Source organism: Columba livia, chromosome Z (genome assembly GCF_036013475.1).
Source record: "Columba livia isolate bColLiv1 breed racing homer chromosome Z, bColLiv1.pat.W.v2, whole genome shotgun sequence".
NCBI classification, from domain to species: domain Eukaryota; kingdom Metazoa; phylum Chordata; class Aves; order Columbiformes; family Columbidae; genus Columba; species Columba livia.
Window position 1 is genome coordinate 67,228,724 of NC_088642.1, and position 278,380 is coordinate 67,507,103.

A 278,380-nucleotide genomic window follows, 5' to 3' on the forward strand; every position below is an offset into this window, starting at 1 on the left:
CCCCGCTGGCAGGGGGACAGGGGCTGGCACAGGCTCTCCCGCTTACCAGCTGTTCTTCCACCAGCTCCGGACGTGCAGCCTGTGGTATCTCGGACTCCTCCTTCCTCTGCAGCTGGCTGCGGGCAACAGGGCTTGGTTGGACGACTTACAGAGCTCCATGGCCACGCAAGGGGTCCCCTTCCAAACACACACCACCCCAGGCAGGGAAAGGGCTCCCCTGTCACACCGCCTGCTGCACGTTCCCCCCACTCCGGTGCCTGCACCAGCATTGGCAGCCCCATCATGCGGTGCTGCAGAGACACCCCGGAGACACGTGTGGGACCAGGGGCCCAACTCACCAGGCCTCTAAATACTCCATCTCCTCTTGAAGATTGCTTACTTCCCGGAACAGCGCCTGGGAGAAGGAAGGGTTGCGAGTGCCTGAGCCCGCTGCGGCCCTCCGCCAATCCCCCACCCCAGGGCCTGCGGGCACACAGCCCTTTCCCCCCAGCCCTTTCGGCATTACCTCGGTCTCCCGCCGCACAAAGGCCCCGGCCTCGGCATAGCGCTTTTCCATCTGCTAAACAACGGGTGCACCATGCGGGCGGCTGAGCCGGGACCTGGACACCCCTGGGCCTTTCCAGCCCCAGGGCCGTGCCCACTCAGGCCTCCTTCTCCCCCCTACCTGCTGCGCCTCTTCTTGCTTTCTTGCAGCCTCCTGTATAGCCTGGCACTGCTCCTGGGGGAGGGGAGGGGGTGAGGAGCAGCCATCAGGGCAGCAGGACACTGCCACCAGTGCGCTCCCCTGCCATTATGGCCTCCCAGCTCCCTCTGGGCACCTCCTTTGCCCTCACATCCCCTCTCCTTCCCAGCCCTGCAGGCGCTGTGGGCAGACACAGGGACCCCCACGCCCCACTCGGGACGCAGTCCACGTCTGGACATGGTCCTGAGCAACTGGCTCTAGGTGAGCCTGCTTGAGCAGGGCCACGAGGTGAGACAACATGATCTCCAGAGGTCCCTTCCAAGCGCAACCCGTCTGTGACTCGGGGAACTCACCTTACACTGGCCCAGCAGACTCTCCAGGCGCCGGCACTCCCGGCGCCGGTTCTCCAAACTTTCCACCGCGGCAGAGGTCTGGGAAGAGGAGCCGCACAGAGGCCCTGAGCCCGTGACACAGCCCCAGCCACCGCAGCCTGGGGACGTGGGCAGGGGAGGGGACACTGACCTCCGCGCTCAGCTGCGTGATGCTGTCCTTCAGCTGCTCCTGCTTCTTTGCCTGCGTGGGGAAAGGAGGGGTCAGGGGCTCAAGTCTCACGGCCCCAGCCCCCGGGGACAAGAGGACAACTCCACACCTACCAGACGCCGCAGCATCGCCTTTTGCATTTGAGACTCAGCAGAACGCTGAGCCAGGCACTCCCGGAGCATGCGCATGTCTTCCTCCAGCATGTCCATCTCTTCCTCCAGCATGTCCCTCTCCATGCCTGCACTTGTGTGTTGGGACTCTGCGAGGCGTGAACGGCACGGCCGTGGGCACTGTCGGGCACGGACACGCGCAGAGACGCTTCCCAAGCGCAGGCACAGCCGAACTCAGAGCGATGAGGACACGGGCACACACGTGCACACTGAGGGATGCCCAGAGCCTTCCACTGCACTGTGGACACAGGACAGGTCCTTGGCAACTACTCTCCAGACTCCTGCCCCGCAGCACCGAAGTTCTCCTCCGGATGCTTGCCCACCTCCAGGAGCAGCCCCTTTTATCCCCGCCAGGGCACCTACGTCACACACCCACAGTGACATCACAGTGACACGGCCAACACTGCCCATGGAGATGTGGCCATCACCTCCCTGGGGCTGGTGCCAGGAGCTGCTTTGGGGTCCAGCTGCGGCCGCCAAGGGAACAGGGCATCACTCGCGGCACCCACTCACAGGAGTGCTCCTCTAATCGAGCGTGCACGTGATTCGCGCTTCTTAGCATTTAGTACATACACCAATTGCATATTCATTTGTTTCTACTGCTCAGTTAATGCATTAAACAGAAATTATTTCCATAACCCCGCCCTTTGCCGGAAGTCCATCTTTGGTAGTCGAGAGTCTTCATCAGGGGTCTCTAGTGGTCCCCAGGGGTCTTTGCAGCCGCTGGTAATTTCCGCTTGGCTTTCATTGCTAATTTTGCTATTACACCATATATGTCTCTGGGATATGCACCTTGATTCTCTGGCAAAGCAGGAGCACATTCCCCAGCTAAATGACTGTAACCGATCCCTCTTTGACGGTATACATTACGGGTAGATTCTATAGTACAGTTCTCCCCAAAATCAGATCGCCATACGATATATTGAGTAGTGGTGCAGATCTTTTTCAACAAAGAACGCCAATCATGCGGAGTCAGTACTTAGGAGGCGCTTAACGCTTCTAAAAACTTCACAATGCATGAGGAAGTAACCCCATTTTCTTTAACTGAAGTCTGCAATTCCTTTACAACTTCATAAGACAGCTGTTGAAAGCCTGCAGGTTGCTGTTCACAATAGGCCACAGGGCATGCTGTGACCACTTGCCATTCGCCTGCTTTTTAAGCCTCTTCTCGACTTTTATCCCACACGGTTAAACTAGTGTGCGCTTTCAGTAGGGAAGTATCATCTGGGGGGAATAAATCAGGCTCTCGCTCCGGGTCCGTCAGGCCAGGACCAAGGGGGTTGTTGGGCGACTCCCACAAACCATCATTGGTCAAAAGCGTTGGCTGTCGCGTACGAGCGGGGGCTTCGTTGTCAGCCAGCCCTTTCTCCGCTACCGCATCCGTGGTTAGTGCATTTTTGCACGCTATTTCTACAGGATCCCACTCCTTCCCTGGCAAGAGAGGAGCAGAAGGGTCACAGCTAGTTGCCACCCTTGCAGCTACTTCCTTCTGAGCCGCTTTTAAACTAGTAACAATTTTCCCCCAGGTAGATAAATGTTGGCAAGCAGCATTATCTCCGGTCGCTGCCTGTTCATATAGTTCTCGTCCGACTTTATGCCATGCCTCCAAGGGAAACGTACCAGTTGTAGGAAAGTCTGGGACGTGATCAGCAATCCGTTCTACTAGAGTCACTAATCGGACCCCTGATGTGTCCCAATTTTGCCTTTGGAACAATCGCTGAAGGAGACCTAGGCTTTGCCTTTGCTCTAGGGATATCTTCCCTCCCGTGGTTCCCAGTCGCTCACCTTTCCTCGGTGCTGGGTGCGCTGTGATTCCTGTTTCCTGGTTCAGTTGGGCTGCGCTACCGGAATGGCTGCTTTCTTTACAGCCGCGCTGGAAGTCCCTGTTCGGGTGCCATTTGTAGCGCATGAGGCACAGACTCTCAGTAAGGCGCGAGAAGAGGCATTTATTACAAACTCAGGCTTGCCGATTTGCTTAGTTAGTCATTACATAAGCAATGCATTTTGTGTTCCCACCAAAGTTACTGCCATAGACACTGTTTTGTCTGTCACACGCTCTTCTTCTGTCCTTGGTGTTGTCACGTAGCATGCAGTCCCACCGCTTGTTCTCACGCTGCACGACTTGTGCGCTTTCTCACAAGCCTGGACCCAGGTGTTCAGGGGCCAGCGCTGGGTCGGGGTCTCCCCCCCTGCTGTGTCTTGTCACCACAGCAGGGAGAAGCCTAAGGGGACACCTGGAGCAAGGGGATCAACTCACAGTCAGGTCTTCAGCCACCACAGTTTCCAGCTTGGTATAGTGACATATTAAACTGAAAATGGTTTGATGTCATATGCTGGTCCAAGCACAGGAGCCGATCTGCTGGGAGTTGAGCTGTCCATGGAGGACATTTCCTGGAAATGAAAACTATCCAGTTTGTTTCCCACCACACGCTGGTGGCCCAACATGCCAAAAGTCTAATGACCCAAATTGTTGAAACATATACAATAAATACTGTGCTCTGAAAAAGAGATAATATTGCCTTTTCTGTCCTCTATGGAACAATTCTCCATTCAGTGTTTAAAAAGATCAAATACAGCCCCAGTCAGTACTGAGGGAATGACATGATGCCAATTTGACCAGACTTCCCTGTTTAGAAAGTTGTGATCTTATAAAATCTGGCATCTAGGAGAAGGGGAAATTACCTTCATTCTTCCTGGAAGCACACTGCATTGTTGTGCTGTGTTGGCAAAAATACAACTCACAAAGAGTGGATTATAGTATTATAGAACTTTGTTTCAGATACAGGACAAAATCATTGTCTCCCCAAGCAATATTGACACAGATTTACAAACTTTTATTCCTGTTCTTCTGCTACAGGCCTGTGTAGAGTCTTCCCATCTATTTATTGGAACCTATGCTGGCATTATTTCTTAACTTCAAAAATCCTATTGTATCATCTCATTGATGATACATAAGGGTTGTATTTCTTTTGTATTTCTGCTCAGACCCAGCAAGGAAGACAGATTAGCCTAACTCCTAATGTATTTTTAATCATGTTCAGAATTATAACAGAATCAGAGAACACCAGGCTGGAAGAAACCTCAAGTATCATCTGGTCCAACTTTTCTTGGCAAAAGCACGGTCTAGACAAGATGGTCCAACACCCTGTCCAGCTGAGTCTTAAAATTGTCTGATGTTGGGCAATCCAGAACTTCCTTCCAGAGATTATTCCACCTGAGAGATTTTTCCATCTTCTTTGCAGCCACCCTCTAAATACCAGAACATGGTGATGAGGTCTCCCCTAAACTTCCTTTTCTCAAGGCTGAACAAGCCCAGTTCCCTCAGTCTTTCCTCATGGCAGCTTCCCACTCCTTTGATCATCTTTGTGGCCTTTCTATGCACCCTCTCCTGCTCATCCACATCTCTTTTGTATAGCAGGGACCAAAACTGAACACAGTATTCCAGGTGTACCCATAACGGCAGAAGCATCCCTTCCAAAACAAACCAGAACGACCAGATTTGGAGACCAGTTCATCTTCTTGGACTGGGGATTTGAGAGCTGATTGATCACTGACGAACTGTCTGCATTTCAAGTGGGAGTGCTGATGAAATGGGGTAAAGCTGAAGTAACTGAATTTGGTGGTTTGGGAGAGGGACTGCAGCTCCTGTGACCAGCATGAATCCCACCAGCTGCACAGTAGCTCTGTTAAGTGCACCATTAATATGCTGCATATAAACCTACAGAGTATTACATACATTGCACAGTGGTGCTACTGTTCAGCAAAAACTATATCTGCTCCAGTCTTACCAAGATAAAACAAGATCCTGACATTGTGCAAATTTATTGGATTGTGTGTGTATATGCATATGTGTCTACCTATACACAGGGCTGTCAGCACAAGAACCGTTAATCTGTCTCTCTTTAGCATCAAGGCTGGTGAGTCAGATAATAAGGTTTTCTTGTGCTGTACCTGCATAGCTTGTATGCATTCCTCTTCAAAACAGATGGTTCAAATCAGCACCAGACAAGTGATAAGCCAGCCCTGGGTATGGAAGAATAGCAAATTACCAGGTGTCACAGAGGCAGTACAAAATTCAATTTAGGCGGGCGAAAAGCTCAAAATAGTCTTTATTCTAACCAGAACTGCTTAGCAGAAAACCAACTACAAATGGGGTTTATCCGAAATTATTCAGCACTCCAAAAAGTTTATAAAACACAGGTTCAAATACCAGCTCAGAGTTCAATTACTACACAACCAACTCAAACTCAAGGAGATCACATCCCAAAACTCCAGCGTGATGATTCAAAATGCACATCTTCCCGGTCTGTGTTGAAGTGAGGACTTTCAAGGCTACCCAGAATTCTTACCAGGTCGGAAAGGTGTCTCAGTCCCCAGGGGATGTTCCTTAGATGGGCAGTCTGAGGAGAGTCTTCAACTGCAGTCCAATGGCTCCAAGGAAGACCAACTCAATAGGGATCTCCAGTGGTCTCCATTTATACCCTAACTGAATCTGAGCTGTGGTCATTTATGGTAATGGTCCAGAAACTTCTCTCAATCAAGGTATTCCATTGATCAAAGACCATGTCTGTCCATAGCGGTCCACTGGCCTAGAAGTTTCCATTGCTTTTGGAGAAAGAGGAAGGTGGAAGTGCATCTGTCACACCAGGGAAGGAAAGGAACTTTTAAGCTTCTTGTTATGTTAATAAACAGGAAGCACTTAAATGATGCAGAAAACAGCCTTTTGAATTTCAGTTTATAAATGCTGGTTGATGGGATGAGAATCACACTTCTGTTCTTGGCGAACTCACAGTTTTCTTGATGCTACATTCCTGACTAAACATCTGAGATGTAACAGCTGATCTTATTTGTAAAGTTAACCATTGGATTATTATTAAATTATGTTATTGCCTTGTGCCTTTGTTAGAATGATATTTTATCATAAACATGGTAGTTTAAGGAAATGGACACTCAAATCTATCTTTGTCACAACTTGACACAGAAAAATACCCTGCATCTGTGGCTACCCAAGGGGTGATACATTCAAACGCATCCAGGGCCTCTGCCTACTGCCAAGGAGGAATGAGGTTCTGCTATTTATATGAGCCCCAGCGGTTCCTTAACAATAAAAAAGGTAAATGCTTGATGTTTTGAGGAATGTATTAAGCTTAGATTTCTTAGAGAAGTGACTAGTACAGATGAGATTTGCATGCACTGCTAAACTTGTCGAATATCTTATTTTACTATAAGCTACTTCTAAAAAATCTACTTGCTTGCGGAGGTACATTTATATTGTTCCTCTAATGGGAAAAGAAAGTGTGGGCCTCTGACAAAGTCTGCTCACTCTGTTCAAGTTAGTCTCTCTCCATCCTTCTGGGAGAGTCCTAATCCCACATTCATGAAGACAAAATTAGTGCTGAAACACTGCAAAGTATTACCAAAAGTAAGTTTAAGCTAGTGCAGATTAAGCCACTTTAAACTGTTACGCAAGTTTAAAAAATTACTGCTTTTGTGTTTTATGTGTTTATCAGAAATGGCTCATTTGTGAGATATCAAAGCTCTTGGCAGTTTTTCACATTGCAATCAATACTCTTGCAGAGTCTAGAAAAAAAAAAAGTTGGCCTCATTGGTGGTGAAATCTATAATCAAAGGATAAAAATTATCAGGAACCTTTAATATCCAGTGAAGGCAAAAGTGAAGGAATTGACCATTTGATGATCTGTATATGTTAACTCTAGCTGCTTAATCTCATTTCTGGACTCATGCTCCAATAGCTTGTATGTAGTTGTCATTAAAGTCATCATGCTGCTTTTTATGGTACAGAATATATACATTATTCATGGTTTAGCAGGTGTTTTTCACTCATGTTTTGGTGTCATCTTCTCCCCCACTCCAAGTCTTACAGTATCAAGAAAACTTTCTCACTGCAACATCACTGTTCAAGCTTCTGTTTACCACCACAGTGTCTTCAGATGGAGCTATTTCTTGATCTTGCCATGTTAGGAGACAGAATGAGAAACCAAGGTAAGATCAGTGTAACTCTTCAACTTTTTCTTTCTTTTATTTTTTTTTTTAATCAGTAAGCATAATAATACATTTTTGTAACTCAAAATGTCAATACTAGCTATCCTTTTGCCTAACTAAAAAACCCCACATATGATGCATGCATATAGCTGGTACATAAATATGCTTCTAGTCACATAAACAAGATTTAAGCTCTCCTGTTATCTTTGAAACACACTAAGAACATCTTTAAAACTTATTTAACTGAAAGAATTAAGCAACTACCTGTCTTGACAGAAGTGAGGCATATGTGATGCTTTATAAATAAGTAAGTCAGGGTCCTCGTATCACAGTATTTTAAATGCTTTTTCATACTGCATGGATTTCAGGTATCCATGTATGTTGAATTTCACCTTGTTGTTGCCCTGTCTTTCGGTCTCATAAAATCCAGGTACAGTTCTTCTGACAGCTCACTGTCTTACCAGCATTATCAGCAAAGTTTCTAGTTTCACTCTTCACCCCCTTTTTTCACAGGGCTACATTTAAGAATGTACCAGGTAGCCCAGGTCCCAGCACTAATCTCTGCAGAAATGTATTGGTGACTGCTCTCCATTGCACAGGTTAACTATTAACTTGTACTCCCCTTCACCATTTATCAGACTTTACTGCTAAATCAATCTTTTAGGCTTAATGCTTCTTTTAAGGCTTAAGGTTTCTTTTAAAAGCCTTTAGGGGACTTGGTGAGAAGCCTTCTGGAAATCCTGTAGACTAGATTAACTAGATCTTCTTTGTTTACTGATCCCTTTAAAGCAATATCAACAGACTCAAAAAGTTTTAAAAAGCCTTTCCCACATAAAGTAAACAAAACCAAAGTTTGCATTGCACTTAAAATATGTGTGTAATATGAGGCAATGCAGTAGCAGGTGGTTACCATGGATGATATGTAATCCAAAAATCACTGTTCAGGAGGCTGGGTCACCTATGTTGGATTAATTACTTCTAATAAAAGGCTTTATGTATTAGTAAAGCTTCAGCCTTTGGACTAATTAATTTTGCGTGCTATGTAATAATAACTCTACCTAATAAATACAGAGTTAAGGGACAGTAAGGATTTCTTATTCTGTGGAGGCAATCTGTAAATATATTATGGTAATGTGATAAACACTTCAAATATATGTAAACTGTTTTTGGCGTTCCACATAATGCAAATATATACACAAGCACTTAACTAAATGTATGAATTATGTATTTTCCAGTACCTTCCATTCTATGTGCTTTGTGATCTATCCCATATGAGGCTGGTGATTGTTTTTCTCAGCTCAGATCCCTTTTATCCCAGATGTTGGGAAGCTAACACTGGAATTACAGTTTTGAAGGTAAACTTGATATGTACTTTCTTTAAGAACACCTTCTTTCTTAATAAATTAAGGAAAATAATCCTTTCACACATGTTTAGTGTACGTCTGTAATGTGACATTTTCCCTTACAGCCTTGTAATTTTATATCTTGGCTCTTAAAACTTTCCTCAGTTCAAATCTACTTAGAATTACAATGGCAGTAACAACATTTTAATTACCATCTTGTTTTTAACCCTTGTTTAGCTTGTCTTCCATTGCATCAAATTTTAGTTCTCTGACCTAGGCATAGGTCTGTTTGTCCTGTGCATGGTCTGAATAAAATCTTTGGTGTAGCAAACGAAAAGATTTAAGTGAGAATAAAATTGAAAGGAAAGAGTGTGATGTGCTTTGCCCATTGTTTATCATGAAGGAAAACTTTAATCTGGAACTGTGACAGAACATTCTGTATTTACATGTAGTGCTAGTGAGAGGTGTAATAAAGAAGCTACAGCGAGAATTTATTCCTCTTTCATTTGAAGCAGGTGTATGCTTATGTAACTTCAAAAACATTTTCGCAAGTGCTTCTTCAGAAAACAGAATCGCTGATTTTTATTTTGTGGAATTTTTGCCTATCAAACTACTTAGAGTACAACTTTGTTTAGAATTAAGTTTTTTATAAAACTACAGGTACTGAAGTGCCTCTGTATTAGATGTTAGAATGCTGAAAAAAATACTATTTTTTCTAGTTGAGAGACTGTAGTGCTCGACTTATAGACTATACTGTGACTCTGGTGAGCCTTCTGAATCACAAGGATCATTTGTACCAGTAAAAGCCTGAGATACATTTCTGTTATCTTGGTATCTCTGAAATTGAAGAAGAGGCTGTATTATGACGGTCTTTTCTAATAAAGGATCATGATCACAGTTAACTGAAATAAGACTAACATTTCTTAGCCAGGAGAAAGAGTCATCAGGGCATCCAACGATGGATTTCATATTTGTCACTGTACAATTGCCATCTAGTAAGATTAAGGCTATGTTGCCCAAAAACCACCCTGCTCCCCAACAGATGTATTAAACACAATTTTCATTGCTAGTCATGAAGAAAGAAAAGTATCCCAGACTGGCTTGTTCCTTTGCAGTCTCTCTAGTTTAAGCTAAAATGTTTATAACTTTGCAAATTAATTGTAGGCTTCCTTATACCATTAATTGTGTCCACAGCACCTATTTAAATACTGGCAAATTTTTTGTATCTGCATTAATAAGTTGGGTGTGTACCATCTCACGCTTTAGCTAAGAGGAACTTCCACATATTCTGTGGGTTCTCATATAAGTTATGTAATGTCGAGTTCTGGGCACAAATACTTAGAATGGAATGACGTGCAGAGCCATAAAATGCAACACCGATGGTAGCGATGTGTGAAAATAATGCAAATGGCTTGGATTAATGGTGGTGAATAGAGGTAATTACTGCCGGAAAGCTTGAAAGCTGTTGAGCATCAGTGGAGAGATTTGTGCAGTGTGGGGGCAGTCCTTTATAGTGAAGCTTCTGTGCTGAGAGAGATGGAAACTTTTTTTTTCCGTGGTAACATATCATTGGTGTGATAATTTTCACAGTATCACAGTATGTTTGGGATTGGAAGGGACCTCAAAAGATCGTCTAGTCCAATCCCCCTGCTGGAGCAGGAACGCCTAAGTGAGGTCGCACAGGAACATGTCCAGGCGGGTTTTGAATGTCTCCAGAGAAGGAGACTCCACAACCCCCCTGGGCAGCCTGTTCCAGTGTCTGTCACCCTCAGTGAGAAGAAGTTTTTTCTCAAATTTAAGCGGAACCTCTTGTGTTCCAGCTTGATCCCATTGCCCCTTGTCCTATCATTGTTTGTCACTGAGAAGAGCCTGGCTCCATCCTCATGGCACTCACCCTTTATATATTTATGAACATTAATGAGGTCCCCCCTTAGTCTCCTCTTCTCCAAACTAAAGAGACCCAGCTCCCTCAGCCTGTCTTCATAAGGGAGGTGCTCCACGCCCTTGATCATCTTCGTTGCCCTATGCTGGACCCTCTCCAGCAGTTCCCTGTCCTTCCTGAACTGAGGGGCCCAGAACTGGACACAATATTTCAGATGTGGTCTCACCAGGGCAGAGTAGAGGGGAAAGGAGGACCTCTCTCGATCTACTAACCACCCCCCTTCTAATACACCCCAGGATGCCATTGGCCTTCCTGGCCACAAGGGCACAGTGCTGGCTCATGGTCATCCTGTTGTCCACCAGGACCCCCAGGTCCCTTTCCCCTACACTGCTCTCTGATATGTAATTTCCCAACCTATACTGGAACCTGGGGTTGTTCGTGCCCAGATGCAGGACTCTACACTTTCCCTTGTTAAATTTCATCAGGTTATTCCCCGCCCAACTCTCCAGCCTGTACGTTTTTTTACGGGTTAAAGTTTGAAACACTTACTGATAAAGATCCTGGCATCTCAGAATTATTTGTTAGTTACGATGGGGACCATGGTGGTGTGAATGCTAACCACTAACTCACCGGAATACATTAATATGCTACAAAGACCTTTGCTAAGAGGGCATAGTCTGCACAGAATTACTCCTTCCGCTATGTAGGTTGGCTAGAAGGCCAAGACAAGTTTCCTCAGCTACCCCTTAGCTTTGCAGGATCAGACCTGAGCTGAATACTAAATCACAAGCTATGCCCTGCCCATTGTGAGCCATGAGAGTTACCCATATTTATGAAAAAAGGCAACAAGAAATTAAAACTAATATGACTTAGGAAAATACCGGAGGTAGGTAGTGTCACAGGTTTTATATCTAACACATTTTTATTTACTTTACATTCATACAGCATGTTTCTGGAGTCTAAATTTCATAAGTTGTCAGCATTTGAAGGTTTTATTAAAATTTACACCTTAAAAAAACTTGCTATTTGGAATTTTGAACCTTCAGAAAGAAGTAGTTCATATGTACAAAGTTTAATATCCCATATTGGCGATGTGAATAAAACTCCTACTGCATTAATCGTGTTTCGCACTCTGCCACAGATACTTTATGTGAACACAATATACAAATATAAATGCAATATTTTAAAATATAAATTAAAATTTTTAAAATATAATTTCAGTACACGTTGTGCGACAGATTATATTGGATGCCATTTTTGGAAACAATTCCATAGCTTACCAGGGGAAAAATATAATAAGCAGAGATACTCGCGCCCTTTGCATTCTGTAGAAGTTAATGGTGCAGCGTGCTGGTTTTCTCCTTAAGCCGCAGTTGTGCTGTGGGAAGGGATAATCCCGTCTGATAACTGACACAAGGTAAGTGTTTTTCCTTCCTCCGAACGGGCTGCTCAGCACTTCGAAGTTTCGCTGTGCCCGGGGTGCTCCCGGGTCAGTCCCTCTCATGAGTCACACACCGATACTGCGGGCCCCCGGCGCTCCGCTCCGCTCCGCTCCGCTCCGCCCCGCCCCGCCCGGCGCCGCCCCGGCCGCCCCACAGCAGCGCTGCCCCGGGCGGAGAGCCGCCGCTCCCGCCACGCCGTCCGGCCGCGCCCGCCGGGGTTCCGCCGGCCGGAAGCTCCCGCCTCCGCGGGCGAAGGCCGCTCGGCCGCCGCAGGTGAGGCCGCCGGGGCGGGGCGGGGCGGCGCAGGTGGGGAGCGGGGCAGCCGCGGAGCACGTTCCCGGGACGGGCTCCCCGCGCGCTCTCCGGCGGGATCGCCCCTTTTGCTCCGCCGGGCGCCCTTCGGACTCTGCGGCCGCTCCTGCCGTCGGGTGGATGAGAGCCGGCCGAGCGGCGCCGGGCAGCGCCTGAGGCCGGGCCGAGCGCCAGCCATGTCGAGGAGCGCCGGCTCGGAGGGCGGGCAGCCCGGCCGGTCCCTGCCGCCCCGCGGGGCCGGCCCTGGCTCGCCGCTCCCGCGGGACGCGGAGCCCGGCGCCGCCGCCCCCTTGCCGCCGCCCCCGCTCCCGCTGCAGCCGCCTTTCGGGCCCGACGCCTGCCCCGGGCAGGGCAGCCCCGGCCCGAGCGGGCCGGCCGAGCTCAAGCCGGTGCGGCGGTTCATCCCGGACTCCTGGAAGAACTTCTTCAAGGGGAGGCGCAACCACGGCTCCAGCTGGGACAGCACGGCCTCCGACATCAGGTACATCTCGGACGGGGTAGAATGCTCGCCGCCGGCCTCCCCGGCCCCCCTGCAGCCGAAGCCCAGGTCGGTGCCCGGCTCCTACAAGGACCCGTACGGAGGATCGGGCGGGAGCTACAACTCGCGGAAGGAGGCCGAAGCCATGCTGTCCGGGGACCCCTTCAGCTCGCTGGAGCACCGCGCTGCCACCGGGCAGACGTACAGTGAGCGGGTGGAAGCCTACAACCAGCGGTACGCCTACATGAAGTCCTGGGCCGGCCTGCTCAGGCTCCTCGGTGTGGCGGAGCTGCTGCTGGGCGCCGCCGTCTTCGCCTGCGTCACGGCCTACGTGCACAAGGATAACGAGTGGTACAACATGTTCGGCTACTCGCAGCCCTACGGCTACGGGCCCAGCAGCACCTATGGAGGCTACTCCTACAGCGGACCCAAAACGCCTTTTGTCCTGGTGGTGGCGGGAATGGCGTGGATCGTCACGATAGTGCTGCTGGTGCTGGGCATGTCGATGTACTACCGGACGATCCTCCTGGATTCCAACTGGTGGCCTCTGACTGAGTTTGGAATTAATGTGGCCTTGTTCATCCTGTACATGTCGGCTGCCATAGTGTATGTAAACGATACCAACCGAGGCGGGCTCTGCTATTACCAGTTCTTCAAGACGCCGATAAATTCATCTTTTTGCCGTGTGGAGGGAGGTCAGACAGCAGCAATCATCTTCTTGTTTGTCACAATGATCATCTATCTAATTGGTGCTATGGTGTCTCTGAAGCTGTGGAGGCATGAGGAAGCCAGGAAGCACAGGCAGTTGATGGAACAGGAGGTAAGTCGTTAGTTTCATTTGGTATCTGCTGGGTATGGTGTGGCCAGAAGCGAAAGACAGAGTTATATCCGGTGTCTTATAAAGCCATAGCATTGTTTTGGTTGAAAGACGCACTTAAGGTCATCAAGTTCAACCGCAACCCAACTCTGGCACTAAACCATGTCCCTAAGAGCCTCATTTATACATCTTTTAAACCCCTCCAGGGATGGTGACTGCACCACTTCCCAGGGCTGCCTGTCCCACTACTCTGCAGCAGGTCCACAGCCTGTTAGGGACAACTTTCACCAGTCTTAACAATATTTGAGATTGCCAAACGAAAGGCGTTTTTAAGTATGTCTGATCTAAATTCTTGGACTTTTTTTTTTTTTAATTCACTTCGGTGAGGAGCTGGCTCTGTTCTCATTGTAATTCTTAGCTCTCTTCCTGCGCCAGCTGATGAACTACTTCCTGGTGTGTGTTTTCCAAACAAAGGAAGAAATGAACAAGGCACCTGTTCAGTGGGATTAGGTTTAAAGCCACCTAGCATTTATATGAAGACTGCACTTTCAGCACATTAACTGCTACTGTGCTGACCATAAGAACATGAAATACTTATTGTTACTATGCGAGCAAAACTGCAAGCTGCTTCTTTAGGTCTTCCAAGCTTTCTTTACAATAGTTATCAGAAAATAATAGTAACAACAGAGTTGGTGTCTCGGATTTCAGTCAACGTCATCTTTTTCACATTAAGTATTTTGCATTGCTGCTGGCTTTGCCCTTACTGAAAGCATTTAATGCTCACCTGGTCAATGGCTAGTAACTACTCTAACTAGTAGAGACTTATCACTCTCAACTAAAGAATTCAAAGTCGTTTGTGTTAAACCTCCTTCATGTGAAAACACCACCAAAAAAAACTTTAAAAAGTTAATAACACTTAATATAGCACAAAAAATAGTGTATGTGAAGCCTACATAAGCCTAACTTACAGAGGGGTCAACATGTAAGTGATTTTAGTAGGAGAGAGCACATTTAAACCTGCCATTTCCTCGGCTCTGTGACTGCAGTCTGATTTGCAGAATTTTCATGTAACGGTGGTTTCCATTCCACCACCTTGCATAAAACCAAGATTCCGCTTTGGAAAACCACATTGCAGCTCTTTGATACAAGTATTTTAACCAACTTTTAATATGTCCTGCAAGAATTAGGTGATTGCTGGAGTTGTCCAGAAGGTGTTCAATCACTTTTCCCTGTTACTATCCATGGTCTTTTATTGCAGTTACTTAATATTCCTGAAAGGAATGTGTTTGTAGGAGAGGTTAGGCTCTGGAGAGTGCCGTACAAAACAGCTTCTGGTTGAGCAACTGATCGGTGTGCTGTTGTGTTCTCTAGGCAGTGAACTGGGCTGCACCATGTCCGTGAGATAATACAACCTGGAATGTGAAGCAGTAAAGGAGACTGGGAAGCAGATGGGGTATTTCCTGAAAGCCGTTCCTTACAGCTATGCTCTAGCAGATCCTGTTGTTGTTCTGGGGTTGGGTGGTTGTTTTCTTTCCACAGTTCTTAAACAGTCTTCAGATTCATTGATCTGAAAATATTCCTTATGCTAAATTTCTTGCCTGAATTCATGCCTGAATACAAATATAATTCTATGTACAGCATGATTTTGAAAAAGTTTAGATTTTAAGAGTCTGTGCATTTGCATATTATTTTTGCTGAAAATAAAACTTATGGCTCTTTCCATTTTTAATAGATGAAAACACAGTCATCTTTTCCAGAAAAGAAGGTAGGAAATAGGAATTTATTTTTCTGTTTACTGATATTTCCAAATGGTTGCTATTTTTCTTGTGACTGTTTTAATCAAACAATCTATTTATTTACTTATTTGGCTTGGAAGACATTAGCTTTAATTCTTTAATGTAGTCCATACAACAGTCTCCTACTTAGAAGATTTGGAAGAAGCTTGTAAAGTTACTACTAGTTAGGCTAGGTTATAACATTTCCTGTAAATAGCAAATCTGATGACTGCCTCTGTGTGTGCTCATACTGTCTTTCACGAAGTGACAAGTTCTGTAGCATTTATCACAGAGCTGGGCAGACGTGGTTGGAACCACAGGTCATCTGTTGGGTTGTAGGTTTCAGAAACTCTCTTTCCTCCTGGCTCTCTACTGACTTTGGAGGAGAGTCCATGGGAGCACGGAAGCAGTAGGTGCTCCGTGAGTTGGGCTTGTTCCTGTGTCTCTGAGGCTGCTCCAAAGACCTCCTTAACACTGGATGTATCAGCAGTTTTAGTGCTTCTGCTGCACAAAGGTGTGGTTGCATAAACTGCAAGGATTGTATAGGGTCTAAACAGCAGACGTTGGTGATTCTCAGATCATTTATAGTGTTTTTGTTTCAGCTTTAAATGTCTCCTGATCGATACCTTGAATTTCTCTGTTGCTTCAGTACTGGATCAGGATCCTTTTTTGTGTTTTCCTACAAGACTCCATGTGCTTTTATTTCTGGATCAAGGGATAAATTGTGCAATAGGAAACAAGGGGGAAAGGGAGCTCCAGAGAACTGAGTGACTCATGTTCGTTCACAAATTAGATGGATAACCAAGGAAACTTCTTTGAACTATTTTTTAGGACATACAAGGAATTCCAAGCCCAAAGAAGTATTTACCTGTCACTGATACCACTGCTAGGACAGACTGAAACTGGATACTGTATGAGAAACATTACTCTAACTCTTTACTAATTTTCTAATTAGTAAGAAATACCTGTGATTTGCTTCTGCTGTTGCTCAGTGCTTGTATATTTGTATTCAAATGAGCTGGGTATTTTGTGGTTTATGTATATTGTATTTTAAGTAAAACCATTATCACTAAGAACTATTTTATTTTCTTTTAAAACAGTATGAAAGTGATGACAGAGCAAGAGAAGAGGTCACTTACACGCAACTTAAATCAGTGGGAAGAAAACCAGAACTCCTTAACGGTCATATACCTGCAGGCCACATTCCTAAACCCATAGTGATGCCAGACTACCTAGCGTAAGTGACTTGACTTCGATGAACAAACTCAGTGGAGAATACTTGAATGATGGTTTTGACTCATCATTTCTCGTATATATGCTCGTGGTTGCTCTGCCATGCATGTGCTATGGGAACTCGTAATTCTTTATTAATCTAATGTTTAAAATAGAGAGCATGGAGGCTGGCATCAATGGCATAGCACTAGTAATATAAATAAAGAAATCTTAAATTTAAAAAAAAAAACCACAAACCTCAAATGTTAAAGTAGAATGTCATAATCTAGCAAGTACAATAACTTCCAAAAGGAAGAGAAGACCACTGCACAAACAATTAAGAAAATAATAAAATACATGGGAAATCATTTGTCTTTTTGGACCCTGAAATTTGACTACTTTTGTACTTTCTGCGTGCTAAATCTATAACATGCTCCCTTTTAAAGGACAGGCCTTTCCACAGTGAAAAGTATAATATTATAAATTAATTTTTATACTGTTTAACACAGACTAGGGCACAAACTGAGAACACAGGAGCTTCCACTGGAATATTGTTAAAATCTTTTTTACTGTGAGGGTTAGCACAGGTTGCCCAGCAAGATTATGGAGTCTCCATCCTTGGAGATATTCAAAAGCTGCCTGGACATGGTCCTGGACAACCAGCTGTAGGTGGCCCTGTTTGAGCAGGGATGCTGGACCAGATGACCTCTGGATGCCCCCTCCAACCTCAACCATTCTGTCATTGTGTAATTCTGTGGTTTCAGTTCTTTGCATATGTTAAAGGTTTGATTGCAGGGTGACAATAAACCATGGCAGATGGTTTATTAACCCTCTCTCTCCCCTCTTTAGCCCCTCTCCCCCCGTTTCCCACTACAGAGAGGCGATTGGAAATCAAAAGAATGACAGAGAGGAAGAGTTGGAAAAAAATTTAAAATGTTTTACTAATGCTTCTAATAAAATAGAGAAAATAATACAAAATATACAAAACTTGAAAATCCCAGCAACTGGTCCAGCAGATGTCAGGCCGGCACCCAGAAGTCCTGGACAGGACTTCGCAGCCAACTGGAACTGGATTCAGGCTGTCACTAGGCCTTCAGTTTGCAGGGATGACTTGCAAGGTCTTCTCCTAATGCTGGCCATAAGGAAAAAGGGACGAGATCCTCGTGCTCTCCCACTTTTATATGAAGTATCAAGTGAATGGGATGGAATACTCGGTCAGTTTCAGTCACCTGTTTCAGTTCACCCCTGTAGTGGGACATGCATCCTTATCACCGACCTTGCATTCCATTGTTATGTCTATCAAAACGTGTATCTAGCTTTCTGAAAAGTGCAGCTAGTAAGAAGACTTTAGCTGACAGGAAAATTCACTAAAAGAGAAACTTGTTTTTAACAAAACCAGGACAACATACATGCAAATTCAAGCAGGTTATGAGATTAGCAAACAACACAGAAATACACTATCAAGGTGAATGGTTCGTGTGTTTCTTGAAGTCCTATCTCTAAAACTAGTCCTTGGAAACTGTTTTTGCCTTTTTTTAAAGGAAATACCCAGCAATTCAAACAAATGAAATGCGAGACCGATACAAAGCGGTATTCAATGATCAGTTTGCGGAGTATAAAGAACTGTCGGTGGAAGTTCATGCTGTATTGAAAAAGTTTGATGAGCTGGATACATTGATGAGACAGCTTCCTCACCATCCTGAAAGTGTATATGTAAGTACCTGTGAAATGGGGTCATGGAAAACAGGTGTGATATTAGTCAGTTTCTGACTGTCTTTATCTAGGGCACAATGTCCTGTAATACTGGCAGTGACTTGGTGGGAGAGAAAGTTTCTCCAAATAGGTTGTTTCTTGCTTGGTCATGGATCAAGGATAGCAAGTTGCAATTAAGTTGTATACGTGTTTTTCTGGTTGGTTTGGGTTTTTTTCATGCTAGTAGCTTTCAAGTTTGAGCAAGTTACAGTTATTTTAGTTTTACTGTTTCTCAAATACAAGATTCACAACTAAAATTTTACAACCAGAATGGATTGATCAAATGAGAGTTTTGCTTCTGATTAGTATCTTGTAGAATTTACATGAAGATATAAAGCACGCTCAAGGTGGTTAAAAATGTGTGTTCTCTTTCATTAGGAACAGGAAAGGATATCAAAAGTTCTGCAAGAATACAGGAAGAAGAAAAATGTGAGTATTTTCAGCTTTACACTGCTAGTGAATCTAATAAATAGCAAGGAGAGTGTGAATAGCCAACATGTCTGATGCAAGGTTCATCTTCTGAGACAGTCTCATCTCTTAGCATTCTGCATTGAGAAGACTGGTTATTTTTTGGCATCTAGTTCATTTATATTCACCAATCGACACAGCCAACAGATAACAGAAAACATAGTCTTGAAAATAAGTTTTGTATTTTCTTTGTGGCATAGAACTTTGCAAGACTCTCAAAAGTAATTTTCAGTGTAATCCAAGAGGTTTCACTCATTTTTAAATGAGGGCAGTAAATGGAATGTGTATTCCATTGAAAACAACAAATTACAACCCCCTGTTTTAATGGAATTCAAATTTTATGTCCATGTTAGTTAAACTTCATTGTTTTTTTGAGGAGAGTGACTTATTAGACATACCACAACACATTTATAAAATCTAAATTACTTAGTATGATGTCATTTATGTTTGCAGACTTCTGTTTAAGAACAGCTCTGTTTACTAAGTAACTACAGTATATAAAAGCAGAAAATCTTCTTCCAGCCTTTTATGAAGGAAGGGGAAGAGGGAAATAAGAAATTGTGGCCAGGGAAAAAGAGTGTGATTTTGGAGAATATTTACATGCTGTCCTTAATCAAGAACATAATTGATGATAGAGTATTCTTGGAAGAGTCTGAAAGTGTAATATATTAATGTAAAGATGTTTGTATTTTTGGCAGGATCCTGCATTTCTGGAGAAAAAGGAGCGTTGTGAATACCTAAAGAATAAGCTTTCTCACATAAAACAACGAATTCAGGACTATGATAAAGTTATGAATTGGAATGTGGAAACTTAGCTGTGCCTTCACTTTGGGGATACTATTTTCTATTTTGTAAATCAATATGCATATTTTAAACTATTTATTTACTCTCAGAACAGTACACCTATGGGGATTGCTTAAACACTTTCACTTAGATGTTGTACATTAGTGGTAAGTTTTGTATGCAGATCCAATTTTAAACCAATGTAATGAAGTTATCGGATAAATTTAGAAAACCTGGGCTAATGTTCTGCTTTTATTAGACAGTACACAACCTGGCCTCTTAAATATGAATACTTTATTTCAAAGTATTGTGTTTGCAAAATTGCAAAGCCCATCAGAGAAAGCAGCTCCAAATTCCGCATCAAAAGTTTGCACAGAAATGTCATTAACGATTTCAGATTTTGTAGGTGAGAATAGTATCAGAAAGAGCTGGCCTGTTGTTTCTGTCTGGGATTTGGTGCAGTGTTTAATTATATTGAATAGTTTTGGCAAGTTGAAAATTAGTTTCATAAGACTTTTTGTATTGTATTTCCAAATGCTCTGCTGTATGTCAGAAGTTATCTGGAATTTCACCCAACAAGAGATGCAAAATAACTGGGCAGGGGTTGGAGAGGGTTGGTTGTGTTGGGGTTTTGGTTTTGTTTTGTTTTTATTTCCTCTCTTTAGAGGCGATACAAGAAATTTTTACATGGCCCTAATGGAACAGAGGTACAGGATGAGACTCATGTTTAGCGTTCCATTGGTGTTGCTTGAGGACAGTATGCTCTGCGTACCTTTTCTGGGTCAACTTAGTAAGAATCCATGGGTTTAAAGGCAAAATACTTTATTCTTCATCAGCAAGTAACAGGACGGTTTGTCTAGGCAGCAGCTGTTCGTGAACTTGGCATTCAGAGAATAAGTACAGTAAAATTAATTCTCATTCAAAGTATAAATTATTAGTATCCTTTATAAGGCCAGGTAAAATGTTTTTATAGACATGCTTTCCAGAGCATATCTGCATAAATTCAATATACATTTTTATATTTTGTATCGGGGATATGTTTGTATATGCAAATGTTTTCATAAGCCAGTAAATTTTCTCTTTGTATCCTTTTTTCACATCTTTACTTTTTCTACTTACTAAAATTTTTGGAAGCACTGATAGTTTCTTTTTACAGTTTTCTACAACTGCAATTTGTTTGTTCCAAAACATATTGTAATTTCAAAAAAAAAAAAAAAAAACAAAAAAAAACAAAAAAAAAAAAAAAAAAACAAAAAACAGAACAAAACCAAAAAACACCAGTGTAGCCATTTTGTTCTATTTCTTATGCAGGCATTTTGTTAAAAAACGTGCTCTGATTAAGGTTATTTCACATTTTTCTTAGCGATCATTTTTTATTTAAAGGAAAGTTTTCAACATTTACCTTAATTTAAAGACAAGACATCAGGAAAGCTGTTTCCAGTTTAGAACAGTGTTGGTAGTACCACCTCTGTTCTTCGGTACTGGAAATGCACTAATATACCTCGCTCTGGCAGTTCTGTGTCTTCTGATTTTGAGCCCTTACCATTCACACTGCAATCCTAATGGCTACAAACCCACTTTTGTTAACATTCCAGTTTTATCAGCCACTTAATTCCAAGAGTTTTAGTGGATGAAGTAAATAACACAAGACACCATGGGAACACTGAGAGAACTTGAAAACTTGGCAGCATTTGAAAGTCTTCAGTCTCATCTACCTGGAAGGTGTCTCAATATTTTCATCAGCCTGAAATCAGATGATAGTCAGTGCTATCCCTTGTTCTCCCTCTCTTTTCAGGTGACTCTCCCTTTCTGGTTCAGGTTTCTATTCTTTTCAGAGAAGAGGAAACCTCTCTACCTTATGAAGGACCTGGGTGGGACAAGTGTTTTATACCTGCTGTGCTGTATACTTTTTAAACTTTTCTTTGTAAGAGAGGTCCTTGTCCAAATCCCTGCAAGCTAAGCCTCTCACTCTACACACAGGTTTCTCATTTTTTCTCAGTGTGGCAGTTCTGGGCCTTGCATCAGTAGCAGGAAAAGAAGATTAGTCCAAGCTGAAGGATCAGCTGATGTTTATAAAGTGCTAAAAAGAAGCTGACTGATTTTCTTGGGATGATTCACAGTCTGCACCCTTAGTAGGCCTTCCTCCTGCAGGACAGGGTCCAGCTCCAGGCTTTGTTTGACAGTGGTCTGAGTTTCAGTCTCTGAGAAGCTGGCTCCTGGGCCCTCGGACTGCACCTGCACAGCCTCTGCAGAACCATTGTGTTTTTCCTTTCCTGTGATGTTTCCACAGTGGGCTGGGAACAGCAGACACCATGCCTGTGCCTGGAACGAGGAAATAAACCAAGCAGAGACAGCTGTGTGTGGATCGCTCCGCATTTCCCAGCAAGCTGCCGCAGCTGTCGCTGAATGGATTTTACAAAAGTGGAGGAGAGAAGATAACGTATGAACACTCCCTTCTGCCAGCCTTTTGGGTTTCCAATAGGATTGATGCAGCGCATGGCAGTGGGGCATGCTGAGCATGGAGCTCCAGAAGGCATTTACCTTTGTGGCTTAAATCCAGCAGGACAACACATCATGACCATTACAGTAAATTACTTGCTGAGTCCTGGATCCGTTACGGACCTCAGCACTGCTTTTGCTGCATACAGTTGGTGAGCTTGTTTTGCTTTAACCTGTCAATGGGGGACTGAAAAGGTCTCAGAACATGCCGAAGAAAAATCACTAGTCTAAGAAACATTTTTGATCTCTTGGAGAAATTGAAATTAAGAAAATAACAATTAATGGCTGGGAGTTGAAGCCAGTCAAATGCAGGACAGAAATTTGGAAGAAACTCAGTGAGAAACAGTTACAAACAGAACTATTGGGGGAAGTAGTCTGTTGGTAGCCTTAAAAACTAGAAGGTATACTTCAGACAAAACTGAAGTTTTTAGATGATTGTCACCTTGGTCTCTCTAGTCTCAGCTCTGTGCATCTGCGTTGTTGAATGTATGTGTAAACAGGCTGCTGTGCAGTCTTACTCATGACTGGGTTTTTGCAGAAGGTAGTTAACATTTATTTTAATCTTACCAAGTAATATTGCCCTACAGCAGACGGCACACAGCATCCACTTTCAAATACAGCCTGTCCTCTGGCACTGAGTGTGTATAACAAGAACATTTATCCTTCAGTCTTCCTCCTAGAAAATGCCTGCCTGGCTCCACAGACCTACAAAGGGAAGTCCAAGAGACTTATAGTTTCCAGGAATGTAATAGTTTTCAAACTGGTGTTGAATAGATCAATAAAAGGGGTTTTTTTTGGTCTTGACAAACAGCTGGATATTCTTGATCACGATAACTATGGCAACATCTGCATACTCTTTGCTAATCTGTATATTTTTGCAGGGCAGATAAAGCAGCACCTCCCGTGTAACCAAAAGTTTGTATTGTATAGTAGGGTGGAGTAGCTTTCATGACAGTGTATCAACTGAAAGTACTCGTAACAATGAAAAACCTAATTGATTTGAAATTGTAGAAGAAGCTATCCAGTATTCAGTTTATTAATCTCAAGATACTGGTGGGGTTTGAAGCATTTGGACAATCACAATCTACAAAATGACTATAGATCTTGCATTCCTGACCAGCATTAAAATTTGTGGCCTTGACAATAAAAAATATCCCTATTTTGAAAAATGTCTCATTTCTTCTATTAGAACTATCAGCTTGCAGACATTTTTCCATTTTGATGTTTTATAAATTGGACTGTTTCCTTCTTAAGATAGGACAGCATGTGATCTAATGGGAGTAGATCAAACTACAAGTTTGTTTCTGTTCCTAGAAGCAAATCTTGACTACTTAAACGAAAGAACTCCCCTTTTTCAATCCTCAGTGGTTTTCATTGTTTTCCTCCAAAAGATCTTGCATTTTTCCAAGGTATGGTTTAACTGAAAGCTAATTCATTTCTCGTCTATATCCCCCATATTTATAAATTGCTCCTGATAAATGTAACTGGCTGAAGGATACAGAAGTGGGTTTTCCCCACTCCTATTTAAGGAAACATTACTAATGTTTAAATGTTTCTTCCACATTTATTGTCTTACTTGGATGCAGAGTGACACCCCTTAGAAACGGATGCTCGGTAACTTTCCTGTAATTGAAGTGGTCAGACACAGCCTTGGCACACTGCCACTGTATCCAGGAAAGTTATGATTGCTCTGCAGAGAAATCAGCTACAACTGTCTCCAGCTTTATGGAGCTAATCCTCACTGTGATGCTTAAGAAACAGAAGCTCGTGGGGATCTGAGATGGAACAGTGCTGCTCAGAATTATTTTAGGTAGAAGCAAAACATAATCACATAACATCAAAATACCCGAAACTATTTTGTTACCTGTTTTTGTATTTTGATGTTAATCTGAAAGGATCTCAAACTCTTTCTGCACATGAAAGAGCACACTTTTGCGTAATTTTTTTTTTGCTTGCATTGTGGGAAAGCAAACATTTGCAAGCTTTTAAAACTACATGTAATTTTCACTCTAACAAAATAAATAATTTCAGACATTCATACAGTTCTAGAATCTGCACTGTAATCCTGTTTAGATATAAAGACCTCGTGAAATTACCAGAACATATAAAATGGCTATCATATATTCTTTCATCCTGAAAGACTGTTTAATCCTTACTGTTCCTAAAATAGTTGACTCTGTAGACATCATTGGGTTTTTTTCTCTCACCTATAATTGAGTAGTAATTTTCTGCTACTGTGTGTAGTATTCTGTTCTGGAGATATATAAATATTATGTATGGGCATGTGTAAAATAAAGGTAATTTATTTTTTTTTTTTTCCACAGCAGATTTCAGATCTTGATAGTTTTGAATGTTTCACAGTTCTGATCCTGATTTTCTAATGACGAGTTTGTTCTGATAACAAATCTGTCCCTCTGTTCCCTTCTGCTCTTGTACTTGTGTTTTTTCCCGTTGCCTCATGAAGGCAAATCCAGCCTATGGCAACAATTTGTCACCATGTTGTCTTCTCAAGTACTCTGACATTAATCCATACAACTGAAAATGCTTTTCTTCTATTTATACATATCATCCTCGAGGTTTAACAATGTGACCTAGTTGGTGTTTTAAAGTCCAGAATGTAGGGACCATGCTATGCTTGCTTTGGTATCAACTGGTATATTACTGCAGAATTGTTCATCAGTTTCTGGGCATAACTAACTAAGGGTAGTAGAAGAAAGTTACTGTTATATAGTTAAATGTAGTTGTATAATCCTCAATATAGTACTTGTGAAAGGTGATAAGTTAACATCTATAAATGTAACCATGCATTTTCAGTGTGAGATGTATGACTTGTTTTCTGCCTGCATACAAAGATAATCACTATTACAGGTGCTTCAGATTTCTTCTCTGGAGAGAACATAAAAGCCTCTCCCAGACCTGCATACCAGCCAAAACCCCAGTATTTCTACTGGGTGTTAAAACTGTGACTGATTTGCTCCTTGATGCTTTTAGTGTCAGAGGTTTACATGTGCAAACAAAACATCCTGTTGCCCTATTTTGAGAAGCAAATGAAAATTAAAAGCTGTAGCTTCAGGAAGTTTCCATCTCTAGGAAATCCCTACATTGCACCATCTTCTAGTCTAGACTTGCACTATTTTATAGACCAAAAATAAACTTTTTCAAAGTTGAATTGGCATGTAAGATTAGAACGCGCCCAGCACAGTATCTTGAATGGAAACCACTTTGCTCCATTAATCACTATTTCAAAATCTCTCTGCTGTAATCTGCAATGCCAAGAGCTGCTGGGTATGAACTAGCATCCTTTTCATATCTTTCTGTCTGCCTTTAGAAATAAATTGTGTGCTTGCAAAGGAGGCAAATAGTAAATTTAAAGATATCTGAAAAATTGAACATACACAACATTTGGTGAAATACTACATTTCTTTTGGTCAGAGCAGTTAGCATACTCACTCGGTAGAATATGAATCACCCAAACCCACTTTTTAAGTGCCATTGCCAGTTAACTGTTCACAGCTTTGTAGTGGTAGTTTAGTAAAATAAATACCTAAAGAAATCTGTCACAGTGAAACAAGAAACCAGCTTGAAAGAGGTGTTTCTGAGTATGGTGAGGTTATTCTGCATGTTTGCAAAAACTTTTAGTACTCCACTACTCAGTTTGCTCCCGTGAGCACATTAAAATGACAGAAAATACACCTTAAACTTCACAGCAATTAATGAATTCCAGGTTCCATATTCTAGAACGGAGTTAACGCAGTGGTTTTGCTACTTGGATAACAGGCAGTTATTGTCATTAAGTAATTGATGAGCATAATTATGCATTAAAATTCAGTGCTACAGCATATGTAAATAATGGTCTTTTTCCAGGTTCATGGATTCTTCTGTTAATATTGAAATTACTCCAGTTAATTACAGAAATGCCAGGTAGTGCCTCAGTCCTGCTGACTGGTCCCTCAGAGATGAGTGAGGGCCAGGCTGACCTGACAGAAACTTACAGCCGGCTCCACAGCCACACCAGCGATGTATGTGCTGCGTAGTTTTGTTGTGCTACCAATGCTAATAATCGGAGTATTTCGATGGGTTTATGAAGAATATCCCGTATTTGGCTGCAGCGGCAGCAATGTTTTCCTCAGCTCCGAGTGCCGAGGGTCCCCGCCCACAGGCGCCGCCGAGGCCGCTCCGCTTCGCCCCCGGGCCCGTGTGGCGCTGGGCGGGCGCCACCTCGGCGAGTCAAACCCGGCGCTCCCGGCCTGGCCCCGCTCCCTGCTGCGACAGCACGGCAGGCCCGCCCCGGAACCATCGCTCCGCGGCCCGGGCGGCAGCCGGGCGGGGTGTGCGGCGCACCGAGGCGGCGGAGGGCGGGCATTTCCGGGCGGGCGCGGCGGGACGGCCGGGCCTGGCGGCGGCGCGGGCGGAGCGCAGTTCGGGGTCTCTCCGCAGTCCCGGTCAGCGGCGGCGCGGTCCCGCCTCACAGCCCCTTGTCCCCCCCAGCGGCTCCGTGGCGGGGCTGCCCTTCCGGCGGGAGTCGCCGCTCCGCGGCCGGGGAAGCGGCTTTCGCGGTGGTGAGGAGCGCGGCCGCCAGCGCTCTCGCAGCGACAGACGAACCAGAGATGGATGACGAGCCCGAGCGGACCAAGCGCTGGGAGGGAGGCTACGAGAGAACATGGTAGATTTTCCTCTTTTCTTTCCTTTTTCCCTCCTCACCTCATTGGTGAATGGCGAGAAAAACCTCCCTTCTGCTCAATAACAATCTGTTTCGCGTAGGGAGATTCTTAAAGAAGATGAGTCCGGATCGCTGAAGGCGACCATCGAGGACATTCTCTTCAAGGCAAAGAGGAAAAGGTATTATGTGTTGCCCCGACCCTGCCAATAGTTCTGGTTTGATCAGTTCTAAGGACTTAATAGTTCTGGAACTGGGTTCTGTAGGTTGTGCAAGTGCATCAGCACACCTGTGTATATCACTTCAAAAAGGAAGACCCAATCTGAAAACCCTCCGTCTCCGCAACCACAGCACCGCCCCATGAACAAAACTCTTACTGCTTGAAAGGGTGGGGTGTGGACTTTCAAGTTATTGCCGCTTCATTACTCGTTAAACCGTTTGGAAATTTTTCTGTAATTGTAATATGTTGCCATCATGAAATATACTGCTTCGAAATTGTGTCTATCTCTTTGAAATGCCCTGTGTTTTTGTGTTCTTTATCCCTTCAGAGCTCCAGATGCATGCATCTTGCCTACCACTTGTTAATTGTGCTAGAAAATATAGTAAAATGTATTTTTGTATATGTGAAGACTGAGCATACACAGGCCGAGTACCCCAGATGTATGCTAGCTGAAAAGCTGCGGTCTTCACCTGATGCAACATGGTGCAAAACGCTGCATTTGCAATCTGTGCTGCTTCGAGAAAATCATCCGACGTTTTTTTACTATACAAGGCATGCTTGAAGCTGCGTTTTGGTATCATGGCATCCGATTCCTATTTGGAATTGTCAGAAACGTTGCTAGGTAAAATCTAGATTTGTTTTGTATCAGATTGTGTTAAAATATTCAAATTTGGATAAAAATCTAAAGTTCCGTTAAACTGGTATTAAGAAACAGTTTTTGTTTGTTTTCTGAGAGGCATGAGATCTGTTTGTGATTGAATTGTCTTTTTTTCTGTGTACATAGTGTCTCTGGATTGTTATTGCTTCATATTTGCCAGAAGTCTAGTATTGGATTTCTTTGAGATTGTTGTTTTAGGAACCATCAATTCATTTGCATCGTACTTAAATCCTTTTTTGTTTTATTAGACTCTATGAACACCATGGACAAGTTCGACTTGGAATGGTATGTTAGTGTCTTAACCCTTGTCTGTCCTGAGTCCAAAACTATTTGAATAGAGGTGGTGTGCCTAATCTGGCAATGTGCTTGAGACCAAAGCTTGCATTTTCTGCCAACTTCTTTTGTTTTGTTTTTTTTTTTTTAAAACATTCTTTATTCATTGGCAGTGTGAGATGCAAAGCATGAGTATTCAGAAGTGGAGGTTTGGCGTATTTGCTGTATCAGATCGCACCCACTTGCACTGTCGATTTTTCCTCATGTGAAAAATGGCCATAATTTAGATGAGTTGTAAATAACAACCTTACTTTATACAACCCTGAGTTTTTCAGGTGAAGAGATGCAGGTGCAAACTGTGCATATTTTGTAGCTTATCATGAAAGGAAAAGAATAGTGTGCATTTTTTGAGATAGTATTTTTTTTGCATTTTGAAGGAAAAGTGGGAAATGCATTACTTTTCTGTTGGGGTTGATTGCATAGCTCAGTGTACTGAATTTTTCCTGTTTAAGAATTTTTGAGAGAGGAAGCAGTTACTTTTTTAAGTCAATGGAGTAATGAACAGTTCATTTAAATACCTGTTCTGTGACTATCACTTATGGTGATAATGCAGATGCGTCACCTTTATGTGGTTGTTGATGGATCAAGAACTATGGAGGATCAAGATTTAAAACCGAACAGACTTACTTGCACTTTGAAGGTATTTCTGTACTCAAAAGTTTTCTCTTATTAATCCGTGGTTTCTCTGAAAGCCAGTTCCACTTTGTGTTTAAAAGAATGGCAGTCTCCTGTGACTAGCTTACTTGCATAGCCTCATCTCTCATCCCTGCTTTTTTTCCCTTGTCTCTGTTCCCAGTCTGTACCTTTTTGTTTTTTGAATAGTAAAATCTGTGTGATGTTAGTTTGCCTTGCATGAGTACTTCTGTACAGTAAAAACACTTTGTAAGGACATACTGTGGAAAGACACATTATGAAAAGTAAGTGCAAATTAAGCTAAACTGTTGCCAGTAATGAGGGATGGGAATAGATGGTTTCATTACACATCTAGAATTGTTCTTTCTATACAGTTGTGTTTTGATTAATTCTGATTTGAGTGGATGCTAGACAGGAGTTGAATTGCATTGCTGCTTCGGGCTGTGGAGGACTTGAACTGTACATTTTGTACTATATGATCTTCCCTGATAACATTAAGCATTGAAGTGCAGGGTTTTGATGATTTTGTATGGATTAGTGCTTTTTGGTGTATCTTATAACTCCATTTGAACCAACAGTAATGTAGAACATCAATAGATGAAGTGAATAAAATAAGATGTGGCTAGTTTCTAGAGGTTACATTGCAGTGGTAGAGAAGGGCTCATTCCCCCCCCTTTTATTTTCCTTTCCTTTCCTTTTTCCTTTCCTTTTTCCTTTCCTTTTTCCTTTCCTTTTTCCTTTCCTTTTTCCTTTCCTTTTTCCTTTCCTCTTTCCTTTCCTCTTTCCTTTCCTCTTTCCTTTCCTCTTTCCTTTCCTCTTTCCTTTCCTCTTTCCTTTCCTCTTTCCTTTCCTCTTTCCTTTCCTCTTTCCTTTCCTCTTTCCTTTCCTCTTTCCTTTCCTCTTTCCTTTCCTCTTTCCTTTCCTCTTTCCTTTCCTCTTTCCTTTCCTCTTTCCTTTCCTCTTTCCTTTCCTCTTTCCTTTCCTCTTTCCTTTCCTCTTTCCTTTCCTCTTTCCTTTCCTCTTTCCTTTCCTCTTTCCTTTCCTCTTTCCTTTCCTCTTTCCTTTCCTCTTTCCTTTCCTCTTTCCTTTCCTCTTTCCTTTCCTCTTTCCTTTCCTCTTTCCTTTCCTCTTTCCTTTCCTCTTTCCTTTCCTCTTTCCTTTCCTCTTTCCTTTCCTCTTTCCTTTCCTCTTTCCTTTCCTCTTTCCTTTCCTCTTTCCTTTCCTCTTTCCTTTCCTCTTTCCTTTCCTCTTTCCTTTCCTCTTTCCTTTCCTCTTTCCTTTCCTCTTTCCTTTCCTCTTTCCTTTCCTCTTTCCTTTCCTCTTTCCTTTCCTCTTTCCTTTCCTCTTTCCTTTCCTCTTTCCTTTCCTCTTTCCTTTCCTCTTTCCTTTCCTCTTTCCTTTCCTCTTTCCTTTCCTCTTTCCTTTCCTCTTTCCTTTCCTCTTTCCTTTCCTCTTTCCTTTCCTCTTTCCTTTCCTCTTTCCTTTCCTCTTTCCTTTCCTTTCCTTTTTTAAATAATACTGGATGTTTTCCAAATACCACCTAGTTAATGCATGTGGAATAAAACCATTTTAGTTTTTAACAGTCTTTTCTTTTCTTTATAGTTATTGGAATATTTTGTTGACGAGTACTTTGACCAAAATCCTATCAGTCAGGTATGTATAACCATGCAAGAAACAAGTAATTGAAAACTGTTTTAAAAGTTTGTTTTATTTTTAACACTACTAAGTAAACTATTTTCAATTGATGTATTCCTTCCCATCCCTTCCTCCTCTTGTTTCTGCATAATGAAAATAAGAACCCATCTATTCCTTTTTCCTAAATGTAGGAAGACTTGCTTGTGTTACTGTTTTTCTGTCATTTAGAATTTTAGAAGATTTATTTTTGTACCATGTAGCAAAAGTACGTGAGATACAGAAAGGTGTGTTAAGTGATGTATAGTGTTGTACTGCTGTTGTTACAGGAACTTTTGTATAGCTAAGTAATTCCAATCCATAAAGAAGTATTAGGCAAAATGTAGCAAATATGTAAATCAACTTATTTTTAGACTTGTTAATAAAAGTTTTGCCTTTTTTTTTTTTTCCCCTTCTCCAGGTTGGCTTAATTGTAACCAAGAGTAAAAGAGCTGAAAAAATGACAGAACTTTCAGGTAAGGAGGTAGTATATTGTTTGTTTTTTTTAATTGGAGACCTGGTTTATTCTGTTGCATTGATGTAGTCTACTTGGATGACACTGCTGAAAGTGAGATTTAAAAGATAAGTTATTGTAAGTTATCTGAAACCAGTGTCTTTATATTGATCTGTTTTGATCTAGAATTGTCATTGCATGCTTGTTTGTAATCAAGTCTTATCCAGATTGCAACTAAAGTAAGTTTTGTTTCCTCTATAGTTAATTTCTCACCCTGTTTTTTAATTTTGCATTTTATGACAACTGTGTGTTCTGTGAGGTATGACCAGGTGTTAAGAACTAAGGTTTCTTTGGTTCCTGCTTTCCGTCACTAGCAATCTGTGTGGCTTCAGAATGAAGTCTTATTTTTTTCTCTTTATTCACCAGTAAAACTGAAGCAAATTTATTAAGGAATTTGAGGATCAATGAATCCACGAACAGTACTTTGAGGATAATAGAGGAGTCTAAACTCTGTTTCTGCTGAAACACTTTGTGAGATACTTCGCATTGACATTAAGCACTTAATGATATGCAACAGTGATTTTATTATTTTTCACTTTTTAAAGTCTGACAATTAGGTGCCTGTTGAGTAAATATCTTTCTGTTGACGAATTGTTCTATTGTTTTCAACATTCTCATCAGGAGATCAATTTCTGAGTAGAAACATATAGTTATAAGTCACAGTTTGAAAACTGTTGTTGTACAAGTGCACTTCATTTAATATATATTTTAAATAGTTCAATTCTTTTAACTTGTTATTTCAGCTGAATTGGTTTTTTCCCTTCACTTACAGGTAACTCAAAAAAGCACATAACTGCTCTGAAGAAAGCGGCAGATATGACCTGCAGTGGAGAGCCATCTCTATATAATGCCCTCAACTTGGCCATGCAGACTTTAAAGTTAGTATATACATGGAGTTGTTTTTCATTTTCTGTAATCAGCATGATGCTGATTGTGAGTTTTTGGAGGGGCAGAGACACTATTTTTTTACAAATAGCATCTTGCGTCATGCTGACCTGCGTCATTAAAAGGCGGCTTTAGATCCTCTTTCAATACAAACTGTTAAGAAGTTGAAAGTACTAGTAGTGCAGAAGTTCATTTGCTAACACAAGATGCTCCTATTTAGCGGTGTGCTCTTATAAAAAGCAAAAATATTTTAAAACTAAGTAGATAATTTTATATTGTGTATGAATATGGTGATGAAAGACCTTGGAATTATTTTTTACTAGAGAGCTAATGTATGAGAAAGGGCAGAGTTAGGGGTTAATAATGATGAAAGAACAGGAAAAGAAGCAGCACTGAATCACAATACTCTGGTGGGAAGTTTTGTCATACTTTAGAAAGGTAAATTTGTGGGTAGGATAAAAAAAACATTTTTGCTATGTCAGGTGTTGAGATGGAATAAGCATTTGTGGAAGACTGTTTTAGTAAATAGTTATAGATAGAAACAAGGACAGAACAAAGCTAGTAGTTAGTGTTGTCAAAAAAGTCATGTGAATGACTAGTTGGAAGAGAGTTTTCCATTAAGAACTAAAAGGCAGTAGTTATAAGTAATGGATTTACACCCATAAAGTGATTAGAGATTTTTAGTTTAAGAAGTCAGGAAGCCTTACCACAGTGTTGTTAGTTTGAAGGTGAATTTTACCCATGAGAGTACAGATGAGGTACAGGGATACTTAAGCTTTAGAGAAAACAATCAGATAACCACTACACAATCAAATACTGTATTTTAGATACTGGAAAGGTTTGGCTTTTGGAAGGTGAAATTCTGGTGGTCAGAGAAGGATCTTACCATAGTCTTCTATAATTTGTAAGGAACTTCATATAATATAATATTCTGATTTTAGTACCATAAAGTTCTTGGAAACTTTGAGATATATAAGTAGCTTAGTGTACAGAAGCAGATTAACTGTATACTTTCTGTAGGCACATGCCAGGACATACAAGCAGAGAGGTTTTGATAGTCTTCAGCAGTCTGACGACATGTGATCCAGCCAACATCTATGATCTAATTAAGGTATGTACAGAAGATAAATTTGACTACTATATTGAATATCCAAGGTATTAGACTAAAAACAGACAGTTGCAGCATCATTGCCAATTAAATTACATTTAAAACTTTGAACATTTTTATTGTTCAGCCTATGAATTTAGGCATGCTTTCTTTTTCCTTTTGAAGTGTTTAAAAGCGGTTAAGATCAGAGTGTCTGTCATCGGCCTAAGTGCTGAAGTTCGAGTTTGTACAGTCCTTGCCCGAGAAACTGGTGGTATGTATCTGAAGTTCAGTAGTTTTTAAAATAGAACTTAAATAACTAATTTGTCATTTATTCTTTAATGCATTTTTATATTTAAGGATGAATATTCTGTTGTGCTGGCAGAAAATTTAAAGGTTTCCCAAATCTACAAAATACAAAGTGTTTAGTGAACATATCAGCTTGTAGCTGCATCTCTAGAAAGAAGAAATACATACATTTTCAAACCTATTGTTCCACATATAAAGCTATGTGATGTGGAACTTAATTAATGCAACATGTTAATATCAATTTCTGCAGTGGTAACTTTTACAATATCATTACTACAGTGTAATGTTGGAGAAAAAGCTATGGGCCTTCGTATCTAATTAAACATCCTGATGTTATTAATTTTAAAGCTTGTTATTTTCAGTAGCATTAACATGACTGTTATTTAGGAACAGAGTTGGCTGCATTTTTTTTTTTTGTTAATGTAAGTTCTTTTTTGTCATTTGGAGAATATGTATTTTTTTAATCTGTTTATAATCCGAGAGTAAGGCATCTCTTTCTTTGTGACAGGAACATACCACGTTATTTTAGATGAAAGTCACTATAAGGAACTGCTGATGCATCATGTTAGTCCTCCACCTGCCAGTTCAAATTCTGAGTGCTCCCTTATTCGAATGGGTAGGATATGGTTTTGTTTAAGTGTTAGCACAAGATTTGTGAATGTTGTCTTTTTCTTTCTTTGTGTCTTCTGTGTTAAATCTATACAAATAGTTAGAAGCACAATAAAGACATTGCACAATTGCTTTTTTAAAATTTTAACTTTTATTTTGCTAAATAGGTATACATTTTCTTGATGTTGTTCCTGCAGAGTAGTCAGCTATTAAGTTAAGAATTGAAACAAATAAGACAAATTAGTCAACTGCAATTGGGAACAATAAAGTGGAGAGATATTGCTTTTACAGTAATTGTTATAAATGTAATACTTAGAAATGAAGGGTGAAAGACTATTTTGTTTCTTCCTGCAGAAGGGAACTGTTATAAGCTTAATTGCCTGTAAGAGCTATCTGTTGGGCCATGTAGAATATGTTTTTTAGGAGGACAGTTGTGTTCTTTCAACAAATGGATTTGGTACCTTTTCTTCTCCTGATGTATTTCTCAGTAAATTTAAGACTGGAGTTAAACCGGAATAGGAACTCTGAGTGCCATGAATTAGAGCACTGATTTCTCATTTTCATCCACCTGTTTTTGCAAATAAGAATGTATGTATTTTTATGTGTATGTTTATACACTGAAGAAATTTACTTGTTAAAGGTAAAGCCTGAGAAGCAGTTGGACAAATCAACTGCCCACTTGACATGCACTGTAAAAAATATGTGGTAGAAAGAATTATATCTGTTACAACCTGTGAAGTGCTATAGTCCATATGTCATATGCTGCACCTGGAAGGTGAATGTACACTTGGTATCTGCATATAAAAACATTTTCCCCTTCATCAGAAACCATTGTTTAAGTGTTCATTCTTGTAGTGCTCTTTCTGCTTTCCTGCCATTGCACATAATTTTCTTTTTAGCTGTCCTTCCAGCGAGCTTCAGTTAACGTGAAGTCTGTGAAAATGTTTTTTTTTCAGTTGAGGGATTTGTTGATGGTTGTAGGTAGAGACATTTATGAAGAATTTGATACCTAGTTAAGAGGTACTTCTCCTGTAATAACAAATAAACAAAAAGAGACAGGCCTTAATGTTTGTAATAATCTTTGAACTTCTTCATTGAAGTAAGAAAATGAAAGATTACTTGCACGTTTAAAATTGGTAATATGAGATGTTTTTCTCTTCAGGTTTCCCTCAGCATACTATTGCTTCTCTATCCGATCAAGATGCAAAGCCATCCTTTAGCATGGCGTAAGTAGAGTTGATTAGAATTCAACAAGCTGATCACAGTTCAATGATAATTAGTCATAATAAGAAAATATTCTTTACATTGGATATATTGCAAAATAAAATGAAAAAAAGTAAAGTTGTGTGACTTCTTAGTAGAAATTTTATTCCTGTTTGCACATCCAGTATGTGCCCATAGTTACCTCTGGTAAATGTGCTTTTTAAAATTTAAATTTTTTTGAAGGTAGTAAGTGGCTTTCAGTGATGTTGTGCAGTGAGTAGAACACAAGGGTTCTTCAGGGTATTAAAGTAATTACTACTTATTTTACTTGCATTTCTTGACTCAAATATTTTTATTGCTATAAAGATAATTATGAGAATGAAGGGTATTATCCAGAATGAAGTATTCTTTGTCACTAATGTGACTTTAAAGGAAAATTTAAAATAGAGGTCTTGTTTGATTAGCATACCAGTGCTCTTCTCAATGAAAGGAATCATAGTTTCCAAGGACAGTTTGGGACTCTGAGTTTCAGAAGAAAACAGTGTCTGCTGTTTGAAAGAATAAGTACTACTGTGCATCTTGAAGTCAATATAGAATATTTGTGTGTGTGTCCATAGAAATACTAATGCTGTTATCTTTCATAACGTTATTCTCTAAAGATAAATCTGTTTCTGTGGGAAAATTTGTTTACTGATATTTCACCTTTTCAGTTGTTTTCTGACAATTCAATACACACAGAATTGTTGCATGGAAGACACTGATACTTTTTAAACTATTTATTTTGAGGACTATGCAGTATTTGTAGTTACGGAGTATTATGGTGTTATCTCTTCAATTTTAGATTCTCTCTCTCTCCCCTAGGCAATTAGAAAGCAGCAGTGAGCCGGGTCTTACGCTGGGTGGATATTTCTGTCCCCAGTGCAGAGCCAAATACTGTGAACTTCCTGTGGAATGCAAAATCTGTGGTGAGTAGCCAGAAGAGGTGAGCATATGAATTACATGTTAGTGTGAGACACTTAAAGGGTAGAAAAATTCAGCTATACTGAGGAATTAAAAGCCAGCTCTGCTTAAAGAAGCCTGCATTTCTGCGTTCTAGGATATCAGCTTCATACAAGGGACTTCCAGGACTATACCTGTAACAGTAAAGCTGTATCATGTTCCCTAGTATAATGTTATAAACTAAAAGCCCTAAAGCAAAGCGGTGAAGAAGGGTGATTCACATATGAATGGTAGTAATTTCCTCAAGAATCCTGGTTTAACAGGCATATTGCTGTTTCAGATTCCTCAGTGCAAGACCATGAAGTATAGTGCTATGAAGTAAAAGTAAATATAGAGTGCTTTGAAGTAAAAGTACCCTCTCACCTCCGGGAGGATGCGAGGGAAAGGTTTCAAAGTTTAACCCTAGGGTAGTCTAAACAGTGACACATGAGAGGCTCTAGTGTGGTAAATGAAAGCCCCTTGGTCTTGCAAATGTTAATGGACTGTGCAATTTCACTCCCCTTAATGAAGGTGGGAGGGAGGATTAGCATTTTTTATAGTACTAATATTGTGTGAGTGACAGCTGTCCTGTTAGCTTCTACAGGAATATGACTAAAATGTGATAGGTATTATCAAGATGCATGCATTTGGCAAGATAAATAAATAATTCTAGTTTTGTGTCACCTTGTCCAAGTTTCACATCAAGACTTTCACATCAGCATGAGTTTTGTTTTCAGCAAGGTAATAGTGTAACTGGAGAAATCCTGCGTATCAGCAACAGATTCTCCGCAGCTGTCAGCAGAACAGGAGCTCAGAAGGTTACATTGCATGTGAGTGAGCAATGAAGAAGTTTGTGCCAGCCCATACCCCAGCTAACACTTGCCTTTTTTCACAATTTAAACCCAGGCAGCAACTGAGCACCCCACAGCCACTCTCACATTCCCCCCTGGTGGGATGGGTAAGAGAATCAGAAGGGTAAAAGCGAGAAAATTTGTGGGTTGAGATAAGGTGTTTAATCAGTAAAGCAAAAGCCAAGCAGAGGCCAAGCAAAGCGAGGGGTTTATTCGCTACTTCCCATCAGCAGCCATCTCCAGAAAAGCAGAGTTCCATCACATGTAACAACAGTTCCTTCAGAAAATAGATGCCATAACTCCAAATGTCTTCCTCCTTCCTTCTTCCTCCAGATTTGTACATTGAGCATGGTGTCACATGGTATGGAATATCTCTTTGGTCAGTTAGGGCCAGCTGTAACGGCTGTGTCCTCTCCCAACTTCTTGCACACCCCCAGGCTGCTCGCTGGTGGGGTGGTGTGCAGAGCTGAAAAGGCCTTGGCTCTGTGTAAGCACTGCTCAGCAATAGCTAAAGTATCCTTGTGTTGTCAACACTGTTTCCTACGCAAATCCAGAATATAGTCCCATGCTAGCTGTTACGAAGAAATTTAACTCTGTCCCAGACAAAAACAGCAGACCTGTGTTAGTGGAAGCAGGGATGTGGTGTGTCTGCAGCAGCATTACAGCAGGTTGCAGTAGAGCTTTCTAGTTGGGCGCCAGTGTAACTGATGATGTCAAACAGCAAAACCGTTGATGCCAAAGAGGAGTTGTGCATTTAGATTTAATCAGAAGACTCTTCTGCTGTTACATTTTGTTTATGGCATGAGGATGGAAAACTTGCTGACTTTGCAACTGTGCATTGTAAAGGTACTTCTAAAGACTGAGTTACAAACTTGGGCAATTTGCTTTTACTTCAATTCATATTTGGATTTAATTATGGAAAGTGTTATAGGTTTGGATTATGGAAGCTAACAAATAATTTTATGGTTTTTAATTCTTAAAAGCTCTGAACTACTGAGAAATTTAATTTTTTTTTTTTTTCCTTCTTGTTTTGTTTACAGGACAAGCTTTTCAGTAAGTCCTCTCTTGTAATACTTTTGGTATCTCTGTTTGCAGGTCTTACATTAGTGTCTGCACCTCACCTGGCTCGGTCTTACCATCACTTGTTTCCTTTGGATGCCTTCCAGGAAGTTCCTCTGGAAGAATATCAGGGGGAACGGTATGCAAATTATATTTGTGACAATAAGTGTGGACCCTGTAATTATTTTTTTGTTGTCACAGAAATAACTGGCAGCAGCTTCTCTGCTGCTGGAGACACTGTTGAAAGTCTGGGCATTTTTGGGCCCCTCTGGCAATAAGAAATGGTTTTAGCTCCCATTAACAGTTGTCCTGTATGTTCAGTTGAATAGCTGAAATAATTGCCATAAATTGTTACGACGTATGAGATGCTTTTTAGACACTGTTTGACACAATCTTGACACTTCTTTTTCAGTTAAAATACACAATTTTGCTTTTAGGTATTGTCAAGGCTGCCAGGGAGAAATGAAAGATCAAAATGTAAGTATGTTGAATTGCATTGGAATTTGCATTGAGTGATGTCAGAAGTAGATGATCCTTTAGTATGGTCTGCTAAAGACCAGAAGATTGTTTGTGGAATTTTATGTCATGGTTAACTGGAGTTCTCTGTTACAGAGTCATGCCTCTTACAGTGCAAAGTCTATAAAAGAGTGGGAGGAGATTTCCTAGAGAGTTTCGTAAATAAGCTTCCACTCAGCCATTTGGAAGCATCTACAGGGACTCAAGCTCAGCCCCTTGGGCATACTCACTGTTAGAAACTTTAATTCAATTGGGTTTCTGTGATTTTAGCAATACAGTCAATTTACACTGCCTTGAAGGAACAAATGTTGCCCTACTGTAGTACTGTAATGGTGATGAATCTTTCTCATTTGACTTGTTTTTCTGTCTTTTCCACACAGGTTTACATATGTAAAGTGTGCCAGAATGCATTTTGCGTGGAATGCGATGTGTTTGTTCATGATTCTCTGCACTGCTGTCCTGGCTGTATTCATGAGCACCCTGCTCCCGTATCTGTATGATGACATCTCTTTTTAGAAATTGCCATGTCTATGTCATTATTGCATACATCTATTTTTTTTTTTTATTCAGCAATAGCTTTCACTGAGGCACCTCAAATCAAGGACTGAGATGAATACAGAAGGATGAACACTGGCTTGGAGCAAACTTTCATTTTTACCTTATGTATTAATGATTTTGTTACTGTTAATATATTCTTGAATTATCTGTATCTGATTTATTTTCTTTGCCCTTGTCTGAAAAACTCTGGCTTTTTCTGAGCAACGTGTATATTTGTAAATGTGAAAGTTATAAAACTGGTTTGTATAATAATGTGGTGATTCATCTTTTTTCATTATTTGTTCAGAAAAGAAGCTCCGAAAATCTATTTTATATACTAATTGTTATAAGTTCTTGTTTTGGTGGATGGAGGAGTTCTATCAATCAAAATATTTTTTTGTAAGAATCTTACAAAGATGTTTTTGAGCAGTTAGTTGGGGGACACTTCACATATTAATTTGAAGTACTGTGGCTCTTCACCTTGGCCCTCAGTAAGGCAACTCAAATACGGCTCAACTCAAATGTATGAGTCCACATGAGCAGAACAGAAGGCTGAGCAAAGTGTACAGTTTTTTCCCCATTTCTGCGCTATATAGATTCTTACTCTTAATGCTCTGGATTCCTGCAGGGCACAAGGGAGAGGTTTTTAAGGAATTCAGCTTTTTCCTCACAGAGCCCTTTTGCCCTGCAGAAAAGCAAAGTGCCCTCTGCTCTGTGAGGCTGAAGAAACATGAATCAAGCTCAGTTAAGAATGTTGAGTTTAAGTGAAGGGACCAAAGACCTCGGGAGGAATGACGTTCTGAACATGAGCCTGAAACAGTCCAAAACAAACCTAAACAAACCCCACGTTATTAGCCAGGAGGGAGAGAGTGGTTGGATACAGGTTTGAAAAATGGATATTTCTGATAAACTCCGTGCTACATTGAAAGCTCTAGTGGGAAAGTCAACTACATCCATGAGAAGGTAGCTGAAAACACATTTTAGGTTTTAATGGTACAACTCAAAATTAACTGAATTCTATTTCTGCTGTGTTTGTAGTTGTGGGGTTTAAGTTTCTCTTTCTTGTACGAGTGTAAGGTTGCTGAAAGGCAATGAGTTTACAAAGCTTTAAGACCTGAGTTTGTACAAACTATTGTTTGATGGTCACAGCATTGAAGACAGTGATGCTGTTTTGATTCTGAGGCCAGAATGAATTGCCAGAACTCCAGGTCATCGTCTCTTCTTGGCCAAACCCTTAGAGAAACAGATAACAAGGTGGGTGGAGAAGGGGAGGCATGGGTCCTTGTCTGAATGTTGAGGAATGGAAATTGAGACAAATGCAAAACACTCTGCTGTTTTACGGAGTCTGTTCTAAGTGTGATTGCAGTTTGAACTTGTGCGAACCTCAGTAAGAGGCAGTTGTCGTGGTGCCATGTCTAAGGCAGCATGTCACATCTGCTTTTCTGAAGTCATCTTGTGACATTTGTAAGACATCCAGAGTACCTCAGTCGATGATGTATCATCTGACTTCATTTTTAAAATTATGAGATTTGTTGTCAGATTAGGAACAGCAATAATCTGACTTAGCCACTGAATATTAAAAGTAGAAATAGAAAAAGCAACCCCTATCTTAAGTCCCCAGTTTTTACTCTCACCACATGCAATAATACGTGCTACTATTCAGTTTTCACAGGCAGTTTTCATTTCAAGTCCTTTAAATATGTAAATTTGTAATTGTTAACATAGCTCCTGTGCTTTTTCTATTGTTTATGCCTGCAGGCTGGCTGGAATGTAGCAATTCTACTGTGTTGATAGGAAAATGATGCAGCACCTGTGTATCATTTTGTGTGAAGTCAATGCCTGTAAGCCCTTTGTGCTATCACATGATTGCAGTGCCTGTTACTGTAAGGGTGTCTTAAAAATAGCAGAAAAAGGACATATTCATGGGGTTTGATGTGGTCTAGTAGGCCATTCGATGCCAAAGGGATCCCCTAATCATTTGGCTCGTAGATACTCTGAGACTGGTGACAGCATCTTGATATGATCTTTTCTGATAATAATTTTAACTTCACAACCAGCATATCCAAATGGAAAAAGAGTTTTTGTCAAAACACTTTAAACCTGTCCTAGCTTTTTCTCTTGCTAGATACCAAAATCACATACTTGGAAGTTGTGGCCATATACTCTATATACTCATATACATATAGTTGTGGTCTGAGTAACAATTTGGCTTGTACATTTCCACCCTTCTTGTTGGATAGGAAGAGCCGTTCAAAGTAGGTCTGGAAAAATCACTATCAGGGCAACATTTCTTCGATATATAAAGAATTTCAGCTGTGGCCTTTGTATTTAAAGCAGCATGGAGGAAACGCTTCTTTCACCTGTGCTCTTTGACTGGGATTTGCTGGATCTCAAGCCCCCTTTGTTTGTGGGAAGTGACAGCCTACTCAATTCTCGTTCTGTTTTCTTATTTACTGGATCTGCCACAAGATTAGTCAGTCAGGGAGGTTATGAGCAGGCCTGTGAGAAACTCTTGTACTTCCTGAAGACGTTGCATAATACGGTTTAGATGTAAAGTGTTGGGGGAAGAGACAAAAAGACAAGAACATCCTGTGGTGGGATTGAGGACACAACTGTTGGAAGAAGTTTGAGGCTGAAAGGCACAGAGACTGGAGAGCACACTGCCGTGTGCAGTGAAGGGGATTTCGGAAAGGTCAGTGCCCTTGCTTTCTTTATACTTGCCTTGCAGGAATAAAAGTTACCATCTATATTAATGGTTGTAACTTAACTTCCAAGACTGGAAGAGCCGAAAATAAAATATGAGTAAAAGAAATGTCTGGTTTTAGTTTTGCATAACAACCATAACTCCTGAAGAGCTTACGTGGCATTCTGGTCTTTCTCATGCAATATGAGGAACAGCTTTGAGATTGTGATGTAGTTTATGGATGAAAAAAATGCCATAAAGTACTAACTCTGAAGCATTACTGGATTGTGTACGCTCCCGGTAGAAGCAATCAAGTAGATTAATTTTATTTTAAAAGTCATTAAATTTGAATGAAAATAGTTTCTATATTTAGGAAAAATAAATACAGTGACCATGATGCAATTCATTAAAGTAGTTTTTCAAAATATAATAGAACGTGAAGACTTTTACAACTCTTGTAGCACTTTATTCCCTAGGGATTTGAAATCACTCAAATTGTTGAGGACACATTTTCCTATGAGAGGGGAATGTGATTTTTATAGCCAGTGAAAATGAGTAAAAAAAATGGTTGGAGTTTCTGGCTTTAGAATAATTTTCTTAAGGATAAATTTTTTTGGTGAATGTTGTAAATCTAAAATATCTCAGTTAGTTGAGAAAATGAAGCAAAGCTCTTTAGAGGTGGGGGCAGCAAAATTTTACCATATGGAGCTGAACTATAGACTTGCTGCTTTCTGAACCATTACATAGCAAAATATTTCCTACGGTTGTCTTACTACAGTACTAACAACAACAGAAAGTTATTGCTTCTACTTCATAAGCTATATTTGAGATGACTAATGTGAATACCAATCATTTAACGAAACTACTTTATTGGAGAGAAATATTGACAGTGTGAGTTTGGCAATAAATTTCACTGCCAAGTTAATTTCATTTTGTGATGACGAAATCCCAGTTCCCTTTAAGGAAGGATTATGCAATTGCTCGTAGTCACTACTTCTACTGAAAACAGATGAAATTTTAAAATACTGCAATAAAACAATTGCTGACTTTGATTTTTTTTTCTGTTTCTCACTTCTATTTCCCATCTTCCATTCAGCATTGTATGATTTGCCACCTATTTTTTTTCCTAAATTAAAGAGAAATTAAAAATGTATTAGCAACATTCAGTCACAGAAGAACTGAAATGGCAGAATCATGTTGGTTTACTGAGGCCCTGCTAGGTTTTTAAGGTACCAGATGAAGCCCTTAGGCCGTGTCATCTTGCTCAAATCTGTCCCGTTTATGTCTCTTCTTTCCCTCCATTTTGGCTGTAAAACCTTCAGGACACTTGCTGTTGTCATTATAAGTGCAGTGGTCAATTAGAGTACACCGAAGCCTCAGTTTGACTGGTAAGGTTTAATAACACATTTGTTTATAGCAACTCTATAGTTACCTTATCTCTTCTTGTTAAGGTCAAATAAAATGTTTATAATCTGTAGAAATCATCTTATTAAGGTAAGGGAGGTGATGACTGCATGTTATCTAGAAGATGTGGGTAATTTGATTTGGTAATCTTCCTTTTTTTTCAGATGTCTTATAAGGAGGATCCTACAGTGGAGACAAATGACAATGAAATACGTGAGCTGAATCCTTCTGCATTGCTAGCTTGTTTCCCAAATTCAACCTTTGATTTTCAGAAGTTTGCTGAAGACAAGGAGGCAGAATTCCAAGAACTCCGTAAACAGCTACCGAAGGGTTACAACCCTACCATGAGAAATGAACAAAATAGGTTAAAGTCCTTCTTGTCCTATAAATCTCATGCATCATGGTCTTTGACAGAAATGTCAGCCGCTGGGTTTTATCACACATGTGTTCAATCCAGCGTGCAGTGTTTTTGCTGTGGATTAGTTTTATTTGCCACGAAGGTTCGATGTACCCCATATGAACAGCATAAGAAATTTTCTTCCACTTGTGCATTCATCCTGGGCAAAGAGGTGGGTAATATTTCAAAGTACGACATACGCGTTCAGAAGTTGGCGGAGAACCCAGCAGAGCACAGCGACAGGTACAGCGCGGAGGAGGCGAGGCTGCAGTCCTTCGGTGGATGGCCGTTCTACGCCAAAGGAACAAAGCCTGATTCACTTGCCAGAGCTGGGTTTTTCTTTACAGGTAATTGCACGTGATGCTTGGAGGGATTTCTGGTTTTATTTATGAAACTGTGCAAGTGTGCTTACAATACCTGAATGGGTATAACTTTTTTTTTCCCGCGCCACTCAAAATTGTATCATGTATTATATCCCTTATGAAAGCTTCCTTGCCCAGGCTGAAGAAGATAGGCAACCCAACTGTTCCTCATGTGGAAGGTGTTCCACATTTTTGATCATCCTTGCTGGTGTTCCTTGCACAATTTCTGTTCTAATACAGTATTTTTCTGCTTATTTGTCTGTCACAGATGTCAGATTTAGGAATCTGATGTCTCTCCCTCTCCCCCAAAGGTGGGGACTGCTTTTTAAGTATCAGCATTATGTTTCTCCCACTTTGCTGTGATCTGTTGCATGATTGTTTTGATTTTGGTTCTGCCTTCTGCCATATCCACAGATACCCCTTTCTTCCCCCACCCCTGATTCAGACAATGGGAATCTCCGTGAATTATTCTCCAATGAACACTAATGCAAATATTGCAGACAACATCACTTCAAGTCCTCTGCAATTCCATTGTCCCCTTTTGCAGCCTAATGAGCGGTTGGCTTTGTCAGCTCTCCACCCTGGGTTTTTGTTCCTACTGTCTGGAAGAAGGTTTAGATTCCTTTAGCTTGTTACTCTTGGTGGATTTTTGTTGTGGTGGTTTTTGTTTGCTTGTTTTTGTTTTGGTTTGTTTTTTTTTCCGACCTGCCTGATTTTATTTTCACAATTCATCTGCTAGAGCTTTTGAGTCTTCTGTTTTCTTTACTCAAGAGCTTCAGCTTTTTGAATGGTACCTTCTTAATTCTTGTAACCTGATTTATTTTTCTATCAGTCATACTCCTTTCCCGTAACTTTTCGTAAGTTACATGCTAGTCTTGCACTTCGAGTAAAACGTCTTTCAGAAAACACTCAAATTCTTGTAAGAGAGTTTGGAGGGGGGTTGGTTTTTATTTTGTTTTTTGTTCATTGGTTGGTTTTATTTAGTCAGCCATTTCAGCTTCCTTACCTTTACATAGTTCCTGTTTCTGAAGTTTAATACAGCCTTTGTAGGTTCCCTGTTTCTGTGGGGATGTTGCATCTAAGTAAATTGCAATCATGGTGACACAGTGACACTTCCACTATGAGACTCTGAGCTCATCCCAGTGCATTTCTCAATACCAAGTCACATCATCTTGTAGACTTGCTAACCAGCCACCCCGTGAGACTGTGCCTGATAGCCTCCAAAAGAGCAAGTCATCTACACTTTGCCTCTCAAGGTGGTATCTGTGCCAGTTCACTTGGCAGATAACCAGAGTCACTGAGTGCAATTCTATTTCTTACTCACAGTTCCTCTCTCATTTCTTTGAGCTGAGGCGCAGAATGACCTTACAACCCTTGAGGTTATAAAGAAGGTATGTATTTATTTACAACGCCGGACACACGGGGAATCATTTCACCTAATATGTGTGTAAAATTACAGGAGCTGTGAGCATGGTTAAATGCAGTAAGGTGTTACATATTCATGAAAGTTTTAGGAACGCCTATACATATTCATAACCCGTCCCCGAGAAGGTGGTTCTCACTACAATGAGTTCCAGGAGACCATTTCCAGAGTCTCCACCTCTGATTCCATCTGGTTGCAGCTGCGCAGTGGCCGTGAACCCGGGTCCTCTTTCTCTGTACACGGTCACCTTTGGTCCAGTGTGATGAGTTGGTTAGGACTCAGACTGCTGAGTTGGTTAAAACTGGGGTATCTCCTGTCCTGTGCCCAAGTTTCTGTTATCTAGTTCACCCAAGGATGCATCAAGGATGCACCCAAGGATTATTATTTTTGCAAGGTGTCAGTGAAGTCCTGGTTTTCACACAATAAGTTACACAGAGTTAAGCAAGGCTAGGCAATAGTGATGTGGGTTAAAGGGTTAGCTCTGTAAGTGTCTTTAGTGATGTGGGGCAGGGTTAGTTCCTTAAGTGTCAAGTGTTAGTTTTTAAATGTTAATTAGTTAATTGATAATTCCCTGTATCAGAGTGTTACTGTCATGGAGACACTCCAAAGTCAGTTTTAGGCAGACAGCAAGTTCTAAAACAGCCTTTGTTCTAGCCAGAAAAGTGCAGCCAATAAACAGTCTAGAAACAGGGTTTATACAATTAGTTAGCACTCCAACAACGTAAAATACAGGTTTGGATGTCAGTTGAGGAGATTGTTGGGGTATGATAACATAAGAATAATGAGGATCCACAGCGTGCATGCACACACAATAAATTAAACTGGAGGCCTCTAACTTCAGGGTACCCACAAGAAATAATCACTCTCCTGGGTTAGGCGAGGACTCACTCAAGGATATATCCAGGAAATAACCACTCACCCCAATGAGGAGGTGAGGCGCTCCAATCCCGGGAAGTCTCCTTAGATGGCGTCCCAGTCTAACGGGAGGGCTCCAGTTCACAGACCCGCTGCTCCAAGAAGACCACTCCAAGGGGCACTTCAGCGAGGAGCCCGTTTTAAAGTCTGTTCAGATCTGGCTGTGGGCATTACAACACAGTCCAGAAGCTTCACAGCTACTCTGGGCATCTCCTCTGCTAACGACCCTGTCAATTGACTCAGGGTCCCGCTAAGGACCGTTAATTGACCGAGGGTCCCACCCCTCCTGTCCCATCCGCTGGTGGAGGTGAAGTCACCCTGCTCCAGGGTAGGGGAGGATGTGACTGTCAGCACCTTGGTACCACCCTGGGTGTGTATGTGGGGACAGGCACTGTGGGGCACAAGAGGTGCTAAAGAGCCATCAGCTACCCCGTTGAAGGCTCCGGATCTCAGGGGAATGTGCAGCTGCTGCCGTTATGTACTCAGTTTTGTTGTCCTGGTTGGCTGGCTGGTGATACAGATCAAGAACTGAATTACTCCAATAGAGGCCTGAAGTTCCAGTCTGTAGAAAATATTTTCTCTTCGTTGGTTATTTTGGTTTTGTTCTAAGAAATCATTAAGATCTAATATTCCTTTTCCTTTTAGCACGGTTAACGCAGTTTTCCCTGAATATTTTATATACTGGCATTACAACATTTCACTGACCTTTCATTTGTCACATATATGCTGACTATCAATAAGTTAATTTAGGGACAGGAACTCTAGTTCTCCCATCATATTCCATTGGTTCCTAGAATTATTCTTTTACTTTGCTTTCACAAATTAACTAACTAGCTAGAATGCATTTTTTTTAAAGCAAACAAACAAACAAACAAAAAAAGCTTTTCTATTAAGCCTGTACAACTTATCAGATATTTCTGAAGTTTTATATTGATTGAAAGATCTGCCTTATATTTTCAGTCTTCAGTCTGCATCAAGTTCAGGCTCAGGCTAACCCAACTGAAACTGAATGGAAATCCAAGCAGTTATGTAAACATTTTTAGTTTCAGTTGCTAAGGCTTCCCTTAGCTACAAATTTTGGAATGAGATCTGTAATTCTCCATGTGCAGGCAAGAAAGACGTGGTGCAGTGTTTTGCTTGTGGTGGATGTCTGGGAAACTGGGAAGATGGTGATGATCCTTGGAGAGAACATGCTAAATGGTTTCCTGAGTAAGTTGACTGACGGTCCTACAAATATTTCTATATGTACAAAAAGGTTGATTTGTTTTGATATACCTTTTTTCCTCGGTAATTATGCTGGAAAGCAAACAAAAAATCCTCCGCATTTTTGTCTTCAAGGCTGTTATTTTCAAACAATAGATTTCAGCGGATCTTTATTCTGATAACTGAACAGTACAAGTCTGCCACCCCTAACCTTATAATGATATATATTGGTTTACATACTTTATAGAGATCTCCAATGAGCTTTTCAGTGAGCAAGAACAGGTGATGATTCTCTCACATAGTCACTATGCTGCATGAACAAATGCTGACAGCACCAAAAAAGTTTGCCTTGTTTCATTGTCATCCTGTTGTGGAAAACCCCGAGTATGCACCTCTTAATAACTGAAACACTGCCTCCAGAATTCTAATTGTAATTAATGCTTTGGAATAATGTTTGGGTTTTGGTTGGTTTGTTTGTTTGTTTTAATAGGTGTGAATTCCTTCAAAGTAAGAAATCAAGTGAGGAAATTAAAAAGCACATTGAAACCTACCCTGGATTTGTTGGAGTGGTGGTAATCTTATATTTCAATCTTCCTTTATCATGGAATACATGCCAAGGGAGGACTATCTGGGACATGAAGATAGGCAAAGAAGGCCTTGATTCTGATTTCCACCGTCTTTCTCCTAAAACTAAAATAAATACATACATACATACATACATACATACAGCTGTATAACTGCGTATGTAATTAACACTATGCACTCTAGGTAGAATTTGTTTCACGTAAGTTTATTTTGGTGTGTGCTTCCAAGCTTCCTGCCTAAACCTAAGTAGTCCATTGATGAAAAACAACATGCCCCTAATTGGCATTTGTCCTACTCAAAGGCAGATGGATTAATTAACTCCTCATGGCACCTACATGTATTTCTTGATTATTAGGAAGATTGTAGGTGGGTATTGTAAACTAAGAACTTTTGCTTGGTTGAAGTCAGGTTACGTGAACCCTACCCTGCTAGCTCTTCTTGTACGGATTTATCTTTGTTTGGGGGACTTACTTTTATTGGAAAAAAATACAATATATGTAAGGTCTTTCATTATTAAAACCCCCGTGCCTCAAAAATATATAAAAAAAATGGTAGCTAAACCTGTTAGTTGATGTAAGATGAGAGGACTGCAAGTATTGCTTGGAAAACACCACCTCAGATATCTTAAGAACGTTGGTGCCGTCTGTTTTTCTTTAGACCTGCTACTGTCTGAGGAGACTCATTTCTTCTCATTAATAGCAACCTGTTATTAGCCAATTCTGCTCCAGAAAATTCTCAAACTGAAATAATTTTAAATATCGATACTTAGTACCAGCCCTGTTTATATATTATAATAGTTTCTTTCATTTAGATGAAGAGTGAAATAAGAACAGAATGCATAATAGAAATCAGTACTAATTTAAAATTTTCCATTTAGGGGAGGCATTTCACTGCTTCTTTTGTCAAGGAGAATTTACCTACTGCAACAGGTAAAAAATAAAAGATACTGACCATTACCTGCCATTAGAAACTAATGCCTTCATATTTTTATGTACATTACCATTAACAATGAAAGCTGCCCCAGACTGTTGCTTTTCTGTCCTTGTGAAGCACATTATGTATGTGAAAGATTATTGGTTCTGTATTTCTGAAATTTTTAGCACAAGTGAAAATTTGTTCTCTATAGAAGCCAAGTATAAAATGTGCTGCTTAAGCAGATCTGTCTCTCTTGCATTTGTCTGTGTAAGAGAGGTGAAAAATAAATGAAACGCAAAGGCTTTGAAAGAGAAACAGAGATCTTCATCTGTACTATAAATCAATAATATACATTTATAATTGTCTGAAAGATACGGTTCTGTCATAGTAATTTTGCTTTGCTGTAATACTGAGATATTTGCAATCTAGTTCTGCCCATGCTTTGGAGAATCTGGCACAAGTCTAAAGCTTTCCTAACTAATCAAATATCTTTGGTTGAAAAGGTGATGTCGTCTTGAACATCTTTGAGGATGAAGGAGTTCGGCTGGACTCTTTTAAAACTTGGCCAGCAGAAGCCCCTGTGGAAGCCACTGCTCTTGCTAAAGCTGGGTTTTTCTACACAGGTTTGAACCAAGTTTGTTAGCTTATACACACAGGGCAAGTAAAAGATCCACTTACCACCCTCTCCCAATGCAGGTAGGACAGAAGTTCGAGATAGTCCCAGTACCTAATTAAAGGCTTACTTTAGCTTTCATAAAGAAAGTAATGCAACTGCAAAATCAGAATGGCTTTTTCAAAAGCTAGAGCAAGGGCATTGAAATGGAATGACCCTGTCTGAGGTGAAAGCCGGAGCAAAGAGTCGCAAGGAGGATGTTTTTTAGAAAGGAGAGAGCATTTATCTGGGCATTCGTATATTTGTTTTCATGGTGTTACTAAAAGGACAATAATGGCACATCTCTCAATTCTGTGGCATTTTATTTTACTTCATATAATTTTTATTATTTGTGATTTTAAAACCACGTAATTCCAGTAACAGAGGGAGGCCGTCAAAGTAAACTCATGAAACAACTGCATTGTTGCAGTTTTTATGCTGTTGGCATGTTAGTAAGGAAAAAATATGTACATGACCATTTTTGAGGTGTATAATTTCTTGCTTGCAGGACGAGATGATATAGCACAGTGCTTCAACTGTGCAGGCTGCTTAGGCAAATGGGAAGAAGGTGATGATCCTATGGAAGGACATGCAAAATGGTTCCCTGAGTGAGTGGCAGAGTATCTTCAGACAATTTCCTGCTGTGTGATGAAAGTTGCCATACATTTTTGCTGGGTTTTTTTTAAATACTAATTTAGATCTACATAAAAATCTGTATGTTTCTTGAGTGTACAGGACATTTTGCCTCTGTGAAAATGCTTTTTGAAATTAATGTTTAAATGTGGAAATGCAGTAAAAGTTTCCAAACAAAAGGAATGTTTGTGAAATATATCCATCTTTCTGCCAAATGTAAGCAATTGGAGCAACGCATTGCACTAACTTCTGTGCCTTTTGAAAACACCATTCTAGTTCCAACTGCATGGAAATACTTGGGAAGTCACTGGAAGAGCAACCAGAGAGCCCATCTACATCACGGTCTGCGCAGGTTTGCACTTGTCTGCAGTGTTTGCTGTTAGTGAAGCAGTTCCCGTGCTCTGCAGTTCCAGTCACAGGGAGCCTCTGCGCCTGTGTGCGCAGAACGAGCAGCCAAGGCAGCTTATTGCGGTTCTTCATCCCCACAACCTTTCCAAGGTGCCAGAGGCTGCTGAATGGGGATGGGTATGTGCCCCGTGCCCATGTGGCGCAGCCAGCTCACTGCTGCCTCTGCAAAGTGTTTGTGAGCCCTGCGGCCCAGGTCCCTGGAGTGTTCAAACACGTACCCACAAGGAGAGGCCTCCAGCCTGCGGCATTGACCCAACTTGTGGAGAAAGCATCTCTGCAGGGCAAGTACTGCCAGTCAGCTTCTCAGTAGTCAACAGCGATCATCCTTTGCTGGTGAATTCAGGGTGCCAGGCACGGCCACGGGAACCGCAGGGCTGTCACAGAGGGGTGGGGACAAGGGAAGCCAAGTCCCAATTTGCTAGCTGAGAGGTTTTCTGCAGGACGTGTTATTGTGGGAGGTCTCACAGCTCCTCTCTTGGGTTGGTTTGTTCAGGCACCTCGAGAATACGCACAGCTGAGAAGCACAAAGTGATTATTTGCTTGCTAACTTACGCAAAAGGTAGATGGATGTTACAAGCTCTGAGGCTGAGCATTAGGATGCTCGTTGCCCTGCTCAGGCTAAGGAATGGTCCTGGTGGGCCGGGATGTGGCAGAGTCCCCCCTGCCATCAGCCACCCTGTCTCACCTGACCCCCTCCGCCTGTAGCACTACCTTCCCTGCATCTGCGCCGACTGTCTCACAGCTTTCCCTCGGCAGTCTGTGCCAAGGGTGTGCATCAGCGTCACATCAGTATCACATCAGAGCTGGGCCTCGCGTCCTTGGTAGACAGGCAGCAAACCCTGGCGTGGAAGAAGTTTATGGGGGTGAGAAAGAGAGATAAAGACAGAGGGGCATTAGGGCTGAGGTCCAGCTTCTGGGCAGAGTAAGAGAATTTTGCTCCTCTTGAAAAACATAGAGCTAGCACTGCATCTGTTACAAATTGCCTTTGTAGCTGCTGGTGCTTGCTGGTACCTAAGCAACTTCATCTGAACTAAATAATAAATATTTAAGGGAGTATAACTGGATTTATTTTTGTTCTAGCAGACTGCCTGCAAAGGAAATATTGAAGAGAAAGCTAACCTGCCTTCTGTAGGAGCTGGTAAGTACTGCTCAGCCTCACTTATGACAGTGCTGAATTTACATTTTAGTTTGAGAGGATTGCTAATGGTTTACAGGATTGGGCCCTTATTTAGGCAGATAAGAATTTTATTGGAGGATTTATGAATTGTCCATTTATAGGGACAACAAATAGTAGACAGTATGTCAGTTACTGCTTCCTTTTGTAATCTGTCACTATAAACCGATCTTTTAGCAGGTGAAGGTCACTTGTGTGCAGATGAGCCACGTAAGCAAACTGAATTATCTTGTGACAATACAGTATGTTATTTTTCATTCATGTTTTGGGAAATTGCAAACATATATCAGCTGCATACTATGTATTATACATACATGCTTTTAGATACAGAAGAAACTAAGCTGGGATAACCTTTTGTTATCTTTTGCTTCTGATGCTTCCTCTTTCCAAATGCTATGACCATTTCAAGGTAATGGTTTTGTTGACACGTGTGTGTGTGTATTTCTGAAGGGAAAAGTTAATACACAATGAGTTTGCACTCAGTTTTTGCAGAACAGTACTGATGTGCAAGCATAGCACTGAAAATACAAAAGTAAATTTGCTGTAGTGGTACTGCCCAGACACTTTCTTTAGCAGCCTTTTGTTATTCCAAAAATGGCTATTACTGCCACCCAGAAATGGCAAAATTATTTGCGATATGTCTACCAGATCAAGGCATTTTGTAATGTTTTGAGGCACTAAAACCACATTTTGGAGCTCTGAAGGCACAATAGTAGTTTTAAAGCTCATAGCACTGAAATGCTGGAGAGAACAATAAAAGTCATAGTTGACAGTTTATCAATGAAGATGCTTGTTCATTCTTTATATCCACCAACATGTACATCTCCATTTTACTGAAATGGCTGAGGCTGTTTCTGGTAGGACGTCCTAATTCCTCAGGCTGCAGCTAAGTACACTCTGTCTTGTCTGAAATCCTTCAGAAAAGCAGCTCTCTGGTGAAGAGCAGGAAGAACCGGTGGGCATTTCTGGGGTCCGTTGCTTGGTTCTTGAATATGCAAAGAATAAAATGGTACTGTTTCATTCGAGATAACAGATTTCTGTGGGGGTTTTTGGCAATACATATCTGTATAATTACATTGATGTAAATGTACATGTACCCTATTTCAGCTGTTCAGAAATACCAAAGTACAGCCCTCCCACGTTTGTTTTGGGGTGAATTATATGTCTTGTGGATAAACTGTACCATGGGCACAGACAACAGAGCTGGCTCTATCCACAATCAATGCTCTGTACCAGAACTTAGAAACCCTGGCAAAGCAACAGCTCTAGAGGGCATGGTGTAGACACTGTGTGGCTCTGTAGGAAGCTTTCTGTGGGTCCAGAAAGGATATTTAGGTCAGATTTTAACACCACTTTGTCTTCATTATGCCAACTGAATGTGTCTTAATTTCTGATCTCTCCCTCTGGCACCAATGACAGAACCCAAGGCAATGGCAGGAAGATGTGCGAGGAGAGGTTTCGGTTGGACATTAGGAAAAGATTCTTCACCCAGAGGGTGCTGGAGCACTGGAACAGGCTCCCCAGGGAGGTGTCATGGCCCCAAGCCTGATGGTGTTCAAGAAGACATTAGACAACACCTTTAGACACATGGCATGAATTTTGCAGTTGTCATATGCAGGGACAGAAGTTGGACTCAATGATCCTTGCGGGTGCCTTGCGGGTCTCAGGACATTGTATGATTCTCTCTGAGCCTGCTTGCAAGGCTGGCAGTTCAGTTGCTTATTGGTACAATGCTGCATCTAAGCTAATTACTCTTTCCAGACCATGGAAGGCTAGGGATCATTGCACTGAGATACCAGCATGTCTCTGCACAAAGCTAAGTCAGGTCAAGCAAAGCTGTTTTGCTTGTGTTTATCACTTGATTACTTGCTACACAGAAACTAACCCCACATTAAACCAGATGGGTGCAAATCTAACTAAGTAGGACGAAGCGAAACTGGCAACTTGGTTTATCCAGAAGAAGTGGTACCAGTTTTTTCCCATTATCTACAAAATCTCAGGTTCTTATTAGCCCAGATTAATGCATATCTGACTATATTTTACTTTTGTGTATAGAATCAGCTGTTCACTAGGTTTTATTATCTAATGTCATCCTTTTTGCAGATATGACACTTTCTGAAAGCCAGCATCTTCAAGAAGCAAGGAACTTGACCGAACAACTTAAAGAGGCTTACAATGATAAGAGTTTCAGAAAATTGTTTTCCTTTGGGAACTCAAACCATTTGGCCATTGACTTGAAAATACTGTATGGGGACCTATCAGTTGTCTCAAAGGATATTAATGATCAACCAATACAGCAACTCTTTCTTCATGATATCCTTGTGAACCTTAACTCCACCACTGTGCTGGAAGGTGAAACAGGAAGTGGAAAAACAGCTTTGCTCAGGAAAATAGCTCTTCTTTGGGCCTCAGGCTGCTGCCCCATTCTGAGCAGGTTTAAGTTTGTATTTTATCTCTCCCTGACTTATGCAAGATCAGATCAGAGCATGGCTGAGATTATATGCAATCAACCAGTAGGATTTGTGGGACCATTAACAGAAACAACTCTAAGAGATGTAATTCAGCCACTGAAAAACCAGGTCTTATTTCTTTTGGATGACTATAGTGAGATTAATTCAGTGCCTCAAGTTGTAGAAGAACTTATACAAAGGAACCACCTCTACCAGCATTGTTTGGTTGTTGCTGCCCGTACTAACAGGACGAGAGAAATTCGCAAGTATGCAAGCACGACTTTAAGCATTGCAGAGTTCCCTTTGTCCAGCATTCTGTATGTACTCAAGAAATTGTTCTCCTACAATATTGGCCTTGTGGAGCACCTTATCTTTCAGATGGAGATTAAAAAGTCTATGCAGACCATTCTAAAGACACCACTTTTTATGGTGTCTCTCGCTGCTTATTGGGTGCAGCACCCAAAGGGTAACCTAATCAGTGATAAGGCTATTTTTAAAGCCTATCTGCTCTATCACTTACTAAAACACAATGAAGAACGGGAACATATACTGGCTATGTTTTCGTCATGTGGTGAGCTTGCCATAACTGGTCTTTTTAAGTCATCCTTTGACTTCACTGAATATGATCTGTCTGAAGCAGGAGTTGATGGAGATGAAGCTGTTAGGCTGGGTTTACTGAGCAAATTTACTGCCCAAAGGCTTCATCCAATTTATAAATTCTTTCACCCCTTATTCCAGGAGTTTCTTGCAGGGAGAAGACTGAGCGAGCTCCTGGTTTCTGATGAAAAAGAAAAACTGGACCGAGGGCTGCAGTACTTGCAGCAAGTCAACACATTTAGAAAAGTTGCTGGGCGCTATAATTTCTTATTGGATTACACCTGCAGCTTTTCTTCCAAAGCAGTACCCCAAGTTATATCCCATTTATTTAAACTGACTGACTGCAAGGCGTCATTGGAAAGCCAGTCAGAAAATTATGAACATCTTCAGCACCATGCAGACCTTCTAGAGAGAATGCTTTTCGTTGACCATATAAGTTTTCTTGATCCAAAACTGCTTCTTTCAGTTTTCATTCAGCATGTACTGGACTTCGCTATTTCTGTAGTTTATGGGAGTAATACCGTCTCCGTGTGTGCCCCAATCATTTTTCAGTTTCTAAGAGGCAAAGATATTTCATTAACTTCATTTTCACCACTCAAAGAATGTGAGTTGAGATTTTTCCGAGATTACCCGGAATCACTATCTCTGCCTAGTAGTTTTCAGGTTTCAGTACGAGGAATTGACCACAAACAAGAATTTATGATGTCTGAAATAGGTGCTTGCTACTCTTCACTGGGGAGGCCAATACTTGACAGGGATTATGCTCCTGCCTTTCCATGTTTTAATGACGTGGCACAAAAACAGAAAGAAGGAGAAGAAGAAATTCATAGATTCCTTTCACTGAGGCAAAGACATCTACCAGACTCCACCGTGCGTCCCTTCCTACTCACAACAAGGAAGATGCCACTTTTAAAATGCACGTTCAGCCACATTAGTTCCTTTCAGGAAGCTGACCTCAGAAATTTGATGACACTGTTTTCTGTTGCGGATTGTATTGAACTTGAGCTGAATAACAGTCCTGGATTCATAGAAGTTATACGACCTGCTATTGAACAGTACAAGGAACTTTTTAAAAAATGTAGCCTACATCATCTTAACTTGAGCATAATAGAGCAAGAATTACTTCTCTCAATGCCTTTTGTGGAATGTCTTGAGATAAATGAAAAAGAAATACCAGGTACAGCACAGTGGGTTTTGTCAGAATGTCAGAATTATTCTCTAGGGTTTTGTTTTCTTCCTCTCCCCTTGGTGCCTGACAACTGAACAGCTCCATACCCATGAATAATAAAGCTGTCTTCTACCATGCACATTTCAGGGGATAGGCAGCCATTACACATTAACAGATTTCCCTCCTGGCCCTTAATTTCAGTCTATGGCAGTATTTTATCTAAGAGGGGTACGTCAGCACAGCGGCATAACTGCACTTCAGCAGAGGGCCATGCAGTATGGAGGACAAGCTAGCAGGCACCGAGGGATGTGCCTTTTTCTGCTTGGAGCAATCTGAGTGGGTCCGTGCTGAGCTGCAAAATAGAAGAATATTGAGCAGTACAGATGTATTTATGGGATCCCACCAGGTGTGTGCTCAGGCTGCAAGCAGCAGAAGCCTCAGTGAAAGATGGGTTGGCAGGAAGGGCAATGGTACAAGAAGGGCAGGAAGCAGCATTCAAAAGAAGGGAAGCCAAAGATATTAGGATGTGAGGTAGTGCAGTTCAGCTAGAAAAACCCTGGCAAATAAGTCAGAAGAGAGACTAAGCAGATCAACCCAGATTAATTTGTACGTTTGTCTGGATTCATCACAGAACTGCTTTTTTCAAATTTGGACAAATTCATCTGTCTGGAGGAACTGTCAGTGAGTCAATGTAAGAACGGCAATGTATTTGATAGAGTACCTGATGGCTTCAAAAACCTCCGTAACGTGAAGAAATTGTTGATGAGTAGAATGAAGTTTGAAAACGACTCTAGGCTGGGTAAGGTGCACTTTAAAATTGTAGGTACTCTTTCCACTTTCAATTTTTAATACTGAGTAGCAGTTTTAATTTCTTCTTTAACAGGCATGTAGCATCTCTGAGTTGTCTTCCCATTGCTTCTGCTCTACAGCTCCTACACTGAGTTTGCCACCCAAACATGAAAGAGAAGCTGAACCTTTCAGAGCTGTAACTTTACTGACCTCCATAAGTTAGTATGGAGGAACGAGCTTTTTGTTTTCCCAGAGTGAGTATTTTCCATCTCACCACTCTCAGCCTGCTGGGAGGAAGAAGAAAGGGAGGACAATCGGCAGCTGAGTCCGGATCATGTGCATAGTTGCTCTGACAGGTCAATGAGCGGGTTGTGACTTCTGTTTTAGATGCCTTATTCTAGGAAGAAGCTTACTTCTCAGTCCAGGGACCCTAGATAACCAATCTTTCGTATGTTATGATGATTACCCAGCTCTTTTTCAATATAAACATACAGTACAAACCAACAACATTCAATATACTGTACCTTCAATATCTGGCCATTGGACAGGGTTTTACAATGTGCCTAAAACTGGTAACTTCAGGGGGAAGGTGTTATAAGAGTTTCAGCCCTATTAAATGTTGAAAAATTACAGAATTTTTCAGATGTGAAGGAAATTAATCTATAGCAGAACTTTCTTGCATTTCAAGGCCAGAATGATCCTTCATTATTCTAGTTCTAAAATAAAACACAAACCATCTGATTTTAACATTTAAACAGAGGAATCAAGCTGCTGCTCCCATTCATGTTTTTATCTGTCTCAATTGCTTTTGTTGTACTAGAAGATGGTTCCCTCCACAATGCAGCTCACAGGTGGAACTGGGAGAAACTTGTTGATTTTTGACCTTTGCTCGCTGTACAATGAACCTCCAGTGTTGCAACACTTTGTTTTGTAGTTGAATGTATTAAGAACTTCGAAGACCTCTCTGTTTTTCACTTGGACTGTTCAAGTTACTTAAATCCTGAACCCCTTCTGGAAGCAATTTCTTCATGCAAGAAATTAATAGAACTCAAGCTAACTGGCTCATTTTTGGGAGATCGAGACTTGCTTTCCTTAGGTAGGATTTTTTTTTTAATACATAAAACTTAGTTTTTAAAACTTAATAATTGAGAGAAACTGCTAATTTTAAATTCCAAGAATGACAATGTACACTTTTTTTTTCCTTTCCTCCTAGCTGCTGCTCTGCCCAATTTTGTCTCTCTCAGAGTGCTGGATCTTGCAAGCCAACGTTTTGAAGACAAGGAAGCTTGTGAAATCTTTGGTTTGTACATATCTTTCAGCTGATCTCATTTGTTGTATTTGACAGAACTATTCTGCTTCAGGTTCTTTTGGAGGCCTTAAGAAATAACTTGAACAGCTTAAACGCCATCTGAGATACATAGAGTATCTAGAACTAGAATGTTAGATCAGGTCTCACAAAGCAGTTTGTGACGAAGGACACGCGTTCATGTCCTGAGAGGGGCGAGGTGGCTGGCTGTGCTCAACAATGAAATCAGAGGTGTTCAGCACCTCTGAAAGACAAGTCGGTTCTCCCACAAAAGCCATGTCTATAGGGAACAGGGAAAGGTTGAAATGGTTTGCATTTGTGGAAGAGGGAATTACTGTAATTTCTTTTTATTTCCTGGGGGTGTCTTGAGTTTGGCAACATGGAAGATTCCTTTTATCTCTAGAGAACACATGGGACCTCTTACACCCTTTCTGCCCTTCCTGTTGATGACATTCTCAAGCTACTGAGGTACAGAGGGAAATGACCTTTACAACAACAGCAGGAGCCAGCCTGAGGAAAGGAAGCTGATAGTAACCTATTGCCCAGAATATCTTTTTTTCCTCTGCTGGTGTCACACATTGTCATGACAAGATTTAGGAAATATATACTTGTTTAATCTTAAAAGTCATCTTCTTGTCTCTGCAGCATACAATTTGGGTGTTCTTCTTAACCTGGAGGAACTCATCATTCCTGCAGGGAAGGGAATCACATCTGCAGCCAAACTGATTGTTCAGCAGTGTCTACACCTACTGCACCTCAGGTGCTTCTCATTTGCCCTACATATGGATGATGACAGTCTGTTAGAAATAGGTGAGTTTAAAGGAGAGAACTTAAAACATGAAATAACATTCCTGAATAGAGAAGATACTGCTTCAGAATAATCTGTTTGTATACAATTGCAAATTGTCATTTCTAATGTCTATAATTTATTCCTGTTTGTTCTATGCATGGCCAAAAATATTTCTTGCTCATCAACATAAACTCAGACTGCTTATACACTAGACGTTGCTGAAACCTCTTTTGAAATGCCTCCTCAATTTCCATTGTTTTCTGCAAAGCAATGTAAATTACAAGACAAATTATCAGTGGGAAAAAAGACTGACTTACTCAAAATAGAGCTTTGCAACTTTGTTGCTAATTATATTAGCTTATATGCCATAGCTGTTAAAACAGTGTATTACCAAAATATTTATTGAATTTAAGACTAATTTAGTATTGGCTTAAAACTATAGTCTCAGATATAGGCTAGGGAAAATATCTTATTTTGTAAGCAAATGCTGTGTGTCAAAGCATCTTCTTTATTTTTGACATACATTTTAGTATGGCTAGTGACTTGATGACAATAGTCGCATCTTGCAGATAGGCTGACCCTAAGGCAGGACTGAAGCACGTACGTTAACACGATGGGACACAGGCATAGAAGAGATTGTTGAACTCAGTATCTTGGATTTATTCAAAGCTGGTCTGGTGTTTGACCTCAAGTGGTTGCATAAGCTGCTGTATTTGCTTTGTTCTCTAAGAGCGCTATTCAAACATTCATAAACACACTGGTATCTTATTTTACTGGGCACTAATGTGCCCGGTAAAATATTGTCTATTTTATCAGTCTCCCCACTCTGAGGTATTAAAATACCTAAATGTGTGGAGTTCAAAGTTCTGCTTTTCTCAACCTAATAGCAAAACTTTTGTTAAAATGTACAATGCCTCAGCTTCACTGTATTTTCATTCACGTTTCATATGGGTTTGGAGCATCTTTAAATCCTTACTGATGTCTGTTTATTTCTACAGCAAAGGTCGCAAACTGTGGCGGTTTCCAGAAGCTTGAAAACCTCTCATTGTCAGTAAATCACAGTGTCACAGAAACTGGTTGGAGAAACTTCTTCAAAACACTTAATAACATGCCGGCTTTAAAAAAGCTGGACATTAGCCGTTTGTTCACACATCAGATCAAAGCCAGTGCACCAACGGTGACAGCGTTTGTCCAGTGTGTTTCTCGGTTGCCTGGTCTTGTGACAATACAAATGCTAGGCTGGCTCCTTGATGCAGAGGACCTTCAAATGTTTGATATCATGAAGGAGCAGCACCCCCAATCTAGGAGTTTAAAATTATCTTGGCAATGGATCTTGCCCGTTTCACCAATTTTTCAAGACTAGGGAAGTTTGAAAGTGTTAGGGTTTGGGTTTCTCTTCTTTCTTGTATTATGAATTATATACCTGCATTGCAAATAAAGGTATAAAGATTTTTACCAGGATCAGACACGGCAGTCTCTTCTACAGCAGGGTTAGGTTAATGTAAAAGGATCAAGAAACAGAAGATAGGATTAACATAACTCTAAAAACCTGGCTTGCTTTGCAAATATGGTTATAGATTGTACCTAAGTGATACCATCCAAAGAAGAATGTAAAATTTTGCTTAAAGCCTACTTTAAATAAATTATTTCTATTCAGTTGTTTTGCTTGCAATTAAATTAATTACATGAATCATTTATGAAATAAAAATCATAAAACCCTTAACAGTCAGGATGCATAAATATAATATTGAATGTTAGATCTTATTAGTGTTAAAAACTGATAAAGGCCCCTTTTAGTAACATAATGCCAGTTCCTAACTCAGGGCTAGTTGCTTGAGGCAGATGGCAGTCGCACCTTTTTATCAATGAACAGTTGCTGAACAGCTCTTTAGGAGGTGTGTGCATCACTGCAAGCAGACTTGCTTCAGCTAGACAGTTATGAAAAAGCCTTCAAAGTGGCTTAGGGAAGTTAAGATTATGTCTTTCTCTTTTTGCTCAGTTATTTTCAGGAAAACTGCTTTTCTGACACCTGACCGCAGTGGAAAAACAAACTGAATGCAGCAAAGACTAGTTTCCCTGAAAAGAAAACCATGGCATTAAATGAATTATTGTCTAATTTTGTGGCTGCAGCCTCGATTCCACAAGAGTTAGTCTGCTTTTTCTAATTTGCTTTTAGTAATTGTACTCAGAAACCAAGGCCACACAGCAAAACTGTCTGGTGTATTTCAGCCATTCTTCCAGGAGGGAGACTTCTACAAAACCTAAAAACAAATACCACTCCAAAACAAACCACAGCCCTCAATTCAAAGTTTGAAAAGTAGAGCTTTATTAACAAGCATTTGAAATAAAAAATGAGGCTTTCTGAATCCAGCAGTCATACTCAAGATTTTAATCAGACCCCTAAGATATCTCTTAACACAATGGTATATTGTTTTCCAGGCCATTGTCACCAGTGGCCACTCTAACATACGTTACTGCCACAGCTGTCTCCTAGAAAAAAAATACCATAATTGCTAGTTCTGGTGTTGTCATTCAAATAAAAAGTCTGAGGAATACTAGAGGTGTTGAAGTAAGAGATAAAGGAAATCTTATCATGTGGGGTTAAAAGACTTAGATGTAATAAGTGGTAAAAAGATTTAGTACAAATTCAGGGAAATAAAAAATATTTTATTGCTGCAGTAGGCTTTCTAGATACATTTGACTAGAGGTCTTTAAGAAATAGTTCATTTTAATGCACGTATAACTACCAGTCTCAAGTTGTTTATTTGTTATTAGGGACAGATCAATGTTAAGAAACTGTAAAGCTTAATTGTTGCAATAAAATTCTAATCTTCACTGTCAACCATCAGTGCATAAGTGATACACACCTCTCAGTGGAAAAGATTTGTACCTGACTTCAAAAAAGAAGCAAAAATTAGTATACAAGAAGGTTTTGCTTTTAAATGAACAAGAATTATTCAACTGCACAAAAATTACATGTCACAAAAAATCAAAATAACAAATCCCCAAGAGAATATAGTTTTGTTCCATAAGGAACTGAACAATATATTCAAGAATTCTAAACAAAGGATTTAAAATAAAAGCACAAGCACTGAAGTAATGAGAACGGAATTGCTCAGCAGGATCAAACTGAAATGTTGATCTTGTCCTAAAAATGTTTAGCTATACATCCTGCTACCCCACCTGCACAAAGCAGCATTTGCTTCTGAAGATGCATAAACAGATGCAAAAACTGCATTTCACTTAACAACGCTTTCTTTTCAAAATAGCCCAATAAACTAACAAAGTAACTCTTAATTCAGATAAGCTGCACTGTTAATCCCCATGTAGAGAGATGCTGTAGTTAAACCCCTCCATCAAAGCAACAAAACAGTTTATTTCACTACAGCCAAGAAAATACTATTCCACGGCTGCTACGCAAAGGAGGGACTAATACTGGCAGAAGTGGTCTTTGTGGAGCGGATGGAAGTCCCGAAGCTCAGTTTTTTCATACAATTCCAAACTTGTTGAGAGCTTGAAAAATGAACAGTGGTTTCAAAAAAATGTGCCAAGCAACACTGTATCTTCATTTAGCACAAACTTACAATACTTACAATCCTTCAAAACAATGACGGATGTTCAGTTATTTTGCATGCATTTCTCTCTCCAGTGCTGCTTCCATTCGACTTTGTTTTAAACCCTATGGGATATAATTTAGTAAAGTATTGTCTTCACTGACATGGAAATAAAAAGCTTTATTCATAGAACAAAAACATTTTAGAACTTTTTTTTTTTAGTCCTTTACAAATCAATAATAGCTTTTAACTCTTTGGGGAAATCAGAATATGTGGTTTAAATAGGATAAAAGTCAAACTACCTGTCTTCTTTTTAATCAGTGTCTCTGCAGAATAATTTCAAATTTATTTTTCTTGTTCAATTAAGAGTAAAATAAAACAATCCATAATTATAATCTGAAGCAAGGAATCCTGAAACTAGTATTCTGAAGATAAAAAAAATCCCCTCTTTCCAGCTTCCCTGATGCAAAGAGTATAATTTGTCCTGTAATTTTCTTTCTTCATAAATGTACAAAGGAAAATAGAAATCAATACTCCACGTCACAGATTTTTCACAACTATGCTGACAGCTCCTGCTGGACCTTCACCATCACCTCAAACAACTACTGATGAATCATCTCTGCAAAAATGCCAAATCTGATCCTAAATGTGATACTACCACTCATACACAAAGAAAATATATAGAAGACTACTGAACAACAAACGTGTTCAGACTTACTCCACCTGCCCACAAAAACAGAACTGGTTGTTTCAGAATGGCTGTAAAACACTGGCTGTAAAAGTACCTAATGGGACCCCTCCAATGGAACCAGGAATTAAACCAGCATTGACTATATGGATATGACTCCTCACATGACTCCTATTCAAGGATAAGAATACTTAGACAAAACAAAATACTCTTAGATTTAGCTATCATAGACTAGAATGAGATCCAAAAAGCAGTTCCCCCTGCCCAACTTCTTGCTGAAAACAGCAGCAGCAACACAAAAGTAAAATTACAAAGACATTTCAAGAGAAAAGTGTCACGTACCAGGTAATACCCAGTGTGATAACCACTCATGTACCAGGCTATCAACATACTCCCCAGCGCTTCATCGTCCTCTGGAGAGTCTGGCCTCATGGGTGGTGGAGGGGGAATCAACTACGAAATCACAAAGGAAATGTCTGTGTTTCAATAGCCTGTATCCCAGGTTAGACAACAACCAATTTACAAGACTGAAATATAAAACTGAAAAATAGGAACATGTCCTCAATGCCTTCTGTGAAAAGGAGCCAAATGTGATTATACTTTCTGAAAATAGCGGTTTCCAAAGTCTGTGGGAAACACAATTCCTGTAGCTTGGCTACACACAAAAAGTTTATTAGGGGAAAATATTTATCTGCATCAGTGAAGTGCTGTTAATCAAATGAAAGGTGCAGTTTCTTACAATAATTTTCCTCTTGGTATTCTTTCCAACAGCTTTACTGTCACAAAAATGAGTGCAGAACAGACCTTGTGCATTAGATTACTGCAATATTAGTAACTGAATGTGTGAGCAAACACATGGAAAACATAGACACTAATAACACAGCAACGTGTTCTAAAAACACAAGCAGTAAACACATTCAGTCAGAAAACTTTAGATCCCCAATACTCATCTCTGATACCTTCTTCCTCATTCTCCCATCACTTACCGGCGGTCCTGCTGGGAAGGGTGGGGGCCAGCAGGACAAAAATGATGGAGGTGCCCTGAATTTTGATCCAGGCTACAACAAAAAAATTGAATGGTGCAAATAAAAAAAGAAATTTCAGGCATTAGGATTTTTTTTAATAGATTTGAAGCAATTAAAAAAACCTTAAACTAAAGACAACACATCCTAGCAATTTAATGAAATTGGAGTAGCAACACATAATAGCTATTTCTGTGGGGAGTTCCATGACTGGAAAAGTAAAGGTTACATTAACCATGTCACTGATGTAAACAGTGCAGAAACAGGGTTCTAGTTAATACAACCATTTAATAAAGTTTTTTCTAAATAGAAGTCAGTGGTTGCATTCTCACAGTAAGAAACGTATCTAGTATTGCCCACAGGCAATGGATAATTTCTCTGCTATGTGGCTGGGAGCACATGCTGCCTAAATTCCATTACGCTTGTGACTGTCTTTAAAATGAGCTTAGATACAAACCTATTGATACGAAGCAAAAAAGACAAACAAAAATCTTTAAAGCATCTTGCACTAACAGCAATATTTAGAAAACACAATGCTGTGTTAAACTGCACTATTATTTAGACTCCTACACAACAGGAAAACTGAAGAGCATATCAGCACCCCAGCCCTCATAATTCAATAGGGAAGCTACAGCTCAGAGCTTATACGATATTTGGACATCACTTTTGCTGCCTTCAGTGTCCCATGTAGTGAAACATTATCAATTGACTAGAAAAAGTGCAATCTTAAAACATCATCAGTGCCATCATTAACAGCCTTATCACAGTCCAGGAACAACATCCCCCTTTTAAGTTACAAGGCAATTGCAAAGCAAGTGCTGGGTAGGGTGGAGGCTTTCTTCACTACACAGCAGCACTGCAGAAGGGCTACACTGTGGCCACATTATTTTAAAATAACATAACATCAGGTTTTAAAATGCATATCTGCAAATCCACTCTCAAAATGTTATTTGGTTTCTAGACAATGAGGAATATGTTCCTATTGTCTTAAAAATTTATAATAATACCAGGCTTACCAGTGGTATATAAATTATTTCAGATAAGGCTGACCTTACCCTTCCCAGGCCTGGGGCTGCTGGTGGTGTGGGAAAATGGGCGTTTTGAGGGGAGAATCTTGTTTTCGTGTAATTGGTTTTGTTTCGAGGTGACTGGGAAGATTTTTCACTTTCATCTGTTGAATATGGAGTCTCATTTTCATTCTAGAAGATCAAAACATTTTTACAAGATGCACTAAACACAAGTTCCCAGCAAGCAGTTTTTTGTGAAAGAGCTCAGAAAGCACCATCCACATCCTTCCCACTCTCCAGCCCTCCCAGTTCTACTCTGGAAAGAACTTATAGCCTCATAATCCTATCTGCTCACCATTTTAGCTATGTTATCTTTCATTTGTGAATTTCTTATTGTCCCCTCCCTTTCTTCCATGGTGTGTTCAACAAGCAAGGGGACACTTTCACTCCCTCCATCAGCTTGTGTCCGTTCACAATGGAATCAGGTATCGATTCTCACTCTGAACACCACATTGGTATCAGAAACACAAAAAAAGTTGATTCTCCCACTTTCACTTTTAAGAAAAATGAAAAAGCATCCCTCACCTCCCCAGAATTTCCCATCCCATTTACTGTTTCATCACTGGCTGGAGGTAGTAGATCAGACAGGTTCTGCTCCTCCTGATTTCCGTATCCTGTGTAAGTAACAACACACGTGCCTCTTTTCTGGTTGATGGAGGCAATAGTTGCTTGGTACACATTACCATCCTCAGACCAAACAGCACTGCAGCTGTCACCAACTTTCCACTGTGACAGAAACATGAGAGACAAGTAAATACCTACACCAATGATCAAGGAGAAACACACCTTTTTCTAAACCACTGTTTGTGCCAACCAAGAGAAACACAACTCCCACCCAGAAAGGTTTCCCTCTGTATTTAATGAAGTTGCTCAACGTAATCTATAAATAAGGTTTAAAATATTACCACCGCCCATCCCAGAATATTACTCCCAAGTCAATGAAAATGCTGCTTCTGAGCGCCACAGAGAAGTACAACACGCAGCACGAGCATCACCAGCAACTACAGTCGAGGTGACCTGTTTCAAAGGCGCTGTGTTGCTCTTCCTTCTGTTTCTGTTCTTCTTGTTATTTTTTCTCTTCATTCCCAGGCGCTGCTCCGGTTTGTCCGAAGGCTCCGAACACTCTCCGTTCTTTAAAGCATTCTTCGGGAGAAAAAGGACGAAACAATGAAAGGAGGCCCAGCGGCCTCAGCCAGGCCCAGCTCCGTCTGGGCCGCCCCCAGTACCTTGAAGGAGGCCACCGCCTTGTCGTACGCCTTGATCAGCGCCGTGTCGTCCCACACGTCCGAGTCGTCGCTCTGCGGAGGCCACAGACCGCGTTACCGCCGCTCCACAGCCCCGCTCCCGCCTCCCGGCCCGCCCGGCGCCCACCTGCCCGGTGCCCCTTCGGAACAGCACCCCGTCCGCCATGCCGCTCCGCCGCCGCGCGGCCGCCTGCTGCGCACGCGCAGAATCGTCACTTCCGGCGCGCCGCAGCGAGCCGTGGCGGCGGGAGCGGCGGGAGCGGCGGGAGCGGCGGGAGCGGCGGGAGCGGCGGGAGCGGCGGGAGCGGCGGGAGCGGCGGGAGCGGCGGGAGCGCCGCGGCGTTCGGCCCGGGCGCCGCGCTCGGGTTGCGGGACGGGAGCGGCGCCCCGTGGAGATCAGCGCGGCCGCCGCGCCGTGTGGGAGAGGCCGCGAGACGCCTCAGGCCGGAGGCGCTGCCGTCCCGTCGGTGGTTACCTGAGCCGGGGCACCTGCCTCGAAGACCCCGGCAAACGAGAGCGGGAGCCGGGACCGAGCGCAAAAACCCTCTTAATTTCTCACCATCTGCAGGTGTCACATTGGCAAAACCTGCCGCGTTTTCCCTCAGGCTCTCCTTAAGCGGTGCCAGGGGCCACTTCACAGTAAACATGCTTTAGAGCTTGTACAAAGGCTTTGAAGAACTCTCCTCCCAGGGGTTTAAACCAGCTTGCACCTCAGTCGGTACTCAACACGCTCAAGCATGTCTGTGAAGGGAGCGCCGTTCTCTCGTGCAGAGTTTTATTCCTGAGGCTAGTCAAGGTAGGATTTTAAAATCATTTTAGTGATGCAGCACCTCCAAGATCTGCTTAGATCTGAAACTCATTAACCTCAAGCCTCACGCTTCTCCCTGAACTTAGTGTCAGTAGCAAATTCCCAGTCTTGTACATTCATAAAGTCTGCAATTCTCTAGGCATTTTTTCTACACTGCACTTACCACTGCTATTATATTGCTTATAGTTATACATTTTATTTATATTATTATACTTACATACTTATAGGGCATTTCTCTATAATTCTATTATTTGTGTTCTTGCAAACTTCTTAGGAATTACCTTTTTCTCCACGAGGGTGGTGAGGCACTGAACAGGCTGCTCAGAGAAGCTGTGTGCGCCCCATCCCTGGAAGTGTTCAAGTCCAGGCTGGAGGGGCTTTGAGCAACCTGGTCTACTGGAAGGTGTCCTGCCCATGGCCAGGGGCTTGGACTAGATGATCTTTAAGGTCTCTTCCAACCCAAAACATGTGAACTGATTATAAAGCATAAGCATTTCAGATTAGACAGTATTTCATGCAACATTTTATTGTAAAAATAATTTTAAATGAGATTTACAGTTCAGACCTCTGTAAGGTTAAGCATGTTTTACAAGTGTGTTCTATTCTGAATGAAGCTGTGCTTCATGAATCAAGACAAGAAAATCTGGTCTAACTGTAGATTCAGAAATTCATTGTTACTGGAACCATTACATGAAACCAACAAATGCAGCAAAAGCTGGAGTAAAGCTATTGCTTTGTATTTTTATTTATATGCATGCAGAAAAGCATAGTCAGTTTTGAATAGCACTCCAGACAACTAAGTCTATTCTAACTAGAAAATAAACTAATGCTAGTTGAACAAGTCCGTAAGATATTAATGGCCAGACACTTATGAATGATCTTCTAGGCCGTTCTGCTTTGTCGAGGCAGTCTATCTTCTCCATACAGGCAGCTCATTTTGCTCCTGCCTGCAGAGACTTCCTTTCATTAGCTGCTTTTTGTTTTTGCTGCATAATTTCAGAGTCTCTGTGAAGAAAAAGAGTTGGATTTCAAACACTGACTCACTGTTTCTCTAAGCAGAGTCTCCTCCAGCTTATTTTTGCCCTTTAGCAACCCCCCTTTCAAGAATGGAAACAGATTAGTGTAAAACTTCTCGGCCATTAGCACACTGTTTCTATTATCCTGTTGTTTTCAGTACAGTACCACATGAGGTAGACAAGTTACTTATTAGTAGACCTTACATAATTGGTTTAGTTTTAGAAGTAAAGGACACAATGGATCAAACATCTTCAAGAAAGTATGACACTGTCTTTTCCTGTTTGAACCAGATAACAAGCTGCTCAAAAGAAATAAAAGCTTTACAGGTCTTACAAAAAATAGATCTGTTTAACAGCAGGTACACTAAAACCTACATCCACAGTTCATACTCTAGCATGGGAATGGACTGTGAATCACAGTGAAGTACTTAAATGCTGTTTCAGTGAAGACACTGGTCTCTTTCTGACCCATTTTCCCCTCCTATTTTGCCCAATCATTTCACACACTTGTACTAGATCTTACCTCTGTTTTCTCTGAGAGGCAGACAAGCTATCCTCTTTTCTCTTCCCTTTGAGGATCTCCTGAGTCTTCTTCAGGTTCTTCTGGCGGGCAAGTTCACGCTGGTTCCCACCTGTAAGATAAGATACAGTTTATATGCATGTTACCCACTTTTTACACACAGTTTGCCTGTGTAAAAGTCTTTTATAAAGTCGGTACGGTTCAGCTCAATCTGTAGCCTTAGTAGGGCAGAATCTTCCATCACGGTTGCCCCCTCCAGTGCACAGTGGGAGGTGTGAAAGCCTCTTAGTTCTCACATTTACATTTCTACAGGTCATGTCCAAGAGACCACCAAAATCGATTTGAATATCCTGTGGGAAAGCAAGATGTGCAGTTCCAGCCACCTGGATGATAAAGGAAGATCAACACTAACATAACTATCTGGACAGTCAAAGAAGAAATAATACTAACATAATCAGATCACAGCAACTATAAAGTGCCTTGGACAGATTGTACTGAAGTACGTTTTCAATAATTGTCAAGAGTGATAGCCCAGACTCACAAGAATGGTATCTTGTGCCAGATAACCACCCCCAAGTACACGTGATGCATGAATGTTGTTGGGCCTGGTCTGTGAATGAGTGGGAATGTCATTAAAACGGACACGAGTGTGGTGTGTTTGCAATAACAATTATTGAAAGAACATCTTGTTTAACCTCTTAGTCCAGGCCTGTATCTGTAAAACCTACAAATTGTCAATGGCTAATGAAGAGGGCCTCGGCCTGGCTCAGCTCTTTGCTCTGCACTCCTTCCTGAACACAATTTCTGCCTCTGTGTGCATCCTTGTCTGCATCCCAGTGTGTGTCATTCCTCATCGCCACACATCCCTTCCAGGAACGCAATGCAGTTTCCCATAAAAGACTGAAGGCAGACCATCCCATCAGTAGCCCAGGCAAAATGAAAAAGTAACTCATCCAAAGGATGAGCCATCCTGTCTACCTCAAACAGGTTCCACGATCCAATATAGTTTACAAATCAATTTTAGACTGAAAGAACAGCATTAAAATGAGGGCAGCCTGAGAGAGTTTATAAACTTCCTTCAAATCTTCCTATGGCCCCCTAAGAAATCAAAAAGCAAACAGCTGCAAGTATTTGGAATCTAGAAACATCCACCTGCTTTCAGTCAGTCAATACTGACTGCTTTCAGCCTGCCAATATTCAAGAAGAGACTGGACAATGCCCTCACACATACGGTGTGAACCGTGGGGTTGTCATATGCAGGGACAGGAGTTGTACTCAAGGATCCTTGTGGATCCCTTCCAACTCAGGACATTCTGCGATTCTATGATAGTGCTGTCATACAAAATCACTGAGGGATTCCATCACATCCCACAGGCAAGCACCATGAATTTTTAAAGTCTTGCTCATACTTAGTAACAGCAGTTAGAGCCTTTATATGTATTTGTAGAAAGAAGACACTTCTGCAGATGCCACTGAGAAGATGACCAGCACACTTAATACATATAGGAACTCGGGCTTTACTTTTTGCTGGATGAAGTCCCCAAAACTACTTAACACAGGAGTCATACTGTATTATTGGGTGCTCATACCCTTGAAGCTCAGCTATCAAATGCTGAAGGGGCCTTACTCTGGGAACCATGAAGGCAAAGAACACCTAGTACACAAGCAGCTGTATATAGGTTTGATTCATTTTTGCACCAAGGCAGCTGACATGAACAAAGTATGAGGCTATGGTAGCTATGGAGCTTCAGCCCAAGATTGTGTTTACTCGACATATACCACAGAGCCCCTTGCAAAAGAAGCGGGTCTGACAAAACTTAAGTTAATATACAACCAAAACTCCAGTTCCTCATCAAGACACTTTTGTCCAGAGTATAAGAACTTACCACTCCCCCAGAACAGGTGCCTAACGCTGCTGACATGCAAGAGTATTTTCATGCTATTGAAGGAATTAGCAAATAAACATTCAGGAAGGTTCCTTCTGTGCACTGTTACAGGCTTCTGTTCATAGCTTTCTTTCCCATGCATGCTTTTTAGATTTAATTGTAAACCAACATCTGTATTTTTCGATCTTCCTCATTTTATGAGTTTTTCTATGTAGGTGTTCCTTTAACTTGGCAGTTAAGGACACATCTTCAGGGCACAGACAGCTTTCCTTAGGACTATCAACCCCCTGAACTGCTGGCAGGTAAGGCATGCAATATTTTTGAGCAGACAGCATTCCTGAGGGCATGACATCAAAACCAGCACAACACAACTGCTGCTCAGAGCAGATGCAACTTCCCACCTGCATAGGGTCTTCCAGGCAATGGGCACAGTCACCACAATCACAAATTCTTCTGCATTATCTCACAAGCTTTCCTTAGTATCCACATCCTTATGGCAGTTCTAGTCTGTTCAAACCTGCCACAGCAGGTTCACTTGCTTGGTATTTCTTCTTACCCTGCTTCTTTTGGACTCAAAGTGTTCCAGATACACTACGTGTAATCACTTGTGACGTTGAACAAACATGATCACATTTTTCTATGCTCAACACTGAAAGCTCCATCTCCCCCCAACTTCTGTTGTGTCTCTTTTCAGTCTCTCTCCAGTTTTAGGACCATGTCATCTTTCAGTTCCAGAGACATACCTCTCCCATCTTCAGGTGTCTGCAGTTTCAGGTATATGGAAGCAGTTTAGGACCAGGTCAATTTTACACAGCAACCTGTTGATATGATTCACAGCTTCATACTCACCCCACTTCCAAGCTGATAAAGGTACCGGCCACAGCAACAAGCAGACAAGAGCAACCCTGCAGAAGCAGAGGTTCTGCGCATTCTGCATACCAGCAAGTTAAATGTCCAGCATGAGGTGTCGGAAACCCAAATGAACACAGTGTATTATGACTGCTGCTTCCTGAGGGCTGCTCCTACTTTGGAAGACATATTTCATCTGTGACAGGACACCACGTAACACCTTTTGAAAAGGCAAAGAAAATTCCTGCTCCATGCTCCTCACTAGCATTCAGTGAGATCCTGTCCCTAACGTCCACGTAGAAGAAAGGCTACTACTTGTTTAGAAACTGAAGTGAACCAGCTATCTCCGGCAGTACTGGTGTTGATTAGAACTTGATGAATCATGAGCAGATGACACATTCCAAGCTATAAATGGTTCTTGAGTTTTGTGGTACTCAGGAGGCATGAATGTTGTATGAACAACATAGCAGCAATGAAACAGCTCTTCTGTGGTGCTTAAAGAAATGAAGTATATTTTACCATGAAGAAAGAGGCACGAAGTCAAAACACATTGCTATAGTCAGAATTCATATAGCAGTTACCCTCCACCTTTAACTTCATGCACTTTCTTCCCTTCCAAGCAAACACTGTGCAGGGTGTCTGCAGAGTACAGTTATTCCATACACATGGTAAGAATGTAAACTGAATGGCATCACTGAAAAGCTTGGCTGCCACTTCTGCACAGCAAAGTGGAGCAGGTAGAAACACGGAGCAACACAGTACACACACAAGGCAGACAGAGCCAAACAACTATTTGAAAAGAAACTTACTTGTACCATCCCTGTTTCCAAGTAAACATTGCCAAGGACTGTTTGGCCTCTGTACTTCACCTGGATGCCAAATGAGTATCCCTAACTCCAAGGGAGACAGTGCTATTTTCTACATTCTGTAACCTCAAACTAAATCTGCTGTGAAGTGTGGTCCACATCCTGACAGAAGACAATTCAGCTTCCTGTAGTGTGAAATTCAAGCATAAACTACCACATAAACACAGTACATCCTTTCTGCTTGAGCATCTCCATCCTTGCCTGCCTCTGCAAGACATATGCTTTAGTTCAAACTGGAATAAGCAGTAGTCATCTCTGTTGTACAGAAGTCAAGGAGAACAGCAGAAAGGATTGGCTAGTGAGGTCATCTTCCCTGGAGTTCTTTCTGAGCAGCAAAGGATCTAATCATAAGTCAGAACTTAAAGCAGAAGAAAAGTGCCTGCCACCATGTCCTAAAAACAGAATGCAAAAGTAAACAGAGCAATTTTATTCAAGTACAAAGCAATAATGGAAGACAAATAACAAAAAGCCTCTCTTCAATTCCCTTAGTCATCACCATCTTCACAAGTCTATACAGTTCTCAGCTATCCAGAAATTTGGCAGTGCAACAAGTACCATGCATTTATGATCTCAGAGGCACACTAAGTAGTTGTTCATAAGCAATACATCCTTAGTCTATTTTGCTATATGTACATTTGAAAACACGGGGCTATTATTCTACTATGCACATGTTCTGGATACTGTACCTCTTCTCTAACCTTTAGCTACATTTATTTTAACATCATGCTGAACAGACAAAAAAAAATAATTAACACAAGCCACAAACCTGCCTCTTCCTCACATTCAAGGTCTGCTCTGTGCACAAACTGTTTGTGATCCACGCCTTGAGCAGCTGCACTTCCAACTGTACAGTGGCTTCAAAGCTATGCATTTTTAAGTGTGAATGTAAAAGTACCTCCTCAGTTAAACACGGGCAGTTCTTGTGTCACCAGGTATAATACGCAGAAGCCAAAACGGCAACCCCACCAGTCAGGCAAGCTGGAGTACTCTAGATTTGGTTCCCAGTTCTCCGCCATTTTAGAGCAGATACACCAACGCTATATCTGAATAAGGTGATTCGCAAGTCCTATTGCCCTTTCAACGACAGCCTTAAAAACCACCATTTAAGCAACACAGCACTAAGTATTCGGCAGGGATATAAAAGCCCTTTATTAACAGTCTGGACGGTAGCCAGGGCTGCAACTGAGCGTTACTGTTATTCCAGCAGATCACCATCTTTCTTCCGGCTCCCCGCCTGCCAACACAGCTACGCCAGAGAACGGGCTGAGGGTGTTTTTGCCCCCAGCCCAGGCGGCAGGATGTGTGAGGCCTTAGCCCCAGCGCCCACGCACTCGCCGCAGAATTTCGCTACGGGGACGTCAAGTCGACAAGGACCGAGAACCTCGCCCCAGCACCAACCGCTGGGCTGCCCTCGGCGTCGCGCCCAGGCCGCACTTCTCCGCAGGCCTGGAGCCGACCGGCCCGCTGCCGTTCCTGTGCAGCGGCCTGAGGTCCACCGCCCGCTCCGCTCCCCGGCAGGGCCCCTGAGCCGCCCCCCTGAGGCCGGCCGGTACTCACGGGTCATGGCGAAACGCTCAGGCCGCGCAGCGCCTCGCCGCCGCCGCTGCTGCCACCGCCAAACCAACACCCTCCAGCTACCACAGCCGCCTGCCGCCCCGCTCCCCCCGCTGCCCCTTATAAAACCTCCCTGGCGCCTGACGTCATCGCGGCGCGCGGGAGGCGGTACCTCGACCAACGGTCGGGCCCAATCAGCGCACTGCGCGCTGCCCCGGGAGGCTAGGGGGCGTGGCCAGCAGCGGGCGCGGCGGTCGCTGAGGGGCGGGGGCGTCCCTTCCCTTCGGGCCGCCGGCGCCGGGAGGGCCGTCATGGCGGCGCGTCACCGCGGAGCCTGTCACCACAGCCCTGGTGCTCCGGTGGGGAAGCGCCAGGGCGGCTGTGGGGTGGGCGCGGTGTCAGGGCACGGTGAGCTGTGGAATCACCGAATCATTTTGGTTGGCAGAGATCGTTAAGATCGTGGAGTCCAACCATAACCCGAATCTGGCACTAAACCGTGTCCCTAAGAACCTCATCTACACGTCTTTTAAACACTTGCAGGGATGGTGACTTCACCACTTCTCTGGGCAGCCTGTTCCAATGCCCGATAAAATAAATAACTTACGCTTTTTCTATAGATAAACAATGTTTAATCCAATTCCTTAATTGCATTCTTTAATTGCATTCTCGTGTTCATTAGAGCATAAGCAAAACAGCGCTGGGTGCGTGGGGGATCCACTCCGCCCAACACGCACACCTTTAAACAGTAAGAAGTGTGCTTAAATACAGTGAGGTATTACATATTCATAATGAGCCCAGGAACGGCTATACATATTCATAACCTTTCCCCGCTTCTGATTAAAATGAGTCTCAGATAACCATTTCCATAGACCCTCCCCTGTTGCGCCTGCGCAGTGCCACTTGCTGAATTTGAGGAGGGGTCTTTGGGGTCTTTGGATGAAGGCTCCTTCAGCTTCGTCACAGTGAACTTTTTACCTGTGGCTCATTATGTTGAATTGGCTGGAACCCAAGATGCCAAGTCAATTGAAACCAGACTGGCGCCCCCTTTTGCCGTAAAACTTCGTTATCTTGTCTCCTCAAGTTTACAGCTAGGTGCAGTAAAGCTTCTTATCTTGGCATTCGACGGGGTTCTGTTCTTCTTAACATAAAGCTCTAAACTAAGCATTTATTATGTGACTAAGCCTTAAAGTGTTAGTTCGTTAGTAGGCACCCATTATAAGTTTTAGTTAACCCTTAAAATGTTAGTTCCCTCTGTCAATATAACTTCATGTACAAGTTTCATGGAGCTTAACCAGCTTTTCCTTTTTCCAGGTTCAGAGCCCATGCCTCATTTGGTTATATCTGTAAACATTAAACATCTTAGCACGAATCACAACTGCATTTTTCACACCAACAACCCTTTCTGTGAATAAATGTTTCCCAATATCCCATCTGAACCTCCCCTGGTGCAACTTGAGGCCATTTCCTCTTGTGCTACCACTTGCTGCTTGGGAGAAGAGACCAACACCCTCCATGCTACAACCTCCTTTCAGGTAGCTGTAGACAGTTAGAAGGTCTCCCCTCAGCTGCCTTTTTTGTCATGAAGTTCCCGTGACATGACGAGAGGTGGAAGAGCTGTGGTCACCAGGGCTGGTGCAGTGGGTGCAGGAGCAAGGAGCAGCAGCTGCAGAATGAGCTGGCGGAGCTCTGATCAGGAGCAGAAGATTTTGAAGGCGGCTGTTATTTGTACAATTGAACAGAAAACAGTTTTCAAAACACCCTTGTATAAGAGTACGTGGCTCTTGACCAACAACCAAATGGAAAAATAAATCACTACAGATCATTGTCAGTTACAATTCTCAAGGAACATTAAAAAACCAAACAAAACTACCAACAAATACTTCAGGCACTACTTGCCTTCCCTAGCTTTGTGCACTGAGGGCAGAAGCGTACAGGCACAACCCCCAGTACCAACACAGGCTGGGGGATGAAGGGATTGAGAGCAGCCCTGCCAAGAAGGACTCGGGGGTACTGGTGGATGAAAAGCTGGACATAAGCCAGCAATGTGTGCTTGCAGCCCAGAAGGCCAGTCATATCCTGGGCTGCATCAAAAGCAGAGTGGCCAGCAGGTTGAGGGAGGTGATTCTGCCCCTCTGCTCTGCTCGGGTGAGACCCCACCTGGAGTCCTGTGTCCAGCTCTGAAGCCCTCAGTACAGGAAAGACATGGACCTGTTGGAGAGGGGCCAGAGGAGCCACAAAAATGATCAGAGGGCTGGAACAGCTCTGCTGTGAGGACAGGCTGAGAGAGCTGGGGCTGTTCAGCCTGGAGAAGGCTCCAGGGAGACGTTACTGCAGCCTTTCAGTACTTAAAAGGGACAGATAAGAAGGATGGGGACAGACTTTTTAGCAGGGCCTGTTACGGTAGGACAAGGGGTGATGTTTTTAAAACCAAGGAGAGGAGATTCAGGCTGGACATGAGGAAGAAATGTTTTTACAATGCGGGTGGTGAAACACTGGCCCAGGTTTCCCAGAGAGGTGGTAGATGCCCCATCCCTGGAGACATTCCAGGCCAGGCTGGACGGGGCTCTGAACAACCTGATCTAGTTGCAGATGTCCCTGCTCATTGCAGGAGAGCTGGACTAGGTGACCTTTGGAGATCCCTTCCAATCCAAACTGTTCAATGATTCTACGATTCTACTGTTGCTGTCCCAAGATGCTTTAACGCTGCCCCAACGCTCCCACGGGAGACACTTTCCCAACCACACGAGTCTCCTTTTAAAAAATCATCACCGTGGGCGAAACTAGCACCTGGAAAGCTGTTCAGGAGTTATCGGAATTAAGGGAAAAATAAAAAATAAAAGGCTTGGGCCGGGGGGGAGGGGCTACTGAGGGCGGCTCCGGAGACGCGTTCGTTCCCCTTGGTTTCCCCGCACAGGCTCCGCCCCCACCGCTCCCACTTCCCCGCCGGTGGGCGGAGCCCCTCTCGCCCCTCCTCTTCCTGCGGCCGCGCGCCGATGACGTTGAGCGGCGCGCCGGCGGGTGACATGCTGTGAGGTGCTGAGCTTGCGGCGTTACCGGACCGCGCGCTGCTGACGCCGAGCGCGCGGGGGAGCCGCCGGCGCCATGTTCCGCCGGGCCCGCCTCAACGTGCGGCCCAATGTGCGGCCCGCGGGCAGGGCCACCGGCGGCGCTGCCGAACCGGAGCCGCAGGGCTCGGGCTCCCCCGCCTCTGCCAGAGCGGAGGATGCGGCGGGAGCGGCGGCCGCGAGCTCGCCGGCCGCGCGGCGAGCCGAGAGGTGAGTTCCGCCGGGGCTGTGGGGAGGAGGGTGGGCCGTGCTGCACGGCGTCCCCGGGGGGATCTTGCCTGGGTCGCTGCCACCGCCCAGCCGTGGGTCCCCGGGAGTGGGACGGGCCTGGGGAGGAGGAGGGGACCCGCCACCGCCGCCCTTTTGGAGTCCCTGGGGTGTGGTGGTGCCAGGCGCTGCAGTAGCGCCTGTTGTCACAGCCGTCCCCTGGTTGTCTCTGCTGTGGTTCGGAGTCTCGTCTCGACGACCTTCTGAAATAGAGGTGCTGCTCTGCCTTCCAGTGGGGACATGGTGGCGGTTGTGTGTGTGGCAAATGGACAATGACTTCTGGGTGTCTGGCGCACTTGTAGCCTCAGCAAAATCCGCATTTCTTTACTGCGGTTGCACTGCAGGTACTTGAAATAATATATAAGTTAGGACTGCAAAGGAGGGGCCTGTTGTCGTCCAACATTCAGTCTTGGCAGCGCAGCAGCAAGGATCTCCACTTTGCTATGTACAGCAAGAATTCTTTTCTCTCCATAACTAAATTATTTTGATTTGGATTCTTGCAGTGCTTCCTGTTATGTATTCATACATTAGTGAGGGAGAACTTTCTGGCTTTTTCTCTTTTTGATTTAATTTTTTAAATGTTTTTAATTGCAATGGAAGTGCATGGTCATGTTGGTCCTAGGATCAGACCTTCAGAGCTTCGCTGTTGTGTGTTAGCCTTGACAGACCCTTAAGCTCCACACAGCTGTGTGTAGTGGTTACTTGGAAAGACAAACACCACCGCGCCAAATGGTCTTCCTTTCCCCAGCTCTTTGTTGCTGATCATGACATCATGATGTCATCATGACATCAGGTACTATAGAACATCCCTTTGGTCACCTGGGTCAGCTGTCCCAGCTGTGTCCTCACCCAACTTCTCATGCATGCTCAGCCTGCTTGCTGGTGGAGCAGCATGAGGAAAGGCCTTGGTGCTGTGTAAGCACTGCTAAGCAACAGCTGAAATACGTGATTTTTGGTCAAAAATCTGAAAATAGCACTGTGTGAGTTACTGTGAAGAAAATTAATCCCATCTGCACCAAAAGCGGTACTAACCGGTTCTTTAGGATGTTTCTCCAGTTTAATAATTGGTCTTTAGAACAACTTTCTCACTTCTTTCAGCAATTTGCTTTTGCATCTTGCATTAGTAACTCTAGTCTTTTAGTTGAAACTTGTTCTTTATGGCATAATGCAAGATCTTCTTACAATTCTCTGTTTCCTGTGACTAGAAATTCAGGCATCAGACTAGTTGGCACAGCACATCTTTAGTAAATCCATTCTTTTATTCAACTTGTATCTTATATCTTTTATACTCGAACTTGTTTTGTAGTGTGCTGTAAGGATGCTTTTTCTTTCAGATTTTATTTATAAAATTTGTTTGTTACAGAGATCAGGTTGCTGCATCTTTTGTTATCCAATCCTTTTTTCTTAAATTAAGATATTATTGCTATTTTTCTATTATGTGATCCTGCTGCTGACTCAGCAGATTTGTTAAAGATTTTTGTGTTTGTGTGCTTCAATGTAATCTAACTCTAAGTTTCAAAACTGGGCACCAGTGCTGTTCTGAAAGGGACAATATTCTAAGGGATCTGTCCACCTGGTGTGAAATTAGACCGTTGCCATATAAGTAACAGGCTCAGAAAATATTTTCTTCAAAAAATGCAGAAACTATCCACAAAACCACATCCAGCTGTTTTAAAGAAAACACAAAACACTTGTAAGAAGTCTAAGACTGTGATGGAAGTCGTTCACACTGAATGTGGTGTACGAACCTCATCAGTTTGCCAACACACTGAATTGCGTGGGATGTGCCTAGGAAAGAGCTTTGGAGAAGTGCAGGTTTGCAAATCATGCACTTACAAGGAGAGACAGGTGGGCTGCTGGAGTGCATGTAGCTGCTGGGAGACTCAGGTGAAGCTTTAGTCCTGGAAGGAAGCAGTAATATTGAGAGCTGCTCCCTTCTTGCCCCTGTTCTGTCACCCTAAATTCCACTGAATAGCTGCTGCTTAAAGTTGTTGATGCTTTTGAAGGCCTGTAGCAACCAAGTAGGAGAGAGCACAGGCCTAGGGATTTATTGCAGTGTAGGCAGTGTTAGCTTCTTGGAGAGCTGTCTCTCTAGGTTTTTAAAGACTGTCTGCCTGGATGTCTCTGAAGATTCAGGAAGAGTGGATTTGAGGGAAGTCACACAATTTGATTTCCTAAGGGCAGTAATTGGTGACATACAGCACAATGTGTCTGTTGTGCTGTCTGCAAGAAAAGTAAAGGCAAATGTGAAAATGTCTTGCATGTTTATCCTTCCAGCCTCAGTCATTCCTTCATAGCTGCTCAAACCTGTATCTGTAGTGTCAGTTATGTTCCTTTGTTTTGTTTTCTAAATACTAAGTGGGTTTTGTGGATTGTTAGGGAAGTGAAAGTTTCCTGAACATAAGATCATAGTTGTTTTTTTTTTAACAATTTTGCTTAATTATGTTTAACTATTCAGAAGTCTGGTATGACACTCTGATTAAAAAAATCCACAAAACACAGGTGGTATGGAGAAGATGAATGAAGATTTAGTTTCCACTGTCTCTTGCTATACAAAAAAGAGGATGTTGAATGAATCTCATTCAGAACACACAGGCAGGCACCATGTAGTAAAACTGCTGAACACCTTGCTGAGTGATGTTCTGTGTATAAAGAGAAGAAAAAAAAAGTAGTATATGGACTTACAGTGTGGGACGAACTGATTCAGTAAAGTCTACTGAGGCTGTTAAATGGAAAAGCATCATCTGCATTTGCCTGACTCACAGATAGTAGCTGGAGTGGATTTGGAAAGGTTTTACTGTATGTTTGTGCTTTTCTTCTGTTAGTTCAAAAGTACTGTCTTTGAAGATGGGCAAGTGAGACATGGGTGTGGTTGAAACAAGGCATAGTTCCAATGTAAAATTAAAAACACTCTTTATGACTCAGTTGTAATTCTGCTGCAGTTTTAGTGTGAGCAACAGCCAAGGAGCCAAATGCTGGAAGAGTCTGCAGATTTAGGAAGATATAATAGCTGGCAATTTTGTTTGCACTTTGAAAATGATTTCTGCGTAAGGGATGGAAAAAAATACTTAAAAAGAAAGCTCTCCAGGAAAGCTAAAAGTTCTTGCTTCTGAAAGACTACTCCTGACATATTAAGTGTGAGCAGTAGAGTAACAGCAGCCAGTTTTGCTGGCGAGGCGTTTTTGTCATTCACAGTTTACATATCATCTAGTTGCAGACATAGTAGAAATGTTCAGACTTATTGTAATAAAAAATATCAAACTGCTTGTTGTATGTAGTTGTATTAAAATGTTTTGAATATTTCACCTATGTTACGTGGGTTATTTTTTATAATGCTTTATTGTATTAAGGTGATTATATTCTCAGCTGAAAGTAGAGAGCCTTCTAAAAAAGGGTGGAGTAAGGAAGGAACACCATGGTTTAGGATTATTGAATAGCTAGCTTGTAATAGTAACATGAATGAATAGTAATTAATATTAGAAAATAATACACAAGTTCTTATAGGTGCTTAGTTTATGGGGAAGTACCAGCTACAGGTTGGTTCTAGTGTGGCTTCTTGTATGTAACTGTATTTCTCTGTAGCACTATGTTTATACTGATTGGTGTGTATACATGTCTTGAAAGTAAGTTGCAAATCTGTCACTGCAAAGTACTTCAGAATACTCTTAAATTTTTCAGTGATGACAAGGCTAATAGCTCAAATGATGCTGGAGAAGCTAGTAAACCTGCAGAGATGCCTACGCAGAGAAGAAAACGGATCTCTACCATGCCCAATCTTGTCAAACCCAGAGCTGGACCTTCAGCTGCACAGTGTTCTGCGTCAAAACCACAGAGGCGAGCATCACAACCTCCTGATGGCAGTGTTTCACTTCAGAAGGATTCTTCTCCATCAGAAAAGAGTAATGTTGAAAGCTCTTTAAAGTCTCCCATGCTGCCCGAAAAGAAAACCCCTGTGCCACAAGTGCCACAGTTTTCCCCACTGAAAAAATCAGTGAACAAAGAGCAAACTGCAGGTATAGCTACTTCAAAAAATGATGATACCTTGCAGAAGAATGTACCTTCTCCACTGAAGGAGAGACCAACACAGGAAAGATCAGTAACGCAAGAGGAAAAGCTGCCTATGAAACCTGTTCCTGTGAAAGAGAAACGAATATGTTCTGACCGTGAGAGGATCCTCAAAGCTCGGAAGTTAAGAGAAATGCTTAAAGAAGAGCTGAGGAAAGAGCGTATGGTAGGTGTCTGTGTTGAGCAGTGCTGATTGGTGAAGGGCAAAGATGTGATTCACCCAAAATACATTATCTCTTTGCGGTGGTGTTTTCTGGTGATCATCAGCTGCTTACTGCTAGTAGTTTGTGGCATTTCTTAGCTCTGTATGGGTTTAGCCTGTCCATAATCAGTAGCAGCGCTATCTTCCCTCATAATACAGACTTCACAATAAATGGTATGTATTTTCATTTTATTAGACCCACAAACCTTTTTGACATGAGGCCTACTTATGTCAACATTCCAATTTTAAAATTTTCACATTTGCTAATACAGTGGGGAAGTGTGATATAAGAAACTTGCGATTTCTCATATCCTTTCAACTTGATTGTTGGCCAAGTTCTGTGATTTATTAATAACTTTTCACTTTCACTTGTGCCAAGTATTGAATTTTTCCAAGAAGGTGAGTTGCTTAAGGGTCTATGGCATTTCTGGCAAAGGGACACTTTTAAGATAAACTTATTTCAGTTGTTGTGGGCAGGGGTGGGAAACAACAAAACTGCTCAAAGAAGGTACTTCATAATCCAATAAAAATATTCATTTGTGAAGTATAAAGTACTTTCAGAGTGAATTTAAGGAATTTTCTTATTTTTACATGGAAACAGTTGAAACACAGGCCTCCAGTAATTGAAGGACGCTCTCCACCAGATCGTTCTAAAATGACTATGAGAGACTTGATATACTATCTGCCAGAAAACAATCCTATGAAGTAAGTGTGACTCTTTTTCTCTCTCCTTAGAAAAAGAAAAATAATCTAATCTACCTATCTAATAATTATGAAAAGGAGATTCTTAAATCTGGAGTGTTAGCACAGATGCAGTATTGTTTCAGTAGTAAAAAAAAAAAAACCACCTACTAGACATTTTGACATCTACTCAATCTTCATACAGAAATTAGAATTGATATTAGTGTACTTTTTGAAATAAAAAAGCATGAGCCTGTCCCCAGTATTGGTTTATCTCTGTACTAATGCAGAATAATAGAAAATCTTTTTGTTTTGCTAGCTCCTGTTAAATTTTTAGTTATGATTACCTACCAAATCTAGAGCACTACAAGAATCTAAGCATTTATCCTTCCTGGGTGCTGAAGTGGACAACACACTGCAAGACCCAGGAGGTCTCACCATTGCAGCTGAATGGGTGTAGCTGCTACTGTTCCCTTGCCAGTAACAACGCTGAGTGAACATCCCGGAGGTGCGGTATGCAGGGTGCAGAACACTACTGCAGCTGGCTGCACAGACTACCACAGAGAGCAGGGCCTTTGCCTGCAACTACCAAAACCAGTCACATAAACATATGCACAAATATCCAAGTCCTATTCTTCTCAGTAGCAAATGAGTTTTCTTTTACTGTCTGTTCTCACATGCTTGTTAATGTTTGTGTGCTTGTGTGTTTTATGTATCGCATTCTTTCTTATTTTTTCTTGTATGCGTAAGTAGGTAATAAACCAGATGCTCTTACATTCCATGTACCCTTACAGTGGATTACTACTTGAAATATCTCTTTTTTTGTCCTTGTTTATAAAAAAAAAAAACTTAAGCAGTGGTGGTTGTTCAGTTAGACCTAAGTCTAGGTATAGCATAAAGAATTGAAAAAAAAGCTTTTGTTTCTTTGTCCAGTATCCACTATAAGCAAGTTTTGTGGAATGAAGCAGAAACATATCTGTACAAATATTCATCTCTAGGTTTTTCTAAAATTCTAGGTCTTCATTGGCAGAAGAAAAGAGACCAGAAAAAAGTTCTGCACTGGGTCAAATGAAAGAGTAAGTCTTGGTGATAGGAGTCGTTATAGTCAGAGTTTTCTAATGTTGGCAAGAAACATGTTTGTGTAGTAATACTAACTGTATTTTTTTTTAAACTGTTTCAGTGTCACAGCCTTTATTTATAATGAATTCTGATGTGGGAGGGGAAGGTGGTTAAAGAGCATTTTGCTTTCAATATATTTTTGGATTTGTCAATTTTGCAATAGAATGAAAAGCAGATGCCAGAGTTTATTATCTTGACTCACTTGCTGGTAGATTACATTTTGCTGGGTGGTTCATTAAACTGTTGAATGTCTGGCATACAAAGCTGCAATTCAAAACATGATCAAAAGTAATATTTTTGCTTGGTCTCTTAAAATTGTAGACAGGAGGAGAAAAGTACTCCTGACCATGAAGAGGAAGATGAGGAGGAAGAAGCAGAAAATGCGGAGGAGGGTCAGGATGGCCCACTTCTAGTTCCTCGTGTGAAAGTAGCAGAAGACGGTTCAATTATTCTGGATGAGGAAAGGTAACAGGTTCTGTTCCTGACTCATATACTGACTCACTACATTGCTGATTAGTTTGTGAATAGAGAACAGTTACTTTGGACAGGGGTAAATGTGAGTGGTTTTGTGTGTTGATAGTTGAGCTATCCTAACTTAGGAAGTAGTGCAAATATGTGACAAAAAAAGAGCAGCAGTTGTCTGCATCTCAGGAGTGGTTACCTTTCTCTATGAGAAATTGTCTTGGAGAAGGAGATAGAGAGGAAGATGTTGTGTATTATTACAGTGAATGAATACTGAATATTTGTCAAACTTTCAAATATCTTCTAGTTAGTCAACTACTTTGTTTCTCACAGTTGCATGTGTCTGCTTACTGTTATTCAGTTGTCAGTATAATTTGCTCCAGCTTTGCATCTTGCATGTTGCTGCTTTATTCAGCTGTCAGTGTTTTCAGTAACCTTCCTTAGAATATGGCTTTTTAAAAGTATCTGTCAAATTATTGAGTTTCCCAAATGTATTATTAGCACGAGATTTAGAGCAGTTGTGTAAGCCTAGACCAGTCCTGGTAAAAGAATTTGAAAGTATTCTAGAAGGATATGGAGAGGCTTTTGTGGTTTTGCAAAATAATTTTCTTGAATGTTACAAAGACTTCTTAAAAGATATTTAATTATATCTTTCTGTACTACATGTTATAAAAAAGGAAAAGCAAATTTACTTGCACAGGCTGAACAGGATAATAATTTCTTGCTGCATTCTCCCACTAAAATACATGTTAACCTAATTTGTAAACCTTATTACCCAGTACAAACTGACTTGTGGCAGGAAAAATGTGAATAGCTGGTTTATACATCTACTGTGTGCCTTGTTATAAATATTTTCAGATAAGTCTCTTTGTGTGTTTGCTCTTCCAGTTTAACTGTAGAAGTTCTAAGAACAAAAGGTCCATGTGTTGTAGAAGAAAATGATCCCATCTTTGAGCGTGGCTCTACAACTACGTATTCCAGCTTCAGGAAAAGTTTTTACACAAAACCATGGTCAAACAAAGGTGAGTATATTTTTGGTTTCATGTTTCAAGTCTGCAGAAATATCTTCGTTTTCTGTCTGTGCTTTGTACTTAATTTTTGTTTCTAGTGGAGTAAATGGGTCTGTGTATGTGTGATGTAGTCTCAGCCCTCCAAACTTTTACAACAAACAAGAGCTGTGATGTTTACTGTGAAAACTGGCATGTTTTAAAAAATCTAGTGCCTTATCATATGCAGGCTACCTGTGAATTTTTTCTGTCATGGACTATCAGATGCTGTGGAAGTGCTTGTCTGCCTTAACAAAAGAATAATTTTGGATTCTGGTGTCCAGATATTTGAGATCTATATGGAACAGTTAGCACTTCTTTATTCGGTTCTTCCAGCATGGGCAGAAATGAATTATATAAGCCATCTTTATGTGGGCTGATTTCAGTGCACATAGACAGTTATTTTTTATGAGTGGGTGGGTTGTTATTTTTTTTATTATGCCTCCTATGAATTTATTACTATCTCTGGGCTGACAACACTGTGCAAGACTTTCTACAGCTGGAAATGTTTTTTTACAACTGGAGATGGAAAAATTAACTTCAGAATTCACTGTGTTTATTCTAGAGTGCACTCTTTTCCTGTTAATAAATAGTAATGGAGGTGGTATTTTTATACATGCTTTTGTCTGGTTTCTGTTGGTGGTTTATTTATAGCAAAAGTGAACATCAACAACTTGTAGTTGGTTAGCTTTGATTTACTAGCTTTACAAAATGTATTTCATATTCTGCAGTTTTATAATAGATTAGACAGTTCTTTTTGTTAATAAATATGTAATTCAGCGAATGTTATTAGCAATACTTAGGTAAAATAACACACCACTGCAGATCAGCTGAATTTGCAGCCACAGTGGGTAACCTATAAGTTATCTATCTCTCATTGCATTAAGCTTGAGGAAAGGTGTTTTTACTTATGTAATTAACTGTCCTTCTTGCTATCTAAAGTGGGTGTATACTTTTGTTTTCCCTCCAGAAACAGACATGTTCTTTTTAGCTATCAGTATGGTAGGAACAGACTTCTCTTTGATTGGACGACTGTTTCCTCATAGAGCCAGAGCAGAAATTAAGGTAAAATTTAAAAAACTTAATAAAGCAATTAAACATCTATTTTCATTTTTCTGTTTCTCATTTGCTATTCCTGTGGTTCTTCTGTTAGTATTGATAATTTTCATGCTAATTGGCTCTGTAGCAATGCTTTTTTAATACCTGTTTCCAAGGGGTAGTAAGTATCTGAAACATTAGTATGCTGGGTTGAATTCCATTCAAAATATCTAGTAAATCTAGCATACCTAGACAGAGTTTTTCTTGATTTTATTTTGATTGAAGAATGCTGATGAGCACAAGTTGATGTTAGGTGGGGGTCTTCTGTGTAGCTTCTTTAATTATATCCAGCTAGGAAAATATTTGGTATTTCAAATGCTGGTTAGATTGCAAGTAAGGACAAGCATTTTGAAAATAATAAAATTATGACTGGTGTTATGTATTAGTGACAGATTTTATATTTAAAAGTTAACTACCAACTTGTATTACATGAATATGCTTGCTACTTCTAACAACTTTAGTTGGTAGAAAGTTTTGTTGCATTGTAGAAGGCTTATCTTGATCTACCATTTTGTACAACATATTGTTGCATTTCTTGCTTACTGAAAAGGACAAATATACCTTTGGTTTTAGAACAAGTTCAAACGTGAGGAAAAAGCTAATGGATGGAGGATAGACAAAGCATTCAGTAAGTAAAGTAAATCTATGCCATGCTACAATCAGTTGTTAAATGCTGTTAATCATTTTTTGTAGTAACTTTTATGCTTTGCCTTGCTTGAATTAATTATAAGAAAGTTTTTGCTCATGGGTGAGTTAAGAAGCTGGTGAGTTTTAGGTTTTTATAACAAGCATGATTCACAGTAAAGATCATTAGGTGTAATTTCTGGCTTTCCTATATGCCTGATAAATGAAATTAACATAAACTTTTCTATATATATTCAGTAGAACATTATTCTGATTTGTGGGAAATTCTAGCACAGTTACTTTTCATAAACTGCATTGAGAATCCATAAGGACTTTGTGTGTTATTTGAATGAGCTACGTGAGTCCTAGAGCAGCATGCTAATGCATTATTTGATACTATGGTACAATTTCTTTATTTTTTGTTTCTTAAATTTTCAAAACTACTAAGTACTGTAGCCTTTTTACTACTTTTTTGTTTTTGTTTTTTTTAAATCAAGCTACTGCAACCTGTATATACATCAATTCTAGTCCCTACAGAAAATATTTCCAAAAACAATTTTCTGTTTACAATTACATAGTCTTTGCTTTTTAATATCATAACATGTACCACTCATTATTTTACGAAACAAAAACTTGGAAAAATTATGAACTTTGAAATGTTTTCTATTTCTTTGTTTTAATCTGGTAGAAGAAAAGCGTCCCTTTGATTTTGAATTCTTTGCCCAGCTGCTTGAGAAGGTATTAGCAGATGAGGAAAAGAGGAAGCAAAAGGCTGTCAAAAGCCAGAAGCCAAAGGGAAAAAAGCCGTCAAGGCCTCAGAGGAAACCAAAAGGTACTTGAAAAGAACGCTTGAGATAACATTACAGAGCAGTGGTCAGTAATGTGTTGCTAATAGAGGAAAAATCACGTGGGGAATCTTTCTTTCCTGTTCTAGACAGGGCAAGAGGATTCTGGCTTTATAGCACAACTCTTTCAGATATAGTTTACTGATGTGTGGGATGGTGATCATTGCTAGCAGCTGGTTTCCTGAGGTGTTTTCTCTAGGCAAGAATGTGAGACCACACTGAGATTGGTGCTTTTCCATTATCTAAAGCACTGGTATTTGAAATGGGATATTCTCATTTAACAGTTGATAGATATTTTTGTGAGTTCTTAATGAATTCACTTTTAAGATACTTTGGCCAAAACCATGTTTTTGTTTTTGGCAAGCTCTTTTAAATATTTTTCTTTTTAAATTTTATTTTAAACTCTTTCCTTTTAAGGTTTCCGTTTCTCCTTTGATTGTTTGTCTCCTGAAGCCTGAAGGGTGTGATCCTTTTCAAGGAGTTTTGTAAAAGTTGGTTTAGTTTTCTGGTCTGTTCTAAATGAAGGATAAAGATTTTTTTAGTTACTCTTCATCACCATATAGTGTCTTATTCCCTCAATACCTGTGAAAGGACCTTTCATAGATGTGCTTAAATTAAAAACAGTTATGCTGACAGCATTTCATAAATTCACTGCCAATTCTGTGGGGTTGTTCACTTGTTTGTTCCACAAGAGCCCATTTTCTTGTGACTGATATTGTGGAACAAACAAGTGAAAAACCTTTTTAAAGAGGATGCTAGACAGGAAGCAACATTGCAGTTTAATTTTTAAAATTGACATAGTTGCTGCTTTTCTATAGCTTTTATTTCAGATTTGGTTAGGTGAAATGTTCTATCTAATGGGACTTACAGCTACATATAGGAATTCTGTTCTTAGACTTCAGTAGTAGATTAAAGGTACTTTATATGTCAAGCAATGAGAGTATGCTTCTCTTGCATTTTTTGTTTTTTAATTACAGAGGAACAAGTTAATATAAGAATAATTAAAAAAGACACAGAAAGGTTGTTGGTGATTGATGTTCTGCATAAATATAAGATGAAGATAAAATGTTCTGACAAGGGGAGGAGAATTTTAGGAACTCTTTAAATGCAGGAAAGAACTTACAAATTTTTACCTAAATAGTAATTACACTTTCCTGTGTAAATAACAATGCCTGTTTTTCCTGAATTCAGAAGTGACTGTGTAACGTGTGAAAAAGTATAGGAACAAGAATGCTTGTGAAGCTAGCTTTGCATGCGTTGTTGACTTTACCGTGGTGGAGTCTTATCCCATGTACAGAATGTGTTTTGCGTTTAGTGTTAAAGTTAATCTATGCTGAAGCTTTTCTGTGAAGTCATGGTCCTGCTCATATGACTGGCAGTATACTGGCAGTGATGTATGAATTCACAAGATGTTGCTAGTGGAAATATCTTTGCAATTTGTGGCTCCTAATAATCCATCAGTCTATAAACCAGGAACCATATTGTCTCAGTAGCAAAAGCTGCCAGCCCAGAAGCTGCTAATGATCAAGATCTTCAGGAAGCCAGAATTTCTGATGCAGAAACGGAAGCAGATGCTGTGACGGCTGAGAAAGAAAATGAGGAATCTTTGGATGTTGCTGAACAGGCAGAAGAACAGGTTGCATTAGAGCCAGTATTAGCAAAAAAGAAGAGAAAGAAAAAGAGAAAAGATGAACAGGAAGCTGAGAATCTTCCAGAAGAAGTGGCTGTTCCTTCAAAAATCACTGAAGAAGGGAAATCCTCTAAGAAAAGTAAGAGGCAAAAATGCTCCCATTCAAATGTTCAAATACAAATTTTATATAGAGACATTGAAAACTTAAAAATGAGAACTCAGGTTTTGTTTTATATCACTGATCTGCCTGTTAGGGAACAATGCTTTTCAAAATCAGCTTTCATACTAAATCTAAACACATTATATTTCAGCTGGGAACAGTGCTCTTGTATCTTAATACTTAGGCATTTTCCACTGGCATTTTTTGTCTTAAATTAACTCTTGCTTCACTGTAGCTAGGATGTGAGCAGTGGAATTCTAAGATGTTGCCTAGAATGTCCAAATTGATCTGATTCTTATTCATTAGCAGAAAAAAAAGTGGTATGTGGTGCAAAAAATGATGATCGTACTCCCTGTAGAGAAGAATCGGATAGTGTTATTGAAGGAAAAGATGAGACTGCTGTTACAGAGGAAGTGAGATCGGAGTCCTGTTTACCAGTGGATGACACAAGGGAGAGACAAAGTGATGTCAACTTATGCAGGTAATGTTTACAATGGAAAGTTTAGGCAAAACAAAAATAGTTTAAAGTTTTAGTATTGGTTTTATTTATTCATGCTTGCCATCACTTTAACTGGCACAGAATGGGCAGGTTTTTTGTTTCTGAGGACTGCACTGTTTTAGGGAGCTGTTTTGAATGTTAAGGAAGTTTTAATTTCCTGGTACAGAAACTCAAGCATGGATTCCAGGAGTTTTTCCTAAATAAATAATTTATTTGCAAGATACAGCATAGGGCAGCTCAGACTGGGTGCCTCCAGTAGAGGGACACCAAGCCAAGGAGACCTTGGGCAATGATACCCCTATGAGCTAAGCTTCCCATCCTTCATGTGTCAGTTCAGGCCAATTGTGAAATTAGAGTCTGAAGTCTCCCGGTTCTTTGTTGGATCCCTTTATTTTTGTCAGATGGGATGTTTCTTATCTCTGCAGCTAGTTGTTTGCCTTTTACTGATCAGACTAGACCTTCAGTTGTTATTTTGCACCTGCAGCTAGGGAGAAAAGTAAGTCCTTGACAAAAACCAAAGCGTTCTTCTGTTTGTTGTCTTCTTGTATAGGTATTCTGTTCCTTATCTCCAGGGATGCAGTTCTTGCTGATGATCTAAAGCTTCCCTTGCATGCTTGAACTGACTTGACTGTGAGGCCTTTTTTGCTTAACGAGGCAGAGAGTTCAAAACTTCACAACTTGCAGTCTAAGCAAATTCTATATAAGTGCTTCTAAACAAGTTCTCTAAGAAGCAGTGTACCAAAGAATTCAGTAAGCTAAGGCAGTCTGTTCTGTAACATTAATTCACACTGTCAATATATTCTCTTGCCCTGATGGGCTGTCCTTGCAAAATGAATTTACGTTAATACTAAAATGCCATCCAAAACTGCTTTCACTTCTGGTTTTGCATGTTTATGAAGACTGTGGCTTATCCTAACTCCTAATATTTCTCTCAAAGCACTGCTTGGGAATGTTGCTAAGTAGTGTTGCTATACACTTGGAATTTATATCTGTTTTTAATAAGGTAGTTCTTGTGCAAAAGGAGAGTTGCTTGAACTGTATTTGTGCAGAAGCTGGGTGGGGGTCAAGCTTTTGGTTTCAATTTTGGACATTCTTTTACTAGAAAGAAAGTGTTTGTTTTATTAAATTTCTTATATAAGAAAGTGGTAAACCTAAGAAGTCATTATGAAGCTGTTAGTGCTACTTCAGAATTTCACATGTTAATTGTTATATTTACCTGTATTCTAATCGCTTGTTATTTCATAGAGATTCCCAGAAACTTTTATGTGCTTTAATACCTAATTAGAAGCATATGACAGAACATCATGTGTCTTCAAACTCAGCGTAGATCGTTACAGTAGACCGGTGGGGAAAAGAATGCTTCTGCATACAGTGTTTATTTTAGTAAAGTGTGTTTTAAAAACTATCTAGTCTAGAATATTCAGATGGGATTTTAATGTTGTCTTGTAATAGCATTTCAGAGATACAAAATTGTTTCAAACCTCATATCCTGCAGATATTGCTAAAATTTGTTAGATTCTCTGAAACACATTTAATGTCAAAATTGCATAATTTTTCTGTGCAACTTGATGTATCTCTAAACAAACACTTTTTAAATTAAAATACACTATTTTTGTGTGCTTTTACTGATTTCAGCTTTGAAGATAACATTGATGTTATACTAGAAATGGAATCTGCTAAACTGAGAACTCTAGATATTAGAGATGATACATCACAGGAAAGCCAGATTTCAGAGTTGCCAGTTTCAAAGATTAGAAGCGAAGACAGGCAATCTGGAGAAACTAGAGAAACAAAGGTATTTTTATTTAAATAACTCTTACATCTGAAGATCTTTCTCTTGACTGTTAAAAGTGTTTTTGTAAGTCAAAGCCATTTTTGTTTCTTTTTTTTTCTTCTGTTGTTTTTACTGGTAAGTGGAAAAAAGGCAACAAGCCTGCTATCAATTTGGCTGGCTTTAATAGGTTGTCTGTTACACTAAATTTATTCAAACAGTATACTGTGCATACTGTCTTATAGACAATTTAAACAGCTGAACAATTTATTCAAAACTGAAGCTGTACAATACCAACCGTAAAACCTTGAAGCAGGATTTTGCTGGCCTACACTTACTAGTGCTATGTTGGAAACTGATTTGAGCAGGATCAGCACTGGGTTGTTTGTGGTGCCTCAGAGTGGGAACTGGTATAAACCCTTGTAAACTGGTACTAGCTGCCATGAGATGTTTCAGAAAATATATGAGAAACTGGACCAAAATTCATTGATCTTTATTCAGGAAAGTTATAATCACGTCCAGCAGTTCAGAAGCTTCCTGAGATTGCATCTGGCTACTTTTGAAGACCTTGATGCATCTCTTATTCATGAGTTTATCTAGCTGCTTTTTTGCATCTATTTGTACCTTTGTCGTGAATTGTGTACTACACAAGGAGTTCATTTCTGTAATTATTCACTTAATTTAAAAAGTGTATTCTTTGGATTGTTTTAAGCCTAATGCCTGGCAGTTTAATATACACTGTACTTCCATTGTTAAGTTCCTGTTCATCTTTTCTTCTTTATAATAGCACTTTTCTCTTTCCAGCAATATTGTTTTCAATCTGAAGACTCCTAATCTTACATTTCTTTTCATATAGAAAAAGTTCCGTTGTTTCTATCATCGTTCCATCCCTGCATCATTGTCATTTTTGAAATTTAATATCATATTGTTTAGAGACTTGTGCTGAGAGGGAATTAATTACTTTCTCTTGTGCTTTCTAAGATGAAGAATGATCTTACGGCTAAAGTTTGTGGTGAGAGATTAGGAAATTCTAAGTGTTTAGTGTTTCCCTAATGTGATGGGAAATTATTTGTCCTTTGGTCTTTATTTTAGATTCTGTTACCTGAAGTATTGTCTTCATTTTAATGGAAAATCAGCTACTTAAGATCTTTGCAGGTACTAAATGCCTGTAGCTGAAAATGTTGTAAGCATGCAGTCTCCTGATATTAGTTGAAATAATATTTATAAAAATCAATGAACTGAACAGAGCAGTGTGCTATATGCACTAGCCAATTGTAGTGGTGTCAGTAGTCTGAATGCCTAACTCTGGCTGATTAATTATGGCTGTTTGACATTAGAAAAAAGCATAATAATCTTTGAAACTGATAATTTTTAAAAGCTTTTTATGTAAATTCTGATTCTCTTGGCCTGCTGTGGTTATTGTACTTTGAAAGTATGTGAACATAATCACTGATCTAAAACTAGAAATAGTCAACCAACCAGTGATTTGAAACATTGTTCTATTAGTCTTATAAAGGAGGTAAATCAAGTAGAGAAATAATGTTCTTATGCAGTAGGTTTTTACCTTAATTCACTAAACGGATTGCATAGAATCTTTGAAGTAACTATGATTAGTTTGCTAGGTTGTTAAATTTATTTTTCATTTTCAGAGTGATGGTCAGAGCTCACTAGGAAAATTATTTAAATGCTAGACCTGGAAAGAAATGGTAGCTGATACTGCTTAAAGAATCTGTTACCAGCTTCATCCAATTAAAAGGCAAATAAATGGGCTGACAGGAACCTCATGAAGTTGGACAAAGGAAAGTGCGAAGTCCTGCACCTGGGGAGGAACAGCTCCAGGCATCAGTGTATGCTGGGGACTACCCAACTGGAAAGCAGTTGGGCAGAGAAGGAACTTGCAGATCCTGGTGGACACCAAGTTGAGCATGAGCCAGCAATGTGCCCTGGCTGCAAAAAAGGCTAATGGTATTCTGGGCTGCATTAGGAGAAGCATTGCCAGTAGACTGAGGGAGATGATCCTTCTGCGCTATTCAGCACTGGTAAGGTCACATCTGGAGTACCGTGACCGGTTCTGGGCTCCTCAGTATGGGAGACACAGACACACTAGAGATAGGACAGATATTTCATGGGCTGTGATGAAAGGCTGAAAGAGTTGTGACTGTTTGGGCTGGAGAAGAGAAGGCTCAGGGGTGTCTCTTCAATATCTATATAAGTAACTGATGGTAATGTGTAATGGTAGACAGAGCAAGGCTCTTTTCAGTGGTGTCCGGTAACAGGACCAGAAGCAGTGGGCAGAAACTGAAACACAGGAGGTTACCTTTGAATATCAGGCAACACTTGTTCACTGTGATGGTGACACTGGCACAGGTTGCCCAGAGAGACTATGGAGTCTCCATCCTTTGAGATATTCAAAAGCTACCTGGACATGATATTGGGCAACCAGCTCTAGGTGACCCTGCTTGAGCAAGGGTGTTGGACCAGATGGCCTCCAGAGGTTTCTTCCAACCCTAGCCATTTTTTGAATCTTATTCTTGTTTCTGCTTTTCTTTACCACAAAGAGTTGTTCTTCATTTGACATGTATTCTACAATATTTTTTTCCTTACTCAGAACAAAGACGTGCATGACTTACATAGACCAGATGAAAAGCAGAGTGCATCAGAAACTGATTCTCAGTCTGAAATAATGTAAGTAGAATTATTTTACCTTGCAGGGGTACTTGAGCTAAACCTGCATTTCATTATTTGGATATAATTCTGATTGACCATAGTAGGTTGGCCTAGGTAGTAGATCATGGTAATTTTTTTCCATAACCAGTGAAGACTTTTGGTAGAAATTTTGATCACTGAGGAGCAATGTTTTGACTAAGATTTAAAATATTACATGGGAATGAGGACAAAGACTTAACTGAGCTTAGGAAAAAACCTAGCCTTTCTACAGTGAGCAAGAATGAGAGATTTCTCTGTAGAAATTCTGCCATTTTGTGTGTGAACCTTGGTTGTGGAAGTTGATTTTTTTTTTTTTTTTTTCTTAATAAAAGGACCTCACTGTATTCTTTGGAATTCACAGTTGTCCATCAGTGCTTATTAGCTCTACACATCATGTGTATGATATATTCATACTTCCTAATTGGAAACTGCTGCTCTTTGGAATTCAATGCAAGAGTCTAAGTTGAGATACTTCTCCAGAAGATACTCCAAAGTGTCTCTGTCTTACCTGTGCTCCTTTATGAAGTTAATCTTTGTGACTATTTCTTACAATTACTGCTGTAGCTGAGCAGTGGTGTTTAAACAAGTTTGTGCCTAAAGTTTCCATTTTTGTGGATCAGTGACTTCCTATTCCATGATACCATTTTTAAAGGTGATATGGGGATGAGCTACTAGTTATTCATGCTTCTGTCTTTTGCTTATTGAAAGGCAGCTTCCTCTCACAGTAAAGAATGTCAAAGCTTTATTTGTCTTGTTCTAAGGAAGAATATAAGAAAAGGTAGTAGCTCCCAATTTGAAGGTTACTGATAAGCAGTAGGGTTCTATCAGTGTGTGAATCCCAGGACATGCTACTGCAATGGTTAAGGACACAGAGATTGATGTATGTACCCCATTCTTCAATAAAGTGTGGATGTTGGTAGTAGGATAAGATGTCTGAAGACAGCAGTTCATAGTCCTGTGAGTGAGAGAGCTTTGAAAGGTAGGGAAGGGACAGGAGAGGCAGATGCAAAATTTTGTATATAAAGCAAATCTGCTCTACTTTGAAGCAGTTTTCCCTTGTTTCTATTGAAATTAGTAAACCTATTCACGCTGATGTCCATTGTGAATCCCCAGAAGAAGTATTTCTATTTATTTAATGGCAAGAAATGCTTCCATCAAGTATTTTTAGTAGATTCCGCTGAATCCAGCCAAGTTAAGGCTTATTTGAGACTCCTTGCATTAGGTAGTAGCATATCTTCTAACATCAGAAAGATGTAGTATAATTTTTTTCAGTTTACTGTTGTTGCGATTTAACCTGAAATAGCAATCTAGACTGTGATAGCTGCTTCCTCACTTCCCACTGGTGCCCCTGGCCCCCAAATAGGGGAGAAAATCAAAAGGGAAGGGAGAAACTTGTGGATAGGGATAAACACAGCTTATTAAAACAATAAAATAACCCTAGTATACTACTACTAAGAATAATATAAATAAAATGGAAATAGAATATAAATTAAAAGATACTCAATGCAATTTCTCATAAACTCCATCCTCACTGAGCACCCAGTCCCAGAAGGAGAGAGAAAACACCCTTCCCTGGGGGAACAGGGGCAAAAAACCGGAAAAGGCAGAAAGGCCCAGAGGCCAACTGTAAAATGGCAGGATGGCAAAAGGCTGAACTAAGAGAACTCCCAAGCAGAATTCAGCCAAAACAGAGCAGAGGAGGAACTGGTCTCCATTTCTGTCTTCTCAGCTGGAAAATCCAACTTTCCTTAAATAGTAAGCATGATGCTAGTAGCATGGAATATTCTCACTGCTCAGTCTGCCCTGTCCATGTCCCCCTTCCTCGCTGCCTCACACCTGGAGCCAGAGAGCTCAGAAAAGACCTTGGCTTGAGACATCAACTAAGATAACAATGAGCTCTTACATTTTCTTCTCTCCAACTTAAAGACATTGTGAAGTAACTTCAAGAGAAACTTTAACTCTGTCCCAGGGTGTTATCTTGTGGTTCTCAAACTAAATCCAAACAACGACTGTGCTAGCTACAAAGAAGAAAAGTGTCTAACTGAATGAAGGAAATAAACTCACTTTCATTCAAACTAGCACCTTCCACCCCTTAGTCCATACCATTTTTGACATGCTTACCAATACACTGTAATTACTACTACTGCTTCAACATACGTATGTACAAATATACACACAGGTATCATTTGTTATTCCTTTAATCCATGGGCCATTGTTTTGAAATGTTAGTTAAATTCATGACTTTGAGCTTCATTTATCGTACGTCTCCCTGGGCAGGAAAGGTGGTGTGCCTTGTACAGTTCCTGCCTAAGGTTTGTGGGTTAAAGATTTCAACTCAGAAGAAGTTGTGAGGTACCACTTGTTGGAACCAGCTCTGGTTTCATCACCACTGCACTGATCTGAAAAACAGTTATTGAACGCTGTTAGTATGGCATATATTATTATGTAGCAATTAACATAATGCAGTACAATACTGAGTATTCTCGTCGAGAATCAAATCTCCCTGAGGTACACATTGAACTTCTCCATCCTTCAGTATTACCCCCCACCAAGTGCTTCCAGGTTCATAGGCAGAAACAATCCCATGGATGGGTTTGCCTTTGTCTGAGGCATGAGTAACCCAGACTGTCTTCACTAACATAATTTTCGTGTGCAGGTAGTCATGTGAGGTAGTCTATGACAAGGATGCACAGAGCATCTGAGACAATTACAGTGAGGTGTTTTTTGCCAGTCTTTCCCAGTTAGGCTCATTTCAGGCTCTGCTACAGTCAGCTCCTGGGATCCCTCAGTCACTCCAGAAGTACTGATTGGTTTTGTTCCTTTGTAGTTTGACAGGACCAGTGTCTACCAAAGCTATAGAGCTCCTGGGGGTCTGCTATACTAGCCCATCAAATCTGCACAGTCCAGTAAGCTTGGTTTTTTTTCCTTCTCCTGTTGGAGTCAGGGCCCTTCTGATGTGCATTGATGAATTAAACTGGAGCAGCATTTTTTTCTAGGAGTTTTTCTTTTCAACTCACATACCCATTCCTGAAGTACTGAATTAGGTTTTTCCATCACACCTCCTCATATCTTCTCCATGGTCACACAGGAAAAACCACCGAGTGCCCCATTTTGTGCATGTTTTATGTGCTCTTTCCTGAGATTGGAAACACCTGCTCCTAATAGCTGAAATTTGGTTTTGTACAGGTGGTGAGTGGAACCTGTCTTCTCTGAGTGCTTTGATTTCCCGTAACAGCTTTTCAAACATTTTCAAAACTGGTTGTCAGATTTTTCAGACAGTTTCTCCACAGCTGAGACGCAGGCCTGTAGAAAGGTATTAAGATTGTCCTCCAAGTCCTGAAGTTGGTCAGCCACATCATTCATCCCCTGTATACCTGTATTTGTCCAGCTCACTCCCACTAACAACCTAGCATGCTGGTGGTGTGCTTTGTATGAACTTCTGCCACAAGGGTCATGTACAAATGTTTCTACCTGGATCTGTTCCCTCCTGACTGTTTAGTCCAAATTGAAGTATCTACTGCATGGTTAGTTCTCTTAGGAACTGGGTACCTGTCTCCATAGTGGTCCACTTTCCTGTATGACACACAGCATCTTCCAGGAAGGGCTACCTCACCTTTGTGGCTGCCAGGAGTTGGCTCCAGAGGCTGGAGGAGTCTTTCTCTGTTGCAATTGCACTGTCAATGGCTGCATCCCTTAACAGAGATCTTAGCTGCCTTGCTTCCTTACCCTCTAGTTCCAGACCACTGACTCTGTTATCCCAGCATTGGAGCAGCCAGGTTACAGTGTTCTCATCTTCATTATGACCAGAATCTTTTTGCATATCTCACAGGTCACTTTGAGAAAAGGACGGAGTGGTTATCTCTTGCTCTCCTCCTTGTGATGATGATAATATCCCCTTGTACACTGTGCGAGTAGTCCTTGTTGTGACTCTCTTTATGGGAGCAAGTGATGCTGATACAGGCTCATCATCTGCCTGATTTATTTCTAGAGTCTGGGTAGTCACAATGCATGTAACAGGCTTTTGAGTCACTGAAGTGATGGTCACCAGAATTGGCATTGGTGCAGTGCCTGTTGTTGAGGTTGAAGCAGCAGAAATAGTTGGTGTGTGGGGCAGAGTAATTGTGGTGCCCATTGCTGGGGCAGGTGTAGTGGCAGTGCCTGTGGCTGCGGCTGGAGTAGCTATGGTGCCTGGTGCAGGAGTAGCTGCCTTGCCCATCACTGGGGCTGGAGTAGCAGCAGCAGCTGCCTTGCCTGGTGTGGGGGCTGGAGCAACTGCCTCGACCGCATTACCCATGCGTTCTGTGGTGCTCTTGGAGTGCATCTTGGACCACGTAAGACTTAGAGTTTCTCTTTGGTAATAATATAGACCACCTCTTTTTATATCTGAAGGAAAACTGAAAAGCCAGCAGTCAGTGGACGCTTGCAAAGACCTAAGCCCAATTTAGTGAGATCATCCAGAAGGAGAGAAGGAGCAACCCAAGAGAAAACAGAGGCCGAAACTTCCACTCCAAACCTTGTGAATGCAGATGAAAAGGTCAGAAGAGGAAAGTCACTTAATATGCTGTGCTCATGATCATATATCTGTTTTGATTAATGTTGATACTGGGGACCAGCGATAGTTTCATAAGTAGTATTCTGAGCACTGCTTCTGAGGTATCTACACACGTCCAAGATTAATATTTCTTGCCTCAATTCCAGCACTCTGAGGAATACAGTAGAAGAAACAGAAATGAAGCCACAGAAGTAGAGAACATGGATTTGGATACTAAATCTGAGTAAGTATTGAGATCATGTTTCTGGTCTTCTGGAATTAACTGACTATAATTGTTAATTTATTCTATATAGTACTGTTAAAACTCCACAATTACTATTGTATTTTTATAATACAAATCTTAAATTTTACTTTGGCGTTTTCTTGGATGATATCAAGTGGAACTGTAGTAGAAGGTATGTGCGTCTTTTCTGGGAAACTGAGGAAAGCATTATTTTATGAAGTACCAACTATGCTTGGAATTTGGGGGGGGGGGGGGGGGGGGAGGGGAAATAATAACTATGGCTTTGCCTTCCTCCCTCCCTCAGTTGCCAGCTAATGGCTCTGCTTCTGACACTTGCAGAAGCAGCTATGGTATGCAGTCAAGTTAGGTACCTCACCTGTGTGATAACTTCATCTATTTTTAATACGCAGATAAATTGAGTTTCCATGCTCTATAGGACTAAATAAAGTTTGTTTCTTATGTGAAGAAACTTGCATAAGTTTGTACAAATCCTTCCAAAGACAACCCAATTCCAGTAAAGAAAGCTGTGCAAGTAACTGAATATTATGTGGGCTTGAATACTATGGAGTAAATGTAACTGTTGTGGATCCTTTGTGCAGAGAACCTGAAAAAACTGTAATTGCAAAGGCAATAGTTAGAGGATGTCGACAGAGATTTAAGCCTAATGTTACAAGAGCGTCTGGAAGGAAAGAAGAGCCTGAAAAAGATGCAGGAAATGATAAAATGCCCCATCCAGAGCCTAAGGGAGAAACCGAAAAGGTATTTAATAGAGTAAGGTAACTAGCGATAATGCGTTAGCTAAAGAGGTGCTGGATGCAATAGCAATGTTATCTTCCTTTTTTCCTTTTATTTTTTATCCCTGAACAGCCTAGGAATCAGCCACTTATTTAACCTGCAGTGACAGTGTGATATTGTTTAGAGGCTTCAGCTTAGCTGGGAGCTTGTCACTCAGATAGTAGATGCTAGTAGTCCCTAATGTCCTAGAGCAAATACAGCTTTACTTGTCTGACCTAGATGTTACCACACTTTTCTGACTGCAGGGTGTTTCAAAAAGATGGACCAAATTTCAAAGCAGTATGTTTCAAATTACTGAGGCGAGGGGCTGTTTGTGTGCTGGGAGAGGCATCTTGCAGTAGTCACTTGAAACTACGACCTGCCCTTTCTAGTGGTAGGAGTTTCATTCATGGGTAGTTTGTGGTTGCAGGGGTATAGTGATGTCAAATTGGCTCCATCTTTTTGAAACACTCTGTATGTGAAATGTACCCTCTAATTGTCTGTGTCTGTCGAAGCAATCCATTTTGTATCCTGTTATGGACAGTTACCTGGTCCGTTAGGTAATGCTATACTTTATAAATGTGAGAGAGTGAATGTCTTAATGTTCTAATTTCTATCCAGAGTACTGACCAAAGTAATAGGTCTGATGCTACCGGTGGAGAAGCTGCAGAAAAAGATGATAATATCCTGGAGACAGTGTCTCAGTAAGTATGTAAAAAATGAGAAGGCGTGTGCCTCCAACAACTTGACATCCACCTCACTTCTGGTATTATTACATAATCGGTAATTATAGAAGTTTCTAAAGAAACTTCTGCAGTGAGACAGAAATTGAGGGAAGAAAATAATATTTTTTTAATGCATGAAACAAATAGGTTAAACATTTTTTGTTTTAAAGCAGTGCTTTTAAATGAGATGTCAGTTATGATAAAGGCAAAAAACCTGAAAAGTTAGTCCCTTAAAAACTAAAACAAGCCTTCTCCACTAGCTTTAATGCTGAAGTGCATCAGTTTCAGTGGTTAGGTATTTAAACAATAGGAACAAGTATTTGTTCTTAAATTGCAGTTAAGTGTTAGTTGTCTGGTGTCAGGAGAAGAAATTCCAATACATAGCCAATTTAATTCACATGTTAACTAAGAAGTGTTTTTTGCGTTTCTCTTCAGCAGAGAAATGGCAGCTGTAATGTGAAAGGAGGAATATGTTTTACAGGAGACATTGTAAAAATCAAACAAAACACAAACCCAAAAACAAACCAAAACACAATCAAAAAAGCCAACCCTCCCCCCCGCAAAAAAATGCAACAAACAAAAGCAACAATGACACCCCACCCTCCCCCCTCCCCGTCCAGCTTCTGTTTTTAAAGCAGGATAGCTGTAGAGGATGGAGAGAGGTAAATATTTTTCTGCCATATTACCAAACCCAGTTTAAGCAGTTATTTCTGTCATTAACATGCTATGTAACTTAATGCTTAGGGTAAAAAGGCATAGAAGCATCTGACAGTTGTAATGATGTGCATCTGATATTTTTCCATTAGTAAGATTATGAAGTTATTTATGCATTTTCTGAATGTTTGTTTTTTAACTCTTCATTAAATTAGGTCCATCTGCCTCTAGACCAGATAGGAATACCAGAAGAGCCATTATGGGTCAGAAAGAGGTCTGTCTAGTATGGTATTCTGTCTCCAGTGGAAAAAGAAAAATAACAGGGCAAATATAAGTTTAAATTTGTCAGGTACTTTTTCAGTCTCTAGCAGATACACTTTATCATTTCATGAAGTCAGTAATGCATAGCTGCATTTTAGAGAAGTGTATGTTAATAACTGTTACAACAACAGCAAAAAAAAAAAAAAAAACCAAGAAAATAGAAGAATCACTTCTCCAAGACTCCTCCAACTTTCAGATGTGGTAGTTACTTACAGATCTTGTTTATTTTTCCAGGTCTAATGAAGCAGCTGGTTTACAAGAAGACAGCAAACATAGTGTGCTGAAACCAACACCTCTAAAGAGAGGCAGAGTGCAGAGACCAAAACCAAACCTAGGAAGAACTATTGCAAGGCAAAAAGACCTGAGAGATGAAAAAGATCCCGAGGAGCAGAAAACTGAAAGCAGAGGAGAAGAAAAAAGTGTGCTACATCATAGGGATGAAAACAATGATCTGTGTCTCAAAAATGTAAGTTTTTTTTAGCAGTTGCTTAGGCACGCTTTTGCTGAGGCCTAAGTAGAAGCCATTAGTAGGAAAGATGTAGGTACATACCACATAATTTGTAAGCATAGCCTCTGTATGCTTTGTTTATTCTTTCAGAATAAACTGAATTGTCAGGGAGTTTCCTCCTTCCAGGGAGTTTTCCTTGCACTTGAGTTCTGTTTTCCATGGATAGATGGGTTATAGCTCGCTTCATTGTGTTATTTTTGACACTAGAGAAAAAAAGAGAAGTGCAGAGAAAAAAGGCCTCTTAGAAAAGAGAACACTTCAGATAGTGTATTCAAAAATAACATTTTTACTTTTGAAGTATATACTGATACTAGTAGAACCCAGGAAACAAGAGAGAGCTTTTTGAGTGTTCTTGTAAGATATACTAAAAGAAACTTTATTCTTCTGAGAGATCAAGCAAATATTTTATCTTAATAGACTGAAACTTTTATTCCTTTTAGGATGTGATGGTTCATGAAGACACTCAGCCATGCAATGTGATGCTAGAAGGGCATGTTACTTCAGATTCTGAGATGAGTTCAGTACATACAAGGCGCTGTTCCCAGGAAAAGCCCTCAGAAGCAGAAAGCCATGAAAGTGAAAAGGGCCTGTCAGATACCTTGAAACAGGTTTCAGATTTCAATAAAGGGTAAGGTTATATCTAAACAGAGAGAAAGGATGGTTCAAAACCATCAGTGTCTCTAGACATTCTACACTTTTACATTCAACTGCAGCACTGCAACCAAGTTTTATATCTATAATGAGAAGTTTAATCAAGACAACATTAGACTTAAACAAACAAAAACCCAAGAGCTCAAAAGCAATAAACTTAAATGCTGTTGGATGTTAATTTGACCTTTAGACTGTGAGCCTGGTTTTCAAACAAATACATTTTTCTGATGCTCAGTTTCTGTAGTTCTCTTTCCCATGTTGGTCCTAGCAGTGCATCCCCATGTGCTTATGTAAATCCTGGAGAATGGGACTTGGTTTCCTATTAAAATGTCCTTTAAAATCCCAACTGTGCTGTAAACCTACTGGGTAGTTTTAAACACGATTAGGCAAAGGCGTTTGTAAAATGTTGGCATTCCTTTCAAAGTGTGACTGGAAGTTGCAGTCATTCTGAAATGGCATCATTTTTAAACTTACCTTTACTCACCTATTTATAAGATTCACAGGGTTTTGGTGGTGTTCAGTGTGTTTTTATTGAATCTTTTCTAGCAATGTCAGTAACTTTGTTATTGCTCTAAGAAAGCTAAGGATTTTTATACTTGGCTACCGTATTTAAGAGAGCTACATGCAAGTATGTCTTGCATGGCTTGGAAAACCGGTGTTGTCCTGTGCCTTCAGTTGTTCTTTTGTTCGCTTGTTTTGTTTTTTCCAGGGAATCTGGTCCTCAGAACGAAGAGGAGAAAAGTGTTGTATCATCAGGTCGTCTACTGAGGAGTCGATTCCAGAAACCAAAGCCAAATTTAAGAACGGCAACCAGTAGAAAGGAAGTGCCAGATGTAAATAATAAAGGTCTATCACAGAAAGATACCAAAAAGGAAGAAAGTTTGACACAGTGTGACAGTGAATGTTGCGTCCTTCCTGATACAGATGTAAGGCTTTCTTTTTTTAAGTTATATTTGAGCTTTTGGGTTTGTGGAATGAAATACTGATGATTTAAAAAATGCAAGTTAATATTTTTTGAAACAATTTTTTCAAAAGCTAAGATTTTCCACATGAAAACTCCTGTACTTTCCACTTCTTTGTATGTGAGGAGAAAAAGATTACATTAGTTTTGTATCACTTCTTATGAGTCTACACGTCTTTCTGACCAGAGAAGGCCTTGTAGAATGGACAGTGAAGAAAAAAAGTATTAATGGAAGATGGCAAAAAAAGAAATCTGGATTTCAAGCTATTTTGTTTAAAAGAAAAAAAAAAAAAATCTTGTCCTGGACAAACTGGGAAATTACTAGTGATCAGTTACAAAGGGTTTTTTTCAGGAAACACTTCAGAGAGTGATTAGTACCAAACTCTGTGAACATCATCATGGCTCCTTTTGGTTTAGTATCGTGACTTTTTCTGGTTCTTGTTTTTACATTTTTCAGAAAACAGGAAAACATGAAGTCCTGCAACCATCAGAAGCTGTAGGAAAGGAGCAGTCATTTGACTCTCAGGAGGTTTTTGAAAGGCCAGGTTGTAAGTCCTCAAATATACTTTCAAGATCAGAGGATGGTGAACTTTGTCTGCCTGAAATTAACCAAGGTGACACCTCAACTACTAATGTAAGGTAAGGGCTTAGCTGCTTTTGTTTCTTGACTGTATCAATGAAAGTATTTTAAAAGGAAATCCTGATGCCAACGTATTGCTAACTGGTGACGAAAACCTAATAAAAGTAATGAACAAATCTTAGTTCTCATAGTTTTGACACCATTTATACTAAAATTACAGTTACTTCTGTCCTAAGCATTAAATTAATGAGCATTCTTTTTACAACTGTTTGATCGTCTGAAACAGGAGATTCATTTCATATAAGCAGAGGAATACTAGTTTGCTTATCAGAGAAACCATGTGAAAATTGATTTGGTTTTATAGTAATAAGCAGACAGTAAGTTAATGCCTCAAGTGATTTAATTCTGTTGTGGAAGTAGTTAGGAGACTAGCACTTTAAAATTTTTGCTGAAGCAGTATTTTGTGTTAGTAACTTAAACTCAGCAGAACACTACATTTGCGTGGTTTCTTCTAAAAACTCAATTGGTGTTCATATGTAAATATGATGAGCCTGCGTTTGTTATTGACATGCTTTTGTATTATGTTTTGGATTTATTTTTTTTTCTGTCTGACTTAACATTGATAGCAAAAATACCATTGAAGAAGAAAGTAAACAAACACCTCTTAAACCTGTCCAGTTACTGCGGAGCAGATTCCAGAGGTACAAGCCAGACTTGGGAGGAGCTGTTGGAAAGAAGGAATTACAAATGTCAGAAAATGAGAGAGGGAAAAAGCCTGAAGCAGAGCAGTTGGCATTGCAGAAAGATGCGTCTGCCAATACTGTCATGGTAAGTCTGATAAGAATAAGTGCTCTGCCTTCAAAAGTATGGTTCCAAGTTGCTAGTTCTATTTTGCAAAGTTAAATTAGAACATTTAGGTTGAATTTCCTGAAACTTAGACACTATACTAGATGAAAAAAATCCCCAAAACCCTGGTATGTTGAGGTATTGCTGGTATGATATCATTGAAGTCTACAACCTGTACTGTTAATGTGTCCTGGAAAAAGAGGTTCTGATTTTGATTGGTTTGCATGGTATAAAAAAAATATTATTTACATTTAAGGTAAACTCTAGGACAAAAATATGGTTTACATTGCAAGACACAAAGCTTAGCTTTTTTTACTTGTTTTATCTTTTCTGTTTGGGTGAATCAAGTCTGTGTTGAAGAATCTAGTGTAGAGTATCAGGAGAAGGCAGAGGATAGCTATTTTTCTGTATAAAAGGGGTCTTATTAAGTTGGTAAGATTTGACTTCACTACAGTGCCTGAAACTCCTTTACAATAAAATTCAGTCATTCACCTACCCTGTGTATCCTCACAGACATTTTACTAGGCACTGTAAAAGGTATCGAAATCCTCGAAAGCCATTATAGTATGTTGAACTCTCTATAACCATTTTGTGAGTTGCTCATCATGACTCGTGTCATGGCTGTAGGCATGAGTTGTCTCTGTGTAGACTTGCCTTAGATCTTAAACATAGCTAAGCTTTGTAAGAGTGACTCATTTTTGTGGGTGGTTATAGCTGGTTTTGTTATTGCACCTGCATAGAGCTAGCTTGGAGTACCCATGTGCTGCATTCTGAGGAAGGAACATGTGTGTACTGCATCTATGGTCTCCCCCTCTGTGACACAATGTCAGCTCTGCTCCACCTGAGATAGTTGCTTGCAGTTGAGCTTTGGCTGTTCTAGACCTGTGGCCTGTGGACTATGCATGTATATCTGCTCTGTATTGTGCACATCTGTAGAACCACACTGGGTCTGATGCTTGTCTGTACTAATGAAGCTGTCACAGACCTGGAGACCTGAGGGATGTGTTTGAGCAAATGATTTATGGAACCATTGTGGCAAATACAGAAGTAAAACTGATCAGCTTTTCTGAATCTGAGGTTGTTATTGTGGCCTGGATGTGTCTCTGCTGTGCTCCACAGTGTCCAGTTTTCAAAGGTTTTTCCATTTGCCAAAGTATTTTGTTTCCATAATGCTTTATGTAATAGAGAGTTGATTGTATGCTAAATAGAAAGTGTTATCCATGGTGCTTGGGTGCATGCAGTATTTAAAGGCCTAACTCTAGGTAGCCCAGGACTGAAAATCCTTCTGTTCCTGCTTGCCTATAAATTGAATTATGTGCCCAGGAAGATTACTCTTAATAAATATAATATGATTCTTTTCTTGACTTAGATTGGGCAAATAGCACAGAGATCTGTAATTTGTGTTGTTTTATAAAATACACTTCTGTTTTAAAAACTTGCTTGATTCTCCTTTTCTTTGTGCTTTTTTATTGCAAATTAAAGGGTGAAAATGAAGCTGTGTTGTGTCAAGCAGATGTGCAGAGCAATGAGGAACAGGAACAGCAAGAGGCACCTCAGGTGCCCTGTATTTCTGAAAACATATTGTGTGAACAAAGCAGGTGAGGTTAGAGTTTAGCAAAACTGCATTTGAAAAGCTTTCATCTGGTACATAATGAGGCACCTTTGCAAGTATCAATTCTTTTGTTCCTTTTATCTTTCTTTCCCAAATGTTTGGTTTTCAAAGCCTATAGGCAGCTTCTTCCCATGTTTTCAGAGCATGTTTTTAGTTGATCTGAACTACTTGTCATTGTTTATCTGGTACATACTTGATGTGTGTTAGTTCATAGCTCTTTTTGACCAAGCATTTGTTTTGTTTGTATTTGCATATAGAGTGATTATACCTGTAACAGATACAAATTTTGCAAAGTGTTGGAGGTCTGTCTCCTGTTGATCCCAATGTGCTGTTCTATTTTACTGCTCTTGTTAAAATAAGATCTTAAACGTGTATTAGACTGCAGATACTTTGTCGGTATGATTATCAACACAATTTTCGTGATGATTAAAATGCCTTGAAAAAGAAATCTTGTTACTTCTTCTCACATATTAACCATAAAAGTCCAAAATAAGAAATACATAGTGACATCGTTTGTTTGTTTGTTTACTTTTAAATTAATTAGTGCTGAAAAATCCACTTCCCAAGAAGCCAACCTGGGTGCTCTGAAATCGGGAGAATTCATAAAGAATGGGTCTCGGAGAACTAGACCAAACCTAAAGAGAGCATATAGTGAAAAAGAATCTCCAGTGGCACAAAAACTTGCTTGTCCAGTTGAGGAAGAAGCAAATAAAGGAGAGAATCTTCCTGTGGCAGAAGAACCTGAGGAGCATCTTTCCTCAAAAGTGAGAATTCTATTCAGATATTTCTGACTGTACTTTCTGATGTATGATTCTGCACCAGCTGTTTTTAAGACATAATGAGCTGTTTAAAACACATAAATTAATTTTGAACTTTGAAGAATTATATTCTTGTTTAATATTTGCACCATAATATGATGTCTTTTAAAATTATGTTAATGAAACATTGATAATACCTAGACTTCTGTTAACAAATCTAAAGAGTTCACATAAACATTGTAATTTCAGTCATGTTCGTGGTACCTGCAGGCCATATTTTTGTTCCTGGGTCTCTTCTGAACTCCTTGGTGGTTGCTCATAAAAGACTATACTGGTTAGAGTATCTGTTTTTATTAGATAAATACTTTCTCTAAAGGAACAGTGATGGGTACCATAAACTACTTGAAAGTTTTTAAGCAAAGTTTTGTCTCAGATTAACATATTGATCATAACTTGCAATGCTTTATTTTACAAGTGATGTATTTTATGCTAATACTGTTGGTTTTTTTCTTCTCAAATCTAAGGATGACATGGAAGTATTGTTGGTTGTGGGAAATTTGGCCAAGAATGGCAATCTAGACACAAATACAGAAAGTAAAAAGTCAGAAACACACTGTTTCTCTAAAAAATCACCTAACTGCCACAGCAAGGGAGAACAAGAAGAAGGTCTATCTACAGGTGCTACAGGAAGCATTCAGGATACCACAGTAAGGTAAAGTTCCCTGTTGACAAAGTAAAAATCCTCTTTAAAACTTTATATGTTTGTCTAGTTGCTTTCATACAGTACTTGCTTTTTGAAGTGTAGATTCTGAGGTGTGCTAGTTGTTATATGCTACATGCTGTGAAGGTCACTAGATGGCATCCTTAGGTAAGGCAAGACTTTTTAACAGCCTTTTTCTCAAGGCTGTTTTCCTTTCTAGAAGGTATTTTGCAGGTGAGAGTAGAAGTGACTAGTCAGAGTTTAGCTGTCTGAATTTCTCAGTAAAACATTCTTAGGGTACAGTACACAATGAATGTGGGCCCTGGAAAGGAAGACTGAACAGTGGCATTTGCACTCACTTATAATTGAGAAGTGGCAGGTAGAGCAACATAAAATGAGCTTGCTGCTGTAAATGTATTCTACATCTCTTCACTTTCTCCTTCCAGTAGGAGAAGTTCATGCAGTGTCCCCGTTCTTTGGAGGGTGATTTTTACATATGTGCAATATGAGGCAGATAGCACCATTTTCATGTACTGATTCTGGGTTATGTTATAAGCTACCTTTTGCTCAATATTAACTGATACAAAGCAGCTTCAAATCGATTTACTTTTGCTGTTTTCTAAAATCAGGTTCTGATTCCCATCTGTCTCTGAGCCTTTGGTTAAAATCTCTTCCATAACTTACGTTGAAATCATATCCCAGAGTCTGTGTGCTAACAAGACAAGAGCCTTGCCTTACAGTCGTCTTGGCTTCTGTGATGACAGAATTTCACTGAATCACATGGCTGAGGTTGGAAGAGTCCTCTGGAGGTCATGTGGTCCAACACCCTTGCTCAAGCTGGGCTACCAAGAGCTGGTTGCCTGGCATTGTGTCCAGGCAGCTTTTGAATATCTCCAAGGATGGAGACTCCACAGTCTCTCTGGGCAACCTGTGCCACTGCTCAGTTACCCCCAGAGTGAAAAAGTGTTCCTTTCATGTTCAGACAGAAGCTTCTGCATTTCAGTTTGTGCTTATGGCCTCTGGTCCTGTTACTGGACACCACTGTAAAGAGCCTGGCTCTGTCTTTACACCTTCCCTTCAGATATTTATATACATTTATGAGATTTCCCCCTCACTCCCACCAAGCTTTCTCTTTCTCCAGCCTGAACAGTACTTGCTCTTTCAGGCTTTCAGCACAGGACAGATGCTTCTGTCCCTTCATCTTTGATAGCCCTTTGCTGGACCCTATCCAGTATGTCCATGTCTACCTTGTGACCAGTCTTGGGTACTCCAGTATGGTACTTCAGGTGTGGCCTCACCAGTGCTGAATTAGGGTAGAAGGATCACCTGTCTCAACCTGCTGGCAATGTTTCTCCTAATGCAGCCCAGGACTCCATTAGCTTTCTTTGCAGCCAGGGCACATTGCTGGTTCATGTGCACCTTCAGGTCCACTAGGTTTCTTTTCTACAAAGCTGCTCTCCAGCTGGGTTGCCCCAGCATACTCTGGTGCCTGCATTTGTTCCTCCCCAGGTGCAGGACTTTACACTTTACCTTGTTGACCTTCATGAGGTTCTTGTCAGCCCATTTCTCCAGCTTGTCCTGGTCCCTCTGGTAGGCAGCATGACCATTTGGGGTGGCAGCCACTCCTCCCCATTCTGCATCATCTGTAAACTTACTGAGGGTACACCCTGTCTCATTGTCCCAGTCATTAATTAAGGTGTTGAACAGGATTGGAGACAGTTTTAACCTACAGGGTACAATCCTAGTTACTGGCCTACAGCTAGATCAACCTCTGAAGAACTTAGTTCTTGGGACCTGTAGTGGTGTAGCTGAAACTTTCTGCTCTACCTGACATCTTAATGCTCTTTTCCTTCCAAAAAATTTTCCACAAGCAATCAGAAAGGTCCACCACTGCAGAAAAGCCAATTATTTCATTTTCACATTATTTTTTTGTTTCTAACTAAAATGCAGAACGCTTAAGTTCATTTCTAGCTGGAAGTACCAAATATTTGATAGTAAACTGTACTTGTAGAGTGTATTTTGTAGTTCCCGAGGAGTAAAAGATGCAAAATATTTTTGTAGGTCCCATGATAAATTAAGTTCTGGAGAAGAAAGTAAACAGAGTGATGCAAAACTTTTGCATCAAGCAAAGGAACCATTCTGGAACCCAAGGCAAAACCTAATGAGAGTTACTAGAAAAAGAGGTTATCCAGAAGAATGTGAAAACAGAGAAGAGGACAGTTCTGAGAACAGAAATGCAGAAGCATGTTTGATGTTAGAGAAAACAGGTGCATCAATGGTAAGTGCTAATCATGTGTTTTGAACCAATTTATACCTTAATTCTGGTGCTTAAATTCTCAGAAGCACAGATGGCACAGAACTCCGTACAGGATTGTGAAAGGCTAATGTAATTCTTTTTTTTTTTTTTTTTGATTCACTATTGGAAATGATGTTAAATTAATGGACTTAAAATCTAAAAACTGGAAATGTTTAATGTACACTGTCTTAAGTTTTACAGTTTATATGGTCAGAAGTCTACATTATCATAAATACATGCTGACACTGTTACCATTTAACGTCTGTTATTCATTAAACAACAGAAATGAAAGCAGTTATGTAATACCAGATACAACCTAAAGTCCGTATAAGTATACTTGTAAGTTGAAACGCATGTGAACAAAGTTCAGACCTTCTTCTGCTTAAGTTCACTCAACAGGCCTAACTTAGTCCAGACTAGTTCCTCCTCTGTCTAAAGTTGCAATACCTGAATCAAGTTTATCTGGTATTCCTCTTTTTCTAGATGAATCCCTAGTATCTTTCAGTTAACGTATTATTTTAGCCAAGCATCCATAGTTGACAGAACTGTGCTTCTTGATATTTATGTTCTGAGATATGTTTTTGTGTCTGTGTGTTTTGAATAATGTCTTAATGCAGTTCTGTAAACTATGGTAGTTTTTTCTTCCTAATTTGTTCTCAGGGCAAAAGAAAAATAATTTTTCTTCCCTCAAATTGTCATTTAAATTAATAGGTAATTTCAGAAAATTATTTATTTTTCCAACTTCTGAAGAACTGGTGCTCTTAATAAGTTGAGCATGGCCTTGGTCTACTGACTAGCAGTACGACTGGGAACCGAGGCATCACAGATCATTACATTTAGTGACACTACTACTGTAGAGCCCAAAATTAATGAAAATAGGAAAAAGTGCACTAAGATGTCAGAGAGAACAACTGGACATGTTTTCAAGAACCTCAAACTTAGTTTTTTAAATCTGTCACTGAAACCAGTTAAAATGTTTGACACGTAATATGGTAGTAATTGTCTTCTCTGTTCAGCAAAACCCCAGTAACATAGTGGAAGCTGCATCCTTCTTTGAGGCTACAGGAAAACACAATTTTACCGATTCTGTTGAAGAAACATCTTGTAAAAGAATAAGGCAGGGGAGTAGACTTCAGTCTCCAGAGATATCATCAGAGAGTGAGAGTCCAGTAGAACAAGAAGATGATTCTCATCTTTCTGCTTCTCAGGAAAAAAATTCAGACATTCTCACAAGGTAAAACAACTAATTTTGGTTTGTAAGCTCAACTGATTGGTTTTGGCTTTCGTTTTAAAACCATGATTACTAGACATAGTTCTGCAGTGTGTTATGTGAGCACATGCAGGATGTCAATTCTTGTGTCTTCAACCTGAACTCTACCAGATGCATGCAGATATCACTATGTCTCTTACTCTGCCTGCACTGTCATAAAATGAACACAGGCAGCACTTCAACCCAACCCGGAGTCCACCCTCAGTTTCAACAGGAATTCCTGATTTTGAAGGGGAGGACTTTGAAGTACGCATACTATTATACCTAAACAGAAACTCCGTGCTGGAAGTGTCCTCTGCTGCTATTTGTTTGCCCTTCCGCCCAGTTTACCAAGGAGCATGTCTTTGGGAGGAAGTTTGGAATTACTTTTAGTACTGGAAATGCTCTTGCCCATCATTTTGGGGGAAACAGTAAGCAGCTGATTACTGAAGAAATTGTTGTCTGAGAAGTGGAGGAGATAATTAGGAGATAATTAGTTATCATCAAACAGTTCTAGTTTCTAGACACTAGTCTGATCAACTGAAGTATTATCATTTGGGGCTCCTAGTACAGCTTTAACAAAAGAGAACCGGCAATGTTCCTATGACATAAAAGGCACATGATTTCTGTGTCACTCAAAATGAAAATTAATTAATCCTTTTCTAATCAAAGAATTCTGTGGTTTGTAAATTTAATTGTGCAGCTTTCAAAAACTCTGGAACTGCTTAATACACATTTACAGTTAGTACTTTGTGCATTTATTTATTTTATTTAATGAAGTAATTAGGATTTCTGATTAAATGTTATATGGATGCGTTTTTGTCACTATACATTAGGAAGTAAATAGATTGTATTGTTGTTTGCAATGATCCTTTTTTATTCATGTAATTTGTTTTGATTTGTAGTACCCCCTTTTTTGGAATGTACATTGTTTTTTAAACATGCTTTTGTCCTGTACTTTAGGAAGCAGTCCAGAAGGTCATCAAAACGAATAGTGCTGTCAAAACATGTCTCAGAGCTAACAACTGCTGCGTCTTCTGCCTCTGAATGTGAGACCGATTGCAGTGAGAAGGGGAACCAAAGGCATGAAGTTAAACTGAGTGTTACTAGAGGCAGAAGTTTGAAAACTACACATAGAAGGAAACCCAGGAAGGAGCACAGAAGTTCAAAGACAACTTTGGTGACCCTCCGGACTCCTCTGGAAGAGGAGGAGGAAGACGAGGAGGCAGATGATTTTGAGCCTGAAGATGAAGAATGCTTTGCACCAGAGGAAATAAACAAAGCTCCAGTGTTCGTTCCTATAGGTCTTCAATCTCCAAAACCTGTTCCTGTTGAGATAGAGGAAACCATGGAAGAGGTATCACGTAGTTGCATTCTTCATATGTACTTTTGTTTTGATTGTTTAAACAACTTTTATTCTATTTCTTCAACTACTTGGGTTTTATCCCAGTTTAGTTTAGTTTGTTAAGGATGGTTTTAAGAGCTTCAGGAGTGTTACTTGGCACTTGTACTTGGTTTTGAACAAAATAGTATGTCATTCTAAGGTCCAGTTATGTTGACAAACTGTGCATAGTTCTGCAGGGTGCTCACTAGTTTGTTTATTGGCATTGAATGTAGGCATAGACTGCCATGTTCACTACATGTTTTGAGGCTGGAGATGAGTCAAATAGAGCATTTCAGTTTTACATTTGAATGTTATATTAGAAGGAAATTCTTTACAGAGAGAGTGGTCAGGCATTGGAATGGCCTGCCCAGGGAGGTGGTGGACTCACCATCCCTGGAGGTTTTTAAACTGAGATTGGACATGGCACTTAGTGCCATGATCTAGTAAATGGACTAGAGTTGGACCAAGGGTTGGACTCGATGATCTCTGAGCTCTTTTCCAACCCAGCTGATTCTGTGATTCTGTTATGAAGTAAGGAAATGATGGAGATATTTCTCTATGTGGTGTCCCCATCACCAGTAAACTTTCAACTGTGTGTTGGGCTGACCCTGACCAGCAGCCAGGAATACACACAGCTACTTGCTCACTCCCCTCTCCTGTGTGACAAGGTGAAAATACAGAGAAGGTAAGAAGACTTATGGATTGATTTAAGGACAGTTCAAAAGGTGAAGCAAAAGCTGCATTTGAAAGCAAAACAAAATAAGGAATTTATTCAATACATTTACACAGGCTGAGGTCTTGCTTTCCAGGAAGAGGCCTGCAAGTGGAGAGTTACTCTGGAAGACAAATGCTATAGCCACAAATGACCTTCTTTTCTTCCTCCTTTCCCCAAGCTTTTATTGCTGAGCACACCACATGGTTTGGAATATCCCTTTGTTCATTTTGAGTCAGCTGTCCCAGCTGTGTGTTCTCCCTACCTCTTGCATACCCCCAGCTTACTTGCTGAGCCAGAGAGTACAAAACCAGAAGCTTTGACATTGTGCAAGCACTGTTCAGCAAGAGCAAAAACACTGATGCGTTACCAACACTATTGTAGTTATAAATCTGAAACAGAGCACCGTGTGGGTTGCTATGAAGAAAATTAACTTCCAGACACGCCCACTACAATCATCACTCTTTATTTCATACCAGTTGTGCACTATCCGGTACATCCTTATTAACCACAACTCATCTTGCTGTCCTGTGGTATATACATGGATATTTTTCCCTTGGTCTGTGAGTCACCCCCTTAAAATGTCTATCAGATGTTCTTTTAGTTATTTAGTCCATGTCTTGGGCTACACGTATTATGTGGTTGCATAGGAGAAGGTGGCATGTTGTGTTGAGTTTTTGGGTGCCAAAGCCAGCTCAGGTCAGTCACTGCTGCACTCGCCTGGTTTCTTGTGAGGCTTCTCTTCCCTTGATTCATGTTGTTCTTACTGTAGTACTTACTGTAGCGTATAACTTAAATAATGGGTTAAAAAAAAGTTTTAACTTTTATCCGTTGAAACCTCCAGCCTTTGTCCCTTTGGTTCAGGCTGTAGAGTTTGTTGCAATGGACTCCACTGCTTACCTGTGCTCCAGCCTGAGTCCTCTGTGGGTTGCATGGATGTTCCTGCTCTGTCTGTCATGGGCAGATCCATGGGCCTCAGCCCTTGCTGCTGCCAGTGAGAAGACCATCTACATCTTTGTCAATTTTTTTCAAAAAGTGTATGTTTTGACTCTTCAAAGGACCATTTGTGGAGTTGGAAACTAAGCCTAGAGTGCAGGCCTATGTTTTTAGGATAAAACTTAAGACTGTAGGACTGTAGGAAGACTTGGTATTATATCCGCATAGACCAGTCACTACAAAGGGAATGGCATACTTTTTTTGTCATCACGAAAGTGTTGGGGTTTGGTAACAGTGGACTCTGTTCAAGGCCTTGGAAGGGGTTGTGCTCAAAGGTTTAGATGTTTTTCTGTTTTTTTCCTTTCCACATGACGACTTTGCTTTTTTTTTTTTAAATCCTTTCTAACTTGTCTTATCTCTGTGATGTGCCTTCAAATGCAAGGCAGCTAGAAAGGGGCACACATGAGGCAGACCTCAACTGACTTCCAGACTGATCAATGAGAATATTCCATGCCATTACTGTCATTCTTCATATTTAAGGAGAGACACCCATTCTGGTTCTTCTCTGTTTTGGCTGAGTTCCATTCCAGGGTTCCTTTAGTCCCTCCTTTTGCCATTCTGCTGTTTTGCAGTTGACCTCTGGGCCTTTCTGCCTTTTTTCTCCTTTCTCCCCGGGTCAGCTGTTCAGGACCAGGGTCCTCTCTCTTCCTGGGACTGGGTGCTCAGTACAGATGGAATTAATGAAGAATTGCATTGAGTATCTTAATAGTCTTAATAGTCTTAATATTTAATAGTCTATTTTCTGCTATATATCTATATATATAGTAGTAGAGGTATGTTAGTATTATTTTGTTATTTTATTAAACTATGTTTATCTCAATCCACATGTTTTTCCCTTTTCCATTCTCTTCCCTATCTGGCGGTTGGGATGGGGTGTGAACGAGCGGGTAAAGTTGTTATGATTGCTAGCTCAGGTTAAACCGTGACAAGAAATTCCCTTGTTTAACACACAGGAGCCATGGGGACTAGTAAAGGATGTGATTAGATACCTGGGGACTCATCTGTTGTAGAACTTAAACAGCTCAGTGGAAAGTATCTGTGAAAATGCAAGCCATTGAGAGCCACCAGATTGTGGAGTGATTTTCTTAAGAAATTCACTAGAAATATTGTAACCTTTCTGCCAAATTTCAAGTTGATGTTTCTGAAAATGTCAGATGTCTGAAGTTCTCAGTGAAAAGATAGTCTTAAAGAAGAAAAAACAAGTTATGGGTAAAATGGTAGGTGGGTGTCTTGAATGGATGGGGTATATTCCCTAGTTTTACTTTGGAAAAAGGCTGACCTGTTTTTCTTTTGTAAGGACTTAAAAAGCAGGAAAAAAAAGTGTGAAAACTAACAAAATACATTTGAGGTAAATAGCCACTGTGAAAGATCTTAGCCACTTAACTTAGTTTGATGGAGTAATAAGTAACTAGAAACAAAGCCTTAGGTTATCTGATGCTTCCAGTCAGTTACAAGCAGCACTACCAGTTCTGCCTCCAATTCATACAACTGCTACCTTCTTAAATCTGAAGATATATGGCATAACACTTGATTTTTGGGAAAGATCCCATTAAATGTTCAAGATCTCATATGTATATATGGTTTATAAAAAATTGCATTTGGCAGATTTTCTTTTGAGGCTTATGAACTAAAAGTTTTTTCCAATTATTTTTACAGCTTGAAATATCTGTGAATACACCAGATGTGCAGGTGGCTACTGATGTTCAAAGTCTCTCTCAGGCTTCTGTCCAGCCGGCGGTATGGAGGGAGGAAATAGTAAGCACCTCAGCAGCTGTAAGAATGTATTTTTTGTTTGTTTGTTTATTTCATAGCATGTATAAAGCTACCTGGACAGTGTCTGGTGGCCATGTCTTCTTATAACAGTATAGCTTAATAGACTCTTACCCATCCCACACAGAAATGAGGGATGCAGCTATGAGAAAACAATGTAAGTAGATGTTGTCAGTGTTTAAAATAACCTTTCAAAGCTATAGTAAGCTTTAGGCAGAGAATTTACCTGTAAACATTAAAATTATGGACTCATTTTATATAGGACTTTGATATTGTTTTACTTTTTATTTCAGGAGACAACTGTACATGAAAATCCAGAGGTAGACAAAGGTAGATATGAAACAATCTTGTTGACAACTTTCCCTATCCTTAAATTGCTACCTAAATGTAGGTATTCTTGCTGGAAGTTTGAAGGTTTGTGTATTTTATTGAAAAGCCTGCCCATGAGAGACTGGATGCTTTTGTGTCTTGGAGATTTCAGCCATTTGTCTTACTGTTTTCTAACAAGCAGGGTGACAAAGCACAGCAAGGTTCTGTTTCCCAGCATCAGAATGTGCTGTTTGTGTGTCCCACCTGTCACTTTCCCAAGCTGTAGTTAGTTGTACCATGAGAAGAGGAAATTTTGTAGATGTTACTTGTGGATTGTTTGATGTGTGACTGAGTAATACAAGGAGTGGGCAGATTTATAGCTTTGTCATCTCTGTGGTCTCTGACTTCAATAGGGTAAACTATTAAAATAGTATCTGTTACACTGTGATCACAGTCCTACAGAAGCCAGTATTCTTTCTATGTGAGATATGTTACAAGCTCTTGTGGATCAAATAATTTTTAGAATAGCTTTCACTTTTAAATTTAAATACATTTTCCTAGGAAGCATTGGAAATTGAGTGTGATACTGTCTTAGTTGAAGAATGGCAAGTCTGTTTGTTTTTTTGATTTATTTCAGTACAATGGCTTTGGACGATAGAAATGTTTTGTTTGATATAATCACTTAGTGATAGGCAAAGGGATTGGGAGTCTAAACTGGAGCATGGGTTAACATTAGGTTATGGATTTCTGCAATTAAACTGTTACCTCCTTCTTTTCCATTTGTGGTGGGTTGACCTTGGCTGGCTGCAAGATGCCCACCCAGCCGCTCTGCCACTCCTCTGCCTCAGCAGGATGAGGGGTGAAAATAAAATGGAAAAGCTCATGGGTTGAGATAAAGACAAGGAGATCACTTGCCAACTAATCCAATCTGTTGCCAAATAAAATAGAGTAGGATGGTAAGAAACAGAGACAAAACCTGAAATACCTTCTCCTCCCTGCCTTCTTAGGCTCAACATCACACGTTCATTTCCCACACTCCTCTGCCACCTCCTGTCAAGTGGTGCAGGGGGATGGGAATTGCAGTCAGTTCCTAATGCTTCATCTCTGCTACTTCTATGTGCTCACGTTCTTTCCTTGCTCCAGCGTGGGGCCCTTCCCATGGGATACAGTCCTTCACAAACTGCTCCACTGTGTGGTCCTTCCTATGGGGTATAGTCCTTCAGGATAAGTCTGCTCCACCATCTGTCCTCTGCAGGGTGCAGTTTCTTCAGAGAATATCTACCTGCTCCATCAAGGTCTCCCCAGGTTGCAGGGGAGTCTCTGCTCCCAAGCATGGAGCACCTTCTGCCTCTCCTTCCTTACTGACCTTGGTGTTTGCAGAGTTGTTTATGACGCTTTTTCACTCACTCTTCACTGCTGTGCAACATTTTGCCTTTTCTTAAATATGTTTCCCAAAGGTGCCGCTATCTTGGCTGAGAGGATCAGCTGTGTCTTGTGGTGGGTCAGCTGGAAATGGCTGTGTCCGGGGCAGCCCCCCTGCTGCCAGAACCTTGTCACCTGCACCCAGTATACCATTAAAGGGAATAATGTTCCTATCAGTGTTTTTAACAATAGTTTGAATTTAGTGAATGAGAGTTGCTGTCTGTCTACAAGCCTCTTTATCCATGGATGGCAAAAATTCTTAAAATACATACCTCACTATATTGATTGGTAGTTTCAAATGCTTTTGAATATGGATAAGTGGGGTTCTGGTTAATATGCTTGTGTTTTTTAACACGTGTGAACAACTTTACAGGAATTAATGATGGAAGCACTGAAGCTGCCATGACTTTACTTGCAATGGGTGATCCAATGTTCCAGTTAAAAACAAACACTGAAGGTATGATCTGATTTGTGGGACAAAGCCTTGCTTGTACTTTCTGGGCCACCCCAAGGAGGGATGGAGCAGTGGCTGCAAAGCTCTTCCACGTGCTGCTGTCAAGAGTCTTTTATGCTTTTAGACCTGCTAATTTGTAATGCATGGTGAGACTAGGCAATGCAGGTTGGCTGGGAAAAAGTAAGGCACCTTACTGGATACTGCCATTTGCATCACTATGCTAGAAAGATGTTTGAGGCCTGTGAGAATTAATCTGGTCACATAAATCGGACAAAAGAAAGGAATCAGGCCTAAATGACCATGACTATCCGTGGTCTTTTCATACCTTTAACCTAAAACATAGCTTTTTCAACCTAACTAGCTACAACCTGAAATTCTCTGGTTTTAGTCTAGTTTTTGATGGACTTTTATGTAGAATTTTTTATCTGCTTTCATTGGTTGAATGTTAGTTTCTGCATTTTTACTATCAAAAGTGTGATCTTGTGACTGCATTTACCTGGAATTTAAATTTGTGTCTTTGGAGAATGCAGACTTTTAAAATGAGGTTTGAAGTTGACATCTGTAAAATAGCTCTATGTATGTGCCAAACATGAGTCTTAAATTATGCTTGTCTATTCTGTATATTGTTCTAACCAGAATGGACACAAACATTACCCCCTCAAGATAAGATGGATAAGGCCAGTAACCTTGTAACCCACGCCTGCTCCAGACAAAATAGAGCACCTAGTCAGTATTTACTTTCTGCAGACACTTCTACCGAGGAATCAATCCCTTCTGAAGATGGAAGCAACATTAATGTAGAAGATCAAAGCACTGGCACAAGAACAGGTGTTGGAGAATATTCTGAGAAAAATGCTACAGATACCAGGTTAAATTACTACTTAATTTTCTTTAGGGAGAGAGATCCTCTGGCACTGCTTACTTTTGCTATGTTCTTTCTGGCGTTTTTGTGGAATTGCAAGTAGTCTTGCTTTAGTGAAGGTTTCTCATTTTATGTAGTTTAGTATGTAATCTGGAAACTCCTCTCGTCTCTTTCTTATGACTTCTATGAGGTGTTGGTATATAATTTTGAATCATGGAATGTCCTGAGTTGGAAGGGACCCACAAGGGTCATCGGGTCCAACCCCTGTCCCTGCATATGACAGCCCCACAGTTCACACCATGTGTCTGAGGGTGTTGTCCAGTCTCTTCTTGAACACTGTCAGGCGTGGGGCCGTGACACCTCCCTGGGGAGCCTGTTCCAGTGCTCCAGCACCCTCTGGGTGAAGAACCTTTTCCTAATGTCCAACCTAAACCTCCCCTGGCACATCGTCCTGCCATTTTCTCAGCTTCTGTCATGGGTCACTAAAGAAAAGAGTAATTTTGGGGATATAGAACTTGTTCTTCATTCCTGAAATTAAGTTTACCCTGGTGGGCAAGAAAAGAATATTTGAACTTAGTTAGTGTGGATCACTGTTAATAACCAAGCTTATTTTCCCAAAGTACTTTACAGCTAATCGGAGTCAGGCAAATTGCTTAAGCATCACTGTTGCTGTGGGATGTAGATCAAAGACTTAGAGCAAAGGAATGTCGAGGAATCAGTTCATCTTCTGTATTTTATTTTTTTTTAATGCTTGATGTTTTTTATTTTCTTCAAGCACTTGTGAATGTTGAAACAGCTTGATTAAACTCATTTTCAGAAAAAATCTGCTGGTCATCATGTTGTATTATTTGAAAACCTATTTAACTTGTTGATTGCATAAACTGTCAGATTATACTCCTGAAAAATTATAATCAAAGATATTTTACTTTCAGTCAAGTGGTTCTTTTATTATGTTATTAACCAGAACTTAATACCATGTGATCAATGTTAGATTTCTGATCTTCTCATGTTTTAAAAATATTTCAATTATTCATTTTTTGCTGTACGTAGGGAACATCCTAGTTTGCAGTATGCCTGCCAGTTCTGATTCTGAGATGATATTTTTTGTTCTGTCAAATAGTCTTCTGTCTCTTCTGCCAGCTGCAGCCTGTATTACAGCTCTTCCTCATCTCATCTACTCCATATCTCTTATCTCTCCTCTGCACAGTGATCTTTGCTGGAAATACTAATTTAACGTCAAAACTGTCAAAAATTAAGGACTATATTGACGGCGTTTTTTGTTTTAACTTGCAGTGATAGCTCTTTGCCTACGGCAAATAGTACGAGACTGACAAGCAGCAGGCTTCCGAGGCCTGAGCCTGACTTGGGAGTATTGAGATCCAATGAAAACATAATTCAGAAGTCACTTAATACAAACATATTTGTGGAACAGCCAGAGCAAGTTCAAAGTGGTAAGCCTGTTTCTTATCCTAGGGTTCTGAAAATGGTTTATTCTGATGTGTTCACATCTCTTTATGAAATGAAACTAAGCTGAAAGTAGCCTTCACTTTCTATTAGTATTCACAAATGATGCATCACCGCTGTGACAGAGGGTATGCATTTATGATACAGTTTTTTACATAAGTGTACCTTTCAGTATAAAATTAAATGAAATCTGGATAGCAGATTTTTTGTGCAGGTCTTAAATTACCTGAAAAGTCCTTAAATTACTGGACTGACACAGAAATACAGTACAATACAATGTATTTTCTTCTATTGTTACTGTCTTTCCCTTCTGTTAAAAACAGAAGGGGAAATATACAGAATTGTTTTGGTATTCTTAACACAGTTAGAAAAAAGGTGGTCTCCAAACTCCATATCACTGGCAAAATGCACAACATACCAAAGGCAAGATGAGATATGTGTATATGTCTCATTTATATAAAAAGTAAGTATACAGCAGAATTGTTAATAATTTTGTAGTGTGTTTATATATACACATATGCCATATATATTTTAATATATGAAAGTTTATATGTAAAAGTAGCATGCATATGTATATACACATACACACACACACACACAATAAAAATACTTTTTATGCCTATATATCTTAGAGTCAACAACCCTGAGAGGTACTGCAGAAATGCAGAAGGTGGAACTAGACCTGGTCAGACCAGCTGCAGGTGATTCTTCAGCTTTTTGTGATGTCACGACTACAAGTACAGAACTTATCAAAGAAGTAGACAAAACTGAGAGGTAGGAAGAATCATCAGTTAATACTATGTTTAGTCTTAAAATACACAGCTGAAGTGCATATGTAGTATGCATCTGTGATGGAGACAGTGGGCTTACAGAACTTTGTGTGTTTATGCACATGAGTATACAGTTTAGAATTTTATTTTTAAGGTTTGTCTCTTGCATTTTGTCCTGCAGCTTTTGGAGGTAAGCATTAACTTATATTTGCTGTTTCAGAACTTAGTAATCACCGTGGTGCTTAAATGTCTCATGAAACTGTTTCTGGCAGGAATGTTAAGGACTTGACCAATTTAGAAATGGTAATAAGTTTGTAAGGCTACCTGCTTGGTCGTGCTTTTAGTAGTAAAGTGTCAATTGGTGGTGTTAGGGAGCTTTTTCCTGAAATACTTGTTTATACTTGTTCAAAGATTGTGCATTTTGTTTAGTAGAATAATATTTTTAAAGAGGTACCCTGTTTCTCTGTAGCTACATGAGCTTCATATTAAATAAATAATTGTACAGAATTTACCTCATGCACAGGGTGTCTTCAATTGGTTTCAAATTAACTATGTATATACCTTACAGAACAGAAAACGATACTAGAGATGCTTGTGAAAATTCAGGAGATTTAAGACAGAGTTCTGTGGATGGACTTGCTGAACAAAATCCTTGTCCTCCTGAGCACAATATATGCACCATCAACCTTACTCAGGTAAAGAACTTAATTTAATTGCAGTCTAGAAGTGCCCAGTTCCTGAAATTCTGTGAAGGAAGAGGGTTTCGGTGCAAATGTCCTTACCCATTTTAAAGACCTGATACTTCAGCCAGTGAATGAAACTTTTGTTTTTGCAAAGGCATAACCGAACTTAATACTTCACACAAACTTAATCTTTGCAAACCTCAGTTTATAGCATTTCAGCAATAAGTGACATATATATTAGCAAAATTTTGAGCACTTTTTTGAAGAGTTTTGATGGAAGACGTTGCCTAGGACTAATGTATTTATTCAGTCTGACCCCTTACTGTTGTATTTGTTTACAATAAGTTAGAATGTTACAGCATTTTCATTGTCACCTTCATTGCTTTGTTTAAAACAAACTTCATACTTTGCTATTATCTTTTCTGTTTATTTCAAAACTTAAATAAGAGTTTTACATATGTATGATCATGGAGAAACAGTATGTTTTTCACACCCGGTTCTTTGCAGTGCTTTGTGTATCCCTGTTCTAGTCTAAATTAGAAGTATCTTCATGATATTTCTTCATGAGAGAAAGGTTCATTCTCAGTTCCCTCAGGTTTTCTGGTATTGCCTGAGATCAACATACCTGCAGTTAATGGGGGAACAGCTGATGGGTAGTAGCTTGTTTCTCCAGTTAGAACAAGGCACAAGAATGATTCGGCTTTTACAGGACTGGCAGAAAGTGTGAGAAAAGGCAACATGCCATGGAGTTTATCCAAGGTAGATGCCATAAAAGGAAAGGGATAGATGAGTTGCAGAGCTTTGTGTTTTTCTTTGGCACTCAGTGGTTTTGTAATGGTTGGGGGAATTTGTGTTCTTAATGCCACTGAACAATTTATTGTGTGAGTCATCTCTGACAAGAGTTGTGCTGTAGGAAGTATAAATTTATTTTGACATGCCATCGATACAGACAACAAGCTGCATATAAATTTTATATTACCCAAGTGTTTCTGTCCATGTCAGGCTAATATCCTTCAACCTAGAACAGCTAGAAGTAAAAGCTGACAAAATGCAATTATGGTGATATCGTTAGATTTTTTTGTCTCTTCAGCATTTGACATGCTTTGTTTCTTTCCTGTTTTCTAGAGTTATTTCTCAGATTTATTAACTTGTTTTATTTCAAATGTGTTATTTCTAGAAGGAAGCTTTTGCTCAGGATTCTCAACAATGTGTAAGCAGCACAGAAGAGACTTCAGGTATAATGTGCTAATGTTCTAAGTTAGCAGAAGCCAGCACTTGTGTATCTTGCAGTTAAGCAAAGATGAATTAAAAAAATTAAAATGTTTTCATTGACATAATTAATCAGTCTATTTCAGTAACAAAAATAATGACCCACAGCACAGTACCATTCCCCTCCCTAGCTTCTTATTACATTTCATTAACACAAATTAGACTTGGGAACTTTATGAATGGTACCTGGTTAAGTTTAAATATCAGTGGAAGGAAAACTTGCGCTCTCCTCCCTGCTGTGAGCTTCTGGTGCTTCTCTCATGCTAGGTTTAGCACTTGATAGAGAACTTTATGAGCCTCTGAGTCATCTGTCAAAAGTTGAATATGGCAAAGGAAGAGAACATGTAGTTTTCCATTGGCTTAGTGAGCTACAGTGGCTGATAAAGTTGTCAAGTGAATGCCAGTCTTGGAGCTGTGAGAGTGGGAGGGCTGGACTGTGCAAGTTTGAAGCAGGGGAGAAAGAAGAAGAGGGGAAGAGAAAAAAAGAAGACAACCAGACTTTCTTTAGCTGTAGTGAGTCAGCAGATTAACTCCTAACTGATTAGATGTCATGAAAGGTATAAAGATGATGGCTGCTTTTCCCTGAAACAAATTGCAACAGAGCTGTTTTGGGACCAATATTTGTCCAAGGTACAGGAAAATCAGTGTGTCAGAAGTCCAGAATACTTAGTTTACACAGAAACAGCCATCCAAAGTTGTAACTCCTGAGCATGTGCAAAAGAAAGGGCCAATACTTCTACTTAGACATCTGTTGTTACACTCTGTTATTGCAATAATCTTGGGACAGAGCATCTTAAATCACCTTTAATTAGATAAAGAACAAAAGTGAGTTGGGGTTGGAATAACAGCAGCTTTACATCATCAAGAATGAGAGCTGCCTTAAGTAACAGAATAGCACTGTTTTTTTCCATCTTTTGAAAACTTCACAAATGTTCTCAAATTCATTCTAATGAATGGCAGTTGGCAGTTATCTGTTAATGCCTGTTTGTTGACTAAATTATTTATATTTTTCATTTATTAAATTCAAGACTATATTTCTCAGGTCCTCTTCTGCAAGTCTGCAGAGTGTAAAAATCCTTGTGTTTACCATCAAAACAGCTGACACCTGCCATTTAAAGAAAGAACTCTTGATACCTGACAGTTGCAATTAAAGACAAAGGGCCACTTGACCACAATTACACAAGTTTAATTAAACTGCAAATGGTTTTTAATAGTAGAACACCCATTTAAAAGGCTCCATTGCTACTAGGCATTTTTAATATTCTTCATTCTGAATGGTAATCAGGACTCCACTGCAATGGATAGGCTCCAGGGGATGACAATGCGTATCCCATCTAAAAAGAAAGGAAGCATATTGTCTCAAGAATATCCTAATGCCTTTTTCCATGCAGACATGAATGCCTAAAATTTAATTACGTGGGGGAGGGCATGAAGAGAACAGTGTAATTTCAAATGTGAATAACAGATTTTTGTTATTTCTATATTTCCCTGAAAAAAAATTATAGTAGTGAACAATGATCACAGATGTCCAGAGGAGGAACAGACATTCATTTTAACTTTGGTGGAAATCCCAGCTGACTCAAAAGAGTTTGATATATCTGCTTTGCTGGAACAAACCTCAGAACCATTACTACCAGCCCCAATACTTATCAGCCCAATAAATGCAAGCGAAGCAAGCATGACTGAAGTGGAGAGGTAAATGCTTTATTTTTGAGCGACGTGAAACACTTCTTGTGAACCTTGTTTATTCCCTGAATGTGCATGACAGATTAGAACTTCTCAAAAGAGAAATCCAAGAGGAAGTAATTCTGGCAGACTGGTCAGAGAATTAAGAAAGTGAAAAGAGCTCTAACCAGATTTGAGAAAGGTCTCATCAGTGGTTTTAAGTTAGTGTTTTAGTTAGCTGGGATTTTGGCAAAAGCCTTAATTCTGTTTTATCCTTTAGAGCAGGGCCATCAAATTATTTTTCACTGGGGGCTGCATCAGCTTTACGGTTGCCTTCAAATGTCCGAGTGTAATTTTAGGACTGTATATACGCTTACATTTATACAGTCCTAAAATTACATTCAGCCCTTTGAAGGCAACTGTGAGGCTGCTGTAGCCCTCAGTGAAAATGAGTCTAACATCCCTGCTTTAGAGCAAGTCTTCTTTTTTAGTAGCAGTCTTTTGTCCAGCTTGAGTCTATTCTGCCTTGGATACCTAGAATGAGAAGTACTTAAAATGTAAAACCTAAGTATTTTTGCATTTTTACAGTAGTTTAGCAGTTCCATAAATTAGCTATGACCTGCATTTCCAAATTTTTTTAGTGTAGAGAGAACACAATAAACAGTGGACATAAATTCAGATATCGTTCTCTTGAGTTTGTGTCATGTTCAAAAGGCAGAAGATCTGAAAAAGCAAACAAATTAATCACTTAAGAGAATAATAGCTATTTTGCAGTACTGCAATACAAAGGGGATTGAGATTCTTTACAAGTACTCAATGCAATGTAACAAAATCGTTATTTCAACATTACAGTTGAACTAAATCTTTTGGTCAGTTTGTGAGGAAAAAACCCAACATCAAAGGGAAAACACCTTCTGAAAAATAGGATGTGTTGCAACATTGTAAAAAACAAAAAAAACACAAACAAACAAACAAAAAAAACCACCCACACTATTGCTATATTTATATAAGTCTGTCAGGGTTAAGATTGCGGGGTGACAATAAAACCCTGGCAGATGTATTGTTAACCTCCTCTTCCCCCCACTTCACCCTTTTTCGCCCCTCCCTCTCCCCACTTCCCACTCAGGACAGGTGATCGGGAGGAAAAGAAGGACAGAGAGTAGAGAGTTGGAAAAATTAAACATGTTTTACTAATGCTACTAATAAGAATAGAGAAAATAATACAAAATATACAAAACCAATCTTGAAAGCCTCAGCAACTGCAGAGCCGGCACCCAAAGTCCTGGATTGGATTCTGCAGCCAACCGGAGCTGGATTCAGTCTCTCACTAGGCCTCAGTTCGCAGGGACGACTAGCAAGGTCCTCTCCTAATGTCGGCCATAAGCAGAAGGGACGAGATCCTCGTGATCTCCCACTTTTATGTGAAGTATTCACGTGAATGGAATGTTATACACAGTTGGTCAGTTTCTTGGTCACCGGTTTCTCGTTGCCCCTCTTGCGAGATGTCCATCCATGCTTATAAGTTTTCATTCCATTGCTATGTTTCCCAAAACATGTGTCTGGTTCTCCAGGAAAATGCAGTTAATATGAAGGCTTTAGCTGACAGGCAAAATTCACTGAAAGAGAAACTTGTTTTTAACAAAACCAGGACAAAGTCCTCAGATCATAACTAGAGGGGTGATGCAATTCCACATCATATTTGATGACTTTGTTCTGTGACATCAGATGTTAATGCCATTCCCTTAGTTATTGAAAGACCTTTAAGTGAATTTTGGCTACACAATGTAAGAATTATAGCTCCTGTGGAACAACTGATGATTGCTGACAATCAGAACTGCTGACAGGCAGAGTTAGGGTACATCTTAGGTCTCACTGTTTCATTACTGCTTTACCTTATTTCCCTAGATGCCTTGTTGTCTTTTGAGATCATGCTGGGGATGGGGTGGAAGGGTGTGGAGGTGTGAGGATGAAGATTCAACTGTGCATATAAGTAATACTGTACTTTAGGATTTTCTAGGGCAGTTAATCAGTTGTCATATTTTTACATTTTATGAAAGTATCAAGTGGAGTTCAAATAGAACAGCTTCTAAAGTAACTAGATTAAATTATGACTAGAAGACCTCAATTCTCTAACTCAAGAGAGCACAGCAAAATATTTTTTGGTAGTAAATAGCATATTTGAAGTTAATATCGACATTAAGCAAGAAAGAGTATCACTATAGATCTATGTGTCATTTCCATACATAAATGTTATACAAAATAAAGTTTAGCTTCTTGTACAGTCACAATAATGACTTTATATATAAACAGCATTGGATCTTTGACAACTGCAGCTGATGAATTTGCTGCACCTTTAAACAGCGGTGTGGAAGCCAAACAATTAGAGAGTCCATCAGTAGAGCCTGTTCCAAATTTGCAGACAACTCAAAAGAGGTCAGCTATTGAGCTTGAAGAGAATGATTTTCCTCCTGCCAAGAAAACTCTGTCTACTGTTGTAGTGGAAAGTAACTTGGAAACCACATGTCAGGTAAGATTGTAATTTGGTAAGTGATTCTTTAGGCATAGTGTTGAGGCATTTTAATTATGTTTATTGTTTAACAGTGTCATTTGCTTAAAAATGTACTCTCCGTACAACTTAAAATGAAACTCGACACCCATAGATTGCTTTTTATTTTGAACTCTGCAAGAGCTTTTGGGCTGCTGAGTTAGTATTAATTTTCTGGAGAATCTGTAAGCTCTCTGATTTTTTTTTTTTTTTTTTTTTTAATTAGGATTCTTAGTAGGCAAACTGGTAATATTTATTATTTGGTTAACTCACCACAGCCTTTCTGGCAATGACATTGCAGGAAGGGAAAGTCTGGATGTGTACTGGATGATTAGCAGATGGTTTAGGTTCACTGTACAATGTTATGATTCTTCATGGTGTCTGTTACATGAGGTTATTAGATATGTTCCTACCATTTTTTAACATAGGGAATATTAGTTTAAAAGAACCAGCTTCAAGTAAAAACGGGCCAGCCTGTTTCCAGCTTCCCTCTGTGCTTTATGACCAAGCTTGTCAAAGTGACTACCACTTATTTTTGTGAGTAGGCTAAGATTGTGTAGTATATCTGGGTGATAATTCCCTACATGATTCAGAGAGCTTTTCTAGGAAGGACTGCATAACAATCCTCTTCCTTCTTTGACCTCTCATCTTGACATCCTTGTCTTGAGTCACTTGTCATAAGGAACACCTTGAAAAGCCTGCTGAGGAGATGAGTTAAGTGATGAATGATACTGCACTGAAGATGTTGTCTTCTGTATCACTTCTGTTCTTAGAAATGTACACACATTATGTGACTTTATCAGCTTTCATTGTCTCTTCTATATTGAGAGAAATAATTTATTTTTTTCTTTTTTTAAACACAGGGTGATTCAGTTAAATCCACAAATGCTCCAAAGATAGCTTCTGGTAGGTAAACGTAAACTTGTAAAACAAAGTATAATGAATGTAAATGCTTAATACATGACAGTTTAATACTGATTGTCATTGTGCTAAGTAATCCTGTCTGAGGCTATCTAACATAAAAATAGAAACAAATTTTCCTGGTAATATCCTAATACCCCCATACCATGTTTTCTGCTGTAAACTAGATGTGTTGGATTACATAACTGGCTGTTAATTTAATAATGGTTCTGAAAATATTGTTGTAGCTAGTCTGTTTTTGAAATTTGGGCAGGTTTTTGGACTAAACTTTATACCTTCTCTTAAGAAAATATTTCCACCTCTTGGAGAGTGCTAATAGCCAAATGTATTAACGGGCATTTTAACCATACTATGCCAAAATAATATATTTTATTGTATTTGTCTTAAAACATATGTAATTGTTCAAAAGCTTAATCTACCTCAGAAGAATCAAAGAGAACTACTTTTTGGTCCTGAAAAAGTACTTTTAAGAAAAACTGTAGAAGCTTAAACAGCTAGATGACTAAGTTCTGTGGTGTGTTGTAAATTATGGACGAGGAGGGTACTTTAAAACAACACTTCTACCTGCTTTTCCTTGTATTAACTGTAAGATCTTACAATCTAAAAGTAGACCATGGAGTGTTGATTTCAAAAAGTAAAATGAGAAAAAAAAAATTGAACAAAAATTCAGCCTTCCTCTTGTAGTGGTGGTACAAGCCATCACTGGGCAATGCCCTTAGACACGTGCTGTTAATTTTGGGATTGTCCTGTGTAAGGACAAGGAGACGGACTCGGATGATCCTTGTGGGTCCCTTCCAAGTCAGGACACTGTGAATCTATAACATCACATGCAGCTTTTGGGCTGTTGTGTTTTCACTGAAGTAAAGTAACTGAAGTCCTTAAATGACTCTCAACTCCTTTTGCAGGCAGTCTCTTTCAAAAAACAGAGGCTTCAGCAAAGGAAGAAGTACTTCCCTCTGTGTTGGTTTCTGAGTCTATGTCACCACTGGCTGAGAAAAGACAGCTTGAGACTTCAGAGGCTTTAGGGAAAACACCACCGGAGAATTCAGCGTGCAGACAGGAGGAGGACGTGATGTCTAGTTTAACATCTAACAGACAAGCAGAAATGAGTGGAGAAGGAAAGCAAGGGGATGTGCATGAATCTGGACACTTGGAACCTACTGGAAGCCTAGCATCATCTTCAAAAGCTCCATTACTCAGGTATTTATGCAATAATGTTTGGTCAGCCTTTTCTGTAAAGAAGACATTGTTTCCATATCGAAGTTTGTATATCTGTTTTCCACTTAGTCTTACAAGAAGGGCAGTACCATTGTTTGTGACCTACATGGCTTAGAGTACAGTGTCTGTCCTCTTCAGCAATTAGAAAGGATCAAACTGTCTGCTTTGTAATTTGAATTATTTTATTCATTAATTGAGCAGATTGACCAAGGGACACTACTGATGTATGGTGTGTCTGTTTAGACGCTGACAGATGCCTCTTGTGAGGCAGATATCTGTTGGCTATGATACGGATTTAAGATAATTGTTGTTTTCTTAGCTCAGTCTAATGTTGTGATCACCCATCCACTTGTTTTGAGTTTTGTCCTTCTGCCAATAAGATTTGTCACTGGTATAGTACTCAGCACACTGGATTTTTAGGACTAACTTAAGATGTGTCATTTCCCCAAAGGAGTTTCAATCTTGACAATTTAGAGGATATTCCTCTTATCTATTGATCTGACGGTGGGTTTTTTTCATATACCTTTCTGTAATGTTTAAGTGTTTGAGTTCCTGTTCTTTATTGCTCTTGCGCTCACTGATTTTGATTGTGATGCTCCACTGGTCTATTTTGATCCTGTAATTTACTCTCTCATTTTGCTTGTGTGAGTACCAAAATTGTTTATTTTTACCTGTTCTTACTGTTGGAGATTGTCAAGAGTACTAGAATATTCAGTAATACAAAAGTCTTTATCAGAATTACTTTTTGGGGTTTTATTCTTAGAATTTTCTTAGATCTCAGAAACATCTGTTTGTTTACCATGTAATGAATTGGACTCCTGCAATATTATTTAAAGCTTTCTTTCATAGAGCAATCTCATGACATCCTTGCTGTATTTGTTTTGAACAGGGGTGGACGAAAACCATTGGGATTTTTATCTTTAATTTGCAAAAAAAGTAGTTCTGAATCTGCAGAAGATACCAAAGGAAATAGAGGAAAGATCCAAAAACCTCGGATTGTGACTCCAAATCGAAGTCTAAAAAAACCCACTCCATCCACTAAGGTTGATAGGGAATCTTGTTCTCTTCCCTCAACAAGCACATCATCATCTGTGGAGTATGAGAACGTAGCTGCTGATGCCGCAGTTATGGTATGTATTTACATATGAATGCCCTTGCATTTTTGAGACGTGAAGAACAGTGATTTAATTGTTTCAGGAGGGCGTAGGTGGACATGTAGTGTTAATGCCTGAGAGATGTATCTGCTCCAATTAATAAATCCTGACTTGTGCATGTCTAGGAAACTTAAAAGGGGAACTAAGCTGTGTTTTCTCTGCATGTGTATCTATTTGTTTCCCATTTTCAGTAAACTGAATTTTTTATCTAAACTTCCTATCTAAATTGGAAGCCCAAGTGCATATGTATACACACACATACACATATACACATATACACGTACACTCACAGATAAAACAGATTAAGACTGTTAAGAGCAGCCTTTTCTTTTTCTATTAGGTTCCAAGTAACAAGCCATCTGAGAAGCCACCCCTTTGTGCTAAAGATCAAGAAAGAGAAGAAGAGCCAACTAGAATCTCTGAGTATTTTTTCAGTGACATATTTATGGAAGTGGATGATTCAGAATAACTAATTGTTTTATAAAAAAAAAAGGATCTGAGGCTGTAATACAACAAGAAGAGAGTATTTTTTTAAAGTTCTAATTTGTTCTGGTGTTCATTATGCCACACTTATGTCAGCTAAGCTGCTGTTAATAAATTTCATAGAAATGAAATGGATTCCTTCTGAAGTAGCCTGGATACTTTCAAAATGCTGACGTAATCTAAACTGTGACACTGATGTCATTGGACCACACCAGTGGCTGCTGGCTTACAGTTCCACTTGTTTGGACACTGATGTTGGATGTATGACTATCTTCCAGAAAAGTGCGATGAAAAAATGCTTAATCTTTTGACAAGTATCCCAGTGAGTTGTAATGCTAAAGCCTGTGGTACTGGCTGTAAAAGTTCTTTACTTCTTTTTGTGAAGTATGTTATGTTAGTGTGTTAGAAGGAGAAATGGACTTCTCATGTATAGTGTAATCTCTGTGGATCAGGATGCAAATACTGGAAGTTGTGTAGTAAATACATAGATATGTTCAGCACTGCAGGTATTTTTATTAGTATCTCCAAATTATGTATTTTTGTACGAATTTCTAATTACATAAATTAAAGATCCTAACCTGGGTTTAGTTCCTTAAAAATATATTGAAAAAACTGGAGAAACAGAGTTTACTAAAAGATGCTACACAATGTTAATCTTTGCAACTGTCCTATTGGAGTGGGAAGAAGAGGCTAATGAGTCCTCATCTAAGTGCTAATGTCCTTCTAAATTTGAAAACAAGGGGATATATACCATTTCTTTTCCTTGGTTTTACATGTAGGTGTTTGTATATCTTGTTTTACCTTGTGCAAAGTAGCACAAAGAGATGGATTTAAACCACGCCTATACCGTATGGTTGCTTTGAAGCTTGGCTACTTTGAAGCAGTTGGATTTGAATGGTTTTCATCATGTTGCATGTCTAGTTGCACTCGCAATGAAATGTAACTTTAGATTTTAGTCTAATTTTTTACTTGTCTTATCAAGAAGGTTGTCTTGATGAGGTAATATGGTTCATGGGGTCTCAAAGTCAGATGGTCACTAAAAGATTCAATATTCAATATTCAATATTCTGAAACTCCTTCTTACACAGAAATGAGTGTGTAGATTTAAATAGTCTAATTTTTTTCCTCCTGTTACTTAATGCCATCCAGCATGAACCTTTTCAAAGCAAATAATTTATTATGAAAGTAAAACTGATGTTTAAATTGTATTGTTATGCTCTCAAGAAACCTGTCTTCACCTTTGGACTGGATAATAATTTACTGGAAAATATTTTCATGTAAGTATCTAGTTAATTTTGAAATACTTTACGAAGTTTGAGACTGTTTGCCTTTTCTAGAAGTTATTGGCAAGGCTTCTGAAGGAGCCTTTAAAATTTCGTCAATAAGGAAAAATACACAGAAAAGCTACTGTTACTGCAGATTGTGATGTTAGCAGGTCTCTGTCAATCGAGTGTCACTAGGAGCAGTATCTTCTTGAGGGGATGGAAAAGGGACTAGCAGTCCCAGTGTAAAGTAACTTCCTTGAAAGCATAGTCAGCCCCTTCCCTCCATGGCCCCCTCCCAAGAAACACCCCCAGTTTCTGTTCAGTGTCTTGTGCTTTGCCTAATCCCATTTAACTTGAAATGTTCATCTAAATATTGTCTTACTGTAAACATTATGGAATAGATTAATCTATACATAAAGCTCCATGTATTGTATATCTTGTAGATACTATTTTATGTATGCAAGTGCTTAGTTCCTGATACATGTGGCATGTTTAAATAATTTGCACTGATAGAGCCTAAAAATATATTTGTGGGGAGTGGCTATAAAGTAGTATCCCGAAGTACTGTCTGAGGTGATAACCATTCTACATTTAGTTGGATACATTTTAACTTGCATTCATATTACAAGGGAAAAAAAAATACCACAACTTCATTACTAAGATTTAAGGTGCCTTATCTACCTTGTTAACTGGGGCTACATGTTTTTTCCCTGCAGTAAATCACATGCACTTTGTTAGAGGCTTTTTTTTAAAGAACATTAATTTGAATAGAGGTAAGATAACTTTGTGTTCTGTGTACGAAAGCTTTGTAATGGTGAAGGATGTAAGAAAAGATCAAGGAAATCTCAATGCCTATTAGTTTAGCATCTTCACAAAGATTTAGCAGAAGGCTGCTTTGCTTAGTCAGACACCCTGTATCATTGTATGTAAGCTTTCCATTTCAAATAAACTAGTCATATTCTGTACGTAAATTGTGAATAAATTATTTTATATTACCTGTGTTTCCATTTCTTAAACTATCAGTTGCATTTTTTAAATGCTCATAGGTATTGATTTTTAAAAGTGGTCTAAATGAAGGGCTGGAGTTGGATGCGCAGAGGTGTGCGGGTCTGGTGGCCACGGACTGAGGGCACTGTAACAGGCGTTGTTTGTTACTTGTGTGGTTTTGGGTTTGTTTTAGAATAGCGATTAAGTTACTTGGTATGCGGCTTCCCAGTGTTATCTTTCTGTAAATATTATAGCCTTGTTTGGAAACAAGATAAAACTCGAATACTGGAAAAGAGCAGAGCTTTCAAACGAGGAAGCAACTCTCACGCGAAGAGTTTAGGATAAAAGAAAAAAAAATCTGCCGCTGTTACTGTAGCACCTCAGCAGTTCTGCGGTTGATGGCAAAGGCCCCCGTGTCTAAGAACGGCAATGGCTTTCTGGGCTGCACATGTAATCTGAACGGCGAAGTGTGCTGACCAGTGACCTGGCCGGGAGCTCTGTACCGTCCTCCTGCACCCACAGGGCCCGCGGTCGGGCGGTGCTCACGCCGCTCTGTAACCAGAAGGACCTTTCATTGTCCTAGTGCAGCTCTCAAAGCAGCCGCCCCACGAGCAGCAGGACGGGGCTGGCGGGGCCGGGGCGCCGGGCGGACACCGCGGGGCGCGCAGCCCGGCCCGGCCCGGGGCCCCGCTCTGCCCATTGGCTGCGGCGGGGGGAGTGGCGGCGGCGGGCCGGGGCTCGGCTGGGCTGGGCCGCCATGCTGCTGGGCCCGCGCCGGCTGCTCCGGCCATGGCGCCTGCTGTGCCGCGCGGCCGCCGCCCCGCCCGCCCGCGCCTATCACGGCGAGGCGGTGGCGGCCGTGGGGTCCCGGCCCGACGCGGGCTCCGCGCTCTACCAGGTAGGCCGGACTGGCCCGGCTCCATCCCCTCGATGGGCCGCAGGCCGCGGAGGACAGACTGCGGCGTCCGGGGCCGCCTCCCCGCCCGGCGGGACTGGGGACAGCAGTGCCGACCCCCGGGGAGCCGCGGCAGCCAAGGGCTCGTTATCCCGTAGCCCGGCCGCGGCGGGGCCTTGCCTACCCCTGCCCGGCGGGGCAGTGCTGACAGTCCCCGCCCGTCCCGGCCCGCGGCTCGGCCGCCTCCAAACCTCCACTGTGACAGACCTGCCGGTTGTTGAGGGGAGGCCCCACCCGTGACGTGCGGCCTGCGGGGGCTCGGGGCGCGCTCCCGGGACCGTCCGCGGGAGAGCGAAAACAGCCCTCGGGGCCTGGGCTGCGTGGAAGGACAGCAGCCCGGGGTGGGGTCCCCCTGCGTGCAGGCCCGGGCCGACAGCGTTGCCCCCTGCTTCCTTCTGAAAGGCCAAGTTGTGTTTGTTCCCTTCAGGCTGAGCGTAGAGGGACATGGGTTTGTACCGTCGTCTGCCTCATTAGGGCTTTTTAACGTGTTTTTAATCAGAGTGCCAGCCATTACTGCATTTTTGGCATTGAGGAGCTGATCGATAACCTACTAATGAAGTGGAGACAGGGAGGTTGTAGATTGATGATTTTTAAGTTGGAAATTTTCTTGTGTTTGCAAATTGCTTCCTGAGTTCAAGACACGCAGAGCAGTTTTACAGAGTCATGGGCATGTGTCCAGAAACCAGGACAATGGTGGGAAGAGTCATCCTTGGAGGAGCAGGAGAGGAGATAGGTGGAATTCGGTTGTCTTAATGAAATAAGCAGTAGTTGTATGTGGTGTAAATTGTTTTATTTTTAATGGGGCATTGTTAACATCGTATTCAAGATAAAAATCGTGTTTACCGCTAGGCTGATAAAGACATGGGGTTTTGGGTGTGGATCAAAGCTGGTAGGAGGGCGTGCATTTGGTTTCAAATCTGTTACAAGTAAAATATCAAACAGCAGGTGAAGCAACAACATGTATTTGCAAAAATAGTACTTTTGGTTCTGTGTTTGATTTTACAAAAACTAAATTTTGGGACAGAAGTTAGGTGGTTGAAACTTCGTGAAATTTCACTGTCTCTGTGTGTATATATACATGCACACACATACAAAGCTTGTGTATATATATATATATATGTGTGTGCATATTCATATTTTGCATACCAAGAAAAATAGATGTGTTTACTCAGCTAGGCTGTTAGCTGGATTTGCATGTGTGTGTGTACCTTTCAGTCTCAAAAGCAAGGCTTGGTAAAATAGCTAATTGTATTAGCACTCAGTGGGAATAATTTATAGAGCACTGCAAACGCACGTAGTGCTTCACAGACACGAAGAGCTGAGGTTCCTGCTGTGAGGCACTTAAACATCTGAAGTAAAAGTAATACAGGCAATAACAGTGCAAACACTTGAAGGCATAAGGGTAGGTGATGAAGGTCTTGCCTTCTGTAGCTGATGTTTGCATTTCTGGCCGTGAATTCGGCTAGACAGCCTGGCCTTTGTAATGTAAACTGTCTTTGAAACCAGACAGGTTAAAATGTAATTTAAAAATAAGTGAATCTAAATTCTGGGAAATAAATTCTGTGTGAAGATTCCAAGGATTAGCTCTTACAGCCGCGTTGCTAGTGTAGCAGTAGTTCAGTTAGCTGGTGCGATAACTGTAGGATTACTGTAGGTAAAGCTGTAGGGTTTGCCTCTTAATTTGCTTTAAAGTTCGTGGAAGCCATCACATTAACTGCAGAATTTTATAGAACCTACAGGCGCAAGGGCCAGTTTCCAGAAAGAACTTGGAGTCACTTCACTGGCCTTTTTTTCATTAATTAATGAAGAACCCACACATTTATGGTAGAACTACTACATTTGGTTCTGAGAGGAACCTCTTCTCTATTTATTCAAAAACTACCGTAAAATTCAAGGCATCTTTGCTTTTCCTTTGTGAAGTATAACGATGTTGCATTCTGGTTCAAGGCATGAAAAATAAGGATAGAAATAAAGTGAGTTTAAGCAACTCAGATATTTGAGTACAATATTTTTATAGATTATCTAAAAAGTACTTCACAGTTTTTCATGTAGAGCAGCTAAAGTAGCTGCAGTGAGTTGTTAATTCAGATTCTAATAAACAAACATGATTATGATTGCTATGCCTCTTTTAATATCTTCTGCCATTTTTATCTGCCTTTTTTCTGATGTTAAAGGTGAGGTTTAAAGCTCAGTGCTGTGTGCAAAAGGTGAGTGTATTTAGAGAAAACAGGCTGACTGAACAGGGAGAAACATGGAAAATACTCTATGTGTAATGCTGCGAAATGAACCAGCTGTACAAACTGCACACACACATACAATAAATCTGGCATTGCAACAACTGCAGAATTTTTAAAAGTATGAAGTTACAATGGCTGCTTTACAAATTTTTCACAGGGGAAAAATGTTAACTTGTAATCAGAGCCCTGGAAAGGACTTGAAGCAGATTTTGTTTTTTCAGTCCTACATGTGGTTGTGTGGCTGCAGGTACTGTCCACAGTCTCTCCTAGGAGCGACGGAATCACAGTATCACAGTATGTTTGGGATTGGAAGGGACCTCAAAAGATCATCTAGTCCAATCCCCCTGCCGGAGCAGGAACACCTAGGTGAGGTCGCACAGGAACATGTCCAGGCGGGTTTTGAATGTCTCCAGAGAAGGAGACTCCACAACCCCCCTGGGCAGCCTGTTCCAGTGTCTGTCACCCTCACTGAGAATCAAATTAACAAGATGTGAGCTGATTTGGTTTTGCTTTCTGAGATGCTGTGACAGTGGTAAAACTGCCGGTAGGTCATTGCAGTGTGATTTCACAGGTTAGGAGGAAGGAAGACATCCCGAGAGGTAGGTGTTGGAGCTGTACTGTGGGTGGAGCAGGGAGAGGAGGATTAAAGTACCAAAAGAAATAGGCTGGAAAGGGAATAATGTGTTGGACATACTGGTACAACCTCACAAGGAGGGGAGGAGATGCAGAAGTCTAGTGACCTCCTGTGTCCTCAGGAGTGAGGGGCTGCAGGGTGGCACCGCACATCAGAGAGATTTTGTTAACTGAGGCTGGTTTCTTGGGATGTGTTAGGTTTTGGCCAGTGATGGGGTGTTACAAAATACAAGCAGGCGCAGGCTGTGAGCCTCGTTGCAGCAGGGGCTTTGTTAGGACGTGAGGAATCCTTCCCAGGAGCCACAGAGGCACAGGGTTGGACTTGGTGCTTCAGTATGTCACCTTGCTCTTGCTGGGCAACCTCTAAATGCTGGCCCTACGTGTTAACTGTCTATATGAGCTGATAAAATTGCTGAGTCCTGTTCTCACCTGATACGTTTTTACCTTTCACTAGAGTATTTTTAATCTATTTGTAGCAATTACAAAGGGGAGAGAAATGCGTTCTCTTGGAAGGCTTACTACTCATTCAAAACAGTTTGAATGCGAGGTGCCTGTGTATGGTTTTATTTTCTTCCTGCTTTGCGTATTGGTGCCTTTCAGTGACTAAGACAGGGCCGAACAAACATGACTGACACCCCTTGCTTCTAGGGCATACCGTAGTTCCAGGTGTTCAAATCCAAATATAGTCACCAGTTGTTTTTCTGTCAAAATAGACTCTAACATCTTCTGAATGAAAATTAGACAAGGCAGTATGATTTTCTTATGCAGCAGTTATGCTGTTTTATTACAGTTACACTTTTCAAAGTGGTAACATAGTTCTTACTGTGTATGGAAAAACAAACAAAAACCAAACAAATAATTAAGCTTGACTAATACCTTTTCATTCCTAAGAAATTGTAAAAACAAAACAAAACAAAAACCTGCTGTGACGAGCACACAGAGTTTTGGATAATTCTGACAGAAATGGTGAGCTCAATACTTGGTCACTCATATTCAAAACTAAGAGTCTTTGCTTTTCTAAGAGGGATATGGGCAAGAAGATCAGACTTCTTGGGTTTGTTTTAAAGCTTTGTTTTACCTTTACATTCTACCTAAACAACAATAATGTAAAAAGTATTTACCAAAGTCAGTTTGTTGTAGGTCATTCATCTTTTGGTGCAAGACACACAGCAGCACTTAATTTGAATTTACATTATGTTTTTTACAAAATTAGATTTAAAAAACAAACAAACCTGTAACAAAAAATTAACAAAACCTGAAAAATAGCACTTCAGCTCTGTCATGACTAATTCTGGTTTTGTTTACTAAATTTGGAACTAGTCTCTTACAATCCCAGCACAGAGTTTTGTGAAACATGTTCTTTAAATGCTTTGGGATGCCTGAGGAAAGCAAATACATAGGTAGAGTTGTTATTACTTTAAAGACAATACAGACCCAATATTTAATAAGGTTAAATGAAATTTGGAAGATAAAAAAAAATCTTATACTTTCTGTGTTTGTTTATTAAAAATAACACTGTCACTCTTGGTTAAACTTGAAATGCTGGTTTGTACCCCACTTAGGAAAACTATGAACGAATGAAAGCACTGGTAACCAGACTCCAAGAGCAAGCAGAAAAAATCAGATTAGGTGAGTATGATAGTCCCGATTTCAGAACACTTGTTTAACTTGGTGCAATAAATAGTTTTGTTCTTTGAATTATTTTCCCCTGTAGCTGTACGTTCATTAATCATTTTGTTTAGGTACAACATATTTTCTGGATTGTAGTAGTCATATTTAAATTTTAGCTCCTCTGTTTAAATCTAGATTTGCCATCTGTCAGCTGAAAATCTTAAAAGGTTTGCATCCAAGCTAACTTGGTTCAAAATCTAGTTTTTTTGTAAGTAACTCAGGCTAGCTGAGGAGAATGTCCATACCATTAACATTTCTTTGTCTACCACAGTATCTAGTGTGTGAACATATTTATTTGTTTGCCAGTTGAATATCAAGAGTAATATCCTAATACAGGCAAATCCATCAATCACTGAAAGCAGACACAAATGAAAACAAGGCTGATTTAGTCAAATAGAAGATTAATTTCATTGCCAGAGAGGCAAAAAGTAAGCTTGTAGATAGTAAAAACTGGATATTTAGAGTCAATTAATTTTTAACCAGTTAAGATATTAGTAATCAATTGAATGTATACTTCTAATGGCAATATTTTAAAAAATAGATAAGATTATTACTAAAAGGCTTTTACTCTGATACACTTTCCACTTTACCTGCTTTCTTGCTTCATATCCTGCTTCCGCCTTTTATAACAAATTGGTTTGGCAGATATGCTTCTGTTCAAGTTGCATGTTAGTCTCTTCACTTGCAAAGACCCTATTTGTAGTGCTGGCAAACAAAAGCGGGTCTGTAATAGTTTAAAAGATTGAAATCTGTATTTCATCTTTTTGACTTGTAAGACTACCTGAATTAATTACAGCTGACTATAATTAATGGGGCCAATAAAATGAAAATGGTTTATAAATGCTTAACTGTTCAATTTTAATTCTCCCCTTCTTATGGTCCATCATGATACCTTGTTTGTCTGTTCCTATACTGTTTCTTATATAATGCAGTTTCTTTTACAACTTTGGAATGGAGCACAGTTAATATTTTGTGCTTAGTGTTTTTGCTTGCTTGCTGTGAAACAAAACTCCAGGATTTCCGGAGGAGATGCTGAAACCCATGGGCTACCTCTGTCCTTTATGGATGTAGTGACTTTTCAGCAGTTCCCGGTGTGGCACATGAACTAAAGATGATGGCCATCTTCACTGCTGCACATTTTCCTGTTCTTGCCTATTACATGGTAACAGGACAAGAACATGGTAATCATCTTTCCTCCCTCTCAGGGAGCTCTACCAGGATGTTAATACACTGTTGTGAGTTACATCGATTGAGATTGTTTTGCCTGTCATTTAGATATGTGAGAATCAGGTACTTACATTGAATATTTTTGAAAGGTAAATGCAACGTCTTTTTCTTATTTGTAAGAGCTGTCTCTCAGAGGGTGAGCTCTTGCTTGGGTAATGAAAGCTCTTCAGCTCTTGTCTTTGTAATGAAAGTTTCATTCTTTATTTGTTACTTCAGTGAGTTGGGCTTTTGTGAACCCATATCCTGTTCTCCTGAGTAATCCTCAGCTGTGCAACAGGAAGATGGTCACTGCCCCAAAGAATTTACAGTCTATGATGAATTGCAACAGGTGAATTTCTGATAACAAGCACAAGAGGCAACTGAGATACTTTTAGTCTCCGTGACTGGCAGCAATCATAGGACATCAGCAGTCAGAGTGAAGTTTTTATAGACATTACTGTAAAGACGGGATTTCAAATTAAATGCCTCCAAGTTGGTTTCATTGTCAGGGATGCTGCTTCTCACAGTGTACAGAATGGAGGCTAGCGTAGGGTAGAGCAAACGTCTCAATCTTGGATGAGAAATGTCCAATAGAACGGCGATGGGGCCTGGAGGGCAAGCATTTAGATTAGTGTGTGAAGAGGGGGAGCACACAGAGATAACAAAAATCACAGGGTTGCAAAGTGACTTTTGCAGCATCACTTGGTGTGAATGAGAAAGGGAAGATGGAGGTCAGGAAAGATGCTGTGGTCATAATGTGGGATGTTGAGAACTTGGATGAGAGTATGAGCTCTGTGGGTGGATATAAGAGGTATCTTAAGAAACTTGAACAGAAAGCATTTACAAGGTTTTGACTTTGGCTGGATATACAGACCTGATGAACAGGCTGGATCAGAAATAAATAGTGGGCTTTCTGTCATGCCTAACAGATAGGAAATGATGTGCATAGTGATCAAGGAAGGAGGTGAGGGAAAAGGCTTGAAACGTAGGCTTAAAAGCTCTGTTTCACTGATGCTTGTCTGACAAGAAATCTTGAAGTCTCGGGAGAAATGTTAGCAAAATCACACCTTTATTTTGGACAGGGGAGACAATTTCAGAGTGATGAGGTGGATCAGTGATCTGTCTACGCAGAGACAATGTTTGTATAAGCTGTTGTTATAAAAAGGCTGAGGTGTGTCAACAAATCTTAATTATTGAGTGACACAAAGCTCTAGAGAGCAAAATATGTGATTTAGAATGACCTCAAGTAAAGGGTTGAAATGAAGCAAAGATAAACTTGATATTAAATGTTGTGTGTCTGAACTCTGCTTACAGTGTGGAGTGGTCTAAGGAAATGAATCTAAATTGCATTGGATCTTTCAGAATTGAATTCAGCACAGCTATTTTGAGCCAGTTTTGGAGAACAGTATTTTTTCTAGATCCTTATGCTTTGCTTTTGTCTGTGTGTTTGTGGTTTTCGCCCTCCTGTTCATTTCCAAGCAGTGAGGAAAGTTTCAGATAATTATGTTTATTAAAATCTTTACCTCAAGACTAACTATAAAAAATGAGGGGGGGAAATGAACAAAATTCAGAAAAGCAATAATTTTTATCAATACCTTAAATCTGTTTGAAGTGGAAACCATTGTTTATTAAATTATTAAAGTCGATGCTTCAAGAACTGTGAACTCATTTAAGTTTTAATATAAGTGAAGATTTATCTATTTGTGTCCTTAGTAAATCTGACAATTTACTACTGTGTCACAGGAGGTGGAGAAAAAGCTCGTAAGCTTCACACATCAAGAGGAAAGCTGTTACCCAGAGAGAGAATTGATAGGCTTATTGATCCTGGGTAGGTACTTTATTTTTTTAAAAACGCTTCAGGTTCTCTTTTGCAGTTAAGTACTGCAACAGGCTTGCTTTCTCTTTAGTTTCCATAAAAACTGATATGTAACACAGCTGAAATTTTACAGAAGTATTCTTCGAAATACTCATCCCTTTAAAAAAAAAACAAAACAAAACCCAAACCTTTTTAAGTGAGATTCAATGGTTAATGTGGCCATTTCCTTTTAAAATTGTGTTATATTTCTCGTTATTCAGCTCTCCGTTCTTGGAGTTCTCCCAGTTTGCAGGTTACCGGTTGTATGGTAATGAAGAGGTACCGGCAGGAGGCATTATCACAGGCATTGGACGAGTATCTGGGTGAGATATTCCAGTGGTCTGCATTATTGATTATATGAAAAGGAAGAAGGTATAATTTTGTTCAGTTTCCCGTATCAAACTATTGGCACTTTTAGTGTTTCATTTCTGATGCCCAAAAAATGAACAAAGTTGGTATCTTAATTTGTTCAGTCTTAGTTATAAGGAAGTGGTTTTACATTTTTTTTTCATTAGCATATACCTTATTAAAACAACACACATAGAGTTTCTTGTGTCCAATGAAGGAAGGACATTAGTGCATCAGTAACACAGTTCTCAGAAAATACGGCAGTATTCTAGGCTAAGGGTTACTTCTGCTCACTAAAAAAACCCCCAAGACTGCTGTTGAGTATTTTTTAGGGACTGGGGAACAGGATGTCATAGTGCTGAGACTGCTGTTACAACGTGCATTTGAGGGAATGCAGGGGAGGAGGGCTCCTTTTGAGCATCAGGGCTTTGAGAATCCTTGGCATGTTGTAGTTCTTATCCAACAAACATGCTTACTCATTAGAAATGCTTTTCTCTCTCATAAACTTGCTTTGTTTTTAGGGTGGAATGCATGATTGTTGCTAATGATGCAACTGTCAAAGGTGGTACCTATTATCCTATCACTGTTAAGAAACATTTACGTGCTCAAGAAATTGCAATGCAGAATCATCTCCCTTGCCTATATTTGGGTAAGTCCCATTGCAGAAATAGCAAATGTTCTGTTTAGGAAAGTTCAGGATCTCTTAGGTAGGACACTGCTTCTTTAGATAAATGTTCTTGAAACTGATGTGTCCCTACATTAGTCTAAGCAGGTATCTATTTTGGACACACATATTCAAATGTATTTTCATCAATACTGTCTTACCTCTACGGATTGGTGACAAGTCTTAACTGGAGGGTACCCGTAGCTTCTCAGCACTATCTTTTGCCATCCTGTAGGGCTGGATTCATAAGATACAAATATAACTGGGCCACAGTATCCATCCTTTCATGTTCCTTTCCCTTCTGTCATGCTTGAGCAGTCCATCCTATAATGTCATTCACTCTTAATTCAAATTACAGTTAAAAACCAGAAAGTTACTTTGCAGGTGGAGCATGTAGTTGTTTGAGATAACATACCAAAGAGATAAAAGTCTCAGTGCCAAAAACGTCAAGAATAGTTTGGACCAACAGATCTTTACAATTTGAGATGAATTTTACTGAAGCAGAAGTTGCATTGTGTATTATTTTGCATTTTTAGTTTAGTCTGTTAAATCAGTATGTAGCCAAACCTTCATATAAGCTTTACTTAGGTATACTTTTATTACTAAGATCAGAGTGCCAGATGCCTTTATTATGTTACAGGTAGTATTTTTTAGCCTGGTTTTGTACAAGTACAAGAGCTTTCTGCCGGTGTATGTCTTTTAGCCTCAATCTAATAACTTCTGAACCCATTAGCCAGTTTGACAGAGGGTATATATTCCTGTGGATTTTGCGTCAGAGCAGAAAGACCCTGTTACTGTCTCCATTTAAAAAAATAGGGTGGTTTAGCCCTGGTCTGTTCTGCCTGGCTTAGTAGCTTACATAGTAGCTGAGAGGCATTAATTGGTTTGCCAGTTGGGATGCTTATACTAGTTAAACAGTCAACATAAATGTGGCTCCTGGCCAGTGTAAGTGTTGGTAGTTCCTTGCCTTGCTGGCAGGCCAAGCATGCAAAGAATATTGAGAGAAAGATTAGGGGAAATGTGAACTTTAAAGTATTGATGGGGTGGATGCAGGAACAGGGTGGGTGGGGACTTTGTGGGATTGCTGTATGGCAGTGGAAAGAGCCTTGGAGGCAAGGGGAGGGCTAAATTTTGACTTACTCATAAAAAAGAGAATAAACTTAGTTTTGCTGTTTGCAAAACAGGAGTCTGATTTTTTAAGTCTGAATTATCAGCAACTTCTTTCTCTTCAGACAACTAATTTATAGTGAGCAATTATGTGTAATTCTACTGTTTTAACATCTTATGGAACTGTGGGACATAGGTATGCCTTCGAAACAGAAGTTTGGAGATTTTATTTTGTTTGAGATGTATAGTCCCCATATATATATTGCCTGTCACTCTAACCTGGCAAGTTATTTTACCTTTGCAGTTTCTTTACGTGGGCTTTTTCCAGTTCATTACAGTTGTGCGATCAAGAGGAAGTGGTTTGTAGTCAGTCAGCGCTTTGCTGGCCATGTAATTTTCATGCCATTTGCACTATCTTTTCCCTCAGTGCTAGCTGCGTAGGGGTTTATTCTTATGTGGAGACCTGGTGCCATTCATCACTGAGTCCATCACTGGTTTGGGCATTTTCTTTTGTGTTCAGGGATGGCCTGTTCCACAACACTGGTGTGTTGACCAGGTTGGAGTTTGTTTGCTGGAGTTGATTCTGGTTTGGGAAAGCGGTTCTGCAAGGGTGGGGGAAAGAATCAAACCCTGCTTCACTGTAAACAGCTGCACATAAGGCTTCATTGGCTGCAGTCGCGCAACAGGAAATGTGCATGTGTACTGTTTCTTGTGGATAAAAAAGTAATTAGCAGGCTCCAGAGTTCTCAGAGATGCTTGGCCTCCCTGTGCATTTCCTTCTAGTCTTCTATCCTTCTTGGAGTCTTACGACGTGATGTATTTTCATTATTTGGGAGTGGAGAAGTAGCTGTAGTTGGAGACATGTAGGCTCAAGGGTACATCCTAAGGCAAGGACACATACTAAATGAAGGTTCCTGAAGATAGTTTAAGGTCTTCAGTATGTCTGTATAATCAAGGTATGAAAGTACACATATTATACCTCTTGAACTTGGTGGTTAGTCTCACACTTTTCTGTAACTTTTAACAGAATTGCAATAAAATAATTGAGTGAAACTTGTACATTGAAAGTGTTCTTATTTTAAATGATTTGTGGTAAGTTGAGCTTAGAAGTTTCTACATGGAGATATGATTGCATCTCTGAGCACATCTGAATTTATTTTCCATTAGAGTGATTGGGATGGGTGTGATTTGGGAGGGAGGTGTTACTATTTTTCTTTTTTTTTTTTTTTTTTTCCCAAGAGGAATGTCCTAATATGCCTAGATTAATGGAATTAGTCATGGTAACTGCTATGTATTCTAAATAACATGCAGATACTTTACCAACAACTTAACTATATTAACACTGTTCAAAGACATGCTAATATATTTTCATTCACTCTAGTTGATTCAGGAGGAGCAAATTTACCTCGGCAAGCAGAAGTATTTCCAGATCGAGATCATTTTGGCCGTATTTTCTATAACCAAGCAGTCATGTCCTCACAAGGAATTCCACAGGTAATTTGCTTTTACCTAAGAATGAAATGTACTAATTAGGTTTTATGGTTGCTGCCTTTATCTGGTTTCAAGGCTCCTGCCCATGCTTTGTTTTTGGCCACACTGTGTTGTGCTGACCTGATGGCCCAGTCTGGGGATTGGAGACACTGTAAACACAATAACTGTCCACAAAACGTCATTATAGTTTTGAAGAAGCTGTCTTCTTTCTTGGCCTTACTGTTAATTACATGACCTACCTGCTCCTGTTTTGGAATGGGAGGAAAAGTGACTTGACAACGTGGTGTGTAGGGCCATGTGAAGAAGCACTAGGAAATCTCTTGGAAGAGTTGGTTATTCTGCATGAACACTATAAAGGTGAGGGCCCCTTTGATGATGGCTAGTAAATGAGACATACTTTCTACTAACAGGAATATGCATATATTTATAGATCTGTTTTATACACTGATGTGCTATATGACAAAACTATCCTAACAATGAGGTTCTTTTCTAATGTATTAATGATGCATAGAATTACTGTTAGTCACAGTTCCTGGATTTAGAAGAGGTTTTGTGTCATGGGTGTTACAGGAGTGCGTTGGGGTCAGTGTGTTGACGCAGGTGTTGTGCTAGGGGAGGTGCACTTCTGGATCTGTTGCTCATGAAGAATGTCAAATTGAGGATGAGATTGTTGATGGCAGCCTTGTCTGCTGTGAAAGTCCGATGGAGATGAGGAAGGCAGGTGTCAGGATGAAGACCCTGGACTTCAGGAGAGTAGTCTTGGGCTTGTTAAGGGAATTGTTAGCAGGTGCTTGTGAGGGGCTGCCAGGGAGTGTGGAGGAGTCCATGTTCTTTGAACAGAACCTTTTCCAAATAAAGGAACGCTCCAGGAAAGCCTATGACCAGATCATTCCCATAGAGTTGCTGTCTAGTCAGTGATCTCCCAGCCTCTTCATATAGTTGTGTAGCCCTCTCATATATCTGCCTCTCACTGCCCTTTGCAGGCCAGAGAATTCAAGCCTACTTAGCTGTTCTTTCTACAAAGTGTTCCATACCTTTATGGTCCTAGTTTATATTTTGTAAATCTTTTCCCAGGTCTCATTATGTTGAGATGAAGGAGCCAGACTGCACTACTCAAATGTCCATGAATGATGCAGATACATATATAACAGCATAATGTATATGTTATTCTCTTTTCTATTGCTTTTCCAGTAGTTCCTAACATCTTTGATTTTTCTAACTTCTGAGCAGAGAGCTAGTGTTTTTACTGAATTACCTTATTTTCAAGAGCCTGCTCATAGGTGCAGTTGTCAGTTCACTGCCTATCATTTCATATTGGCTGGAAGAAAGAAGATGAAGGAAATTTTCAGGATATTTCACCTGAGAAGAAAAATTGTTTTAGAACATTAGGCTTAGAAATAGATGTTGTAAACTCAAGCAGAGTAAATGTTTAGCTAACTTGCTATTTCATCTGAGTACTGTCATGGAAGTATTTCACCACCATATTGTTTTGACATACTTGACTGTTGAACTCATCATTAATGTATACAGGACTTTATTTTCTTCACGCTTAACAACATCTGTCATTGAGAGGCATTGTTGGGTTAGAACCATTTTTATTTATTCTTTGTGAAAAGGTGTGCTTGTTTGAATCTCCCAGTTCAAAAGGAGGAAATAGAAGCTAATAGTTCCTTTCTGTGTGAAGCAGAGGCACTGGTCAAGGATATGGTATTCCTTCTGACTCCTCCTAACATGGCAGTCATTGGCTTTGCTTGATTTCTGAGGAAACTACATTTGTTACCTTGAAAGCTTTTGGGGACACTTTGGAAGCAAGACAGAATTCAGATCTTCAGCCATCTTTTCCTCTACCAAAGAATCCTGAAATCCGTTGCATCCAAGGAAATGCAAGGCATAAGATTCCTACACCACACTAAATCTCCTTAGAAAGTCTGACATAATTTAATTTCTGCAGATCTTTTGTTTCCAACAGTAACAGTGGAGTAATTGCAGTGATTAGATAGGTCTTCAGGGGAAAAGTACTATTAGTTAGAAGAAAAATATTTAAGAAAAAAAACAGTTTACCAGCTGGCCATCCTGCAGAGTCACTCATAGTTCTAGGTTGTACTTATATGTGTGGATAAAATTGGTCCCAGCATTTTTGTGGACCAGCTGTCAAAGGAGATGGTCAGAGGGCTGTTTTACTGAATTTTATTTTGGGGGAAAGTTTTGGTAAACCTTCTTTTTGCTAGAGACTCCAATCATTATCTGGTATGGGAACACTGGGCTTTATATGATATGTCAAAGATTAATATGTAAGCCCAGTTAGCAAGACTAAAATTACTGATGTTTCTAGAAATGCCAGGGCCTGAAGTCATGCTGGTGTTTTCCTGAGTATCTTGAAACAACTTTAACATATTTGTAAAGTTCCTTATAAAGCTGAACTTGTTTTTATTTTGATTACCATGCAGTGTTGTATTAAGAGTAGCATTGTACTAATATACGGTAAAAAACTTAAGTGTAATAAAGATTTCCCTTTCAATAAAACACGTTTCTGTTTGGTATGACACTAATGAAAGTTTAATTTTCTTGGTATTAAACAGGTGAAAGTTTAACTTAAAATATTTATGGAAGACTGGGAAAAATGTTTTACTGAAGTCCTTCATCCTACAGGATGTAATGTGGATGTTTTTTGTTTGGGAGGTGTTTCTATGTTTTGTTTCCTTTCAAAAAGGCACTATTAACAATTGTAAATCTGCTATTGATTCTGTGCTAGCAGACTGTGGTAGCTAGAATCATCTTCCCTGTCTGAGCGAATGTTTCGTTAGGAAATGGTGTTAGGAGATTATGCTCCCTCTGTTTTCCATTCTGGTTAATTCTTCTGACATTGAAGTCTGGATGCTGTTTGTTTTCTAGCTGCTGTTCTTTGCTGTGGCCTGCCTGAAGGTCTGCTTCATCAGTTCACCAGCCCTTCTCCATTTTGCCCCTGAAGTGCTTGTTGGTTTTTTTTTTTTTTTCCTTTTTTTTTCTTCCAGTTTCCTATGGTGCTTTTAATTTCCACCTCCACTTTTACCTGTGACTAATTTATTATACTCCTACTGCAGCCTTAAATTGCATTGATGTCTGTATGGCTATGAATCAGAAAGCTGTGATTAGCTTCTCATTAGCTGCTTCCTAAGCTCTCTCACACTCATATGCTGCATGGATACAATGGGGAGCTGATCAGTGGGCATGAAGTACTGTGTGTGCATTCAGAAATGTTCATTTTTATTGCGCTCTTAAGTAATTTCCTATGCAGTAGTCCAAAGACGAAGCCAGGAAGTAGTAGATCAGTTCAGAATTTGAGGTTGTGCTATTTGACAGATAGGTTTTGTTTTTTTCAATATGTACATGTTGCAATTTATGCATTAGAAAAAGTAACACCTGAGTTAAAGTTTAAATGCAGGCATAATTTTCAGCATGAGCATGGTAAAATTAAGACTAAGAAAAAAACACACATCCCAGGGGAAAAAAAAAAACAAATTACCTTTTTCCCCAAGTTTCTCCCATTTCTAGAGGCTTACTTTATTTGTATTTACCGGGAGGTATTTATTAAATGCACAACAGAAATGCTGCAGATTAATCTTGTGACTTTTAGCATACTGAAAACTGTTTGCTGAAAAAGCTGTTTGATTTAATGCTAGCAGGTCGACATAGTTCATTTACTGCTGCTTTAGATCCAGGTAATGTCATTTGGAAGTTTTATTTCTGTGTGCTGTTTTCTTTTAAGCGCAAACATTAAATTATCATTTAAAACGTAACACTACTTCATGTCACTTTAGAAATATTTCCAAACAAAGCTAACACAAGATAACGTTATTTTTCGTTTTAAATTTTTTATATAGTTGTGAAAGTGTTTCTTATTGTCTTTTCCATATGAGTATTCAATTTCTTCTGCTTTACAAGGGTTTTTGAACAAGTCTGTGGAGGAGCTCCCCCGAAGGAGAAGTTAAATGAGAAGCTTCACTTTCATTGTCACATACTGCTACAGTATTCATCATATCTGGGATCAAGTCGGTTTTGTAAAAGTGTCATCAAAGTATTACTGGTAGAAAATGTTCATTGGGTAGATGGTAATCTCAAAATTAGGCAAAAGGATAAAGCAGAGATTATTCATGCTAAAGTCTATAATGAAATAATCAACGTGCCTTGAAGCGGCAGCATTAATTAGTTGATCAGTTGAAGAACTGAAGTTACACACTGGTAGATGTGAGGAATTTTCTTCAGAGGATGTTAACATTGGTGAAATTATGTCACTAAGCAACAACTGAATCTCTGACTTAAGCGTAAATACCAGGAACAGCCTCTAGGTTTCAACCTTTTACCATTCATCAGTAAAAACAGATTTCATGGTAGAACATGCACCTCTTCAAGCATTTGACATATGTAGCACATGGTACTTCATATATAAATTTTCCTGCAGGGTGGCCTGGCGATCATAGTTAAGAGACTGTTGAAGACTAGAGAGATGCCCTATTATTTTGAAAAAAAGCTAAAACATAAATAAAATGTTCACTCTGTTAGGCAAAATAGTTTTGCAGTGCTCTCCCGAACCTGTATTAAAATCAGTACAATATATAATAGTGGTATGTGCATTTGCTTTTTTAAGGGATGAACAGTTAATTAACTTGTGTTTTTTGTTTTTCCAATAGATAGCAGTAGTAATGGGATCCTGTACAGCAGGAGGAGCATATGTGCCTGCAATGGCTGATGAAAGTATTATTGTTGGCAAACAGGGAACAATATTCTTGGGAGGTCCACCACTGGTAAGGCTACAGAAATTTCTAGTAACATAGCCTCTCCAAGAAATTGTGCTGCTGACAATTCTACAGCTTAAACTGTTGAGATGTTTCTTGGTGAAATACTTGCAGATACTCAGTAGATTAGTTTGCAATTTTAAGCATATCTGAATTTTTATATCCTAAATTAAATCTTTTCTGTCTGTTAGAGGTGTATGTGTAAACCGGACTTTCTTAAGGTGTTTTTATTACTGCTTTCAGATTGCTGTGCACATTTTAAATGACAAAAATGCTTTCTGTATTCTATTATGTAGTCTCAAGGTTTTATATGAAATTAAAAAAAAAAAAAGACGAGCATGTATCTTATATCTCAGAGTCAAGATCAGAGAACTTCAGAAGCAGGACTGATCTGTATTTTAATGTCAGTTTACAGACAAAGGAGATGCACTTCTGATGGAGTTCGTCATCATTCTCTTACTTTCTTAGCAAGGAAGTTGTTTCTAGGGAAACTGATGTGAAGAACTTCTGTGAATTAAAACTTGCTTTATTGTGGAACTCAGTGGAATTTGTGACTGTGCAAAATATTGCAGTGTCTGACAGCTTCAAAATTAAAGTTTCTTGGCTCCAACAGGAAAGGGAGTACTGGAGAGGGCTTTATTTAAAAAAAAAAAGAAAAAAAAATCTATACCAGTTTATGTCCTAGCGTAGGCTCAGTTTTATACCAATACAAATAATAATCTTTGCTGACACATATTATTTATTTTACTTCACACAAGCTTTATGAGAAAAAAGGAATTTCCAGTAGTACACGTTACGTTAGCGTTAGAGCTAACAGATAAGGCAGTACCAGCACAACCTGTTGTGGTCTCAGTGAAATCTGACTGGATAATCTTACTTTTCTGAAGTAGTCAAATATTTGTCTCATTGAACAAACTGGTCTGAGGCAATATGTTGGCTCTGTTTTGCTTATAGTCTTTGGAGAACTTTTAGGCGTGCCTCCTGTGACAAAGACAAGTACAAATCAAGTGTTTCTCTCAAGGCTTTCCAACTTGACCAGGCCTAAATGGAGAAATCACCCTGTAACAACATTGTTGATGAAGATGCTGCTCCACGCTGTTCCTGTAGTAACGGAGGAGGAGATGTCTGCTGAAAGTAGGAAAATGTAGCAGGTCCCATAAGCTATGGAAAGACAACCACTGGCAGATTTTTTTGTTGACCAGTTACTAAGGCGTGATTGTATTAATTTCCTTAAAAGCATGAAAAACTTATCCTGTGTTGTCATTTAGTGTTTACTTGTATTGCACTGCTCTCATTTCCACAGTTTGGTTTTGCATTTTATTCTTTTCCTTGACAGTGTTGGGACTTTTCCCCCCATTGTGTCGTCTTGATGCTAAAAGTGAATGTAGCATTTTATATCCTTATGTTTTCTTCCAAAGGTCCATCTATAGATGGATTTTAAATTCTTGTGCAGCTTAGGAAAAAAAAAAACAAGTCCCATCATTTATGCGGACATACTTTCTTGTGGCTGGTGAATGCCAATTACTGTTCCAGAACATCTTAAATTCATAATGTAACTGGCGTGTTGAAAGCTGCAGTGGGTGACACACACCTATAAGTACAAGGATACTTTGTTTTCTGCCATAATAAGATAACTTGTTTAGCTTGAAGTATTTTATTATTTCAGTGGAGGTTTTCCAAGTTGACAAGAAGAACAAAGTAATCAGCAAAAGCAGATGAAATAATCAATAGCAACTATGTCATTTAATGCTGATTTATTTATTGCTCATTAGAATTTAAAATTCTACAAGTTCTTTGTCTCTGGGAATTTCTTTGGCAGTAAATGTTTTTCCTAGGTCTCTGTTTCTTTTTATCTTGTATTAGTCTTTTCAGCTTGTTGTTTATAGGTAAACAAAGACAAATCCTCTCTCAAAATTAAGCCATTTTCTGTAAATTTGTCACTATAATTTAGATATTAGGAGTTTCTTGGTGAAAAGTGACATAAATATGAATGAAGATATTAGTTTGAGAATAGTATCAGTTGAGTCATTAACACTGGGTGATTCATTAATCTTTTTATCGAGGTAAGGAAATTAGTATATTGAAAGAAACTTTTACGTCAGACTGTTACTAGCTTGGTCATTGTGTTACAAATAACTGCCCTGCTTGCAGGAACACCTGAACTGTCTAAGTACAAACTCTTTCTAGGTCCAGCACAGTTCATTAGCTCAGAGCCTGTGGCATGTAAAGTGGAGGTACTACCTCTGGGTCTTGCTCAGGTTCAGACTAACTTATTGCAGAAGCTCAGCTAGTAAATCTGAAAGACCTGAGCAAACCCAGCTCTTCTGACATGGCATTTCCATTGGCAAGAGTGCTGGAGAGTGCTGTGTACCTTGAGTGATTGTGCTTGGAGCTGTGTTAGAGCTGGGAAGGTTCATCAGACTCTGGGAAACCCCTTAGGTGCACTGAGTAATGTATCCTGGAGGGCTTACTCAAAGCCAGTTTCTTCCAAGCTCCAGCATTAAGCACGTACAAAATAAGGCAGCGAACACCCAGTACTCCCAGGAAGCTGGCTAGAAAGCTGAAGAAAAGGGAAGCAGACTCTCTTGTTCTAAGACAACAGTAATCGTTTAACATTGCAAGGGAATTTAAGTCATACATGTGTATAACTGAGATGTAGCACATGAGACTTTTGCCAGGATAGGCAGCTGACAAAGGATGGCCTTTGTCAGGTCTCAAAGGAAGACTTGGCTGGGCAAGTCGGAGACTGCAAGAATGTTGTGAGGTTAGAAAGGATCTCTCACCACTTCCAGACAACGATTTCACAGCTATTCTCCGATTTAGTTTGTTCCTTAGCAACCCGCAGATGTAATGATCTGTATCTTTGTGCGTATACTTCAAACTTTAATATCACTACTTGTCAGTTTTTCTGTTTGGTAAAGCTTTTCATATTCTCACTGAAAACATTTTGCTTGCCTTTCTGTAAGCATCAAAATTACTTCAGACTCCCATAGAAAGTTCCATTCTGTGTTGTAGCAGATATTGTAGCCATTGTTGCGTATGCTCTGTTCCCCAAAATGTCTTTCATATATGAAAAAAATTGGATTGGATTTTATCACTCACCAGCCTAAAACAAAACATCACGAGGAAGTGAAAGCGAATCGCTGATGTTTGTTATAATTAGTCTTGGGATGCATATGCTAAAAAAAAATGAGTTTCAGGTACAGTCCAAAGTCTAAAGTGCAAGTTTCTTTGGCCTTCATTTTAGAAAGGTGAGGAGTAATGACTTTGTGAACAGATGGATTTCAATAGCAAGAGGAAAAGTGTCACAGCAGCGGTAACATCTAGGGTTAGGCTTAGAAGAGTTTGTGTAGAGAAAGCAAAGTCAAAGCATGCTAAGTTTCAACTGAGGTTTGTTTGAAACAGTGAAGGAAAGTATCACGTTTGAAATTGCTTGTTGGCTGCTAAAAATTTTTGCTAAAATGCATATTCATAAACCTAAAGGGTATGTAGGTATACTCACACTAATAGTGGACACAGCAATAAATACAAGAGTAAATGAAGACTCTCAATAAAAACTGTGTGTAAAGATACGAAGTCAGAGAAATTAAGTAATTTTGACAAGATTCTGTGTTGTCACAATTTAAATACCCTGAGGGAGAGTAACTAAGGATATATTATTAGTGAAGAAGCATTTTTCAAATATCTGTTTTATTGCTATAACTAAGCCCGTATAAATATTACTGCAAGACAAGCTCTAAAGCTCGTTTTCATTTTCTTTTGGTAGGTTAAAGCTGCAACAGGTGAAGAGGTATCAGCAGAGGACCTTGGAGGGGCAGATCTTCACTGCAGGTTTAGAGAAATATTTTTCCAGAGTTAATTTCTTCCATCCTTTAGACTTCAGTAGGGTGTATTTTATTCTATCTTAAAAATTTATCTTATATTTAGACCTTTTTTAAAACTATGTTTAGATTTTGAAAATTAAGGTTTTTTGTGTCCTTATCTGGTGATGATGAATCATTTTATTGTGAGAGTAGCATAGTTACCTTATATTACTCTAGTTTGCATCTTGTTTCCTTCATTTACTACTTTGAAATACGTAGCTAATGTACTGCAGCATCACATATAATATGGAGGGGTTCTCTGTACTGTTTAATACTGAGTGTTAATAGAAAAATACACATGGAGAAAGATAACATTTTGTAGATTTGTATCTTTCTTAATGTCAATCAGAACTTACTGCAAACGAGATCAAAGTAGCTGGGTTTTTTTTAAGAGAATACTTGTTATGAAAACAAAGAATTCTATGCACTTTCTAGTTCTAAAATGAAAAGAATAGTAAACAAAATTAGGTATTACTGTAAAATAAATGCTTAATTTTTACTTCAATTAATGTGAATAAAGAATTATTTTTAAGGGCAGTTTATAATGTTTTTCTAAACATGTGGGTTTTTTATAATTTCAAATGAATTTTAGTTTCCATTTGAACAATGTTTGGCATCTTTTATATTGTCATTTAGATTTTTGACTTCCTAGAGTTGCTATTTTATGTCATGTCTGAAAACCTGAACATACCGTTTCAAAGAAAAGTTCAGGTGTGGGTTTTATTTCAAAAGTAATTTCATAACAAAACATGGAGAACTGTATTGTAGCATTGATATTTTAAAGATAAATATAAAACTTTTAAAGTCAAAAGTTTTTAAACTTTCAAATTTTTGTTGTCAGATTTTTTTTAGTCTTATTATTGCTATTGTTATTTATATACAGAAAATCTGGTGTAACAGATCATTATGCTTTGGATGACGATCATGCACTTCATCTAGCAAGGAAAGCTGTAAGACGTTTAAATCTCCAAAAGAAAGTAGATGTAAGTGTATATAACCTGAAAAAAAATGCATTGTTTGAATTAGGAGTGCTTTTCTTCACCTGATTTATAGGACACGTTTTTTGTCTCTGACTTTAGGCACTTTGAAAATGTAAGTTATGGATTTTTTCCTTAAAGATTTCTCTAAAGTTTTGGTTCTGCAATTGCATTCATACTGCATTGTTCCTTATAAAATTACAGGGATTACATGCAAGAGTGTAGCAACTACAACAATGCTTCAGAATCACAGAATTGTGCTTTAAGATAAAAACGTTGTAAGACGAGGTTAATTTTAATTTTAAGCCCATGTGATCATTCCCATGGACTTAAAATTAGACAGCTACTAATTGAATACACATTTTCTATGCTTAGTAATGAAAGGTATAAAACTGAGAAGACAGACCAAAGTCACGTCATTGTGTTGTATTGATTTAAAAATTCCTTGTAGGAAACAGGATGAATAGCATATGGGGGAGGAATTGCTTTAGCTTTTTTTTTGGCAGGAGACATGGGAGGGTGAATTGAAGATTAAAGCTCAGCAACTGCAGGAAGGCAAGATGTTGCATTCAGTTGCATGGCAAAAATCTTCATTGTCTTCTCAGAGTACTACCTGCCTAAGAGGGCATGGGGAAAGTAAACAAATGGGGGGAGAACATGCTTAATTTTTGATAACATGGAAGAAGTGGAGCCTGTATGGAAGTAAATGCAGAAGTAGAAACAAAGGTAACAGTAAGTGGGAAAGTGTTATCAACCCTCAGTTTAAGAAACTTGATATTTATGCAAAATGAGGACAAGCCAGTATAGGCATTTTGATGTGGTTGGTGAAAAGAAGACTGTGCTTAAGGCAGTAGACAAATTAATTGTTGTTCAGTTTTCTGACTCAAAATGTGGACTATTAATTCCTTTGTTGTGCAAATTATTTTGTTAAATTGCTACAGGTGACTACAGAACCATCAGAAGAGCCTTTATTTCCTGCTGATGAAATATATGGAATAGTTGGTGACCAGCTCAAAAGAAACTTTGATGTCAAAGAGGTATGAATCTAAATGCAAGATCTGCACGCCCATGCGATTTCCTTTCGGGAAATCACTCTTTATGTAGTCATCGTTTGTCTACAGAAATCTGATTTGGGGTATACAGCAAATATTTAAGTTTCATAAAATCTTGTACTTCATTATTTTATATTTTTGTCCAGTGGATCCACTGCAATGGCAGTGACATGTTGAAAATATAATGCTTTTTGGTTATACTTTTAAGAAGGATGAGCAAGGATGAGAGTTTTGCAGCATTCTGAAAAAGCTGCCGGGAGATAGACTTGCCGAGTGATAGGACAATTTTCTGTTAATCCTGTGAAAGCAAATATCAAATACTTAAAGATTTGTGGAGTATAAGCACCCCAAACAATTCAGTGCTCTCCCAGACACATATGGAGACTGTTGTACTCTACTGCAGGTCTAGTGCAATTGTTTGCCTCTGTACCTTCATCCAAGACCCCATCCTTTGTCATATTTTGCGTATATCCCATATTCAGAGCCCTTTTCACTACCAACCAAGTATTTATTTTAGGAAGAGTCTTAGTATGTGTCTCTCTTAAACTACTTTGTCAGAATTTAGTAGGATTTGTTTTGCATTAAGGACAAAAAGATGAACACTTTTATCAAGTATCACGCTACTGTCTTGAAAGTTGTAATAGGTTGGATTTATGTTCTTTTAAAGTTGCAGTAAATATCTTCTGGCAAATGTCATGCTAGCTATGGGTCTATCTTTTTATAAAATGGCTCCTTTGCCTATCAGAGAAACCTCAGATTGCATCTTTGTTATCATTGTATATCACAAACTTTAGCAAAGCTGAAAATAAACTTACCTCTAAGAAAGTGACTCATGGCTGTATGTGTTTTTCTCTTTATAAATATGAGTCTATTAATTAATGTTTAATATAACCAGAGGTAGAAGTTTTTCTTTGAAATCTAATGAATCAGGGAAACTTTGTTCCCATATAATTTAAACCGTTTGACTAGAATATTCTTAGAAATTCATGTTTTATAAACATGTAGATAAATCACACTTTAAAAAGTAAATGGGCTTTGCCTACCATACAGCCTATTAATATGGTGGGATGCTTGATTTTCACTAAATGTAAAGCATTTATTTTTAAGCTATATGTTAGCAGGTTAGCACAGTCTTTCTAAAAAAAATTAAAGCGATGAAATGTTAGGATTTTCATTTTGTTTTTCTGGTTTTTTTTTGAAGGTCATTGCTAGAATTGTAGATGGAAGTAAATTTGATGAATTCAAAGCCTTGTATGGGGATACTTTAATTACAGGTATTTGAAAATACGGTTCTGTATATATTCCCACTGTTTTTTATAGTTGGATTCCATCTGTTTGGCTCACCCACTGATATTTTAGTAACATTTCTCTTCAAAAGCATAGCAGTATCTGTTACCAAGAGAAAGTGATACCTTTATATGCTATAAGATAAACATATGTGAAAATTTACAAATTTATCTTTCTCCTTCAGGATTTGCAAGAATATTTGGTTATCCAGTAGGAATTATTGGAAACAATGGAGTTCTTTTCTCAGAGTCAGCAAAAAAGGTAAATAGATTATTAGCTTCTTTGCTATTGAGAACAAAACTTCAGGTGAGCAACTTGATCTTGAAATGAGAAACTTTTTCAAATAGTGAAAAAGGACTGGCTTTACATTTTTCATGTAAATATGAAATAGCTTATTAAGCTGTAAAAATAATTGGCCATATTTTAGAAACAGTGTTCTGTACATTTTTCAGATATGAAGTAGTAAGGTCAATAGGAAGATACAGTTAGCCAACAGCATTTAAACTTGAGTGACTACAACACAGTTGAAATAGTATATGCTGAAACTTACAGCTATTACAAGAAAAGTCCATGCTGTTTGCATGAAATACTCTATTAGTCATAATTCCTAACCTCTCAACTGTTAAGTACTACAATAAATCACATCGTTATTTTTGTAATAACTGGATAATTTCAAACCTGGATTCCAGTACTCAGTTCATTGGTTTCCCAGAGATTTAATTTTCATAGTTTGCCACGGCAGTTCCTGCCTTAGATTAGGGAGTGAAAACATGTGCAGCGTCATAATTTCTGTGAACTTAAATATGTTTTGTGAATTAAAGAGCATCTTTGATGGAATCTTGTGATTGCATTAGAAGTTAATAGTGCTTTACAGATCGAGCTTGGGGGATTGCTGGTGATGAAGAGTTTCCGGGTATGGCAGAGTTGTTACTTACCTTGTTCTGTGTTTTTTTGTTTGGTCCTTTATTTTTTTAAAGAAACTGCTGTCAGTTGAAATTTTGTAATAGCAGTTATGTATGATAGTTTTGTTCTAGCAGGCTCCTCAAACTAATTATGAGGAAATCGGTATTGAAAATCTATAGGAAAAAGCAAGCCTTGATGGGAGACTTGGAGAAAGGAAGTAATTTTACTTGATTTATAGCTGTAATAAAATAATACACAAAATAGAGTTTCACATACTGAAGGAATACTTTCAGCTTGGAGCACTGCAGTAAGTGATATTGTTTCAGGCTAGCATTTGTTTTAGCACAGTTATTTCCAAGTTGAAATTAACTCCTTCCGTATTTCTAATACTTCTGGTATTTTAGTGCTGCAAGTTTTTTCCTACCAATCAAAAAAAAATGTAAGGAATATTAATCTGATGACTTCCGCTGTCAGATCAGTGCTGTAAAAGGAGATCATCAAGTTTTGCTTGTTTCACTACTGGAGAGACCTTTGTCCATGGTGTTGTTTCTGTAAGCATCATAATCTGACAGTATTCCTTCGTTTTCTTTTGCATTTTTGTAACGAATTGTGAAACATCTTTTTCGCATGATCATCAGTATGCTTTTTGAGTGCTTCTCTGAAAAAGCTAACTGAAGATTGGTTTATGATTTTTCTCTTTTTCCTTGTTGTAAATATTGCTGGGTTTGTATTGCAAAGAGGATGGAGAATTTTTTCAGTTGCTCAGCTACATACCTTTTTTTTTTAATACAGTGTGTAAATTAACTGAGGAGGTTTTTAGATTTAGATTGTTTCTAGTTGAAATAAAAGCTTGGAATCTACTGTTTGGATCTTTGCCATTAAAATTGTCTTTTTCTAGAATATGGGGATCTGCCCTGAGGAAAAGGGTGTTACAGCAATCGACAGGGCCATGAGCAAATAATATATGTGGGCCTTTCCCAGTTTCAGAGAATAATTTTATTTTGTACAGGAGATGGGGAGATTTTTTTTTGTTTTTCTGATTAGGCCGTCTTAATTTCTGTGGCACAGTCTTGCAAAACTCGATGTCAGATGCTGCACTGTGAAGCTATCTGTGGTTCAGCTACATGTTGGCTCAGTCAAAACAGTTGAGCTTTTTGATATCAGCAGTAAGGCTTTTAATAATTTCTGCTTTACCCTTGGACTCACACATCTTCGGCATTTTTTTCTGCTAGAATGGGTCTGTGTTTTGCAGTTGACTTTGGATGAAGCAGTAGCACCGCACTTCAGGGTGCAAATACTCCCATGGACTTGAGTGGAAGGAGAGTTGTCACAGACTCCAGAGTGCTGGTGGTGGTAGCTTCACTGATCTAACTTTTCATGGCTTACTCTTTTTTTTTCCTTTCATCTCCACAGGGTACACATTTTATCCAGTTGTGTTGCCAGAGAAATATTCCCATTGTGTTTTTGCAGAATATTACAGGTAAATAAGCTTAATATTTTGAAGTTTCGTTTTGTTGTAGACTTTGCTGTTAACAGTCAACTTTTAGACATCATCTTGTGTGCTTTGTTTTGCCCACATCTCCAGACTGTTCTGAAATCAACCTGTCAGCAGCTGGTGAAGGCCTTGCCTTGTGATTTGTTCTTCCATTTTCTTCTGCATGTGCTATAGGCACATAATATGACATATATCACAGTATAATAATACAAAGTTAGTCAGCCTTTTTTTGTTGTAATTCTTTAGGTTTCATGGTTGGTAGAGAATACGAAGCTGAAGGGATAGCAAAAGATGGCGCTAAGATGGTAACTGCTGTAGCTTGTGCCAGCGTACCTAAAATAACAGTGATTATTGGTGGTTCTTATGGAGCTGGAAACTATGGGATGTGTGGAAGAGCATATAGGTAAGTGTTACTTCAAATTATCACAGGAGATAAGACTAAGTTAAGAGAACATAAACTTAAAGTACCACTCTGAAAAACTAAACTCTTGCAGAAGTTGTGCTGTTTGGAAAACAAAATTAATATGGTCATAAGAAAATAACCTGACAAACCTGTAGGGGTTGATAAGCTCGTGATTAAACTTGAATTAGGTGATGGCGGAGATCTTCTAACATGTAAATGTACTGACATGCTTTTCTCCCATTTTTGCTCTCAGAGCAGAAATTGTGCAGTCCTAACCCATCATTAGGCAGTATGGGCTGGTCCTTTATTCTCATTCATATGAAGAGTACTGGCTTGTGTAAAAAATCCTTATTCACTTTGAGCCTGTTTTAATGAGTAATGTTTTCAGAACCCTTAAGGATGTATTTTTTGACCCTTTGGATATGACTCACGTAAATGTTTTTCTCATTTTCAAGGTCCCTTATACAACTGAAGTTGTTGGTGATATTCTTAAAGAGAAAAGTTCCTGGGTGGGGCTGAGGGAGTGGGGAGTGAAGAGACTCAAGACAGAGAGAAATATTTTTGAAGGTGCTTGAATGTAGGAAATGAGCAGAATTTTCACATTTTCAAATACAATGCTGCAAGCATTTCAATATGTTAATTTGCATTCTTTAAAAACCAATACATTGTAAGATTGTCATGCATAAAAATGAATTTTTAGCTGAGTAAGAATTAGTTCTTTACTAGGAAATAAGGCAATGTCTTAATATTTAATATATATTTCTTCAGTCCAAGATTTCTTTATGTGTGGCCAAATGCTCGCATATCCGTGATGGGAGGGGAACAAGCTGCAACTGTTCTAGCTACAATAGCTAAGGACCAAAAGGCAAGGGAAGGACAACAGGTATATCTGTCTTCTTTCATTTGCAGTAAAGTCATTATCATTTACTTTTTCCCTGGAGTTGCACACTTTATGAGCTAAGAAAGGTTGTTACAAAGGGAGAGACACCAATGAACTGTGGTTCTCCACATGCCACCTGGTGCATTGACAAACATGAAGCAGTTGTGAAATGTTATTGTTTACATCTTATAAATGTGAAGATCATTCATGACATTTATTACCTTTTCTTAAAGAGACGAGTATTTCTCATATCATCATCTTTTTGTGTTTTGTGCACCAGATCATTAGTTCTGCCCAGGACGAGCAGCCAGGGATGCTCACTGGTTTGGGAGTTTGAGGAGAAATATGCAAAACTAAAAAGTCTTTCCAATTATTTTTGAAGTAGGCAGTTTTATAGAAGGCTGATCTTCAAATTATCCAGTGACTGAGAATTATGAAACTTAAAACAGCAGAAGTCTGTAGAGGCTTGGAGAAGGTTTTGGCTTATTTAAATATTTTAATTGAAAATTAGTGGTACTTTGTTTAATAATCTTCTCTAGTTTCTGTATACACTCTGCTGTGTTTTTTAAATTATGTGGTTTAGAGTTCTACTGATGGCCCTGGTCCCATAAGAAGTGGTTTTATTGTGATGTCTTCAAATTGCTTGTGTTTATTATGAGTAGTTATTCAGAATAATGGAGTTGCATGCACATGTTATCTCAACAGTTCTTTTTTCTACACTTTACTTGAGCTTTCTGTGGATAGAATATATTCACCCTCATCTCTCTCTGTCTTAATTTCCCAGATTGCTAAGATGGACAGAATGATACTCAGAAAGAAGTTTGAGAAAAATAATTGTAGTTAATGTCAGTAAAATGTGTTAGAAAGTTGAAAATTTTCTGAATTATGGTGGTGACCTCTCTGGATCATAGAGAAACCCAGTGTTAGAATAGCACAGACTTGTTTTATTAAAAAATCTTGCGCAAAAGCAAGTCAGAATGGGGTTTATTTAGTACAGTAGCTTCAGTAGTTTTTCAGATACTAATCCTCAATTGTTCTTATATTCAGTTCAGTACATTTTTACTCTCCTTTTCCCACCTACCCATTTTGAAAAGTGATATTTCATTGTCAAATACACTGAATTGATAATTGTGTGTAAAAAGGAGGGAAAACTTTGGGGAGGTCATTTAGACAGTTTCTTCTAGTTCGATGCTGCATATAAAGCACTGCTGTCGTTGTGGAAGAAAATGTTAGCCATTATCTATTCTGTATTTGTTTATTTGCCTCTTTTTTAGTTATCAGAGGCAGATGAAGCAGCTTTGAAGGAGCCAATCATTAGGAGGTTTGAGGAGGAAGGAAATCCCTATTATTCCAGTGCAAGGTAACGTATAAATGACTTTTCCAAAACTTAATTGTAATCACAGGACATAACATCTAAATGTCAGTATTGAAGAACAGCAGAACAGAGCAGTCTGGAAGAAAGATAGCGTTTGATGTGCAGGACTACAACACAATGAGCTTCAGATGAATGTTTTGTCTCTCTTGTCTCTGAGATTTGGTGGTAGGTACTGTTTCAGAAGAAGGCATGCACTTGCAGGAATTACTCTGCTAGTTCCATAAGTAATGATACAGTAGCATGGAGTTTATATTCTGTGTATTTTATTCTGGGTAAGTTTTATGGTATTCTCTCCGGTGTAGTATCTGGTCACCTTTCCAAAGCCATCGATCAGTGTACCAGGTGGCTGCATGTGCATTAGGAATAATTCATTTTAGTGGGGTTCTGCAAATGGAAGAGGCCAGTGGTAAAGGAGAAGTTTCATAGAACGGAATCTTAGAATAGAACAATAGAATAATTTTGGTTGGAAGAGACCCTTAAGATCATCAAGTCCAACCGTAACCTAACCTAACTCTAGCACTAAACTGTGTCCCTAAGAACCTCATCAAATACCTTTGAAACACCTCCCAGGATAGTGACTCCACCACTTCCCTGGGCAGCCTGTTCCAATGCCTGACAACCCTTTCCATGAAGATTTTTTTCCTGATATCCAATCTAAGCCTCCCCTGGCACAACTTTCAGAGGGACCTGAAGCCATTTGCAAATCTCAGATCATGATCTTGGTATGTGACCATATTGGATGACAGCAGTTTAGGAAGGACATTTATCTGATGGGTGCAGCCTATTAATGTTTGTTGATAAGTCTTTTGCGGCAGTTAGGGCTCAGGTTTATGGAATATTAGTAAATGCCTAGGAGCTAGTTAGGCTAGTGAAGCAAGGTGGCATCCTGGAGTGTCACCTCTGGAAACTACCTTGGAGGCTTTCGTGGCCTCCGATTGTTACTCTGCATCAGTTTCACTGTGTCTGTACTGATTTTCCTGCACATCTTTCTGCTTGCAGTGCCCAAAAGCTAATTCTTCACAGGCTCTCTCCTTCTGATGATAGTAGAGGATAGCATAGAGGTGTGCCTCTATAGCTTCTCATTTTGCAGGAAGAATATTAGTCTCATACAACTGTGGAGTCTGCTGTATGTTTGGGTTTGTGTAGCTGAATTAAAATTAATTATGGTTTTCTTACCTGCAAGCTGGGAAGTCTGGAAGCAAACTGAGTGCAGAGTGGTTGGGATATGATGAAATTTGATGTGGGCATCATGGGCAGAAACTATGTGAACAGGTGGGTGCAGGATACTCTGTGAGAGTTACAGAGGTGCCAGTAAGAGAAGGAGCTTGGGGGCCTTTTTGTCTGACCTGATTTCTGGTTAATCTCATGTATGACAATTCTGTTACAGCAGTAACAGCAGCAGCATAGCATCAGTGAGCTCCTTTGTGAATTGTTTATCATGATTTGAAGGAAGATATAAAATGGTAGCTTTTACTCTGTTTTGTGTTGGGGTAGTGGACGTGTGCAGATGTGAGCTGGCTGAGGTTGGGTCCAATGTGATGCTGCACTCAAGCTAATAAGCACAGCTGAGACGTGAAGCCAGATGTCAGAGCTGAAATCCTGCTGAGGTTCATCTGGATAAAAGCAATGAAAGAAAAATGCCCCTTTTCACACAGGAGTGCTTGTGAGAACAGCGTGTGACTGGATCAGGTCAAGACAGTCCAGGCCGGTTTCTCTCTCTCTTCAATCCATGCAGGTGCAGTCTGCATTGTCTAGGAGCATTTAATTGCTCTCTGCTGTCCTGTAGAGATAATTGGGTATATCGATAGATATTAATATGTTTTCTGCCCTGATTTCATGCATTCCTGCAAACATCATCACGTGTGTGCCTTGTTCCTTTATTTATTGCTAATTCCTAAGCAAGATCTCAGACTGATAGCTCGAAAGTTTTAATTACCCTGGAGTAGGCTGCCCAAGCAGAAACAAAGAGATGAACCAGGGTTACAGTCTTTGCAGCAAGCAGTGTGTTTGAGGAAGGGATGTAGTGGCCTTGCACCTTGGAGCCAGCCCATTTGTCAGCCAACATCAGCAGCTACTTATTGGCAAGCATTTGCTGTAGGTCAGGGAGAAGAAGTTGTTGCTGTCTCTGCTCCCAGGCATGGATTAAAAAAAAAAACAAACACCACACAAACAAACAAAAGCCCACAATTGACCATCGACCAAGGGTCGGGATGCTGTATTGAAACTGAATCTGGACAGCTCTTATCTAGTCAGATGGCTGACTAGATCCTGTCACCGAAAAGACCAACAAGAAAATTCCAACAAACAGCTTTGCATTACAGAGAGGCAAGAATGATGGATGGACAGAAAGACTGCTGTTTGTATTGCTGCGGCCAGTTCAGAGGCTTTCTCTCACTGTCTGCTTGGTAAGACAAGGGGACCCGTCTGCCTCAACCTTGATGTTCACTGAGATTCATGTGACCCTTCCAGTTGGCTTCGTTAGGCTTTGAATCAAACTTTTAGCTGTAATAATGAAAGAGAAGGAAAATGCCCCAATGATCTTAAAAGAGAAGCAAATATCCCTGTTTACTCTGCTTATATAACGAATTATAATTTATAAGCAAAATTATGTGTACAGGATGTCAGTACTGTTCCCCACAGTTGTATTTTCTAATCAAACTTTAATCAATTATTTGACTAGAACCTTTCATAGTGAGCAGTCTTAATTAACGACAGTCATTAGGCAGCACCCTTTTTAATGAGTTATATTAATCTGCTTACAGGTTTCTAAAAGGAATTCAGCGGTTTGCATCTTAACAAATTATATGAGCATTTTGCTTTTGGGAACTTCATTTCTTTTACTCACAGTGTCTGTGTCACAAATATTTTATGAGTGTGGATGTGACTCATGTTCTAGCAATGGAGTTTTAATAGATAGTTTAATTATTAATGTTACATCCCAGTAGAGAATGCAGTTTTCTTTAAACAAAGAGAAGCAGAAGCCAGGGGTGACCATGTGAAAGAAGCTTGACTTCCATGCAACATAAAACTTTTGTAGTTGTCGATATAAATTAACTGTGTGGTTACAAAAAAACAAATCTGCCATTAAAATGTGCTTCATTTTTGGAAGAGTTTATTCCAGTGGTAGTCACCGTGCAGTTGCAGCTTGGAAGGGACCATATTACATTGGTGATTCTTTTTGATTCAGTTCATCCTTGCTCTCCCCAGGTCCTTTACAGATTTATTAAACTTCTAAGAAGTATGAATTCTTCCATTCAGTTTCAATGTGTTTTGTAAATAAAAAGGTTAATTGCAAGTGTTCATTAAAAAAACTTTATCTGCAGAGCAAAAAATCCTGTAACAGTCAAAAAACCCCAAAATTTGTGTAAAAATAGATATTACTATGTCTGAGATTGTTCTACAGTTGTGCTTTTCACAGTCCTAAGAAAACAAAGAGATTGTGGTTGATCTCACCTCACAAAAATACCTGCTTTTTGCTATTAATGTTTCTCCATCCCTTTGGCAAATTAATCTGACTGTATTCATCAGAACTAAATCAGGATCTTAAATACAAGAAGGAAAGAAAAGCATATGCCTTGAACTCCAGAATTCAAAATACTTCATGATGTTGCAAATATAGAAAATATTGTTTCTTGGCCATTCTGTCATGCTAGATTGTATGAAAAAGTATAAGCACTATCTTGAGGAAAAACAAAATAATTCAGACAACTCTTAAGTCACCCTCAGTAAAACTTTGGTTATTTGCAACAAAAAAGCTTCCAGTTGGTTTTGCTGTATGATAAGAAGCACTTAACTCTGAGTCTCTTTTCAATGGAGTATTGTTAAAATATGCCAACATATTTTAATGAGTTATTACTTAGAATTGAAAGCTACAGTTAGAGAGGAGTTGTTCACAGGAACCAGACTGCAGAATATGATGTGGACAATTCATGTGTGTCTTCCGCACCAGGATTTGCTGTTAGTACCACTCCTGTGGAGACACAAGCATGGCTGCTAGAATGTTCCAACACACGGCTCCCTGGCCCACTAGAAAGAAGATGCTGAGAATCCTCAAATGAGCAGAATACGTAGAGCTACAATTTCCTTATATTTGTAATTTGGGTTTATAGTTTGTTTTGTTGTTTTGTTTGTGGGTTTTTTTGTTTGGGTTTGGTGTGTGTGTGTGTGTGTTTGTTTGGGTGGGTTGGTTGGTTGTGTTTGGTTTGGGGTTTTTTTCCCTTGAAATAAGTTGTTCTTCCCAGACTTCTTTCTCTGCTGCAGCCAGGTCAGCAAGTGCCACAGCTACTGTGGTGTAAAATTCCTTTAGTCAAGCTTTTGTTTTCAGTCCCCCCAAAAAACAGTGTAACTTTGCCAAATTAACAGCGAAGTCTTACCTTCTCTAAACCCGTTTCTCCTTCAGCTGCACTCTTGTGCATAGTTTAGGCTAACAGTCTCCTCTGCTTGGGGAACTGCACCATGAAAAGACACATTTATAGTGGAACTTTCTTTCTGAGGTGGGTCTCTTCTTTCTCCTCTGTCTGCTGGTTGGAGAACAGGCTTCTAAGCTGAGTCTGAACCCTCGTGCCTCATCTTGTTACAGGTCTACTTTATTGCAGTTCCACTTTGTGTGTCCTAGGATTGATACATGTATTTGTTGTAAAATATAAAGCGTATGTTGTCAGTCTCTTAATATTCATAAAATCAGATTAAAATATTGCTTTCACAGCAAACAGTGAAATAAGACAAAGATGGAAAACAGAAGTGTCTGCTGCTGCCTTGAGCTTATCAGCATGTGTTTGCGTACAGTTTGCAGCCCTCTTTCTTTTGAGGGTGAGGTTGGCACGTTTAGCATGTAGAGAAGAGCACAAAATACATTGTTTCCTGTCTAATAAGGTGGTTTGTTTTTTTTTTTAATTAATCTTGAAACATTAGGAGGTTTGCAGCTGGAAGTTTGCGGCTGGAAGCTTCAGTTAGAAAGGAATGGCTACACTTCCTCTTGGTAGAGTCAGTCTTAGCTCCCTGTTTATCACCCTTTCTTGTATTTTTAAATTTTCTACAGACAAATAATTAAACATTATCCAACACTGAAGTAAGTTCAAAAAATAATGCAAAACAAGTCTTTCTAGGGAAAAGATGGGGTGGAGGAGGAGCATCACTCTCTTAACCGAAGATACTGTGCATTTGTTTTGCAGACCCTGATTAAAATTGATGCTTATTTAAGTGAGACTTCAGTTGCAATGAGTGGTGTGGTATCTTGTTTAAATATCCTGGTGAGGAGATAGTAGTTGCACAATATTTACTGGTTTGTGGCCTGCTGGGGGTTTTGACAGATTTTATTTGGGGTAGATGGAGCTGTCATTGAGAACTGATGCCACTTTAATTTTTGGATGAGTATCAAAGATGTTATTCACAAGTGTGTGTGAGTTTGGGAATTTGATGTTGGCTCATTCATAATTTAATTACCTTTAGCCCTGGTTTAAGGAGGATGTTATATTACAGTTATTTAGAAATTTACTTCAGAAAAAATAAATACAACAAATAATGGAAATACTTGTAGTTTACTTGGCTCTTTTAAGGATGAAAGAAGAAACACTTGTATTATTCTCATCTCACAGCTGAACTAACCTAAATAAAATAATGATGTGACATAGTCCTTTAAATACCAGCATTCTTAACAGAAAAAGATAGGTAATTGACAAAAAGTCATTTTCCATGTTAACATTAAATAACAAAGATGGTCTCTTTGAGGTGATGATTTCATACTAAAAAGTATAAAGAATATGACTTAAAATATGTAGACCTGATGTTGTTCATTTATCTAAAACTTATACTTTGTTCTAGAAGACGAATTCCGCAGAGTAACACACACAAGTCTATTGCATTGATGATTAAGGTGAATTAACTCCATGGCTTCAAGTATAATTTAGCTCTATATTCCACTCTTGTTACTATAACTATTTCCAGTTTCATGTGTTTGAAAATCTACCTGCTGTATGTGTTAGTTTCCATTCGTTATTACTGTCTCGTTTATTTTTTTTTCTAGATTATGGGATGATGGAATTATTGATCCAGCTGACACAAGACTGGTTTTGGGCCTCAGTCTCAGTGCAGCATTAAATGCACCTACGAAGAAGACAGAATTCGGGGTTTTCAGGATGTAAACTTAAACGTACACTCATCAGAATTACCTCTGTATATTTTAATTGGGACTGGAGGTCAAACTAACTGCAGAGTTGAGGTGATTAAAAATAAAGATTTCTACAATGTTATTTTTAGTGGAAATGTCCTAATTATTTATTTTCACTGAGTAATCATCACACAGTGTTTTGGTATTTTGATACTGATTTGCTTGTATAACACTGCATTGCCTGAATAAACTGCAACTTCTAGTGCTGTGTTTAATGTTTTATAAGAAACTATTGATACTACCCTTACATAAATAAATCTGAAAAATAAGCTACATATTTGGTTCTGATCAGCACCTTTTAGTTCTTCTTTGTGTTTCTCACATAAATGCAAAATATTCTAGCAATTAAAAAAAATCCACATTTGCTAGCAAATAATTTTTGAGAAAAAGATGTTCTGTAAGGGCAGGCAGAGTTCAACACAGCATGAAATTATAGATTTCACATGGTTGTTGGAACTTTGGCCTTTCTCTGGCTTTCATCCAAAAAACATTGCTATTCTGTGTGGTTCCCTGAAGCCGGAACAACAGGAGAACCTGACGGATGCACAGCGTTCTCTGGAAGAGCCTATGTGGATATCCGTGGGAGCTGCAGGTTGCTGATAGCATGTCTCAAGATGAGGATTGGCTCCAAAGCTGTTTCAACATCTTGCTGTGTCACCCCGGCCATTTTAGTTTCACAGAGATGGAGTGTTCTGCCCGCGTGGGTCAATGCTTCACCCCAGAGCACGTGCCTGAATCCCACTGACCGGGGCTGTTGAGGTGCTGGTGTGCTTTAATTAATCTTCTTTATTTATCATAGTTTGCAGTGTGATGCTTTTCAGTAATTCAGTGTCTGTAATTTCGTTTGTTGTCTTTAGAAATATTGCACCTTGTAGAAACTAAACATTTGGCATGTTGTGCATCGAATGAGGCCGATACTGTGCTAGCTGGGACTAAGAAGGTGGTTTTATCAAGTTTTGCCTTACAGTTGTCCAGATAACCATTGGAAGAGACTACCAAATGGCAGAAGTATTCCTCATTGAGAATCAAATCCAAGAAGAGCTAATGTACTCAGATGAAGGTCCCCTCCTGCGCTGGCCGGTGGGGAGGAGAAAGGTTGCTAATAGGAGTAATTATCCTGGGTGAGACGCTAGCTGTAGTCTTCCTAGACTAGACTGATTCTTGTTCTTGTCTCACTGCAGTGAGAATTTAGAAAAGTGTTACACGTGGCCCCAGGATTTCTTTATCCTGAAAGTACAGTGACAGTATTTATGGTTGCTGGACTTCTGAAATGCCTTTAAAAATACCCTGCTTTTAAATACGTTGTCCAAAATCAGGACATATGTATATGTAAAATATAGCCAGGGAGAACAAAGTTTTCAGATGCTGAAATGATTGATATTAACGACTTCAATAAAATGAATTGTTCTGTATTTTCTTCTAGGATGGCTGAGTAGCCGTTTCAGGCACCAGTTGTATTTCCGCTCTAAATTATGGGGGATGTTTTCCCCATTCTGTTACTCCCAAAGCCATAAGGAAAACTGCCTTTTTCTGCTAAGAAAATTGGTCACTTGAGAATAATATTTCTGTTTTGAATATATTCTTTCCATGAGACTGGTAATGAAATCATTCTGAGTTGGAGACAGTAACGCATAATTCTGGGATATAGATAATGGAAGTAGATACGTTTGGGAGGATTTGTGCTTCTGAGAATGATAACTCCCTATCACTTGCTACATCTGAAAGGGCAGTTATTTACAGTTATCAAAATTTCTTCCTCTAAATATGTGTGCAAGCCAAATCAAAACATGTCTCTGAATAAATAAGAATGTTCTGCCTTAGTAATATTTATCTTTGGAAACTTGCTAAACAAATGAAATTCATCAGCATGGTCTTAGCATCCCATCAGCATGTTCTGGTTAGGGGAGCAGAGCAGGACCCTCGCTGTAAAAATGATTTGAGGAATCAGTAGCAGTTATCACTCCCCCACTGCATCGCAGATTGTTCTGGAAAAGGTTTCTTAGGTTGACATGCTGTGCTTTCTATGTAGGTGCTGTCTGTAGGCAATGCGTATTGTGCGTGACGGCACTCTGGTGGCAGAGATGGGCTCTTGCTGCCCAGAGGTTTGCTGAAACACCTCATACTCTGAGGACCCACCAGGAGTGAGGAGTTGGACCCTATGCTCTTATCACATTCGGTGACGTTAGCAGGTATATTTACACTGGAGCGCTACTCCATTGCATGGTCCTTCTCACTTCCCATTGCTATTACTCTAACAGTTGGATGTTTAATGAAAGGAATATTAAATAAACATAAATAAAAGGTAGCTGCCACTCAAGGGCACAAGATTCCTGACAGCAGAAGCAATGTTAGAGTTGTGGGTGACTATTTCAAGACGTCCTACCCACCTCTGGAATGTGTCACCTATTCGCTGTAGTATTGGAGCAGCTCACAACCATTAATCTCTTTACATATTGGGAAGGCTGATACTTAGGATGACACTGATTTTTAAGATGGAAGTTAAGGAACAAGGGAAATACGGGTTTGCCATATCAACTGCACAAGCTATGGTGGTCCAGGACCTTGAACTCGCTGCTCTCGGCTTCCAGGGGACCTTTCTGCTCCTGCCTGGTCTTGTGGAGGCTGATTTCCCAGCTGTACACCTCCCTCCTGCTTCAGAGCAGTGGCAAGGCAAGGTTACCGAGTTCCAGCTCTCTGTGGCAGATGGACGTGGCTTGGTTAAGAGGGGTCAGCATTTGAGTACAAGGAGTTTTAAAGGGTCAATACTGTGGCCTTGAGGGTGTTTTCGAATGCTTTCGTAGGAGGAAGTGGGAAGCTGTGAATGAGGTGGCCTAAGCTGCTTGTCATGTCCCTGGGGACTGCTGCAGGAACCAAGGGTGCCTCTCAAATTACCTGAGACAGTGAATTCAGGATGGATCATAAAAAACCTACCTGTTGCCATTGCCCCTTTTATTGTCATGGCACCTAGGAACATGCTGAAAACCACTGAAAGCTGTCATCAACCAAAATCGGTGGCAGTTTGTGCTGCAAATGTCAAGGCAGAGCCTCTGGTACACAGTCCTTGTGAGGCTTGCATGGCTGTTTCTAAGGCTGAAATGAGATGTGGCTAATGCACAGCCTCTGCAACGGCTCTGCCTGCAGAAATGGAGAGGCTATACATGTAATTTCTGATAAGCCATTGGGTGCCCATTCCCACCCCTCTTTTACCCATTTTGGGGTTACTTTAATGGGGAGTTTGTAGCCTCAAAGTTTGCATTGGCATTTGTGTATGTGCTCTTCTTGTGAGAATGTATCTTTTATTTAGATGGCATTTTTCCAATCTGTTACTCATCAGGATGAATTGGTATCTCCTGCTGAAACAGATGTTATCTTTCAAGTATCCCTCTAGACTCTATTATTGCTTTGAATGTGGCAGAACCCTAATTTATCTTCGATTTTCCTCACTGTTCCAGATTTCAGCCAAAGAAACGTCTTGATTCAGAAAACCAATGATGGTGTATTATATTTGCCTTTTTTTTTTTTTTTTTAACTGAGGTTTATAAATTAAGGCAATTCAATAAAGCACTTACAAAAGCCCACTGCTTTTCAGCAAAGCCTTAAAGCATCACTTAAAGCCAGATGTCCACTTTCATGGCCCTGATTCAGCAGAGCACTTGAACAAATGCTTCATGCTAATCTCTGTGGTCTAGTAGTCATAAAATCCATCCAACTCTGTGTCTACGTCAAGCCAAAACTAGAATGCATAAATGCCTCAGAACCACTCAATGGATACTCCATTACTTTGACACTGGCATCAACAGAGATCTCCATTATTTTCACACTTCTAGAAGTACATTAAATTAATTGATCATGATGGAACAGCGTGCTTACGAAAAGCAAAAAACCTGTCCTTTTGATAAACAGATGTTAATGCACATTGGCTGTGTCCTGTTTGTACCTTATCCGCACTAACCGTTATATGGAGAAAGTAAGTTAACTTTGAGAAGCTTGAATTAATGCATAGCTATGACAGAGCTGTCCATTCCCAAGGTTTGATGGCATTTCTTGTAGATTGTGTGGAGCTGAACTCTAGTGCCACAGACTCCCCTAAGTTCATACCTGGTTGTCTTATGACTGGCTGCTGGTGCAGTTGTCAAAAAGTGCTTGCCTTTCTGTAGCTGTAACAGTGATTTTGCATTTTCATACCGCTACCCTGTTCTGCTCCTTGGCATGGTAGCTTCTGACGCTCTTATTTACTATTCAGCTGTCCTGCATCCTACGACCTTTATTCTACCCCCTGGTGCTGGAGACAAAGTCTACAAGAGCGGCTGGACAGAGCAAGGGACAGTGATGTTTGCAGAGACAGTGTGATACGGACAGCAATGGGCACAGAAACATACGGTTCTGTGGGTGTCTGTGGCCAGCCAGATATAACGACTTCTGGAAACAAAAGTTCGTAATTGCCTCCACATTCAGTTATCATTTTACGGGGGAAACTAACAAATTCGGCTTTTCACATGGAAGTGCAAGTTGGAAAGAAGACAGTGTTTTTTTGAGCATCTCTCTGGTGTTTTCAGTAGTGCATGAGTAATCCTCATACTATAAAATATGGCTTGAACTTTTGATCAGGCTTCACAGACGCTGCTTTTGAAGCTGAATAGCCCATTTATCTGCCTTTCCATGTGAAGTGCTGCATTCTTCTTAGCCTGTGTTACTTCTCCACCAGCCCGTCATTTCCCGTACTTCACGTAGCTGCATTTTTGCTCTCGCCTGGGATATGGGATTCATTATGAGTTGTTCACCACCAGACTATTGGACATCTCAACCTTCCCTGTGGCAAAAGGAGATGGGAGGATTTGTGCAAACATACAGAGGATCTCTACTCCAAACAGTAATTACAAATGAGACCTTTGCTGGGTGTGATAATCAATAGGAGCATATGGGAGAAGGTAACAGCAAGAGGTGAACAGGCAGCTCTGGAGGCAAGCAACGTGATAGTCAGAGAGATCAGAGTATTTTTACTGCCCCGGGTGTAGTGGTGCTGTTGAAAATTACTTGTTAAGCCACGCTCCTCTTTGTCCCTTCAAACACTGCCTTCCAGTTTGGAAAAATAGGTTCCTGGGCCTGATTTTCTTTAAACAGCTTTTTTTTTGGCTTTCCAAATTCATCTTTCTCCCTTCCCCTAGGGAGATGCAGCCCAGCTCCCGCTGCCGCTGGCTGAAGGACTGGAACACAGCGTCCCCAAAAACACAAAGATCTGAGGGTGGAGCCTCCTCACAGGCCAACCCTGTTTGCTGCTTCCTTGCCCCCACACCCATTATGCCCGAGGGCTGAATGTTCCATGTCAGCAAAGTTGCTGTTCAGCTCCCCCGTTTTGCCCCAGCCTTGGCCTGCAGGCAATGAGCCTGGAGAGGGCTGAGCGCTGCCCCCCGTGTTGCGTGCTCTCCTTGGGGTGCCACTGCTTTTCTCAGTGGGGAAGCAGCTCCTGTCTTCCTCCTGCCCTCACCACAGCCATGAGGCCTGGGCAGGTTTGGCACTGCCAGGGAGCTTTTCAGCCGCAGCGTTAATGAACATGAGGCCACCAAGCTTGCAGAGCCAAGCATCAGCAGGAAGGTCTGAACACACACGAGTGTGCTGATACTAGGTCTCCTTTTTGCAACTGTATTTTTTCCCTCCCCAAGAGGAGGTGGCTTCACTTCACACACAGGATGGATGACACTCATTAAACACCGCTCAGTAATTTGCCCTCAAGCACCTTTTCACAGTTCTGCTCCAAGCGCCAGCAACTACTTTTTGCTTTGGCCTTTTGACGCTGATTCTTACCTTTCTCTCCATGGCCCTGAGCCTTCCTGTCTTGTTGGCAGTCCCACCTGTCCCCTTCCCACCAGCTGGTTGCTCACCATCTTTATATTCCCCCCTTACCTGACTCCTTCAGGTTAACCCTTCCACCCTAGCTCTTCCTCCCACCACATTGTGTTTTTCTTTAGCCAAAGGGCTACTAGCTCTCCCTCCTCTCAGATCCCTGCCTTGATTTCCAAGCCTGGTGTCCCTGACAACCCAACCTCCACTCGCTTCTATGAGTGTCCACTGGCTCCCCTCTCCCTCCTCCTTCCCGACCCCCACGGGTGACAGAATGGCCTCCCACTTGCTCTCGGACAACATGGGGTGAAACAGCCCTTCCCCTTGGACAGGACTCGGGGTTTGTGGTCAGGCGGGCGGGCAGGCCGGGCCGCTTTCCCCTCCTTCAGTCTCAGAGGTGGCTCTGCTTCCTGTGCCGAGCCGGGCTGGACAGAGGCTGAGACGCGCCGGGGGAAAGCTTGGGGAGCAAAGCCGGGCAGCCAGGAGGAGAGAGGCGCCGAGCCGTGCCGAGGTGCGATAAGCCGAACTGAGCCGTGCCGAGGTGTGATAAACCGAACCGAGCCGCGCCGAGCGGACCCGATCGTGCGGTGCCGATCCGTGCGGTGCCGAGGCGCGGCGCGGCGGCGGGTGGCGCTGACGCACGGCGGGGCGGGCGCGGCGCTATAAAGCGGCGCGGCGGCGGTGGGGCGGCAGCACCATGGAGAGCTGCCGGGCGCTGGCGCTCTGCGCCGTGGCGGCCGCGCTGCTGCTGGGCGCCCGCGGGCAGGGGCCGACCCCGCCGCGCCGCGCCCGGGACCTGGGGCTGCCCGGCGGCGGCGGCGGCGCCTCCCGGGAGAAGGAGCTGGTGGGGCGGGGGGCCGGGGCCGGGGTCGGGGGCGCTGCCCGGGAGGGCGCGGCCTGACGCGGGATGTTGGGGTCTCTCGGCAGATTGAGGCGCTGCAGGAGGTGCTGGAGAAGCTGAAGAGCAAGCGGGTCCCGCACTACGAGAAGAAGTTCGGGCAGGTGCCCATGGTGAGTGCCTCGGCGGGGCGGGACGCGACGGGACGGGACGGGGCGGCCGCCGCCGGGGTCCCCCTCACCGCCTGCCGCTGCCCGCAGTGCGATGCCGGGGAGCAGTGCGCCGTGAGGAAGGGGGCCCGTATCGGGAAGCTCTGCGACTGCCCCCGGGGGACTTCGTGCAATTCCTTCCTCCTCAAGTGCCTGTAAGCGAGACCGCCCCGGGACACGCCGCCGGGAGCGCAGGCACCGATGTCTCCCCGCCCCGACGTGCCGGCTCGGGGCTGCGGTGGCGACTTCTCGCGCCTCGTCCGGCCGATAAACGCAGCGAGAAGACCCCCGCATCGCCCGTGTAACGCCGTCCGTGACATCCGACATCCGTGGAGCTGTTTTGTTTCTCTCCCTTCCGCCTCTCCCCCTCCCTCCCCTCCTTCTCTGTTTGATTTTGTCCGTCCAGGAAAAACCCAGCCCGTGCCTTGCCAAGTAGAGGTGCCGATTGCAGCGTTGTACCGGTGCGGAACCGAGCCGTGCCCGGGAGCGGGGCTGGCCCCGTGCCGTGCCCCAGGGTGCCCGGCTCCTTCCCGACGCGGGAACCATCCGTGCGCTGCCGGCCGGAGGCGCCGGCGCAAGGGGATCCTCTGGGTGGTTGTGAGGGTGGGGGGTCGCGGCAGATGTGTTCCAAGCACCCTGACCCCCTTCTTCTTGCCCCGCAGCTGAGAGGGCCCAACTCGGCACAGCCCAGAGGGAGCGGTGCGCAGCCGGCGGCGGCTTTCAGTCGCACCACTGGCTTCAGGCCGAGTCCAACTGTGCTCACCCCACGCTGGAAAAGTCCTGCATGAGATACGGGGGGGCGTTCAGGGGTCTGGCACTAGCCTGGCTAGGGGGGAGCTGGGGGAAATTGGTTGCTTTACCAGAGCCACCACGGAGAGAAAGCTGTCTGGATCCGTTGCAAACTACCAGGGGATATCCTAGTCACCTACACCAAATTGCTCACGTTTCTACAATGAACTGATGTACATAAGTATGTCCATCCTCCACAGGGACACTGTGTGTTTCAGCAAACTCATAACATGTTTTAATCCTTTGTTTGTCTCTGTTAATAAAGTCACTGTTCTGATGACAGTGTTTCAGAAGACGTTTTAATTTCACACAAAGGAATCCCTTGCACTCAGAGGGAGAGGCTGAGGGTTACTCCAAAATTACTGCAACCACCTGCGTTACTGTGTGCTTTAGCCAGGCTGGCGGCCAGGTCAGGACAGGGCTGGAAACTGAGGTTCATTTCTTCTGGCACTGGCTTGGACAACGGCTGCTCCCTGCCCCACGGGCACCCAGCGGGGCCATGACAGGTATAGACACTTTGGACCTCAGGTTTTCCCTTGGGAGTGGGCAGGGCTCATCCCACCTGCAGGAACCAGGCTGCAGGATGCAATACAGGGCAGCAACCACCATGGGCTGGATCATCTCTACTCCTTTATGTTTTATTCTCATAAAAGAGGGACCACTGAAATAATCTGTGGGTGTCTGAGCCAGAATGAGTGCTGATTTCTACCAGCAGGGAGATGAGGGGCTGCATGGGCCAAGGTAGATGTGGGGAAAAGTATTCCTCCAAACAGGCTTCACATTTGGTGCTGAAGAGAGCACAAATTCATGTGAGAAACCCAGAGACTTGTAAAAACACCGATTTCTGTAAGGCACTTGCTTGATTCCTGAACAGTAAGAGAATGTGAGCATGCCTGGATGTAACAGGTACAGAAATACTGACTGCAAGCAGAGACATGACACCATTTGTTTTATTATTTATATTTATTATTATTATTATATTTATATTATTTATATTTTTATTTATTACTATTATTATTGCTGTTATTATTTTTTATTATTTAATTTTCTATCCAGGACAGGGATGAGCGCTTCTTAGCCCAGAGAAAAAGAAAATAAACCACAGCTGGAAACTTTCAGAGAGTGTGAAGCCTGGCAGAGCAGATGGGGCCACAGGGCGGGGGGTACTGTGCACAGGCACGCTAGCACCAGTCTGAGGGGGTGTATGTTTGGGGCAGGGGCAGGAAGGGAGTGTTAAAGTAGGGCAGGAGCCACAATGCAGAAGGTGGCAACACTGTTCAGGGAGAACTTCACAAAGAGTAAGGGATATGAAGTCAGCAGGGATGGTGCAGTGGGATTTTCCAGGCAGAGGTGGTATTTTTTGTGCCTGTGGGTGGGTGCTGGCCTGCGGGGGAGAGGTGTGACAATACATTCGCAGGGCTGGAGGTGCGTGTTAGGTTTTGTAAATTGGTAACTCTGCTTCTGGATGTCTTTATGGTATTTCCCAGAGACAATGTAGATGGATTTACTCTTGATTTCTTGATGAATAACGAATTTTTGTAGCATCTGGCTTTCATTTCCCCCTCTCCCTACAATAAAAAGAACATGTTTAGGTGCCAGGTGCTTTTAGGAATGGAGCACACAGGCTTCCTCTTTGGTGATTCCCTCAGCCCCAGGGATCACAGCCGTCTCAATTAAGTGGGTCCAATATAGATCACCTCAACTTGTAATATTTTTACTGAACGTTTATTTACACAAGATTGGACTGAAACATGAAATACTGGACTGAAATACATCCAGAATGATTCAGCTTGTGTGTGGATTTTACAGTTCTTGTTTTGCCTTATCATAATACTCAAAATTATAAACATGGTTTAAATAAAGTTCAAAATTACAAATCTAAGACCTAACTTTAGGAAATTGGGATTTATGGTTCACTTGCATGATGCTGTCATTTTAAGAATACTCTCTGCAAGAGCATGTGCACCAGCCCCACGGCTCTTATAATTTTGATTATGCTTGTGACCACTTACATTACATTACAGTTATTTCTACCATAAAGATTGAAAAAAGCAGATGAGGAGGGAAAACATTGCTATAACAGCCAGGATAGAGTTGGCAGTTATATATTTTTTCACTCCTAAAATCAGTAATATGACACTGTTCCTCATTTAAAAGATCTCTTGATTTCACCTTTCCTTTTGAGGGGTTTGGACACACTGTGTCATGGTGTTTTGGAGGCAGACAAATGCCTGTACCTCTGGGCTGGGGTCTCCAGTGTCATTTGAACAGGACGTCATAATTTCCTCAAGGGCAACCATAGGACTCAAGGGCCATTCCTGCCCCCTAGGGCTTCTCCCCACCTTGCCCATCACTCAGTACCCCATTTCAGCCTTGACTGGGGTCCTCAGCCCACGGCCCAGTGATGCCATAGGGTGCTGGTCTCCAGTTCCCCACAGTCCTGTCCTGGTCAGCCACGGGCCTCGTGGGCTGATGTGCCAGCCTGGCCTCGGAGCATCCCCATCTCTGGGGAGATGCCTGGTGCCCCGTGACCTGCCTGTTCCCTCTCTGGAGTTGGGATGGGTGTGACTGTGAGGCTCGGCCCTGACTCCCTGGGACAGCCCCTAATGGTCCCAGGCCCCAGCAGCCCCAGCAGGATGGACCAACAGGTGCTGTGGGAGATGGACAGCTGGGGGACAGCTGTCAGTGGTGTAGCCCAGGGGCAACATTAGTGTCAGTAGCATTTAACATCATTAATGACCAGGACAATGGCTCAAAGCCAACCATGCAGTTCAAAACAGGGAAATGCCCTGGGGAGGAACAGCCCAACGCACCAGGGTGGGCTTTCTTGGCCCAAGTGGAAGGGTAGTGTCCTACCACAAAGCTGGGGAACATGTAGCTCAACAGGAACTTAACATGGTCTTGTAGCAGTCTCAGCTCCACATCTCCTTTGCAAAGGGTCTGGGTTCTGCAAGTATCACTTTTTTACCCACCAAAAAGAAAGAGAGATGTGGCAGAGCAGCTCCTACCCAGTTCTCTGTGGGCACTGATACAGAGTACATGCTCACTGATGAGATCAACATCAAGGACATATTCCTCAACAGAGTGCTGGATGAAACATGAAGCCAGTTTTGCAGACAGCAGAAAGGAGGACAGCCTCCCTGAGCAGCTTGAGGACAGACCAGTGCCTATTGCCATGGTTCTGACTTGTTGTGGAAAGACCATTCAGGAATAAGCCCCTCTTGGAATACATTGTGCCTTTGCTGATGCTAGAAGTCTGGAGAAAGAAGTCTGGATTGGGGCACCTATGAGAACAGAAAGCAAGGCTGTCTTTGCTGACAGCAGTGAAGGGGCCAGGGAACACAATAACACTTCCAAGGTGGGCTCTAAACAGCACTTAGCTGCGCGCCCAAAACAAGCGCTACAGCTTTTGGGGGTTCATATTGTGTTTAGACAGCAGAGACAGCTGTAAGAAAGTTTGGAGTCAATCCTGTGGTTCAGAAATAATGTATATATTGAGTATGAAGTAAAAAAAAACAGGTGTCAGCCCATTAGGTCTCAACCAATGGTATCTGCTTGCCTGCTAGTAACTCCATTTTAAGATTGTAATTTTGTGTTTGATTGGATCCTCCACCTGGAAAGAGATGTGAAGAGAGACTGACTGGCAGGTCCCTTCTTTCTATGAGGGAAATCGACCAGCAGCTTTTGCTGGCCCAAACGCCCAGGAGATCACTGCTGTGGGCCTGGGTTCTGAGGCTTCTGGCAACTCCCAGTTACCTTGGTCTGACTAGATGCATTACATCCCTGCTCAACTGCTGTACACACCAGCACTGAAACACAGAGAGACATCCTGAAAAAGCAAAGAAAAAGTATAAATTCAAGGTTGTGTTATCTGTTACTGATCTCTAAATCCACCTGAAGGAACTAAAAATGAAATATAGTGCTAGAAATCAAGGAATCCATGCAGAAAACCCATCTCTGTCACTAGTCTAACCCCAACCAAATGAGCTAGTTGAATGGCAACCAGCAAGACAAAGTGGTCCAGCTGGATTGTGCTGTTTGTCCTTCTCCCAGCTTTCTGTGGGCTTTTCCCACGTTGTACCTGCTAGTACAGAGTGTTATGCACTTTCTTCACATGTGAACCTCTTCCCAGAAACCACCTAATCCGAAACTCAGAGATGATCAGCTTACATTGCTCATCTGCAGCCAAGTCTTCTGCAGGAGGTTTCCACACAATTCACAGACGTGGTGTCCATGGGGGGCAGGGCAGGGCCAGAGCAGGTGCTGCTCTTCATTAACAAGCATCAGGAAAATGTACAACTTTGGGTGGCAGCATCTTGGGCAAATACTGAGACAGCAATTGAGATTCGCATCAGGAGAAGTCTCAAGAGTTTGGAGATACTGTTGCATGGACACGGTACATTTCACACTCCCTGGAAAAAATCTGCTGACATTTTCTGCTGGGGTGAGTTTGGCTGTTGCTTGCGTTTGGGGTTTTTTGCGGGCCTTTTTTTTTTTTCTTTCCCTTTCCCTCGGTGCCTCATTCTTTTGAGTTGTAGAGAAAACAGTTAATGTACCAGTCAACAGTGCTACAGCGTGTCCGTGGTTGTTTCCAGACTGTCTGCCTGCTTGTACCTTGTATGGAAGTACATGACATTACATCTAGTCAGTTGCTATTCCTTGTAAGGCTGGAGTTTATCATTAGTGGAGGCTTTATGCCTTAGTGCTGCTGGTGGATCCACCGCAGGCTGGAGCTGAGCAAAACAGAATCTGCAGATGAACAAGAGGTGGCAGTGTTGTAATGGAATAAAATTCTCAACAAGGAGCTGTCTCTCATCCAGGTGAGCTTCACTGTGATGAACAGGAGGCTGGATTATTTGATTTTGGGGACTGGATTATCTTTTTTTCAATAAAGTCAGTTGGAGCACACAGCTACACTTTGCCTGCCGAGAGGATCTGTGGCCCCTTACAACTCCCAGCAAGTCACCTTTAAATCTAGATCGCTGCAGGGTGCAAAGAATTCCCTTGCTGGGAAGGAAGGCTGCACAAAAAGGGGCTCAGGACCCGAGCAGACTCACCTGGGGGCTTCTGTCCCCCCCAGTCCCTCATCGCACCTGTGTGAGACCGTTTCAGCGCAGGTGTGGGCCTCTAGTCCCCAGCCCTGTCTCCTGGGGGCAGCTCAAACCTGTGCTGCAGGCACCTCGTCTCCTGCACGGACCCCTTGTCTGGATGTTGTAGCTTTCTCTCTAGCCCCATCTCCTCTGACCACTCTCCCTAGAAGACTCCGGGCCCGGTTCATCCCTTGCCGTCCCCGGAGCTGGGACGGACGCTGTGAGCAACGCCCCCTGTGTGGGTGCAGCTCACGTTCCAGCCGCTCGCAAGGCAGCGCGGCGCCTCCCGCCACTCCGCGCTGGCTGCGGCAAGCCCAACGGTGACTCAACGTGCACGGAGGGGCGGGACTTCCGGTGCAGGTGTACCGCTGCGGCCTGGCAGCCAATCACGACAGCAGACGTACTGGGAGGAGGCGGGACATGTGTCTGGCGGCAGTAAGTGCGCTCCGCCCTGGCTCCGGCAGCGGCGGCCCCTGGCGCCTCGGGCGCTGAGGGGTTCGGTGTGAAGTGGAGGCAGGCGCTTGCTTTTCTGTAAGCTGTAGTTCTCCTTTCCGATACTGATTTCAGTGTTGAGAAATAACTCCCTACTGCAGACACAGGACATAGCTTGAGAGAGCTGGAGAACGTGTACATGAGCCGTTACCCAGCGTCTAAGTGTTGAGCCTCTCCCTGTCGGGCCCTGGCAGGGCCGTGATGGGAATACGCCCTGGATGAGGCCGTGGGCCCTGGTGGGCACTGGGCAGCAGGGAACAACACCCTTGTGCTCAGGCAGCAGTGAGGGCCAGCGGCAGCCGGGGCGGTGCGAACAGGGCTCAGTTCAGAGAGCAGGAGGAAGGATTATCGCCTCTGCTCAGTGTGAGTCCCCTCCCGAGGGGACTGTGCCCATTTTGGGCCTCCATACACAAAAGTCATCTGCACACTGGAGGGATTTCAGGGGAGGCCATCAAGACAGTGGAGGCTGGAGATGGGCATCCCCAGTCACTAGGTAGGAATTGCACTCTTAAAAGTTCATTTTATTGATTATCCAGTTTTTATACTTTATGTTAGTCTGATTGACATATGTACACATATTGCTATTATAGTTTTGCTATGTTGTTACATGGTTTCCCTTCTAACCCCTGCCTACCTTGTTAGGAGAAATCCCTGCAAAAGCAATAGACAGGACTTTCTTAGAGATGGGCAAACCAAAATGTGCCTCTGAGATCAAAGGAAAGAATGAACAGGAGCTGAGACATCCTTGTCTTCCCTCACCCCTATCTGCTTTGCATTCCCACCTGCAGCAGCAACTGGTGTTTCCAGGAGCCAAGTGTCCTCTGCAGCAGGGGAGTGACACCCACAGCCTTTTTTGCCAGGTGCCAACACACCTTTGCTGCTGCGGAGGTGGGTGGAAGCTCTGCACTCCTTGCTGAAAAACATGTATCCAGGGCACAGCACTTGCCGTATCAGCATCCACCTTGCACAGTCTCCTCAGCATTTGCTTGTAACTGCCCGGTTACCCCTGTCCCTGTCAGAGAGGGACATCACGCTTTGTGCAGCTACTAGGGGGCTGAGAGCATGGCCTGTCCCTCTGGACATTTAGGCCATGTGCACATCAAACCTTGTGGTCTGCCAGGGTGTGAACCACAGCACAGCACCACCTCTGTGCCAGGGGGAGTTTGTAAATACCCATCTGTGGGGGTGTGTGTCAGGGACTGCCTGAGTTAAGTGCCAATGGCTGAAAGGCCAGCACAGTCTCCCACCCACCTGAGCTGGGCAGAAGTAGAAGTTGGGCTTCCTCTTAAGCAGCATCTTGGCTTTAGCCAACAAAAATGGTGTTCACACAGCCACACCAGTGCCGTGGACCAGCCTGATCTCAGACACCAACTCCATGTTTGGTCTGAATGCTCTAAAAGCAGAGGGGCTCTAGATGTCTACCACTGTACTTCAGAGCATAATAAGGCCTCCTGTATGTATATACAGGGACTATTTCCCTCAGGGTGAGGGGTTTGCTTAGGAAGAGGACCCGTTTATTCTCTTGCCAATTTCTGTGAACCTTGGCCTGAGTCTGGGCAGAGCCAGCTGTTGACAGGCAACCCTCTGCTTCCTGGCAAAGAGCCCTTCTTCTTCTTGTTAAAAAGCACCTCTTGCCCTCAAAATGTGTTTTATTTCCTTTGGTTCCTTAGACTACCTTTCTAAACATACTACATTATGAATGTATCCTTTGATTACTCATCATAGGTTAACATATACCAGTTGTGTTTTTATTTCTGTACTGCTTTTTAACATATGAAAGCAAAATTTATTATGCTAAATAACAGAGGACTGGGCACAAAGTAGGTACTTTGGAAGCCATTTCCTAATTACAGATTAACTTGAAGGAGTGAAGCTGTATAGCCAAGCATATTTTTTCCATGCCAGTAAAAAAAAAAAATTTCCACTGCCTTCAAACAAGAGACTATGGTAGTTAGATATGACACACAAAATTTCCTTTTAACTATATAAATCAGGGCTAAGAATTTCTGTGGAAAAAATCCTAGATGTTTGTCGAGGGTTTAGATTGCGGGGTGACAATAAAACCCTGGCAGATGTGTTGTTAACCCCCTCTCCCCACCACTTCCCCCTTTTTGCCCCTCCCTCTCCCCCCTTCCCACTCAGGACAGGTGATCGGGAGGGAAAGAAGGACAGAGAGTAGAGAGTTGGAAAAATTAAACATGTTTTACTAATGCTACTAATAAGAATAGAGAAAATAATACAAAATATACAAAACCAATCTTGAAAGCCTCAGCAACTGCAGAGCCGGCACCCAAAGTCCTGGATTGAACTCTGCAGCCAACCGGAGCTGGATTCAGTCTCTCACTAGGCCTCAGTTCGCAGGGACGACTAGCAAGGTCCTCTCCTAATGTCGGCCATAAGCAGAAGGGAAAAGGGAAAAAGGGACGAGATCCTCGTGATCTCCCACTTTTATATGAAGTATTCACGTGAATAGAATGTTATACACAGTTGGTCAGTTTCTTGGTCACTTGTTTTCTCGTCGCCCCTCTCGCGAGATGTCCATCCGTGCTTATCAATCAGCTTGCATTCCATTGCTAGGTTCACCAAAACACGTGTCTGGTTCTCCAGGAAAATGCAGCTAATATGAAGGCTTTAGCTGACAGGCAAAATTCACTGAAAGAGAAACTTGTTTTTAACAAAACCAGGACAATGTTGAAAATTTGTTAGAAATACACTTAGTTCCTCTAAATTTACACTGGCTTAGATACTGTAAAGGTTCTTTCATGGGATTTTTGTGGCCATGGCTTGGTTTAATGGCAAAAAAATGGTACTTTAGCATCTTTGATGAATATTTTTTTCTTGAACTGTCATCACCTCTCTTGGTATCCAAATTAAGAAAGTAAGCTACACTTCTAGAATATCTGAAGAAGACAAATGAACATGTGGACCTGATAAAATGCATCCTGGAGTCCTGAGGGCATTGGCTGATGTAGTTTCCAAAGTCTCTCCTTGATGTTTGAGATGTGGCAGTCATGTGAAATCCCTGGTAACTCGAAAAAGGGAAACAGCATACCCATTTTTAGAAAGGGTAGGAAGGAAGACCCCAGGAACTACTGACTGGTCAGCCTCGCCTCTGTGCTTGGGAAGATCATGGAACAGATCCTCCTAGAAGCTGTGCTAAGGCACATGGGGAACAGGGAGGTGAATTTGAGACAGCCAGCATGGCTTCACAGAGAGCAAGTCCTGCCTGACCAACCTAGTGGCCTTCTGTGATGAAGTAACTACATCAGTGGACGAGGGAAGAGCTACTGATGTGGACTATTGTAAAGCCTTTAACACAGTCCTCCACAACATCCTTCTCTCTAAATAGGAGAGATATGAGTTTGATGGTTGGACTGTTTGGTGGATGAAGAGCTGGCTGGATGGTCACATCCAGAAGTTAGCGGTCAATGGCTCAATGTCCAGATGGAGTTCAGTGACAAGTGGCATCCTTCAAGGGTCCATACTGGGACCAGTACTGTTTAACATCTTCATCAATGACACAGGATCAAGCACACCCTCAGCAATTTTGTGGATGACACCAAGCCAAGTGGTGCAGCTGACATGCCTGAGGGATGGGATGCCATCCAGAGGGATACAGACAAGCTCGATAAGTGGGCCTATGGGAACCTTATGAGGTTCAACCAGGCCAAGTGCAAGGTCCTGCACCTGGGTTGGGTCAATCCCAGTACCAACACAGGCTGGGGGATGAAGGGATTGAGAACAGCCCTGCCGAGAAGGACTTGGGGGTACTGGTGGATGAAAAGCTGGACATGAGCCGGCAATGTGCACTTGCAGCCCAGAAGGCCAATCGTATTCTGGGCTGCATCAAAAGCAGTGTTGCCAACAGGCTGAGGGAGGTGATTCTGCCCCTCTGCTCTGCTCTGGTGAGACCCCACCTGGAGTCCTGTGTCCAGCTCTGGAGTCCTCAGTACAGGAAAGACATGGACCTGTTGGAGAGGGGCCAGAGGAGGCCACCAAGATGACCAGAGGCTGGAACAGCTGTGCTGTGAGGACAGGCTGAGAGAGTTGGGGCTGTTCACCCTGGAGAAGAAGGTTCTAGGGGGATTTTATTGCAGCCTTTCAGTACTTAAGAGGGGCCAATAAGAAAGATGGGGACGGACCTTTTAGCAGGACCTCTTACAACAGGACAAGGGGTAATGGTTTTACACTAAAAGAGGGGAGATTTAGGCTAGATATAAGGAAGAAAGTTTTTTACAGTGCGGGTGGTGGAACACTGGCCCAGGTTGCCCAGAGAGATGGCAGATGCCCCATCCCTGGGAACATTCCAGGCCAGGCTGAACGGGGCTCTGAACAACCTGATCTAGTTGAAGATGTCCCTGCTCATTGCAAAGGTCATCTAGATGACCTTTGAAGGTCCTTTCCAGCCCAAATGATTGATTCTGTGAAAATACATTATACCATACCGTTCTTCACCACAGTCTTACACTAGAGGTCACGCTAGATGTGCTGATATTCCCCCTTCTGGAGCTGGAATTCTGGCATGATTCTGTGCGCAGGTCTGGTCTAAGTACATTTCCTCTGACCGAATTTCCAGAGTATTTAGTAAACAGCACATGACTTTCAGATACACTTTTCTGTGCCATATCATCTAGAAATTGATCTACTTTGTCCAAAAAAGATTTGTAGACCAATTACACATTTGTTCAGGTTTGTTGTTTTGTTGTGGTTGTTTTAACCTTCAGAATAGTCAGTGAGTTTAGGAATATTTGCAACAGCTTTTTAGAACTGTCCTTTACAAGTTTGCCACTTTATTTTTTCATCACCTTTTGATAACATTTATAAGGAATTAAAGAAACTGCCTCACAGAGTTAATTGAGAAATTCAATAACTAAGCATTAAAAGGTCTGTTTCAGTATCTTCCGTGCCAAAATAAAGCCTTTTTAATCTACAGAATTGTTTATAGTTGAATTCTGTTTGTGAATTTTGGCAATGACATTGGCAGTTGTTGTCTGCTTGCATTTAGCCATAAAATCTGTAACACTTCAGACCAGTGTGCACATCCTTGCCAAACAGAGATCACTGAGATGAGACTAATGATGACAATGGGGTGATGTATGAAACCAAATGCAACTAAAATTAATAATATAATTAAAGGCATAAAGGCAAATGAGACATTATAACTTTTTGTGTGCCATATCCATTGAGGATGCTGTACTGGCTGTAGTTTTATTATAAACTCATGTCTCATTTGTATTAATGAAATTAAGTCATCTGTACAAACTCCGGCAGGGGGAGGTATTTTTCTGCATTTGAGCAAATATTTTTAACCGTATTACTAAACTCACACGAAGAAAAGACCAGTACAGGCTAGGTGTTATGTTATTCAAGCTACTTTTTATAGCCAAAGATGGTGATTCTAACTCTTTTTAAACTGCTGAACCAAAGATGGATTAGCTCATTTATTTGTAGCAGTATTGTTGCTTCTTATATTCTTCAGAATACATTTAACATGTATTCAACTCACCTACTGCAAACTCTTACGCATCTTTTTATATCTGCACCTTGTGAATCTACATTTGATTCAAATTTACCTGTTTTTACTAATATCCTTATGTGGAAGTTATTCAAGACTCAGTTAGGAAAGGTAACAAATCTTTACAGATAAGCATTAATACAAATCTGGTAAATATGGTTATATGCATGTGCAAAATACTTGGTCTGACTTGTTCATTGAGAAACACATAGAATTAAACATACAATGGTGATCATAATGGAGGATTTTTGGAGGATCATTGCTGTGCAATAAGAATGGTATATGCTACATAATTCTGTAGGAGGATTTTGAAAAGCTGCAAAAATACACAGTTCTCTATCAACCTCTACAGCTGTTGAGTAGTAGCTTCTATAGAGAACTGTTTACAATATGCAATTCTGATTTTCTGTATGAGGTAATCAGAACAGAAAAAACATCATAAATTTAGGGACAGTTTAGGGGCTGTCAGTCCTCTTCCCTTTTGAAATAAGAGAACTGATCCACTGGTAGTTGCATCCGTTGTGCTTCTATTCAGATACTAGTGCTGTACCCTAACCAAACTGTGTATTTGTTCTGCTTTACATCTACTTCTGTCATTTCACTGCTGTTGCACCTTTTCTTGTGCAATTTACAAAGTGTTGGAGATCTGCAGAGCTCCTTGAGGATGTTCTGACTTCTGTTGAAGACAAGGTGAAAACTCCTTTTTGAGAAACTTACATGCTTCCTGGAAAGGTTGTGGTAGCTTCAAAGAAACACTAGGGCAAAAGTTGTTCAGATCGAAGGTTTCTGATGGTATTGTTAAAATTAACTTGTGAGGTATATATGGCTGTGGTAATTACTGCTTTCTGGTCTCGGCAATAGCCAGCTATTGGAGGAACATATGTGAGCCTTCAGGTTCAGATCTGGGGCAGGGGAAAGTGCACTGAATGGTGGATGAGTTTCCGGAGTTATCCAGAGTTACCAGCGCAGGGTTTGGCCTCTGTGCACCATGGACAAAATCAGGTGCTGGTTACTCTGTGGAGACTTTTGATTTTGAAATAACTTTGTCCCAGTTTTGGAATCGAAAAGCTAGTGGGAAATATGCTGCCCTAAAAAGCTATATGCTGGGAACTGAAGAGACATGATCAAAGTAAGCAGTAGGCATGAAATCACAGTCACTCAAATAAGCTTTCTTAACAGTAGTGAAGTTACAGACATTATGTCTTTACTGTTTACATCCTTCTTCATACTTTCCCTGTCCAAAGCAAAAGACAGTAGTATCAAAAAAAGGGTGCAATCTTGTAGCATCATTAGAGCAGGTCTGAACATTTGGATAAAGTGGCTGCAGATCTCTCCCAGATGAGGCTTTTGCAAAGTCACCCCTACTCAGAAGTAACACTGCACTGGAGACTTTTCATTCCACCCAAATTCTGGACGAACTTTTCTATGCCCTTTTGACCTGCTTTATGATCTCATTATGAGAATATGTTCATTCAAGCACTGTTAAATATACAGATGAATTCTTGCATCCTGTTCTATAAACTCAGCAGAAGATGGAAGCAGTGAAGTGTGCATAGTGTTTGTTGGGATTTCATTGGAGAATAGTTTAGCAACTGGCAATGATCACAACAATTTTCTGCATTATGGACATTATGCCTGAAAATGAGATATCTGTATAAGTGAGTAGGCAGGAGCACAGATTAGCAACTATCCAGCTGATGGTTACTTCAGTAAACCCAGTACTTTGCCTGAAGAGGTACTGCCTTAATTAAAATTAGTCCAGATGTACACTTTGAGGAGAACAACAGGCATTTAGACATAGACACAAACTATTTATTCTGTTCTTAACAATAATTTCTTCTGAATCATATGAATTTATTTGCCAGCTTTCTGCCTGTAAAACAGGGTTGTAAGAATGCTGACTTTATTCACAGAAATCGTAGCTACTCCTTTTTGTGCTGTGTAAGGGAATGAAAGAGGTATTTGTGCTTTTTTGTGTGTATTATGATTCAAGACTGATTTTGGACATAAAGTTAACTAAAGGATTACTTGGTGCTGTGTTAATTTTAGAATACATTAAGTAGATGCTTACCAAGATATTTCAGAGTTACTACTGTGTACACACACACGTACCTACCTATGAATCAATCAATAAACCTTTCTTTATACATGTGTGCACACAGGACAGCAGCAGACATAAGCAAGTTTCATCAGGTGATGGAAAAGGGAGAGAGAGCTTTGAAATAGGTTTCCTTCTGCACATGCCAACTTTCCTCCAGTTCCTTCTTGTTCCTGGGCAAACAGAACTACTTTCTTCAGTACCATTATTAACCTTGTCTTGTCTTTCCCAAGTAAGCCTACTTTTTCATCCTTGAATGGCAAGAAGTGGACAGTTTTGTTCCATTTCCTACCCAGTTATTTCCATTTTCCTTTTACCTACTCTCCCGTTAGGCATGTACTTCAGCACTGGAAAACTTTCCAGCTCTGAAAGAACACAAATGCAGCAATGAATATAAAAAGTGAGCTCCCACAACTTGAAAAGGTAACTAATCTTAATAGTCAGTTAACAGTGTAGGAACCATCTCTTAGAAATACTGCAGTTTATCCCTGAATGATTAAAGATCAGACATGCTCTACAGAGCTGGCAGAAGCCATGAATGAAACTGCTTCTAAGTACATCCAAAATACTTAATGCTAGAGAATATTTGTCAATGGAGCTATTGAAAACTGAGTATTTTTCAAGTACTAGCATGTGTATGCTCTTGGAAATAATCTAAGAAATGACTTGGTTATGAAAGAGAGTATTTTAAAAAACTATTACAAACAGCCAACCTAGATTCAAATTGATATATCTAACTGAGGTATAACATCACCTTGTCATCTTCTGTACTTTCAACTGCACTCATTTTGGCAGACCAACAAAATCTTTGTCATTCACTGAAAAAAATTACAAGGGAAGAAGCAAACAGTAGCTGACTAAAAGCTTTCACTGCAGTGCTTTGTTTGAGGAGCATTTCTTGGTTTGACTTCTGCAGGAGGTCTGTGTGCTATGGGAGGAGCGTTATAATCTCCCCCTGGCCTTTGTCTTACAGACCAATTTTGACAGCTATTCTTTAGACAAGGCAACATACTGAAACAAGCAGTTTGCTTCTATTTGTGCCATGATTACAGAAGTATGAAAGAACCGAAACCTTTTTTCTGTGCCTTTTCTTGCCTCACTGCATGTCTCAATTGCGGTAGCAGGGGAGAATAAAATCAATGCTACTTGCAACATGTAGTCCTGTTAAATCTGATAAAATCCAGCCCAGAGGACAAGGGCATCACTGGAGATACAAAGTTTCTTTGCATCCTTTTCCTCTTATTTCTGAAGATACTTTACTATTTTACAATTACCTTTTCCTTCCCACCTGCTCCTTACCCCCACCCCCCGCTATTTTCCTGTTTTGGACAATCACCTTTGTGCTGCATTTACACTATATTTCCATGATCACTGGAGCTAAGCTTGCCAATTGCTCTTGAATCTTGATGAGTAATGAAGGTCCGCCACTGGTCTTCTATGTGAAGTGCTTATGTGTTGAGTTCCCCAGCTCCTTCTTGGATGAATTCTCTCCTCTGGCAACACAGAGAAGCCTCCAAGTTCCCTCTACTGCTGTGTCAAAAGGGGAGAGAGTGTGTAAGTGCTAGTAGCAAGGCATATCTGTTAGGATGGTAAGTGAAGCACAATACCTGACCATTTATAAGGATCGTAGATCATGAAAGAGAAATTCTAAATCAGACCTCCTTAACAGCAAACATAATTCCATGACTGTATCTTCCTCCTAAACAAGGATGGAACAGTAGTTTTGCTGACAACAGCACGGTCAGAATCTCACCCCAGGCCCTTGCTTTCCTCTTCCTTATAATTCTGCCCAGTCTTGTATTTGGCAAGAAGCACGTGTATCATTTTCTTTGTTCTTGTTCAGCTCTTTTCTGCACCGTTTATCATTCTGAACACATCAGATGACCTTTAACATACATTTTAAATCTATACATGCACACAACAAGTAAACCAGTTCTCCTTTACCTGATCTGCACTTCTAGAGAGTATGTTTCTTATGATAGCACAGATATCATAATAAGATTTTGCCATAATTAATCTCTCTTCACAGAATATGCTTATTTCTATGTAGTTTGTTAAGGATAAGCTCAGCATTGTTTATGCTCTTTAGGCTCTACAGGTGTATTACTAAAACATTGCACTGTGTAAAGTTGGAACTGAAACAAAAAGTGTCAGTGCAGCTGAAACACAATTTTTCAGAAATCCCAAGTCAAAAATTTTCAGCATGTTAAAAAAATTTGAACTTCTTGGCCCAGTCCAGCAAACCTTAAAAAAATGTGAATGCTTCATAAGATGCTAGTTTTGGTTTGCAGTGTGTTCTTACTTGAATGAAATCCAGTTTAAAGCAGCATGCAAAAGGAAACACCTAACACACTAAAATAAATACCTAAACAGCTGCATCTTCTGATAAACTTAGGGAATGTATAATATTATATAATGTCAGATTATCAAGAAAAACATCCTATAACATGCTGTGTTTTGTAATGAGTACTGCTACTTACTGTCAAGTTAACTGGTTATGGCTTTAGTCCATTCAGTCAATACCCACAGCAAAACTTGTACATGATCTGCTGATGAAATGCCTTATTTTTCAGAATGAAGGGTACAGGAAAACTATAGTCTGCATGTCAGTACAGATCCAAGTACATCTTGCCTGGGTTGTTTAACCTGGAATCATCTTTTTTAACATCTTGAAGTTACAAGGTAGGAGTAACATGTTTGTGGGTCAAAGAGTATTTGATTCATGGAGTGGTTTGTTTTCTTAAATGTGACTCCAAATTTGAAAAGAAAAAACTCATCTGTCTGTCTTTGACCTATTACTCGACACTTAAGGATTCTCAAATGGAATTACATTAATTTTTTGCTTTTAAATTTGGAGTTACAATTTTCTGGGATTTGGGGTTTGGCTGCATTTTTTTGAGACCTATTATAATTTTGTTGGTTCATGAGATGACACACAACAGACTTAAGGCTCTGAAGCAGTTTTGGAATAGAAGAAGGCTGCCTCCCCACAATTGCAAGACTATTCTGAAGGTCATCAGTTTATCATAATGCAGACTATATAACTCAATGACATAATAATAAACAGAGCTCAAAATGAAAGGTCTGCCATGAAACATCTATGAAATATTAGTATGCAAATGTAAAACAACTTCTCGTTCTTAACAAACACAAAGGGAAAAAAAAACCCAACAACTACTTTCTTAAATAGTGCTATGACTTTTAAATATTTTTATCTGCACCTAAAATGATACAAAAAATACCGAAACCATTGCAGTGTCACATGTTTAGTGAACAGAAGTTGAAAAAACCACAAATAACTTTTGAAAATTTTGCAATTTTAGAGGAAAGGAGGGAAAGAAAAAATATTGTGAGTATATGTTACATTTAAGAATTGTGGCCAAAACTACCTTAGGACATGTTAACTATCCTTTAGACAGAAACTTTTATTTTGCAAGAGGTAGGACCTGTTATTTAGATGGTTATTAAAAAACTTGGTGCTTGTATTGCATTCTACATTCACTGCTTATTAGGAACAAAACCAAAAAGGTATTGCCTAGAAACTCATCAGCAAGGAAGTATATTCCCTGCAAATCTGCAGTTGCCAGACATAGAGATAGTAATTCCCTGGTCTAAGACAGGAGATGACAGCACTGTGCTGGGTTTGTATGCTGCTCCTGTAAGCCATAGCTGTTGTGGAAAGCACAGAAAATGTGTTTTCTAAACAGAGAAGCATTTGGTTTTGATGAATGCTGGAAAAATGAATGTATGTTTAAAATTTCAAAAGCTTAAGCTTTTAAACATTAAAAAAATACCAAAAATATAATAATTTTTTATTTTGATGACCAAATACCAAGCCTAAATTCTGTTGAATCTATTGAAGACAGCAGGAGTTAAATTCTATTAAGTTCAAAGTGTACACTGTCTGTTTAATAACCTACTTCACATACAGGATAATGCAATCTTCAAATCGGTGTGTTTTACCTGAACTTGACGACAGAATTTCTGTAAAAAGTAAGAAAACATGCAGACAGCAGGTCTGTGATATTGGATAAGCAAGTAAAACTTGCATTAGTAAGTACAAAGTATAACCCACTCTGTTATTTTCAGAGTTAAGATGATCCTGAGGCAATGCAAGAGAAATGTGGAACCAGTTCTGTTGTTAGCATTCAGATACCACACTGGTGGTATGATTTGCTTAGGACTGGAGCATTGTGTACACATGCTTTAATACTTGTTCCCTTGAAAGTGAAGACCAATGGTACTCTAGCACATTTCACTAAGCTCCAGCCAAAACAGATATTTAAAAGCTAGTAATACAGAGGTCCGAGTTATCTTTCAAGTGTTGAGAAGAGAGAGTTGTTGCTTTCAGATACAAGCATTTGATCATCTGTGCTTGTGAGGTTCTAGAGACAATACTGCCTCTACAGCAGTTACTTGAAGACTTGATTGCATCTAAAATGAAGACCAGATCATTATTGTTTTCATATATCAAACACCTTTCTCCAGTTGTCTTTAATTTATTCTAACAGATTAGATTGTCTTGATAGCCTTCCTGCATTTTTTTCCTTTCAGAAAATCAAGTAGGATTTATCTTATTATCAGAACAGTACCACTAATAAAAGGCCCAGTAACATCAAGCAAGGCACTCAATGGGATGCCACTTGCTGTTAGAGAGCAAGAAGTCATCTTACCACAAGAAAGTTGACAGCTGCCCTGTGGACCCATGGCAGGCTTGGGGCAGGAGGGGAGCTGAATTTTTAGTTGTGTTTGCATCCTGTGCCAAGAACGAAAGTAAATGTAACATGGTTTGGCCTTCAGGCCTTGTTATTTATATACCAGATTAACTTCAGCATGGATCAGTAGAGAATTCTGAATGTTTGCAAGAAAGATGGAATTTTATACAACTGTATTTAGTTCACTGCCTTATGTGATCATGAGTGCATTAGAATACTAAAATGAGAAGTTGATAGATTACCTGCGTGACTGGAGATACATGGCTTAAGTGTAAAGATGAAATAAAATTGAATAGTAGATAGCTGAAAGTGATAGAAACATTGAACTTGTAATCCTTTTGTTATGGTGGGTGAAGATACTAACCCAAAGTTAGGTTTGACAATGAAACAATAGTAAAATATTTATCTCTTTTTTTTCCATACACAGGTCAAACTCAATACTTGAGTGAGAGGAAGAGTTCTGAGTATAAAGGGACTACTACAAACGTACAGAACCTGGAATAAAGTTCTGCTTCATTATGTGTTGAGGCTTTGGTTTGGGGTTGGTTGGCTTGCTTGGTTGGTTTTGTGTTGTTGTGTTTTGTTTGTTTGCTTTTATTTTGTTTGGGTTTTGTTGTTTGTTGTTGTTGTTCATTTGTTTATGGGGTTTTTAGGGTTTTTTTTTCACAGTAGCACTACTACTCCTAATCAAGACTCTAGATTTAGATTCTCTAAGCAAAACTCTAATTTTGTGAAGCAACTGCTTTTGTAGAATATAAATACATGTAGCAATTTCATCATTCATGTAATTTACATTTTTCTTCAGGTACCCTGTACAGCAATCACAAGACGTTCTTAAAGATCAAGTTTTACTGTTTTTTTTTATTCTTATTTAAGTACTGGAAATAGATCAGTGAAATGCAGCTACAGCATTTCTTTAGTGGATGCTCATTCATTTTTTGACTACCATTGTATTCTCATTGCTCAAAACTCCTTACTAGATCACTCTTAACATAAAGTACAAACATTAAAAGTACACGAATTATACAATCAGAATTAGGGAAAAAATTATGTAAACACAATTACTGCTATACAGGCTGCTAACTGACAACTCATAATCTCTCTGCAAACAGGTACAGGTCAGGCAGCGAAACATTCAATTCTTTTCCTGTTCCCTCAAAGTCTCCCCAGGCCTCCCCAACTGGTTTCTTACTGCACCTCTACACTAACTTTTTCAGAGCAAGTTAAGCTGTTTTTTGTTTGAGCGACAGAAGTATCTTTCAAGTTCTGTCTTCCTTCGGCGGTTATACAACTAAAAAATGTGCGCCACATTGACTCAAAAGCAGGGCCAGAGAAATGGCATTTCAAGTTATCTATAAAGATTAAAGCTGTTCCAAATGCCCATTACAATGTAGAATTTCCCTCTGCCGCAAACAGAGAGGAAAGATGACAATATGTTGGCATAGCAGGTTTTTAGGTCTACAGCTATGCCAACATCTTGCCTCCCCTCCAGCTCTGCACAAAGGAACTTCTTGGAAATGGAAATGTATATGATTTGTTTGATCTGAAATAGAAAACCAAACTTGGGCAGAAACTTCACACTGTTATGTAAAACATCTGAATATCAATCTCACAGTACAGTGTACAGTAATCCAATGTAAGATGGTTTTTACCTCTCAGGCTATGAGATCTAAAAAAAAAAAAAAGCCCTGACAAAGGTCCCAGTTTTTAATTCTGTGCCTGTAACAGTTGCAGAGGATAGACAGTGCTTGCTTAACTATTTTTCTTAAAGCAATAATGTATCCAGGATTTTCCTTACCAACATCAATAAAATCCAAGAGGGAGGATGGTCAATCTAGAGCTGTATCCTATATACCGTAGTAGAAGTGTATTCTCAAGTGACTTTAATACTCATTTACTGGATTTCATCAATCTTTATCTGACAGTCACCTAAATTAAAAAAAAAAAATGCCAACGGAAGAGATTTAGAACAAAAACATTTGCTGTTATAAAAACATAAGAGTAGCTTCATTCATACTTAGAAATCACGCTGCCACCTTCTTGTAACCTATTTCCGTTTGCACAAATCAGAGGGATATTTTTGGGCAGCAGTTTGCCAAGGAAATAGATTTTCAAGAAGAAAGTGGTAGTCGCTACAAAAGCGGAGACAGTCTCATGCAATTTACTTTGACCACAATGCCACACTTCTGCTGTTTGGTGGTTGGTTTGTGGATTTTTAATTTATTTTAAACAAGCAAGGGATGGCGGTGACGGAGAAGATATTTGAATATATTTCTGTTACCATGTACCTGATGCTGTACAGTAGTCAAAATGCCATGACTGAAATGTAAGAGTCTAACATGTTTAAAGACATTTGATAACTGCATCTGGAATATGTTGACTAGGTCAGTCACTTACAACACCAAACATATGCATTACTGAACAGATGATGTTGTCAGTTGTCGGAATTGTCAACAGTGCCGTTAATTTTCATTTCCAAAGTCAGTATTCAAACCCGACATCTTAATGTTATATCAACATTGGGGCCTTTTCTTTATTTTATTTTATTTTATTTTAATTTTTCCTCATATTACTAGTGGATTTTGGGGGATGAGAAGATAAGCAAAGGAGAAGTTATTTATTTACATTGGCTACAGTATCTTTAAAAAAGACAACAGAATTAATGGTTACCAGACACCCTAGTAGAATAATATTTTGTAAATAATATTTGAAGAAGCTGTGTTCTGGTAAACCATACCAAAGTTGTGGTTGTTGCACAGCATAGCCTCCTTCAGGTGTTACTATGCTATCAATGATCAAGTCATTTAACTGTCCCAAAAGGGAACGGAAGACAGGAAAGGCATCTTTTCTATATTGCATAAATAGAATAGAAACCATTATAGAACTAAGCACTTTGTCACATTTCAAAATACCACAAGAGAACACCTTTTATTGTCCTTGTTAACACTTGTGTCTTTAATTATCATTACAATTAGCATGCAAGCTGTTGTTTTACACAATTGGAAGTCTGTTTATCCACCAGTTCTCTTGTAAGAAAACAGTGCAGAGCTGAAGACGTGAATGACACTACATTTTAAACAGGCCCCTCAGAATGATTTTAAAATCCAGTTTAAGGAAAAGCTCTTAAATCTACCATTTGGAAATATTACCAGGTAATTCCACTAGAATTTTCCATTCAGGTTACTATATCTCAGGATGGGAAAAAACTTTAGTTCTTCAAAATGGGAAGCAATTTGTAAGTTCAAAATGTTTATTTCATAAAGATTGAGGATATACAGAAAAACTTGTTTACTTGCCTATTTTGTGTTTGCTATGCCCTCCTGTCTTTAGAATTTAGGTTATAAATATATTTGAAGCAGATATGTTCATATACAACAATTACCTTATAGATCTCTTATAAATGAGCATGGTTGTTTAAACTTTTGCAATACCTCTACATTTGCTTAAGTTAATGTTTATTCCAAGACTTCTTTGAATTGAAAACTGCCTGTATTGGGGATCTGATTCCACAGAATGTTTGCATGTAAGTGTACTCGCATCACTAGAGGGTTTTTGTACTCTGACATGACACACAATAAACAAGAATTAAACTAAACAGCAGTGTCAGCAGACAAGATCAGGGTGTGTTAACATCGATGTTCTCTGACCTGCCAATCTGATGTCTCATACAATCACTTTTGTCCTAACAAAGCCTGTTGTTTTGGAGGGCAGTGTATGAACTGCAGCTTAAGCTGGACTTAGGCCAAGGGAGACATTATTTCAAAGCTGCATATCCTAGCTGTGCCACTAACCCAAAGAGTCTGGATTTGGCATAGTGTGATAACCCAAAATCTAATCAGTTCAAACGACTTGCAAGACCATGCTTTTCAGTAATAATGGGATGGAAATTAACGTCCCGTTTGTGAATCTGAAAAATCCATTGCTTAAACTGAAAGCAGAGCTCTGTAAAGCTTGCAGAACTACCGTAAGTAGCTTGCAGGACAGGGCAATTCTGACAATCTGCTGATAAAGTACCATTGCTGCCACAGTTCATTTTAGTCAAAGTTTATTGTGAACGAATAAAGGAATCTGTAAATAATCCAACATAATTAATGGTTTTTTGTAGATTGTATAGATTCCTCCACAGAGCCTACTTGCTGACAAGACAAACAGATTAGCTACTTGGCAATACATCAAATGCCATCAAATGCACAAAGCAAACCCGCTGTTGAAAGAACTATTTTCTGATTAAGTAGAAACTTTAATTGTAACTGATAAAAACAGAGGTGGGATGGGCGAATGCAGACAGTCCATTTCTCCTAACGATTTGCTAACTTAATTTGTACTATCTGTTAAAGTTCAGCAGCAGTATACAACTTCTCTTCAGTATGGACAGAGAGGAAAGCAAACAGGCTGCAGGCTGACTTAATTTGATGCATTGAAGCCTGTCCCACTCTCAGACTCACAGCTTTCAAACATGCTTAAACGGGAGGAGGGAAAAGAGACAGCAAAAGTGGTTGAATCAGATGAAGAATCAGCACCTTGCAGAAACAAAGCCATAGATATAAGAAGATCTTGAAATAAAGGCAAAACTTTCCATGAACATTGCAAGCTAAGCTTTTGGGAAGTGAGAAAGGAAAGGAGAAGTAACGATTGTTGATACTGATTCACTGGGAACCTTGCAGCAGAGAATGCAAAGATGCCTTCCAACCCCCAACATCACCTGCTTATTGTGTATAGACCTGCTCTGAGCAGGTTTAGACAACCAATATTTAAAGTGCTGGCAGCTGCCTGGAGCTGCTTCTATGATAGGGCTCCCACTGTCAGAACCAGTATCTGCATTGGTGTTAGCAGCACGTGTGAGGGAAGCATCACGAGCGAGAAGGCACCCTTAGGGGAACAGGTTAATCCCTGTAATTATGCAGGCCTGGTAATGTAAAGGTCTGCAAACAAATTCTGAAGTTATAAAACTGGGAGTTTGGGACATTCCCTGAAGGATCTTTGTTTTAAAAACAAGTATTTTGGCAGCCTCTGACATGCATTATCCATTTCAGCATATTTTCTCACTAATTATAGGGAGACTGCCTAATTTCCTCGGAATAATAGCCTGAAATTTCTAAAGATAAGAGTCTCTCATAAATTGACTTAATTGCATTTTAATTAATTTCTATTTATTGCACTGGCTAAAGTATTTTTTTCCCCATTAAATGAAGAATAAGCACATTTTTGAAGGAAATAAATACTTTACTTCAAGGAGACAAACCCAACATATGCACACACAATACTACTGAGGAGGCACACTCTTAATCCTATGGGACTGAACAATGAGGAGATGCTCCAAACTGTAAAGAGACCAAGGCCAAAGACTTGGCAGCTCTCTTGTGGATTTGTTTCCCAAAGAATGTTTGGTAGGTTGCTGAAAATCTGAAAACATTCTGTACCAGGAAGAAGATGGAAGGAATGAGCAGGCAACCACTTTCTATCAGACTCTGCAATTGCAGTTCGCATGAAAAGTTTTCTGCAGCAGCTGGAAACAGAAAAACATACAGTTGATCAAAATACTAATTGTGGAAAAACTCAGGTGTTCTCAACCCTAAAAAAATATATAAATAGATTCATACCTGTTCCTCCCTCACACCACATTACTTGGCCATAGAGAATTGTATAAATTATTAATCCAGAAATATTTATTCACTTATTGCAGTATAAACCATTATTACTTCTAATTGGATTTGACTGAATAGAACAACTGCAGGATTCTTCCATACTAAGTCTCAACACCTATGAGATTAATCCAGAGACTGATCCACATCATCTTCCTGCATGATCTCAAAGGATTCACCAGTTTACGAAGTCTGATGTAAAGATTCCATTAATTTCTGTGGGGTCTGAATTGAGCCTATTGGGTCTTTGTGTGCCTTTTTTGTTGTTTTGGGTTTGGTTTTTTAGGTATGTCTTGCTTTTGCATCTATGAAATTTAAAAATAACATATGTATATATTTTACTGTGCAAATTTTTGTGTGTCTTCACATCTCCATGTTCGAATTGGCTAAGGCATGATGATTCTGACCTTTCCCCATAAATTAATATACCCATCCCTCTGATAATTATTTAGCTGAAGCTAAAGAAAATTTAGAATTACTTTTAAAAACTTTAGTCTGAGCTCCTTTCATTTTTGCAATGGACATTATTTCAAGGGCTGAACTAGTCTCTCTAACATTGTAATTTCTGTCCTTAAAAATATCCAACTTTTTGTGAGTGGTTGTGGGAATACCAGAGATACATAGTATAGATGGTGTCTTTTGAGAAATGTTATCTTTCTCTGGATACTGAAAAATGTGTTGTTTCAAAATGAGAGATTATCTGGAAGATGCCAGACTGAAGCACCCCATGGAGGCCTGGTTTATCAGATTTTGCTGAATTCTAAGCCTCTGGGAGAATCAGCAATCTTAAAGGTGGCCCCAGAACCAAGGAACTGAGGTATGTGAGTTGGGTGGGTTTGAGCATTTAGCTACACAGCACTGAACTTGGACCCCTGACCTCATCTGATAATGAATGACTCTCATTTAGGTGTCTATTTCTAACTATTCACCTTCAAAAAGTACTGACCTGTGAGTATGTTTAAAGAAAGTGTAACTTCCATTTAACTTCTTTCACTTATGTTCATATTCATGTAGATATGAATAAAATACTCATTTTAGCAATATTTTAATTAAGCCATAGACTTTGCCTGTTCCAGTGGTAAAGTCTGCAACATGAAAAACTTAGAACCATATTGCTTATGAATTAGGCAGAAAGAAAAACAACTTCAGTTGAATTAGCTAGAACTGGAATGCGCCACATATAAATAGCCAAGATATCCCATGCTACAGAAAGTCCAATACTTGCATACTCCTTGCTTATAAAAGAAATACCTGTGATTTTGATGTCAGCCTTTGCATTAAAAAATATTTGGACTGAAGCTATGCGTTGTAAACTTCACTGCAGGTGGTGGATGCAGCTCCTCAAATAACTTTTCAACTTGTATCTAAAATGCATTCATTGTGTCAACTTTTAAAAGTTAAAAATAGTACCACACTTTCAGATATTTATTTTTGTTTACCTAGAAAGTCATCATACCTGTTATCCAAAATTGAACTACAAATTTATAGGAGATACCACTAAAGTAAATCACACGATTAAGCAAGAAAGTAAACATAAAAATATTCTTCTAAAAAATTCAATCAGCAATTTTTTAAGATCAAACACAGTGATAACCGCCACCAGTAAATCTGGTAAAGATGTTTATCACAATTATGTAAAATTTCTTGCCTGTCTTTAAGATTAAAAAACGGATACAGCAGGAAGAAGTTTGGAATACAGGGTCCTTAGATTTCTCAACCCTGTATCTGAATTCTGAATCAGTGTTATGTGAACATCTCCTTACTGGATGTAAAAACTCTAAACACCCCAATTATTTAGCAGCTGAGAATTCAGCTTTCTGGGCAAATGAACATTTGCCACTGACTGTTTGGAAGCAAGGACAGATTAATGCTTATATTTGGAAGGCAGAACATGAATGAAAGCACAATCAGGTAACAGTATTCCACTTCTCTGTGTGAATTCTGTCCTTCCAGCACACTCTCTGAGGCGTTAGAATGTCATGGGAAAGAACAGATTCACGGGGGAAAAAAAAAAAAAAAGAAGTAGCAGCTCAGATTCTCAGAGTATTTTTCTTTCTCCAGTAAGAACTGATTAAGTCAGTTAGCTAATGTGTAGCCAAATGCAATAAAATGTATCTTAAATAAATAGCTAGAACTCAGGTCAGTGATGACGGGAAATTCTACAACCTTTAAATAGGAACAGTGCATTTTAGAACCTCATTTAAATTTAGCTTTGTCCCCGAAAGACTCATTTTAATAAAGAAAAGAATGGGTGTGATTTTCTTTCAGGGGTATCTTGTGTACTGCTAGTACAGGCTTCCACAGTGACGGGGATCTAATGGATAGGTTCTCTACAAATTGCTGACAAGATAATCATCTTTCCTTTCAGCTGGGAACAAAGTTTGGTATAAATGAGAGATAACACTCAAGTGGAGCAACAAGGGCAAATGCTGTTTTGTGAAAATGTAAGCCAACTACATACTTGTATATTCCCTATTGGCAAAGAAATAGCCTTGGCTATTTCCTTTATTTGTTCAAAAAGACTAAGATGAAGCAGTTCTCAAGGCACAATGGAAAAATTAATATGTGCTGTAGCAATAAGAAAGTGTTACCACATTGTCCTGTTCATGCAAGTAACTTTGTTACTACTGCTGTCCTAAAAAGAAAATCCTCACTTCATATGTGATGGTGTAGGATGCAAATGCTGAATGGCCACAGGATATGGTGAGATACTTGACAGTGGCTTTGATGTATAAAATTATATATAACTGCACCATGATGTATCACTACTGAACTAAGGGCCCAACTGGGTCTGGACAGCAAATTAAATGTGTACCACACCACTCTCTCACCAATATGTTGTGATAACTAACAAAAGACATATAAAGCAAAGAACACAGTAATTTGTTAAGAATGTCTAAGCCTTTTATTATTTCTACCTTGTGGGTTTCACTTGGAACGTACTATAAGGCATTTATAAAAGACTTGCACGCATACGGTGGCATTAGTTATTTACCTTCTGCTCCTCCCCAGTTAACAAATGAATGACTAAGCCTGGAAATACAAATTAGGTACATCAATATGAGGTATAAATTGCTCTGCAGCTCACAGTCTCTCTATTGTCCAAATTATTCAGCCTGTTTTTTCCATTCAGTGTACAAACCAGAAACTGATTCCTGAACATAGGAAAGCACTGAAGTTGTCAGAAAAGCTACTGCAGTGTAGTCCTCAGGCTGGTACACAATATACATCAAGTTACCTTTGCATTGTGATAGTTTCATATTAGCTATAGCATTTGTGAAACATGTTAGTACTACCCACCAGATAAATGATTGTTGCCACCTCTTCTAGTTCATAGGCTGGGACTTCCAGAACTGCACACTGTTACAAATGAATGCAAAGATGGCACAGACATCTGTCTGTCCTATAAGGAGTCTGAGATTTGAAAACACATGAATATTCATTAATGATTTTGCAACCAACATTATTTTTAATTAATCTGGTTAGGAAATCAATTATTGTGTTTTTTGCCATTTAGTTTTACTGCTTCTGACCCTATCTATCTGAAATTCTCTGTTGCACTTTAAAGAAAGGTGTTAATTACTATTCCTGGGTAACTTGTTACAGGGGGAGGTGTCTTGCAAATGTGTTGTTGCAATTTAAAATGTTCTTAAAATAGCTGCCTGTGGGCAGCCTGTTCCTAAGTAGGTCTAAGAAACACCAAGTAAAGCTCCCTACTGTGTCAAGAATACCTTTATTGAAAATAAATTTGCAAATTAACTGGGGTTGATCTGGATTTCTGATTTCTAAGTGTGGTTTAATCCTACTCCAGGCCAATCTATGGAAGTTTTGTTTTTCAATTTAGGGCTCAAACCTTTTCAATTCACTGCATAGAAAGCTGTCCAATGTATACTGCAGCCCTGCCTTTCTATCCACTCATCCCACGACCTACATTTCAGATGCTGCCAGTAAAGACAGGACTGTTTATTGGAAACTTAGGTGAATCAGTGATGGTATTCTGGAGACACATAAATTGTTGTGGGAATTGTGCATTTTCTTGTATTTTCTGGTGTGTTCCTGTTCTTGTTTTGGTTTGGGTTTTGGTTTTGTTTGTGGGGTGTTTGTTTGTCTGTTTTAACGTAGAGGTTTTAAAGGCAGTGGATATAGCTTAATATCTTGGCAATTCTGAAGCAGAATCATAGTGAAAGGAAAGGTTTAACATGATTAGCAAAAAAAAAAAAAAAAGTTTGGTTCTTGCAGAACAAGTTAAAGAACCAATCCCTCTCCCCAACTGTTTAAACCCAGCAGCCCCTAAAGAATATGTTTCTGAGGAACACAGGTAGTGTGTGTTGTGGATATATGCCCTGAATCCTGTCTACCATGCAACAGCAACCACTGCAGAAGAATTTCCAGAGGGAACAATCAGTCATTTCTACTGGATGGTCCCTTGGGACGTCCTTGCTGGAGAAGACCCGCTGAACTCACCTCCAAGAGGCAAGCGACGTCAAGACCAACACAGTCATGTAATAAACTTTACTTTTTCAGAAACATGACTAGATTTTTATGCTCAATAACTGTTTTCCAGAGCATTTCTGAGCATGACTATTTTTGCCAGAATAATGGAATAATGTTTTAGCAGTTAATTAACTGCTTTATTTGTCACACCCAGTAACAGAAGAAAGCCTACATAGCTCTGCCAGGGAATGTTAGCCACTAAGTGGGTTTTTGAAAGTAACCCCATGGAACTCAATTGCTTATGTGGAGCTATCTTTTATTTTTAAGTCTACTTGAGTAAATCTAAAGAAACACATTGACTTAGTCATTGTTTGGTTCTTCTGAAATTAGGGGAGTTACCATTATTGGAATATTTAAATTCTGAGATAGAAAAATGAAACCCACAAAAGAGTAATTTTAGGCATATATTTCATGTTTTTAAAAAACCCACAATGGATAGAAAATTTCTCAATAATTTTATCCTGTATTGAAGTGGATTATATAAGTGTACACAGTCACAGGAAGAAATAGCTTCTTTTTTCTCTCTCTCTGAATTCTACTAATTAATTAAACCAGGATTTGGTGGTCCTAGGATCTCCATTAACAGATTTCTAAACACCCTTTTTGTGCTGTAGTCATGAGTTCAAGAAAAGAGACATCTTACTAGTAATCATTGATACTGTGTCTACTTAAAATAGTATAAATATTGATGTTAAACTCTGGTCTTATGGGTTTGTTTTTCTCTTTTTTACTAATTTTAAGTGCCAATGTAAGTTTGTTAGATTGTGCAAAGAAGCTTTAAAATGCATTCGAGACTAATAGTTCACTGCTCATTTACTCAGTTTTAAAAATCTGGCCATACTTTTTTTACCCTCTGTAATTTTCACCTCCTGGTTATCTTGAAAATTTGTTAATACTATTTCTAAGAACAATTGCTTCTTGTATTTTACTACATGGCTACTGCATTTTTCTACATTGGCTCAATTCCTCTGAATGTCAGGAGGACTCCTTTTGATAACCAAGTCTGTGGAAATGACTGATGCATAGTACCTTACCAGACCAGATCTCAACAGTTAATCGTTTTCTTCCAATATGAACTTAGTTTTTTAATTCACTGACTTTCAGAAAGAAATTTGCCTTTGTATTAAGAATAGTTTCTAGCTATATGCTCACATAATGTCTTTTGAGAAGTTTTCTACTTTCTACAGTCCATTCAAAAGGTTGTGTTCTGGGAAATCAGTAAGTGTGGTACATGAAAGGACAGACTTTGCTCTGCTTGTTGCAAAAGCTGCAAGGTGTGTGTGAATTAACTGTAAGAATGAGAGGAAGGAAAAAATATATCTTGCTGTACAGATATTGAAAGCCTTCTTGGCAACAGGAATTCCTTCTCGAGCCTACATTTCCTATGCAAAGCAGGGATTCTTTCAAACTACTTGCAAATGCCTACTAGTTGTTAGCACTTTGTTTTCTGAATAGCCAGGATGAAATACACAGAGACAGAATAACAGGTGTGAGGAGAAAGAAGCTCTCTGCTTTGCTGCAGACCCAGGTAAGATACCCAGAGCTAACCGTATCTGACCATATTTGCGCTAGTACCTACCCAAGATTTGCAGGCCTTGTGAAATTTTATTAGCTTGTTATGAGACACTCAGAAATAACACACAATGTTTGTAGTAAATCTACATTTAGGAAGGAATTTTGAAGATGGTCTTTGGTGCACAATGGATAAAATTAAATAAAACCAGAACCTGATTAAATAAATCAGGCCAGTGATATTAAAAAAAAAAAAAAAGATAATAATTATTTCATCAAATTAAGGTGGGACTCCAATAGGTAAAAAAAGCCAATTTGTAGCAATTTCAAGCTTATCAACACATATACAGGCTTATAATGCATGTGCGCGGATCCAGGGCAGGAATAAAACGAGTCTGCCTGTGCAACAAATGCTGGTATTTATTAACAAGAGTCCTTGCCTTTGCTAGTCACAATTTTATTTTATTTTATTTTAGTCACAGCAGAGAGATATTATTTTTTCCAAAACAAAATAGCATCTGGCTTTTAAAACTTGTCTCAATGTATCTACTACACTGAAAATAGGCAGCAGAAGATAAAATGCCAATAAGAAAGATTTACTCCTTCATCTGCCCTGTTCTCTAACTTTTCATAGCTCCTTCCCATAAAGACATTCCTCCTACCTCTAACCTTTCCTCTGATGGGAAGTTCTCACAGCATCTGTTCATTTGCCAATCATGCAGCATCAATAACAAGTAAGGGAAGACCAAGGCACAGAAGAGACAGCCAGAGCTATTCCGAGCTGCACCCAACATTAAATTCACCTATATTGTATAGGCAAATTCTGTTGTCTTCTTCCCTCAACCCCCTCAAGGAGCAACCAAACCCACCGTATTGTTCTCCACTGGACTGTATTTTTATTGTGGGGTTTGAGTTGTCATGAACAAAACTTTGCTTAGATTCCTTAATTCTGTCCATCCTGTAACTCTCCCATCCTCCAGACACATTATGTTTTACATCATGGGAGGGGATGCAGCACCTTGTTGTTCTGGCAGGAACTTTACCGTCCTCCCTATTGATATCTAAGGAAAAGTAGCGCTGCTTAACTAGTAGTTTCCTGAGCAGACACAGTGAAAGCGACATGGATTGCTGAGATAAATGGAAATAACACAAGAAATGGAACACCTAACTAAGATAACAATTAGGATTTACACTTTTTTTTTTTTTACTGATAAATAAAATTTATTTCATTTCTTCCAGCTGTGTGCTTTCTCCTTCCATTCACAGCTCCTTTGTGCAATGCTCTTGCACTAAGAAATAAAACAAACAAACAAAACCAAAACACCCCTAACTGCACATACTAGAACAAACATCATTCCTGTGTGTAAGATTTCAGAGTTGTTAAAAGCCTCCAAAAAGATAGCAGCTTGCTTCATTTCTTAGAATAATTTTCATCAAACACAAAGAAAGGGAAACTTGAAGACAAGGGACGGCTCGAATTGAGCCAGAACCGGGTTCCTTCCCGTATCTCAGGACAACAAAGCCTCGCTTTTTGCTGTGTGGCCGAGCATCCCAATACACCAACACACACCACCATAAAGCAAAAATCCTGATTCTATTCCTAGGCTAGAAACTCTCCTGTAACTCCAGAGTGCGCTGCAAATATGTAAAGCAGCCTGTTTGATTTCTCCAAAATCTGAAGTCAATCGTCATGCTAATACACTTCCTTTTAACTTTTAGGTTGTAGCCAATGTTTACAGCTACAAGGATACTTAAAGATTTCTCTTTTTCTACACACTGTTAAGCTATTGCCTACAAGGAGTGGACTACTGCCTTGAAGACAACACTTACATTGTTTTGCTCAATAGCAAAATTCCACTTGACTTCAAAGATGTAAAGCTCATTCCCTATGAAGCAAAGTTTTGTTGAATCAAGGATTCAACCAGAAACTGGACAATTATAATTGCCTATCTACCTTTTCTTTATTACTCCCCAGACCAGATGCGGGAAGCAGTAGAAAATAATCCATGGCTACATATAAGCATGGTATTTGCTTTAGAGTCAGGATGTCCAATATCAAGGAATTAAAGATTATGCCTGTTCAGAATAGACTTCGGCTAGTTAGGCTGTATAGAAGTATTATTTATTTTTTCTCCTGTTTGTACATAATCCTACTGTACATAAGCTTAGATGCTCCTCAGTGTCAGAAGTTACAGAAATCTTTTGTTTTTAAAAATGTATTGAGAAGGTATTTTATTAATCACTAGCACAAGTTCTATCTTGAAATAATCTGTAAATAAATCCTCTCTTAAAACTATGCAACCCTGAGCACACGTGCAGGGCAAACGATCCTGTCTTGGTGCTACTGTTTGATTTTAAGAAGTCTTCTGAAAAACTAAGTTAATGGACTTCAACCGATGTAACACCAAAAGGAAGGTGGACGATGAGATTACACTGCAATACCCTTCAGGGGCTCCCCTTGGTACAGAAAATGAAAATCAAAGATTTCAGCAAACCACAGGGTGCAGGTCCATAGTCTCTGCCACTGTTTTGCTGAATTAGAGATGTCATCTGACACAGACAACAGTGGCAATCTGTGAGAAATGTCTCAAACACACTTACACAGAATAATTACTGCCTTGGAGGAAAAAAAAAAAAGGGCACGTTGAAAATTTTTACTAAAGAAGTTAACTGACTGAAAGAAGTGTCTATACAGAGAAACAACAGCAGGGAAGAGCAAAATTTTGTATTGTTTACAAATTTTTGCTTAGTAAGAGCATAGCCTCCAGAAATATGTTGTATTGTGGCCTGACCTCCCAGCGTAAGAGTGAAAGGATTTGGTTAAACACGACAAGAGGAGCCCTCGTGTGAGTAATAACTTCCATGTCTGACAGTATCTGTAGGAAGAGATACTTCAGAGATCGGCACAGGGCTAAACATAAGTATGAGATGAACCAGTATGTCTTATGAGTAGCGAGCCGTAAAATATGATAGTTGGCCTATGAAGGCATTTACCTTAAACCAGACCTGAGAACCACGGCACAGTGTGCCTACAGCTTTACTCCTTTTCCCATTCCTTGTGTAAGATAAATTAATACTTTAATCCTTACTGTTCCCCCTTGAAGCACATCCCAGCTAACCCGATACCCGTTTCACGTTAGCGCAATTACTCTTTAGCAGGAACGCGACTTTTAGTACTTTGACTCTCGGTCGGTGAAAGGAACCACCCCCCCGGGGGACCCCTGTGTAACCTCATCTGGGTGTTCCTGCTCCGGCGGGGGGGTTGGACTAGGTGATCTTCCGAGGTCCCTTCCAACCCCATACATTCTGTGGTTCTGTGACCCGAGAGCCGTTGCCGCCGGCGGGCCCGGGGACACCTTCTCTACTCACCTCCGCCCCGCCGGAGCAGCCGGTGATCGCCCCGGCGACCTTCCCGCCGGCTCCCCACGCCAGGACAGCGAGACCTCGACTCGCGTCGCCTCCGGCCGCGGGTGCTGACAATGGGCGCTCGGGTCTCGGCCGTCACCGGCCCGCCGGGGCCGCTCTTCCTCCGGGGACACCGCGCTCCATGCCCTCCACACCAAGCCGGCCCCCGGCAGGGCCGCCCGACGGCGGGTCTCCCCACACGGCTCACCTGTGGCCGCAGGAAGCGAGGTTGCTCCCGCCCGCCACGGCCCCGACCCCCTCAGGGAAGCCCAAGCCCCACGGTCGCGCCGCGCGGGCAGCACCGCCTGCCCCGGCCCCGCCGCGCGGCCCCGTCCGTACCTGCCGCGGCGGCCGGGAGAGCCGGGGGCGCCGCCGTCCCCGCCGCCGCACACCTGCCGCCGCCGCCGCTGCTGCTGCTGCTGCTGCTGCCGCCGCCGCGCGGGAGCAGCCGCCACCGGCCCCGCGCGCTGCCCGCGACCGCGGAGGGACACGCCTCGCGCTGTGGGACGGAAAGGGGCGGGAGGGGGCGGGGGCGCGGCGGACGGCCCGGGTGGCGCTGGGTCGGGGGTCGGCCCGGGTGGTGAGGGGCTGCCGGGTCCGTCTGGGCTGCCCTCGCTCTCTTCAGCGTCTCCTCCGCGTCCTGCCGCCCCCGTTCGCTCCCGCCGGTCGGTTTGGTGGCTTTTTCGTCGTAAGCCGCACTGCGTCCCCAGGTGTTATCTCTCGTGCGCCGTGTCACGTCTCCTGTGGAGCTAAAACGGGGTCCACCGAGGAGGCTCGTCCTGAAAACACCTTCTCCGAGAACCGACACCCAGCCCCGCACCGGCACCGTGTTTCCTCCCGCAGGTCCGGCCGCAGACCTCTCCCCCGCTTCCCAACCCGCCGGCGGGTCCCCCGGGCACTCAGGACCGCGGGCGAGCGCAAACGCCACCACAACAGGCGTTCGGGCTTCAGGGGTTGCGCTGTGGACAGGTGTTGCACCCTGTGCGACAGCACCTGACAGCCGGTGGAGCAGATGTGCTGCAATGGGCTGACAAACTGTTCATACAGGTGGTGTACACATGCACAAGAACACTCGTACTCTCAACTATAGATACAATTTTAAATAACACAGATCTCAAGCACAATCTTTTCAATGTTGAATGTTAATCAGCGTTTGCCACTTTCAGTTTCTCTTAGGGCAACTAGCAAGATATCAACAGCACTGCTCCTTTCTACAGTTCTTGCGCTAGTAAAGGTGGCCACGTAGTTTGTTTGTTTTAAACTGAAATGTCTTAAGTTCTGTACGTGCTAAAAACCATTTCTCCTCAGACCTGCCAGTACGGTTGGGAAATGCGGACATATTTTGCTACTTGCTGCTTGTCATGGCTGAAAAGAAGCAGCAAAATGCAAGATTAAAAATAATAATAATTTTTTTTAAAGTTAGGTACAATTGATTAAGTAATCCATTGGGCTGCTTGAGAATAAAGCTAGTGAATGCCTGTGGAATGAAGCAGAGAGACCGGTGGGTTTTGTACCCTGTTACCCAGGAAAAGGGAACCCTTATGATTTCCCTCTGTTGGTGTTTTACTCACAGTCTGAGTTGGAAAGCTTGGGTTTGAAGCTGCCATACAGAAAAGCTGAAAAAAATCCAAGTGTGACCTTCAAAGTAAGACTTCTACTTGAGGTAGTCAATTCTGAGCTTTCATTTCAAGAAGTACATAGGCATAGATTAAAGAGAAGCATGCTGCTAATTAAAAATCATGCTAATTTCTAAATTTAACTGCATTTACTTCCAATACATGCTACTATAAAGCAGTGATTAGGCAAATATAGTTTTCCTTATTCCAATTCTGTTTTGTACTCTTATCAAATCTTTGTATATAGCACAGTTAATTGCATAGTGCCATGCTCTTTTGTACAGTGTTCTCACAGCAATTTGAAACATTCTTTTGAAATTAAAAGAAGGCAATTGTTAACCCACAAAACTGACAGAGCAGCTAATGAGATAAAATCTTCAGATGCCTTGGTAAGAGGACTTTCAGTTATGCCACATGTGGACTGCTTTTCCTTAATGCCTTCTGTAAGACATAGTTCAGTGGTCTTCCAGAGGAGATTTCACTGACTCAGGATAGCCACTAGTTCCATGCTTTTTCCTTTGCAAAACAACTGGCCACAGATTTTTTTTTTCCAGCCATAAAGTTGTGCCAGTCTTAATCACGTATATGCTACAAAAGCAGGCCCTCATCACATCACTCCATCACCAAGCAAGGCTTAGACAGACTGCCCAGCACATGTAAAATCCCTTTTAACCTGTGCCAGTGCATTACAACCCAGTTCAGTCTGGTTTGAAACTACTGCTGACATTTCTGACTGTGGGAGCTGTTGCTCAGGTGTTTTCTGTGGTGTGGTCAATATCCTCGTGTATTGAGCAGGCTGCTTCTGCTTTCAATCATGATTAACGCAGCATAACTTTGTGAGAAACTCAGCAATTGCTTGCCTTAAAAGTAACATTAGAGGAGTTTTCTATTGCCGTGGTTTAACCCGAGCTAGCAGTACAACCATGATAGCTGCTCACTCACCCCTTCCCACCCCCCAAATAGGGGAGAGAATCAAAAAGAAAGGGAAAAACCTGGACAGAAATAAATATAGTTTAAAAAAATAACAAAATACTAATACACTACTAGTAAATAAATATATGTATATATAATAGAAATTGAATATAAAATAAAAGATACTCAAGGCAATTCCTCACAAACTCTGTCCACGCCGAGCAGCCAGTACCAGGAAGCAGCACCTGGTTCCAACAGCCGATCTTGGAGAGAGAAAAGATGAAAAAGGCAGAAAGACCCAGAGGCTTCTGCAAAACGGCAAAAGGCCGAACTAAATGTCAGCAGTCAAACTCCGTCTTCTCCAGCAAAGAGAGCGAAGAGAGAATGCAAGTGAGACCAGAAGATCCTGACTCTCTTTAAATCTGGAGCATGATGCTAATGGGATGGAATACTCTCATTGATCAGTCTGGATGTCAGTCAAGCTCTGCCCATCCATCCCTTCATTCCTCACTGCCTCACACCTGTGGGCAGAACTCTCAGAGTGTCTTTGATTCTCAGACCAGAGCAATTAAAAACATTAACTCTGTGCTGGGGTGTTATCTCTTGTTCTGAAACTAAGTCCAAATAGTGACCGTGCTAGCTGTGAAAAATAAAGCTTTCTAACTGCACGAAGAAATTTAACTCATTTTCAGTCAAACCAGCACATCCATAAATATCCTGGTCATGGGGGTAGGGCTGCAGCCGTGGTGTCCTTTGGCAATGATTTTTTTTTGTTTGTTTGTTTGAGGTTTGGTTTGGTTTGGTTTGGTTTTATTTTTTTAATAATTGAGAGTAGGAACAACTGAAGAGAACAGCTGAAGAAACCACCAAACCAGACTGACCTCTTGCCAGCTCTCTGCTAACTACCAAGCACTGTTCGGCAGTGCTTACTCATGCCAAACAGTCTTCTAATCTTAAGGGAAGTTAGTTTCTGCAAAGACGGTTCAGTATACTCAGCTTATTGCAGAATAAGCAGAGAAAAGCAACGACAACAATGCAAGGCAAAACTTGAAAGCTTTCAGGCTACTTAACTGTAGATGAAATGAGAAAGCACAAAAGGAATATACTGAAACGATAACAATTTTTATGCTGAAAACCTACATTTGCTTTCAATAAGTGTCAATAAATTGAGTGCCATGTATGTCCACCTAATGTTCAAACTCATATTTGTCCAAACCACTTTCTTTTTAGAAGCACCTACAAATCCACTGACAGAAGCTTTTATCTTGAGATACATTGTGTGGCTTGAAATACTGCACATAATTCCTTCTGCCTCTTTCTGCTGTGTGTAAAAGCTCTGAAACTCAAATTTCAGTCTCCAGGTTTGGTAAGTGTGTATCAATGCAACCTTTTTTGCACCCACACAACTGTTTTTACTCAAGGACATGACCACTGAATCGAACATTTATTTGAAATGTCACCCATGTTCTGCAGGTTGGAAACGGGCTCAGTGAGCTGACTGAAGTTGTGTAACAAGTTGTGCAGCTGAGCAAGGAGCTCCAGAAAGAAGATTCTGTGCTTCGTTGTCAGAAACAAAACAGAGCAGCCCAGGAGAGGGGGACAGCTCAGCTCAGGTAGCTGCATGCCCTGTATGCTGACCTGCTTCAGACACAGAAAAGTTCCCTGGTGGAATTTGGAAACCTCTGGGGAGTGAGGACAGCAGAGGGGATGGTATCTTGAATTACAGCTCTCTTCCCTGGTTGGCTGGATTCTCTGAAATAAGCCATCTCCCGTGCATTGAGATCTGCGATGGTCCAGGGGCAGCCACTCACAAGGTCAGACATAACTAGCTTGTCGTCCCAGACTAAAGTGGGAGTTTCACACCGTTCTGGCCCCTCCCATCAACATTGCAATGTGAGAACAGACGTAAGGGTCTCATTCAGAATTCATAACTTTTAGTTATCATCCCATGCTCAAGGCAAGCATAGAGGAGGTGGGAAAAAATCTCCAGTTTATTTTCTGTCAGTTTGTAGTTATTTTACCAACAGATTATGCAAAGTGAACTTTTAGTCTGACTTCATTTTATGCAGACCTTTGAAAGAAAGAAGGCAGCCCAAAATGGTACAGAAAGCTTATATAATAAAATGTTTAACAGCTCCATGATGCTACCACCTCTCCCAGTTCTACCCTCTCTAGTTGGGGCTGACTTCCCCTTTAAATTTGATAGGAAATTCAGTATGTGATTAAACGATATTTTTCATTATAATTATCTGTTTGTCTAGAACATCTGATTAGTTTGATCAAAGAATCAAAAATTCCTATTTGTTTAGAGCTTTAATTCAGTTTTCTTAAGATCATTTTTCTTCTTCTTTTGACCTGAAAATTCTACCATTTTTCTAGCCAACTGTGCTCCTATATTGAGGGATTCTTAAAGCATTCATGTCTGAAAACTGAAAATTATGGAGAGCTTTTCTTTAGAATGAAAAGACAGTTTATTTAATCTTGTACGACCTCTTCCAACCTAACCCCAAGATTTGCAGGAGGAAGGGAAAGCTGATTTAGGATTTTTGAAAGCTTTGATTTAGCAAAAAAGTGTATGTTTAGAATTCTTGGATTATGGAGATTATGGAAATTAACTTCTTTCTTAGATCTCACCTTTTTTTTTTTTTTTTTTCTCTGCTCATTGGGAAAAGGAGTACATGATAAAAAGCATGATATAGACATGTCATTTATAAGATGCAGAGGTGCTCAAATCTATACCAGAAATTCTGAGTTCTGTAGAAATGCTAGTCCGATTTGAGGCAACAGTAGGTCTTTTTAAGTGACAGGAAAGAGCATGAAGCATCCTGTCTGCCAGCTCACCTGCCCTATTTCTTTGCCCCAACCCACCTCCCTTCTTCACTACCTGCAGACAGATCACCAAGGCTTCAGACTTGCTAAAAGAAATGAGTTCAAGAAAAGTGAGTAACTTTTAAACTCCCGATCTTCATTAGAAAATCTAGAAGATGCATGTGGAGGTGCAGAGAGCATGAATGTTACTCAAGCCCATATGATCTGTTTTGGTAAAATATTTGTTTGGCTGTGACTCTCTGATACTCTTTTGTCCTTCCGTTCTGTGCAAAAGAGACATTCTTTGCTAAATTAACTCATTCATCTATAAGATAAAGACACATACCAGCCACCTCTCAATGACCAATGTTCCAGTTGGTTAATTAACACAGTAACAGTATTAAAACAATGAAAACTTGAATGAACATGCTGTCAGACTGTGGAGTGGCAGTTGATTTCTTAAAGGTTGCTTTTCAGTAAAAGTGACAAGCCTCTTACCAGAGAAACAGCTAACAGAACTATTTTCCACAGCGTCTCTTTAATATGCAAGCAATTTGTTACATTGCACATACCATTTCACAAAGGTTTAGGGTGGAGCAGCGCTTCCACTGTTCTCTCCAAGCTCAAAATAAATTCTGCTTATCTCTTTAAAATGCAAAATGCAGCTGAACTGGCTCACTTAGAACTTACTAAACACAGAGCAGTTGCTGCTGCTTTCCCCCCTCTTTCAATGAATACAAGGCAGTTCTCTTGTGAACAGCTAAGCACCATTAGCAGTCAGACTACTAAATTTTGCATGGCAGAAGAAATGCAGTGAAGTTTTTCCTTTCTTTTTTAGTGGATACCTGAAACAGACAAAACTTCTAGCACTTTAAAATATAACAAGACCTAGAAAGCCATGTAGATAAAAAAACAGAAGTTGCTAAAGTTAAAGCATTTCCTTCATGTAGGGAATAAATTCCTCAAAAAAGCTCTCCAAACTTAACCAGCAACCTGTGTATTCTGGAATTTAGGGTCTTTGCACAAGCACCAATGAGTTCTTGCTGGAAATCGAGGACAGATTCCAGCCCAGGCTTTGGATCGTAAGGACTTGTCTGGTCCCTCAAGTGGTTCAGTAAGCTTTCCTGAACAGGTATCAGTGCTTTCCCCAGTGCTAGGAGACCACAGATGGAACAGCTGCCAGCTCTACTCCGTAGACATGGCTAAAGAGGGACATGCACTTTCTTAGTGGGTAGCAATTCTCTCTCTAGCAGATGCTGCTGGCTGACCCAAAGGAAGAAAGAAGCACCTGGTTTAGCATGTTCAGCCTCTGTGAGGTCAAAAAAATAACCATTTTCTGTTGGGCTTTGTGAGAGAAATGGTAGTATAAGCCATCTGGGGAGTAGGATGCATGGCCAGCAGTCAGGCTGGCTGTTTCTCTGCTGTTTTCACCCCTGCTTCTGTGTTCAGAGGAACACTGGAGACCCTATGTAATTTCAGGTGAAGATGTAATCCTACAGATATCACTCTGGTAAGATGCATATTTTATTAATGCCCTTCATTAGGTGCTTTGCCTCTTCTAAGGGTTGCAGTGTTTAGCATTCATTGGTTTTATCCTGCTTTACCTTAAAAGTTGAAGAATTTCAATGAGGTCAAAATAAGCTGTGCTATTATTCATATTAATAGTGGCAGGTGGTTTTCCTTCACAACTGACAGATTGTTCTTCATTAAGAGTTCAAAACCCTCATAAAAATATATTTCATTGTACACTTGCAGAAACATTAAGAGGGACTGCAATGTGCCAAATGTAATAACAGTGTGTATGAGGCTGACCACTAAAAGAGGAAATTCTCCAACAAAGCAAGACTAGAATATCTATTAGCTTCCCCACAGACTTCAGTGAGGAACTTGTGGGTTACAATTTCCACAGGTCTACTTCATTAGAAGAGCCCCAGCTCTGTGCTGATTTATTTTACAGTTTGATAAATTCTTGGTATGTTGCATGTAGAATAGATATGTGAGTTAAAACACAGTACGTTATAAAATAAAGATACATGTTTATGTGCATGTATATGTTTGTAAGTATCTGTTCGTATGGGCTTGGCATGAATAGTTACCGAAGTGAAGTACTGGACTGATGACCAAATTATTCCACCTATGTAAGTTTTCATTTTCCAGGTCTTTGTAAAATTCCAATATAAGTTTTCTGCAGTTTTGGAAAATTAAGTTGCTATAAGTTCCAGTACCTTGAGTGTGAAAGTTGGAATCAGAGGCAAGTTTCTCTTTCACTTGTATTGCTGACTGGTCTTAGTACTTTGCACTCACAAAGTCCCTGATAAGTGTCATTAAGCAGATAGGTATTATGGCCTCATTTTAACAATGAGGAAACTTAGGGTCAGAGAACACACTTAATTAGGGTGAGGACATACAGTGTCATTAAAAGGTCTTTTATATTTTCTGGTTTAAAACAGAGATCCGGGCCTTGTGCTCTTAAGGGACAGAAGTTTTGGGGTGGAGTGAGTCGTGTTTGATCCTTATGTGAATAGTGAGATTTCACAGCTGCTGTGAACTTGTATCTGCACTCGATGACCACTGAAGGCAAGAAAAAGGATAAGAATGATGACTAAATAAGACTGGTTTTTTAAATTGTATGGAAGTGAAACTGAGGTTTAGGAAAGATGTCCTTTACTTGAGCAACATTGTCATGTGGGTCACACAGATAGAGGCAGTTTTAGGAGGCCTCTACTGGTGTGAGGCAAACCATAATACAGGAGACATCTGTGGAATTTCTCTGATTTGAGAAAAAAAAGACAATGGTAGATTTTGAGCCAGATCGCTTGGTTTAATTGCATGGGCTCCATCAGCCTGTCGGTATCACTAATTCGGGAAGTCTTGTTCATGTTTAATCAAGAAAAGAGTTCCTAGAAGGATACCATGCAAGATTCTTGTGTTCCTTTGACCAAATAAGTTATAGGACAAAATTACCATCTCTGCTTATGTTTGACTTTGTCTGCTTTTAAAGGTCTGAGCATGGTATTCATGCTTTATCAGTCCCCCTTTTCCCTCCATACTTATGCAGTGAATGCCTGGCAGGCTAAAAGGTGTTCAAATTTATTTATGTCTTGTGGCTGCTCCTCCTTGGAGGTTTTATGCAGATGTTGTTATAGGAAGCAGCAATGTCAGAAATCAGTGAATGGAGACAGGCAGTGGCAGCTTGTCTTGTATGGGATCCACATGTTGTAGAAAGAAAGGAGCAGAATGATGGCATGACCAGTGGATCTGGGAGATGGTTGCCCATGGATGCAGCAGTTCTTCCTTCTGGGGATCCCCAGGGTTTGCACAGCTGGCAGTGTTTGTCCCTTCCCTCTCAACTCTGTCCTCTAAGCATCAACAGGAGGGGACATCCATGAGAAGTAACACACAGTGTTGCATTTTGCTCTGTATTTTGTTGGTTTCACAGAGGCAGGTGAGATACTTTGCAGCATCGGAATCGAGATTTTGTTGCCCTTCTGCGATGTTTGAATAACTGTTGTGTGCTTATAGAATTCTCCTTTTTAATTCTGAGGTGAAAAGGATGTGTGATTTAAATTAAAAGCATGAAAGCTAATGAAGTGTAAGTTAATCTTCCTTCTCTAGCTATCTCTGGTAGATCAGAGCGGTAATTATTTGTTCGCTAAACTTCCATCATAAGTGTCTTGTATATTTCTACCTAATTGTTTTTATGCTTAGATCTGTTTCCTTGGAACCCTTGCTTTAAGACACTGAATTAACTCTCAACTTTTGGTGAGATTTCCTATGTCTAGTCAGGTATTAGCCATTCCTAGCAAAGCAGAGGTGTTCCACTGTGACATGGAAAGGTCATGCAAACCACAAGCATTTAATGAAAATGCATTTATAAATTGCTATTTACTGTCTATAACTGAAGTAAATTTGTATAGAGACAAACGTTTGAAGACCAGCTGCTATTATATATATATAAAAAAATCTTCATTTTGTATGTAGTTGAAATGTGATAAATTTGTTATCTAGCTTATAAGGTTATTGTACATTTGCACATTCAATTTATAAGGCTGTTTTTGAAAAGTCAGTTTAAATTGTATTTGTTTAATCTAGGTATTGGATCTGATAAAACAGGTTAAGATAGATAAAGTTTCTAATTAGAGGCACCTGAGAAATAATTAAAACACACTTTTTAGAGAACAACACTTTATTAGAGACAGATCAGTTAAAAATAATTAGAAAGAATATTCAATACATAGTGCCTCTAGGTGGTGGGGAGAGCAGTAGAAGAGGAGTATTTTGCTGTACTCTGTTGTTATCATGTGAAGCTAGTACAAAAGCACCATTTGAATTTAATTGAATATGAACTAGGCTTTCTGGAAGCAATTAATGACCATTTGCTAGTCAATTCATCATTTCAGTTAATGTTGAGCTCTCCTTTTCCCCCAAGATTGCTTTATTGCTGTTGGTAGGAATGGTTCATTTCCAAATAGCTGAGGCATTTTCTCTCGGCCCTACATGAAGAAAACACAGCACCTCTGTGCCGTCCCAGGCCTATTGTCAGTAATGAGCTGTTCAGTCCCTGGACATCAGTTCTTGGGCAGACTCTATCAGACAGAAATGAAAGAGACAAAACTGTCTGTATGTTTGTACGAGATTCCTAGGTTTCTTGTGTAGCTTTTAAAAATGAAAGTAATATTTTTTTATTTTGAAACAACTTATTATCTTGCATATTTGAGTGTTGATAAAGAAACAAAAAAAGAATAAAAAACTTATTCGGTTGAGAAAATGATAGTCACTTTAGACTATTGACAGGCTTGTCTGTAAGAAAGAATAAAAGAAAAATAGCTTAGGAGCCCGGCACTGTGACATCTAAAGCAGGTCTTTTTTGTCAGTGTCAGAATTTGGTGCCTATGAATGAGCAAGATAATTCTCAATAGCATCTCTGTGTATCTGTAAACTATATAAGGCCATAAGTAAAGTATATATAAAATATGTATGACATATATATATATATATATATATATAATTTTTGTTTGATTTTGCAGCATTGCGAAGGATCATGGAGGCAAAGCTCTTGCTACAAGAAATAAAATGCTCACACTTTAAATCCTTTTCTTTGGGCAGGTTGTGTTGTGTCAGATCACTTTACCTCATCCGCACTGTTTTAGAATTATCTTTCTTACCAATGTGTTAGTGTTGTTTGAAAGGTCAGATTGTCTCATCTCGTTGAGAGTACTCTTGGCCTGTTGTATTATTATTGTAGCCAACCAGTATTAGAATACAAGACAAGGCAGTTAGGATTGCATGCTTGAGCTAGAATTTCCCTTTCTTTTCTGTACTCCCTTTAAAGTTTTCATCGTATAGCTGTGGCTTTATGAGTGATTTGTTCCTGCCTTATCTCATATATTTTTAATAAGAGTAATGAACTAATTTAGAGACAAATAAAAACTTGGGGGTGCAGCTGACTGAAATTTCAGGTCTCATAGTCTGGGTTTTAATTGGATGATTGGCATTGGGGGGTTCAAATTTTATTATTAGTGCTGGGAAGTTCCTCGGATTTGCTCATTGTTCCTGGCTGCAGATGACCTGATCTCAGGTCTTTGGCCAGACCATCATAACTGATGTCTCCAAGCATCTCCACCAATTTAAAGTACTCTGTGTTTGCACAGAAAGGAGAGAACGCCATGGCTGGGAACAGTTTCAGGTCTGTGCAGGCAAACCTGAGGCTTGTTGCAGAGGCTGGGAAAGCTCACTTAACAGTTTGGTGTTCAGACATGGCAGCATGAGCTACCAGAATCCATCCTGCAACCACATATACCCCTCAGTAACCTCACAGACTTAAGCTGTAGTGATGTTGGATCAGCTTCGCTAGTTGCTTGTGTTTACTCATAGACTTCCTCATAGCATATTTATTAAAATTTGGCAGTGTAACAGGAAAAACTTAGGGTGAAAACCTGCCGCTGCTCAGCGAGTCAGAGAACTGGTGTCCAAACTAGGAGGTACATTCTGAAAGCCCTGCAAGGGCACGGAGTCAGGAGGCTTATTTAATCTTGTTTTCACTCTGTAATCTTTCGTAACTTCAGTAGAAGCATGATATCAAAAGTATGATACTTAAAAAAGCAAGAAATCAGAAAGCAAGTTCAGATTTTTTCATTTATTTTAATGAAAAAGAAAACAGATTATTTCCCTCTTCTTTATTTTCCTTCTATATATGCTTGTGGTTCTTGTCCTAAAATCTTTGTTTGGAATCTGAGGCAGCAGATCTTTACAAGTCCTGATACATTTATTTCTATGCATTTACTCTGTCTCTTCAGAGAGTTAGGATTTTGCCAAACACTGTGGAGTGTACAGTGACAGGGTTATACATTTAAATTCTAATATGGGACTTTAAATGCGAGACTTCAATGCAAAAAGGTGCAGAATATTAGCCCACAGTTTCTTCATAACTTTACACTGTAAGGACAGAGCTGTCTGGTACAGAAGGTTTTTGAGTTACAGGATGGCATGATATTATACAGTTATGACTATAATAATTGGTAATGATAGAGGTAGACATGAAAGGATATAAATCATATAAGCTATGGAGTTGTTTTGTTTTGCTTTAATTTGATGCCTTAGTAATATCCTGTGTCTGGATGGTCAAGAACAGAACTAGTGCTATAGTATCTATTTGTGCTATTCTAGGGTTCATTTTATGGATCCTGTATTTAAAAATTGTGTTGTCTAAGCACACATTTAATTTAATTGGACTACACACATACATGTAGCTAGCCATATGCATAAAGAAAACTTTAGAATAAGGTAATAAGAATGATCAGAATAAGATTTTTTAAATTTTACTGGGTGAGCTTTCACCATTATATGTGAAGGAATGTTTTTTTTATTTCAATGATATAACTTTGTTAGGAAAGGAGGCTCCATTTATAAGGCAATATGGGTGCCGTATCTATTTAGATTATTCTGTAAAGTCCTAAAGGAAGCAGATGTTTAGAAAACTGTTAATAGCAGTTTTGAGGATATTGCCTCAATAAACCGTCTCTCTGTTTTTAAAAGTCTAAAAGAAAAAGGCAGGGCCTGAACACTGTGTGCATGTGCTGCAGCCAGCATTCTTAAGAGAGCTGCCTGGCTTATAATAAATATGGTTGTCGTATGCTTCGGGGTGAAATTCTGTTTGCTTCAGGTGGAGCCTGTCAACTAGTTCAGTGGCAGTGGTGTTTTCAGATGGGCTGGTGGGTGTGTTTGCACTGTGGTCACTGCAGCTCCTGAAGACACACCTGAGTTCAGTTTCCCAGCCGAGTGCTGCTCCAAAGCGACTGTCGCAGAGCAGAGTGCAGTGTAGGCTGATGCAGGAATGTTTACACGATGTCGGAGAGCAGCTGTTTCATGCTACTGCTGCCATTGGTATGCAAATGTTTTAAGGGATGTGGATGCACAAACCCTGTCCAACACAACTCAGTTTGCATTGGAGAATGTGGAAATGCTGATACAGTGCATTAAAATCAGTGGCAAAGTTCCTCCACATGGCACTGACCATTTCAGAACCTGTCAAGCATGGAGCTACCTCTGTAGATCACAGCACTTTTCACAATTATTCTGAGAGATGGGATAAATTTGCCAGACTTTACAATGGTAAATGGAGCAATATGGCTTCTAAGCCCTGATTTCATGTCTAATCTCAAGGACTAATTATACTATTGAGCTGACTGGTTACCTCGCTTCCAGTGACAAGCTGTTGTATAATTTTATGTAGGATAGCCACAGACTACCTGAGCACCCCTGAAAATGCTGCCTTCATAACGTTTTGAAAGTGGTTACTTTTCTGTAGTGGTAATATCTGTCAAGTAGAATTTCAATCATAACAAAACCAACAAGATTTAAATTTTACAGTGAAAATTATCAAAATTTCTACCACTTTCTCATAGCCTTCAACATGAATTTAAAAGAGTATTTTGCAATCTCTTCTAATTGGCATCCACAGATCTCATGATATACACACCCACTGTGGGAGCAAGTAATTTTATTTTTCATTGTCCATGTGGCTTCCACAGGTGAGTGCCAAAATAAACATTCATAGAACTTGTATCACTGAACGGAAAGATTACATCTGTAGGATTGTAACCACTCCCAAGTTTGCCACATATGCATCTCTTATTCTTTGAATGGTTTTAGTTTTGGTTTTAGAGCATTGTAGAGGTATAAGGAGAGCAGAACTGCTTGTCGTAGCAGGATTGCCCCTGCATCTCCAGTACTTAGGTGAAGTGTATCCACTTCCTTAATCAATAGACCTTATGAAATCTGAGATCTATTTCAACTGATTGAGGTATCACTTTGTTCTGAAACACTCTTTTTGGACATGTGTTTGCCTGTATTCTGTGTAGTCATTCTATAGCTTTGGATTCTCAGCTGCAGTATGGAAGAAATAAAAAAACATTGTTTTATTGACTGTGGAGTCCATTAATAAAGGTACATGGTGGATGAATGTCTGATGCATAAACATCAGCCAGCTTGCTTTCAGGACCTGTTTCAAATTGTGGCCCAGGTCTGACACAAAAGTGGGTGGCATTCTAAGATTACAACAAAGAAACTAATTCAATAGCAGTCAGTCAAGATGTATCTCAAATATGAATATATTGTAGACACTTAGACACATTTTGTAAGCTAGAAAATATTTTGGTTTACCTTCATTGCATAGTAGCTATGAGAACTGAGTAGCTGGACTTCACAGATCATTTTAAATGGTTGTTGGAATATGTTATATAAAAATGCAAGATAATTGCAGTGAACCTACCCTTTTCCCTTATGAATTGTTTTCATTTGTAAATCTTGGAAGACAGGAGCATCTGGTGGCTTGATCTTTCCACAATGTGTTATAACTTTAAGAATCAAAGGATGCTTAGTTAAGATGCTCATGATTTGTTTCAGTTGAAGTAAATCTGTGTGAACCTTCTAGAAAACACTGGAGCCTGACTGCATCCTATATATTTATTGCCACTGACATGCTCTAGTTTAAACACAGATGAAAGGAGCCCATACAAGTCTCAGATTTCTGTTAGATAAGTATAACTAAAGTAGCAAGGTTTTTATTTGGAGAAGTATTGTGGCTTTATTTACCATTCTTGCTTTAGTGGGTGTTCAGAAACAATTAGAGGTACACTGATCCACCATGAGCACTGTTTAACTGTAGCATAGTTTTTCCGACAAATTAAATTTTTTTTGTATTAATTAATAGAGAAAAGCTTGTGTGAAACAGCACTTTAATTTGTTTAACAAGAAAGCCTGTTCACTGAAGAAGAGATTATTTCAAATGAAAGGAACTAGAAGTATTATCTGAACACGTGAAAGACAATATAAATATAAAAACATGCACTTAATGTTATCCTAGTAATTTCTCATGGTTTCTGCGACATGTTCTCCATTTCCAAATAACTTATTTTTTCTGCCTTGCCTCATTCTCTTGGCTTTTTAACCAACCACTAACTCTGATACTAACCGTAAATAATCTTTTCTTCTTCATCCATGAGCCCTATGATCTTGTTCTGGTTGGAAAGACTAGATACCTAGGTATTCCTCCTTCCACCTGGCTTCTCCTTCTTATTTTAAAGCCCCATTAAAAATTTCTAACTGCACATGATTGAGCCACAGTTTTGTCTTCAAAGTGTCCCAGTGTCTTCTGTTATTAGAGATCAAAATGAAAAGTAGACACAGTTTTGTATTATCAATAGCTCTTAAAGTGTAATGAGTTGCAGGTTAGAAGAAATAGATTAGAAGAATGAGTTCATTTGCAATGGATTATAATGTATTAGCAACTTGCTATGATAAGCAGTTGCTGGATGCATTTGTGAGCAAGATTGGGGCTTCAATAAGTTGCTGTTGTCTGCTATTGAATTTTGATTATTTATTTCTTAATGTATTTCTAGGCTTGAAGGTTTCTATAAAGAGCAGAACATAACAAGAAAATTATATTTGTCTAGTTTTGGAGATTTACAGGCCTGAGCAGTGCTACTCTCCTTAAGAGTGATTCTGGAAGACCACAGTGAGTGTTCCTGCGGTTCCTCTCAGTCCAGCTTTTTCACACTGTGCCTGTTGTCTGCTTACAAACTTCTGTGAGCAGATGGACAAAGATCAGAAACTATTTTCTTCAAAACTAGGGAGAAAAACACTTAGAGCTTTTCCCCTTACGCAATCCTAAAGGCCTATAAAGAAGTTTGAACAAAATTTGGACTGCAAAACCAAGAAGCAGGAGGAAGGAGTGAAGCAGGATAGTCTGGAGCTGAGGAGGACTCTTGCATTTAGCAGCAGATCCATTTGGTGTGAGAAAGGCAGCTGGTTTCTTCAGTCCTTTGCTTGGAAACAGCAAATTAGAGTAAATGGGGTTAGGGGTCTTGTTTCAGCCTTCTATGGAATAGTTTTTTCCTACTACCTGCCCACAAGGGCACCCATCTATTTCTTGTTGTAAATGCACCGTAACAGTGGGCTGAGCTAAACCTTACTAAGACCCACCACAGAGTAAATTCAGCACATGCAGAGTGATCCCTACTTTATTTTGTAATAGGTTCCCCACATTGGCAAGCTTTACTCGCACTTCCAAACAGCAGACACCGCCAAGCCCCCTGCGGTGACTTCAGCTGGGGACAGCGAGCATGGTTTGTGCTCCTAACAGTGTGGCTCCGCTCGCACACTCCTCTGTACGGAGGAATGGAGCTGTCTCACAATTTTTTGTTCTTTGTAGTTAGCTCTTTCTGGCAGTAAAAAAATTACTGTCATTTTCTTCTGGTGATATTGAATCATCAGACACAATTAGAGGTAATAAAGTTTTCTGTGCTTCCAGGGGTATAGGTTTTCCTGTGGAATATTTTAAATACATATTTACAACTCGTTTAAGTATCAGTTGTCCCCAGTTTTAGTTTGATTTTCATCTTCTATAATACACTGCAATTAGTAGGAAGACCAGAGTCTCTCTTCAAACTTATTTAAGTCCTCATTCCTGTATTATATAAAGTGAGTGATACATATATTTATCTTCCCAATTTTCTATTACATATAGATTACAGCACATGTTTTTTTTTGTTACGGAAAACATGATGTAGTTCTTGCCTTACCCTAACTTGCTGCCATTTTACCTTTATAACCCAGATTTTGTTGGTTTTTAGGGAAACAGATATTGTTTCAAGTTGTTTAAATGTTGTTGGAGGACATAATCACTCTTTCATTTACAGTAGCTATGAGAAAAGGCTTGTTTAAACACGATTATTTTAACATATCAAGCTATGCTTAGAATTTTCTAGAAAAAAATTATCTGCACATCTGTTGGTGTGTTTGCCCTTTGTAATAATAAACATTGTATATCTGATAACTTGTTATTGGGGGCCTTTTCTGTTTGGAGTTTTCTGTTTCCTTCCTGTTTTCTCTAGAGGCAAGTTAATCTGAGATTTCATGTTTTGTTAATATCATATCCCATAGGAAATATTCTTAAGGATGTTGTCAGTAGTGTCTGAAGGATTTCTGCGTTGGAGAAGCAGATCAAATCCTGCTTACCATTTCCCTTTAACTACTTATTCATGTAGTCTCTAGAGCTACCAATGCACCACATATAATATTTTCATAAAGACTACAGAATTAGGATCTATATATTTTAAGTGTTGTAGATACCACTTCTAAGTGATTAGAATTACTTCAATAAAATGGATTATCTCGTTCCCATGCATGCAACAGTAATGTGTTTTCTTACTAACAGAAATGATAACATAAAGAATAAGTTGTGGGGGTTTTTGGGTTTTGTGGTGTTTTTTTTTTGTTTTGGTTTAGTTTGGTTTTTGTTTTTTAATTTAATGCCTAGATTTGCTTATTTCTCAGCTTGGGTGGCTTGTTAGGAAGCGTTTGATTCAACTGTGTGTACATTTTATCCAACCAAAGGCTTTGTCTTGGGGCACTTCAATACAGCAGCCTTTCTTTGCAGTTCCTTTGCTGTCAAGTTTAATAAAATCCAACAGATTTCAAAATTAGGGCCAGGCCCACAATTTAACAAGATTGGTCTGTTATTTCCAAATATTTTTGTTGTAATCTGGCATTCATGGATCTTGTGGAAATGCGTAAAGTTTAACTACCAGCAGAAATGAAAATATACTCAGCAGAACTGCTGTCATCATCACCATCTCTTGGTTGTTAACAACACACTCTGTAAAACTGGGAAATGCTCTCATCAATCCATGAAATTATGTCCCATGCTGAAAGACAATTGCTGCTTTTTGGCTGGATGTTGAACACCTTTGATCCTTAACAATTTTTGCAGGACAAAAGAATGCTTAGGGCCAACAGGAGATGCTTAATGTTTTACAAGGTCAGACTCAATGAAATTCAAACAAGAGAAATACCTTACATAAACCCAGATGTACATGTGGTATTTCTCAAATATATTTTGGTCTCTCTTTGTTTAACAAACCCAAGGATGACAAACAAGTCAACTTTCTGCCAGTATGAATTGAGATCAGTTGTTCCTGCATTATTTGTTTCCTTTGCTTGTGGCTAGAGTTTATCCTGCATGTCAATTAATGTTTCGAGTTATACACAGTCAGTGACATATAATTTGTGTGTCTTGTAGAAATGATACAAGCAATGCACCAGAAATGGAGATTAATAGGTCAATAGTAAGGCTACTTGTGTTATTTCATTTAGCTTTTACTCTCTATTATAATTCTCAGTAGTAAATTCCTTTATGCAGCACCTAACAAAATGGTTCAGTAGTGACTTTCAGATTACACTAGACAGAGAGATTTTCAAAGATGTCTTGACACACTGTTGCACTGGAAATAATGAAGTAATTTAGTGTGTTTTTCGATTAAGGGTAGTGTGTCTAAATCACCTGTATTGCCCTGAAAATCACATTAAATTTGTTGAATTTTTTGTCATCAAGTTTTTTATTTAGTCATTTGTTTGAGTTAGATGTGGGTTTTGTTCTGTTTACAACAAAATTCCTTTGCATCTCTCTGAGCACAGAAAAGGACCTTAAGGTAACAGCAAATCAATATTGTGAAAACTTCATTTAAATACTAAGCATGATGAGTAAAGCAGAATTGGATTTATAGAGGTCTTTGTGATCATATCTGGGAGAAGTTGTGTACAAAGACCTTTTCCGAAGTCTCTTGGGTTTATTTTGTGCTTTGGTGTAAAAAAAAAAAAAAAAGGTTGGTCAAATCTGTCATTTTTAATTGTTGTATTAATTTTGAAATTTAATTTTGAAATTCAACTTGTTAGACTTCTACGCAGTGCTGCGCAGTACTTGGGGAATACAAATGAAGAAATTCTCTGCTTAGAAAAGCTGGGAAAGCATAGTCATAGATAAATGAACTCGTGAGATCTCTGAGAAATCTTTGTAGTCAAGTGGAGGATTTAAACCTTCAGAGGAAACAACATAGGGAATAAAGGACTGTCAGTGCTTTTACAGTCCTTTTGAAGAGAAATATTTACTCCAAGACATTAACTGATTATTAATCTGTACTCAGGTAGTTTTTCACCATTTTGAGCATGGAGATATAAGTGGCCAATTTTTTTTTCCTTTTCAATTTTTTTTTTTAAAGTCTGTATCAGACATTTGGACCATCCACCCTTTTGAAGAGAGGTTTCCTCTGAGAAATGCTCACTTTTTATTTGAGGAAAAGTGGTTTTTCTCAAAATCAGTCTCCTAAATGGATCTTGTCCACTTGCAATAAAAGCTTGGAAAGTCACTGGCTGAGTTTGCAAGTATTTTTGTGCCATCAGAAGTACACTTTTTTGTACAGAAGGGGCATTCTCATGGATTGATTTTATAAACTTCTGACTGAGAGAGAAAGTCGTATGATTTAAGATACTACATTGCTGACATTTGTCATTCCTCTGCTCTCCCAAAACACAGTGTTGTTTTGTTCTAAATGGCTAACAGAACAAAAGTAATACTTTATGTTATAAATGTATTTCAGAAAGTGACTTGAATGCCAAATATTTAAGAAACATTACTTTCCATGCCAGCAACTGGATGAAAAGCATTTGGACAGCTGTGGAGCTGCTGATACTGGTCAGTGAGTGACACGCTTCTGTTACACCAGCGAAAACACTGGTGACCTCGTCCTCATGCTAAATGGGTGCTGAGCTGTCCTTCTCTTCTGGTTGCTCTGAATAATTCGTCTGATCACAGACTACACCTGAGTTTGCTCGGTGGAGTAGAGTCAAAATCAATGAATTAACTGCAGATTGTAGTGCCCGTTGTGCAAATGTGATACTAACTTGAATGTTTTTGAACTTTTTTGCTCTTTGTACTGTTAAATGAGGCTCTGCTTTCTTTCTTCTTTTTCTTAGCGGCAAGCTCTGGATTAAGCTACCTATTGCCTGCAAGTATTCTAACATTTTCTTGCTTTAGCGGTGGACGAAGCAGGGTTCCTGGTGAAGTCTGCTCTCTGCATTTACCAGTACACTTCCTTAATCCCATCTGGCTTTAACTCTACTGCTGTAAGGCAGATGTCAACACCTCCTTTTCTTGCTTTTCTTTCTTCTGTATTTTATTTATTTCCCTTTCATAAGTCACTCCGTGTTAGATAAGCAATGATCTTTATGGTATGGATGCTTGTTTTACCCTGCAGCAGGAGAAAACCACTTTAGAAGTGGTGTCCTCAAGGTAGATTTTTCTTACTATTAATGTTTTAAGATTCTGCCTTTGGAGGGAATTTGGAAAGTACCACGTTCTTGGTGGGGTTGTAGGAGATAAGGGGTTTTCTCCCAGCTTCAGCTGCAGAATGATTGACACACATGCTGGAATAGTAATTACCACAGTGAGTCACCCTAGGGTTGAGCACCTGGACTGCTGAAAAGAAAAAGTCCTAAAAAATCTTCTGCTGATAGACGCAGGCTAGATTGCCGTATTTATTTATTTTAAAAATCTGAATGCTCTAGTTAACATATATTGCTCAGTTCCAGTTTTAAGCCTGCTTTGAACAGCTACTTGTTTTGGCTTTCCATTGCAGATATCTGCTGTGATTTCTGCATCTTTTGTAGAACTGATTATAATCGATTCAGTAGGCTGTCACCTACCACCCATTCTGTATTAAGGTCCAAGCAAGGCATCTGCAGCATGTTTCTAAAGACATGAAGATTAATGAGATGCCCCTGTTACAAATAATTTACGATTTGTTGCATTGACTTGCTGATACTATGTGCATGACTGTCATAAGAAAAGTCACCTTAAGACTGGAGGTAACTATAGGCCATGTAGAGTCACTAAATATTTATTTTATTATATCTCTGCTGGTTTCCTGATTATTGCTATCTGGAGCATAACAACAGTGACCCAACCTATCTGCTGTTTCACTACTAAAGCCTGACAGAAGAGATCAGGTGGTGCATTTGTGCATCCCTTACAAAAACCAAACAAAAGTTTGCATTGTACTCCTCAATCTGTTGTGCGGACACTGTATGAGCAATTGTATGAACTCAGACTTAATAAAGGGAGGTGATTTTGTCCTGAAATTCAAAGCTGAAGCAGAGGTTTATGGTAGTACCACTCCACTCACTGTAATTATGTTATTTAGATCTAAAATGTTGAATATTTTTCAAGTTGCTTGGAGTATATTGAGAAATACCATTCTCTAAACTGATAAATCAGGGCATATCCTAGCTCAAGTAAAAGCACTGCTTGAGCAGAGAAAGAAATTTTACTGTTTTACTTACTGAAGTTTTAAAACAGCCTTGCAACTTTTAAAAAAATGTTTGCATTCCTTTGCATTATTACTTTTCTGGTTATTACTTTTGTGGAGAAAAAATGCAGTCTTTTATATATTTAGAGTGTTTGGAGCTTTTCTAAAGACTGGTGTGAAGTTGAGCTTTTTGGAACATGTGTCACACTGCAACATTGATTTTCTTTATGTGTACTGAAGAGTGTGTTCCAAAGTTAAAGATAATTGCATTTATAAAAATGCAACACACAAACAGCTGCACAGTTTCTGTTTTCATATTCTTTTTTCTTCAGAAGATGAAACAACTGCTTGACTGAAAACTTTTATACTGCATGTGTTGCTCAATATAGAAAAAAGGTGGATTTTTTTCAGGTGAATTTTTCATTCTGCAGGTATAGCAGGTAGTTTTTCCTGGACTCTTGGTTTTGGCTTATTTCGAAATTTCATTTTAAAACAAGGTGTCATTTCCCCCTTTTAATAAGCAGGCTTTGGCCACGGAAGGCCTTCTGCGAGTGTTAACTTCACACATGTGAGTACTCCAGCTGACGTGGAACAGTGTTCAGGGTTAATGTAAAGCATGCAGGTCTTTTTAGAAAAAGGATTCAAAGGATCCATAGCAGGCTTAAACATACAAATTGGTGTTATTTCAGAAATAAATGCCAGAGTAATTTCCAAAGACAGCAGCAAAATTGTAAAAGTCCCTGCTGCTGCACATGGAAAGTCACCATCAGCGACATAAAGGCAAACAGAGCCAGAGATGAATGAGCATGAAGCACACGTCACAACACACACAGGCATTTATTTGCCCAAGTGAGTAATTCCTATTGTTAAATCCTGTAGGATTTATCCTAGGTGGCCAACAGCGACAAACAGTGCCTTAAAGCACCCATCTTAATTTGTAGCCAGAATCACATTATATTCAAACCACAGAATATCCCTAAAGAAAGTTTCCCAAATCTGAGGAGCCTTGTATTAGGAGTGAGATTTCAAATTAACTGTGTAATTGGACCACATCACAGAAGCTAATATCCCATCTAGAAAGGAAATATTGCTGGTGTTTGTTTTAAACTAAAGGGAGTGGGTGAAATGATGGTGAAAAAGTATATTTAATAATTCTGAATGTGTTTACAAAGCTGATGTTTTCCAGATGGCATCCTGGCCTCCGGATGTAAACCTGGTTTAAGAGATAAAGGAGAGAGAGCTCATATCCTGTAACTGACATGGATGGGAAAGGGGAGGAAGTTGCTATAATCTTTTAGGACCAAGAGTATTTTCTTTCTGCTCAAGTGATATAAATTTTCATGTTAACTTGCTGTTATTTTTTTGAATCTCTGCTGTTTAGTTGACCTATTCAAAGCTTGGAAGAACTGATTGGCCAGTAACCTAGGATGTAAGATGAGATCAAAGTGAGAGTGAACTGGCCTATAGTACTGTGTTTTAGAAACAAACAAACAAAAATGAACAAAACCAAAAACAATTTTTTAAAAAAACACCACAAAAGGCTTGGAAGGGTGGATAAATGAGTGGATAATTAGAAATTATTTCAAAGTTTATGTGTTTTCCCGTGTCACAGAAGGTTTGAAAGTGAGTCCATGTTGTATGTTAAATTCTGCCCAGGTAAAACCAGTTTGTCCTAACACGGCTGTAGTTTCTGGGTGTTTATTAGCACTGCCCAGAATCTTTCTATCACCAGATATTCTCACATAAAAACAACAGTAATGTCAACATGCAAATACATGTTATATCAGTATCAATATTTTAGAATTGCACAGAATGCCCGTCAGTGTTTCAGTTGAAAAAAATAATAAAAAACCCCCCACATTTAACATAACATAACATAACATAACATAACATAACATAACATAACATAACATAACATAACATAACATAACATAACATAACATAGCATAGCATAGCATAGCATAGCATAGCATAGCATAGCATAGCATAGCATAGCATAACATAACATAACATAACATAACATAACATAACATAACATACCCCTGAAATGTTGCCCTTACCTTCTACTGCCTGGCATATGAGTGTCTTTCCAGGTGATGGCATTATTAATGCTGGTAGCTCCTAAAACATGTAATACACATATTCCTCAGCTTTGTTTCTCTTTTGTGCTCGCGTTTTGGCTGACCAGATGAACATGAACCATAGATATATCTGTTCAGATAGGTTTCAAATTGAGCAGAATGGGTCCTGCCATCCACAGGCAGAACTTTTGAGCCATGGTCTTTGGAGACACGTAATTCTTAGTCAACAAATTGTCCTCTCACTGGTGATTAATTTACTATGATGCTTCTCACTAATCCTTTTTGTGATTCTTCTAATTAATTGATGAGGGAGATTAATCTGAGTGTTTATGGACAAAGGGAAAACCCAACCTTAAGGAAATATATTTCCATTCTTTCTGTTACCCTTTTCTTTTTTCCTTTCTTTAATGTAATTACTACGTAGGAAAAAAATATTGCAAATATCATCTAAAATGACTCATATCCTGGGTTTGCCAGGCACACCTTGCTGCTGTATTTTTTTACACCTACATATAAATACGATCTAAAGAATGACAGATTCTGAACCAACTGTCTAAGGAGGCAGAGATGTTTTCATGTCAATTTGTCATTAGGTCCAGTTGAAACACAATCAGACAAAAACAAGCCCGACGGAATTGGAAGTACTCACAAGCCTTTCTCCCTGTTCCAAGGTCTTTGGATGTAGTCCTATTATCATTTTAGACTTGATCCAAATATTATTGGGCACACAATGGCATTTCTGTGAGATTGCTTCTAAGCACAGGGAGCACGTCAGCTTTATGCATGTTTGGTGATACTTGACCCCACAGAAAGCTAGAATTGTGCACATTGACTGTATTTGATCTTGACTGTAGCCTTTCATACAAAATTAAAGCTTAAATTTTTTTTTACTTTATATGAGATCAGCACTTTGCCACATGTGGCTACAGTGCTTTTTGTGTGGTAGGAGAAATCCTAAAGGCAAAACCACAGGCTTAAATGAAACTGTTGCATATGTTTTTTTTCAAAGACTGAATCTTCAGCTTACAAGACACACAGTTTATGACAGTTCTTATAGGCAGTCCACCTCTACAGTCTTTGAACAATTTACAGATTTACTATGATGGTTACAAAGGCTCTTTTGCATCCTGTGAAGGCTTTATGTAATTTCCTGTATTTATAACTGCTTTATAAACATTCTCATTTTGCAAACGATAAATGGAATATTTTTGGAAATAAAGTAGCAAAAGTTGTTGTTTTTAAAAGAAACATCCTAACTAGGCAAGAAGAAGCAGCTATTGTTTAATATTTAGTTTCTATTAAGAAGTACCTTTTTATGTGTTGCAGTATCTCAGAGAAGTAGATTTACTCTCCTTAAAGTTAATGTTAGGGAATAGACAGCTGAAAAACATTTTTGCCTTCAGAAAAGCCTTTTCTACTCTTCAGCTCTTTGAAGAACTCTGAGATCTGCTGGTGTGCCTCATATAATTGCATGCTACTTTGCATATTCCAAATGCAGAGTCATACAAGTAAGTTGTCCTCAGGAGCTGGTATATCTTCCCAAAACCAACACAACAGGAACAAATTCTCTTAAGGTAAAATTTGCTACAATTTTGGCCTTTGCATGGGGAGAACAGTATAGGTAGTGGCTTCAGTAGTATGATATTCAAATTATTTGTGCCACCAAGAACCCCTGCAGTGAGAGGCAGGTTTTCTGTCTAAAAACCACTGATGATTGAGTATTGCTCTTAACCCAATATTTCCAAGCACAGTAGATAGTGTGGTGGTGTATGTGCAGGCAACCATCACCATACCGGGAGTGAATGAAAGAAGAGAGTTGAATGACATGGATGGGATGAGGTTGTTTAACCTCGATCTAGAAGGCAAGAGAAGGGAAAGAGGGAAATATTATGCCAGAACTGAACAAGATGTCATTCTGAGCCCTTCAAATTTGAACTTTTTTTTTCAGTAGATGCTCAAAACCTTGTATTTCAAGCTGTCCTGACAGTCTCTCTATAGCCTTTCCTGTATAAGAGGAGGTCGAGTTGTTCATCTCGATGAACCAATTTTATTGATGAATATAAGTGTATCATTAAGCATAGCTGTATACAAAAATATAAAGCTATCTTCATATGTAAGGGACACAATGAGACTTCTAACTGTAAATATTTCTGCTACTTTGCTACTTATACCTTTATTATTTATGCATTTACAAAGAAATCTCTACATCTACATTTGCAAGCTGAAGTAAAAGGATGGATTAATCCTCGATGTTGTCAGATGGAAAACATGTAGTCACCTGAGATGCAAATATCTTAAACCATAGCAACTTGTGATGAAATTCCAACATTTTAACTACCTCAGAGTAAATAAGAAAACAGTCAAGCAAAACCTGAGATACCTGGTATTTTTCTGGAAAAATCAAAGTTCTAAATGGTATATGCAATGACAGAGAAACAGAAAAATTAGAGAAACAGAGAAATTAGATTTTGCTTCCTCAGTCACAGTTGTTATGCATATGGCATGTTGGTGTCCTCAGAGCCAACCAAAACTATGACTATATAATGGAAGTCATCCAATTTACCTGCCCTTTTTACTGCGAGATAATTTGCTCTGTTTCTGACAATCTCGAAACTTTTTTTATTTCATGATTATGGGGTTCAAACTGGGTCTGCAAAGAGAGGCAACTGACTGAGACATGTACTGAATTTCCTAGGAAAGCTGTGTTGGAATTAGTCTGAATCAGAATAACTCCATATCAAGGTGTATGAAAGGAGCAAAAATACTGCCAAAGGAAGTGTTGCAAAGCCAGGAAGGCAGAGATTCACTTTGTATACTGAACATTTATCTTCTCCCCTCAAGGTAATTAATTGAAATTAGTTTCCCACCCCTTTACACATAATTTAGTCAGCGGTTCCTGGGCAAAGTGTTATCTCCTGTGATTTGGGGTTGTGAAATATACTAGTTAACATGCATTAATACAGGTGGTTCCTCTGATGTTGTCACTGCCCTTAAGTGTTTGCCTCAAACCCCTGTTTAAATTTAAGCCTATTGCTTTTTAAGGGTGTTAATCATCCCTTAGTCAGATGTCCCGCTGTGGGGGCAGGTGAGCTGTGTTCAGGAGGTATCGCCCTGAGCGAAGGAGGTTTTGCCTCACAAGTGTGTGCCCATTGTGCCAGTGATAGATCTGAGGGGAGCCATTAAAGACAAGACTTAAAACTGAGCCCTTCTTGGAATAAGTCTCTTTGGGTTAATGTGGGATTGGAATTAGAGGATTAGTTATTCAGCAAGTGATGATGTTTCTCAGCAAGCAGAGTGGAAATAGAGTTGTGTTACCTATACGAGGATTGACACGCAATTGGGGTCTGTCTCTTCCCATGGAAGAACTGCTTTCCTTTTGGGTTTGTTGACTTTGTGAAACTCTTCTTTTCTACTCTCAGACAGTGCGTTACATGGATATGACTTAGAGATGAGCTTTAATTCATGGACTGCTGTGTGAAGAATACTTGCCTATAGTCAGTGAGGGTAACTGACTCCTTGTAAGAAACTCCTTGTGAGGTATCTTAATTGCCCTCTGGAAGAGGCCATCTGTGCCCATTCACTTTTTATTAGTGGGTCAATTGCATTTCTAACTTTCGAAGAACCGTTAGTACTTTTCAGTTAGTTTCCATATTGTATTGAGGTATTTTTGCTTTCTTTCATTCTGCAAATATTTTTTCCTCATTTTTAAAGAGTCCATATTTATTATTACAGGTACTATAGCATTGAATTTACATTTGGTTTATGTTCCCTTTGGCTTCATCAATAAAAGAACATTTAGGACACCATTCTTTCCACAGTGATGTTCCAGTCGTAGCAAAATCATGGTCCTGAAAGGTTATTTTCAATAGGCCATGTGAGATGCAGAAAGTCAGGACCAGCAGAGACATAATACATACTGAGCAAGAGGACTTTTTGACACTAAATACAGTGACCCTCAGACATCACCACTGCTGCTCATGGTGTAAGAAGAACTGGATCTGACAAGTTCAGCTGTAGATCATGATCTTTCAAAGCATAAAGATTTTTGAGAGATCCCTACCAAAAATGTACAGTGACCACAGAAAAATTAGGCAGTTTTGTGAACAACAGAAATCAAGAATCCTGTTTTCATGTGAGTTTATATCTCAAGACTGAAACTTTTAAGGATTAAGCTCTAGCCCTGAAAGGCACAAATATATATATTTTTTTTTTCTCCTGTCCTTGGCCGCCTATTATGAAAACCGTGGGAACACACTATTTCTGAAGCCTCTGTTTTTCTGCCCCATTTGGTTTAATTTGACGCACTGATTCAAATGTAGTTTGTCAGGGAAGTCAGACCTGTTCCACCCTTTGGCCCTCTTCCAATATTCAACTTCCTCGTGGTTTTCTCAGTTCTCTAGTTTTACCACAGACTGAGTTGCAAACTGCTGCAATGCTTTTAATCCCTCTTCACATCCATCCTTCCTGTTTGGAAAATTATGGGAATGGTTGTCCTTCATCATGAAGTATCACAAGATCATCATCCATGTTCATGAACCCTATTTGAGATCTTTGGAAATGAAAATCAGAGGAAATGTTTGTACATTTTTGTCCAGCAACATTTCTTAAAGACTGCATTAGCACTGCCTATTAGGGTGAGATGCCACAGCCTGCTTTCTTGGTGATAAATCTGGTCTAAAGCTTTTCATCAGATTACCACCCTTAGTAACTTGTGGGGAGTGTGTTCTATGCCAGCTAATGAAATTAACTGGTTTGCAAATGGCCTTCTAAAACACAGAACATCAGCATTGGCAACTCAGTCTCTAATGTGTTCTTGACGATTGACTTGCCCAGCATCACATTCCTTTGTGACAAATTGTGTTTTCTAAGCCAAAAGATAGCTCCATTGCAATTGTTTGTTTATTTTATTCTTGCTCTAGTTCAAAGCTGCCTGTGTATTCATTTTTTAGTTCCTTTAATTTCTGGGACAATTACAGTGTCCTGACCTTCACTGGAAAATTACTTTCATTATTTGTATGTTGTTTGAGGATTTCTTATTCTCCATACATAGGTACTTAATATATAAAACAACAAGTTGCATCTGTAGATGCTTTACCGGCTGCTGTCTAGACTGTCAACAGTAGTAGAAAATCTTACAAGTCTTACAGTTGTACAGTAATAGCACAAAATCTTACAAATATGGGCTGTCATAAACTCATCCTCTTTGCTTCCTTCTCTGTGGTCTTTCATCAGTGCTAGACAAAATGAAACATGGAAATTACATAAATTATAGTATTTGAAGCACCTCATAATAACTTAAGGACATCAGTAAAGTAATGGGATATGTGAAGGTATGCAAGCTGGTCATCATTATACCAAATAAACAGTTGTGAGAAACAAATTATTTCTAGTTACTTTCATGATTCTTCTTTTCTTTCATGATTCTCCTTTCCCTTAAATATTTTCAGTGCAAATGGCATGAAAGCAGAAAATTAAAAATAAAAGGGAAAAAAAGAAAAATGTTAAAAAAGAGAGAGGCAAACAGAACATCAGTGTCATAAGGAGAAAACAGACAAATTTGTCAATGAATGACATGTCTCCTCTATCATAAGTGCAATAGAGTCTCTGGTAAATGATACCTGTGTGATATCTCCTGCAAGAGACCCATAACAGAGAGTGCCACAGCAAGATAGCACCTCGAGAAGAGGAGGCTGAGGAGAGAACTTATTGCTGGCTACAACTACCTGAAAGGAGGTTGTAGCATGGAGGGTGTTGGTGTCTTATCTCAAGTAGCAAGCGACAGGACAAGACGAAATGGCCACAAGTTGTGCCAGGGGAGGTTTACATTGGATATTAGGAAAAAATTCTTCACGGAAAGGGTTGCCAGGCGTTGGAACAGGCTGCCCAGGGAAGTGGTGGAGGTGTTTAAAAGATGTTTAGATGAGGTTCTTAGAGAAATGGTTTAGTGCTAGAGTTAGGTTAGGTTATGGCTGGACTCAATGATCCTGAGGGTCTCTTCCAACTGAAATGATTCTATGATTCTATTCTAGAAATGAAAGCAAGAACTCTCCTTGATGGAAAACCACAGGTCTGTTTCTTTTTAAAAATATCCCAACCATCCTAGGGTACACGGGTTTTCTGTCGGTGCTGTTGTCCTTGGGCTTGTTTTTTGAGGAGGGAGTTGAGAGGCTGTCATAGGGTATAGTGAGAGCACAATAGTTCCTTTCTGTCCTTCGCATGGCGACTTGTTTAATCACATAGCTTTTTTATGAAGGGTTTACAATGTTCAGAATTTCTTCCTCATATTGTGGTGACAAGCCTTAAGTGGTTTCAAAACTGTATTCAGGGAGGCCAGGTAGAGAATGGGACATCATGCTATGGAGCAGGTGTCTTCTGCGTGACTTGGGATGGTGAAGATTTATAAAGCACCTTTCCAAGCTGCTTGCGAAAGTTGTGCAGGCCATGCTTGGGAATCCCTGCTCTCTGTCACCCTGAAGAAAGCAATTGCATTGCAATAGTTTTGATTCGAGGGCATATGTGTCACAATCATTAATCAGATAAAATATTAGTGTGAATAGAGACTTCAAGATCAAGCACTAAATGTATCATAAATGTGTCTTCTGACAACCGGAAAAAAGTATTCAAGTTTTAACATTGGATGGGTGTTGTCATTTTTGACGGCAGCAGAGCTCTGGAATTCGTATTTATTGTAAAAAAATGCAATGACTGTACTGTTTTAACAGTTGGCATAAGGAAAACCTCATTGAGAACACATGAGTCATAAAAAGAACTACGTTTACACACAGTAATTAATTTATCTTTGTCTTGGTGTATGATCTGTTAGATTCTGGCACTGGGCCATTATGATAAAAGAGATCAAGATACTGCTAAAAAATCTGGCTTTTTTTTTATTCTTCTCTACAAATCAGAAATTCTACATCTATGTAAAATGCGAAGTTGGAGATTTTATAACAGGTTGTGTTAGTTACAAAACTCTAATGAAGAAAATAACAAGTGGTCAATGCAGTATATATACAGGATTGTACATATGTGCTGGTATGTATGTGGTTTTGTAAATCCTAACATATAAGCAAGTTCTGCAGTCTGTGGTTATCTTGAGTCACCCTCCTGGCAGCAATTTCATTGTCTTCTCTGAAATGTCTGTATGTGCAAGGAGTTTAAAAATCTTGCAGAACTACATCATTAAATTGAAGTTTTCAAGATCAAGGCTGTAAGGAATTAAAATTAGACTTCATTTTACTTATAGGTCGTTTGTTTTGTCCTTCTGGCTTATTTAATTTTATGTAGTGTATAAATCACCCAACAAAGCTCAAACCTTTGGAAGTTACAATGCTGAAGTTTCATAGAGCAGTTGCTTTTTCTGATTGGTTGTCTTCATTTGCAGTTGCAGTTGTGCTTCTAAACATAAACTTTATGTATTAATCAATATCTTTGGCACTGTTTTTGTAACCAAAATTTCTCATCTGACTATATTTAGCAGAACTGGTGTGCTCTGTTGGCAAGAGAGATAGAAAAGCAATGTCTGTGAAATAGCTGTGTAAGTTTTCATTTATGACTGTAATACTAATATATGTTTTCTTACAGTGAAATTAAAATAGTTTAGAATTCCTGTTCATTGCTGGCAAGTGGAAACTAAATACATATTAACATTAAAATGATGACAACTTATGTGATTGATATACCATTGCTGTCAAAGACTACCTCCAAAAGAAAACAAATAACATAAACTTATATTTAAATTTTAAACATTTGTCTTAATTTTATACATTATGCTTAGTGCCAAAAGCAATATGTGTGTGTGCTATAAAACACATTTTTACCCACATGGTGTACCTTTATGTTTTCCTTATACTTCTTTGTTGAGATTAAAAGAAATAACATGCTCCACTCAGTATTTTTTTCAAAAGCAAAACCACATCACAGTACTTTGGTTTGTACTTGTGACCTATTTCAACATGCAGGGAAAAGCCAGGTGAGGAAGACCTGCTAGCATTCACAGGACGAGAAGCGCGTCCATGCTGGATCACTGGTTGACGTGTGACCCAAGCTGGCAGGAACTGTTGAAGCATCTGGTAGCTAACACTGTTCTAGATTAACTCAGATCAGCTCTTCTTGGGTGGTCGTAGCCAAATGAAGATCCACATTACGCACTAGCAGGGGTTGCTGTAGCAATCTGAGGCTTCAGGGCTTTCTGCAGGTGTTTCTTTCGAGCCGGTCCTGCTGGCAGCAGCCTTGGCAGTGCAGCAGCAGCACCTCTCTGAGGACTGACCGCCTCAAAAATGAGCAGAGTTGACAGGATAGGGCATAAATCCAGTGCTTGGTTGGGAGAAAGCAGAAAGGTAGTAGTATCCTGTTCCTCCCTCAAGGCACACTGCTTAGGGGTTTAAAAAGAGTCCCTACTGACTTTTAAAAGAGAGGTTGATTTGGTTTCTATCTGTAACTGTCACTTTTTTTTCTTGACAAAGGGTCCCTGCAGAGGAGGATTGTATTACAAAGAAACAAATGGCATGGCAATTTTCTTTATGGGTGTAAGCTTTTTGGTGTATGACTGAAATTCATCCAGCAAAGCCCTTAAGCATGTCCATAACTCTGCATATTGCTGCTGTGGACAATTGGCCTGCTATTGTCCTGAGAGCTGTGCTTTTCTGGATCCAGGCCTAATTTTAGATCATTTTCAGTTCTTTCAGCTCTCAGACAGCTAATGTTGATAATGCCATGTATTTTTAGAGTGGGCAGTACTCTTTCCTAGATGGTAGTCTACATTTTGTCTTCTTACACATGTTCTCTTTTCTACTCAAAGTAGAAATAAAATGTTATTTCTTAGCATTAGTATAGAAATATCTTCCTTATCCCTGAATACACAAGTATGCTGTAGCAGAGACCTGAGTAATTTATCTTTCTTTTTAATTAATATTAGTTTATGGGCATTTTTATTCAGGGGTTTGGGTTTCTTCCCACTCCTTGTTGAACTTATTTTTTTTTTAACAATTAAAAATAATAGAACTGCTTCTAGCTGATTCTTTACTTTCTGCTTCTCTCAGCTTGGATATTTAGCTACCTAGAAACTCAGTTTAAATTTTTATCTACTATTTCTAGATTATTGACTTCATTGTTTTTTATGCATTTTAAGCAATATTTGAATTGTAAATGCTCTCGGAGAATATTTGCTTTTAAATCAGATTCTGCTTTAAACCATTAGCAGATTTTTACTTGTCTTAGGCCTTGTGAAATTTGTATATATCAGCTGTCAGTTTTATACAAAATCTTAAGCAATTGTTCAAGGATCACAGAAACAGAGGATTTTGATTTATTCTTCTGCCTTGAAGAAAAAAAAGAAAAAAATGTAAGAAAAAATAGTTCTGAATAGATTAGATGGGAGAAATTTCTACTGGAATGTCTGTGAGATATGTCTAAAAATGATAAGTTGGTAGAATTTGTGAACATAATTCATGGGAGGCACAAATATACTATTATGGTGAAAGCCAGTATGAGTTTTTGTATTTGTGCTCTAAATTTTGAGCACGAGTAAGAAATTATGACCTCATCGAAGTCAAGGACAAAGCTGTTGCTGGCTTCACTGGACTCAGGATTCACCAACACAGGGGACCGTTGTCTAGGAATTACTCTCTGGAGTGAAAAATTACTAGGTTGTCAAAGAGAACCCACAGATTGATACATCCCCTTCACTTTAAGCATATGATGAATCTCACTGAAACTTGTGTTCTAAAACAAGCTAAATAGTATCTCCTTTATGTTTAAACTTAGGTCCACACATAAAGCTTTAGTCTGTGTGTTGTGCAGTACGCTTTGCAAAAAATACAAGTAAGAATGGGTTTGCTTTTAATTATATTGTTTAGTGCTACTTTTCCACGCCTAACAGCATTCATAACTTGATGACAATAAAGCCATCATGTGACTGTTTCCTTCGCATAAAAACAGATACCTGGCCCCCAGTGCCAAGTCAGATATTCCTTTCTTGAGAGCAGTTTCTATTCATCATGTGTTACGCTAAGACTTAAAAAAAAAAATAAAAACTAGTCAGTGCAGCACTTGAAGTGAGCTGCTTGTGCTATGCAGACTATTATCTCTTACTGAAGATTTGCTGATCTGGTTTGCACAACATTTGTGTTCTTTACTGAAATACAGTGAAAAATACTTTTCTTCCATACAAGCAGCCTGCTAGTAGAACGGGCAGTGTCTTACTGTGATGTTATTTCTCCTTGGTGACTCAAAGACCTATGTGGTAAAAGACTGTTGTGCAAAATGCAAAAGGAGAGAGGGAGCTGGACCTTGAGGTAACAATATTCATATGGATTACAGAATTCAGCATTTTCTTTGAAGTTTGCCCTTGTGCAGAGCAGGCCTACTTAATATGTTACCCCACTTGCTTAAGGAGTATGTGGAAGTGCAAATATTGCATAAATGAAATTCTAGACCCTGCTCAGGCTTGTATTTTACTCAGTTAGTATTCCAGCACTGGAGTTTATATTTGCTTTTCTTGAATATTTGTGCCAAGAAAACACGACATCTCAAAAGTGAATGTACAATTAAAAGATTTCTTGAATTCAAATGAGCTGAACTGGTCACTTTCACCGAGCCCTTTCTCAGTTCTTCTATTTCTTTAGTAGAATTGTTTCTCTTTTGTACAAAGCAATTTTTTTGTGACCAGACAAAATTTTTTTCAATGTTATTTTTCTGCATGTTCTTGCCAAATAAATGTACTAGTAGCCTTCTTCATCATACTAGAGATCCTTTCTCCCAAATGTTACCCAATCTGCTCAAGGAAAGTTATAGATCTATGCATTTGACTTCAATTATGTAGTCCTCTTCAGGTATTTTATTTTAGTCATAACATGATTAATACATTTCTATGAGGTAAATGAGAGTATGAAGGAGCTTCAAGGACTAGTAATGTGCAATTTTTTTTTCTGTGGTTGTTCTTCAAGAAGTGAAGGGTAGATTTTTGCTTTTTGCAGGGTTGCATTTAACAGAAAGTAGTTACCTCTAAATGTGTTGTATTCTTATGACAATCCGGACTGTTGCACAACTGTACTATTTTCTGTACTTTGGAATGTATAATTTCAAAGGACTTGATTTCTGAGGTGGCCCTAACTCCTCCAAATCATCAGTAATTAATTTTAGAAACCTCAGGAATCAACTGGTGGTGGTGACAGTTCAAAGCAAGGACATGATGGTTGTCCAGTGCTCTTCATGGGGAAGCCTCATGGGTGTGTTGAACTTTCCATGGAAAACCCCAGGTCTCCTTTGCTTAGGAGCTTGCAGGAGTGGGTTCTTGATTATACTAAATAAGATGAATCACAAAAGTGATGGTTTATGGTGTTTTTCACTCTGAAGCCTACATTTCATGTAGCATTTCCACATGATATAAAGTTTTCAGATATTGATGGAAAACAACAAGATCATTTAAACTGACGAAGAACTCAACATCGAGTGAACTCTTTGATGCTATTATTCATCAAATGAGTCATCTAATAGTCCTTGAATACATAAACTGAAAACAGCAATATACATCATTTTAAAGGATGAAGAATATTCAAACACAATATTCAACAAAATTCAGCTCTGAGTTAGGTTCCTTAACGTGAGATGAGGTTATCTTAGATTGTCATTCTAAAGTGTGAGAAGGGAATTTGTCTAGTGTTTCTGGTTCACATTCATCTGCCTTAGTATTCACAGGCATAGTAAGAGAAGCAGTAGGTGATACCTAGCAAGCACTCTCACAGGCTCAGGCTATAAGCAGCAATTCTGAGAGCACAGGAGAAGCAGGGGCTCTGATTACTTTCTCTGTCCTACTGTTGCAGTGCAACTTCACCAGCTAACGCGGCAGAGCTGTGCCACAGTCGTCACACACCACGATAATTTCAGAAGACTGATACATGTTCAGACAAGGAGTTTGCTTTGCAGTTTGTTGTATTTCGACATACAGCCCATTGCAATGTGTTCTTTAATAGAGACCAGCATTTTTCTGCTCTTTAGCCAAACTCTAGATGGATGCAAACAGCCAACGGCTTTTCCTTTGCATTGCAAGATCATAATGTCTTCTCTGGTTAATTTTTTTCTGTTTGCTGGAAACTAGGAGAGGACAGTGCTTATACTACTTATGGAGAGTATAAGGTTATAAAGTGTCAGGGCTTTGTCTTTGTGTAGTGACTTGTGATGGCGTTTTTCTCTTCCTTTCTTTTAAAACAGTAGTAATCAGGATATATTGAATTCCAGTAGGATTTTTCCATGTTTCCTGAGTATCTTTAAGGTCTTTTTCAACCAAAACAATACTATGATTATGTGTTTTACATGTTGATTTGCTGGAAACTAATTTTTTTCAAGTTGTCTTTGGAGTCCTAACTGAAACTTTGAAGTAGGTGTTCTCTAAGACACTACCTACAGTCAGCAGTGAGGGATACAGACGTCCAGAGAATGACTTAGACTTGCAGATTACAAAATCTGAATTTTCAATAGTTTCAGCAATGACTTTACATCCCTGCTCTGACATCCACAGATATCCTAAATCTTTCTTCTTCTCCATGTCAGATGAAGTCTTCTATCCAGATTGCCTCCCTGCACCAGAGTCCTTGATCTTTCCCTCCCTTTCCCCCAGGAGAAAACCTGCCTTGTCTCTGACTCACTGCCATGTTTAGCCCCCTCATGTCGCTGAGTGTTTGTCGCACATATCCAAGGCTGTTTCCTCACTCCCCCCTTGATTTGTGACTGTGCCCACTCTATTCCTTTTATTCAACCCTTGTCTCAGATATCTGCCTATACCTCTTTGAAGATTACCCATCATTTAAAGCCATAAATAACATAAATGATAAAATATGCAGGAGTAGGAGGCAAAGCACATACTCCTATGTGCTCTTTCATACTGACTATGTATCTCAGTTTTCAGGTTTCTCCTGCAAGTCCAAGCAAGCAACTCAGTAAGCTCAAAGTATTTAATGTAGTGTATGGTGTTCTTTGCCTTGGTTTGCATTATTTGACAACCAGTTTTCAGATTCGTTTATATGAATCTTTCAGTAGTGCCAAGTTCTCTTCAAAACTCACTACACTTCATTGAAGTATTTTCAGGTATGTGTCTGTGCATGTATGAATACATACATAAAAAAATTATATATACACGTGCACACATATTTATCCTTCCTATACGTTAGGATTTTTGGTATTTCCTTGTCTAAGCTAACTGGTACATATATTTGCAGCACTAACAAGAGTAAACTGAGCAGCTGAAAAAAGCATGCAGTTTCAGAGTGATTACTGATATATGTCAAACAGTTTATGTGGTGGATAACATTTTGGAATGAGAAAATCTCAACTGATCATGATATCTGGTGAGAAATGGGCAAAAGTGACTGATTGCAGTCATCGTCATTAGGTTGCAGTGTTGTACTACCAGCAAAAACTGCAAACTGAAATACAGCTTTCATTACAGAACTTCTCCTTCTTTATATTTTTTTCCCAGATAATCTTTCTCAGCTATTTTTTGAATAAAACCTTCAATACTAGGAGCAACCTCCTTTAGCTCCTTTGTTTCCCTTTCAAAAGGCATGGTTCAGTACTTGCTGTCAGTGGAGCATGAGGCTTTGGGAACTTCTGCACTCTGTTTAGTGCTGTACCTGTCGGTGGGCTGGGATAGAACAATGTAAAGTTTATCTCTATCCAAAATCTGGGTTTAGGGGAGCATTCTGTCTTACCAGCAATCTTTCTAAGATGTCCTATGGAAGTTAGTTTTTTTGTGATACTTTCACAGTACTGGATGCTACTGTGCAGCTTCTGACACATCTTTCAGTGCTTTCAATAGGATGCTAATATGGGTTGGCATCCTCAAGGTGGTCAGGCAGAACTGCTTTTCTTATTTCCTCTCCTCTGCAAGCTCCTCTCCTTTTATTGCTGACTGATGCTGTTGAGAACTTTTTACAAGACCCATCCTAGCCTTTGCATAGCATCACTTTATTTTAAGAAAGATTCTGTTGAATCAACCTCTTCTTTTTCTGTCTCCTCCAGTCTTTCACATCCCTTCCCTGAGTGCTTTGCTTGCGTAACTCTGCATGAGTTAAGTGGATTCAGTTGAAACTCAGCTCCTTTAGTGTATCTCCTTGCAATCTAAGGAAGAGACTTGTTTTAAAAGAATCAATGTATTAATTTTGCATTCATGAACAGTGAACTTTTCTTACCTGCAGGCATCAAATGCAGCCTGTTTTCTTCCTGTGGTTGATCTCTGGTTTATAATATTTATGTGCCATGTTTTGGTGCTACCTGATAATAGTTGCCAGTGTAAATTAAAATGGCCATGGGCTAGTGAATTTAATCCCTACTGCCTATGGCCCCAAGGGACCACCCCAGAAGGGAAAGACTAGTTGGACCCTGTGGATGTCCCAAACCACATTCCCTTTCACTAGCCCTGCCCCTTTCACAAAAGCCCAGGAGGGAATGTTTAAAGTTTGACTCCTGGGGATTTCCTTATGCCAAAGGCATAATTTGATGGGCAGCTAAGGTAGGTTTTGAACTATTTAATACCACTGGAACTGGTACAAAGCAGATGGAACAGACCCAAGATCAGCCCACAGACTTTAATTGCTTGATGACTCAGATAATGTTTCTTAAAGTCAGGGTTTTTCTCCTTCTGCCCCCTCAATCCCCCATCTATCCTCTGGAAAAAAATGTGCTTCAGATTTTTGTTTATTTACCAAGCCCTAATTGCCTGCATTGGGCCATTTCAAGCTCCACTTAACCTCATTTAGATTCTTATTTCATTTCTATTTTTTTTTTTCTTTTGTTTTCTTTTTTCCCTGGGCCCGTGTCTAATGGCATATTGTCTGTGGGGTGGAGTGGACATGTAATTAAAACAAACTATTTGGTCCTGGTTTCTCTTTTATAAGATCTTCAACCTGATAGTGTCACTTGCAATGCTAAAAAAGTTATGTGTGTATCTTTGTCCTTTAATAGACAAACCTACCTCTCTGTAAAATTTTCTAACTTAATTCTTCTCAAAAATTAAACATATAGATTTACTTTACTAATAAACACTGAAAACCAATAATGGCTTCTAGCATTCAAGATGTTTTGTTAGCACTGGAACTTTTCGTACAGGTTTTGACCACTTACACATAAAAGATTTTTAAATTTAAAGGAATTAAATTTAAAGAAATTCAGTTTAGTATTAATTACTATATAGATTTTTTTCCAGGTTAAATAAAATATTTTTAGTTACAACATTTTAGGTGAAATGTTTTGGAAATCTAGGTGAAAACTGTGCCAACAGACCGTCCTCAAACTTGCCGTTTTCCTGGCAAATATTTATTTTCATTGAACTGTCATTTTCTGATGAAAAAAGCAGCATCTAGAAAAATTCCCAGCTTGGTCCCTCTCGGACCAACCTGCCTCACAAATATGTGCAAAGTGTATGTTTTTTCAAAGCCATTCTTTAATCACCTGGAACTCCAGATTCTCCTTCCTGCAGTCAATAGCCATCTGCCTATTGCATCCATATCATGACAGCTCTTCCCTGGAGATATCATGATATTATCCCATTCCATAACACCTTATAAGTCTGCTGCTTACCATACCTGGACCATTTCTATGGGCCTTCCCCTTTCCTGCAAAGCTGCTGAATTTCCTGCCCACTCTTCAACAGGATTCTGGCTTCCCACCGGACTGCTTTTCCTCACACAGCTGGTCTAGCTAACAAAATCAAGAGATGTTATATGTTTTCTATGTTCTATGGAAAGAACGGAATAAAATCTCACCTACTTTCCCATATCCACATGCTGCTACCCATGACCTTCTTGTCTCTTACACACCCTTCTGCAGGGCCCTCAACTCTCCCCTGCGGTGACACCATTACCAAGATCATTTGAGGATTTACTCATTTGGTGTTGCATGCCAGCAAGTTTCATGGAGGTGAATCATGAGAAAACCTTGCAGTTACTGGGTCTGTGACTTGTTGGCAATGAGTATGTGGCCTGGGACAGAAGAAGAAGGCTTGAAGCACATCCAGCTTTTACATTTAGATTTCAGACTGGTAGTCATGCTGGTCCTTCCATCTTGGACAAACTCATTTATCTATTCCTAGTAGTTACAGTTGAGAGTGGGTTGTTTTTTCTTTTTATGCAATTTCTCTCTTCTAAGGCTGCCAGAGGACACAGGCAATTGCACTGGAGCAGCTGATGGACATGTTGCCAATGAATAACTGCCCCATCGGTTACATATCAGTGGTGGAAAGTGAGCCATGACAAGAACATTTCTGTCTCTAGCTAGCATTTAGTTATCAGTAGAGTTGTCCTGGGATGTGGTAGGAAAAGAAGAACAGTCTCATTTTACAGTGAAGAAGTTATGTGGCAGCCTGAAAGTATTAAAGAGAAAGCCTAGAATATCAGAAGTAATCTTTAAGAAAGGCCAGCAACCACTGAATGTAGTTTGCTAATGGATGTTGATAAAGATACATATGGGATGTCAGGGGCCTCTTTCTGGCTTGCTAGGCTTTTTACAAACATAGTTGTCTGACTGTCCTCGCTGAGAACAAGGAGTATCCAGAATATTTGCTAGAAGAGAAATTCAGCTGCCAAAGATGAGGTTTTGCCATTCTGGTACTCGCAGGTGGTTGAGAGAGGCCTGGGGACAAGCAAGTTTTTGAGATCTTCCCCTCCACATAGCAGTTTTGAAGGCAATTTGTGGACAGCCTGTTTAAGAGAACCTGATGGCCTCCAGACAACACAAGACCACCTGTCACATACCAGACACTCAAGAAAAGCAGTTATTGGCTGGATTTGGGACTGCTCTGAAAGGTTTGCTGTCTGTAGTAGGTGGCTGATCTGGCCCTGAAAGTGGACTTGGTGCAGTCTTGACTACATGTATCCGTCAGGTCCAAATCAAGATTTGTGCTACTCCTTCACAGCTAGGGGCCTACACATGGCCAATTTTGGTACTTGTGACTCAGAAAACATAGGCTGGAGGGTCTTTGTGACATAAGGGATCCCTGAGACTGTGACCCTATGAAACACCTTGTGTCAACTCTGTGTCTTCCAGTACATGGGAACACCTCCAGAATGATGGATATGTGCCATGATGTTCTTTGGGGTGTGCCGTGAGTCTTTTGGAGTGGAATCCATCCTACTTGTGGTTTTGTGTGTGTGTGTGTGTGTATATATGTGTGTGTGTATATATATATATATATATATGTATAATGTAGTTCTTTTTAAACAGCAGGTGACCAGAGAGGCAATATTTCCAGTGCTCCAGGATGTAAGGAGATAATTCTCCTTCCAGTTAAATCGGAAATCTCCAAAAGTCATTACATATAGTAAACACACTTCTAAAAATTCCACCATGTGCAAAATTTCCTCCTTGCTTTCTTCCCAGAATGGCTGCTAATCAGATGAGGGAAATAAAAATTAATATAAAGAGTATTCAGACTTGGCTACCTACCATCATTTAATAATGACTGGCCCTTATGGGAAAAAAAAAAAAGGCAAAGGTAATATGAGGAAACAGACTGTGCAATTTTTAGGGAAATTAAAAGAGGAGGCCCAATGGAACAGATGTCTGGTTTTCTCTGCCACCGGAATGACAGCATTTTTGTCTCCTCATCAATGGAATCTTTTTAAGGGAGAAAAAGAAATAATCATGGTTCTAAGGACTGAAGAGAACATAAGAGACAAAATTCATGAATTAGATTAAATGATGATCCACATGCAGACTTCCTGCCACCAGTGATATTTGAATCTGTATAAGGAAACAGATATGACAGTATGTAAATTAGAAGATACTAAGTACAAAAGTGGTAACTTAGCTCTAAAAATCCTGTCAGAAGGATGTACATTACTCCCTCTTGTAGAAATATGTGGAAGCCCCAGTTGGCTCTCCCAGGGTCTATGCAGACATTGCAGAAAGGAATCCCAGCCCATACAAGATATTAACAGTCAAAAAGGGAGGGAGGAGAAAATGTGCAAAGAGTTATTGATAAAGCACAAATAAAATCAGCTCTTCTGCCAGGGGAATCTGTAAGAGGTCCCCATCACTGTGCACTGGATTTGGCTTCAAGATCGGTTCCAGGAGCACCTCTGAGCACAGGTGTATGGCAGTAGGGTTTTTTCAAAGCAAAGGGGAACCCAGGGCCTTTCAAACCCCACCTATATATGATCAGTTTGATGAGGAATAAAAACACAATCTAGCTGTAATTGAAATAGGGTGTGGTTAGAGCAAGCCTCCTCACTGATGACAGTCAGAAGAGCACGGACCTGGTAGTGACGCATGAGGGGTACCTGAGGAATGGGTGGGCTGCTCAGGGTACACAGTAGAGGCCAAGGGTGACTCATTTCAAGTTAAGGGGCTTAAATAGAGAAATACTGAGGGACTTAAATACAGAAAGACTTTCCCCAATAACCAGCACTTCTGCTCTGTACATTTGAATGGAAAGATCTATGTCTGGCAGTCCTATTTAATTTTAACCATTTGTAGCAGAGAAGCCTTCTTGCCCACTCCCATCCCTTAAGGATTGCCCCCTCCAGCTGACAGCTCTACCTGAGGACTCTGTGTGCCAGGTGAATAAGTTGTACTCCGAGTTCATTTGTGTGAATATGTTGTACTCTAAGCTCATTTGCATCCAATTGAGTCTGGGTCTCTGCATGTTCAGACTGGAGTCCTGCAGTTAGAGATGTTGATTGGAAGGGTTTACTTTATATCTTAACAGATAAAAAATTTCAGAGACACCAATGGACCTTAGCTGTAGATTGAAGTACTATGGTACAGAGAACAGGCTTCTACTTGACCTAAGAAAGATCTAAATAAGAGCTGAAAGAAAATCGCTTTTTCTTGAATGAAAGTGGACTGGATTACACCTTAAAGGTGGGACCACATTCAGGAGGTGGCACTGCCCATAAATTGGCAAGAAGAGGAGCTGTGACTACCCTATCTTTGCACGAGAAAAACCTGTAATGCCCTTGCCACCCAACTGCCCAACACCAGCTGCTCTGGAAGAGGCACCAGTCTCCAGCTATGCTACACAAGGGAAAAGTTGGTTTTAGCCTTGCTGCAAGCTCACCATGTTCCCCTCAGATCCACTTTCTTGAGTTAAGTGTCAACACTTTTTTTGTGCACTAAAACCTTGGCACTACTTTTCACCCTGTTATGTTGAAATCATTTCTTGCATTGGTCTGTGCGACCCTCTCATCCTTCCATGCTGCTGTGGAGTTGCTATGTTGTGAAAAGTAACCCTCCTTGTCCTGCAGGACATGATAACCCAAGCCTCTGTCCCGGTGGTGGTGCAGGCACTCCTGTGTTGTAGCATCCCATAACTTCTCTGCCCTCAGTGTACTTCAGCGACACTTCTAGTCCTTTGGGGTGTCATACCAAAATGTCCTCCTGCAGACCATCTTCTACTGATGTCCTACAGCTGCAAATTGAAAAATGGTTTAAAGTTCTCATGCACCCAGGGAAAGTCTTCACATAACACTGTGCACACAAGTGGTGCTTCATGTTCATCAATGCATCCATCTGGGCTGAAGCCCGTGGGAGATGCAAAGGTGGAGGAGACAAGAAAGGTTAGGTTACCATGCAGACAAAGGTTAATTATCCCTTCTTAGAAGAACCTGAATTTCTTCATGTGTACTTTTACACTCTGCATAGTACTTTTGCATTCTCTCTTCTTAGGTTCTTCTGTTGTAATGTGTTTTTTTTTTCTTTTTTTTGAAACTATGACAACATAGCTTATGTTCTGTTTCTGTGTGATTGCTGGCTGCCATAATATGTTTCTATGATAAGGACATGTAGTTGCTCGGTGTTTGGCACTGCCTTTCCCTTAAAATCTATTAGCAGCAGAAGCAAACCCCAGGAACATAGCATTCAGATTGTCAGCATGTCAGAACAGATTTTAGTTTTCTTTTTATAGAATCATGTAAAGTACTGTTTACAATTCAGTACCTTGTAATCCTTTTTTGTGTTTTTTAATGCTTTATAAAGTGAGTTGCTGATTAAAGGAAAATAATACTATGACGACTGGAACTACCAGTTGGCTTTGGTATCTTGAGACAGCATCAAAATGTTCCAAAGTTGAAGAACAGCCACTTCACAACCAGGAATCTGTTTTATATAAACAAGGCAAGTGTCCTTCCAATTTGAAAGTAGCATCTGAATATCCACATTGTAGATTGGAATGGGCAAATAAAACAGCCCAGTTCTGCAAGGTTTTGGGTTTAGAGAAAAGTGCATAATTGAGATGGTGCTGCTCTGGCCTTTACACTTAGTTTGAAGTACTTAAATAACTTGCAATAAAAGGGCTATTTATTCTATGAGCATTTTTAATCTCTGCCTACAATGTGTAGCAGAAAGATGTTAAAAAATCTAAACGTCTCTAAGTATTTCTCATATTTGAGTTAATTAAAGCAATTTTAAATACTCTATAGAAGATAAAGCTGTAATACCTAAACACATACTACAGTATGTGTAGTGGGGCAAGTAAACGTCTCGTTCAGATCATATTTCCTACTGCTTTTGTATGTAAGTGTCACATTAATCATAATTTAAACTCTGTTTACAGAGCACACAGAGAGCAAGACCACCAAATTTCCCTGGGGGAATTTGACCAGGCTTATATTTTTACTGCAATTGTGCAAGTTAGAAATGGTGTCTCGGCTTTGATTTGTATTTCCTGTTGTTTGTCAGTTTGTGACGAGACATACATGTTATTTGTGTATTGCAGAGAGGCTGCTGTTCAGTTGGTCTTTATGCCTGTGCTAAAAAGGCATATAAAGACATTAATTTAAAGCAATTTCATTTTTTAAAATGTGATCCCAGTATTCCAGGAATTCTGCAATTTCTTTTCCCTTTACTTGTGTAGATCAAAAAGTACTGGCTGCTGCTAACATTTTTACTTTTTGCTTTCTTTGCTTTGTGTTCAAGAGTCACTGATTTTCCCAAGGAATTTTAGAGGTCATTTACAGCAGTTATCTACCAAAAGCTACTGAGTTTTTTTATGTATGTTGCTTCTATTTTTTTCCTACCTCCTATTCCACAAAAAGATTCCAGATGCATTTCTTTTCAGACAGTTAATTATCCCCAGAGATCAGATGTTTGGCTGATTCATAGAGAAACTTACAGCCTTCCTCACGGTCGTGGTTTTTCGAGTAGGAACTAGCTTCCAGATTTCACCTTCTTTTCTCTTATGATCTGATTCTCATTATGAGTAAGGGCTTCATCTCACTTCATCCTTATATGACTGCGAGATTTTCACTGTAGGTAAGGCTGGGCTTTATCTTATAAATATATACATATATATATAAATTCGTGTATCCATGTGTGTATATGTGTTTTACATATATATACAGAGAGAAATTTCTATTAAAATATGTTGTTGACCTGAGTTCTCTGTAGAATTTTTTAGAATTAGTTTACTTTTTCTTTTAAAGGGCGATGGTACAGAAGTGTTGTGATCCTTATAAGTGACTGTGACAATCTTTTTTCAGATAATTCATTTTAGTAAAGGGCACTGTAATCCTGTTCATAGTAACATTTGGCAGTGCATAACTGACAAGATAGGATTTTATAGCCATTATCTAAGAAATTGCTACTTTTAAAGTATGTCTTTTTTTCCAGTTTTTCATATTATTTCCAAATATTGCCCAAAGCTGACACTGTACTGTTGTCAGAAAAGTAAGCAAGCACAGCAGCTTCTACAAAGAAATCTGAGGTAAAATGACCCGTGAGAAGATCACTGCCTGCATTGAAGGGATTTAGGATGTATCCTCTGATCAGACTAGTTCTTAAATAATGATTTTCAAAGTGACAATCTGCAAAGGGGCATTTGTTCATCTGAAAAACACAGGGGGTTTAAAAAAGATGGACCAAATTTCAAAGTACTATGATTTCAAATTTAGTCCATCTTTTTGAAAATGCCTGTATAGTGTTTTGTTTTCAACTTGTACACCGTCATCAATTACGCAGAAAAGCAATATCAAGACTCTAGAGGACACAGTGAGATTCACAGTAGGGCACATTCGTGGACAAAAGGAGATCACTTCCCTAAACCTCACAGAGTAATCCCTAGGCATCATTGGTCTAATGGCTATCTTTTTTAATTTAATTGTTTTTATCTTGCATGCTGTCAGTCAGAGTCTTCTTATTTGTGACAGGCATATGCAGAATTGCCTAAAGTACTGTGTATTTATGCAATAGTTTTAATATCATTTTGCAGGAAGATTGTTGGTTGCTTTTCAAAAATTATTTCTGTGAAAAACTGCAATAGACTTTTCAGACTTCAACAGAACCATGGGTTAATTGCAGACCTATTATTGTTGATAAGTGATATGGAGCATACTTGGAACATCTGTCTTCTGTAGGCGGCATAAGCAGCTTTTGGTCTGGTGATTTTCATATTCAGAAGCTCTCACTTTAAATAAGAGGTGGAGTGCTTTGTGTCAGCTTTGCATTTGTTGTAACAAGAAAAAGACACATCAGCTCTCTCTTTGACACTCAAGATCAGCCCTTTATAAGCTATTGGTGTTTCTTTCTTCATCCAAAGCATTTTTCTCTTGCACTTTTTCAAGCACAAAAAAAAAAAAAAAAAGCAAATGAAGAACAATAGTGTGTCAGTTCCCAATGAGTCTCAGAGCCACTTCTTTGGAGAGGTAGCTTAAATTACACAAATCAAAACAAGTTTTGCAGGCTCATTCTGAATATAAAAATGGCTGATATTCTCAGAGGATTATGTTTATTCACTTTTTTCAAACCAGCATCTGGCAAACCTCTGTAAGTTTTCTGTTGGCAGTAAAGTTTGATCCAGCTCTGAATTTGGTGAATGATCCCCTGGTGCTTCTCCAAATTACATAACCAGCCTTGCTTCCTGCAGTTTCCTTCTTGCCCTCATCTTCAATCCTTCCCTGGAACAAATCCTGCATTCCACCCATTTGTCTCCCTTCAGCTCTGTTCCCTGTCACCCAACCCATCCTGCCATGATCCACAGGTCTCCTATGTCATGCTGTCCCTTCCTGCAAGCATCTCCTCTTCAGGAGGGGTGGAAGCAAATCTCTGCTCACTAGCCACACTGTCATTAGGTAACTTTCTTGCCCCTCTGGAAATTAAGGCTAGAATGATCTTCCCTCTGTTTTCTCCGGAAACCTTGCTTCCAGCATGAGAAGATTTTAGCCAGGACAGTTGTGACAATGGTGCTTTTATGAGTCTCATCCAAAGCAACATGTTTTCCAAGGGTTTCAGAATTTCAGCACAAATGTCCAGAAAGTAGTCAGAAAGTTGTATGCTGGGGACATTTTTTATGGTAGCAGTAACATTTTGCCCTCTCTACTTTTACATAAACATTTTTCCTCCAGTAGAGTTTTTTTCATACCCAAATTAAATCTTTATAACACAATAGGAGTTTTTTATTTATACATTTTCCCTATTCCGCGAGGAGATGGGCTTCTGTTGGTAATGTTTCTGATACTTTTTATTCTGTGTTACTGATGAAAAAATCATGTATCTACTGGTGGGCATCAGTCGAAAAACTACTTTATTCCAAAGTAAAATGGAAACAATTGGACATCTGTGGATTTATACACGCAGATGAGAAAGCCAAATATTAAATTAATGTATTAACAATGTTTATAGTTTTATTACCCTGTAATTATACCGTATCTCCTGATTGTTTTTCTTTTCATCCCAGTCTATAAAATGTAGCTGCCTGAACTTGTTTTGAATGTCTACACTTCTAGTGTTAGACCTAGTGATGTTTTGCCAGGTTCAGTGGAATAAAAAGCAGTTGTAGGGGTGGCATTGTTACTCTGGAGAGCAGCAATGCCTGCTAGCCATCAGAAGGCGAACTAGAGACAGCTGGAGACTTCATTTGGGCCAATATCTATGTCTGGCATCCTTTCTGCCAGGCTGAGTGGAAGGAGTAATTAAAGGCAACCTTGAGTAGTGGTGGAAAGTTACAGCAGGGCTAAGCTGTGTAGTTTCAGGGATTTCACTGGTACTAGTTGCGAAAACACAGGGAGGAGGGAATTGTTTGTCAACTAAGCCAACAAAGGGAGCAATTGTGGGTAGGCTGCTCCCAAATTCAGAGCCCTCTGAGCAAACTGTTGACTGAAATTCACTGCTGTTGTTCATTGTGGTCAGACTGTAGGAAAACCAACTTCATATATATCTGTATTTTTGTTAAATAAATATCCAGAAAATGGAAAATTATTCATATTATTGGTTCATCTTCCTAAATGAGGTAGCTCTACAAAAGTCAGCATATTGTCTGATCACTAAAGCCCAAGATGAAACATCACCATTACTTGGTCATACCAAAAGAATTCTTCCGATGGTTGGATGACCCACCATGATGGGGCTTGGCTTTGTTCATGCTTGTGGTGCAATGGCTGTTTCATCCTAAAACTCTGCTTCCATGCCATGGAGGATCTTTTATTTTAGCTATTGATTATTTATGAATTTACATGCTAACATGCATTTTATTTTTATGACTCAATTTAAATATTAATAAACATTAATATAGAGGTTATGCACTGATTACATTGGACCACTTTCATTAACAGTACAAGTGCCTTCCATTGATTTTGGACAGCAGCTTCTGCAATGTATGTCTCAAAGAACTTCAGGAAAAGCAATCCCATTATCCACATAATTCACAGAAGCAAGGCACCATTTTGCTGTTGCTAAATCTATCTGCTGCAACAATCCGTGGGGTGGAAAATGGGAGGGGTTTGGCACCAAAACAATTATGTGGTAATGTTTAGAAGGAGTACAAAACAATGTTTTCAGCTGACAATAAATACAGGATAGTTGGGCCAATGAAATAACAGAGAGATGCGTCCTCTTTGGAAGAAAAACTGAAAGGATTTTAATGATTACTTGCAGGCAAGAATTTGCTTTTATATTCCGCCTGACCATCTCCGAAATATTTATGGGTAGGTCTTACTACCCATGCTACACAGCTTCTAGCAAATGAGCAAAACATTGTCCCACCATATACACCTGCCTTCAGTGAGGACAATGGCCTCCAAGTGGGCAGTGGAACAGCTGGAAGACAAATACCTCAGTTCAGGTTGAACTAGTATGACCATCCTGTAGATGGAGGCTACTTAGCTTTCTGGATTGAATATATTATAAATCCAGTGGTTGGAACTATAGAAAAACATGCAAACAGATAAAATACCTCCTCCTCAGCCTCAGGTAACTACAGATGTTTTTCACACCACAGTTAACAGTTTTTTTCTACCAGTTCTCCTGAAACCACCTTGTCATCAGCTGACTTCCATTTTAAGGGAGCATATGGCTGAACTTAGTGGAAGAGCCTGACTCATTTGAGAATTTTAGTTAACAACTGGAGAGGGGATGCCATCTGATGTATTCTCATAAGCCTGAATTCCTGACGCTTAGCTACAGGAGCACTGGCCCAAGCTGTCCATCAGTTTTGGCTTATTGTAGATCAGAGAGTTCATCCTACTGTGTTGGCAGTAGAACCACCGCCTCCAACTCTAAGAGCTGAACGGTGCATTTTCCCTGATGCATTTTTATAAATTATCCACTTGACATTTAAGAATTGCAGAAAACAAATGCTGAACATTGGACAAAACTTCTGCTGAGTGACCTGGCCAAGAGTGCAAGAGGGTGGTTAGGAAGGAAGACCAATAAGCTCATGCATAAGCTGCATCAGAGGAAGGAGACCATACTTTTCCTCTTCCTTCACCCCCTGTTCCCCAGATACTCCTTTGGAGGTTCTCTTGGTAGGACACAATGCAGAACAGTACAAAGATGTGTGTAGCTATTTGTTCTCTAAAGAAGACTCAGCTCTGACCTTCACACAAACAGCAGAGCTGCACAGATCTTAAGGCAGAATTTCCACTTCTGCCTGTGGGAATTTTACCATGGGAAAGAGTACAGGTCTGGGCCCGGCGTGTGAGATTGGTCTATGTTTGCCAGGGGTTTTGTTGACGCTGAAGTTCCTAAAGAGAGATAACCATTATGATGGCCAATTGATACTTAACAGTGTCCTGTCTGGGCTTGCCTGAATGTATGATTCACTTGAAATGCTTTTTGCTTTGAGTCAATCCTATGGCTCCTGGCACCGGAATTTTTAGCAAAGAAAGACATTTGCTGATTTTGAAATCTTTTTGAACATGCAAGCAATGCATTAATTTTGTGGGGTGCAAACATAATCTTGTATTCCTATGATGGTGCAAATCAGGCAATGTCTTCTTGGAGGCACTTTTCTTCAGCCCTTGATCCTATGTGTAAAGGACTTAGGACCAAACATGGTAACTATAAATGGTGCAGGTCAGGACTGTGGTTCAGGAAGTGACTGCTGCCTGTGCACCTCTACCCTTCAGACTGTGCTCCAGTTATTGTTGTGGAATTTCTTCTTGTTCCCCTCTTATACATGTAATTCTTGGCCTCAGATACAGCCACACATTTTGCATGGGAGTTATTGTATTTGCTCCCATTGGACTACTCAAATGCATTGAGAAATGCACGTCATAAAGGCTTTGAGACCCTAAGACCTGAAATCCTCATGCTAAGATAGCTACATTACATTACCAATCAGAACAACCTGAAAGCTGCCAAGCAATGTAACTGATGTACCATTAGTTGTTATTTTCAAAGCACTGGATTTGGAGAGATTTCATCCCTGAAAATTGAACAGAATATTATAAGAATAATGTGGGTAGATTTCACTAGACAGTTGGGATGTTATACATTCTCGTTGATCCTTTGATCCACCTTTCAATCCCCATATTAAATGAAATGTATGCCAAGTACGTACATGTGAGATCTCCTATCTATTCCTTTGCTGTTTCAGCAAGTGCATATATCTTTGTCCTGTATATCTGGCAATTTCAGTTTTTCCTGTGTCAAAATTCAGAATGATTGTTCATTTGGTAACTTAGTTTGCAGGACTGCAGTGATAAATCAGTTATTGTCAGACCTAATACACTAAGGACAAAAAAAAAAAGAAAAAAAAAAAAGAAAAAAAGTGTTATTTAGATATAAAGTGCATATGTAAGAGGGGGCATAATTCTGGTATTTTCTTTTTCCAAAATCCAGATAAATGAATAAATAAATCCATACACACTAATGTATTAGAATTAATGGATGGATTAGTATTAATGAAATACCGTATTTATAAACTAATTATACATTATTTTTACTGGAATCCATTTTTTAAAATAATGTCAGCTGTATTCCAGCTTCTGCACTTTTAATTCTTATAAAGTACTTTGTAGTGAGATCCCCTTTTTGATCTAACAAGCAAGAAAGAATCTGCCTTTCAATTCCATATTCAGAATGTAGTTCCAGGTCTCAATCTTTGAATATGTTTGCTCATGAGTTTTTACTCACACAAAAGTCCCACTTGAAATTAGTAAGCCCTTAAGCGACTCAGGATTGTCCACAGGTGTACAGATTTGTAGGACTGAAACTTCACTGTATCCCTGTAGGAAAACAAAACAAAACTGTTTAACACCAATTTGCCCTACATGGAAGGACTGGATAAAATCACTTCTCCATAAATGAAGTGATGGCTCTACAATCATTAACTAGTTTTTCAAAAAGTGTTTTGTGAGGGAGTGAAGAGGAAAATAACCAGAAAACAAAGCTTGTTATTAATATTTATTGGGAAATGACTACACAAATTTGGACCTACAGCTTAATTTTCATTACTATAATCCTTAGACTGGAGTCCTCAGAAGGGGAAATTTTTAGAAATATTTCCTTTTTATTTTGTTTGAATTTATTTTCTTTCACTGGTTTTGTAAAACAAAGAGCAAGCACAAAGAGCATTTCTCCTTGTTAAATTCTAAAATACACAAGTATATTGTCTTCATGCATTCAGATCCTGAGCCTAAATTAACTGAAGGCTATGGCAAGATTACAATTTTCTTGACTGGATTTTTCTCAGACATGTCACCGAAGCATGGATTTGCATTTTAGAAATCTAGCAAATTATGCAAATGGAGCCTAAATTTTGCTGCTGTAACTGTAGTGGTCCTCAGTGTGTCCCCAGAGTATTCCCAAATAAAAAGGTTTAAGATACACAGAAACATAAAGCTGAAAGTCCCTTCCAGAGGCTGTGCTGGTATAAATTGCTGTTAAAAACCTTTATGGTAGGTGATTGTGCACTGCCTCAGAAAGACTGTTTGACTGTTTCCACCAGCACATTTTTTTTCTAATGTTTCATGCAGATAGTTTTGTTTCTAATTAAGTCAACCCCTTCTTTCCTGAGCATGGAGAGCAACTGATCACGTCATTAAAATCTCTGTCTTTTTTATCTAAGTTAAACGCATCCACTAAACTCGCTCAGTACTATGGAGATCATGTTTCCCCAGTCTTTTGCCATTCTTGTTTTCTGAGTGCTTCACAATGAATCTGACTTTAAAAGTCAGATCCGGGAAAGGATACAGCACTTAAACTGTAATGAATATTAGAATAATTACATCCCAACTCTGCTATATACCACTCCTCTGAATACCATTCCAGGATAAGTTCCTTTTCCTGATTCTTTCTCAGGGGCTTATGCTGTGCCCTAACCCATTCTACATCAGCCAGCTTTCCTGAACAAATGCTGAATATATTGGTCTATTTCAACCAAGTTTGACAGAAGAATGCAGGAGGATCCATAGTTCTTGAGAGTTTTGTGAAAATCAATGGCTGGGCAGGTAGCAGCGCTCAGCTACCCTCCTAGAGATACCTGGCTGGTTGGGGTTTGGCACCTATGTCCTGTCCGCTGTCATAACAATTCACATGTGGCTTCCTCTTGCCCAAGCATGCAAGGCAGAAAAGGGAGCATAAAGATGGGAATTTGAAAAATGTGAAAGTTTACTGGAAGTATTTTTTGGGAAAGATGAAACTCAGGAGAGAGTAGCTGCGGCTGTTAGTTTGGAAGAGAATAAATGCAATTTCACATTCCTTTGGTTCCACCTTTGACAGTGATTTTGAGGAATTTTTTTTTCTTGTTTTATTTGTTTTGCTTGTGGGGTTTTTTTGTTTGTTTGTTTGTTTGTTGTCAATAGCTTTGACCTGCTGGCTGATTTTCAGATTGTTATGCACTGTAATCCCTATATGATTTCCTTCAAACACAGTACTGGAATGCCTGGTGTTTTGAGTCCTCTTCCTAAGTGCAATTTGCACTTCAAAGACCATACTGTCAAAAAAAAAAAGTACATAAAAAGTACATTAAGTACGTTTAGATGTACTTGCTAGGATGTCTTAGTTACCCTACACTATAGGAGAGAAAAGAAAAACCTTGCAAAAAATTGTCTTCCTATACCCTCACTTCACCATACTTATTCCTGGAGGACATCTGGACATATTTCAGTAGCTCTAATTTACTTTGACCATGTTTTTAGAAAGTTTATGTTTAAATATTTAACATACAGTATTCCTTACTCACCCAAAAGCTATGTTTACTGCATGAAAACTCTTCTGCAATATGAACAGATCAGGTTCACCTGCAGAGACTCCTGCTGCCCTGAGGAGTGGAACAGATGAGCAGGGAGAGAGACTGACGATATTCTCACTACCATTACAACGATCAGCTTAACTCCAAGGTTACCTGCACACTTGGCTTGCTGGTGAAAAGGGTTTTATTCTGTTATCTGAGAGGGACATGTTTGGATAGAGAATTTCAGTCTGCAGAACTCGGTACTTCCAAAAGAATAGAGGTAATTCAATTGTTAACAGCAAAAAATACTATGAAGTAGAAAAAAGACAACTATTGCAATAATATTACAATTCAGTCATTTAGACTTGATGTAAATTAACTGCTGATTCTTTTTGCCTGTACACTTCTTCCTTTTCCATTCTTACCAATCTGATTCTGTACTCATAATTCAGAAAAACTATAATAAGTTAAACATGATGAATTCCAACTGTAAATATTAGCATGTGTAAATGCTTTATACAGCTGCAATATTTGCATTTACAGTGCTTATAAGATATGCCAGAGTAGACAAAGGTCCACAGTTGTTCTATTCATGGCTTAATTTTGGAATTATAACCAAGTGTTTACTTGGTTTTTGATGGGCTTTGTTGTAGAAAATTAAAGCTTTTTCCTAACTCCTGGCAGACAAGAAATCAATTGAAGAGCAATAGAATCATTATTTTTCTCGTATGACTTGAAAGAGTCCATTTGATTATTTAATGGTTCAGTGTGGTGGGAAAAAAGCTGCACTATTCACGTTCTTTCTGATGTGATAAACGATAAATTTGAGGCATGTTATATTGTCAAAGGCAAAACTCCTGCTTTTAAAAGAACAGGCATTTTGCACATCCTGTCTACACTGAGAAGGACATGGGGAAGATGGGAACTGACAGAGGTACCTAATGCAGAAAACTAGGTCTTGCACAAGTGCAAGTAAAAATATGTGATCACCCAAGACTCACGTAAATCATCAAAACAGGTATTAATATTTTTGAAATAAGTAGAGCGGGTGTGCTGACTGTTACTTCTAGGTCGAATTTCCTTTTGAGCAGGGAACCATGAGGATGGGAATGTTCCTTCTTCATATAAACACCTGCACACATGAGTGCATGTATTTGTATTTATATGTATGAATTATGTATTGACATTATGCAAAATTCAGACATGACAGGGAGACACTATAGAGCTGGGACACTCATGCAGCCACGGTTTGAACTCTAGAATTGCCTACTTAACATTACATGGATTTTACCTGGTGAACACTGCCCTTCAATTATATGAATGTATAACAGCAAAACCAGGCTTGAAGATTCCCCTAACATGAAAAGTCTTATACTTTCTCCAGGCATGTGCCATGAGCATTTAGAAACTAAGAGACTAGTGTGGTAATTTGATGCTGAAGTCATGCTGAGAGCCTGTTTCACACTGACAAAAATTTCAAACAAATTATCTTGCTTTCAGTGTATTTGTTACTGAAGTCTCTGGTCCTCTATTTGGCCATTTTTAGAGTGAACTGAATTGATTTTAGGCCAGAGGTCACTGTAAAGGTGTCTCAGGACATATATATGGTACTGGCTGCCTACCTTATTTCTAGATAGCCATTTAAATAAAAACACTAAAAATAGATTTATGGTAAGAGGCTTCTTTATAAGTTGTTATATCAGCATTTGTGTGAATAGGGAAGGAAAAGCGGGGGAACCTATATGTTTCTGTGTTTCTCTCTTCATACCAAACACAGAAATATGCAGATGCAAACATATATATTTATATATAAGTATACATAAATAACAAAAGCGAAGGCTAACCTATAAAATGTTGACAACTCTGAAGACAAAAGAGTGTCTTTTCCTTGAAGTGAGACAGACTTATGGATTTTGTGGTCTGCAAAACCACTTTTTATCATTTTGGAGAGCTCCCATGTAGTAGCATCTGAAGCTTTGAAAGATTATTTCCCTTCTTTTCCCTCTCGTTACTCCTCTGGTCTTACACAGTGCTCAGAGGCACTTTGCAAAGAAAAATGCAGCATATAAAGCGTCAGATATATGGTTAGAATTTGGACTGGTGAAGGGAACGGCACCACGAGCAGAGGGGTGTGGGCTGCTCTTCAGGGGCAGCCTTGGCTGCGTTGGACCCTCCTCACTGGTGCCTGGTACAGAAATGATGGTTCCCAGCTTGTGCATATCACCTGCAGCCTTGTGTGTGAAGTTACAGCTAACCGTGCCTCAGAGCCTCTGCAGGCTGCTGGGTTTGTAGGAGTGGAATCCAAGATTAAACTGTCCCTGTCTGCCTTGGAAAGTCCAGTTCTGCTCCCTGGTTCTGGTCCACATTCTGTGAACCAAAGAACTGTGGGATGGAGACTGTGTTGTTTGCCCAGTAATATGTTGAGGAATGAATTTGTTGGCTATGTTTTCTCTGAAGTGCCACGGCTGATCCTCTTTTGCTTCTTCCATGTATGCCATTGTACTTACAAATTTGATATATTTGATTCTGTTCTTCCCCTTTCTAATACTGAATTCAGCACACTAGACCCTTTAATAACTTTGTTTAGATGGTATTTTTGTTGGATTTTTTTCTTTATTTATTGTTTTCTTTGTTTGTATAGATTATGCAGACTTACGCACAGCAATGCAGATGTGTGGATGCACTTACAGGGAGTCTCACAGGCTTTGCAAAAATTAGTGCATTCTCTTAATTCCTGACATACTTAGCATATATTTTAATTTGCCCATTAGGTCTCCCTTTTTTCCCCATTTTCCAATATTGTTGGAAGAACAGCATTTACTATCTTACATCCTTTGTTGTAATGAAAGACAGTGCTCCTCTTTACAAGTAAAGGTGGTCTGCTGAGCAATCACTGGATATAGTTTGGTATGACAGATCTCCCATAATTGTCTGTAAGGCTATGCAATACTGTGATTGAACTTCATAGTCACGCTTTAATTTATAATGTTTTAAGGCATATTCCCTCTCACCTAACAAGTAGGTACACGGAAAGTGAGCTAGTTGTTTTGGTTATTTTTTTTTTAAATCAAGAGAGGTACAATTGCAGTGCATGAGTCTACCACCCCTTTACACTAAAAACAGGTTGCTGGGATGAGTAAGAATGACTCATGAGTGCTTACTAATGCTCAAAACCCCTGAGATTAAATTTAACCTAAATTTTAAACAATATTTACTGGAATTTCGTAAGTAACTTATGTCCTATGGAATCCTTTATAAAAGAAGCCATGGTATGTAATGTCTTAGATTCTCTTGGATCCGAGCTATACAGCTTGCTTTGATCTTTTTCTCCTCTCTTGTTTATAAATTGTTGGTGGGGTGAGATACAAAAGTTACTGCAAAATCTTTGACCTTTTCTGCGGAGTTTATTCATGTTTTCTCATTACTCTGTGTCTGTGAATATAATGTGACATATATGCATAATGGTGTTCACATAGCCCACTGTGACATCACCATCTTGTTTCATTTTTCAGTGAAATACTATGGAAGCTTGAAATTGAAATATGCTTTCTTTAATAAATAATTTTTATCATATATGATTGCTATCTCCTGTGGCTTGTGAAGACTTTCATGTCCGTGGATTAGTTTTTCTTTCTCAAAGATTAGATTTTTTCTTAGGCATTGATTTTTAATTTTTTTTTAAAGAGAGGGCATTTTGACTGCTTTGTGATCCTGACCTATTTTGGGACAGAACAAAAACAACAAAATACAAATTAAAAAATACAAGACTGAAAAAACTGAACAACATACTTGTATGTCTACTTGAAAAAAAAAAAAATAGGCTTTATTTTAATAAGTCCTAAAACTGTAAATCAGGATGAATATTACAGAAAGCAGAGTTTTGACATGCATGTTGTAAGCCCTAGGAAACATAGTTTTGTTTTAGGGAATGTAAAGAAAATAACTCTTTAATTTCTGAAGAAAAATATTTAGAGGCTTGTACATTATCTCCAAGCTTCCTAGTAGTATCTTGCCAGCCAACTTCCCTGCTGGCTTCAGCTGAGATTTGTGAAAGAATCAATAACATGAAGTGAAAGTGATTTGTGCAAGTAGGAGTGCATAATATATAAACAATGTTTTATTAGTAAGCAGTAGTCAGATATGCACAGGCTAATGTCAATCCTGCTTGAAGTCAGTAGGATTTATCTCTGACCTTAGTCAACACAAAACAGGATCAAACCGTTTGTAGCACAGTGCTTTGATGCTGCACGGATTCGTCTTTGAGACACTTTCTACATAACAATAATTAAAAATCAGAATAGCATCTTCCCTCTAGTTAGGTAAGAAGTACTGTATATACTTGTTTTAAAGCAACAGGTGGGTTAGAATTCTGTAAATATCATGCTCACATGAAAAGGAAATAATTTCTTATTATACTGTTACAGATTTTTCCACTGGTTTCTGGAGAGAGCGATTTATAGCGTACCTCTGCCCAGGCATGTACTCAGAAAGATGATTTTCAACAATCCAGAGAATTCTCCCTTTTCCCTCATGAGTGAATTTTCTTTGCCCTTGCTAGAGACAGCAAAACTTCAAGTACTCAGAAATTTCATAACTGAGACATTTCCAGGACCAGCCCTATCATCTTTACAAAGAAGTTTTATGTAAACCTCAAAACCTGAAAAAGGCAAAAAGTTTGCATTCATCCTTACAAGATCATTGGTGTTAAGCATGACTTAGAAGCGTACAAAGATGGGGAGAGCTGGTTTTGAAAAATTTTGGAAGAAAATATAAAAGTTTTCTGGGTTTAACAGCCTGGTTCTGCCAAAATGTGCTTTCAGGACAATTTAAAAATATGTAGCTATACTGTGCAGGTCATTGAAAGCGAGGGTATTTTTCGTTTGTATGTGAGCTATTTTAATAATTTATGATAGTATTGTGGTTAAGATATCAAGCATATGACATAACTGATTTAGGAACCTCAAGTTTGGTAATAGGGAGGTGATTTGTACCACCATATCTGAGTCCAGTAATGCATTTCAGCACATCCTTGCTCTTAGCATGCAGAAAATACTTGTACATTCATTTGGATCTGTAGCTTTTACTGTTTTTTCTTTAAAACAATTTGGAGCTGCTCATCACAAAGCATTGTTAACTAATATAGACAAGAGGCTATTCCAAGCTAAGTCTTGCCACTTCTTATTTGCACACTGCCAACAAAATTAAAGTTTGCCATGACGATGTTTGAAGGAAAAATTGACAATCACTGTAGGTTTTAAAATGTTCAACAGTCACTAGGTACTCAGGGAACAATACACCTACTGGTAAAAATCCTATTAAAAACTATTAAATAAAAATCCAGACAGACAAAATCTAAATATGTCAACTTAGTGTCTAGTGCCCAAGGCACTCACAATGAGTTTTAAAAAACTTTTAGACAAAAATAGAAGACTTTTTCTTTCTTTTCCCTGTTTTTCTGTCTCCCTGGTCACGAGGAGCTGACGGCCACAAGACACATCATGTGAGCCTGCCCCTGGCCGTGCACCAGATGCCTTCAGCTGAAGGCCAGGTGAAGCAGTGGGCATTTTTGGTCTCAAGGCATGCTTGGCAACTCAACTTGGGGACTGCTGTTCACAGCGGCGGGGAACGTGCCAGCTTTCACAGATTCGTACTTACAGGAGGAGCGCTAGACCTGTGAGCAGCACCCTGCCATCCAGCTCCTGGCTGGCACCGGGCGCTGTGAGTAAACCTCCATCTGGGGACACGTTCCAGATGAAGGGAGCTGTCACTCGGCCCTCAGGCCCTGAGAAAAACCCAAAATATGCAGCTCTTTCCACAGGAAGAACTAGGGCTCACTAGGCGTGTGGAGCTCTAAAGACCAGTTCTTCTGGAGGTTTTTGAGGAGCAGTGTTACCACATGTGCTTAGGTAGGCTGGGAGGAATTCCTCTTAGGTGAAGGCACCAGGACTGTGCATCTGCTGGCCCCTCTTGGCTTGTTGGACCCTGAGATGATTTCAAGTCCCAGGCTGTTCCTATTTCACCTCAGCATCAAGTCAACAGCACAGAAGTGTGGACAGATATGCTAAGCCCAAGACTGTAGGAAAACTTTCTTTCTGGTGCTAGCCAGCAATGACATCTCGGTGGTCCATGGACAAGGTGGACTGCCGAGGGCAAGGGCAGCAGTGGTCATGGAGCCCCTGTGTCATCTGCAGCCAAGCCTAACACCTGAGAAGTATGTGTGGCAAGCCGTAGGGCTGCAGAAGTATCAGGCAGAGCTCAAAAGGTGAGCTGGCAGTTCAGCCATGCCATCACTCATCCTTACGCCTGCAAGCAGAACTCATTTCCCATGTATTCTTTATTTCACTGGCAGTCCCCTGAATCACCATGTCATTCTCCCCCTCACTTGTATGCACATCTGGCTTACATGATGTTTTTTAAAAGATTAAAAGAAATAAAAGTTTGCTGCCTGCAGATGTTTTAGGATATTCCTTGTATAGCCCTGCCTTTGCCTTCTTCACTGGGCAAGGCACATGGTGCAGCAGAAACAAAAACACGTGCCTTTTTTCATGACCTTTATGCTAACAGATTCATATTAACCAGCAGGAATAATTTCAAAATACCAGGAAAACAATTAAAAGAAAGAAAGAAAAAAACTTGACATGTAATAAATAATTTAACACCTCACCCTAACGCAACCTGTAACATTTTTCAGTCACATTATGCATGTATACTCATCAGTTTTTGTGGTGTTTTGCATAAATTTCATTAGTAGGAACAAAGTAATATTAAGACACACATATATACACAGTTTTCTGGCTTTTCAGTTCATTATGAAATACTTCACCTCTGGGCAGATGACTAATGTGCTATTAAACTTCTCTATCCTTGAGTTGTGTCGTAGCCAAAAAGACATGCAGTCACTCACAATCTTTATTAAATGAGCTGAATACACCTACTCAGGAAAATGCTGTTGTATGACTTTAATTTGTCCTACGGCAGCATTAACGTGCTTTGAGGTCATTTATCTCCATATTCTGGAGCTACAATAATAACTCCATATGAAAACTGGGGGAAATTTCCATTATAACCCTGTGCTGGGTAGTTTGGGAGACATTACCCAGAAGTTGTAAATCTCCAACAAGAAAGGCAAATTTAGCATGTTGGATTGTGGCAAATCATATTTGTACCTGGGGCTGCCCTACAGTCAGTACAGATGAGCATTGTCCACCATCATAAAATGGTAGTTGCTTTTGTTCAGTACTAAAAAGGAGGTGTGGACAGTTGTATCTCAACACTAGCCAAATTTAGGTGATCCCAGCTCAGATCCTTTCTGTGCCAAAGACCTCTCATACACTTTTTTAAAAAATTTCCTCAATCTTTGGTTTCTTAAATGTAAACCAGGATAATGAAACCGTCAGGGTTTTTTCTGCAGCTCGCAGTGGGCTGCATGCGCCTGATGTGCCGCGGCTGGCGCGGTGCCCTCTGCAGCGCACAGGGCTGTGCCTGGGAGCGGGGACACTGTCTGCTGTGGAGATATCACAGCACTGCAACTAATTCCTCTCTTGTAGTGCTGCTTTATCAAGGGATAAAGCCAGTGCTGAGTGGTGTAGCAGATCACTGCTGCAAACAACAGAGTTTGTGTGTCATGGGATACAGCATACTCCAGTAAACCATTTGCATGGGACAATATAATCTCAAATAAGCGTTTAGTTTCAGTTTTGCTGTTATAAAATTGTAATCTTCTTGTGGAACAACGTTTAACAGAATGGAAATAAAGCTTGAATAATTTCCTATTGATTTTATTATTAATCCCATCTAGAACTAGACATTAATCCACTTTCTTTTTTTCTTTTAAACCAAAATGTTCAGGAAGAAGCTAAAACATATAGCAGCTGTGAATGGTGAATAGCAAATCCAAATGGCTTACATAATACACGATATGTCAGGAAACCTTTCCTGAATATAATTTAGACCAGAATCAGCCTGTTTTTAAGGAAAGGTAGGAGACACTTCACTTTTCTACTTATCAAAATTTCTCTGTATAATACTGGATGGACTAAGCTGATAATTTCAACAGGAAGTAGTTTTCTCTGGTAACTTGGGTTTAAGAAATTGCTTCTTTGTCACTATAGCTTCTTCGTCTACCCTTAAAGCTGGCCCTATTCAATGCTGCATTAGAGTGACTCAAAGGCATTTAGAAAAACAGAACCGTAATTATCCATACAGGACCAAACTTGACAGAAAATTTAGGATATTGTTCTGGCAGTAGCCGACAGTGACGACATTGACAATAAACTCACTTTACGAACAAATCCACTCAGTGTGTTGTTATGAATGAAGAATTATCTGATCTTGTGTTTAGGGATGTATTTTTATTTGGGTAGGAAAATTATTTTTAAATTAAAGAAGCTATACTTGGGAAGTTTTTTCTGATGTTCATAGGCTTTCTCCAACCTTGCAATTCTTAAAACTGACTTGGAATTCTGTAGGCATCTTATTTTCTAAATGAAGAGGTTCCTTGTCCTCTCATTTGAGTACATGCTAGTGATAATGCTATAAGTTCTAGGAATTCTAGTAAACCCTAGTTGTTCTAGTAATTCTAATAATACTATAGTGTAAATTCTAGTAATTCTAACAAACATCTGTTGCACTAAGAGAGCAATATGGAAAATGAGTTTTAAATATTTCCATGAAAGAAAAAGCAAAACTTCTTTATTTATCTGAACAATTTCATCAGTAAGAACTCCTTCCTTTACCCTTACTTATGTTGTGCTCTGCTTTACTATGGAAGTACCTGAATTGAAAGAATTTTGATGAACTGTTACTCAGTCTATTTAAATGACAAACTATCAGCATTATAATTAATCAAGGGCCTTTTTATTGCTTTTCGAGATGCATATTTATTGTGAATGCCTCAACTTTACAACTCTAATCTTTAGCCTTACAATCCTATCCAATAGATCCTGAACCTTCTGTGCGGCAATATTTATCATTTAATTCCTGGGACATAAATTGCCTAACTTTTATCTTTAAAGACTATTCAGGATGTCTACATGGAAAAGATACAGCAGTATGACTGTAATCAGAATGCCACTGAGATAAAGGTGCGTAAATTGTCACAGCTACTCTGCAATGAAAGGCAAAACCCATCATTACAATTATCACCACAGTGAAGGTTCTCACCATGTAACTATTTCAATTTATTTTTCTGTTTTTCTATAACTTTCAGTTTTAGTTAAAATAGATACAATCGGGGAAAAAATCATTTGGGCCAAAACGAAGTAAGAGTTTGAAACCCTTTTTTTGTGAAAATCAGACAGCAGCATGACCATGAGCCAGCACTGTGCCCTTGTGGCCAAGAAGGCCAATGGCATCCTGGGGTGTATGAGAAGGGGGGTGGTTAGTAGGTCGAGAGAGGTTCTCCTTTCCCTCTACTCTGCCCTGGACAACCTCCCTTATGAGGAAAGACTGAGGGAGCTGGGTCTCTCTAGTTTGGAGAAAAGGAGACTGAGAAGTGACCTCATTAATGTTTGTAAATATGTAAAGGGTGAGTGGCACGAGGATGAAGCCAGGCCATTCTCAGTGGCAAACAATGAAAGAACAAGGGATAATGGGTACAAACTGGAACACAAGAGGTTCCACTTAAATATGAGAAGAAACTTCTCAGTGAGGGTGACAGAGCACTGGAACAGGCTGCTCTGGGGGGTTGTGGAGTCTCCTTCTCTGGAGACATTCAAAACCCTCCTGGACACATTCCTGTGTAACCTCATCTGGGTGTTCCTGCGCTGGCAGGGGGATTGGACTAGATGATCTTTTGAGGTCCCTTCCAATCCCTAACATTCTGTGATTCTGTGGTTGTTAGTACATCCATGGGGTTAAAAATTAGGATCTTGTGTATTACGTGTTATTTCATAAAGCTGAGCTAAAGACAAAGACAACAGAAGTGCAGCCTTACAATGATATCGTTAGTATTAAAATAAAATATCAACAACTCATAAGCACATTATGAAAAAGGTGAATAATTTAGATGTCAAGCTAACACATATTGGACAAACTTCCCTCGCCTTTAGAATTCATAAGTCTATACAGGTCTCATAGTATGATTCAGATCTCATAATTTAATAAAACAAACTTAATCAGAGGTGTTCATTAAATAACAATTCTGATACAAAGATAATTTAGAATGACTAATTAAAGACCTAGTTTATTTCCCTCTATCATTCCGTGAAAATTTCTACAAAGGTGTAATTTGCTAATTAAATCATGAGATCCAAATGAATATTTCAGGCACTTAATTGCTTGGTGTTATGCTCTTCTCTAGGAAATCATGGAAATTTCCATGACAATTGAGGATGTACCATCTTTTTATTACTTTTTAAAAGTATCTTTTCAGTTAAGATGCTGATAACATCTTTTTATTTACAGTCTTAAAAAGAAATGGACTGAAACCAGGAAAGTCTTTCAGTTCGGAATATATGGAAATTGAGTGTGCTTGAGGTTGTGCATTTCTGAGCATTTCTCAGGAGAAAGCTGGTGTTTAGGTGAAGTATGGCAAAACACTTGAGTGCACCCTTACTTCTGTCCCTGTTCATCAAAGGACAGAGGCACATATTCTACTGGAAGGAATTATTTCTGTGTTTTTGCACAACTAATATTTTCTTTGTTCTCCTCTCCTTTCCTCCTCCTTTCTAGGTGCAAAATTAATGCTTTAGAAATTAGCAAAAACTCAGTATAAACTTTTTATTTCTTCCTTCCTGATGTAGATGATTGCTGCAACCACGTCAAGAATGAAATATGATTTCATATTGAGTGCTGGTGTGAATGGATGTGGCTATTGTCTATCTTTGAGAAGCTACATCATCAAAAGGTTATACAATAACCAGATAGGTTAAAAATGCTGAATATATTAAACATCTTTTCACTTACAAATATAGCATTTGTCTTTGGAAAAAGTTAGATTTTAAATAATCTTCCAGCACTGTCCTGAATTTCCAGGTAGTATGCTGATTTCCATGCGGGGGAATGACTGCATAAGAACCAGTACCAAAGCTCCTTCTAAAGTATCCAAGACTGTAAGTCAGGCTGAGTGCAGCACATAATTCTTAATAATAAAGAAAATGATAAACTGGAAACATATTATTTTCTGAAACAAAACGAAACATATTTTTAGAACAGTTTTCAAGTGGTTTCCCTCAGGCTTTGTAGTTTACTTGAGAACAGAAATGGATTTCGTGCTTAAATGGTATAAGTTTCCTAGGTTTAATTCACTGTTTTTCTGTTTAACTGTTGCAATTTTTTTGCAGGTTTCTAGCATTATTATCATTCCAGAAAATAAATAATTCTGACACATCTTACGTGACATATATTTTATACCACTACTGGGATATTGACTAGAAGAGAAAAAAAAATCAATAGGGCTCACATGTGAACTGAAATTGAATTTTTATTACAGAAACTTTTTTTAACATGTTCAAATGCAAAACAGTTTGATGTCTACTGGTTCCTACTATCCTGCTCCCCAGTTATCAAATGGAAAAGCTAAGAACAAGTGGCACAGAGACTATAGAGTTTCTGTACCTTCCCAGGAACTTTCTCTTTGCTTTAGTGCTTGGTCTTCATAGTTTCTTTGTCTAATTTGTGACTGACTCCTTGTACACTCTTGGTTTTCAGAAATTGCATAGGTAGCCGCAGTTTGAGTTTAAAACATCCTTAGAAATGTTGTATTTATTTAGCTTCTAGTTGATAGCATACTCCTTGATGAATACCTGAACATTGGTTAAGCAGTCTTTATTTTTATAAACACTTCTGAAGAAACGTTTGCTTCTTTTTACTATTACGTAATCTGAATTATAAAACAAACAAACAAACAGGGTCAAGACTAAGTGCTTGAAATGCTTAAGAGCCCACCTTTCCCATGGGAACACCAGGGAGTTAACCTTTTCCCAGCAGTGGCATTTCAATTCTGTGTGAGGGAGTTTCTGCAGACTTCCTAGTTTTCTGGAAAGTTTTTCAGAGGCAAGACTGCTATGGGCTGCAGTGGTTCAAGGCTGACAGAACCTCAGCCTTGCAACTGTTCGGGTGCTTTGTTGATTTTCACACCCTGCCCCACAACTCAGAGACATTAAGCACCTACCCACCACAACTGTATTTGGCCACGGTTACTAACCCTATTTCTCCAGTCTTGAGTAAAACTAAAGTGAGCGTTTTCCTACCATTGTTTCTGTGCTGTATTGTGGCTGCTCTTATCCGGCTGCTCCAACATGTTTTAGCGGCATTGGTGACCACCTGAAGCTCGGGAGTGATGGGTTAGCAGTGCCTGGATATGTCTCTCCTCCATGTCTGTTCTCCTGGCAGTGTAAACCTGCGGTTGCCAAGCTGCATTAAGCATGGTGTGGAGACATTAGACTGGAAACTCACAAAACTGGGGTATCTTCCAATGGCCATTCTGACAGCTTTACAGCTTTGCTTTCTCTTTATGCTTCTCAGCTAAAGATAAAAGACATGGACAAAAACTGGAACACTGACTTAATGTCTCAATTTCTCCACTACTTTTACAAGAGAGGTGACATGAAAACACACCAGCAAGAATTCATTATCATCATTGTGGAAAATCTCAAGAACCTTGAGTCATGACAGAATGATGAATATACTAGACTCTGCATAAGACAAACCACTTCAGTACCCATTTGCAAAATTATCTTACCTGAAAATGTTTGAGCATGGTACCATGCCCTGGAAAAATCTCTCCCACCTATCTCTGAAATTGCTGGGGTTAATATGAAGATGGCAGGATTAACTATACCAAACCATATCCTGTTTTGTAGGAACAGTGATAAACTCCAAAGTTTATCTTCTACTGGAGAACCACCTTTATTAGACATGACCTGACCAGACTTGCTCTTCTATTGTAGTTCAAGATTAAAGCATTTCTTACCACCACATTTTTTAACTAATCCTCTCTCTGGCTGACTCATAACAGCTGTTAAATAACTAGATATTTAGTTAAAGATGAACCAAACCTATAAATTTAAACATGTGATATAATAACCAACTCCTTTACACATAATAAACTGCTTCTGTCATCGTTTGAGTGCTTTATGCTGACCTCACTGTCTGCAACTGATTGAACTGATCTAATGTCATAGTTGTCAAAAGATGATAACAAAGGAGATTAGATATTCCTGATGCATTATGGAAGACGACAGAGACCACATAGGGGTGTGAGGCATTGCATGGAGGGAGATGGAAAGGTTGACATAATGTTTTTGAAGCCTCTGAAAGGTTGGTTGGAGTTTGTTCTTGAGTGTTTCAACTGCAGTGTATGCAAAAGTTCACATGCCTTGTTTTTACTTATTTTCTTCACCCTCTTATAGTCTCTCTTTCCTCATAGATGACTGTGCAAGGAAGTCATAGCCTTCTTATGGATGTAACGGTACATTCACAATTTTTCTCTGCCTTCTTAGAGGTCCTGACTCATCAGAAACTTACTAGCAATAATACTAACTGTTGATTCTGAAGTAGTTCATCCTCTCTAGAACATAGTGCCTTGAAGGACTGACATTTTCTGGTGGGAGACAACAAGACCTAGAGAAGTCAAATTGCTTGCCTAATTCATGTAGGACAGATCTAGTCTTTTTATTCACAGCTCCCTCCTGCCTTGTGTCACAAGGAGCCCCCATGCCTTTTTTTCACAATTAAGAGACAAGATGTACAAATAAAGGGTTTTATTAAAACAAAGTTGTGTAAAAACTCATCTAATAGAAAAAAAGCCTTTTTCTTCTTATGCTGGCAAAAGTAACTTTCTTCCTTTTTACATATACTCTTGGTTCAATATACACTGGTCCTAAGGCCCACTTTAAATAAAACCTTAATAGTGATGCTTTAAAACAAATTGTCTATTATTGGAATTAAGTCTAGGAAAAATGAATTTGTCCCATGTGAACAATTTTCATGAAAACTAAAGTACAGTGGCAATTTTAAAGATTATAGGCACATTCCTGAAACCTTTTAAAAACATGCTCAGCTTTAAGCTTGAGAAAAGTGCCTTAGGACTTCAGGTTAATGATGTGAATAATGTGTCATCTCAGCACAGACCTGAATTCATAAGATATTAATTCATACCCAGAACTGACAATGCTTGGTTTTGTTCTTCCTTCAGTAAACAGGAGCAGCAATGTTTGTGAGCACCAGTGGCTAAAACTTCAGGAGATCTGAGTTCCTTCTGTTCTGAGTTATATTTGGATTGTCAGGGAGCCTAAGAGAGCTTAATTGCTGTTCACTGTGCAAATATGGAATGAAGTAACAGCATTTTTAAGAGCTGATAAAGCACAGCAAGTCTATTACACAGAAGCAGCTATCATTCTACTGTTGTGAGACAGGTGGTAGAATATCTCACTGATGTGGTTTGCTGACCTTCTCTGAGTGTAAAGAGTGAAAAGGGAGAAAATCTAAAGATGTTAATCTGAAAATAAGATGGAGCAAACTCTGGTACCATGAATTACTCTGCAGTATCAGTCACCTTATCAATACAAAAAGAGAGAAAGGTAGAAACTGGCAGATGAAGAACCTTGCCAGTGACAAGAAGTCACCTGTATTTGGTGAGAAAGAAGAGAGAAGTAGTGTTGTAATACAAAGAGTGAGGTTTTCTAAGCTGATATCTAAGAAAGTGATGTTTCTCCAACAGCAAAAAGGAATGGAAAGGGTTGATCTAAGCCCTTGCTTGCCAAAGTCAGGGACAACAATGTCGTGATGAAGGTGTGGGATTTGGAGAATAGAAGAAATGAAACGTGTCATTTGGAATGGCCATATCCTTGGGAAAGAAAAAGCATTGCACAGTACAAGTGCCCAAGGTTAATAAGAGTAGACACTGAGACTGCGAGTTCAATATTACAAACTGAAAGTCTGTGTGGCAGGTAAGCGTAAAGAAAGTGGGGACGACCCGCTAAGACAGAGGGACAGCTCAAAACTTTGTTGAGCTCGAGCCAACAGCCAGTCAAACAGAAAAACTAGAGAGAGAGAGACAGGACAAGACCTAATTTTTGAGAAAGAAATTGGCCTGGAGTAGACTGTGGTTGCATTCTCTGTCTCAAGAAGCCTTGTCTTTGTGTAGCCTTAAGGGTTAAATAGGAATATCTCTTACAACATTAAAAAAAATAATTCTACATACTACTATCAGCTCAAGTGGTCCTAATCAGACATAACACCTTTTTACCCATTTGAGGACATATGTGTGAATTAACCCAATGCAGGAACCCTATGATGACAAGTGAATGGTGCTAGGTGATGTTTTAACCGGTGAAAGATTAACCTGAATGCTATTGGGAAAACAAACAAACAACAACACAAACAAACAAAACAAACAAAACCCCCACAAACAAACAAATAAACAAAACCCGGGGAGGGTAGGGGGTGGGGAAGCACAAAGCCACTGAACATATGTGGTCAAAGCAGTAGTGGGGACAGAGAATTACACCCTGTCCTTGTTCACAGGTGGCACAGCACTGGAGAGGCTCACAGGGACACCGCAGCTGTCTGACCTCTGTCCCTCCTCAGGGCCACTTTAGTTATGCAGGCACTGTTTCTGTATATATAGCCTAGTTTCCCTCAGGAAACAGAGGGAAACACTCTGCTCAATGATAACTGTATTAATTCCTCTCTTTGCCTGTTCATTAATAACCCATTGACCAAATCTGAGCCAATGTTGCAAGGCTGAGAGAGGCTAACAGTGATGCAGAGGGAACTGCAGATGCCAGACATCACTTGCAGTCGGGCAAGTAATGCACTAGGACCTCCTGGCCATGCACTGTCCTCAGCCCAAGGAAAGAGAGGGGTCCCATCGAACCAGTGGTCTCCCTTCCTGGGAGTGGAAGGGGCCAAGAGGGACATAGCACCCCATACCAGTGCAAAACTGGCCTTGATTAGCTGTGTACAGGGTAACTACTCCAAAGCAGCAGTTTTACAGCAAGAGTGAGATTCCCCAAGGGTCTTGGGCTCTGATTCAGGGCTGATAGGAAGGGTGCAGTGATCACATGTGGGGTCTGCAATCAGCCACCAGGAGATATAAATAGTGCATACAGTATGGTGTCCAAGGGCTTCAAGAAGAAGAGGAACTGTTTCCTTATAGTTTTAAGTCTTCCCATCTTTTGCCCTCTTCCTCTCCACCCCTTCATATGCTGCCAAGTATTCCCTCTTTGAATA

At 39.9% G+C, this 278,380-nt stretch overlaps 8 protein-coding genes and 1 long non-coding RNA gene across 22 annotated transcripts; 7 read left to right on the forward strand and 2 right to left on the reverse strand.

The window, feature by feature from the left end:
- The first annotated feature begins 12,239 nt into the window (after positions 1-12,239).
- MARVELD2 (MARVEL domain containing 2) lies at positions 12,240-20,799 on the forward strand. 2 transcript variants are annotated; one of them, XM_005510548.3, is made up of 6 exons: positions 12,240-13,672; positions 15,402-15,434; positions 16,545-16,681; positions 18,198-18,369; positions 18,787-18,837; positions 19,575-20,799. In XM_005510548.3, exons 1-6 carry the CDS (start codon positions 12,551-12,553, stop codon positions 19,689-19,691), a joined length of 1,632 nt encoding a protein of 543 aa, XP_005510605.3. In that variant the 5' UTR covers positions 12,240-12,550; the 3' UTR covers positions 19,692-20,799. The 2 variants fall into 2 exon arrangements, with proteins under 2 accessions (XP_005510605.3, XP_021154153.2); XM_021298478.2 differs by lacking the exon at positions 15,402-15,434 and having other exon boundaries at positions 12,388-13,672.
- A 5,707-nt stretch (positions 20,800-26,506) lies between these two features.
- On the forward strand, positions 26,507-39,151 carry GTF2H2 (general transcription factor IIH subunit 2). 2 transcript variants are annotated; one of them, XM_005510538.3, is made up of 15 exons: positions 26,507-26,821; positions 26,920-26,997; positions 27,942-27,978; positions 28,580-28,666; positions 30,262-30,312; positions 30,752-30,806; positions 31,617-31,722; positions 32,750-32,840; positions 33,003-33,090; positions 33,634-33,741; positions 34,897-34,960; positions 35,799-35,902; positions 37,862-37,964; positions 38,263-38,302; positions 38,722-39,151. In XM_005510538.3, exons 1-15 carry the CDS (start codon positions 26,766-26,768, stop codon positions 38,839-38,841), a joined length of 1,188 nt encoding a protein of 395 aa, XP_005510595.1. In that variant the 5' UTR covers positions 26,507-26,765; the 3' UTR covers positions 38,842-39,151. The 2 variants fall into 2 exon arrangements, with proteins under 2 accessions (XP_005510595.1, XP_064902315.1); XM_065046243.1 differs by lacking the exon at positions 38,263-38,302 and having other exon boundaries at positions 26,546-26,821; positions 38,722-39,050.
- A 2,282-nt stretch (positions 39,152-41,433) lies between these two features.
- On the forward strand, positions 41,434-60,388 carry NAIP (NLR family apoptosis inhibitory protein). Of its 3 annotated transcripts, none has more exons than XM_021298476.2 (15): positions 41,434-41,570; positions 43,130-43,709; positions 47,172-47,271; positions 47,756-47,837; positions 48,728-48,779; positions 49,269-49,388; positions 49,926-50,025; positions 50,327-50,402; positions 51,539-51,596; positions 53,736-55,856; positions 56,479-56,646; positions 57,571-57,732; positions 57,850-57,936; positions 58,588-58,752; positions 59,731-60,388. In XM_021298476.2, the coding sequence occupies exons 2-15, from the start codon at positions 43,130-43,132 to the stop codon at positions 60,093-60,095; spliced, it is 4,236 nt and encodes a 1,411-aa protein (XP_021154151.2). In that variant the 5' UTR covers positions 41,434-41,570; the 3' UTR covers positions 60,096-60,388. The 3 variants fall into 3 exon arrangements, with proteins under 3 accessions (XP_021154151.2, XP_064902313.1, XP_064902314.1); XM_065046241.1 differs by having other exon boundaries at positions 41,437-41,570; positions 51,542-51,596; XM_065046242.1 differs by lacking the exons at positions 41,434-41,570; positions 47,172-47,271; positions 47,756-47,837 and having other exon boundaries at positions 43,337-43,709.
- Positions 60,389-61,034: 646 nt separating this feature from the next.
- LOC102085341 (survival of motor neuron protein-like) lies at positions 61,035-66,541 on the reverse strand. Of its 3 annotated transcripts, none has more exons than XM_065046246.1 (9): positions 66,435-66,541; positions 66,290-66,361; positions 66,081-66,206; positions 65,589-65,789; positions 65,052-65,195; positions 63,961-64,032; positions 63,317-63,427; positions 62,326-62,411; positions 61,035-62,245 (listed from the first exon to the last, which is right to left on the reverse strand). In XM_065046246.1, exons 1-8 carry the CDS (start codon positions 66,471-66,473, stop codon positions 62,355-62,357), a joined length of 822 nt encoding a protein of 273 aa, XP_064902318.1. In that variant the 5' UTR covers positions 66,474-66,541; the 3' UTR covers positions 61,035-62,245; positions 62,326-62,354. The 3 variants fall into 3 exon arrangements, with proteins under 3 accessions (XP_064902318.1, XP_064902316.1, XP_064902317.1); XM_065046244.1 differs by having other exon boundaries at positions 65,616-65,789; positions 66,435-66,539; XM_065046245.1 differs by having other exon boundaries at positions 61,035-62,411; positions 65,616-65,789.
- A 364-nt stretch (positions 66,542-66,905) lies between these two features.
- On the forward strand, positions 66,906-69,150 carry LOC110364749 (uncharacterized). The gene is made up of 2 exons (XR_002423725.2): positions 66,906-67,103; positions 68,964-69,150. It is a non-coding gene; the product is annotated as an uncharacterized LOC110364749 (long non-coding RNA).
- Positions 67,626-73,957, reverse strand: LOC102098977 (small EDRK-rich factor 1). Its single transcript, XM_005510537.3, has 3 exons — positions 73,810-73,957; positions 68,655-68,763; positions 67,626-68,120 (listed from the first exon to the last, which is right to left on the reverse strand). The coding sequence occupies exons 1-3, from the start codon at positions 73,814-73,816 to the stop codon at positions 68,048-68,050; spliced, it is 189 nt and encodes a 62-aa protein (XP_005510594.1). The 5' UTR covers positions 73,817-73,957; the 3' UTR covers positions 67,626-68,047.
- A 2,842-nt stretch (positions 73,958-76,799) lies between these two features.
- Positions 76,800-133,797, forward strand: BDP1 (B double prime 1, subunit of RNA polymerase III transcription initiation factor IIIB). 8 transcript variants are annotated; one of them, XM_065046248.1, is made up of 42 exons: positions 76,800-77,081; positions 80,817-81,369; positions 82,007-82,110; positions 83,103-83,162; positions 83,527-83,670; positions 84,556-84,689; positions 85,684-85,778; positions 86,385-86,439; positions 87,124-87,267; positions 88,771-89,049; positions 89,377-89,551; positions 91,205-91,364; positions 93,949-94,025; positions 98,436-98,580; positions 98,745-98,821; positions 99,421-99,580; positions 100,217-100,299; positions 101,530-101,761; positions 102,244-102,431; positions 103,164-103,380; positions 103,873-104,054; positions 104,622-104,823; positions 106,324-106,439; positions 106,998-107,217; positions 107,736-107,923; positions 109,973-110,189; positions 111,224-111,441; positions 112,420-112,813; positions 116,205-116,321; positions 116,612-116,648; positions 118,423-118,506; positions 119,140-119,371; positions 120,659-120,816; positions 121,462-121,603; positions 122,168-122,294; positions 123,460-123,517; positions 125,057-125,246; positions 127,527-127,743; positions 128,625-128,667; positions 129,588-129,882; positions 130,790-131,030; positions 131,395-133,797. In XM_065046248.1, exons 1-42 carry the CDS (start codon positions 76,909-76,911, stop codon positions 131,521-131,523), a joined length of 7,062 nt encoding a protein of 2,353 aa, XP_064902320.1. In that variant the 5' UTR covers positions 76,800-76,908; the 3' UTR covers positions 131,524-133,797. The 8 variants fall into 8 exon arrangements, with proteins under 8 accessions (XP_064902320.1, XP_064902325.1, XP_064902326.1 ...); XM_065046253.1 differs by having other exon boundaries at positions 127,578-127,743; XM_065046254.1 differs by having other exon boundaries at positions 119,251-119,371.
- A 704-nt stretch (positions 133,798-134,501) lies between these two features.
- MCCC2 (methylcrotonyl-CoA carboxylase subunit 2) lies at positions 134,502-169,331 on the forward strand. The gene is made up of 17 exons (XM_065046256.1): positions 134,502-134,687; positions 139,177-139,243; positions 142,235-142,319; positions 142,568-142,669; positions 143,216-143,343; positions 145,847-145,959; positions 150,624-150,737; positions 154,495-154,559; positions 155,475-155,574; positions 156,510-156,605; positions 157,822-157,894; positions 158,092-158,168; positions 160,224-160,290; positions 160,552-160,708; positions 161,477-161,591; positions 162,863-162,948; positions 168,986-169,331. The coding sequence occupies exons 1-17, from the start codon at positions 134,547-134,549 to the stop codon at positions 169,101-169,103; spliced, it is 1,704 nt and encodes a 567-aa protein (XP_064902328.1). The 5' UTR covers positions 134,502-134,546; the 3' UTR covers positions 169,104-169,331.
- A 6,303-nt stretch (positions 169,332-175,634) lies between these two features.
- CARTPT (CART prepropeptide) lies at positions 175,635-177,083 on the forward strand. Its single transcript, XM_065047409.1, has 3 exons — positions 175,635-175,811; positions 175,895-175,978; positions 176,066-177,083. The coding sequence occupies exons 1-3, from the start codon at positions 175,665-175,667 to the stop codon at positions 176,171-176,173; spliced, it is 339 nt and encodes a 112-aa protein (XP_064903481.1). The 5' UTR covers positions 175,635-175,664; the 3' UTR covers positions 176,174-177,083.
- Positions 177,084-278,380: the final 101,297 nt, after the last annotated feature.

Coding starts and splice junctions, on each gene's coding strand:
- MARVELD2 (XM_005510548.3), top strand. CDS start 12,551: ATGTCGAGGAGCGCCGGCTCGGAGGGCGGGCAGCCCGGCCGGTCCCTG. Junction 16,682..18,197: donor GTGATGCCAGACTACCTAGC/GTAAGTGACTTG, acceptor CTTTTTTTAAAG/GAAATACCCAGCAATTCAAA. Junction 18,838..19,574: donor AATACAGGAAGAAGAAAAAT/GTGAGTATTTTC, acceptor TATTTTTGGCAG/GATCCTGCATTTCTGGAGAA.
- GTF2H2 (XM_005510538.3), top strand. CDS start 26,766: ATGGATGACGAGCCCGAGCGGACCAAGCGCTGGGAGGGAGGCTACGAG. Junction 28,667..30,261: donor GACTTACTTGCACTTTGAAG/GTATTTCTGTAC, acceptor TTTTCTTTATAG/TTATTGGAATATTTTGTTGA. Junction 32,841..33,002: donor ACATCTATGATCTAATTAAG/GTATGTACAGAA, acceptor TTCCTTTTGAAG/TGTTTAAAAGCGGTTAAGAT.
- NAIP (XM_021298476.2), top strand. CDS start 43,130: ATGTCTTATAAGGAGGATCCTACAGTGGAGACAAATGACAATGAAATA. Junction 43,710..47,171: donor AGCTGGGTTTTTCTTTACAG/GTAATTGCACGT, acceptor CTCCATGTGCAG/GCAAGAAAGACGTGGTGCAG. Junction 51,597..53,735: donor CCTGCCTTCTGTAGGAGCTG/GTAAGTACTGCT, acceptor TCCTTTTTGCAG/ATATGACACTTTCTGAAAGC.
- LOC102085341 (XM_065046246.1), bottom strand. CDS start 66,473: ATGGCGGACGGGGTGCTGTTCCGAAGGGGCACCGGGCAG. Junction 65,196..65,588: donor GGATGGGAAATTCTGGGGAG/GTGAGGGATGCT, acceptor TTGATCTTCTAG/AATGAAAATGAGACTCCATA. Junction 62,412..63,316: donor ATCACACTGGGTATTACCTG/GTACGTGACACT, acceptor TATATCCCATAG/GGTTTAAAACAAAGTCGAAT.
- LOC102098977 (XM_005510537.3), bottom strand. Junction 68,121..68,654: donor GCCTCTCAGAGAAAACAGAG/GTAAGATCTAGT, acceptor TTTTCTTCACAG/AGACTCTGAAATTATGCAGC.
- BDP1 (XM_065046248.1), top strand. CDS start 76,909: ATGTTCCGCCGGGCCCGCCTCAACGTGCGGCCCAATGTGCGGCCCGCG. Junction 84,690..85,683: donor AAAACCATGGTCAAACAAAG/GTGAGTATATTT, acceptor TTTTCCCTCCAG/AAACAGACATGTTCTTTTTA. Junction 103,381..103,872: donor GCGTCCTTCCTGATACAGAT/GTAAGGCTTTCT, acceptor TACATTTTTCAG/AAAACAGGAAAACATGAAGT.
- MCCC2 (XM_065046256.1), top strand. CDS start 134,547: ATGCTGCTGGGCCCGCGCCGGCTGCTCCGGCCATGGCGCCTGCTGTGC. Junction 154,560..155,474: donor GGGGCAGATCTTCACTGCAG/GTTTAGAGAAAT, acceptor ATTTATATACAG/AAAATCTGGTGTAACAGATC. Junction 158,169..160,223: donor TCTCAGAGTCAGCAAAAAAG/GTAAATAGATTA, acceptor TCATCTCCACAG/GGTACACATTTTATCCAGTT.
- CARTPT (XM_065047409.1), top strand. CDS start 175,665: ATGGAGAGCTGCCGGGCGCTGGCGCTCTGCGCCGTGGCGGCCGCGCTG. Junction 175,812..175,894: donor CCTCCCGGGAGAAGGAGCTG/GTGGGGCGGGGG, acceptor GTCTCTCGGCAG/ATTGAGGCGCTGCAGGAGGT. Junction 175,979..176,065: donor AGTTCGGGCAGGTGCCCATG/GTGAGTGCCTCG, acceptor CGCTGCCCGCAG/TGCGATGCCGGGGAGCAGTG.